General features: G+C 42.0%; 9 protein-coding genes and 1 non-coding gene across 10 annotated transcripts in view; 5 read left to right on the top strand and 5 right to left on the bottom strand.

Annotated features, from left to right (window-relative positions):
- LOC150056559 (serine protease 40-like) overlaps positions 1 to 1481 on the top strand; it is an 8221-nt gene extending 6740 nt beyond the window's left edge. Inside the window, exon 5 of the mRNA XM_090342468.1 lies at positions 1026 to 1481. Within this exon, the coding sequence (XP_090198594.1) occupies positions 1026 to 1346 (321 nt within the window). The 3' untranslated portion in view covers positions 1347 to 1481. The remainder of the gene's footprint in view (positions 1 to 1025) is intronic.
- Positions 1482 to 14018: 12537 nt separating this feature from the next.
- LOC150056558 (cryptic protein-like) lies at positions 14019 to 21530 on the bottom strand. Its single transcript, XM_090342491.1, has 6 exons — positions 21508 to 21530; positions 20964 to 21013; positions 20704 to 20874; positions 19928 to 20042; positions 19690 to 19799; positions 14019 to 14256 (listed from the first exon to the last, which is right to left on the bottom strand). Exons 1-6 carry the CDS (start codon positions 21528 to 21530, stop codon positions 14147 to 14149), a joined length of 579 nt encoding a protein of 192 aa, XP_090198617.1. The 3' UTR covers positions 14019 to 14146.
- Positions 21531 to 47938: 26408 nt separating this feature from the next.
- Ptpn18 (protein tyrosine phosphatase non-receptor type 18) lies at positions 47939 to 62651 on the bottom strand. The gene is made up of 15 exons (XM_090342991.1): positions 62492 to 62651; positions 60444 to 60552; positions 60275 to 60351; positions 60096 to 60191; positions 59961 to 59999; positions 53098 to 53166; positions 51441 to 51503; positions 51058 to 51200; positions 50054 to 50120; positions 49883 to 49960; positions 49717 to 49800; positions 49466 to 49551; positions 48885 to 49087; positions 48332 to 48406; positions 47939 to 48127 (listed from the first exon to the last, which is right to left on the bottom strand). The coding sequence occupies exons 1-15, from the start codon at positions 62582 to 62584 to the stop codon at positions 48060 to 48062; spliced, it is 1350 nt and encodes a 449-aa protein (XP_090199117.1). The 5' UTR covers positions 62585 to 62651; the 3' UTR covers positions 47939 to 48059.
- A 3343-nt stretch (positions 62652 to 65994) lies between these two features.
- Imp4 (IMP U3 small nucleolar ribonucleoprotein 4) lies at positions 65995 to 70095 on the bottom strand. Its single transcript, XM_090342989.1, has 9 exons — positions 69979 to 70095; positions 69759 to 69867; positions 68151 to 68234; positions 67394 to 67503; positions 67181 to 67313; positions 66944 to 67098; positions 66758 to 66852; positions 66587 to 66660; positions 65995 to 66496 (listed from the first exon to the last, which is right to left on the bottom strand). The coding sequence occupies exons 1-9, from the start codon at positions 69979 to 69981 to the stop codon at positions 66384 to 66386; spliced, it is 876 nt and encodes a 291-aa protein (XP_090199115.1). The 5' UTR covers positions 69982 to 70095; the 3' UTR covers positions 65995 to 66383.
- A 287-nt stretch (positions 70096 to 70382) lies between these two features.
- On the top strand, positions 70383 to 73737 carry Vma22 (vacuolar ATPase assembly factor VMA22). Its single transcript, XM_090342990.1, has 5 exons — positions 70383 to 70658; positions 70728 to 70831; positions 70923 to 71005; positions 71544 to 71675; positions 72919 to 73737. Exons 1-5 carry the CDS (start codon positions 70548 to 70550, stop codon positions 73029 to 73031), a joined length of 543 nt encoding a protein of 180 aa, XP_090199116.1. The 5' UTR covers positions 70383 to 70547; the 3' UTR covers positions 73032 to 73737.
- A 648-nt stretch (positions 73738 to 74385) lies between these two features.
- Positions 74386 to 101391, bottom strand: LOC150056553 (tripartite motif-containing protein 43-like). Its single transcript, XM_090342490.1, has 7 exons — positions 101047 to 101391; positions 98291 to 98521; positions 97677 to 97699; positions 95940 to 96037; positions 93290 to 93456; positions 93077 to 93181; positions 74386 to 74577 (listed from the first exon to the last, which is right to left on the bottom strand). Exons 1-7 carry the CDS (start codon positions 101389 to 101391, stop codon positions 74386 to 74388), a joined length of 1161 nt encoding a protein of 386 aa, XP_090198616.1.
- On the top strand, positions 74589 to 74660 carry Trnae-uuc (transfer RNA glutamic acid (anticodon UUC)). Its single transcript has one exon. It is a non-coding gene; the product is annotated as a tRNA-Glu (tRNA).
- Positions 101392 to 130408: 29017 nt separating the features above from the next.
- Positions 130409 to 142274, bottom strand: Proc (protein C, inactivator of coagulation factors Va and VIIIa). Its single transcript, XM_090342988.1, is given in 9 exon segments — positions 130409 to 131098; positions 131993 to 132110; positions 133395 to 133534; positions 137365 to 137571; positions 137574 to 137729; positions 137865 to 137889; positions 138909 to 139075; positions 140177 to 140263; positions 142219 to 142274. Coding segments are annotated over 9 exon segments (1527 nt in total). The 5' UTR covers positions 142265 to 142274; the 3' UTR covers positions 130409 to 130517.
- Positions 142275 to 170136: 27862 nt separating this feature from the next.
- On the top strand, positions 170137 to 225749 carry Map3k2 (mitogen-activated protein kinase kinase kinase 2). The gene is made up of 17 exons (XM_090342987.1): positions 170137 to 170190; positions 195689 to 195757; positions 197348 to 197466; positions 200583 to 200623; positions 202014 to 202113; positions 206385 to 206498; positions 207533 to 207617; positions 209373 to 209503; positions 211851 to 211930; positions 213778 to 213845; positions 213989 to 214081; positions 215940 to 216146; positions 216897 to 217045; positions 217359 to 217490; positions 219666 to 219795; positions 221190 to 221367; positions 223450 to 225749. The coding sequence occupies exons 2-17, from the start codon at positions 195751 to 195753 to the stop codon at positions 223673 to 223675; spliced, it is 1860 nt and encodes a 619-aa protein (XP_090199113.1). The 5' UTR covers positions 170137 to 170190; positions 195689 to 195750; the 3' UTR covers positions 223676 to 225749.
- A 12066-nt stretch (positions 225750 to 237815) lies between these two features.
- On the top strand, positions 237816 to 263482 carry Ercc3 (ERCC excision repair 3, TFIIH core complex helicase subunit). Its single transcript, XM_090342986.1, has 15 exons — positions 237816 to 237908; positions 238098 to 238303; positions 240397 to 240633; positions 242480 to 242529; positions 242870 to 243005; positions 243169 to 243333; positions 244017 to 244221; positions 245612 to 245926; positions 250368 to 250552; positions 252141 to 252343; positions 256395 to 256491; positions 258391 to 258508; positions 259600 to 259718; positions 261535 to 261687; positions 263034 to 263482. The coding sequence occupies exons 1-15, from the start codon at positions 237890 to 237892 to the stop codon at positions 263163 to 263165; spliced, it is 2340 nt and encodes a 779-aa protein (XP_090199112.1). The 5' UTR covers positions 237816 to 237889; the 3' UTR covers positions 263166 to 263482.
- The last annotated feature ends 24876 nt before the right edge of the window (positions 263483 to 288358 follow it).

Below are 288358 nucleotides of genomic sequence, written 5' to 3'. Positions count from 1 at the left end.
TCTTTGGTTCAAGGCTACCACCCTACCCCAGAGCCACAACCCCACTTTCTGTTTTCTAGTGATTAATTGGAGATAGGAGTCTCTTGGTCTTTAGTACCCGGCTTTGAACAATGATCCTCAGATCTCAGCCTCCTGACTAGCTAGGATTACAGGCAAGAGCCATCGCACGCTTGGTGAGGCCCTGAGGGTCTCCCAGGCACCCTTGTGTTTCCTCTTCTTTCTCTTATGCATCTTTGCTCTTGCTTTTCCTCTCTCCTTGGTTGTCTCCACAGGTTTTAGAAACAAATCATGCTAACCTCTGTCATGAAACACATTGTGTGCATACTCTCCATTCTGCACAGCCCTCTCCCAATTGTCCATACCTTCTTTTCATCAGGCCTCACCACTGGAATGTCTAGGTGATTTCTTCCTTGCTTCTTTGACTCTTGTCCTCATCTCAGCTCACTTCAGCTGACTTCTGTGCCTATTCTCCCTCAGCTGCTGTGAGGTTTTCTGTGTCTCTGGCTCTCTTTGCTCCTCTTCTGGATACCAAAAGATAGAAGCATTTCATTCTTGATAACAATTCATCCTACTCCAGTGCCTGACACATGCAGTCCCCTCCCTCTGTACTGTTCCCATTTGGTTCCAGCTCCTCACCAGGCCAGTCCCATGTAGCACCACTTGCTGTTGATCTGTGATAGGCCAAGAATATGACCAAAGGTCACAAGCCAGGTCTCCAGGCTGACCATGGAGACCCTCGAAACTTCTTCCCCCATGTGGATGGGAGGACAGAGAGCAAGTACTAAGTTCCTAGAGTCCCTTCTACACACTGCAGTTCTGTGACTGCCACCTACGGTGCTTTCCAGGGTTGCCTCAGGAACATTATGGAGTGGGTCTCTACAATCCATATCCTGGGAGACTCCATCCTACCTGGACTTTTTAAATTGCTCAGATGATTCTTAGGCTCTCCTGGGATCTGCCTTGTTCTCTCTGTCCTGGATAAGGATCTGTCTTGGCTCCACTATTCATGTCTTCTTTCTCTCCAGGGAGATTCTGGGGGTCCCCTCGTTTGCCCAGTGGATGGCTCCTGGTATCTGGTGGGAATAACCAGCTGGAGTGTGCCATGTTATCCCCCAGTCGTCACTCCTAGTGTCTTCGCCAGAGTTTCCTACTTCTTCGACTGGATCCAGGATAAAAAACAGAATTCAGATGAACCTGAGTTTAGTAGTATCCCTCCTGAGCAACCACCCCCTTCCCTAACTGACTCTCCTAACCATGGCCTCATCCTCAGGCCAAGCATCTGCCTGATCCTGCTGTCTTCGCAGGGCCTCCTGCTACAGCTGCATTTGCTTAGGAGTCTGAGATAGTCACAGCATCCAGATGTCCAGCCTTCTCCTACAAACTTTGCTGAGTACTGTCTTTCGATGATTCTATATCTGGGCTCCTTTGTCCATCTGAGATCACCTCTGCCCAGACCTGACAAAATAAACAGCTGAAACAGCTTCTGCCTTCTGTTTATGACCCATCTGCACCATCTCTCATGCCCTGTTGGGTTTTTTTTAAGTTCTCCAGTATTGGAAGACCATTCTTCTCTCTGAGGAAGGATAGCTAAGAAGACAGAAGGGTATTTGAGCTGCCTGTGTAAGAGTTGGAGCTGGTTTGTTCTCTCTCCATAGTTGGGCCTTGGAGAGGCCCAACTCTTGTCCTTAAGGAGGCTTCCAGAAGACAAGCTTAGGGCCTTATCACATGTTTTCTGAAGCATGTTCAGGTTAGCTGTGAGGAAGTACCAACCAGGCCCTATGCTCACAGAGGGGTTACAAGTAAACTGTGAAAGGCCTGGAACAATCCTCAGATCTGGAGTGCAGAGCATAAAGTAGTCTTCAGAGTTCTGCTCCAAGGTCAGCACTCAATCTGCTACATCCTGTACCCACCCCTCCCCTGCCTCCATAACCTCAGCTCTGAATCCTTGTGGACTTCCTTCAGCCTGTGTGAGCAGAAACCTGGCAGATCTGGGACTTTTTGACCTAGCACTTAACTTCCCCTTGCAACCTGAACTATTAATAATAAAGAAACAGTCCCTAGTCATTGCAGACTTACCACTAAGTATTCTGAACAAATTCTTCCCAGTTCTTTTGGCACCTACATGGCCCAGACCCTCATAATCAGAAGACTCTCCTGGGTTCAAAGTCCTCTGCTGCTAATGGGGAAGGTTTCTTCTCCAGTGTAGAGCCTGTCATCTTTTCCTATGACCAACTTAGATAGCTAGCTATGTCAGTTTTAAATCGATGTAACAAAATATTTGAGGTAGTCAACTTGTAAGGAAGAAAGGTTTATTTCACAGTTGGGAAGGTTTCAGTCCCTGATCATCTTCTTATATTACCTGGTCCATGAATAGAACAACACATTATAGTAGAGGTATGTCCATGTCATGGTGGCCAAGAAGCTAAGTGAGAAAGAACTGGGATCCTAATAGCTCCGTAGATGACACATCCTCAGTGACCTAATGTGCTTCAACTAAGCCTTACCTCCTAAAGGCTCCATCACTTTTCAAAAGCACTGCAGGCTGATGAACAAGTCTTGGTATTAGCTATCCCTTGTCCCTGCTGCCACTAACCTTCAATCAATGGGGGCCTCCATGGCTGGGCTGGGGTTCTGTCACATGAGAAATATTCTTTGTCCACCACCTGGCATGTTTCTATGTAGAACATTGAGTTAGGTAACTGCCTATGTGAACTGAAAGCACTATGTCTGTAGTGAAGAGACCCCCGACTGTGAGAACGCTGTGCTGGTAGATAGGTGAGGACTATGAGCCTTAGCCACCTTTTGTTCCTTTCAATACATTTGCTTCCACATTCTCAGAGAATGTGGGCTGCTAGAACGCATGCCTGACTTTATTTCTGTTACCAGGAAGACACCTCAGGGCTCAGTATTACCAACCAGGTTCAATTGACTGTTCTAGATCAAGTACCCAAATCAGAATAACTTGTGTCCTCTATTTACTGTGTAGGAATGCTGCGTGCAAATAGAGCACACAGATTGAGATGGATGGGAAGCCCTTTTTTTCCCACCCAGTGCAGGCAACTCCAGGAGCTTAGGTGCTGTCTAACTTTCCCTATGAAGCAACCCCTGAGAGGCTTTGGATGGCCTGGCCCAATGGTGGCCTAGGATTCACTTTAGAAAGCAATAAGGAAAGATTCTAAATAGCAAGACTGGCATCAAAGAGGAGAGAAAACTGCAGGGCTAGTGAGCCTAGAGCCAAAGAGCAAGCTGGGAGTCCACCAAATTCATTATCAGGAGGTTCAAGCTTGACTATGCTGCTGGCTCACTCTCCAAGCCTTGCTGAGTAGTAGAGGTGAAAAGGAAACGTGCTCTTCAAGTCTTGAGGGGCTGTAGCAGACAAGAAGAAAATGTGGTCCTCACAAACTAACCAAAACTGGTGATGAGGATTGTGGGTATAGTATTTCAGTGGCTGCGGCTGGGAGTGGCGAGGATGGGCCTTCGGGAGACCATTCACATGCTCTGCTCTGGCCAGTTGCTTGGAGTCAAAGCTGTGTAGGGATTGCAGTGTCTCTGTGAGGGTATCACCAGTCACCTGTGACAGGGCACCCTCCACAATCCTTTTACGAACCACAGGACACAGGTGGCCACTGGAGAGATAGGATCATCCCCACAAGGGATGTGTGTGTGTGTGTGTGTGTGTGTGTGTGTGTGTGTGTGTGTGTGTGTGTGTTGCTGGGATGGTACCCAGGCCTTTACACTTGCTAGGAAAACATGCACACCCTATTCCGAGGCTCAAAGTTAAAGCACTGTAGTTGGAGTTGTGGAAAGGAGGAAGGATTCAGGAGGTGAGAGAAGTCCCTGAAGCTACCACTTTCTTCTCCTTTACTCCTCTTCCTCTTCTTCTTCTTCCTCCTCCTCTTACTCCATCATTTCTGGGGTTTGAACACAGGGCCTGGGCTCTGTCCCTGAGCTTCTTTTGCTCAAGGCTAGCACTGTACCACTTGAGCCCCAGTGCTACTTCCAAACTCTTCTGTTTATGTAATACTGAGGAATTGAACCCAGGGCTTCGTGCATGCTAGGCAAGCATTCTACCACTGAGCCACATTGCCATCCCCTATCCTTGAGCTTTTCTGCTGAAGGCTAGCACTCTACCAGTTTGAATCATAGCTCTACTTGTGGGTTAATTAGAGATAAGGGTCTCATACACTTTCCTGCCTTGGCTGGCTTCAAACCACAAGCCTCAGGTCTTAGCCTCCTAAGTAGCTAAGATGGTAGGCTTGCCCTTTTCTTTAACATCTCAGAAAGCCAACCTTCCACAGCATACTACTAGACAAAGTAACTGAAAAGCTACCATCTCAGTGGAATATATGCACAGAAGCCAGAATCACCCAAATAGTAGGACAACTCCATGAATGTGCAGTATTATGTCCTATCAGGAGAGATAGACCACACATCTTTGATGATCACAAGAAACTCCTGGTGGCTATAGGAAAATATTAGCAGTAAGACCCACTCCCCCACCCCAAAAAAAATAATCACAGAAAAAAATAAGGCAAATAATATGTATGAAAAACAGAATCTTTGGGACCAGAAGCGTGGCCTAGTGGTAGAGTGCTCCCCTGGCATGCATGAAGCCCTGGATTTGATTCCTCGGTACCACACACACAGAAAAGGCTGGAAGTGGCACTGTGGATCAAGTGGCAGAGCACTAGGCTTGAGCAAAAGTGTCCAAAGACAGTGCCCAGGCCCTGAGTTCAAGCCCCAGGACTGGCAAAAAAAAAAAAAAAGAAAAGAAAGAAAAAAAAGAAAAGAAAAGCAGAATCATTGAATTAAGGAGTAAAATAGTTTGGGGGAAAATACTAATACTATTACAGGTGAAAATGGAATGCAATCACAGCTTTGTATAGACATTATAAAGTATAAGCTGTCCAGTTCCAGTACACTTAAATAAGGACAATTTTCAGAGTGTTTATTCAAGCATGTGCACAGGCATGCGCATACACACACACACACACACACACACACACACACACACACACAGAACTTATAGACCTGTAATCTTAGATAGGAGGATCAAGGTTCAAAGCTAGCCCAGGCACAAAAGGACTTGAGACTCTTATCTCCAATTTTCCTCTAGAAAAGGGGAAATGGTATTATCTGATCTATTGTACATATGCTTATTTGGTTATTTGAAACAGGATAGGGAAGGGGGGAAAACAAGATGAGGGGCGGGGTGGGGGCAGGGAAATGAGAAAGGGTATCAATGCTTGTGAAGTAATGCATCTTCTATCTGGTGAATATAATGTAATCTTTCTATTAATTACAATAAAAATATATGGAAAAAAAGAAAATGGGAAGTGGGGCTTGGCTCAAGGGTAGGGCAGTAGCCTTGAGCTGAAGAGCTCAGGGACAGTGCCCAGACCCACAAAACACAGAGAGGGGAGGGGGAGAGAGAGATTGAGAGAGAAAGAGAGGGAGGGAGGGAGGGGGAGAGGGAGAGGGAGAGAGAGAGAGAAAGTATATAGGGTATAAGTGAAGCCCAAAGTAGAATCCTGATACAAGCTGAAGTAAGAGATTCTGCCACTATTGAGACCCTTGAGGATAAAAGGGACTGTGCGTGGAGAGAATGAGGTTTGGAAAGAGCAGAAACATCCAGCCGAGTGAGCAGCAGCTGACAAGGAGGGGCTTCACAGAAACAAATTCACCAACCATCTCTGTCATTTTTCACACTCTCAGCCAAGGTTCTTCCTGAGCTAAACCTCTATAGCAAGTAGACAAAGCGGGTCTGCAAGCCTAAGAGACTAAATAGAAGTCTCCCTAGGTTAATCAAGTAGAAGACAGAATAACAGGCTTGACGGTTGATGGAGTAGAACATTCAGACTATTTAAAAAGAAGAAAGGGGGGAAGAGAGAGAGAAATTATAGACCAAGCATGGAGGCACAGATCTATAATAGCAGATACTGAGAAGACAGTGATTAAGACGCTCTCAAAAAGCGAGACCTGATCACCACAACAACAAAAGCTGGGTGTGGTAGCTCAAGCCTGTTACCATTTGTTTACACCTGAGAATTTCCTAGTGAAGAGTGGCTTCCAGGGAGTGTCTGGAAGGACAGGTGTGTCTTCTGTCTTCCCTTTCCAGCAGAGCCACCACTGGCTATTTGAACATGCTAATACAGCTTCAGTGACTGAGGGGGCTAAGCATTTTATTTTATTACGTTTGAATTCATTAAAAATCCAGTTCAGATACAATGAAGGTCACATTTGCCCCGGTTCTTTTGGAGAGCTGTTCGTAGTCTGACTCCATCATTTATCTAATGGAGATTTCCTGAGCACAAACACAAGCTCAAGGCACTGTGAGGATCTGGGATACTCAAACAGTAAAATCAGCATTGAAGTCACCAACAGGATCTCAGCAGGGGTTACTAAGCAAAAAAATGAAGCAGGCTGGACAGAGCTGTGAGCTGGATACAGCCAGAGTAGAGATAAAAGGTCTCCCTCTGTCACCGGGAGTGCCCCCCACTTCCTTCACTCCTAACTGAAGGAGAACCCAGGCAGCCACCTAGGTAAGTATGGGGTTCATTGTCTGGATAGATGAGGAAGGACCCTTTCCATGTCTGAGCTAGACCTCAGTCCAGATGTGCTCTAAGTGGATGGATGGTTGTACCAGGACTGAGCACTGGGAGGCGTGCTGGGAGATGGGGGAACACAGGAGCCTCACCAGGAATCATGTACCTGTGTCCCTTTGCTGAGCTCACTTTCACTCCAGAACCCCACACCCTTTCCCTCCTCTGCAATTAGGACATGCTGATAAAGCTTCTCTAGCTGCATGGAATAAAAAAGCAGAATAAAAAAAGCAGACTGAGCCTGGCACCAGTGGCTCATGCCTATAATCCTCTTAGATCTGAGAATAGTGGTTCAAAGCCAGCCCAGGCACAAAAGATCCCTAGTGAGACTCTTATCTCCAATGAACCACCAGAAAACTGGTAGTGATGCTGTGGCTCAAGGGAGTAGAGTGCTAACCTTGAGTTGAAGAGTTTAGGGATAGGGCCCAGGCCCAGAGTTAAAACCCCACACTCACAATTAGATTTAAAAAAAAAAAAAAAAAAAAAAGGCAGACTGAGCTGGGTGCTGGTGGCTCATGCCTGGAATCCTTGCTACTTAGAAGGCTGAGATCTAAGGATGGAAAGTTTGAAACTAGCCTGGGCAGAAAAGTTCCTGTAAGACTCATCTCCAATTGGCCTTAACTCGAAAAACAGAAGTAAAGCTATGGCTTAAAGTGGTAGAATACTACGCTTGAGCAAAAGAGCTCAGAGATAGTGCCCATACCCTGAGTTCAAGCTACACATACACACAAACACATACACACAGCAGGCTTAAAACTTAAAGCACCTGTGTTTCTGGATCAGATTATTCTCTACCAATAGTGCATACTTGAGGGCTGGTTGTCCCGAATTTATGCAGTCAGGTATTACAGTCAGGTGTTACAGTCAAAACTGGCCCAACCTTGGGGAGAAATAACCTCAGAACCTATGGGGCCCCAACCCATCGCCTTAATCCAATCCTGCACAGGTGCAGAAAAGGTAACTATGCAGGGAGAAAGTTCCTCTTGACAAAATTGTAAGACCCCAGTGTACTTCATGCTTCCCAAGAAGGAGCAGACACACTGGTGTTTGTGATCCTGTTTGTTTGGGGAACCTTTCCTGCTGTATGGTCTTGGGTGTCCTAGCATTATCACAGAAACTCGGAAGATGCTTTTGCTGACAGCACTGGTTCTTTGCTTGGACCTCTAGATGTCAGAATGGCAGGATAAAGCTTGATACCTTTGCCTTCATTTTTTATCTGTCTCCTTTATTGTTGTTGATGTTGTTGTTCTTAAGTAGTTGTGCAAGAGTTACAATTCTATAAGTCAGATTACTAGTATACTTCTCGGTCAGGTTCACCCCTTCTACCATTCTCCCCCATTTCCTCCCTCTCATCCCTACACTCAGTTACACAGTTCATTTTTTATACAATGTACATTGAATATAATGACTATATTTTTTACTTCAAACTTTAGGTCAAGGCCCTGCTCAGTTCTGCACATAAACATGCTAATTACTTAGGGAATGTATAGCTAAAAACTGATACAGGATGATTAGCTCTAAATGTTTCCTTCTTGAAGACTGATGACATCAAAATGAGAGTAAGTATGGTAGCTTCAATTGCCAACTTCTGCAGCATTCCATCTTCATACCCCCATCTCCCTTTCTACTCCCAGCAGCACTCCAAAGTCTGCAGTCCTGTATCACTGCCAGGAGTGGTAGAGACACAGTGCACCTGCTCCTCTGAGCGGGACCATCACCTCACTTGGGAATTTAATCCCCCCCCCCAGACCCCAGGGTCACAAGACCAATAAATAAACACCCTAGAAAGTACACGGAAATTAAACCCTGAGCCGGAGCAATTTCCTTGATGTAGATAAAACTGTGTAACTAGTCTCAGAGCAATCAGCAATCTAAACTGTTCAATTATGGATATCACTTATCTTCTTTTCCATTTGTCCCCCCCCCATTTAAAACTTACACTATTGTCAGTAACCTCTAATCCAGATTGAGATGTAGGTTCCTTTCCTTCCGGTCTGGCTAATGCTGCATATTAAATTCTGGTCCTATTACACCATGCCTTTTTGCTCTAGCTCTCTGGGGCCCATTCTGCAGCCTTGACGTCTGGGTGGCCCCAGTCTGTGACTTAGGACTCTTGGTGACAGAATCTCCCTTGGTTAAACTTTTCCTTCTTTGGGTCCTGCCCAGGGCTCTGAGAGAGGTGCCCTCCCATAGTCACTGGACCCTTCTTTGATATGTTAGAGTTTCTTGTGGGTGTCAATCACAATCACTGTTAACCTTTTATCAAACACAGCAGGATATCTAGAACCATCTGGTCATGGAAATGAAGTTTGTGGAGTAAACAAGTCACATATTACAATCCAGAAAAAAAAAAGTGTGTTTGGAGGGGGAATATTGAAATCAACAAGGTAAAGAATTCACAGCCAAGATGTTTTACACATATTTATGATCCCTAAAGGAATAATTTTAAATGATTAAAACTAATGAAATCTCACCTTACTTATCTTGCCTCACCTGTTTCTTCCCATATAAGGGCCAGACTACAAGTCAGTGCTAGAGTACTCCCTTAACTACAACTCAGTGATAGAGTACTCCCTTAGCATGTGTGGGTTCCTGGGTTCTTCCTTAGCACTATGCAATCCAAAGCAAACCACGACAACAAAAATGGCAAGAAATAGAACATGTGTCTTGACAATGATTTCCATGTCTATGTATTTTACCATAGTTTGTCACAGCTGAAGAAAGCAAAGCCTCGACACATTTTTAAACTGATAAGTAAAAAGTCATTTGTTTGCCCAAATGAGTGATGTTCCCATGGATGTAGAACCTAAATTTTAAGACAGTTCATTAAGAGAATTAGAAATTAAGAGGATTAGAAATTAGAAATACCTTAACAGTAAATCACAGATTTAATTGCTATATATATATATATATATATATATATATATGTATATATACTTTCATTTTATTTTATTGATTATGGCTGGTGCTCTACCACTTTGAATCATCGTACCACTTCCAGTTTTAGGGGTGGGTTGTTTGTTTTGTGGGTTGTGGGGCTTGAACTCTGGGCCTGGGGGCTGTCCCTGAGCTCCCCTGCTCAAGGGTACCGCCCTACCCTTGAGCCAAGCCCCACTTCCTGTTTTCTAGAGGTTAATTGGAAATAAGAGTCTCAGGTCTTTCTGTGTCCGGGCTGGTTTTGAACCTTGATCCTCAGACCTCAACCTCCTGAGTAGCTAGGATTACAGGTGTGAGCCATTCACTGGGCTCACTTTCAGTTTTCTGGATAAGATTCTCACAACTGTTCTTGCCTGAGCTGGCTTTAAACTGTGATCACCAGATCTCAGCCTCCCTGAGTAGCTTAGATTACACATGTGAACTACCAGCAGTATGTTTTTGTGGAGGCAGAAAATTATTATACAACATTATTAATCATGACTAAAAAATTATGATACAACTTTGATAATCATGACTAAATTAAAATACAGGTTGGAAGCCAGGTATGGTGGTACATGCCCATAATCCTAACACTTGGACAAGGCAGGAAGATCACGAGTTTAAGTAGCTTGGGCCATAAACTAAAACCGCATCTAAAATATAAACCATCACAAAACAAAGACTACAGGTTAAATACAGGTATAAGATTTGATAAAAGTCAACAAAAGTAAGCTGAGTGTGTAGTTGAGTGGTAGAGTTCATAAATTTATGCAGGAGACCTTGGGTTTAGCAGCTACTTTAATTCTGTGCAAACGGACATTCTGTGGCCCTCTGTATATACCTTTATAGTAACAAAAAGATACTCTGACTTCCCAATGGTTAATTTAGTTTTTACATTTCCCTTGTTGTTATTGGCTTCAACTCAGGAGCCTACAATCCTGCTTCACTTTTTTGCCCAAGGCTGGCATACTGGCACTGGAATAACAACTCCACTTCTGGCTCATTGCTGGTTAATTTGAGATCAGAATCTCCAAGCACATTTCTTCCCTTGCTGTCTTCACCCTGGGATCCTCATATCTCAGCCTCTTGAGTAGCTAAGATCATAGGCAAAAGTCATGGGTACCTAAATTAATCTATATTAATCTATAATGGATCTGGGGGATTCCCTGGTACTGGGGCTTGAACTCAGGGCTTGAACACTGCCTCTTAGCTTTTTTGCTCAAGACTGGTACTGTACCACTTTGGGAGTTTTACTTGTTAATCGGTGCTAAGCGTCTCACGGACTTTCCTGCCCCAACTGGCTTCAAAATGCAATTCTCAGATCTTTTCCTGAGTAGCTAGAATTATAAGAATGAGCCACTTGCACCCAGAAAGATTACAATTTTTTTGACTTTATAACTACATGAGAATGAAAGGCTCTCATTAGAAATCATGCTGTGCTGTGATTTCTTTTTTTGTCAGTCTTAGGGTCTGAACTCAGGGTTCTGAACACTATCCTTGGACTTTCCTCAAGGCTAATGCTCTACCACCATTTCTGACCTTTCTATGTATGTGGTACTGAGGAATCCAAGCTGAGTCTTCGTACATGCTAGGCAAGCAAAGCCCTGTATTTGAGCTCTAGCATTGAAAGAAAAGCAAGAAAGAGAGACAGAAATGGGAAGAGGAAGTCAGTCCTAAAATCATGTTTGTGAAATATAAAGCTGCGTGTTTCAGAGTTGCTTTTGCAGACAGAGGTTAGTTTCCAATCTCTCAAGCAAGAAGAATTAGCATCCAGGCTGAGGAGGAAGTCACCATGTATGGAAAAGAACAGAAGAGGCTTGGACAGGCAGCCATTTGCCTGTGAGGGGTACAAACCACTTTACTTAGTGACTCCAAACAGCTTCTTCACAGAGAGCATGTGTGTGTTTGCTTCATTCCTAGGGTGTGTGTGCACGTTTGTGCGTGTGTGCGTGTGTGTGTGTGTGTGTGTGTGTGTGTGTGTTTATGTGTGTGTGTGTGTGATGGTGGTGGTGGTGGAAGGTGTGGGAGGAGGGATGTTAGACTGGGTAGAGCAAAGCCAGGAAGGAAGGCATGGCTTCTATCAACAACCCAGAGAGACAATTCTGGTCTGTCTTCTCTCTTCTCTCCTGAGGGAAGGAGGTCACTCAATCTCTGTCAGAGTGAGCAGGCCCAGAGGTGTGAAAAGGCCTATCCTGGGAAGGGGCTGAGAGACTGCCAGCTAGGAAAGCTGTCTCCAGTCCAACAGCAGGGGATGGGCAGATAAGATCGGTGACACACTCCTGGGAAATTTCCAAATAACCTTACATTTCTGTTGTCTCCTGAGAAGAGTTCTGCTTCAAAAGTATCAAACAATTACCTTTCATATGAAAAAGTACTTAGATTTAACTTGTGAATATCCAAATGCAGGATAATTTTATTTACCAAATTGATTTTTTTATAATTCTATCACAGATATTTAAGAAGAATAAAGAGCTGTTTTATCTAATGTAAATAACTGTCACTTATGGAAATTTAAAATATTTTTAAATGTTACATATTTATGATGTCTCCTCTCTGTAGTTAGGGAAGAAGAATGCACATCATGCTTTATGATAATCGTGCTTTATGATAATTATCTTTGGCAGTTATGACTGCAAAAATCAATCTTTGCATCAGTTTTAAGACAGATATAGCCTACCATTCATTATTGGATGAATGGCCTGTAACATGTTAAAATTCTGATCTTCATAACTGTTGAATCAGTTTTGTTTTGATACAATATTAGTGTCCTAAATTTTGTTACTGTCCTAAGTTTCGTTACTGTCCTGTTTTTGTAAACGAACTGAGATTATAAGAGGATCCTAACAATAGGTATTTCATAGTATGCATTTGTTGCCCAAATAAAAACAATAAATACTAAAGAAAACCCTTATACTTCAATTATTTCTCTTGTGAATTAATTCCAAGTGTCAGAGGCAGTTTCCCTCCCTGAGAGGGGAAAGCCGCTCTTGATCCGCCCCTTTTACATTCTTAGTTTTTACAAAGTTCCCTTCACCAATTTGGTTTCAGGCTGAGGATCAGGTTTGGCATGACCTGTTACAGAGACTCCACACTCTGTGGAGATGGTGCTGCCTGGGGATGAAGGTCCTGGGTCTCTGTAGACTGACTCTCCTCTGCACTGTGTCTACTGCACTGAAAAAAAAAGTCTATGGAGTTGGTACTGGCTACCAAGGCCTTCAGCCTTGATCCCTGCCCCCTCCCCCCTGCCACCCCATCTTCTTTCTCTATCCACAGAGTCCAGCTCTGGGCTGGACTCAGAGAACAGTTTGCACACTGTACGCTGTCCCTCCTCCAGAGAATCAAGGGCCGGGTAAAGGCTACGGCAAAAGGGTGGCTGACTTCAAGCATCACCTCACCAGCAAGGCAGGATGGCAGGCCCAGGACGCTCAAAGATGGACCATACCTGAGATAGTCTGAGGCAGGGTAGATGGATAAGACAGTAGTAAAATGGCCAGTCTATTAGTGGTGGTGATGGTAGTGTTTGGTTTGGTTTTGAAGTTCTTTTCCCCCTCTTTAGGTGAGGAGGAGTATGGAGGGGGAACAAAATGGGAGGGAGGAGGGGTGAACGCATGCGATCATGTTACTCAGTATACACTATGTGAAAAATGACCTATGTAATTTGTGGGCAAGGATGAGAGGAGAAAACCGGGTACATTTTTGGGGGACAAAAAATGTACTCATTACATGACTCATGAAGTGATAGTCCCTCCGTACAACACCTTAATAATAACTACATATGACTAGAGGGAGAGAGATTTGTTTGGCAGTCATCATGGGGCTTAAACTCAGGGCCTAACATGGGGCTATCCCTGAGCTTTTCCACTCTAGGCTAGCACTCTACCACTTTGAGCCACAATTCCACTTCTGGTTTTCTGGAAGTTAGCTGTAGATAAGAATCTCATGGATGGCCAGAAGTGTGGCCTAGTGATAGAGTGTTTGCCTAGCATGCATGAAGCCCTGAGTTCGATTCCTGGGTACCACATACATAGAAAAGGCTGAAAGTGGTGCTGTGGATCAAGTGGTAGAGTACTAGCCTGGAGCAAAAGTGGTCAAGATAGTGCCCAGGCCCTGAATTTAAGCCCCAGGATTGGCTAACAAACAAATATGAATGAATGAATGAATGAATGAATGAGATGAGATGAGATGTTTCATTGCCCCTTGTATGTTTATGTGCATTCAGTTTTTGGTTGGAGATGCCAAGAATCTGAGCTCTTTCCCTCCTTGACCACCTACGTTGTCACAGGCAACCCACTCTGCTAACAAGGGCACATCATCACAGCCCATCAAGCCCATGTACATCCCAAAACCACCAGAGAGGGGCTAAGGTTTGAACAGACCTAGTCTCTACTATTGAGTTACATCTCAGTTGAAGATCTTGAAATAAGGCTTAAAAGTTCATTTGCAAAAGATTTATTATATTTCACAATACAAATATCCATCTAATGCTTCAGTTTATAATAGACTCAGCAACTCAATTATAACAGAAAATGAAAGTGGATGCCCAAGTCCTCGGCTTCCTGTCAGGACCTTGCAACCCCTGTACTGAACGGAATGAAGGTTTGGTTTTTGTGGTCCCGGGAGGAAGCTTCTCAGCCCTCATGGAGGAGGCACTGCAAGAGGACAGAGGGCAGCAGGAGAAGGCTCAGCATTCCATGTGCTCTTGGTCCACTGGCATATGAAGTGAGAAAGTCTTTTAGGTCTGAAAAGAAATACAACGGACAAAGAGAATGTAAGGAGTACACTATTGCAGGTTTGGTATCAAGGAATAAAATAGAAATGTTCATACTCTTTCTCATAAAGGCTCTCTTCTGCCTTGGCCTCTTCAATGGACACTGCTCCCTATTAAAGACTGGGAGGCTGGAGGCCAGGGTCTGAGTGTCATGACTTCCTGGGCAGAAATCTTTCAGAGTTGCCCAAGGAGCAGCGAGGAATCCTGGGGAGACCAGCTCAGGGAAGCTGTGTCTGCCAGTCTTTGTTTACCTTTAGTGTTTCTTTTCAGGGTTAAGAGAATAATAGAACATTTGCTACGATATAAAAAGCCATGGGTCCAATCCCCAGTGCTGCAAAATTCAAAACAAGTCCTTTCTCTACAGCTAGAAACCACTAGACTCTGGAGAGAATGGTAGTATTGTTTTTAAAGGCTGGGTACTGGTAGCTCATGCCTGTGATCCCAGCTACTTAGAAGGCTGATATCTCAGGATCACAGTTCAAAGCCAGCCATTGGCAGAAAAGTCCATGATATTCTCCTTGTTTTTTGTAGAGTCTTTTTTGCTGTTTTTAGGTCCAAGTCTAGGACTCAGACTTGGTACCTGATATTTTCACTCATTGGCTAGCATGCTACCAACTGAGCCATGCCTCAAACCCTGAAAAGTCCATGATGCTCTTATCTCCAATTAACCAGCAAAAAGCTGGAACTGGAAATATCTCAAGTGGCAGACCAATACCCCTGAGCAAAAAAGCCAAATGAGAACTCATGGTCATAAGTTCAAGTCCCAGCACAAACACAACACACACACAACACACACACACACACACACACACACACACACACACCTAAAACTAAAAAGCAAAACAAAAAGAAAGCTAACAAAGAAATGGCCCTTCTTCCTTTTATATTTAACTAGCGAGCAAAATAAGGCATGATTCTGTTTCCTATGTACAAACCCTAAGTCCTAAGTGGCTGTTTTAGCCACCTCTATGACTTTGGCTAGACTGAGTCAGCCAGCAGCTCTGAAGTCATTCTTTGAGCTTAGAAGAAAGTATTTAAGTTTCCACTATACATTCATTTCAAAAATTCAAAAAGGTGCTTTGAATATTTAAACTAATATTTACTGAGCTTTTTCTGTGTTTCTGGTGATTGTGAGCTTGAACTTAGGGCCTGGGCACTGTCCCTAAGCCTCTTTGTACCCAAGGCTAGCACTCTACCACTTGAGCCATAGCACCACTTCTAGTTTCTAAGTAGTAAATTGGAGATAAGAGTCTCACAGGGACTTTTTTGCCCAGGTTGGCTTTGAATCATGATCCTCAGATCTCATCCTCCTGAATTATTAGGCATAAACCACTTACTTTTTTTATATCTATAAAATTAATGATTTTATAGCCTACCTTTATTTTGTGTTGCACGAAAGGAAACTGTGTCACTGATGCTGACTTACTATTGAACACTGGGAATATTATATTTATCTATATGAAAGAGTCCTTGTTACTTTTGACATAGTAGAGATCGTTGTCACATCTATTAGCCTTGAACATACATGTGAAAAGATATGCAACCATACAGATACAAATACCTCAGAGCTTGGTAGTACTGAGGTAGGTTATGTCTAGGGTAAGGTTGTTAAAACCAACCCCTTTCCTTAGTCAGTACCCTAGGAGACACTCATCAGTTCTGTCTCCTCCCTAGGACTTCCCACAGTCACTCCTCTTTGGAGGTATTTAGTGATCAGTCTGCTGTTAGACTTTCCTAGGGATAGAAAAGCTTTGGGTTGATTTTAATCAAACGGAGGCACCTGGGGACCGGGAGTTTGGCCTACTGGTAGAGTGCTTGCCTAGCATGCACAAAGACCCGGGTTCAATTCCTTGGTACCACATACATAGAAAAAAGCTGGAAGTGGTGCTGAGGCTCAAGTCGTAGAGCTCTAGCCTTGAGAAAGTCCAAGGACAGTGCTCAGGCCCTGAGCTCAAGCAAAAAAAAATTTATCAAATGGAGGCACCTGTGCAATAGAACCCCTTGCCTCCTTAGCCCGGCCATTGATTCCCAAACCCCTACTTAAGATTCACACATACTCATTACATTCATCTATGTATTTAAAAGTAAGTGAGGACAGCAACCCTGTACATGTATATATCCCTTGCAAAACTCTGCCAAGCCATGATCCTCAGTTTCCCTAAGAACAGCCCTCTACCATTAGCATGAACTCCTCCCAATCTCCCCAAATCCTAGAAAACTAACATTCTGACCATGTATTGGTCTTGAGTCATTTAGCTAGAGCTAGCTTTTTCCTTTAATGGTAGTACTTTCTCTTTCTCTCTATTAGACTCTTCGCTTTGCCACTTTGCTTTTGCGAATGTGTCTTCATCCTAATCTTTCTTGAAGACACCAGGAAACTGAGATCTTTATCTTAGCAACTACCTACCATTAACAATAGGGGCCATTTTTGTGGTATCCCCAGAAGCCCCCAGTCTGGGTCCTGAGTCTAGCACTCAGGTGTTTGTATGCCTGTTGGTCAGTTGCTTTTGTTCTAGAAATACTCTTTCAAAACCTGAGTTTGTAGCTGTGAGCTAAAGCTTGACTTTCTTTTCCTTGTGGATGTGCCAGTCCTGGGGTTTGAACAGTTCAAGGGTAGTGCCCTACCATTTGAGCACAGTTCCACTTTTGGTGGGTTCATCCAGGATCTCAGCCTCTGGAATAGTTAGGATTATAAGTATGAGCCATGGGAACCACGCTAGAAAATTTTTATTACTGGACTTAAAACTACAGTCAGAACAAGGAAAGTCTTGAACTCAGGGCCTGGGTACTCTCCCTGAGCTTCGTGCTCAAGGCTAGTGCTCTACTACATTGGGCCACAGCTCCATTTCTGGCTTTTTTAGGGGGGGGGGATAGTTAATTGGTGATAAGAGTCTCACAGACTTTCCTGCCTGAGCTGGCTTTCAAATACAATCCTCAGATGTCAGCCTCCTGAGTAGCTAGGATTACAGATGTGAACCACTGGTACCTGGCTTATTTTTTGTTTGTATATATAGTTCCTATGGCCTTGGATTTAAAGCATGGCTAACTATTCAATGTTGTAATATTCTAAATAACATCATCAAAAGTATCTTCATTCTACTGGCACATACTTGGAATCCTAGCGACTGATGAAGCTGAGATCTGGAAGACTGAGGTTTGAAGCCAGTTGGAACAGAAATTCCATGAAACCACCTCTAAAATAACCAGCAAAAACTAGACTAGAAGAGTGACTCAAAGCTGGGCGTGGTGGCTCATACCTATAATCCTAGCTACTCAGGAAGCTGAGATCTGAGGATGGAGGTTCAAAGCCAGCCAGGCACTAAAGACCATGAGACTCTTATCTCCAATTAACCAATAGAAAACCAGAAGTGGTGCTGTGGCTCATGGGGTAGGATGGTAGTCTTGAGCTGAAGAGCTCAGAGACATCACCCAGGTCCAGAGTTCAAGTCCTATGACCGAACCCCCAAACAAACAAACAAACAAAAAATAAACTGTGGCTCAATTAATAAGGAGGTAGGTGAATGAGTAAGCTGAGTAATATAGAGACCCTGAATCCCAAGTTCATTATAACAAACCAACAACAAATTTCATTATTCCCATATTGAAAATTATTCTTCCATGAAAGGCTTAATGGTCTATTTACTAACTGTAGGAATTCATCTTTCTGAATCTGAGTTTCCTCAAACATAAAAAAGTACAAAGCAGGGCTGGGAATATGGTCTAGTAGTAGAGTGCTTGCCTAGCATGTACAAAGCCCTGGGTTCAATTCCTCAGTACCACATTCACAGAATTAAAAAAAAAAAAAAGCAAGTGGTTCAAGTAATAGAGCTCTAGTGTTGAGAATGCCCAAAGACAGTACTCAGGCCTTGAGTTCAAGCCCCAGGACTGGCAAAACAATAAAAATAAAAATAAATAAGTAAAAAATGCCAGTTCCAGAGGCTGTCATGAAGATTAGATGTGATCATGGCTAAAATGTTCCTGAAATAGACTATAACACACAGTATGGCCAACATTCTCACATTGTCATTGCAATAGCATGATCACAAGTCAATGATATTACTGTCCTTTATGTATCCTGCCAATTACTCTGTTTCTGCTATTCCCCCCCCCCCCCTTTTTCTTTTTTCCTCTCTGAAAGAGCATTGTTTCATCTAGCTTTAATAAGCAGGATCGACATTTTTGGAAGCTGTTGTCAGTGACACAAAGACAACAGTCTCAGCTTCTGCTGGTATGAAATAGTGACCAGTTGTCTTGGACCTCTGTTCCTGGCTGGCCTGACAGGGGGTCTAAGATGACTCTGGCAAGTTCCTGCTCCACGTTTCCATTCGGGAAAGTGGGCAGTCTCAGGTGATTTCCTCCACCCAAAATTTATGGCCTCTAATCCCTTGGACATAGTAGGAACACGGGGTGAATCGGAAGCATAATCCCAGCAGATGGAGAAGCCCTAGGAGAGAGACAGCTTTAGGATATCATGGTCTACAATGGAGGAAGGGTGAAGCAAGGAAAGGATAGGGAGGGATAAATAAAATCCGGAGGGGAAGGGAGGCTGTTCATGTGAGTTGAGAGCTGGGCCTTCATTAGAGTCTTTCCAATGCTGAACTTATCTGGGACAGAAGAGGAGGGGTGAGAAGATGGGTTGGGAGCTAAGCATTCATTGAGTGTACCCCTCCATTAATGGCCTTATCAAGAACAAGAACAAAAGGTCCGCAGGGAGTGGGGCTGAGCTGCCTTCCCCAGCTACCTTGGCCAGGCTGCCTGAGGACTATGGGGTGGCAAGCGGGGTGAAATGAGAGCTGTGTCCCTCTACTGGAGAGGGAGGGGCATTGGATAGGGGGAGGGGGAGAGGAAAGGGCCTCTGGATTCGGTGTTCGCTGGACGCATGGCATAGCCCATCCACCCAGCCATGAGGCGGGAGCCCAGAGGAGAGGCCCTGGCTCACTGCGCGTGCCTGCTCCAGCTGGGCAGCTCTGCTGAGGAGCAGAGGCCAGTGGGCGCCCTTCCTTGGACTGGAATGGATCTTTTACATCCGGACATTGCAGGGATTCTTTCCTGCCCCAGGTCCCGATCCGAGCTGAGGTGGCTCTCAGGTTCAACTCTGCTTCCAACTTGTCAGCACTAAAACAATCCCACTTTATGCAGTGAAGACTGCATAAAGACATGGGAAGTCACATATCCAGATCCAAGAAAATCTGGATAGGAGGAGGAGAAAAAAAAATCAACTTCCAAACAATCAGATAATCATTCACTATGGGATTCACAACGAATATGACTTCCTCCTCAGTGATGAGTGGATCGTTGGTTCATTTGACTGTCGTTGGCCCGGGAGCAAAAGGTGGACCTCTGTGCCAGATCAACCGCAGCAAAGGCGCGCAAGAGCAGAAGCAGAAGGCGCGGAGCTCTTACCACAGCGGCCCAGCGTCTGGCGAGGGAGGCAGTGTAGGACCGCAAAGATGCAGCGGCACAGGCGGCAGCCTCGGAAGGTCCAGGCTCCGTGCACCAGGGCCCCGCAGTCGCTGAGCAGGAGGGGATCAGAGTCAGTGCCGAGGTCCGTGCGCCCCCCCCCCCTCCTTCACCCCGCGCCCCGCTCCCCAGCCCGGACCTCACCCGATCCCGACCCGACCCGCACGTCCCCAGCGCCCACCTTCGCCTCTGGTCGTGCTCGCAGTAGCGCCCCGTGAAATAGGCGGGGCACACGCAGAAACTGCCCAGCACGCAGGTGCCGCCATTCCGGCAGCAGCGCAGTCTTGGGGACACACCTGTGGAGTGACCCTGGTGTCAGCTCCAGGCCCCACCCAGGGAGGCAAACACACCAGCTGCCTGCTGGGTGTGTTTGCTCGGGGGGTAACCGTGCTTGTTAATTGAGGGACTGAACACAAACTACCAGGAATGCAAGACGCGTCCTCCCCCGCCCCCCAGTTCGGAGACACCAAGCAAGTGGGGCGCTCTCGCCCCTTCCTTTCATGTGCTAAAGACAGGCACTGATGATTAAAGACAGGCCTCCCAGGCCAGACCACCCACGGGTGTGATGCTGCCAAGACACCCTTCATCCTTCACACCCCCCCCCCAGCCTCCCAGGGGCTCGGGGGACTCCAAACTCGGGGCCCGGAGCCCGAGTGTCTGAGATAAGCCAAGCCAGGGCGCGCTATTATCTTGGTTTGGGACATTTGTTTTTAGACGTCTAATGACCTGTAAGGAAATGTGTCGTTTTTGCAATGAAATAGTGACACGTTTAAGAATCAACCCCTCCCTAGGAAACATTCTTTACTTTCCAGCGGCTCACGACTGGAACATGCAGGGGCGTTCCCCTTTGGTTCTCCTGTGAGCCGTAATTTATCCAACTTGGAGTCTCCAGATCTGTATTCCGGAGGACCTTGACCACCGCCCTTACAAAGTTTATCTGGTAACGCGGAGACTTACGCCCTCCTAAGATTCTGGAGAACAGAGGAGCGTCCCGAGGCGTCCAGCCCTCCTCTGACCCATTCTCCTTCCTGAAATTACTCAGAGTCCAGTTGAGGGTTGCTGGCTGAAGCCTTGGGCCTGCGATGTCGCCGACTTCTTTACTGCTTTGGCGCGTCTCACTTTGATAACCTTTTAAAAACGTGGAAAATATGAACCAAATACTGAGCCACGGGTACGCTATGCAACTAAAACTGAGACTTTAAATATAAAGCGCTTACTGTTTCCCAAATTGATGATCTGCAATGCCAAACTGATGATGAACAAAAGCCTAGAATATTTAAAGAAAATGATTGACACTGAAGATGCAAAAAATATAAGCAGAAATGCACACATGTAAAAATGACATGCAAATGGTAACCCTTCTGTACCGCACAAGAACAATGAAGCTATATTTTTAAATGGCATGCAATTTTTATACACACATATATAAAATATTTAAAATAAAAACTCAATCATTTTGTAGATGTTTAAGAATTCATTTACTTTACTGTTATTATAAAGGTGATGCACAGAGGGATTACAACTGCACGAGGTAGGCAATGAGAATGTTTCCTTTCATACAGTGTCTTCTGTTCCCTCACTCTCTCCCAGTCCCTCTGAATTGCAGATTTTGATCAATAGATTGTAAAGATTTTTGAGATGCACAGTGCATACTCCCCTTTCATGGGCTGAAAGTGTAATGCACGCATTGTATTTTTATCTTGAGAATCTTAGCCCCCACCCTCATCTTGACTCTAAGATATTGATGACATCTGGTCTTACCTGGCACTGGGTCTCCAGATCATTTTCCCACTGATACTTCTGGTTGGTAAGAAAAGTTCTTTCTCTCACTCACACACTGAAGATCAATTTCCATGGAAGCTGAATCTAAGCAGTCTTTATTTTGGAGGTAGCTTTGCTCTAGACCCTGAAGTAACTGCACTATGACACAGGATAGATAGGTTTGGAAGACACTGCCATTCTCTTCCCTTTGCCTGGACCAGAAAACACAGCGCTAAGATAAGACCTTTGAGCACTGATGAAGAAGCCCATTGGCAAGGGCCTGCTGTGACACAGAGCCCAGACTGGGGAGGGGTTTGGGACAAGGGGTAACTCCCTGCCTAGCAGTATTTACAGTGCTCACAGCCTCATGGGTGGCTAATCACTGATGTAAAACTTTGGTGACCAAGATGACAAAGCCTTTGGAGTTGAAAAACAACTACAAAAGTATTGAAATGCCGGCAGTAACAAAAATGGGTTCATAACAAAGTAGGTCTTTTCTGTTGCTTACTGTTTGTACTAAGAGATGGTGATAGGCCAGATAGAGCGAGGAAGCTGCTATATCAACCCGCAGCCTGGGCTCAAGCATGATGGTGAGTGTGCTCACTGCTCTCACATGAAGTCTTTGTGCCCATTTACCACTGCACCCTCTGGAAGAGCTGCCTTTCTTTTCCCATGTAAAAGGTGAGGATACTGAGGCTTTGGGTGGTTAAGACCTTGACCAGGAAGATGTTTGAAGAACATGAGGCGTGCATAAAGCCCAAAGGCAGAACCAGCCATGCAGGGGAGGCTGTGTGCAGCAAAACTGCTTCTGTGAGCAGCCTGAATCCAATAAGAGAGACTAGGCAGGCGGCATCCTCTTTCTGCAATTTTCAGTTGCTCCTAATCTCCTTATGGACTGGGCCCTTTCATCAGCATACTCAGCATTGCAAATGGTTCTGTGACTTGAATATAAAAACTGATTTCCAAAGGGGGGGGTGGACAAATTTTTAAAAAAAAGAAAAGAAAAGAAAAACAAAACTGATCTCTAAAAATAGTATGCTTCCTTCAAAGCTGAAAGTCTTTGATACAGACATAATTGCTGCTTTTAAATGCCAGTACTGCGGCCTGATCTCAGGGCCTATGTGTTGTCCCTGAGCATTTTTGCTCAAGGCTTTCTCATAATATTAAGGACTATTTAAAATCTAACCTCCTTTTTCATTAAAGCCTTCAAAATAGCTGGGTGCTGCTATAGATTCATGCTTATAGCCCTAGCTACTCAAAAGGCTGAGTTCAGAGGGTCCCAGTTTGAAGCTAGCTAGCTCAGGTACAAAAACCTGTGAACCTCTTATCATCAATTAATCACCAAAAAGCTAGAAGTTGAGCTGTGGCTCAAATGGTAGAGTACTAGACTGCAGTGGAAAAAAAAAATCTCAGGGATTTCACCCAAGCCCTGAGTTCAAGCCTCAGGATTGGCATGCACACACACAGAATGTCTTCACAGAAGACATTCCAAACATGCAAAAGCTGGCTAACACAAGCTCACCAATTAACTATCATGCCCATCTTTCCAGTCTAATCATATGATTATTTCCAATCTAATAATCTAGTCCTTTATTTTCTTGGTGTAGGAAAAAGCAAGTCCTAGAAAAATGTGATATTTCATCTATCAGATAAAATTTTTTATTTGTTTTGTTTTCTGGTACAGGAGACTCATCTCAGGGTCTTACTCTTTTTAGGCAAACTACACTCTCAGTGCTCAGGTGAGATTTTGACCATCTGTACTTTACTAGAGAAAGTTGAAGGGAAAAGGAACAACAATGTCTTGCCTATAAAGATAGGATTAAGGCTGGGAGTTTAGCCTAGTGGTAGAGTGCATGCCTAGCATGCACGAAGACCTGAGTTCGATTCCCTAGTACCACATACATAGAAAAAAGCCAGACATGGTGCTGTGGCTCAAGTGGTAGAGCTCTCTCTAGCCTTGAGAAAGTCCAAGGACAGAGCTCAGGCCTGAGTTTAATGCCCAGGACTGGCAAAAAAAAAAAAAAGTATGAAAAGAAGAGGTCAGTCAATCTGGCTACTCCAGAGACTAAGATCTGAGGACCATGGTTTGAAGCTAGCCCTAGCTAAGCAATTTCCATGAGACTCTTTTATCTCCGATTAACCACTCAAAACCAGAAGTGGCTCTGTAGCTCAAAGTGGTAGAATGCTGGAGCAGAAGAACTCAGGGACAGAAAAAAAAAAAAAGGAAAAGGAAAGACAAAAAAAGATAGGATTAAGAGGAAAGAAATAGCCCATCCTTGGCTGTTTGCTTCAGTTAGTAGAGGAGTAGAGGAGTGAGAAGCAGAGGCATCAACAAACTTTTTCACCACACTGTGACTTGCTCTCCTGCTGTCTTTGTGGTCCTGCGTGTCACCTTTACTCCTCTGCAAGGTCTTAGAAAAGAGCTTTGCATTTCAGTGCAGAGCTGCAGCCTTATTTGGCACAGCCAGCCAGAGGCCAGGGGTTGCCTGGTAACAGCTGGAGTAGGGGGTGGGGAAAGATGGCAGTCTTCCTTTTGTTATCAGTGGTGAACAGATAAGGCTGGAGCCACCAGCCCAGCCCAGAGGAATGCTCCCAACTCATAAAATGTGTAGGACTTGGATGCACAGGTATGCGACATATCATTCTCAGCACACCAAACCATCACTGGGGAAAAGTCTTCTCAAATAAATGAGGTGGGAAATAACGCTGCGAATGATTTTAAAGCAGTGGTTAGCTCCATAGGCTTTTTACTTGGATCTACAGGGGAGGGAAAACTTGCTTCCCTCCAACCTCCTACAGGCTGTAGCATATTTACTTTCAGTCTTTAAAGAATTTTCTTTTTCTAGCCAGGTGCCACTGGTTTACACCTGTGATACTAGCTACTCAGGAGGCTAAGATGTGAGGACTGCAGTTCAAAGCCAGCTTGAGAAGGAATATGCAATGAGACTCTTTAATTAGCCAGCAATATGCCAGAAGTAGAGCTGTTGCTTAAGTTGCAAATCACCAGCTTTGAATGAAAAAACTAAGGGAGAGTGCCTAGGCCTTGCCAAGCTCCACTAACAGCACTAAACAACAACTAGAATTTTCCTTTTCTAGATATTTTATCTGAGTGAGATTATTACAATATTTGTGTGTATGAGAGAGAGATTAAAATCCAAAATTCAAAGTACAGTTTGGGTTGAATATGCATTGCATTCAGACCACTATGAAGTTGAAAATGCATACATTAAATAATGGGAAACTGAGTGCTCTATTTCAATTTTTGGAAACATTTAAAAAGATTCAAAATTGAAAGGAGTAATAAAAGCTTGAGAGGCAATGCTCTAAGAACATATAAATAAGTCAGGCATAGTGGCACACACCTGTAATCCAGAACTTGGGGTACTGAGATAGGAGACTCTCCAGTTTGAGGCCTTCTTGAGCTGCATAGTGAGACCTTATCTCAAATGGAATAAAAACCAACACACACACACACATACACACACACACACACACACACACACACACACACACACACACACCAAAACAAAGACACTATGTACAATGCCAAAGTAGAAAAACACTTTTTAAAGCTTGTAATATTTTAATGGCCGAAAGTCAGAACATGAAAAAATGCCTACACGTTTTTTAAAGACAAAATTGCAAGAAGTTGAGTTTTATAGAATTGGCTTTTATTTGAAATTCTAGAGTCAGAATTTAGAATTCTGGATGAAGACAGAACCACTGTTTGGGCGGGGGGGGGGGGAGATAAAACTTTATTATTCTTTAGATGAAGGTAGTTACTGAACAAAAAAGTGACCTGAATACTGAATTTATGTTGAACTATATGAAATAGCATGAAGCCAGTCCTCTCATAAGGAGACAAGGCACTGTTAATCTTGAGAAGTTGTGTGTAATATAGTTAAAGGGGGAGAGTGAGGGTTGAGAAGGGCTGCAGCAGCTGGCTACGTGAGTCGATTTCTGTTTGTGTGAACACTCTATACAGCTAATCACACTGGATTTACCTGGACGTGTTCGTTCAGTTGATAAAGACACTTCTCTAATTTTCTGTGTCAGATGGAAGGGACTCTTTCTGTGTAGAAATGTATTTCCCCATAAACCACTCTCATTGTCCTCATTTTGTTAGGTGAGGAAACTGGCCAAAAAGGACCCAAGGTACCATGATGGAGGCTGTCGCCTCCCTTCCTGACCTAGGTTCACCTCAAGCCTTCCCAGCACATTTCATGGTTGCATATGTGGCTCTTTCTGTTGCCTGTGACTCTATATTTAGTTGTGAGGTTGAATAAAAGCAACAGAGGTGCTTTAGAAACTAGAACATGCTACAAAAGTAATTCCAGTGAATGTGTCACCTCAAGCCATTTAGATCTGAGGAGCAGTAAGTTACTATGACACAGAAGGGCTGGCTATGATTGGTGCCTATGTGGTGGGCTATTATTCCTGACTGTCCTACAAAAGGAAAACAGCTTTGACTACAGGAGCAAAACAAATGGCTTTGTCAACAAAACCTTAAGGTGATTGCTAGCCATAGAGATTTGGGGGAAGAACATGAATAAGAACTTCCTTATCCCCTCTACAGATAAGTCATAAACAAGACAACATTGAGGATAATAGATCATTCTGAACTTCTTAGGCTTAAAGCTGTCTTCAGACCACTGATCTAATTTTGAAAATGAATCTTCTTGGAGAGTTAGCTATGACTCTGAAGATCTAAGGTGGAGTGGGGGTGGGGGCTGAAAATAAGCCAAGGTTGATGTGTGGGAAAGGCCAGCAAAGAGAAAACTCTTGCTCACTGCAGGGGTAGAGGTTGTACAGGTGAGATGGGAGGTGTAACACCCTGCCAGTGGTGTGTGAATGGCTGAATGATGAGTGAACCTAAGCAGCTGGATTCTCAGTGCTTCCTAACTCTGCAGTCTTGCAGATTGCCTTCAACCCCACAAGGTGCCAACAGATACCCAAAGGATCTGACTTAATCACATGGTTTATCTCATTTTACCTTCAATGCAACCTTATGAAATTGGCATTCTTACAAAAGACACATTTTCTAGAGGAACAACAGAGATTTTGAGATGTAGTCAACTCAGAAAATCAGTGCTTGAAGCCATACACTGATAGTTCAAGCCTCTAGTCCTAGCTACTCAGGAGGCTGAGATCTGAGGACTGTGATTCAAAGCCAGCCCAAGTAGAAAAGTCTGAGATTCATCACTATTTAACCAGCAAAATGCTGAAGTGGAGTGGGGACTCACATAGCAGACTGCCAGCCTTGAATGAAAAAGTCAAGCAGAGCTCAAGGCCCCAAGTTCAAGCTCCAACCCTCACAAAAAGAAACACACATGCGCGCGCGCGTGCGCGCACGCTCACACACACACACACACACACACACACACACACACACTTCCCTGGGTTTAATTCCTTAGTACCACACAAAAAAAAGAAAAAAAGGTGGAGCTGTGGCTGAAGTGGTAGAGTGCTGGCCTTGAGAAAGCTCAAGAACAATGACCAGGCACTGAGTCCAAACCCCAGCACTGGCAAAATAAAATCAAATAACAAAATAATGTATGTAGATCAGTAATTGTTTATATTGATTACATGACCATACTCTGGATATATTGGGTTATATAAGATATTTTAAAGTCAATCTCATATTTTTGTTGCAGTTTAAATGTGGATGCTGAAAAACCTCAAAGTTGAAATCCATTTCGGGGGACAGTGCTTCTCAGACTGGCTCTGTCAGCTCTCTAGCTGGTCTTGCTTCATAGATTACTGCTATTTTTTCACATATTTTTATTGTAAATAATAGAAGGGTTACATTATATTCGCCAGATAGAAGGTGCATTACTTCACATACATTGATACCCTTTCTCATGTCTTGGTCCCCATTTCCCTCCCCCCACCCCCACCCCCTCATCTTGTTTCCCCCCTTCTTTATCCAATTTCAAATAACCAAATACGCATATATCCAATATATCAGATAACAAAGTGAAATACTGTAACAATATGAGATAAGCAAGGGACAGCAAAAGAGATGAGAGATAACATGGTACATTAAGGGACAACAATCACTCATATAGCTTTTGTTTCTATATCCTAGAGGTCCTTTCATTTAGCATCATACTATATTTGCTCTATTGCAAATCTCTGCTAGTAGAGCCCAAGGTTTCTACTGATTATGACAAATGAGGGAAACCATTGAGCCTATGTTCCTTTGAGTCTGGCTTACTTCACTTAATGTGATTTTTCCTAAGTCTTTCCATTTCCTTACAAATGGGGCAATGTCATTCTTTCTGACAGCAGCATAGAATTCCATTGTGTACAAAAACCACATCTTCTTGATCCACTCATCAACTGCTATTTTTTTGTGCTCCAAGAGCTCCAGGATTTCTGTTAGCTTCATCACTTAAGTAATTACATGATCCTGAGTAAGGCGTTTAATGTGTCTGAGGCTTTATTTCTAAATCTTGGAATGGAAAGAAGATAGCCACATCTGAGAGGAACTGGAGGAACCCAGCCAGGTGGCTGCCATGTACGTAAAAGGCACTGGAGCAACAGAACTAACTGGCGTCACCAGTGCTGGTATGGACAGCTCACCACTGCCCTCAAGCGGAGACCCTGGGAATCATCCTGTGCTTTCCAGACCAGTGAAATCACCTTATTGATGTGCTCTCTCTCTTTCTCTCTCTCTCTCTTTTTCCTGTCCTTATGTCTGTGTGTACATGGCAGGGAGGAAGGTGGTTGCAAAATCCACTGTTTTATTGTGTGGTGAATAGAAAACACTTGGAAACCCCCAGAACTGATACAAAATAAACTGTGCAAGAGACTGTGCGATGAATTCTTTAGAGACTAATAAAGGCTTCCTACAGAGTTGGGGGAGAATTGCATGCAAGAGTTCAAGTTTTCAAGGTGGTGGGGAGAGTATTGGACCGTGGACTACCTCCCCAAAGGTAAAATTAGGCTCTAGAAGGGAGCAGTATGGAGATAGGTCACCCTCACAGCCTCATTGCTAACTGAAGCAGATGCTGAAGGCTGCCCGTCCCTTACTCACTGCCCTGAGCCCTTTTCAGATTCTAAGTATGGAAATGCAGCAGTGCTTTTGCAGGAAGTAGATTGATTCTGCCATTCAGAAAGCATGGGAGCTTCTCCATTGCTTTGGAGACTAGCTCTGGCAGCACATACCCAGTTACCTGCCAGTGGATCCAACAGCTACCAGAAAAGAAGAGTGAGGCAGTATCTAACTAAAGGTTGATGCAAAAGTGCCAGGGTGCAGCCACAGAAGGAGGTGCTGAAAAGCATGCTCTACTGAAAGGACAGAGCATGCAGAGAAATTGGCACTGTGCCAGCAAGGCAGGCAAGACCAAACTTGTGATCCTCTACCAGTTCCTACTCTGCTCACAGGCATCATAGCTAGGAAGTCCTTGTTTGAGACGTACAGGTCACTTCTGGGGTTTCAGAGAGGTGGCCAAGGTAGATGTGGGTGGGATTAAAGGTCCGAGCCAAGGTGCACTGGCTGCAGTGATGGTAAACCAGAGCAAGAGGTTGTTATAGGACTGGGAATTTGGCTTCTTAGGACAGTGATTGCCAAGCATGCTTGAAGCCCTAGGTTCAATTCCTCAGTACCACATAAACAGAAAGAGCGAAAAGTGGTGCTGTTGCTCAAGTGGCTGAATGCTAGCCTTGAGCAAAAGAAGCTCAGGGACAGTGCCCAGGCCCTGAGTTCCAGCCCCAGGACTGTGGGGGCAGGGGAGGTTGTTATAGATTAATGAACTTCTCTGGGCTCCAGGAACCCAAGAAGCTGAAGGCTGGAATGTACAGGGTGTGTTCCACCGCCCAAGGTCAGGAGTAGGACTTCTGTGTTCTAGTACCTCTGCAGCAAGAAACCATTTTTGTCCTGAAACTGGCCACTTCCTTACCCGGACTGGAACAAAATCCTCAGCTTGCAGGTCTGTGTGGTTTATAAGGAAGAAGTTCTCAGCTGCAAACTGCTCCCTTGAGAAACAAGACTGTGTTGCCTGATTTTGCGCAGCTGCCAGAAGAGCTGGCAGTCCTGATGCTACGTGTGGGCAAGACAGGCAGGTGAGGACTGCAGAGCTGACAAGAATGCCTGGCCACAGAGTTACCTTTCACATTTGGGGTGTGTGTGTGTGTGTGTGTGTGTGTGTGTGTGTGTGTGTGTGTGTGCAGATACCAATAGTAGGGCTTCAACTCAGGCCTCATTTTTTTTTTTCACACCAGCATGGAGCTCCACCACTTGAACCAGATCTCTACTACTGGCTTTTCGCTGGCTAATTGGAGATAAGAGTGGTACCAACTTTTCGGCCCAGGCTAGATTCAAACCTTGATCTTCAGTCTCAGTCTCCTGAATAGTTAGGATTAAAGGTGCCTGGTTATATACACAATTATTAATATAATAACTATTATATATAATGATATGGTATAAATATACCATAAGCCAAGGTTGATGTGTGGGAAAGGCCAGCAAAGAGAAAGAGAACTCTTGCTCACTGCAGGGGTAGGGGCTGTACAGGTGAGATGCCAGGTGTAAGACCCCTCCGGTGGTGGGTGAGTGGCTGAATGATAGGTGAATCTACGCAGCTGGATTCTCAGTGCTTCCTAACTCTGCAGTCTTTCTTTCTCTTTCTGTCTTTTGATGCCATTTGGAGCTTGAACTCAGGTCCTGAGTGCTATCCCTGAGCTCAAGGACCACGTAAGCCACTTGAGCCACAGCTCCACTTCCAACAGTTTTTGGTAGTTTTAATGGAGAAAAGAGTCTTATAGACTTTACTGCCCAGGCTGGTTTTGAACCTTGATCATCCTCAGATCCCAGTTTCCAGAATAGCTAGGATTACAGGCATAAGCCATTGGCACCTGACTGTGTCTCTTTTTAAAAATACTTATTCCAGAGCCAGGCACAGTGGCTCACACCAGTAATCCTAGCTACTCAGGAGGCTGAGATCTGAGGATTGCAGTTCAAAGCCAGCCCCGGCACTAAAGAATGTGAGACTCTTATCTCTAATTAATCACTAGAAAATGGGAAGTGGGGATGTGGCTCAAGGGGTAGGGCAGTAGCCTTGAGCTGAAGAGCTCAGAGACAGTGCCCAGCTCCAAAGTTCGAGCCCCATGACCCACAAAAAAAAAAAGGAAAGAAAAATACTTATTCCATTCCAGCTTCAAACCTGAGGCAAGTTTTCCTATGAATAATCTTCAAATAGTGGTAATTTTATCACAAAACCCCCACCTATTCACAATTTTTAACATATACCACATTCTCAAGCGTCTTCTCTTTCATAGCACATCGATAAACTGGGAAAACTGGACCATCAGGTCTAGAGATGTCAGTACACACAGGATTCTGACAGCAGAGATTAAGGAGTGGCTTTCTTTGAAAAATAGTTCAACCAGAAAACAACACTGGACTAGAATTTAAAACACCCCAGACATACTAAATTGCCATTTAATATGCTTTGTATTGTAGGATATTAAACCAGTCACCAATCTATGGATGCTAAACTGACATCCAAGACAGGCAAAGTGTCCTGTAATTCAGCATCTCACTATTCTCTGTATCAAAATATAACCAACTAATGATTTTACATCTTTAAAAATTTTTCTACCGGGGGCTGGGGGGAGGGTAATGGGTACTAAGATATGTGAAAGGGTATCAATGTATGTGAATTAATGCACCTTCTATCTGGCAAATATCATGTAACCCTTTTATTAATTACAATAAAAAATTAAAAAGAAAAGAAAAAAAAATTTTTTACCTAGCCAGGCGAGGTGGCTCATGCCTATAATCCTAAACTACTTAGGAGGCTGAGATCTGAGGATCATGGTTCAAAGCCAGCCCAGGCACTAATGTCCATGAGACTCTTATCTGCAATTAACCATTTGAAAACTGGGAATGTACTGTGACTCTAGGGGTAGGTTGGTAGCCTTGAGCTGATAAGCTCAGGGACAACACCCAGGCCTATGGGTAGGACAGTAGCCTTGAGCTGAATTTTAGGGACAGCACCCAGACCCAGAGTTCAAGCCCCATAACCGAAAAAAAATTACCTAAAAAACTGGAATTTTATGGACTTCCTTCCTTTTTAAATAAGCTTCTTGGATTAAAAAAATGATACATATATGCCATGGAATTTTACTTATCCATTAGAATACTATGTCATTTTCAGGGAAATGGATGGGCTTTGGGAAAATCAAGTGAAGTAAGCTATGCTTAGAGAGACAAATGGCACCTGTTTTCTCTCAGATGTAAAAGCTAGATCTAAAATACAAATGTGCATGATAACATACACAGGGCAGCTACACACAAACAAGTGGACTAAAAGGAAGTATTTTTAGTGAAGGAATCCAAAGATGTAACTCTTTTGAACAATTAACGTACTGTTTACCAAAATGAATACCCGGAACTAGAAACACTTTGGGGAGACAGGCAAAGGAGGGGCACAAGAGTGGAAGGAGGAAAGGTAATCAAATGCAGTCATTCAATGTATATTATATAAAAACTGAAATAAGTAATTTGAGGGTAGGAACAGGTTAGGAAAATGGAGGGGAATGACAGAAGGGGTGATACTGACCAAAAAGCATTATACTCATAACCTGACTTAAGAAATCGGAACCTCTTTGTATAGCCACCTTGTAATAGACAAGTTTCTTAAGCAACTAAAGAAAATTGCATTTGTATAATTAATTTTAAAAGTATCCATCTGGAGATCTCCTGATAAAAAATTCCACTAGAGATCCAGGCTCAAGGATTTTTCTGCCCTGCCTCGATTCAGGCCACCATTCTCAGACCTCAGCCCTCTTAGTTTCTTGTATTACAGGCCTATGGGAGGAAGTGGGGTTTTCTGACTCTTGTAGCATTTTTTCCTAATTAATACAACTTACAAGCAAGTTTTAGGAACCTCATCAATTGAGCCCTCAGGGTATAAAGAATTCTTCAGGCTAAGCACCTCAAAGCCAACACCTGTTAAATCTCCTGATCCCAAATTTCTTTTCCTTTTCTGTTAAAAAGATAAGAACACCCACCATACTTCTCCCTCTCCTACATAGAGCTCCTATGATAGACCCTGTCAATTACCTTCATGAAAACTTGGAATGCCTTAACTTTATCACAGTGTTTCCCAAAGTGGATTACTCTCCAACAGGGAATCCTAATGGTAACTCTAGCAAAAGAAGTTTCGTGGTCACACCGCTGAGTACTATATTCTTTTGGAAGTTGCAGTGTACTTTTTTTTTTAGCATATTAAAAGTTGTAGGTCAGGGCCAGGAGTGTGGCCTAGTGGTAGAGTGCTTACCTAGCAGCGCAAAGTCCTGGGTTCAATTCCTCCGTACCACACACACAGAAAATGCTGGAAGTGGTACTGTGGCTCAAGTGGTAGAGCTCTCACCTCAAGAAAACTCAAGGACAGTGCCCAGACTCTGAGTTCAAGCCCCAGGACTGAAAAAAAAAAGTTATGTGTTTCCTTGAAGCTAAACAATATATCAGAAAATCATTGCTTGTTTTTCACATAGTATCAATTAACATTTGTGCTAGGTAAAATACTGGCCCTACAAAGATATCCCCACCCCAAGCCTGGAACTTGTGAATGTGTTAGATTATTTCCTGACAGAAATTGCAGAGGGAATTAAGATTGCCAAACAGTTGACTTTAAGAAATGGAGGCAATCCTGAATTATTCTGTTAGGCTTAGTGGAATCAGGCATTCTCGCTTGTGAAAGAGGAAGACAAAAGGACAGTGCTAGCAGAGAGGTAAGGATGAATAAGAGGTGAAGAAGAGGGAGGGGGAGAGAGAGAGAGACAGAGACAGAGAGACAAAGAGAGACAGAGACAGAGAGACAGAGAGAGACAGAGACAGAGACAGACAGAGACAGAGTGGGGGAGGGAAGGAGGAGGGAAGTGAGGGAGAAAGGGGGATGAGGGGAGAGGGAGAGATTTGAAGATGTTATGGAGCTGTTTTGAAAAGAGAGAAATGAACCATGAGCCAAGAGGTACTGGCAACCTGTAGAACCTGGAAAAAATAAGACAGATTCTCTGCCCAAGCCTGCAAAAGGAAACATGGCCATGTTTATGTCTCAGCCTCATGAGTTGCATGGTGTTTTTCTGTTCCCTCAACCAGAAATGATGCAGATTTAAGCAGCAACATTTGTGACAATTTGTTACAGCAGCAACAAAGGTCTCTGGTCTACCAATGAAATAATCCAGTCAAATGAGGACAACAGGCCTGTCTGTTCCTGCATCCAGGACCAGGTCACTGAATTGTAGCTGCCCTTCTGAGCATTGACAGCTGCCATTTGTAATCCATGAATATATTCGTCATTCATGGATTGATAGATTGAAGGTTATTTGTTTTCCTCAAGTGGGTCTGTTAAAGAAGCCACTTTGGTTCAGTCTCTTGTTGGAGCCTCTTTTTCCATGAAATGCTGTGCATGACTATGAGTCCCTACGTCCCCATCAAAAGAAAGAGCCTCACCAGTTACAGACCTGTGAAACTGAATTTTTAGATCCTAAGCCTAGATCCCAGGAGTTTTACAGGTCAGGTCCAGTTACTTGTCTCTGTGTGTCAAATAAAGAGATTGGTGAATGGCAGCCACTAGAAGCAGCACTTCAGTCCATCTTCAGCCATCCTCTGCAGTCTTCTGGGATACAAGAATTGGCCCCAGTACAATACCAGACTTCAAACTCTACTATAGAGCCATAATAACAATAACAGCATGGTATTGGCACAAAAATAGACCAGAAGATCAATGGAACAGAATAGAAGATCCAGAAATAAAACCACATACCTATAGTCAACTTGTATTTGACAAAGGAGCCAAAGATATATAGTGGAACAAACACAGCCTATTCAATTATTGGTGCTGGCAGCCACATGCAGAAAACTAAAAATTGACCCTAGCCTTTCGCCATGCACAAGCATTAACTCAAAATGGATCAAAGACCTCAATATCAGACCAGAAACCTTGAAACTGCTACACAATAGAGTTGGAGAGACATTGGAACTCATAGGCACAGGCAAAAACTTCCTGAACAGAATTGCAGGGTCACAACAGATTGGAGAGAGACAATAAATGGGACTACCTAAAAATAAAAAGTTTCTGCACAGACAAAAGCATAGCTACTAAAGTGGAAAGACAGCCAACCAACTGGGAAAAGATATTCACCAATAATACATCAGACAAATGCTTAATATTCAGTATCTACAGGGAACTCAAGAAACTAATCCCCCCCAAACCCAACAAACCAATCACTAAATAAGCAAGGGAACTAAAAAGAGACTTATCAAAATTAGAGGTTAAAATGGTAGTAAAGCATATGAGAAAATGCTCATCATCCATGGTCATAAAGGAAATGCAAATAAAAATAACCCTAAGATACCACCTTACCCCAACAAGAATGGCCAAGATTTTCAACTCAGATAATGACAGATGCTGGTGGGGTTGTGGAGAAAAAGAAACCCTACTGTACTGCTGGTGGGATTGTAAGCAAGTTCAGCCATTCTGGAAAGCAATGTGGCAGTTTCTTAAAGAACTGAAAATTGACCTTCCCTACGATCCCGCCATACCACTCCTGGGCCTCTATCCTGAACATCATAACCCAAGATATGATAAGGACACCTGTTCAGCCATGTTCATCTCTGCACTATTCACAATAGCCAAGCAATGGAAACAATCCAGATGCCCTAATGCAGATCAATGGATACAAAATATGTGGAATACACACACACACACACACACACACACACACACACACACACACACACACACACAATGGAATTCTACATAGCCAACTGTTGGGAGCCGAGTAATGCCATGTCTAATAACATTCTGCTGAGGCTTGTAGTAGGGGTAAAACACGTGGACCTCTGTCCTGTCCATCTTGTATACTGATAGGCTCCCTCACCCAATATAAGGAGGAGGGATTTAGGGAATAAAGTGAGAGTTCTTCCTGCCTTCATGAAGCTGCGTGGCGTCTCTGTTCGTGCTCCAGGGTAAGAAGGCTGGGTGCGGGAGGACAGTGGGCCCCTTCCTCTCGAGGCTTGGTCTGGTCAGGGTGTGTTTTTCCCCATCCCCCTACTAGTAGAGAGGGACCGGGGATGAAGGACCCTGACAGCCAACAGACAAGATAAAAGAATGGCATTTGCAGGGAAGTGGATGAATCTAGAGCGAATCATGTTGAGTGAGACAAGACCAAAGGAACAAAAGGCATGTGGTCTCCTTAATATGTGGCTATTAGATCCAAACAGTACAAGAGCGAGGACTCAATATTCGTGTACCCAATAATATGGACATGGTATCGGAAATATAAACACAACTACACAGACATAAAAATTTGTAACTTTATAGACATAATGTTTTGTTACATAGATTAATATGTATCTATGACATACAAACCCTCAGCCTAATTTTAATTATGTTCTAAAATCTAAGTGCCAGTGATTGTATAGAAATTCCCTTCTTGGGCCGGGAGTTTGGCCTTGTGGTAGAGTGCTTGCCCAGCATGCACGAAGACCCGGGTTCGATTCCTCGGTACCACATATGTAGCAAAAAGCCAGAAGTGGTGCTGAGGCTCAAGTGGTAGAGCTCTAGCCTTGAGAAAATCCAGGGACAGTGCTCAGGCTCTGAGCCCAAGCCCAGGACTGGCAAAAAAAAAAAGAAATTCCCTTCTTGAATACTTGTTTATTAAATATGTCATTTGAAATATGATGTACAAATCAATGTTAATAAATTCTTTAATTAAAAAATTGAAAAAAAAAAAAGAATTGGCCCCAGGTAAAAGTGGGAGGATTAGGGTTAAAGGGGAAGTATAGTTAGGGTAGTCTCCAGTCATAGGCAAGTTCAGAGGTACCCAGAGGTGACAGGTAGTCTAAAGTCTATTATTTTAGGATTACTCAAGTGGGGCTTTGTTACAGAAAGAATAATTGAGCTGGGCACTAAAGGCTCACACTGTAATCCTAGCGGCTTAGGAAGCTGAGATCTGAGGATATGGTTCAAAGACAGCCTGGGGCAGAGAAATCCTTGAGACTGATCTCCAATTAACTACTGAAGAGCTAGACCCTGCAGTACTAGCTACCCAAGAGGTTGAGATCTGAGGATAAGGTTCAAAGATAGCCCAGGCAAGAAATCCTTGAGAGTTATCTCCAATTAACTAACAAAGAGCTGGACATGGAGGTGTGGCTCCTGCCTGTAATCCTAACTACTCTCAAGGCTGAAATCTGAGTATCTCCATAAGTCTGCAAGACTCTTATCTTCGATTAACCACCAGAAAACTGGAAGTGGCCTTGTAGCTGAAGGGGTAGGGTGGTAGTCTTGAGCTAAAGAGCTCAAGGACAATGCCCAGGCCTAGAGTTCAAGTCCCATAAATGATAAAGAGAGAGAGAGAGAAGAGAGAGAGAGAGAGAGAGAGAGAGAGAGAGAGAGAGAGAGAGAGAGAGAGAGAGAGAGAGAGAGAGAGAGAGGAAGCTGAGGGAGGGTGGGAGGCTCTGAATTCAAGCCCATTACCCATGCATATTGTCTGAATGTCTGAATTCCAAAATGGCCGCAAAGTGATGAGGAGAGAATGATTCAGGACAAGGGCATAGATAAAAAAATGAAGAAGCCTTTGTCCTATTCTTGATTAAATAAGGAGTTAATGTTTCTCAGGAAAAAAAGAAAAAGTAGATTTGAAGCACCTTGTACACCTGGACCGCGCACTTTCCTTTCTCCCAAGTGTTTCTTGCAATTCCTTCTCATTTACTTACTGTTTGAATTTCTTCATGTTTCCTTCCAGGAAAAGGCCATTTTCATGAGCTATTTGCATATCTTTCTGTCAGTATCATTAGCATTGTGCTAGTTTGCATTTGGCTTGCCACATTCACAGAAGCATTTTGCATACTCTACATAATCTCAAAATGGTTTTGTCTATAAGGGTCAATTTGCACTTTTTAAAGACCAGTGCATAGCTCTGACCATCTGTTGAACTTTTGGTAACTTTTCAGAGTGAAATTCTTAAAGTGAAGTGAATAGATCAAAGCAGATAAATGTTCCTACTTACTAACTGCTCACCCAAACCAAGCTTAAGCCCTTCTTAGCTAATGAAAATAATGTCTAAAATAGGATGGAAGAAAGACAGCCTCTTCAACAAATGATGCTGGCAGAATTGGTTAAGCACCTGTATAAAACTAAAGTTGGATCCTTATATGTCACCCTGCACCAAAATTAATTCCAAATGGGTCAATGACCTTGAAGTAAAAGCAGATACCCTGAAAACTTTATAAGAAGGAATAGGAGATACATTAGGACTCCTTGGCACAGGTTGAAACTTTCTTAATAAAGACCCAGAAACACAACAAATTAAAGAAAGTTTGGACAAATTGGACTGCATTAAACTGCAGAGCTTCTGTATGGCAAAGGACATAGTTACAAGTTAAATAGAAAGCCTACAGAGTGGGAGAAGATCTTCACTAGCCATACAACAGACAAGGGCCTCACATCTGAAATATATCAACAGCTCAAAAAATTGAATCTCTCCAAAACTAATCTCCAAAGAAACAACCATCCCATTAAAAAGAAAGATTTCTCTGAAAAGGAAATAAGAATGGCCTGTAGACACATGACGAAATGCTTGACATCTCTGGCCATAATAGAAATGCAAATCAAAACAACTCTGGGATTCCACCTCACTCCACTTAGAATGGCCATGATCAAGAAATTTAATAACAACAGATGGTGGCAGGGGTGTGGCCAGTAGGGATCACTACTACACTGTTGGTGGGAGTGTAAACTCGTTCAACCACTATGGAAAGCAGTATGGCAATTCCCCAAAAGACTAAACATAGAGCTCCCCTATGACCCAGCAATTCTGCTCCTTGGCATTTACCCAAATATCCAGAAACAAGGGCATACTAAAACCACTAGCACAACAATGTTCATTGTATAACTATTTACCACAGCAAAGATATGGAAGCAATCCAGATGCCCCTCAGTAGATGACTGGATCAAGAAGATGTGGTACTTATACACAATGGAATTCTATGCTGCCATCAGAAAGAATGACGTCATCCCATTTGTAAGGAAATGGAAAAACTTGGAAAAAATCATATTAAGTGAAGTAAGCCAGACCCAAAGGAACAGAGGCTTCATTTGTAATAATTAGTACACATCTAGGACTCTCCTAGCAGAAGATTACAATAGCTCAAAACCTATGTACATAAGGTCATATAGGATGAGACTAAATGAAATGAACTCTAGGATATAGAAACAAGAGCTTTATCTTGTGTGATTGTTGTTCCTAATGTACTATGTGCTATGTACTCGTCTCCTTTTTTGCTCTTTTTTTTTCTTGTTAAATATTTTTTTATTGTAATTAGTAAAAGGGTTACATGATATTTGCCAGATAGAAGGTGCATTAATTCACATACATTGATACCCTTTCACATTACTTTTTTGCTCTTATGTTTAATCTCATGTTGTTGTTGTATTTGACTTTGTTACCTGGTATATTGTATATGCATTTATTTGTTTATTTAAAATAGGGAAGGGAAAGGGGAAAACAGGATGATGGAAAAGGTGGTGGGAAGAAAATGGGGACAAAAACTTGAAAAGGGTTATCAATGTGCAAGAAGCAAAGCACCTACTACCTGGTGAATGTAACTGTAACATTATTCTGACAAAAAAATTGTATCAAAGAATTTATTAACATTGAGTTTTACATCATATTTCAAATAATGTATTTAACAAACAAATATTCAAGAAGGGGATCTCTATGTACAATCACTGGCACTTAGATTTTAGAACATAATTAAAATTAGGCTGAGGGTTTGTATGTCATACATACATATTAATCTATGTAATAAAATATTATGTCTATAGAGTCATAGATTTTATGTCTATGTAGTTGTGTTTATATTTCCAATACCATGTCTATAGCATTGAGTATGCAAATATTGAGTCCTTGCTCTTGTACTCTTTGGATCTAATAGCCACATATTAAGGATACCATGTACCATTTGTTCCTTTGGTCTTGACTCTGACAATAAAAAATTTTTTTAAATGATGTCTGCATTCTTGGTTAGGAGAGTAGATTAGTTGCTTCTTTTATCTTTCTCCAGGAAGTAAATGCAGCCCTAACACTGACAATTGACCCTTGACTCTGCCCAGCTCTCAGCCTCCATCTTACACTAGCCTGATTCCATCAGTGGGGATTGACCACTGAACAGAAGGTACCGAGAAGACCCTTGAATAATTCTGGAAGTGGTGTTTATCACAACAAATGTACAAATTGCAACTGGGAAACCAAAACTTAAAGTTCTTATGTTCATGTGTTCTATCACTTGAGCTATAATTTCACTTCTAGCTTTTGGTGGTTAATTGGAAGTCTGAGTCTCATGGACTTTTCTGCTTGTGCTGGCTTTGAACCATGATCATCAGATCTTAGCTTCCTGAGTAGCTAGGATTACAGGTGTGAGCCACTGACACCAGGCCCAAACAATGTTTCTGAAGTGATAAATTTTTGACTAAAGAAAGCACAGGACTGGACCAATTCACTGCTGAATTCTACCAGACCTTTAAGGAAGATCAATGCCTAAAACTACATAAAATAGAAAGGGAAAAATAACTTCCAACTGAACTTATTTTGTGAAGCCAGTATTACATTGATACCCAAACCAGATAAAACACAAAAGCAACAAAAATAAATAAAACTATAGACCAATTTCATTAATGAACATGGGCGTAAAATTCCTCAATGAAATGTTTACAAGCCAAACATAACACATAAAAAAATCATACACTATGATCAAGTTGGTGTCGTTTAAGAGATGCAAGGATGATTCAACACACACTAATCAGGAAATCTAATACAGCACACAAATAGAATCCAAGATAAAATTACATCAGCATCTGAGCAGATAGAAGAAAAACCCTTTCTTCAAATCCAATATCCTTTCAAGATAAAAAGCCCTGAAGAAACTAGACATGGAAAGATAATATAATGTCCATCAAAATTCCAATGTCATTCTTCACAGAAATAGAAAACGGATCCTAAAGTTATAGGGGAGCATAAAAGACATTGAATGACCAAAGTAATCCTAAGCAAATGGGGCAATTCTTAAACATTGCAATACCTGTCTTCGAATTATCTTACAGAGCCATAGTAACGGTCCCATTACCTGACTTATGCAACTGTAACCCCTCTGTATATCACCTCTCAAGAAAGTTGCATAAGGAGATAAAACAAGAAGCAGATACAATCTAGAAAAGAAAAAAAAGCTGGCACCAAAATAGACACAGAAAAGATTAAATCAAGCCTGTTTGGTTGTTTTTATTAGCATCACTTAGCTGTACAAGGGGGGTTCATTTTAACATAATTGTTTATGGCCAATAGATGAACGGGCTGTACTCTTGCATATCAGAGGCATGCTATCATTTAATGCAAGGGATCAGTTTTGGATGATTGACCATAAACACATATGCAAATGCAAATGTCTAACTCAGTTTTTGTTGTTACTGTTGTTATTTTGACTGTACAAGGGTTGATCTCAGCATTTCATGCCTGACTAGTGTTCTACGACTTAAGCCATAGTTTTGTACTAAGTAAGCCTAGCTTTGTGCTTGCTATTTTAGAGATAGAGTCGCACAGACTTTTCTGATTGAATTGGCTTAGAGTCAAGTAGATAATCAAAAATTGACTTCCCCTTCTCCTTTCCTTTCTACCTCTGTATGCATAATATTTGCCCTTCAAGATTTGAAATGGTAACAACCCTGTGTTACACACCAGTGAGATCTGGGATCCAATCAGCTGCAGAACACAGTGGTTCCCCCACAGTTTTACCTAAACTGGAGATTCTACAATCCACAGGTTCACCTGTTGCCTGCATCTTTTCTTCTGCCCCTTCCCCTGGGCAACCACCATTCCCTTAGTGTTTTTCTTTGTATATATTGGAAGTGTCAACTATGTAATGTAAGTGTTTGGGAAAGACCCAGTTCCAAAGCCACTAAAGCAAATTCTGTCCCTTAAGCCAGGTACAACTACCAGAACTAGAAACAAAGCTGGTGATTCTGCTCGCCTCTCACCTGCACTGTGCACCTGACCTGGCAGGATGTGTGCTATCTCCCATTCCCCTGGTAAGAATGGACTCTCTGGTTTTCAAAATTCGTGGAAAGCCAGGTGTGGGACACAGGTGTTCACCCATTTGAGGAAATGGAGGCAAGATGATTGTGAAGTCAGATTGGATTGTGATGTAGTGAGACCCAGTTACACACACGCGTGTGCACGCGCACACACACACACACCTGGTGAACAAAAGGTGCTTAGTAATTTCTTCTATGACTATCCCTGAGGTTGCAGGCTCTTCCCATTGAAACAATTTCTCAGGACCATATGGAGCAATTACACTTACTAAAGTATGACCCACAAACATTCACAGAACACTCTCTGCACAGGGTGTGCTCCAAACACATAGGCAACCAAGTGGACCAAGACCCATCCTTGACTTACAGAACTGGCTTCTAGCTCTGAAGGTAAGCCATCTCAGGACAGAGGCTGGCAGGCAGACCCCAGGCACCTAGGGAGCAGAAAAGAGTTCTGATGAGAGAAAGGAATCTACATTTTGCAGAAGCCAGGCAAAATGTGAACTAGGGCTGAGGGAATGAGAGATCCATGGCTGAAGGAGAAGAGGGAGAAGGTGGCTTTAAAGGCAGAAGAGGTTCATGGTGGGAATGCTGGTTTCATGTGAAGGAAGCAGACAAAGGGGCCAAGTGTAAGCCAAGCTCAGAGGGACAAATGGCAAATGGTTTTGTTCATATGAGAAAGCTAGATCTAAAAATACGCTGGGACATGATAAATTATACAGGACTTTAGACACTCATGCACAGAGGCCACTGTGGCCAAAAGAGGAGAAACACAAAGGCACAATGCCTATGTGCCTCTGGATTTATGAAATACTGTATATTGAAATGAACTCCAAACAAGAGATATTTCTTCTTTGACGTGTCTGTTTTCCTTTCTTTCTGTCTGATCTGTTGGTTTGTCTTTGGGAGGTTAGAGGATGCACAGAACTCAAGGGGAAAAGGGTGAGCTAGGACAGCAGTGGTGTTCACTGGACACCAATGAAAGTGAACTATACAACTTGTAGGTGGAGCCAGGAGGGAGGGACTGGGAGAGCAAGAGAATGTACTCATTACCTGACTTATGTAACTGTAATCCTTCTGTAGATCACCTTTACAATAACCATATACTTTTCATAAAAGGAGGCCAAATGATCCAGGCTAACAGAGGCTGTCAGATTCCTAGCATCTCAAGACTTCCTGAGCATGTACCATGGCTTTTTGTTGGTGGTGGTGATGGTGGTGGTGGTGGTGGTGGTGGTGGTCACCGGGCTTAAACTCTGGGCCTGGGCACTGTCCCTAAGCTCTTCAGCTCAAGGCTAGTGCTCTACCACTTGAGCCATGGGGCCATTTCTGGTTTTCTAGAGGTTAATTGGAGATAGAAGTCTCACAGACTTTTGTGCCTGGGCTGGCTTTGAACTGTGATCCTTATATCTCAGCCTCCAGAGTAGCTAGGATTACAGGCATAAGCCACCAGCATCCAGCTTGCCTTGGCTTTTCTCTGATGCCCACAGCACTCCATAAATCCTTTATCTAGAGCCTATTGTCAGTAAGCCAGCTGTTCCCAAATCATTCTTAAGTATTTTTTCTCTGCGGGAAGTTGTGTATTTTGAATTATTTAGTAGCTGCCTGAAAGCAATGGGGCCTGTATCTTCACTGGGTCCTGGATCATGTGCCTTTTGTCTTTGTTTCTTTTTATGACTTTTCTGACATCATTGATCAACACATTATTTCAGTGGCATCCACCTAGCAAGGCTCAAGCATCAAAGTAATGGTAACCAGTAATCCAAAGCAAAATGTACAGAATAATTCTCTCAAACATAGCTGTGCATGACGTTCACATTTTGTTGATTTCCTTTTCTCTTACTTATTTCTGGCCTATCTAAAATACTAAATCTTTTTATAACTATTTAAAATATTATAATCTAAAATACTAAACAAAAACTAGTCAAAGTTCATTTGAATGGATTTTAGTAAAATACTGCCATATTGAATAAATAAATCAAGTGTTCCCAATCTTGTGAGCTTCAGTGAATAACCTAGTACAATCACTTTGTAGTTGTCCTGAAGTTTTATTAGTATCCCTGTCAGATAAATATCCAAAAATGAGATCTCAAAAGACAAAAATCCTAGAAATGAGGGAGTGTGGCTTAGTGGTAGAGTGCTTGCCTAGCATACATGAAGCCCTGGGTTTGATTCCCCAGTACCACGTACATACAGAAAGAGCCAGAAATGGTGCTGTGGTTCAAGTGGAAGAGCACTAGCCTTGAGAAAGCCCAGGGATAGTGCCAAGGCCCGGAGTCTAAGCCCCAAGACCAGCAAAAAAAAAAAAAAAGTCCCAGAAATGAGAGAAATATTCAAAGTCATATGCATTTATATGTTAATAGGCATCACCAAACTGTCCTTACCCATAGACCTTGTATATACATTTAAATACTCACAGGCTATGTATTGTCATTTCCCTCACATATTAGGCAATACTTTGTGTTCCTGAACTTTGTTATCTTTGCTAACATGAAAGTGGCTATGTTATCAGAATTCTATTATGCTTCCTGCGGTGTATGAAATAACATCTTTGCACACTTTTATTTTAATTTTTTTACCATTGCTTATTGGTTCATGGAAGCTTTTCACATAAAGGAAATTTTGTATTTCTTTGGACCTTTGACTTTAAGATTTTATTAACATTGATTTTTTTTTTTTTTTTGCCAGTCCTGGGCTTGAGCTCAGGGCCTGAGCACTGTCCTTGGACTTTCTCAAAGCTAGAGCTCTACCGGTTGAGCCTCAGCACCACTTCTAGCTTTTTTCTATGTATGTGGTACCGAGGAATCGAACCCGGGTCTTCATGCATGCTAGGCAAGCACTTTTAACCACTAGGCCAAACTCCCGGCCTTAACATTGATTTTTAAATCGTATTTCAAATATCATGTTTAACAAACAAGTATGCAAGAAGGAACTCTTTATATAATCACTGGTACATAGACTTTAGAACTATAATTAAAATTATGCTGAAGGTGTGTATGTCATAGATACATATTAATCTATGTAATAAAACATTATGTCTATAGAGTATATTGCCCATCATAGATTTTGATGTCTATATAGTTATGTTTATATCTCCAAGATCATGTCTATAACATCAGGTACCCAAATATTGAGTCATTTCTCTTGTACTGTTTAGACCTAATATCCACATATTAAGGATACCGTGAGCCTTTTCTTCCTTTTGGACTGTGTGTGTGTGTGTGCCAGTCCTGGGGCTTGAACTCAAGGCCTAAGTGTTGTCTCTGGGCTTTTTTTTCTCATTGCTCTACCATTTGAGCCATAGGTCCACTTCCAGCTTTTTGAGTTTATTGGGGATAAAAATCTAATGGACTGGGCTGGGAGTTTAGCATGTTGGTAGAGTGTTTGCCTAGCATCCACTAAGACCTGGGTTTGATTCCTTGGTACTACATGTATAGAAAAAGCCAGAAGTGGTGCTGTGGCTCAAGTGGTAGAGCACTAGCTTTGAGAAAAGCCCAAGGACAGTGTTCAGGCCCTGAATTCAAGCCCCAGGACTGGCAAATAAATAAATAAATAAATAAGACATTTAATTTTCTGCTCAAGCTAGCTTCAAACTATAATCCTCAGATCTCAGCCTCCTGTGTAGCTAGGATTACAGGCATGAACCACCAGTGACTGACTCTATTTCCTTGTAGCTGGGTGCCAATGACTCATGCCTGTGATCCTAGCTACTCAGGAGGCTGACATTTGAGGATCAGGGTTCAAAGCCAGCCCAGGCACAAAAGTCCATGAGAATCTTATCTCCAATTAACCACCAGAAAACTGGAAGTGGTGCTGTGGTTCAATGTGGTAGAGCACCGTTGCTTCTCTGGAGAGCAACTCAGGAACGGGGAGGGACACACAGATAAGTATCGATGACCCAGCCCTCCCCCAATTACCGGGGAAGAAAAAAAACCACACTGAGTCAGGAGCTGTGTCAGCCATCTCTCCGCTGATCTCTGCTGATCTGATCTGCTGTTCTCTCTTTATTGCGTCAGGCAATTAGTTATATGCTGTTGGGGTAAGAGAAGGTGGGAACTGGGAAGCTAGCCAATAGGAAGAGGGCCACCATGCTACCACTAAGGGTCTGGGGGGGACTTTTAGGTACTGGGCGGGACAAGTGCAGGAAAGCGCGGGAGACCTGCAGACCTGCGCTGCTTGGAGACCCGCAAAGCTACAGGGGCTCAATCGAGTCAAAGAGATGCCTTAAGAGAGGTATGCAAGGAGTGAATGCCTGGCCAAAGCCCTTTAATTGCAGCTGAGCCAGAATCAGGCCTCAGAGATGGAGGTCAGGCCCCAACAGAGCACTAGCTTTGAGCTGAAGAGCTTAGGGATAGTACCCAGGTCGAGAATTGATAGTTTTCCTATATAGTATTTTCTCTGTAAAATTAAAAAAAGTCTTTCTTCACCTATTCCAAGTATCCAAATTCACTCTTTCTCTGAACAATTATATTTACAACAGTCCTATGATAAAAGTAACTTCCATTTTCCCCATCTTATAGACAGAAATTGAGCCAGAGAGAAATTATACTTCCTCAAGGTCACATGAGTGTAAACAACTACTACTTTGATACACATTTTTTCACAATTTATAGAAACATGAGATGATACCTCTATCACAGTATTCTGTATTTATTGAATCAGCCCAGGATGATTTTTTCTACAACCATATATTTCTATACCAAACACTGTGGTCTTATAAAAATCACTGGGTTGTTGTTTTGTCTTGGGGCTTAAACTCTGGGCCTGGGTGTTGTACCTGAGCTCTTCAGTGCAAGACCACCGCCCTACTCCTTGAGCTACAGCGCCACTTCCCGTTTTCTAGTGGTTAATTGGAGATAAGAGTCTCATGGTCTTTAGTTCCTGGGCTGGCTTTGAACCTCCATCCTCAGATCTCAGCCTCCTGAATAGCTAGGATTATAGGAATGAGCCACCTCGCCTGGCAAAATCACTGGTTTTGGTGTTACCTAGACTTATGTTTGAACCTGCGTATTCTGTGCCTTTTTTTACTTAAAATTTGAACACAATGACAGTACCTATTTAAAAATATTGTTTTAGGGCTGAGAATGTACACCACACACACACACACACACACACACACACACACACACACACACACAACTGCTCTTTGTTGCTGTCCTTTGTATGTTTGTTGTTCGTTGAATATTTACCTGGATGTCCATCTGGCTCTTGTGGTTCTAGCTGGGTAATGTCATGTCTATCTGAAAGAGCCATGGTCTGCCTAGCCATCGGTCAAGCTAGGATTTAGTGTTTCTAGATTCCATTTTGCCATGAGATTTCAAAGATTTGTCAATCTACCTGCCACTCTGAGTTACCAAGCTTGAGATCTGTGTAACAGGCTGCAGGTATGTCTGCCAAGTGATAGTCTGTGCCTTTCCAGCCCAAAGACTGAGTCTGTCTGACCAAGGGTCTGTGTGAACAACTAGAGATACAAACCTATTCCCCTGGGACACTTGGGGTCCACTTGCCCATCCATCTGGAGTCTGTCTAGTTGAAAGTCTATCTGTCCAACTAGTTTGAGATCTAGGTGCCAATCAGCTTGAGATCTAACCCTGGCAGGGCAGTAGGTCACAGTCTGTCTAAAGGTCCGCTGATCAAATAGGGGACCTCTCAAAGGGGCTCAAGTTCATAAAGCTGCTCATGGGGAGTCTGTCAGAAAGATCTGATGGTGTGTAATATCTGTTCAGCTAGGAGATAATCAGGAAAATGGAGGTTTGGGATGCTTCTCCATCAACCTGTCTGGCCAGTTGGACACCTGTTTACTGGCCCACCCAGCTGTGTGCCCAGCAATGGCTTTATCTATAGCTATAAATTGGGGGTCTTACATATGCAGAGAACCATGGCAAACTGAGAGTCAGACTGGCTGGGATGTTTGGGCTGTTAGGGTTTTGAGTGGGTGACATTTATCTAGACAGGAGTTCATTTGGCTAGTTAGGACTGTAGTATTCCCATTTGGGAAGTTGGATAGGGTCTCTTTAGCCAAAATGCCTACCTATCCAGCTGAGGTGTGTTTATATCTGCCTGGAACACTTTCCAGCTAGAAGTCCGTCTGGATGTCGAGCTAGAAGAGGAGTCTGACTGAGGACCTCTGCTGTGGTCTGTCAGGCTGTTGCTTGGTCTGTCTCTCTGGCTGAGGCCCATTTGTCTGGCTGTGGAGTTCCACTAAAGGTGTGGCTGTTTGTGGGGGTGAGCAGTGTGCCTTCCTAGTGTACTTTCTTGAATCTGTTCAAGGCACCTGAACAGCCCAGATTGCTACAATCACTGAAGCGGAGCCTTTCCTTTTTACACCCTGAGGAACTTTTATTTTGATGAAAGTCCAGTGTTCTCATTATTAATACATTGCTCAGTAGAGTGGTGGCTACAGCACTCCAAGAACCCATGTAGGCAACAGGCAGGCAGGTGTAGGTGCAGCACTCAAACTCGGGTCCACTCGGCAGGAGGGTCCCGGGGCCCCTTGGGCCTTCCAATGCGCAAGTTGAAGCCTGGAAGAGGAAGGGCGCTGTGGGTCTCACGAAGAAGCTGAGACATGATGAGGTATGCAGCTTACAAAGTCCATTGCCACCTGTTGATGTCCTGCTGGTCCACGGTGGCCACATCCACGGAATTCTGAGAGCCCAAGCCCACTCCCTATCCTAAGCCTTGAGCTCCTGGGATTTACTCCTGGGGCTGTCTTGTGACTTACTTACCCAGCCCACCAATCTGCGCTCTGTCTGTCACCTCCTCATAGGCGTCGGATTGAGCAGGGTTTTGGTTATCAGGAACTGCAGACAGAGCACACACACACACACACACAGTCAGCTCAAGCAGTTCTACAGTTGATGGATTCCACCCCAAACAGCTTCCGGGCCCTGAGGGTGGGAGATGGTAAGAGGGCTTTGTATGTGGATCTGGACATGCCAGGGACATCTGCCTGGGGGAAGGCCTAGGCACACAGGCTGGCATTGCAGGGGCTGACCCAGGACCCCAGCCTCCCCTCTGCGGATTGGCCTGGGGGAGCTTTCAGGAGTTAAATGAGAAGCTGGAGCCCCAGGGATGTGACTAAGGGAGCCAGGAAATAAGTCTTGGGGGAGTGGCCAAGCTGGGGTGCTGGGGCCCCAGCTCCCGGGGCTCCCCGGGCTCTCAGCCTCCATCAGGAAGGCGTCTCAAGGAGGAAGGACAGGGATTTGGGGGAGGGGAAGGGTAGAGGAGGGAAGATGCCCGTCCCTTCCCAGCCCTGCGCTGGGGCGAGCCTCGACTTACCACGGCCAGGCAGTGCCCCCTGCGAGTCCTCGGCTGGCGGCGCCGCAGCAGCCCGCTGGGCGCGGGGTATCACCTGGCTGTAGACCGGGGTCTCCCCCTTGCTGAGCGAGTCCGGCCCCGCGCCCGCGGGAAGCGAGCGCTTCTGCACCGCCGCGTACACTTCGGCCATGGGGAGGGTCCGGGCGCCGGGCACCGAGATGCTCCTGTGATGGACGGCAGGGGCGGGAGCGGAGGCACCCGGAGGAAGTGGGAGGGCAGCGCCCCGGAGCGGGGTGGGGTGTGCTCAGCCCGCGCTACCGCTTCCTTCCCGCCCCGGGCGAGCGAGCGGAAAGCGGAGGAGGGGTCGGAGGAGCCCGGCCTGGCCTGGGTCCCTGGGGAGGGTTGGGAAGCGGAGAGGGGGACGCCCGCACGGCTGCGGGATCAGCTTTCAATCAAAGAATGGGGAAGTGACATCTCAAAGTCGAGGGGGGCCTCACCGCGGCGTGAGGTCTGACATGTCAGAGGCATGGCCTGGGGAGGCCGGGCGGGGTTAAGAGGCAGGCTGTGGGACCCCCGAAATATAGAGCGCCCCTCCCCCATACCTGAGGACCCCGCCCGGGGGCAGGGCGCCCTGGCGGCCCGAGGCAGGCCGGAGGGAGAGCGCGTCGTCGTACAGGGGGACACAGTTCTGCTTAGAAAATGGGGGGCGCAGGGGTTCTGGTTACTGTGGCTTCGTGGGGAAGCTTGAGGAGGGACAGCCAGATGAGGGGACCCCCCGGGGGGCCCGGCTGGCTCTCCGGAGCGCATGCGCGCCGGAGGGTGTTGGCGAGGCGCGCGGGGAGGGGGCTCCCACCTCCTTGGCGTTGTGGTCGTGGGAGCTCTGGAGTGCCGAGTGGAACAGCCGAGCCACCGCGTGGTACAAGAACCGGTACTGCTCCTGCGGAGGCAAGCGGTCATCCCGAGGGGAGACGGGGCGGGGAGAAGGACTGGAGCTCCCCCGCGCGCGCACACACACACACCTCGGTCTGCACGGCGGCCGGACGCTGCTTCCGCATGGCCAGGACCACATCGAAGAGGCTGAAGTGAGGCGGGAGTCTCTGGGGCAGACAGATGAGCTCGTAAGCAGAGCCGGGGTGCGTGTGTGGGGGGGAGCACAAGCTGCACCCGGCACACAGACGACCCCCGCATACCTGGGTCAGGAGCGACTGTCTCACGTAATCCACCGTGCACAAGACGCCCGTCCTCCCGCAGCCCGCACTGGCAAGAGAGAACAAGGGCACGCTCTGCCAGAGTCCTCCTGCCACCCTCTCCTGTTCCTGCCCTCGCTCATGCTTTTGGACAGGGTCTACCTGTGTACCCTGGACTGGTCTTGAACTTGAGATACTTCTGGCCCTGAGTGCTTGCATGCAGAGATGACAGGTTTTAATATGGGGGAACTTATAGTTGGGGTGAGATCCCTGCAGGGTCTCTTGGTATGCACAATTCCAAAAGAACCCCACGTTTAGGTGATTCATTCATTCAGGAGCACAAAGAAAATAGCATCATGGAACGGGTGACACCTCATCTAAGACGTTCAGGATAAATGTGAATAAAACAAAACAAAACAAAAAGAAAACTCATGAAGATAGAAAAGTAATGCGGCTTGAACTTTGGGCCTGGCACTGTCCCTGAGGTTTTCAGCTCAAGGCTACCACCCTACTCTTGAGCCTCAGCCCCACTTCCCATTTTCTAGTGATTAATTAGAGATAAGAGTCTCTCAGATTTGTAGTGCCTGGGCTGGCTTTGAACCTTGATCCTCAGATCTCAGCCTCCTGAGTAGCTAGGATTATAGGTGTGAGCCAGTTTGCCCAGCATTCTCTTATATTTTCTAATACTTGCTTTATGCCGTAGAATATGGGCTGAAGAAAGATCCATGGGCTTTTGAGAAGAATATGTGCTGTGCAAATGGTAAATGAAATATTCTGTGGGTGCTTGGCAAAAAAAAAAAAAACATGTTTGTTTTGTTCAGCATCTGTTCTATGCTTACTGGAGAAAGCAGGCAGTGCTTTAAAAAAAATGCTAATGATTTCAGTCACCTAGAACGGGCATTCAGAAGTCAAGACTGGATGCAAGCCTAGTTTTCCCCTCCTGCCCTCCCTCTGTCATCCCAGTTCCTTCTGCCTCGCCAGGTCCTCCTAAAACCCATCCTGTAAACCTGCAGTGGACACAGAGTGGTCCAGGGTCAGATCCTTGTAGGCGGCGGGCTTCCTCCACCATGGTGAGCACGTGGTCGGGATTGCTGGGAACGCCACGGTCAGGCCAGGACATATACTGCAACTGGTGCACCGAACGAGATTCCTGGTACAGAGGAGCCAAGAATGGGAAAGAAACGCTTTCACGGACTCCGCTGCACTCCAGGCCCAATTCTAAGCACTGTCCTTCAAATCCGCTAGATATGGCTGGCAGGGCGTGGTATGGGCTAAGGCTCCCTAGCTGTGGGAGACTCTGGTTTTGATCCAGAGGGATGGGAATCTACTGAATTGACACCCATTTCACATAGCAACAAACGTGGAGGAAGAAATAGATCCCTTTCAGTACCTTCTGGAATGTGACTTGGAGAGTCCTGACGATGATGTCGAAATTCAGCTGTGTTTCCTGTGTCTGAGTACATCAGACAAGTTGGAAGAGAAAGGAAATTAAGGAGAAGGGAACAAACAATGTCCAAAAACACATTTATGGAAAAGAAAATGTTTGGTTTTCTTTTCTTTTGAGACAGGGACTCCTTGTGTGGCTCAGGCTAGTCTCTAGCTTTTACTTCAATCTTCCCAGTCCTTTGACTGTAGTCTTACACCTCCATGTCTAGCAGGGGGAAAGCATTTTTGATTTAAAAAATCAAATACTAAAAACATTTTTTTAAAAGTTGAGGAGACAGGGAGTGTGGCTTAGTGGTAGAGTGCTTGCCTAGCATTCATGAAGCCCTAGATTCTATTCCTCAGTACCACATACACAGAAAAAGTCAGAAGTGGTGCTGTGGCTCAAATGGTAGAGTGCTAGCCTGGAGAAAGCTCAAGGACAGTGCCCAGGCCCTAAGTTCAAGCCCCAGGTCTGGCCCAAATAAAGAAAAATGTTCATTTGGCCATCAGCCCCTGGGTCAAACCTGTAATCCTAGCTACTCGGGTTGCTGATGCTCGGAAGACTGAGGATTGAGGCCAGCTTAGGCAAGAAAAAGAAAAAAAGTGTGATACTCTTATCTCCAGCTAATTACTGCACTCCAGTTAATCAGCAAAACGCTGGGCTGGTGGCACTGAGGGCATGGCTGAAGAAATAGAGCACCAGCTATAAGCAAGCGAGAGTGTATAACCCCTGAGTTCAAAGCCTTGGATTCCATAACAAACAAACAAATTAGCAATAAATGAATACCAATTTGACTTAGATATCTCACAAACTTTTCATTTATCTGATAGGAGGAACTACTACATAAACTGAAACAAGACCATTTATAGTGAAAACAAGAGTTCCTTGTTTTCAAATGAAACCGTTTCATTGTACTTACTGACCATCAAGTACATGAATGGCCAGAAGTTTCCTCAAGTTCTTTGGAACTGATAAAAAAAATAAGAATTTAATATCATGGAGATAACTGCTCATACCAAAATAAAAGTGCTAGGAGCTGGAGTACAGCTCAGTGGCACAGTGCTTCCCTGGAGGTTCTGAGTTCTATCCCCAGGACCCAAACAACAAGAAAAAGTCTATAGCTCTGTGTGTGTGTGTGTGTGTGTGTGTGTGTGTGTGTGTGTGTGTGTGTGTGTGTGTATTTTGTTGTTGGTCATAGGGCTTGAACTCTGAGCCTGAGTGCTGTCCCTGAGCTCTTCAGCTCAAGGCTGGCATTCTACCACTTGAGCCACAATGCCACTTTTGGTTTTCTGGTGGTTAATTGGAGATAAGAGTCTCTTGTACTTTAGTGCCCAGGCTGGATTTGAACTGTGATCCTCAGATCTCAGCCTCCTGAGTAGCTAGGATTACAGACATGCATGATCCACTGGCACCTGGCTAAAGCAAATTAATAGTATTATTGTATTCTATGTGCATGCTACTACTGAGGAATTCTCTGAGTTTCCCACAGTGTGAGGGAACTGCAGGGAAACAGTTCCTCCTTTCTGTTCCAGCCCAAAGGCTTTCCACCCTGGACATCTTCCTTCAAATTTACAGCTTCCATGATTCCCCAGATCTCTCTTCGCATCATTTTCCAGCTCACCAGGGTGACGCAGAAAAGCCCAGTCTGCAGTGATTCTTGCTTTTGGGCCCAATAACGCTCACACTTCTTCTGCAGAATAAAGAAACATAAAGGGCAGGGAGCAAGAAGCAGGTCACCTTCAGAGTTATGATCCAATATGCCCCAGGTGCTGCTGGGAAAAGCACTGAGAGCTGTCACTATAATAGGGGCCAGCTACTCAGCATCACATTAAACACATGCAAATTCCATGGAGGTGAGCTGTTGAACATGCAATAAGAAGACAGGTAGCCATAAAGCTAGGCAAAGTGCACGGGCCACTGTTTTCTATCACTGACTCATGCAAGGGCAGGTCTGTAGTCACTAAACAGACAGCCTGGCTTATAACCTGGAGGTGTCACCAGGCTTCAAGATGTGAGGAACTCCAGTGATTCCACTGAGATGAACAGGCAGGGGTCATGGTTGAGAGGGGTCATTCAGCTAAAATTTGCAGGATACAGGAGAGTCCTGCAAAGAAAGAGCTATGCAAACCAAAGCCAAAAAAGAAAAGAGAAAAAGCTAACAGTTGTCAGGCACTCACTCGTAGTTCACACCTATACATCTAGTTCACACCTGGAAATCTAGCTACTCAGGAAACTGAGATCTGAAGATGGCAGTAAGAAGCCAGCTTGGGCAGGAATATCTGTGAGACTAGCATCACTAATTAACCATCAAAAGCTAGAAGTGAAGGTGTGTCTCAAGTGATAGAGTGCAGTCTTGAGTGGAAAAAGCCAAAGCTCTGAGTTCAAACCTCAATAGCAACACACACACACACACACACACACACACACACACACACGCACACACATTCCAGAAATATGCTGGAGGTCTTCTCTCTCAATCCCCATCTTTTTATCCGAATAATCATTTGAGTATACAAAGCAAGAAATTCGATGAGACCAGGCAAAATTAACTACTCATAAAAGAATAATAACTAAAGATCTGTAGGAAGAGTATTTTCTTGAGTTGACAATGGAACAAAATGTTTGACATTTCATTCAGCCAGAGTAGAGAAGTCTTGATTGATTATAACAGACGTCCCATAGGAATTTCAGATTTCTAGGTTAATGTAGAGCCAAAACAATTCTATAATAAATTCTACTCTCGACTTGTCTTAAACCCCAAGGGCTGGAGACATCACAAGAAAACCCATGTCATGAATACAGACACAAACATTCTCAACAAATACTAGAAAAGTATTACTCACTATAACCAGAGGAACGTAAAATTAAGGTTAACATATGAAAAATCCATCAACATCTCTCACCATATTAATAGATTACAAAATAAAAATTTGTGGCTGGGAGTTTGGCCTAGTGGTAAGAGTGCTTGCCTAGCATGCACAAAGACCCAGGTTCAATTCCTCGGTACCACACAATAGAAAAAAGCCAGAAGTGGTGCTGAGGCTCAGTGGTGGAGCTCTATGCTTGAGAAATCCCAAGGACAGTGCTCAGGCCCTGAGCTCATTCCCAGGACTGGCAAAAAAAAAAAAAGTAAAAATTTGTAATCACCCAAATAGGTGAAAATATTTCATGACAAGAATGTGAGGGGAATAAAGAATCCAAGAGCCCTCAATGTCTACAAAAGCCCCATAGATAACAGAATTGATGAATAGTAAAAGTCTGAAGCACAAGAGTGAGACAAATAACCCTTGGTTCTTCATTTCCAACTTTGTACTCAGAGTTTTAGCAGTACAATTAGGAAACAAGAGATAGAAATGGATGTTTGTGGAGCAAGAGAGTAGAGGAAATAGGGGAAGAGAGAAGAGAAGGAGGAAGGACAGGCACCCAGAGTGGAAAGGAAGGAACAAAACTATTTGATTTGCAGATGACTTGATTTCCTTTTTTCTTTTTTTTTTTTTGGCCTGTTCTGGACCTTGAACTGTCCTTGGGCATTCTCAAGTTTATCGCTCTACCACTTGAGCCACAGTGCCATTTCCAGGGTTTTCTGTTTATCTAGTACTAAGGAATTGAACCCAGGGCTTCATGTATGCTAGGCAAGCACTCTACCACTAGGCCATGCTTCCAACCCCTTGATTTCCTTTTATAGAGAAAACTCTAAAGAATGTGCACCAAACACACATGCACATGAAACTCATAAAATTTCAGCAAGGTTACGGGATACAAGATTAATGTATAGAAATAAGTTTGGTACATTTATGCTATAAAATTATTTCATTTTTAACAAAATCAAAACTAAGCCTAATTATAATTACATCAAGAAAGCAAAAAGTATACTGAGTCAGCTTAGTGGATGTGGTGACACATCTGTAGTGCTAGCTACCAGGCAAGCTCAAATTGGGAGAAGAGTTTGAGGCCTGCTCTGGCCAAAAGCTCATGAGACTCTATTCCAACCAGTAAACAAAGCTGGGCAGAGTTTAAACCCTATTGCTGCCAAAAGAGTATAAAATACTTAGTAATAATTTTAACAAAAAGGTAAAACAGTTACAGTAAGCATTACAAAGCATTACTGAAAGAAATTAGGAAGGATCCAGTTAAATGAACTTGAAGATAATATTGTTCAGTTGGCAGTACTAACTTGACCTACAAATGCATTGTGGTTCCTATGAGAATTTCAGCAAGTTTTTTTTTTAATATATTGCCAAGTTGGTCTTAAGATGAATATGGAAATGCAATTGCATTATGGGTACTGGGCAAACATAGTTTAACATATAGTCATATTCATGGATATGATTTATTACAGTGAAAGTATTCAGAATAAAACCAACAAAAGGAAAAGAGTTGTAAAGTCTGCAGGCTACAAAGCATAAGCTTCAAAAGTTATTTTTCCATTGGAATCACACAGGAAAACTCATTTGGAATTCAGTGGCCTGGATTTTCATTGGATATTTGCATCATAACTCATCCAACATATACCAAAATTTCTGAATCCCACAACAAGAGCAAGTACTGAGTATATACCATATTACACACACACACACCCACACACACACACACACACACACAATTTGTGACCCACTTGTATAAGATATTCTTCTAATTAAAAAAATAAAAGACATACCGAAGCCTTTCTAAGAACAGTGTCAGTATATCTTTTCTTTTTTTTTAATTTCCCGTTAGGGAGCTTGAATTCTGGTCCTGGGTACTGTCCCTAAGCTCTTCAGCTCAAGACTAGTGCTCTACCACTTTGAACTATAGCACCACCTCTAGTTTTCTGGTGGTTAATTGGAGATAAAAGTCTCATGGACTTCCATGCCCAGACTGGCCTTGAACCATGATTCTCAGGTCTCAGCCTCCTGAGTAGCTAGGATCACAGGCATGAGTCACTGGCACCCAGCTGTCTTCCTTCTTAAATCGATTCCACACAACAGACATAACCAAAACAATCTTTAAGAAAGGCATGGTGATCTGAAGATCACAGTTCAAAGCCAGCCCAGGCACTAACATCTGTGAGACTCTCATTTCCAATTAACCACCAGAAAAACGGAAAGTGGTGCTGTGTGGCACAAGGGGTAGGGAAGAGCTTAGGGACAACATCCAGGCCCAGAGTTCAAGGCTCAGGACAAAAAAAAAAAAAAGACATATTTAGAGGTTTCACACTTCCTGATTTCAAAGTTTACTACAAAGATATAATTATCAAAACTATGTCATAATAAGCACAATGAGACCTATAGGTCAAAGAATGAAATCGGTTCAGAAACAATAACTTATGGCAATCCTAGCTACACAGGAGGCTGAAGTCTGAGGATCACGGTTCAAAACCAGCCCAGGCACTAAAGACCGAGAGACTCTTACCTCCTTTTAACCACTAGAAAACCAGAAGTGGTGCTGTGGCTCAAAGGGTAGGGTGGTAGCCTTGAGATGAAGAGCTCAGGGACAGTGCCCAAACCCAACGTCCAAGCCCCATGACTGACAAAACGACTATAACAAAGATTTGATTCCAGAACTCTTCCAACTCAAAAACACAGACAACCCCAATAGCCAAATTTTAAAGTGGTCAAATGGTTTGAATAGATGTTTGTCCAGAGAAGATGTACGGATGGACAAATGCTTAAAAAACAAAACCACAGCTGGGTGCTGGTGGCTCATGCCTGTAATCCTAGCTACTCAAGAGGCTGAGATCTGATAAGACAGTTCAAAGCCAGCCTGGTCAGGAAAGTCCATGAGCCTTTTATATCTCATAAACTATAAAAAAAAAATTCTGGAAGTGAACTGTGGCTCAAATGGTAGAGCTCCAAGGTCAAGCAAGAGAAACTTAGGGACAGCATCCAGGCCCTTAATTCCAGCCCCAGGACTAGCACACACACACACACACACACACACACACACACACACACACACACACAAATAAATAAAAATAAATTAAAAATGTAATTAGTGGTTTTCCTAATGAGTAAGAGGGAAGTATAAATTAGTAAGTGCTGGTGAGCATGTGGAGAAATTATAACCCTATGCATAGCTGATAGGAATATAAAATGATATAGCCATTGTGGAAAAATAAACAATGAAGCATAGAATTACCATATATCTAATAATTCTACTCTAGATGTAAACAGAGACTTAAACAGATATCTCTATATCAATGTGTATAGCAGCATTATTCACAAGATTCAAATGATAGAAACAACTCAATTTCCACCAACTAATGGGTAAACAAAGAAGACACTTAGATACAACAAATCATTATTCAGCCTTAAAAATAATGAAATTCTGGCTGGGCTATAGTGGCTCACACCTGTAATCCTAGCTATTCAGGAGGCTGACATCTGAGGACTGTGGTTCAAAGCTGGCCCAGACAGGAAAGTGTTTGAGAATTTTATCTCCAATTAACCACCAACAAACAAAACAAAAACAACCCCAAAATTAGAGCTGTAGCTCAGGTGGTAAGGCACTAGCCTTGAGCATAAAAAAGCTCAGGGACATCACCCAGGCTGTGAATTCAAGCCCTAGGACCAGCACAAAAAAACAAAAAGAATGAAATTCTGATACATCCTATAACATGGCTGAACCTTGAAAACATTATAGTAAGTAAAAGAAACCAAAGACAAAAGAACAAAGAAAATTAATAGAGGCTGAAAAAGTTGAGATGATTAAGAGCTGGGGGACAAAATGAGGACAAATTATTTAATGAATACAAAGTTTATGTTTGGAGAACTCTAGAAATGGTACTGTGCTGGTTGTACAACAATGCGAATGTATGTGCTGTTACTGAATTATATACTTAGATAACTGAAAAGCAATTTTGTATGTGGGTGTGGGTGGGATAACTAGGGTTTGAACTCAAGTCAGCTTTGAGCTTGTTCAGCTGGTGCTCTAAGACTTCCAGCTTTATGTTTCTCTGGTTATTTTCTAGATAAAACCTCAAAAACTTTTCTGCAAGGGCTGGCCTTGAACTCTGATCCTTCCTGTCTTGGCCTCATAAGTAGTTAGAACTAAGAGGTGAGCCAAAAGGCAACTGTTATGTTCTGTGTAATTTTTAAAAAGAGCCTTAGTAAAACAAAATCCTCTTTTCCAAGGATAGCTATAATTAAAAACAAGACAGAATGGTAGGAATATAGAGAGATTGGGGTTGCCACACATTGTTGTGAGAATGTAACATTATGTAGCTACTATGGAAAACAGCTGGTCACTTCCTCAAAATATTAAAAATAGAGTTCTCATGTGACCCAACAATTCCCCTTCTTGGCATAGACTCAAGAGAAATGAGACATATATGAATGCTTTAGTACCATATTTCATAATAGTTTTAAAAGGTGGAAATAATCCAAATTCAATATCCTATAACATACTTAATGGAGAATTAAAATGTGGAAGGAACACTCAATGGGATAGTATTAAGTAAGAGGAAATGAACTATTGATACATGTTACAATATTTTCATGAATCCTCAAAACACATTGAGAAGCCAATGTTCATAAATCCACATATAAGATTCCATTTAGACATGACAGCCAGAGAAGAAAAATCTCTTGAGCTCAAGCCCAAGTCTGGCAAAAAAAAAAAGAAAGAAAGAAAGAAAGAAAGAAAGAAAGAAAGAAAGAAAGAAAGAAAGAAAGAAGGAAAGAAAGAAAGAAAATAGAAGCTGGGCACGGGTGGCTCATGCCTGTAATCCTAGCTACTCGCAGGCTGAGATCTGAGGATCAAGGTTCAAAGCCAGTCCGAACACAAAAGGATGTGATTCTTATCTCCAATTAACCACTAGAAAACAAGAAGTGGGAAGAAGTGGGGCTTGGCTCAAGGGTAGGGCAGTAGCGTGAGCTGAAGAGCTCAGGGACAACGCCCAGCTCAAGCCTCATGACCCACAAAAAGGAAAATTGAAAGCAAATACTGTAAGTTTTGGACTGTACTACTAATATAGAGCCTATTTCATCTTAAAATTACCTAATGCCTAGAAAACAGTAAGAAAGGAAATGGAAATGTAGGACAAGGAAAGGAGAATGTTGGAAAAGGTGAATGCAGTTACTCAGCAAGTGTAGGAGGAAGATGGAGCGAGGAAGACAGGGCCTGAAGGAGAGGCTAGAGTGAGAAGGTCGTCCATTCCTGAAGCAGAGCCCTTCCTGGTGTCTCTGAGGAATAGCAGAGGCCATAAGCACAGGTGGAAGGGAATGAGAAGACAGGGGAGGGATATACAAAGAAGAGCTCAGAGCCGTGTCCTGGGAACTCGTCAGTATGGAGCTTTACTATACTGTGCTGCACCGCTGGGAAATTCAGAAGGACTTCCCACATGATGGAAATGAGCTCCATGAACAAATGGAAAGATCAGAATTAGTAGCCTTCCCCAGAGCCACAATGAAGTGAACCTTGAGGTCCTAAGGATGAGGAAGGCCCTAATGGGATTCCTCTTCCTTCTTCCCAGCGTGGGCATTGCATGCAGACACACATACATACCCGGCCGTTCTCGAACTCTCGACAAGCCATCAGTATCACCTAGACACGAGAAGGGCAGAGGGAGGTGATACGGATTGGGAGAAACAGAGAGCAGGTGCTGAGAATCTTACCCTCCTTCCAGCCCTGGAAACTGACCTTGATTCTAAACTCCCAGACAAGACGCCAGAAGTCTAGCAGGGTATGCGGGAGGGGTCCTTGCGTGGCAATATAGGCGCGGCTGCCATCTGCGCCCTAGAGATGGCCCATGCACTCAAGAACTGCCGTGGGCCAGCCTCACCCACCTCCAGCCCACCTCTCCCGGACCTCCAGCCTGCCTGGATGAAGCTGGCGTTGATGTAGTCGCCAAGTCCCTCCTCTTGGAGCAAGGAGAGAACCACTCGAGTCTGGTCATCTGCCAGAGATGAGAAGTTCAGAGGATGACGGAGGTGCCCCGTAGCGGGGGTTGAGGGGGGGCGCGTGTTCCCCAAGGAAGACCCGACTTACAGGGCACCACGTCCTTGTAGCGGTTCTTCTTTATGTTTTCACACCGACTGCCAGCCTCGGAGGAGAGCACACCCTGGGTCTTCCAGGCAGCAGAGCGGGCCAAGATGTCCTGGAGGCACCCAGAGCGAATCAAGAAGGAAGAACAGAAGAAGGATGCAAGGAGCCAAGTGAGAAGTTCTGGGACAGCGAGGCATTCATAGAATACAGGCCAACAGCCCCCAGGGAGAAGAGGAAGACCCCTGATGGTTCAAGACCTATGTCACAACAAAACCATCAAATAACAACGGCCTAGAGGCCCTTCTCTCGGCCAGGATCTGTACAAAAGGCAATTATTACAAGGTCCCTATAGAGTGAGCACTGCTGTTGACATCCTCATTGTGCAAATGAGAAAGCTGAAGCACACGTGGCCACGTGACTTGCCAAAGGTATCATCGAGTCACTGTCAGTTCCTGCACACTCAATCTGGGTTACACTGTGTTGTAAGCCATGATCAATCAAATATATTTTGTATTATTTAATATAAGAAGACAATATATGGCAATATACATGAATGTCCAACAAGCCATAAAGCATTTGCTTTATATGGGAAGACATTATTGGTATTTTATCACTGGTGATTATAACAGCTGATTAGTGTCTTAATATCATCATCAGTTATTCATAATCACAATGGTAATAAATAACACCTACTAAACCACTTTACAACTCTCAGGTTATTTCAGCCTTAAGGGAGCCCTCTTGTAGTAGCCACTATATGTTCGTGTGTGTGTGTGTGTGTGTGTGTGCTTGGAGCTTGAACTCAGAACCCAAACACTGTCCTTTTTTTTTTTTTTTTTTTTTTTTGCAGGCCCTCTCCCAATTGAGCCACTCCTCGGCTGCCAGCTTTTTATTGGTAGTTAATTGGAGTTAAGCATCTCATAGACTTACTTGCTGGCTTGGAAGTGCCATCCTCAGATCTCAGTTCCCTAAGTATCTAGGATTACAGATGTGAGCCAAGGACACAGATGCTATCTGTTTCTATTAGCAAGCAGAAGGATGGTTCAGCAACAGGGGGCCCCCTTGCCACCCAACTATCCCCACACAGGGCCACAAACCGTGGCCATACACTGCATGTAGACTTTCCTATTTATAAAATATATTTTAGGTTCGTGATCCATCTCAGATGTGTATATGTACCAAATGTGTCACATATTGTATATTCACTTAGGAAGTTAATGACTAAATTTGGTCTTTGTCTATTTGTTTTCTTGCTGTTGTTTTATGGGATTACACTTGTGTAAATTATGATTTAAAGTAATATTTTTATGACTTCATAATAAATATTACACATTCCTAAATTTGACATATTTGGAATATGTTACCTATATTTGAAATATTCCATCCCTCCATCTAAACCTATGTAGGCACAGCATTAGCATTCATTAAACTTGATTTGCACTACTCTTGCTGTAACGTTTGTAGTTTAAGTGGCGACAGACACTTTAGAAGTAAATACCCCAAGATGCCCTGAGAGTTTTTACCTACTATTCTCAGGATCGTCTGGTCACTAATATCCCCATTTCAACGAAGGAGAACTGAGACTAGAGGGGTCAGGTAAACCTCCCAGGGCCATAGCCCAGAAGAGCCAAGCGGGGATTCGAATTCCCTGCCCCAGAGCCTCGCTCTTGCTCTCTCCTCTGCTCCCCAGTTGCCCCGTTCTTGGGATCATTGGGCGACCGGCTCTGGAGTGGCCTGGGCCAGGGACTTCCCCAGCAGGTGTGCCGCTGGTTCGTCCCAAAGAACGATGGCTTTGGGAGGGGACGGCCTGGCACCTCGCCCTCCGGAAAGCTGCAAGCGGAGGTGAAGAACAGGACAGGACGGCTCCAGACAGCTACCCGAGGTGCTGGGGTGGGGAAAGCCAGAGCTCTCGGGGCGGGAAGACAGCCCCCCACCCCCAGGCACCGAGGGAAAGAGCAGAGCTTGCAAGCTGCGCCGAGGGACAGACGTTCTGGCCGTCCAGAGCGAAGCGCCGGAGCGCACCGTGAGACTGTCCACACTCGCCCACTCACGCTGAACTCGCCGGCCAGGACGGTCTCTTCCCGGCCACGCCGCGCCTCCAGCTGTTCCAGGAAGCTCCGTGCAGCATCCGAACTGCGGCTCATGGCGCCCTCACCTTCCCAACCTCGGGAGGGACAGGTTCTCCACGTTTTTATCCAGCCGGGACACTTTGGGAGGCGGTGGCCAGCGAGCCGACTTTGCCCCCGTCCAGGGCAGCCAATGGAAGAGGGGAAGGGCGGGGCTAGGCGGGCCCTTTGGCCAATGGCATTCAGCTCTTGCCCCGCCCAGCCTCACCCCCCCTCCCCTCCCCACAGCGGCTCAAGCCAGACCTTGAACCTTGGGATGGGCCGGGGAAGGGAGTCCCAGCCTGGCGCTTGCAGATGGTCGAGTACCGGGAGCTGCAGGGTCCTTCCTTCCTAGTGGGGACCCACCCTTAACCCACGATCTTCTCCTAGGGCTGACTTCAAGATTGCTGCTCTGGGTGAATGTTTCCCTTTATGTCCATTTTATTTTTATAAAATATATTTAACGTTGATAATGAACTGCTGATGTATATGTGTAAGTGGTTTACAACTTAGATTTATTTTTATTATTGTATGTTACACTCGCACCTCGTGGGAATCTCTCAGGACACCTGTCCCCTGGGATTCCCGACCAAATTAGTGCCCGACCAGAATGAAGCATTAAGTACTCAGTAGAGACAATCGCTCATATCAGGTTGCTCCTGCTCCTGGTGTTTTTGGAAACACATGTTTCTCTGCATTTCCCAAGGTTCTTTCTCTCCTCTCCCCTCTCCCTGCCTTGGACCAGCTGGAAGTTGAGGACAAGGATCCTGGAAACTTGATCTCAATCCATGTAACTGAGGATTGAAGCACTGGAAATGAGTTCCAGAGGAAGAAATAGCTCAACTCAGAGCATCTTTTTTCTTTTCCCGCATTCAGAAAACGTGCGTGAGGTCAGTCTTGCAGTTTCAGGTCTGGGATTGGAGAGAGGAATGATGGAGAAACTGGACTGGTTCAGACAGATGAGGGCAAGTATTTTAAGGATTGACATTGGATGGGAGTCAGTAGACATTCGTTTGAGGTTGTTCAGTGTGGAAAGATAGTGTTTGGGACAAGTTGCTCAAATGCAAAAGGTTCATTTAACTCATTAGAAGTCATCAGTTTAACTTAGGAATGGGCAAATTCTTAACGGCCAGCCAGAGGTGGTTTTGACTTTGCTGCTAATCTTTGTCCCAGCTTTTTCTCCACTTGTGACAGCTCAGAAACAGCATTTCAAATTTCATATAATTTTTTAAAATGTTAAAAGCTAATCTGCTGGCCTTGACTTGAAGAGATTTAAATATGGAAAAATTTATGAAGTGGATATGGGGAGCAGGCGGGGTTCAAAGGCAAAAAGATAAGCAGTCATTGATAATAGCTTATCTATGCTTTTATATTTGGAAATTTCCTTGGCAATTTAAAGCAATCAATCTGTATAAAAGTACCTTCTATACAGAAAGTGAGCAGTCTAAGGCATTTGCCCAATGCACAAAATGGTCAATAGGTATCTGAAAAGAACACGACCTATTGCAATTAAACACAGATATGCAAGGGAAATATTTGGCCCCTGGAGGATGGCAAAGGTTGTTTGATGATGCACACATGTAAGCAGGTACAACTACTGATGGTCCTAGAAACAGACAAAATTCTTATTTTTTTGGTGGGTCAAGGGGCTTGAGCTCTGGGCCTGGGCACTGTCCCTGAGCTCTTCAGCTCAAGGCTACCACCCTACCCATTGAGCTAAAGCCCAACTTCCCCTTCTAGTGATTTATTTAGTGCCTGGGCTGGCACTTACCCTTTCTTCATCACTGAAGTGATGGCTATGGTGACTATTGCAGAAGAGAATCATTTAAGCCCAATTCAGAACCAGCCTGAACAACAGTGAAACTCTGAATTTTTTTTAATTTTGGTCAGTCCTGGGGCTTGAACTCAGGCCTGGGCACTGTTCCTGAGCTTCTCTTGCTCAAGGATAGCACTCTACCACTTGAGCCACTTCCAGCTTTTTCTGTTTTGTGGTACTGAGGAATCAAACCCAAGGCTTTATGCATGCTAGGGCAAGCACACTACCATAAAACTGCATTTTGCAGCCTAAGAGATTGCCTCTTAGAAGCAACTGGAATGGGTAGCAAGAAAGTAAGGAATGTCCTTAGCCAAGGCTTAGTTGGCCTAGGGTGGCATGGGTAGAATGGAGCCCCAAAAGTTTAAGGTCGTGCTCAGTAGACACTTCCCAAAGTTCTATCACATCCTAATGTTGGACCTGTGGATAACCCAGAAGTTGAACAAAGGGCCTTTGAAGCTGTACCTTAAGAATCTCGAAATGAAGAGATCACTCTAAGTCACGAGCCCAACTACAAGCATCTTTATGTAAACAAATAAATATATGAAAAGACAAAGGCTGAGATGAAAGTGACACAGTGACATACAACTACAGGAAGCTGGAAAGCAAGTAATACGTCTTTTGCCCAACCCCAGCTGGCCCTCTATCACTTAAGCCATGCCTCTAGCCTGGCATTTTTACTTGTTAACTAGAGAAAGTTTTGGGACATCTTTTTGCCTGGGATGGCTTCAAACCATGATCCTTAAATCTCAGCCTGGTGAGATTTCAGGTGTAAGAAAGATAAAGCAACCACAAGAAATTAACACAGGACATTCTATGATTCTTTTTCAGTCATGGGGCTTGAACTCTGGGATTGGGCGCTGCCCCTGAGCTCTTTAGCTCAGGGGTACTGCCCTACTCCTTGAGCCACAGCACCACTTCCAGTCTTCTGGTGGTTAATTGGAGATAAGAGTACCACAGACTTTGGTGCTGGGACCGCCATCCTCAGATCTCAGCCTCCCGAGTAGCTAGAATTACAGGCGTGAACCAGGGTGCCTGGCAATGATTCTACTGTTTTGCAATTTCAAAATTCACTCATTTGGATTCACTTTGGATCTAAGTCATAGATCTCTTCCCACTCTTGCCATAATTCTGTTCTAAATAGAGCTCCTGGTCCCCCTTTCAAGTCTCCAGATGATATCTGCAACCATACACCTTCATTCGGCTTTCAGGACAATATGCACAGACCTGTTGTCCTTCTATCCCCTAACAGACTTTCCTGTGTGTTTGATTTCTTGTGATGGTTGCCTTCAGAAAACATTTACCAGGGATGTGGTCAAAGAGCTGAGCTGGGAGCAGCTCGGGAGAAGACCCCACCATACTCAGTTCCATTAGCTCTCCCCATCTACTGTGGCTAACCCATGAAGACAGAAGGGCTAGAAAGAAGCATGGTGGGCGGCCCTACTGTCAGTTCTTTCTAATCAACAAAGAGGTGTATTTGTTTGTCTCAGAGAACATCAATGTGAGCTCCTCCAAGTCAGGTTAACTCACACAGAGTTGGCACAGAGCTGGTGACACAGTCTGACTATATTATCTGCATCTACCCCAATAAGTGCTTACAATGCAGGAGACACAAGACTTAGTCCCACACTAAGTCTTCCAATGGGTATAATAGCGTTGTTTTATTTCTGCTTTATTTTGTGGAGATAGTCACACCAGGTAATCCAGACTTGTCTGGAACTCATCAATTCTACTGCCCCAGCTTCTGGAATGCTGGTATTACACGTGTTTATTATGCTAGATTAAAAAAAAAATTGTTATCCCTCAAGTTGATAGCAGGCCTGAGTATGATCCACAGACATCTGAATCCCTAGCTCTATGGATTTGTCCTGCAAATGGACCCTTCTGACTAGTCAGAGACATGCAGGTGACAGAGCATTAATTCACACCTCTCCCATCTCCAACTTGGTCCAGTGGGCCTGTGACAGTGCCCTGAAACTCTTAGTTTCACAAGTTTCAAGTCCAAATCTTGATTGGCCAGTGGGCTCACTCGGCGCTCAGGAAGACCCTCTTGCGTGCTGTGTTGGTATATGGGTGCCAGCGCCATTCCACATCTGCCATAGCCTCTTGCTCCAGCGTGCCCAGGCGAATCATATACACTGGGAAGAGGGGACAGGGGCATCACCATCCGCACAGCAGCCTCCCACTCCTGAGCCTCCCACAGGGGTAGGACAAAGCTCCAAACTCACACTTCAGCTCGAAGCGAGGCCCAACTTCGGTCAGTTCCACATTTCGGTGGTCCTTCTTCTTGTAGATGTGGTGCCTGGGGAGAGGTTGTGGGGTGAAAGAAGCTATGAGTTAGCCACATAAACACAAAAGATACAAATGGCACACCATACGAGCAAAATCCACAGACCCACCGGAATGAGATGTAGTCATCCTGGTTTGCAAAAGTTATCACTCGGTGGCTATCATCTTTGGGCACAGGAAACAAGTAGCGGAGGATGTCAGAGACCTGGTGTACAAGGAAGGAGAGTAGCAGATGCAAGCCTGCCTTCCAGTCTTCATTCCCTTCCCTCTGCCCACCCTCCAACCCCAAGACATACCCGTTTTCCTAGCCGGGAAGTAAAACCATGTGTGATGAGGTGAGGCTTAGCTTCTGACATGGTGCCCAGGTCAGGGATATCATGTCGCATGACCACATTGCACAGTGTGAAATACGCAGTAGGGCCAAAGGGCAGGTGGCTGACAATAAGTCCCACTGTAGGAGCCAGGCAGATCTGTCAGAGAGCCCATCTACTTTCAGACCATCTCCAGTCCCTCTTCCCTTCCACAAGACTTACCAGGTGTGCCTCGGTGCTCATGGACAACCAAGAGGTCAGTGACCCCATTGGCTTTGCAGGCTCGCACCAGTGCCCCCACTTCATGTCGGCCTCGGTTCATGCGCTGGGCACCAGGAAACACCAGCTTCAACTCCTACACATGGATGGAAGGGTGCCATCAGGACTGGAGCCACTGGTCTCAGGCAGCTCCCCAAATTCCATGCCCACCAGTACCTTTGCAAACATCTTCAGGCGGGAACTGGGGTCTCGAGAAGTAGTAATCATGATTTTGGGATCCTCAACTCCCGCCCATCGGTACTCATCATCTACATGGCTGGTCACCCCTGTCAGGAGCAAGAATGCACCATTACCTTGGGGTTGAAAACAACACAGTATGTCTGACAGAAATGCACTACATCCATGGAGGCCAAGAGGCTGGCACTAGCCCACTGGATATGAAGCATAGGTACAACTGAGGAAAGTAATTTTCTTTTTTGTTTTTTTTTGCCAGTCCTGGGCTTGAGCTCAGGGCCTAAGCACTGTCCTTGGACTTTCTCAAGGTTAGAGCTCTACCACTTGAGCCTCAGCATGACTTCCGTCTTTTTTCTATGTATGTGGTACCAAGGAATTGAACCCGGGTCTTTGTGCATGCTAGGCAAGCACTTGAACCACTAGGCCAAACTCCTGGCCCAGTAACTTTCTGTTTTTAAGCCTAATCTGCTGGGAACAGAAGTTAAGACACTGTCCTGTACTTGTAGACAGACATTCCATTGATGAAGACAATTAAAGAAGAAAAGAAGCAAAAGGAAAGCTAATGTGCTGTGTAACTGATACTGGGAACACTGAGTGAAAGGTCCTACAAGACTCAGGGGCACATGGGGACAGTTCTAGGAGCTGCTGTGGACACTTTCCTCCGGTGGAAGAGAGCCTGGCATGATGATGAAGGGCAGAGAAGTCAGCTCAGGGTTGGGGATGGCTACAAAGCAGTTACCTTCACCACCAGCATCATCAAATTCCAAGGACCCTTGTAGGGCCAGAGCCTCCCGGCGTAACTCAGTGGGAATCAGACGGTTTTCTATAGGCAAAAAGACAGACGAGGAGGTAAGTGAGACATAAACAAGGAGTTTCAGTTTATATAACATCCAGCCTGTACATATTCAATGGACAGACATATCCCTTCAGAGTAGATTACAGACAAACCAGTTTGGGTTTTTTTTCTTTTCTTTTAAGATACTTCTGCGTCAGCTTCTAACTGCTAGACTTATTAGTGTATACCACAATATGCGGTACTAACTTGTCACCTCACGGTTACAGACTTCATTTTCTAAAAATATTAAAACACAAATATGTCTTTTGTGGCTAAACAAAAACTAAAAAAACAATTAGGGCTGCAGGTGTAGGTCTGTAGTAAAGCGCTTGCCAGCATCTGTGAAGTTATGTTTTTTATTGTTGTTGTTTTCAGTTGTGAGATTTGAACTCTGGGCCTGAGCACTGTCCCTGAACCCTTCAGCTCAAGGCTTCCGCCCTACCCCTTATGCAACAGCGCCATTTCCCATCTTCTGGTGGTTAATTGGAGGTAAGAACCACCATCCTCAGATCCTCAGATCTCAGCCTGATAGCCTGATCCTCAGATCCTCAGATCTCAGCCTCTGGGAGTAGTCAGGAGTACAAGTGAGAGCCACCTCACCAGGTATTGTTTTTTTTTTTAAAGAAACACAGACTGAGCCACCTCATGCGGCATTGTGTGTGTGTGTGTGTGTGTGTGTGTGTGTGTGTGTGTGTGTGTGTGTATGTGTGTGTGTTTAAAAGAAACACAGAATGAGCCAGGTTCTAGTGGCTCATGCCTGAACTCCTAGCTATTCATGAGGCTGCGATCTGAGGACCACAGTTCAAAGCAAGTCCAGGAAGGAAACTCTGATCTCTAATAAACTACTCAAAATAGCAGGCAAGAGCAAGAACAAGATCAAACACAGGGTGGAGTAGCTGGGACAGTCAAGTTTTAAAGCTGGGGAGGAATTAGGCACAGGGTAAGCAAAGTTAACAAGTAGGCTTTAATTCTTGGAGATTGAAGCAATAATGCCATCATACAGAAAGTGCATTAAAAACAGAAGGAAGTCCTACCAGGCAAAGAAACACTGGAAAGATGGTCGACTATATTAACACATTCTGATTCAACGAATTTATTGGTTTAGTTACACATGCTGGCCCTGGGGCTTGAACTTAAGGGCCTGGGCACTGTCCCTGAGGTCTTTTGCTGCAGGCTAGCACTCTACCGCTTAGGTCCCAGCACCACTTCTGGGGTGGTTACTTGGAAGATAAGTCTCACGGAGTTTCCTGCCCGGGCTGGCTCTGAACCGCAATCCTCAAATCGCGTGAGCCATCAGTGCCCGGCTGGCTGCCTGGAGCTGGCCCTGGCTATCACTTCAACCACACCTGCAGTTCCTGCCTTTGGTTGGTTAACTGGAGCTAAAGTCAAGCAAGGCTGCAGCTGCCCGGGCCTGGCTCTGAACCACGACCCTCCGATCGCGGCCTGGTGAGCAGCCGGGAGCGCAGGCGCCGGGTCACCGCCTTCCACCCCGTGGAGACTCGGCAGCCGTACCTTCGAGTGCGCGCCGCACTTTCTCCTTTTTCTCCTGGGCGGTGCGCTGCGCCTCCTCGCGCGCCTTCCGGTACAGGTACTCCCGACGCAGGCGGGCCTCACGGCGCAGCTGGAAAACAGGCCGACCGCTACCGCCCCGGCGCCCCCGGACCCCCAACCCCGCACGGAGCCCTCCACCCGGCCCCCGGCCCAGGGATCAGCAGCACGACCCCTACCCTACCATCTCTCCTTCCCGGCGGCCGCTTCCGCGTGGATCCCACGCGACCTGCGGGCAGAGCGTGCGCTGAGCGCTCACTTCCGCCCTCAGTTAAGAGGGCCGCCGGAGGCTTCACTGGCGGCGGCTGCCCGGCGGTGACGTAGCGGACGGCAGAGGGCGTGGTCGAGTGGTGGGGCGTGGCCACGCGTGCCGGCCGAAGCCGGGAGATTAAAAACGACGCCTGTCATTAGTAAGGACGTCCGAGTTCCAGAAGTCCAGTTTTAAGATAATGAGCTGCTAACAGCCGTAACTGCGGCCCCATAGAAGCGGCACAGCGAGTGACCCGGTCGTTACCTCCGAGGCCCTGCAGAAGCGAGTCCCGCCGGCCCGGCCGTTGGCGCTCACACGGCACCTTGGAAACCGTTGGCGTCCGGCCTCCGCCGGAATCAACGCTTGGAGGCGGGTCCTCCTCCGGGAGCACCGCCTAGAGGCGGGACTCAGGCTCCCATTGGCTGTCACGCCGGCGCGCTGCGCGGTGATTGGGCAGCGGGACCGAGGCCGCAGCCTGCGCAGACTGTAAGTGCGGCTGGCAGATGGCCGCTCCGGACCTGCGAGCGGAGCTGGACTCGCTGTTTTTGCAGCTGCTCGGGGACCTGGAGGAGCTGGAAGCGAAACGGGCGGCGCTGAACGCCCGGGTGGAGGAGGTGGGCTCCTGGAGCGGGCAGGCGGGAGGGCAATGGACACAAGCCGAATCTCACCCTTTCCCCCCTCAGGGCTGGCTCTCGCTCGCCAAGGCCCGCTACGCCATGGGCGCCAAGTCGGTGGGGCCCCTGCAGTTCGCCTCCCGGATGGAGCCCCAGGTCCGCGTGCGCGCCAGGTGAGCGGCCCCCGGCGCCGGGGCGGGCGGGCAGCGACCAGGCCCGGGCAGTAACCGGACCGTCCGCCTTTGCCCTCCCTCCGTGCTTTAGCGAGGCCCAGGATGGACTCCAGACGTTCAGAGTAGTCCGAGCGGACGCCCAGACCCCAGAGGACGTGGGGCCCCGCGAAGCAGGTGAGTTCCCAGAACTTTGTCCAGTCAGGGCCCCTCCCAGCTCTCAGACAACACACCACACCTGTGGCGCTGGAGCGGAAGAGCTTGACACTTTAGTAGGGGAGATTAGAGAAGTTATAGCTGGATTGCTTTACTGTAGGTGGTTTTCCAATTAGGGGACGTTCTGCTGAAGGCAAATGTTCATCTCTTGTTTAGCTATTTGGAGTTGCTAGTTAATTTTCCTAAGAAAAAGATCGGATAGTTGGAGGACCCGTGTTCGTTCTTTTCTGCATGCACAGACAGAATTGACAAGTTCATTGTGTTACGGTAACCAGGAGGACGAGTGTCATCCAAATTACTAAAGAAAAGGTGGTGCTGTTTCCAGGAACACCAATGAAAAGGTGGTGCTATTTCCTGGGACGCAACAAGGTGTGGGGGGATTTTCTACCTTTCAATGTTGTTTTTAAGCATCAAGAGCTCAGAATAAGCTCAACATTGCCACCAAGATAATAAGGATGGAGTAGTAAAGCCCCGGTCTCCTGTGACTTTCTCCCCCCAGCTCTACGCAGACGCAAAGGCCCTGCTAAGACCCCAGAGCCAGAGTCCTCTGCAGTCCCACAGGACCCCCTCAACTGGTTTGGAATCCTGGTTCCTCACAGTCTTAGGCAGGCCCAAGCCAGCTTCCGAGATGGTGAGTGAACCCTGCCAGTTTGATCATGTGAGCTTGCACTAAATTCCAGCCTTTATCTACAAAGAACACTTGAAAATGAACTCACATTAGGGATTTTCTCCATTGCAAACTTTGGTTGCACAGCTGCTGTCTTCATTTATTGCCTGTGTTTTAGGTTCCTGCCAGCTGCAGGGGTACAGTAGGGAAGAAAAGGGACAAGTAGCTTCCATGGAATGTCTGCTTAGTGTAGGGAACGTATGCAATGTGTAAATAACAAACAGTACTCAACAGTAAAAATTGAGCAAGAAAAACAAAACGAACAGTAACAGGATGTGATAGGAGTAGGTGGGGAAACTTTCATGAAGAGCAGTCAAGGAAAGTCTTTAGGACCTGGGAGAAGAGCCTTATGGCTGATCTGGGGGACAGTGTTCTAGGCAGAGGGATTAACCACTGCCAATGCCTGAGGGGTAGAGAGAAGACCCACAAAGTGAAGTCAGTGCAGTGGGAGTAAATACTGGGGTGCAAGGCAGGGTTTGCTAGACCTGGACTCTGATAATCAGCCACATGGTCACTCTGAGCAGAGGATGGGGTAGTAGAACTAACAGTAATAGAAGTGCTCGGATGGAACAGACTAAAGGACACAGAGAGGAAGTGGGTGTGGTGAGAAGCCAGGTGTGAGACACAAGAAGAGGCAATGGAGGTGAGGACTTGTGTGTATCTTCATAGCAGAAGTTCCACATTTGCTAACACTTTGGTTGTAAGAATGAGGGAAGAAAATGAGTCTAAAGAGCTCATGGGTTCTACCCAGGCCCTGGGAAAACAGAACCTCCCTCCCTTTGAATGGGCAGGTTGCAGGGCAGCAGCTGGGGGAGGGGATGTGGGTGTGTGTAGTGTGTCTACCAAACACTCAGGAACAGTGGATGTTTGGACACAGGCCTCCAGAATTGGGAGAGGCCTGGGATGGAGAGACATCTGGGAGTCCACTGGAGACAGAATGATGGTGTTAATACAGATGGAAGATTAAAGCTGAGATGGCAGGGTTAAAGCAGAGGATCCAAGAGTGTGGATGGGAGTATGGGAGAGGAACAGTAGCATACACAGGGCAGAATCCAAGAGGAGAAAATGTTTCCTAGAGGGACCGATTAGTAGGAGGTTGAGATTGAAAACCACCTGCTAGTCCGCCTGCTAGACTATGACGTGAAAGAATAAATGGCAAAGATGTCTTATTTCTCAATGCCATGTGACATTCTTTCTTTGTGCCCAGGCCTGCAACTGGCTGCTGATATAGCCAACCTCCAGACTCGAATCAACTGGGGTCGAAGCCAGCTCAGGGAGCTCCAGGAGGAAATCAAGCGGCTTGAGCCTGGGGCTGCCTGACTTGTGTCCAGAGGAAAGCACCGGGCACAGTTGCTCTTGGATGTGGCTTCATGTGTCAGGCCTCTTTCCTGTGTCCCTTCTCCACCTAATGTTTCCTCCTTAAAATGACTTTGGTGTGCATGTTTCTGGCTATGTGAGGTGTAAAGTTTGAAGAGGCAAACTAGGCAAAATTGAAAGCCACTTTTGTGAAACCTTTTCTATTCCAATGTTCTCAGAGGACTCCCCCCTACCCCCACAAGTAACAGGTACAAAGTGGTTCATGTTGTGAAAGAGTTGAAAAATTCATGTATTAGTCAAGTGTGGTCTTGTCTATAGATGATGCAACACTGTGCAAACAGTGACAGAGCAAGACTAGTGGTACAGATCATCCATGGACAACTGACAGGCCAGTTCATAACAAGAAAAACACCTGGCTGAGCATGGCAGTTCATGTCTGTAGTCCAGGCTATCCTTGAGGTTGAGGCAGGACAAGAGAAGGTTATGGGGGAACCCTTGAGCACTCAAGTTATATTTCCTCCCCTGCGAACCCTGTCCTCGACTCACTTTTCTACTGTGTTCTGCTCTTTTTTTTTCTTTTTTCTTTTTTTTAAGCAATTTCTAGGAGCTCTGCCTGGAGGAGTCTTTTAATCTTTTATGAGAGATAAATATTTATTTGTTAATTTCATTTTTTCACCATTTAAAAAATAAAACATTACATCAAGCTGCACAGGATAATTGAATAGTTAATAAAATGAAAGATATAGTAACAGTCCATAAACTCTTGTGTTTTAAAAAATCTTAAAAGTATAATTAAAGTTACAGCTGTTCCATGATTTTAAGATTTGTGCTTAATGCAATGACAAGAGAAGGCCCTGCTGTTTTCCCTGTGAGCCTCTGTAGCTTCTCGAAGTATGTTTAGCTCCCACCCATCCTTTCTACATCACGTACACCTCCGGTGTAGAAAAATTACTCTGTCCTAATCTGTCATCTTTTGCATACTCCTAGTGTAAATTCTTGATTTTGTAGCCTCCGCTGTGTTTCATTGGTTTTGTTCTGGTACTCTGGCATCACACATTTTAATTCTTTAGACTTGGAAAGATTTGTTCTTGGATAAATGGGAGGAGATGGGTGTTTTTGTGTGTGATACCCTCAAGGGAAGGAGGCCTCTGTGCCAGAGGAAAACGATAACATTCCCCTGACTCCTTTGTTCCATCAAAGGTCTTGAAGCCAGTGAGGGAAAGGCAGTTGTTGCTCTGACCCCATGGTCCGGTTCTTCTGCGGGAGGTCTGGTGGTCGGGCTGGGAGTGGGGCGGAGTCCCGGGAACCTGCGGGCGGGGGTGACCTTAGAAACGGGGCTCGTGGAGACCAAATTAGCTCAGCTAAGCGCTACTAGCTTCCGGTCCCCCAGACTGCCGAAGTAGGCGGAGTGGCTGAGCGCCGGGCTGTGAAGGACCGCGCAGGCGTAGTGGGAACCAGGGCTAGGAGAGCAGGGCGGGCGTTGCCTTAGCGGGGTTTTGCTGACGTAAGTGACTTGTACAGATACATCAACCAGTCGCCGGCAGGCTGCCTGTCAGCGGTTCCCATATGGTCTAGCGGTTAGGATTCCTGGTTTTCACCCAGGCGGCCCGGGTTCGACTCCCGGTATGGGAAATTGCACTTTTTTACTTCTGGAATTACCACGCTGCAATACTAGAATTTATGCTGCAAATGAGAGTTAATCAGTTTGAATTCGAGAACTCGAATTCAACCAGCTAGCCAGGGGCCTCGTTCTGTATTTTGATAGAAGTGGCTCTTAGACGTAAATGTAGAAATATTAAGCAACATTGTTTTCTTGTCTGTCTCACTGTGGAGTGCAGGCTTCTACCGCCGGCCCCTTCCCATCCTACTCTTTGAATTAAGATGATGAAGTCGGGGAGAGAGACACCTGAGTTGAAGAAAAGACATCTTCAGCTGAAGAGAGGGCGTGGAGAAGAGGAACAGGGAAAGCTGGGAAGGGGTGGGCTGGGCGTGAGGGAGGCGGAGCCGAAACAAAATGGGGGGGGGGGGGGGATGAGAAAGGGAAGGAGGGGGACAAGAGGTGGGGCGGAGGATTGCCCGGCGGGGTTGCTCGGTGTGGAGCTGAGGCCATGCTGAGCTTGCAAGCCTTGCTGGCCGATAGTGAGGGTCCTTTGTAGTGGGCCGGGAGTAGTCTTCACTCTTCTCTCACATGTAGAATCAATCGACTTCATAGTTCTTTTTTTTCATATATTTTTATTGTAATTAATAGAAGGGTTATAACTTCATACTTCTTTTATGTTTATTTTGAGACAGACTCACACTGTGTTGCTCAAGCTGACCCTGGGCTCAAAATCCTCTTGCCTTTCCATTTATTTTATTTTTATTGTAAAGGTGATGTACAGAGGGGTTACAGTTATGTAGTCAGGTAGATTACATTTCCTTTTGAACCGTGTCACCTCTCCCCCACACCTCTATTCTCTCCCAGTTTCTCTCGTCTGGATTTCCTTCCTCCAAAGTTGTATAGTTCATTTCCAACATAGTATCTAGTGGGTTTTGCTGCTGAATTGGTTCACTATTTGTCCCACTGTTTCTGTGCTTCCCCTTCCCCTCCCCAGACAAAGATTACAGAAATCAAACCAGTGACAGAAGGGAGTAAACCAAAGAAAAAGGGAAAGAAGAAGAGGAGGAGGAGGAAGAGGAATGGCAAACAGTATAATTAAAAAAAAAAAAAAAAACTCTTCCCTTTCTTGGAGTCCATTTCAATAAGCATTTTCTATGATCATATGCCCACAGCTATTGAGCCCTTGCAATCATCAACTAAAAATATTCTTTGTTCTCACTGTGTGGCTGTTTAGACTGCTGTTTAATTAACCATGTCCAGGTGCCATTATTTGTCTTTTATCATTGGGTTTGCTTATAGATTTATAGGCACATCGTTAGTACAAACGAGGGAAGAAACCATGAAGCCTATGTTTCTTTGGATCTGGCTTACTTATCATGAAATTTGATTCCCAATTAATTATCAATATGATTTGAACTCTAACAGAACCCTATTATAACTAGCAAAATCTTGAATTACTGGAAACTTTTAGGCTTGGCTGTCTTAAATAGGTATTTTTATTTCACTATTTTGGCTTGGCTGCTTTATACCATTATGATAATATGATGGTTACTGACAACACCTTTGCTTACAAGATAAATGTAAATTGCACAAATGGCTTATATTGTTGCTGTAATACCATTAACTCCCTTAAATCAACACCTATATTGATTCAAGTGGATATCTACTTGAAAAGATTCAGTCTCGTATTCCAGAAAACACTATCCCAGACCTAGTTGGTTTTGTTGTTGTTGTTTGTTGTTTGTTTTGTTTTCTTGTGCCAGGCCCTGACTTCAGGGCACTGTCTCTGAGCTCTTTTTTTCAAGGCTATTGCTCTATCACTTGAGCCACTGTTCTGGCCACTGTTCCATTTCCAGATTTTTTGGGGGTAGTTAATTTGAGTGTCTCGTGGACTTTCTTGCTTGGGCACTGGGGTTAAACCTCTATCCTCAGATCTTAACCTTCTGAATAGCAAGTGTGAACCACTGAAGTCCAGCTGTACCCATGGTGGCTGTTTTTAATATGAAATAATCCAAATGATTATACCTAAGAAGAAAGAAGCTGGAGAAGTTTAACCATGTGATGAATGGATGGGACAATAAATAAGACTTTGTTTACTGAATGTAAGTGCTAATTTGGTGATAGCCAGTTTTCTTGTTTGTATACAATTTATGTAATAATTTTTAAAGGCCTTAAAATTTCATTCCAGAAATGAATGGCCTTATGGGAAAAAGGCAAAGTGTATCACAGGCAGGATAGCATAACATTATCACATCTTTGAAATGGGAATTCATGATTTCCAAGGACAGATATGAAAGCTGTAAAATATTGAAGCTTGTCAAAGAATAAAAGATATAACAACTATATATACTGTTTAGGTGTAGGTTAACATTAGTTGCATCCATTAGTCACTGTAACAGATAATCTTACATCCAAGACTGTTGCTATCATCCAGCATGGTCTTTTAAGTATATAACACAGTACCATTTAACAATTCATGTTATATAATGAAAAGTACTGTATTCTGACCTCCAAATATGTCATTTTGGCATGAGGATTATTCTAGGAGGAGAAGCAGCAAATGCAAAACAAAAACAACAAACAAAAACTGTCATCTTCCCATCTCTTTCATATGCCTGAGAGCAGGGCACAAATATGCATTTGTGAAAGTGTTCTTCTTATTCTCCTCTCCTATATCAGTAGGAATGAAACAACTGTTATCATTGGAAACAAAAATCAGCAGTAAGGTAAGTTTAAAAAATAAAATGGAACAAAGTGGTAATCCTTTTAAACATTTTTATTTCATTTTGGCCACTCCTGGGGCTTGAACTCAAGGCCTGGGCACTGTCCTTGAGCTTTCTCAAGGCTAGCACTCTACCACTTGAGCTACAACACCACTTCTGGCTTTATTCTGTGTATGTTGTCCTGAGGATTTGAAACCTGGGCTTTATGTATCCTAGGCAAGCACTCCACCACTAGGCCACACTCCCAGCCCTGAATAATATTTTTGATTACTTGAATTCTATTATGAAGTATTTCATTAAGAAGCCTTAATCTATGTTCATCAAAGACATTAGTAAATAGTTCTCTTTGGTTCCCTACCTAGTTTTCTGATAATGAAATGCTGGCATCATAGAATGAGTTTGGTAGGGATTCATGGAAAAGTTTAAGTACTGGTATAGTTCAAGCTGGGTGTGGTGGCTCATGCCTATAATCCTAGCTACTCAGGAGGCTGAGATGTGAGGATCAAGGTTCAAAGCCAACCCAGGCACAAAAGGACCTGAGACTCTTATCTCCAATTAACCTCTAGAAAGCAGGAAGTGGGCTTGGCTCAAGGATAGGGCAGTAGCCTTGAGCTGAAGAGCTCAGGGACAACACCCAGACCCAGGGGTAGGTTGGTAGCCTTGAGCTCAGGGATGATGCCCAGGCCAAGTTCAAGCCCTATACACCACCACCACAACAACAACAACAACAAAAAAGCAGATGAAATTCACATAAATGATTGTAATTTAAAGTGTAGTATTGGGTGGTGGTTTGTTCACACAGGTGTACAACAGTTTTCATTATCTTACCAGTGAGAACCCCTGTAATCAGTAGTCGCTTCCATCCCCCCAAAACCACCCTTCATTCCACTTTGTCTCCATGGATTTGGCTGTTCTAAACTTCCACATCAAAGGATTCGGACAATCAAAGGATTGGCAGCAGTGGCTTACACCTGCAATCCTACCTACTCAGGAGGCTGAAATCTGAGGATCCTGGTTTGAAGCCACCCAGATGAGGAAAGTCCATGAGATTCTATCTCCAATAAACTTAAGTTTGAAGTGGAGCTGAGGTTCAATTAGTAGAGCACTGGCCTTGAGAAAAAGAAAGATCAGGAGTTGTGCCCAGGCACTGAGTGCAAGTTCCAGACTGATACATGCGCGCGCGCGCACACACACACACACACACACACACACACACCACACGATTCACATGAGATATAGCTATCTATGTTCTTCCACTTGGCCTGTTTGGAAGGTTGATCTACATTGTCAGTGCTTCATACCATTTTATGACAGATATGACACAATGTTTATGGACAGTTTTTTTTCCTTTCTGGCTACTCTGGATCATGCTCCTATGAGCACTGTCCTACTTTTTTGTTTACATATGTTTCTATGTCACACGATGATTCTGGGTCCAATCTCTAAAAACGTCCTCCACAGCTACTACCGGACGTTGTACCATTTGCCAGTTCCACAAGCAAGCAGGAAGTTGACTTATGTGCAATGTTTCTCTATGTATTTGCCAACACTTACTATTTCCCCTATTTTTTATTACAGGGCCCTAGTCGATAGGAAGCAGTTTATCAGTATGGCTTAATATGAATTTCCCTAATGGTTAATTGTGTCAAACATCTTTTCATGTGCTCACTACACATTTAGGAATTCAGAACATAGATAACTTTTTTTTGCTTGTACTTAATTGTATACCTGAAAGGACTTTCTCAGAGGTTTAATAACTTAGAATCAAGAGTTCCTCTCACAATATCATACTGTATAAAATACCGATTAACAATACCACCATATCATTTATATGAGAGTAACCTAAGTCCTGTCACCAGGTTGCTGCCATAGGCTCGTGAAGTTAGTGCAGTATACTTTAACAAAATGTAAAGGAAAGTCTCCAGACACGGGATTCAGGATTGAAACGTTCCATCAGGTAATCATCACAAGACATAGTAGTGATGAAGCAGACAGGAAGTATCCTGGCTAAGTGATTTCCATCCCTAAGCCTAGAACTGAAGTCCCAATAGCACCAATTCTTCTAAGTTCCTGGACACTAATCTGAAGGTAGCTTCCGCAGTCCCAATGCCAGAGGAAGGAAGGGTGTTTTTACTGTTAAGATATGAACAACAAATATGCCTTTCCACATTTTGACAATGTACTCTTCAACAGCAGTAATTGGTTTTTTCAACCCTTTCATTTCATTTTGATATATTACAGGATATTTTGGGGGGGAAAGGGAAGGGAGGTGGAGTTTGCCTCTCAAACTTACAGTTTGGTGCTCAAATTTAAGAGTTTGTATCTTTGCTGCCAAAAACCTTTTGTCTACAACCACTGGCAGACATTTGCTCTTAGAGACCTTGAATTTGCACTTACCCTTTGGCTGAGGAAAGGCATGCTTACAAATGATTTTCCGTGACCTCTGGGCTCTGATTAATTTTTGAAGGGCTGAGCAAAACTGACTTCAGGATCTGGTGCCATCTCTGTCATCTGAGCAGTGGCTTACTGCTCCATTGCTTTTGTCTCAGAAGTGTCTTTTCCATGATGGGATAAATGCCCCATTTGCATTTTCCTTATTCACTTGGTGGCCCTGAACCCAGTGCCTGAGCGGTGTTCCTCAGCAATCCAGCTCATGGCTAAAGCTCTGCCACTTGAAACCTTCTAGCACCTCCTTCTTCCAACACTCTGAGGGCCAAGTAGAGATGAGAATCTAAAGGGATCTTTCTCTGCATGGGCTGGTTTGAAACCACACTTTTCAGATGAAGGAGGTTTTTACAAAAAGTTCACTTTACTCTAATTAAAAGCAACAAAAGTGGTCATTAGAAGTAGTTTTCAATCATGGGTTTACCTGAAACTTATTAAGGGTCAAAGTTACACCTGACAAACTTGTAAGAATCATCTGTCCTTCTCTATAGGCCTGACTGCAATTGTTACAGAAAACCTGCAAGACAAACTGCAATAGAAATTAAACAATCATTTTGGTAGCTCTATGTTTTTCTCTTTCTCCACTTTGAAGAAAAACATTTAGGACAATTTACTTTTACGTTTTAAATCCAGGAAGCACTTCCTGATTTTTTTAAACCTTTTACTAACCTGTGTTTTAAAACTTTATATTTTAGCATCAGCTTTTATTTGTATTTGAAACCTGGGCACCCATTTCCTCTTGGCTGTTTTTTTTATTTTTGCCAGTCGTGGGGCTTGAACGCAGGGCCTGGGCACTGTCCTTGTGCTTTCTCAAGGCTAGTATTCTACCACTTAAGCTTTTTCCATGTATGTAGTACCAAGGAATCGAACCCAGGACTTCCTGCGTTCTAGACATGTACTCTACTATTAGGTCCTGCTCCTGGCCCCATCTACTTAGATTTAATATAGCCATTTCTTTCTTTCTTTCTTTCTTTCTTTCTTTCTTTCTTTCTTTCTTTCTTTCTTTCTTTCTTTATTCCTGCAGTCTGAATTTAACTCTTAGATAATCCTTTAACTCAAGTGATAGTTTTTCCTTAAAGCAAGAATTACAAGCACCAGCACTGTACCAAGAAGACTCTAGACTTGGCATCTTTACACTTAAAAAATACATTTCATTGCAAAATAGCATTAAAACCAAATTATAGCACACAGCTAACCCTTTTTAAATCCTCCCTTAAAGTGCTTTCCCTCCCCTCTAATTTCCTTCCTTTAAAGCTTTTAAAATAAATTTTCATATATAACAAGGGGATAGTTTTAGAAATACCAATCACATCACTCATTTTATCATCAAGTTTCTAGTGGACACTGCAAGGAAAAGAGACAGGACAAAAACAGGCACCCAGCCTACCCTACAGAATGGGCAGATACTCATCTGACTCCTTAGGGTTAGATAAACAGCCCTTGTGTCATGTCCCACCATGCATGGGCCGGCTGGGTAGCAGTATTTTGAATGACCACAAGATGGCATTGCTCACTTACCAACAGTTTCCACAGGACAATGGAACTGACTCTGGGCCATTGTGGAATTGGACAATTCTATGAATGTGAAAACAGGAACAGAATTGAAAAAATAACAGGACGCAAAGTTACATGAATTGTATGAGTGCTGACAGGGCTCTCTGGCTAAAGAAATCGCTGCTTTTACTGAGAGTTTTTTAAATCCGGCACAAAAACATTGGAAGTCATTATTATTTCCATATCATGATAGTTTGCAGGGCATTTTCAGTGAAAGGACAGAGTACAGCCATTTTCTAATCTTCATCCCACCACCCTAGTTTTGAGAGCTGGCACTGGGTATGCTATGTGTGCATTCTACCACTGATCCATGTTTCCAGGACCTAGGTATTTCATTTAAAAGTATGTTGATTATTTCCTTTGTTGCTTCTGTCTGCAGTGCTAAGGACTTTCCGCATGCTAGGCAGGAGATCAGCTCATGTTTCCTCAGTAGATTTCTGAGTGAACACTCACGTCTGATTTCAACTGCTTTCGTTATGGTAGTTAATCTGATCAATCAAACATCTTTCCTATTCTACCCTAGACTCGCCTGTTAGTAGGAAAAGTACTATCCCAAGTGTCACCAAGTAAGGAAGCTGGATCCAGACTTTGTTCTCAAATACAGTTAAATCAGTGGCTCGTGCTACTCAGGAGGCTGAGATCTGAGAATCCAGATAGGAAACCAGACTAAGCATGAAAGTTTGTGAAACCCTTATCTCCAATAAACCACCAAAAAAAAAAATCCCCTCCAAAAATGGAGTTGTGGTTCCAATGGTAGAGCACCAGCCCTCACTGAGAAAGGTAAGTGACAGTATGCAGGTCCTGAGTTCAAGTCCCAGTATTGGTGCAAAAGAAACAAACACCCTAATATGTTGAAACCCACATTGTGACTTCCTTTGTAGAGAGGATTGTTTTCTCCTTTCTGTTTTTTGCTTCCATTTTCTGTGATAGAATATCCTTATGTCACATAGACCAGTCTCCACTTCTCCAAACTACTGCATCTCTGTCCTGAGTGCTGGAATTAAAGGCATGTACCACTATACCCCCTGGAAATAAGATCTCTAGAGAAGTGATCTGGTTAAAATGAGACTCATACAAGATAAGGGGTGGGGGAGGGGGGAAGGGAAATAGGGACCATGACATGTGAAAGGGTATCAATGTGTGGGAATTAAGGCACCATTTATCTGACAAATATCATGTAACCCTTCTATTAATTACAATAAAAATATATTAAAAAATGAGACTCATGGTGGAGCTAATCCAGTATAGCTGGTATCCTTACTAACATAGACATTAGCAGACAGAGATGCACACAAAACACTGCCAAGGTGAAAGCAGAGACATGGGATGAAAGTCAAGGAGCAGCAAAGATTTCCTATAATCACCAGAAGCCAACGGATAGGTCATCAACAACTTCTTCACATGCACTGGGAACCCACCTTATACTTCTTGACACCAGAACTATGAGGCCATACATTTCTGTTAACCACCAGGTTATGGTACTTTACAGTAACTTTAGCATACAGATACACACCTTACAGTTATGCACCAGCATCCAAGTAAATTAGCTACACACCTGCCTCCTCATGGCCCACGCAAAGCCACTATCTTCTTTGGATCTTCAGTGAATGGAAAAACGATACTAAGAAAACAGAAGTAGAGCATCTGAAAGATTGTTTTGTACATCAAGATAAATATAAAGATGTGCTCAGCAAGGTCTCCATACTGCCTTCCCTTTATGGAAGAATTTCTGTGTAGAGCAGCTGCATTTCTACTTTGGAAATGACAGTGGGGGTAATCAAAGTGGATGGTTTCAAACCAAGTTTGAAAACCAAATGTAAAAGACAGTTTAAAGACCTTCCTTGGCTTGATCATTGGCAGTGGAGGGTGGAATTCAACCAGAAATGGGAGCTACTCATACAAGTAAACTTACAAGGGAATTCAATAGATTCTCATTCAGAGTTACGCATACATATGCAATTTATAAATATGCAGTTTATGAAGTGCTATGGAGGGCTAGTCAACATACCATTAGATCATGTTAAAAGTAAGCAGGGCTTCCACTGAGAAGGATGCATCTGAAAGTTTAGTCAGTGGCTTGTAGAATAAGCTTCTGCTGTGAGAAACATGCAACACCCAATGTCCACACTCTGCTTTTCTCCAGGGACCTATATCTCACCTCCCTTGGTTAACTCATCCCTTAGCATTACAGTCACCAGAGAGGCCACTGGGGATAAATTAATACCTAATGGTTCAAATGACCAAGCCTGATAGCCCAAGACCAATTCTAGGCTCTTCTTAGTACCTGCAGAACTTCATACCAGTATTACATTCATTTCTTTTCACATGGAAATGGACACAAGAAAATATCGACACCTTAAAGTACCTAGTACTTAATAGCTCTCTCTGTGTGCAGTCTGTTATAATTACAACTTGCGACCGGGAGTTTGGCCTAGTGGTTAAAGTGCTTGCCTAGCATGCAGAAAGGCCCGGGTTAGATTCCTTGGTACCACATACATAGAAAAAAGCCGGAAGTGGTGCTGAAGCTCAAGTGGTAGAGCTCTAACCTTGAGAAAGTCCAAGGACAGTGCTCAGGCCCTGAGCTCAAGCCCAGGACTGGCAAAAAAAAAATAATATTTACAACTTGCACAATGGAAGTTGTTTCATAATAATTCTGATAGCAGTAATAGGACAATCATATTTTTAATCTTGGTTTTCAACTTTCAGGAGTTGTAGCTGACAAATATTTTCTCAATTAAAACACAGCCACTTCACAATGCATATATGGCAAATATAATTTTGTAGGTCAATTAAAAGTATTTTTGAAATATTTGCTTTATTTTTCCATATGTAAAATAATTACCACTGGTAGCCTAAGTAATATATTGAAAATACCACCTAGTTATAGTTGTTTTACCACAAAGACATCAAAAGAAGTGATAACAACCAATGAAGGCCTGCAGATGAGCTATCAATTGCCCAAGAACTGATGAAGAAAAACTTATCACTTGCTCAGAATTGGGAACGGAAAGACATTGAAATAGATGTCAAAAATTTAATATGATTCAACAGAGCTATAATAATCAAAACAGCTTGGTACTGGCACAAGAACAGGCCTGAAGACCAATGGAATAGAACTGAGGACCCAGATATTAAACCACAGACCTATGGCCACCTAATCTTTGACAAGGGAGCCCAAAAAATAGAATGGAAGAAAGATAGACTCTTCAACAAGTGGTGCTGGCAGAACTGGTTAAGCACCTGCAGAAAACTAAAGTTGGATCCTTCTTTGTCACCCTGCACTAGAATTAACTCCAAATGGATCAAAGATCTCGAGGTAAAAGCTGACACACTGAAAACTTTACAAGAAGGAATAGGAGATACACTAGGCCTCCTTGGCACAGGTCGAAACTTTCTTAATAAGGACCAAGAATCACAACAAATCAGAGAAAGGCTGGATAAGTGGGACTGCATTAAACTGCAGAGCTTCTGTATGGCAAAGGACATAGCTAGTAAATTAATTAGGAAGCCTACAGAATGGGAGAAGTTCTTCACTAACCATACAACAGACAAAGGCCTCATATCTAAAATATATCAACAGCTCAAAAAATTGAGTCATTTCAAAACTAATCTCCAAAGAAATAACCATCCCATTAAAAGATGGGCCAAAGACTTAAAGAGAGTCTTCTCTGAAGAAGAAATAAGAATGGCTTATAGACACATGAAGAAATGCTCAACATCTCTGGTCATAAAAGAAATGCAAATCAAAACAACTCTAAGGTTCTACCTCACTCCAGTTAGAATGGCCATGATCAAGAAATCTAATAACAACAGATGCTGGAGGGGATGTGGCCAGGAGGGATCACTACTACACTGTTGGTGGAGTGCAAACTCATTCAACCACTATGGAAAGCAGTATGGCAGTTCCTCAAAAGACTAAACATAGAGCTCCCCTATGACCCAGCAATTCCACTACTTGGCATTTACCCAATCATCCAGAAACAAGAACATACTAAATCCACCAGCACAACAATGTTCATTGCAGCACTATTTACCATAGTAAAGATATGGACCAACCCAGATGTCCCTCAGTTGATGAGTGGATCAACAAGATGTGGTATTTATACACAATGGAATTCTATGCTGCTGTCAGAAAGAACAACATTGCCCCATTTGTAAGGAAATGGAAAGACTTAGAAAAAATCATATTAAGTGAAGTAAGCCAGACTCAAAGGAACACAGGCCTAAGAGTCTCCCTCATTTGTCATTATCGGTAGAAACCTTGTGCTCTCCTAGCAGTGATTTACAATAGAACAAAATCTAGAGACATTAGGCCAAGATATGGAAACAAAAACCATATAATGAATGACTGTTGTCCTTAATGTATTATGTTATCTCTCATCTCTTTTGCCATCCCTTGGTTATCTCATATTGTTACAATTTTTCAATGTGTTATCTGATATATTTTATATGTGCTTAATTGGTTATTTGAAATTGGATAGGGAAGGGGGGAAATCAAGATAAGCAGGGGGAGGGAGGTAGGGAAATGGGGACCATGTCATGAGAAAGGGTATCAATGTTTGTGAAGTTATGTACCTTCTATCTGGTGAATATAATGTAACCCTTCCATTATTCACAATAAAAAAAACTTGAAAAAAATTAATATGATTGAGTTTTGCATGGGTAATGCCCTACTCACATAGTAAAAGTATTGAAGTCTAATCTATGATATTGATTACCTCCATACATTTATTTATTTAATTTTGAGACATAGTCTCACTATAGAGCTCAGACAAGCCTCAAACTCTCCTGAGGGTCAAAGTTAAAGGTGTGAACCACCACTCCTGGCCCAATGATCTGTATTGAACCTAAAGTAGATTAAGATGGACCAATCACACTTTTTTTTTTGCCAGTCTTGGGGCTTGAACTCAGGGCCTGGGCACTGTTCTTGAGCTTTCTCAAGTCTAGTGCTCTACCATTTGAGCCACTGCACCACTTTCAGCTTTTTCTGTGTATGACATACCGAAGAATTGAATTCAGGACTTTATGTATGCTAGGCAAGCACTCCCGGCCCAGACCCATCACACTTTCTACTCCGAGACCTGAGTAAGTCTTTAATACCAAGTAAATCTTTAATGCCAAAACAAACTTTAAAGTTAATCATTTATGACAGAATATACAAATTTGCTTGGGAGTGTTTAGAAATAATAACCTAGTATATAAAAGTGAAAAAAACTCCATTCTCTCTACTTTTGGAAATAATGCAACCAATAAAATTGTCAGTGACAATTTTTTTTTTTAAACTAAAGGAGGAGAGCCAGACATTGGTAGCTTCCACCTGCCATCCTAGCTACTCAGATCTGAGGATCATGGTCAGAAACCATCCCTGACAGGATAGTTTGTAAGACAGTTATCACGTATTAACCACCAAAAGGCCAAAAGTAGAGCAGTGGGTCAGGTGGCAGAGTGCTAGCCTTGAGCAAATGAAGATAGTGATAGCACTCAGGCTCTAAGTTGAATCCTAGGACTGGCACAAATAAAGAATAACACTAGGAGGCGCAGAGTAAGGAGGAATGGAGATAAGGGAGAGGAAGATGCACATAATTACATTAAAAATATAGCTCAATATTCATACCACAAAATTTAACTTATGACATAATATGAAAAGCAAAGGCAAATCAGATGTTAGTGGCTCATGCCTGTAACCCTGGTTACTCAGGAGCTTGAGATTCAGCCTGGGCAGGAAAGTAAATGAAACTTTTTTTTGCCAGTCCTGGAATTGAGCTCAGGGCCTGGGCACTGTCCTTGGAATTTCTCAAGGCTAAAGCTCTACCATGTGAGCCTCAGCACCAGTTCTAGCTAAGCAAGCACTCTACCACTAGCCCAAACTCCTGGCCCCTAAATGAAACGTTTTTTGTCAGCTGTGGGGCTTGAACTCAGGACTTTGGCTCTGTCTCTGAGCTTTTTCACTCAAGGCTAGTTAGTGTTCTACCACTTTGATCCACAGTTCAGCTTCCTGTTTAGTAGTGCTTAATTGGGGATGAGGGTCTCAAGGACTTTCCTGCCCAGGCTGGATTCAAACAACAATCCTCAGATCTCAGCCTCCTGAGTACCTAGGATGTGCCTGGCATTATGAAACTCATATCTCCCACAAGCCTTCAGAAAACCAGAAGTGGTGCTGTGGCGCAAAGGGGTAGAGGGCTAACCTTGAGACAAAGAACTGAGTGACAATGCCCAGGCCCTGAGTTCAAGCCCCATGACTGGAAAAAAAAAAAAAAGGGAAAAAGCAAATTTACAGTGCAATCAAGATCCTTTCTAAACTGTATGGGTGGGAAATGTATTTCAAAATATGTAGATAGAAATGCTATCACAGCAGCAACACACCTCACCTCCACACACTTCCTTCCTTGAAAAACCTGGCAACTCATCTGCATGTAAACCTGGAAAATTTTTCTAGGTGCCACCACAATCAGTGTAGGCAATTCTGGCTTCACAGAGCCCCTGCAGAACCCCCAACAGTAAGTGAAGTTATTTCTGAATATTCTATCTCCTCACTTGCTTCAAATCATAGAAACCCCCTCCCCCATTTTTAAAATAAATTTCATGTGAAAAGGATTGCCACAGATAAAGTGAGCTTGGATAGCATGGCTTTTGCATCACAGACTCTGAGTGTCATGGCCTTAGGTAGTGCCCCAGATAACACTTTCACCAAAGCATTTCCTGTCCCTGCAGAATGGCTACCACTTTTTTTCCCCCACCTGGGGATTGAACTCAGGGCCTGGGCATTGTTCTTGGACACTTTTTGCTCAAGACTAGCAATCTGCCACTTGATCCACATAGTATCACTTTAGGCCTTTTCTCCGTATGTAGCACTGAGGAATTGAACCAAGGGCTTTGTGCATGCTTGGCAAGCAATCTGTCAGTAAGCTACGCTCCCGGTACCAGTGGTTACCAATTTTACCAAGGACTTAGTTACACTGCCTTTATTTTCCCAAGACTTCTAGAGTGATTTCATAGATTCTTGCTGAATGATCAAAACAGTATATCAAGGTGAATATACAGCACTCTACCACTAGGCCAGGCTCCTGGCCACTAATTATTCTTTAAAAGTTTTGAGATGGGGCCGGGTGTGATGGCTGTTGCCTCTAATCCTAGCTGTTCCGAGGCTGAGATCTGAGGATCAAGGTTGAAGGCCAGCCCAGACACAAAAGGACCTAAGACTCTTATCTCCAATTAACCTCTTAGAAAACACGTAGTGGAGCTTGACTCAAGGGTAGGGCAGTAGTTTTGAGCTGAAGAGCTTAGGGACAACACCCAGGCAGAGTTAAAGCCCCATGAGTCACAAAAAAAAAAAAAAAAGTTTTGAGATGGATCCAGGAGTTTCGCCTAGTGGCAGAGTGTCCTATTTAAATGATTTACAGGCCAGGCACAGTGGCTCACAACACAATCCCAGGTACTCAAAAGGGAGGGACTGGAAAGATCAAAGTGTAAGGCAGTACTTGGGCAAAGGATGTGAGACCCTATCCCATCTGAAAAGATAGCATTAAACCTAAAAGGTTGGTGGTATCCCTTCAATGCTAGATCACTCCCTGAGTGCCAATAGGAAAGGGAAATAGGAAAGGGAAGGGGGGAAAACAAGATGATTGGGAGGGGGTGGGGGAGAGAAATGGGGACACAAACATGAGAAGGGGTATCAATGTGTGAGAAGTAATGCACCTACTACCTGGTGAATATAACTGTAACCCCTCTATACATTATCCCGACAATTAAAAAAAAAAAAGCCAGCGCAGCGGCTCACGCCTGTAATCCTAGCTACTAAGGAGGCTGAGATCTGATGATCAAGGTTCAAGGCCATCCCAGGCACAAAAGGACCTGAGACTTTTATCTCCAATTAACCTCTAGAAAACGGAAGTGCGTCTTGGCTCAAGGGTAGGGTTGTAACCTTGAGGTGAAGAGCTCAGGGACAACACCCAAGCCCAGGGGTAGGGTGGTAACATTGAGCTGAAGAGCTCTAGGATAGTGCCCCAGCTGAGTTCAAGCCTCATGACAACCCCCACCCCCCAAAAGGCATTGAAGTACTGGGCGTGGCTCTCACTTGTAATCCTAGCTACTAAGGAGGCTGAGATCTAAGAATCGAGGTTCAAAGCCAGCCCCAGCAGAAAAGTTTGTGACTCTTATTTCCAATAAACTACTCTGAATAAGCTGAAAGAGGTGCTGTGGCTCAAGTGGTAGAATGCTAGCCTTGAGATAGTTCAAGGACAGTGCCCAACCCCTGAGTTCCAGCTCTAGGGCTGGCAAAAATTAAAAATTCAAAAATGAATTTAACAAAAAAGACAAGCTATTATCATTTCACTAAAACAAAAGTCAATGTTTTCCCTGAGGCTCAAGAGAATTAATTATAAAATAGATGGCTAGTTTTTCCACTTAGAAAAAAAAACAGATTTTCTTTTTTGTGACTTGGAGAGCTTGAACTCAGGGCCTGGGAGCTGTCCCTGAGTTCATCTGTTCAAGGCTAACACTTTACCAATTAGAGACACCGCTCCACTTACAGTTTTTGAGTGGCTATTTGGAGATAAAAGTCTTTTGGTAGGCTGGGAGTTTGGCCTAGTGATAGAGTGCTTTCCTAGCATGCACGAAGACCTGGGTTTGATTCCTCGGTACCACATACACAGAAAAAGCTGGAAGTGGTGCTGTGGCTCAAGTGGTAGAGCGCTAGCCTTGAGAAAGCCCAAGGACAGTGCCCAGGTCCTGAGTTCAAGCCCCAGTACTGGCAAAAAAAAAAAAAAAAAGAAAGAAAATGTCTCACAGAGACTTCTTTGTCCCAGGTGGCTTTGAACTGCAATCCTTACATCTCAGCCTCCTCAGTAGCTAGAATTACAGGTATGAGCCACAAATGTTGACCCAGGGTTGTTTTCTTTCATTTTTGGTGATTTCCTTTCTTTTATTTTTATTTTATTGTAATAATAATGTACAGAGGAAGTACAGGTTCATAAGTCAGGTAACAAGTAGATTTATTTTTGAACAGTGTCACCTCTTTGCTCATTTTCTCCCAGTTTTCTTCCTCCTGAATCCTCTCCCGCACAAGTTTTATAGTTCATTTTCAAGATAGCATCTAGTGAGTATCACTGCTGCCTTTTCTTACTCCTTATCTCACCATTTCTGTGCTCCCCCTACCATTCCACAAAGAGATACACTTACATGCAAGAGGAACAGAAATCAGATACAAGAGTTACAGAAATCAGAAACAGCAGTAAAGGAGAAAAAAAAAAACCATCCAAAAGCAAAATAACATCAAGCCTCTTTCTTCCATTTCTTGGAGTTTGTTTCAATAAAACTTCATTTTATATGCTCATATGCACATAGCTATTAAACCTTTTGATCTTCTCCCAGGATTATCCTCCTTTAGTCTCATTATGTGAATGTTTAGAGTCCTGTTTATCATGCCCAAATGTATTTTTTTTGTCTTTTACTATTCATCATGTTTACATGTATAGTTATAGACACATTCTAATTATTACAAATGAAGGAAACCAACCACGCAGCCTATGTTTCCTTGGGTCTGGCTTAGTTCACTTAATATCTTTTCCAAATCATTCATTTCCTTGCAAATGGCACAATATCATTCTTTCTGATGGAGTTATAAACTTCTATTGTGAATATCTTGATCCATTCATTCATGGAGGGGCATCTGGATTGATTCCATAACTTGGCTATGGTAAACAATGCTTCAGTGAACATGGTTGTGCTGATAGCTTTAGTGTGACCTGGTTTGTGGTCAATTGAATAAATGCTTAGGAGTGGAATTGCTGGGTCATAGGAAAACTCTTATGTAGAGGAACCTCCGTACTGTTTTCCAGAGTAGTAGAACAAGTTTACATTTTCACTAGCAGTGAGGTATCATTCTCTTTTGGCCACATCCCTGTCAGCATCTGTTACTGTTAGGTTTCTTGATAATGGCCATTCAAATTGGGGTGAGGTAAAATCTCAGTGTTGTTTTGGTTTGCATTTCTTTTATGGCCAACTCTATTGAACATCTCTTCATGTATATATTGATCATTCTTATTTCTTCTAAGAAGTCTCTCTTTATGTTTTTAGCCCATTTACTAATTCAGTTAATGTTTCTTTGAAGATTTGTTTCTGAGGCCTTGTCTGATGCATATCTAGTAAAGATCTTCTCCCACTGGGTGAGCTTTGTATTTATCTTGCTATTTCCTTCATCATGCAAACTCTTCCATTTGATGCAATCAAATGGAAGTTATCAAGTCTTTCTTTGATGTACTGTGATCTTTACATATGAAGTATTGGCCCATGCCTAGGTGTCCTAGTGTTTCTCAAATCCTTTCCTGTAACATTTTCATGGGATCTGACCTTACATTGAAGCCTTAGATCCATTTGGAATTGATTCTGGTGCAGGCTGATATATGTGGATCTAGCTTCATTTTTCTGCATAGGTATAGCCAATTTTTTCCAGCATCATTTGTTGAAGAGTCTGTCTTTCTTCCATCCTGTGTTTTTTGCTCCCTTATCAAATTTTGGTGGCTATAGGCCAGTGGGTTTATTTCTTGGTCTTCTATTCTATTCCATTGGTCCTCAGGCCTATTCTTGTGCCAGTACCAAAAAAACTGCAGTTTTTTTTTATTACTATGGCTTTGTAAAAAAATTGAAGTTTGGTATTGATATTTCTCGAATACTGTTTTTCCTGAAGACGGTTGTCTTTGCTATTTGGGTCCATATGGATTTTTGGGTTTTTTTCTCTATACCTGAAGAATGTTATTGGGATTTTGATGGGTAATGCACTGAATTGAAAGATAGCTTTTTTACTATGTCAGTACTTCCAATCCAGGAGCCTGGTAGGATTTTTCATTTCCATACTGACTTGTTTTCCTCTCTCTCCCCTCCTCCTTCTTCTTGCCAGTGCCGGGGCTCAAACTTAGAGCTTAGGCATTGTCCTGGAGCACTTTTGTTCAAAGCTAGTGCTCTAACATTTGAGCTACAACACCACTTCTGGCTTTTTCAGTGTATATGATACCAAGAAATTGAACCCAGGGCTTCATGCACGTTAGGCAAGCACTCTACCACAAGGCCACACTCCTGTCCCACCCCCATTGGTTTCTTCATGGAAGAAAAACCATTATCTCATTTGTGGAGGCTAGGGATGAATAAGATAGAGGAGATAAAAGACATTGGGACAAAATTAATGGAAATAATGAACATTTATTGTGTCTCCATGTATAAAAATGTTACAAGCAAACCCTTTATACAATCTAATATATGCTAATAAAATACATAGAAATTAAAATGAGGATGGAGAATTTTCAAGCTTTCGGGTGCATTGTGGATAACAGAATCATCTACATGTGTGAATGCTGTGATCTTACATTGTTTTAAATTAGAATCCAGCACTCATGATTTCTTATTCTAAGAAACTTCACAAAAAAGAAACTAAACTATAAAGTTTTATAATGTTTCAATAAGATTATTTTAGCTACAAGAAAAATGAACAAAATATTTTATTTTTATTCTAACTTGATATTTAATAACAAATGGAAGTTCTAAATAAAATACAAATATAGCAATTCAGTTTAGACGTTCTCTCTGAAATACAAAGTTCCCAGTACATAGACACAATTTTATATGATGGATGGTAATCTCTGGTTGGTAGTATAAAAAGGCCTGACAGGAAAATGGAAGGAGCTTCTGGGGTACCTCCAGATTAAGGAACTCTTTGCAACATTAAAAAAACTCACACTTCCATTGTCAAGATCAAGAAATACACCAATCTTGCCTCGAGGCTTTTCTATGTGGTGACGCAGTGTGGGAGATGTGGTATAGATACTGTAATCAATGTTGTTCTTCAAACATAAAAGGAGAAATATATCCTTGGAGTCAACTACTGTGGTCTCACTCCCTATCACACAATTCTTGTAGATTCCCAATGCCCAGTCCAAAGAATCACCTACACTGAGTTCCCAGTAATGCTTCCCAGAGTGGAACACTTGGTCTCCTGAAATAGCAACATAGCTGCTTCCATTAAAATTCAAATATGAAGCCACAAAAGAATGACTGCACATTTGCTCATGGCCAAACATATCCATATACTGTGTTTCATGGTTGAAGGAAATCTTCTCTGTGGAATAAAAAATAAAACATTCAAAATCAATTTTGGAATTTATACAACATGTGAAAAACTGCCTTTCTGCTACAACCCTGGTTAGAAAATTTAGATTCAAAGACTACCATCAAATCTTTGGGAAAGGACCAGGAGAGTGGCCTAGTGGTAGAGTGATTGCCTACCATGTATGAAGTTCTAAGGGTTCTATTCCTTGGTACCATGTAAACAGCCAGAAGTAGTGCTATGGTTCAAGTGGTAGAGCACTAGCCTTGAGAAAGGACAGTGCCCAGGACCTGAGTTCAAGCCTCAGGCCTTGCAAAATAAATCTTTGGAATAACACACCTATCAAAGGGAGAACATTCCTAACAATTCTGAGACTTACAGCTGAGAACTGAAAATCTGGAGGCTTTTGCTGTGTCTACAAATCCAAAACAATATATCCCACTTCTGTTGCCATTTGACAAGGGAAAAGAAGCTATTAAATTAAAACTATATAAATGAGATTACTTTATTAAGAACATAACGTTTTGGTGGGGGAAAAGCCTATGTAAGAGATCACCAGTTCTATGACAGCTTGGTTTACTTATAGAGAACTTATCTCAAAAAAGAGAAAGAAAAGGGTGCTGGTCTAGTGTGATGCCAAGAAGCTCACATGAAGCTTAATCTCCCTTCCACGTGGGTGTCGTTCCCCACCATTGCAAAGAGAATCCAAGACAAACTTCATTATCACTGAGTCTGAGCCTTCTGCTTTACATAATACTGTGCTGATACTTAAGTATTCTGCTTCATGAAACAATTAGAAGCTGTGGATCCCCCAACTTGCTCTGCCATATCACCCTTATCACCCTTGAGGTGTTGGGTGATGTTGGATAAGGCTGCTTCCAGCATCAGAATGGGAACAAATCCAGAACCAGACCTGCTAGAATCATTCTAAAGGTTTTCTTTATATCTACTTTCTCCCCCTTAGTCCCACATATAGTATTCACTACATCATATCTGCTTGCATTTTGATTTGTGAAAAATTATAAATTACTGTTTGTGGACTAAAGAGAATGGAAATATGATAGCAATTTTTTAAAAGAGCTGACTGGGAAATAATTTTTTCTGTATATGTAATCTGTGTGAGTTTCAAACATCTATGTCAATTATTAGAGTTTCATTTGTAATGACAAGAAAAAATGTTACCTGGTGTATGGCATACATATTTGTTTATTTGAAATAGGGAAGGGAAAAGGGGAAAACAATATGATTGAGAGTGGGTGGGGGAGAGAAAGAGGAACAAAAACATGAGAAGGGGTATCAATGTTTGAGAAATAATGTACCCTACTTGATGAATGTAATTGTAACCCCTCTATACATTACCCTGAGAATAAAACAAAAAAAATAAAAGGAAAACCAAACCATCTATATGATTAAAACACTGACATGTTTTAGCAATACTACAAATAAATGATTTTATTTGAAGCAGAACTAAATAAAGATGCTTATAAGTCCACTAAGAATAAAGGGAAAGCATAGCGTTTAATCTCTTTCTACCCTTTTAAGTGGACCTCAGTTGTAAACAGCATGTTCATAATTAGCATGCTCAAAGCTATTGATTTCAACTTAAAGAACTATGCAATTTTATACAAGAAAAAAATTCTTTCATCTTAAGTTGAAATAGAAACAAGGAATGAAAACCTTTACCCAGGTTCAATTACTTGGTACCACATACATAGAAAAAAGCTGAAAGTGGTGCTATGGCTCAAGTGGTAGAGTTCTGGCCTTGAGAAAGCCCAAGGCCATGCTCAGGACCTGAGTTCAGTCACCATGACTGGTAAAAAAAAAAAAAGAAAAGAAAAAGAAAAAAGTTTCCCCCTCCCCAATCTGTTGTTGAAATAACAGGGAAACTGAAAGTGATTTACTCAAAATGTTCTAGACTATATATGATCCAAAGAAAGCAGATCTTATGTAAATATTTTACATACTAATTTGATATCCTTTAATTGGAACTAACTGTATATAAAAATAAAAAGCTTTGATTTAGTGTTAGAGTATCTGCCTAACTGGTCTAAAGTCCTCAGATCAAATCACAACAATGCCATTCAACCACACACATACACAGAGGAAAGTTTGACTCTCATTTCTAAGGTGAAAAGCAGGCTTGGAGTCTCTATTACTGCCTATTTTATACTATTATATGTAAGTATTTGCTTACTAAATCTGATTTTGTTTCTACTAATAAGACTCTGAACAACTAATATCACATATGATATATCTAATGCTCCATGGGTCTGATTTTTACCTTGTATTTTGTCATTAGTTTGTGACAGGGATAGTTTGTGTTTACTATTATACCAGTTTCATTTATTTTCTCTATTAACAGAGATTATACTAAATGTGGTTATAAATGACTGGTTAGAAACTTTGTGTGTAAGAGTTATAAAGGGGTAAATATAGCCACAGGAGACTTCTCAAAGTGGACAGTACAGAAGTTTCTCCAACATAGAGATACTCACCTTGGTACTGATTAAGACTCTCTATCAGTCCAGGGATGGTATGGGCACTGAGTTGTGGTGTCATAGGCTTTAGCATATTGGCTAACATGGACTTACACCTGCAAGTAACAAAAATAAACTGATCAGCTTTGAGTCTAAGACAATTTTATAAAATTTTCAATCTCTTAACTGAAAATTCTTTATCAAAAGTAGTTTGAAATCCAAGATCTTAAAATATTGTTCTATTCTTACGGAAGCTTTGTCTTTGACAACATTATCGATCCTATCACTTGGGTAAAAACTACTGCATGTATCTCATAAGTATATTATTTATGATTTGAAGTCTAACACTGTAAGTAACTGTCCTTTAAAACTGTACACATGAATTCAACAGTTAAATTATCTTTCACACAAAGCTAGTGAAATAATTTTACAAAAGTAATGAGAAGGCATGCATGGGACTAAATCAAGCCGGAAGGACAAGATATCTTTTTTTTTTTTTATAGTGGAGACAGCTCTATTTATTCAGTGTCAATGACAATAGCAAATATGCACATTTAGAAGAGTGAAACTGAATTCATTATTCTATCTATACATAAAATTAATTCACAATGAATCAAACACAGAGGTTTTAAATCTGAAATTCTGAAGTGTATGTTAGAAAACATGAAGCCACATTATTTGCTTTTGAAATGGGCGGTGATACTTTTAGACAGAACAATCATAAGTAACAAAATTAAAAATACATGCGTGATCATATCAATCAAGAAGCTTTGGAACAGGGAAATAAATAAACAAAAGAATTAAAATACAATCTATACAAGCAGAGAATATATTTACAATCTATTTAATCAGAAAAGCATTTATGGTCCGGATTATATGTGTAACTCAAAAAGCTGAATACCAAAAGATCAACTAATCATATTAAAACTGGGCTAAATATATAAACATTTCTCAAAAGAGAAGCAAATATTGAACAAGTCAAGTAGTCAAAAGTATGTGTTAAGAATCATCGATAATTTGGAAAATAGATGTAAAAACCACAAGAGAGGGGCCAGGAGTTTGGCCTAGTGGTAGAGTGCTTGCCTAGCATGCATGAAGACCCGGGTTCGATTCCTCAGTACCATATACATAGAAAAAAGCCGGAAGTGGTGCTGAGGCTCAAGTGGTAGAGTGCTAGGCTTGAGAAAGTCCAAGGACAGTGCTCAGGCCCTGAGCCCAAGCCCAGGACTGGCAAAAAAAAAAAAAAAAACCACAAGAGAGGAAGATCTTATTTTATTTTATACTACAGTAATTATTGATAAAAACAATGCCCAATATATTTCACAATAACTAGAGGAGTAGAAAATTTCAGTCATTAAACATCAATAATTGTTTTAAGAGATGGAAATGATAACTACTTTATTATCATATACCATATCATGTATCAAATTCATTATCCCATAATGATAGACAAATATTGAGTATCAAGAAATGAACCCCATTAAAACACTAGATTGAGAAAAATGTATACTTGGAAAGATAGTTTCATTGTCAATCTAAAGTATTGCTTCTACCATAGAATGTCTATAAATTTGATACTTTATATTAATCAATGCAATGACAATGAACTGAGTCAGGACAAGATACCTTAATCAATATTTACTTTATATTTTAATAACAATTTGGTCTCATTCATAGTCCTCATGGCTCTTACTTTGCACAGGTTACATTTACCTTGTCAGTATGTATTTGACATTATGTAAACATTGCACTTACCTTGCCAGTATGGTTTTGACATCCTGTAAAGAAAACAACAAACGTTTAGGTTTCATTTGCATTAGCTGCTCTACAGTCCCAGTCTTTGGAAAAAAATCAGAAAAACTCAATCTCCCTCCTCAACTTATTCTCTAATCTTTGTATTGAATGAATTTAAACTTGAATTTTTTCTAACTTCAGAACCATCTGGTAAAAGATAAGGACAGAAAGCATATTGCTGCAAAACACTAATAGTTTTCCTAGAAGGTCTTTTCTGGGCTTCTCCACAACAGGGAAGATGCTACAGGAGCAAGTTAAATGAAGAACACATAATCTAACAGAAAGGAAGAAATATGAGCCCATATTAGCAGTCTAGAGTTTAACATGAAATGTCTATGAAAAGTTACTGTGTGGTTTTGAGACTAGCAATAGACAATGCATAAGTGTATTAGAGAATATTCTGAAAAACCTTTCACAGTTCCATATATCTTGCCAGTTTAGGGGAGTTGAGTTTTTCTATCTTAATTACTAATAAACATGATCTCACTGAAAATGCAAGAAGTGTGGAAAATTACTTTTACATAAGATGGAGAAGATGTGCACTTCAGATAGTTAAGAAGTGGCCAAATTGTTACCTGAAAGAGTTCAACATCTGACTTTTGGTATGTTTTCACCAGATCCTGGTATAATTTTCTTAGGTATGTCTTTTTCTGCATCATTTGGATTTTCCTTTTCTTAAGTTGGCGTAAAACCACAATTCCTTCATCTAGAAGTATCTCTGAATATTGTCTTCTTTCCTCTTGAAGACTTGGATGTAGCATCTCATAAATATCACTGGTAATTATTCTGTGACAATTCACATATGACTGCAGAAACAAAGAATTCTTATTCATATACCTTGCTCACTTTTGTCTTTTCACATCCACCTCATCTTTAATTTTGAATGTTTCTTCTACCAATTTGATTCATACACAGATCATGTCCTTTCTGTTTTCAGGGATCATAAATTCAGTCCTTTATTCCTTTCTCATATTTTTGCCATTCCTGGGCTTGAATTTAGGGCCTGAGCACTGTCCTTGGCCTTTCTCCAGGCTAGAGCTTTACCACTTGAGCCACAGTACCACTTCCGGCTTTTTTCTATATATGTGGTACCGAGGAATCGAACCCGGGTCTTCATGCATGCTAGGCAAGCACTTTAACCACTAGGCCAAACTCCCGGCCCCTAGGCAAGCACTCTTACCACTAGGCCAAACTCCTGGTCCATCATTTCTCACTTTTACTAAGTACAAGATGAGCCAAACCTGCTCTCATTCAAACAACTTTCATGTACTCATTATTTCCAGAAACACCTGGAGAAAAGTTTTCATAGATGTTTTCTTTTTATATATTTTCAAATCAGGAAAGTCGTTAAAACTTATCACTTATAATTATACACAGTCTTCAGAAATTCATGTGAGTAAGTAGATGTTTGACCTCCATCCTCTCTGTTACACACAACCCAATCATTATTTGAGCAATAGTGCTGCATCAATTTTCATGAGCAGAAGTTATCAGTAAAGAGCTCACTAAAAGTCCTTCCATTACCATCCCAACATAACAGATTGATAGATATTTCTGTCCCTTTTTTTCTTCAGACTGATTTTGAAGGACATATATTCCCATACTTACAACCCATTCATCCATTAGTCTTCTCTCTTCATTTATATTTCTCTGGCTTTCTTCTATACTTTTCCATACAGATCTCATTTGCTTCAAAATATTTTCCTGCAAAAGTGAGCACTAAATTTAGCTAGCAAGAAAATAGATTCGGATTCACAATGGTAGAGACTTTTATATAATATTGTCCTTTGAATTGACATAAAATGTGACATACCTAGATTCAGAAAAATACATACACTGATTGTGTTTCATTGTTTCCTAAGAATTATCAATTTTAACAAATTTTGCATTGTGGAACCAAAAAATATAAATCAACTCTTTTTTCTCTTGCAAAGAAATGGAAAAACAGGGTGGGGAGTTTGGCATAGTGGTAGAGTGCTTGCCTAGTATGCACGAAGACCCAGGTTCAATTCCTTGGTACCACATACATAGAAAAAAAAATCTGGAAGTGGTGCTGTGGCTCAAGTGATAGAGCACTAGCCTTGAGCCAAGGACAATGCTCAGGCCTTGAGTTCAAGGCCCAGGACCGGTAAAATAAATAAATAAATAAAAGTAAAAGAAAAAGAAATGGACAAAGCAGGGATAACTTTTAGGTAATGTCAAAATGGGCCTCAGAATTAGAGTTTAGGGATATTTCATTCATGCTAACACCATTATACTTGTTGGTTTTCCCAAAATTAACTTATGTGTAGCCTTTCTAGATGCCATTTGATCTGGCCATACCGGAAACCAGAAATCTGACTTGATGGTTTTAGACCACTAAATGAATTTTAACATAATAAACATCACTCCCAGGTATCTACCCTGAACATTATGAGCCAGAACACAACAAGGACACCTTTGGAAATAGCTCAGATGCCCCACAGTACATGAGTGGATCAAAACATGTGTTACCTATACACAATGAAAATCTACACAGCCATTAGAAAGAATAAAATAATGTTACTTGCAGGGAAATAGAGGGAACTAGAACAAGGTAAGCTAAGCTCAGAGAGACAAATGGTGCATGTTCTCTGACACATAGAAATTATATCTAATAAACACTGGGATATAATAAATTATACAGATAAATTATATAGCTACTTACAGTAAGATCAAAAGAGGACACTTTAAGGAGAAAAACACAAAGGCACAATGCCTAAATGCCTCTTAATATTTAAATAAAGTAATGTGTAAGCCAGAAGTGGAGCTGTGGCTCAAGTGGCAGAGCTCTAGCCTTAAGAAAACCCAAGGATAGTACCCAGGCCCTGAGTTCAAGCCCCAGGACTGGAAAAAAAGTTATATATACATATACTGACATGAGCTCCAAGATATGGAAACAAGATATCTCTTTTTTCTCTTTTTTTAGTTTTTAATTTTTGATGATTCTGTCTTCTTTACTATGTGTCTAGTATATACACATGTACAGTGTATTCTCATGGAACCTGAGGGAAAAAGGGTGAAAAAGTACAGCAGCAGTGGAGTGGTGAAAGTGAACTACACAAAGTGGGAGGGACTGGGAGTGAATGAGAATAGAAGTCACTGGTACAAAGGAAATGCACACCAACTTCACCATTCTGCCAATACAATGAAGACTCCACAAGGGCAGGAAGTTGCCAGTTTCATTCATAAGTGCATTACCAAATCACTGATATGTAAATTGAACTCAGCCAATAACGGTCATTTCTATCTTCCCTCTGCTCTGATCCTCCCCCACCCCCAGCTTTAGTGAGTCGGCAGAGCCTTTACTTACCCGATGTTCCTCAGCAGCCTCTTTGGTGAGCCAGTGTCTGTTGGTCTTTGTCTTCTTGTGGGTCTTAAACCTGTGTTCCTCCAAACTCTGGAATTGTATGAAGCTGGCTTTACGAGCAATGGATGCCATATTTTTGAGAAGGATGTTGGTGCTGAAGTCTCTCTGCTGGGAGGGTTGTCTGCAGAGAGGGCACCTGGCTGGAAAATGGTCTTCTTCCCAGGAGAGGCAGAGACATGGCCGACAGAAACTATGGCCACACTCTGTTGTGACTGGGTCTACGAAAGTGTTCATGCAGATGGCACACATCAGTTCTGACTGAAATTGTTGGAGAATGTTGGAATCCATCTTTCCGGATAGTGAAAATTAGAATTTTCTTTCTTCACCTGGTGCCAGTGGCTCACACCTATAATCCAAGCTATTTAGAAGGCTGGTTTCTGAGGAATATGATCCCAAGTCAGTCCAGGCAGGAAAAGTCTGTGAGACTCTTATCTTTATTTAACCACCAGAAAACTGGACATGGTGCTGTGGCTCAAAGTGGTAGTGCTAGCCTTGTGCTGAAAAAGCTCAGAGATATCCCGTTCAGTTCAAGCCCACCAGTGACACGCACATGCACACAAAGTTGTTTCTTCAATCCTGAAAGACAAATACAAAATGTTCACAAGTTGTTAATCAGTAGTAACCTTCTGCCTAAAGCAGTGCAGGCAAATTGTTGTAAAAGACAAAAATAGGCAACGAGGGGCCGGGAGTTTGGCCTAATGGTAGAGTGCTTGCCTAGCATGCACAAAGACCCAGGTTGATTCCTCGGTACCACATACATAGAAAAAAAGCTGGAAGTGGTGCTGAGGCTCAAGTGGTAGAGCTCTAACCTTGAGAAAGTCCAAGGACAGTCCTCAGACCCTGAGCACAAGCCTCGGACTGGCAAAAAAAAAAAAAAAAAAAAAAGAAAGAAAAATAGGCTACAGAAAATAGAAGTTCTGAGTCTACAGGTAATACAGAATACTCACCAGCTGTTTCCAAGTTGTAAACTCTCCCACATCTGCTGAGGTATGATACTCCTCTGAAGACCTGAGTCTCAGAAGTTGTTAACCAGATTTATACTCACAAAGTATACACACCCTAAGTATACAATGAATCAGATTCTTGTCTTTGATTGGTTTTAAAGGGTGTGTGAACATGCCTTAAATCCTAGCTAGTCGGGAGGCTAAGTTCTGAGGATTAAGGTTCAAAGCCAGCCAGGGTAGGAAAGTCAATGAGACTCTTATCTCCAGTTAATCACCAGAAAACTAGAAATGATGCTGTGGCTTAACGTGGTAGAACACTAGCCTTGAGCTGAAGGGACAGCACACAGGCCTGGAGTTGAAGCCCCAGGACTGACCACAAAAAAAAAAGTGTGACTTCCAGATTTTGTCTAAATCTAAATCTTATGAAGCATCTGCTTCACAAAAATTTCTAAATACACTAATGTTAAACCTTACATGTAAAAAATAAATCAACATATTCATAAGACCTTGAGTTTACCCTCCAGTCTTTTTTATGGACATTCTGTAATCAAGCAAACCACAAATTAGAACCAACAGTTACATCTGTTAACTCTTGAGATCTACTGTCAAGTATGTTTCACATTGTAATAAAAATGGAATTATTAAAATCAACCCCATAAAAGAGTGCTTTTAAAAATCTCTTTTGGGGCCAGGAGTTTGGCCTAGTGGTGGAGTGCTTGCCTAGCATGCCTGAAGCCCTGGGTCTGACTCCCTGGAACCACATATATAGAAAAAGCTGGAAGTGGTGCTGTAGTTCAAGTAGTAGAATACTAGTTTTAAGAAAGCCCAAGAATAGAGCTGAGGCCCTGAGTTCAAGCCTCAGAACTAGCAAAAAAAGTCTCTTTTGGGGAAGTGGTGCTTTGGCTCAAGTGGTAGAGTGCTAGCCTTGAACACAAGGAAGCTCAGGGACAGCATCTAGGCCCTGAGTTCAAGCGCCACAACCAACAATTTAAAAAAGTGCGTCACATATTGTTTCTGTGTGGGGCAAGGAACATGGCTTCGTGGTGGAGTGCTTACAGAGCATGTGTGATAACCAGAGTAGCTGGGAAGCCCCATCATAATGGTACATTCTGGTAATCCCAGTTAAACAGGAAACAAGGTAAAAAGGACCGCAACTGGCAGCCAATCTAGCTATACTATCTTCTTCTGTGTTGAATTGTTGTCAGCTGAGTAACACCGACAGGTAAAATGTATGGTGAGAATCAGAAGGGTAGGAAGTCCCACCCCGCGTGGACGTCCTTGCTGGGCATGGGGGCCCCTGAAATACACGGGCTGCGTGTTCCAGAGTGGGTGCGGGCAGCAAGCCAGAAACTCCTGGAGCCAGCGAGCAGTGGTGGGGCCTGCAAGTAGAAGAGAATGGCATACTGCAACCCGCCTGCGGTGAGGCCAGAAGCCTGCAGACAGGTCTGTGAAGACAGCAAGGGGACTGAGGAGAGAAAGTCCTGTGGAGAAGAGGAGAGGAAAAGCCCTTGACCCCTTAAAGGTTGCAGCTGCTCCTAGTTCTGAGGGCGCTCAGGACAAAGCAGTTGCAGACTGGCTAATAAAACTTCTTTTTCTCTTTTAACCATGCCTCCATGGATTTTCTCCTTCTCAGGTCATTATACATGCATGAGGCCCTGAGTAGGATACCTTGCTGGCACATAAATACAAAAAATAAAATTATCCAGTTAAAAACAAAAAGTTTTTTTGCCTCATGCCCGCCTCTAATCCCAGCTACTCTAGGGGCTGAGATTTAAGGATCATGGTTCCATGCCAGCCCAGGTAGAAAAGTCTCTGTGATACCCTTTACCTCCAATAAACTACTCAGAAAAAACCAGAAGTGGCACTGTTGTTTAAGTGGTAGAGAACTACTAGTCTTAAGCACAAAGAGGCTCCGAGACAGCACCCGGGCCCTGATTTCAAGCCCCACTGAAGGAAGGAAGGTCGGTCAAGGGTCACATCTAAAGTCAGTGATGTCTTCCTATTTCTGTCTGCCTCTTTCTCTATTATATCTTATTGAAATATGATATTTTGAATGGTTCCTTTGTTCTGAAAATATTGTTTCCTTCCTCATCTCTTGGGTGAGAAATGAAAAGGTTAAATCTCAGGATGAGATTCCCATGTTGTTAATCTCATTGATTAGGAGAGAATCAGGCTAAATGTGAATATCCTTGAACAGACAGACAGACACGACTCTACAAATAGACAAACAGACTAGGGAGATGTTAAGTTTTGGCAAAGTAAGAATCTACTTTCATGGATAGATTGACAATGTTCATGAGAATGTTCATGAAAAGAGGCTTCAGTGTGTTTGGCAAATTGTTTTTTTTCTCACTTTATACATTTAATGATGTAGAATAGCTCACATGTGGAAAAATTACTTCCTCAAAGATATATATTAATAAGGAAACCAAAACAACTGACCTTCTAAGGTTTTGTTTTGCATCGAACACATTAATTTTAGCAGGTGTAGAACACAGCACAGGAAAATAAGCAAAGTATTGCCACTTGGTTCACTGCATCAATTCTCTTAGAAAAATTCTTCCCAAACTATTTCAGAGGCTAGATACCATAGTAATAATTAACCAGATTTCAGAGTCTTAACAAAAAATGCATTTCTTGCTTACAGTAGGGAACAAACCCACATGGGCGTGATTAGAACATCTGTTCATCACAAGCTCTAAAGACCCTGAGTTGAATTAAGATTCTTCTCTACTAAGGATTCTTTGGTCAAGGGAAGTGGGAATAACAAGCCAGTGACTAATTTTTTCTTTTAAATAAGGGTTTTACAAAATATGGCCTTGGGCCAAGTCTAATTTGTCATTTGTTTGCGTCTTCAGCAGGTAGGAATATTCTTTACATTCTGAAATGTTTTAAAAATCAAAAGAAGAATATTTTGCAACACAAAAATAGATGAAATTCAAATTTCAATATTTGTGAAAGGAGTTATAGGGGCCAGGAGTTTGGCCTACTGGTAGAGTGACTGCCTAGCATTCACAAAGACTGGGGTTCAATTCCTTGTAACCACATACGTAGAAAGAGCCAAAAGTTGGTTCTGTGGCTCAAGTGGTAGAGCTCTAGCCTTAAGGGAAGCCCAAGGACAGTGCTCAGGCCCTGAGTTCTGGAGTGAGGATAAGCTGGTAGATTTATATATAAAGTTGTAAGGAGACATTTAGGAGTCGTTACACAGAATTGGGTGAACTCGAAATGTAGTACCTTGTCTTCTCTGTGAGTTAGTTGCGCAAGTAAATTATTTGTGAACCTTTCTTAGGGATAGTCTGAGTCACACTGCTTCTGAGAGCCAACTCTGGCCCACCTGGGTGTGACTTCCCAAAGGTCTCAGTTCTCTTGAGATTTTCTCCAGGAAGCATTCGATTCCCATTGGAGCCTTTGAGATTTCAGTGACTATTACAGCCTGGGCAAAAGATAGGCTTATTCCCCTCCTTCAGAGGGTTCCAGCCTTGTGTCTTCCAGCACACTGATATGCCTAGAGAATCCCATGTGGAGCTGGGTGCTGGGGACTCACACCTGTAATCCTAGCTATACAGAAGGCTGAAATCTGGGGATCATCATTCAAAGCCAGCTTTGGCAGAAAGATTCCTGAAATTCTTTTTTTTTTATCTTTTGGTTGACTTTTTAAATTTTTAAATATTTTTATTGTAATTAATAGAAGGGTTACATTATATTTGCCAGATAGAAGGTGCATTAATTCACATACATTGATACCCTTTCTCATGTCTTGGTCCCCATTTCCCTCTCCCCCGCCCCCAGGTTCCTGAAATTCTTATTTCCAATTAATCACATAAAAGGCCAGAAATGCTGGGCAAGGTGGCTCATGGCTGTAATCCTAACTATTCAGGAGGATGAGATCCCAGTAGGATCATGGTTCAAAACCAGCCTGGGCACTAAAACACTGTGAGACTCTTATCTCCAATAAATCCTAGAAAACAGGAAGTGGTGCTGTGGCTCAAAGGGTAGGGCGGTAACCTTGAGCTGAAGGGCTAAGGGACAGCTCCCTGAGTTCAAGCCCCACGACAAAAAAAAAAAAATGGTGCTGTCTGAAGAGCAGAAGATGCCCAGGGACAGTGCCCAGGCCCAGAGTCCAAGCCTCAGGTCCAGCAAAAAAAAAGAAGGAAAGAAAGGAAAGAAAGAAAGAAGGGAGGGAGGGAAAGGAAAGAAGGAAGGAAGGAAGGAAGGAGGGAGGGAGGGAGGGAGGGAGGGAGGGAGGCAGGGAGGGAGGGAAGGAAGGAAGGACAGACAAGAGGGATCACCTGAAAGATGTAGATGCAACCTAGTCCAGGTGGCCATTTTACATATGGCAAGCTGAGACTCATATTGTAGCATCACACTGTGGGGTAAGATGGAGAATTGAACTGTCTCTCCCAGTTCTTCAGTCCTGATTCTGAGTGGATGGATAGGAGAGGAGATAAAGCTCCAAGGTCAGGCAGAAGTAGCTCAGGTCATGTGCTAGATTCCTGGATTCCTTCTAATTAAGGAAATCTCTAAATTTCACAATGCAGCGCAGATGGGACTTCCTCTTTTATATATGGCCAGACCTGAGCCAGTTTTCCCTTCCTCTGGGAAGTGGAGATGATTTCATGTCCTTAGGGTCTCCCTATGTGCTTATGAGAACCACTTGGCAGTCTTGCTGACCAAGTGATTGTGTGATTCCTTTACCTGGGCAAGAAAGGTGGGAGTAGAAGGAGAGAAGATAATAGCAAATAGGACCTCTCTCTAGGCCTGTTCTAAAGAGAACTGTCCAGATAGTGGGTGGTGCATCCAATCTGGGATGCTTGCAATGCCTGCTCCTAACCATGGGAGGGGGCACCCTTGGGTTCAGAGAACATGAGGTTGGCTTGTCCATTTTTTCCCATGTGTCTGTATACTAACCTAGCCTCCTGATAGGTAAGAATCCTGTCACTTGGGGATTAGTTTATCACCATGCAACGCTAGGCTCTCATCTCTCTTGGGCTTTGTCTCCACTTGGAAATTCAAGCCTGAGCATAAAATGAGCATAGCTTTGCGATGCTGTGGCTCATGCCTGTAATCCTAGCTACACAGGAGGCTGCGATCTGAGGATCAAGGTTCAAAGCCAGCCTGGGCACAAAAGAACCTGAGACTCTTATCTCCAATTAACCTCTAGAAAATTGGAAGTGGGGCTTGGCTTAAGGGTAGGGTGGTAGCCTTGAGCTGAAGAGCTCAGGGACAGCACCCAGGCCGAGTTCAAGGCCCATGACCCATAAAAAAAGAAAATGAACATAGCTTCAGCATTAGATCTCTAAAAATACATGCCCTTTGTCCAGGGGATTAAGTGCACATTTGTTGATGTAGTCCCTGGAGCCTACAAGTCAAGGGAGCTTTTACTGTGATGCTGGAACATTGAAAGCCCCAAAGTACTCAACGAGTACTGACTAGTGCTCAGCCCAGAGCCTCTTTCTGTACTTAATGGTAGACACACTGAGCCCTCAGTTACAGTAAATAATTCATAAATGAGTAAAGAGATTGTTTGCTATGATTTTGATACCAAAAACAGGTGAGAAATCTGGATGTTTCCTTAGGGGAAGACCAGAATGACTTCCAGAATTTTTGGATAAAGTCTTGGTGGAGTGCTTTTGGGAGAAGATTGAAGGCCTGGAAACTGTACTTGGCATTATTCCACTTGCCATTTTTACAGCAAGATTGCCTGTTCAATACTATATGATTCCTGTTGGCCCTATACATATACTATTGTGCCAGTTCAAATTGTGGTATGAAACGTTCCTTGTTTCCTGGACTCCGAGTTTTGTATTAGTTACTATATCTGTCTTGTTATTTTGTCTCATTATTGCTTAAAGTCTGTGTGTGTGTGTGTGTGTGTGTGTGTGTGTGTGTGTGTGTGTGTGTGTGTGTTTGAGAAAGGAGCTGTGAAGATTGAACGACCTAGTCATTCTTTATCTGAAATGGACAAATAGCCATTTGGAAGTGTCAGCATTGGCAGGGGAGGATGAACAATGAATCTGTGGTTTCACTGTTCTTGCCCAATCACAGGCCCAAAATAGAGTTGGCTGAGGGGGTGATGGGTTCTTTCACTGTCATCAAAAAGTTAACAAATAAGAGCACAAACTCCTAAGAGTGCCTGCAGGCATATGAATATGAGTAAAGGAACATTGTTTTCGTATTTGTATGCTTTAAAAAGTAGCACTTTTCCAACTATAAAAACAATATGATGGGTATCATAGAAAATTCATAAAATAAAGACAAAACATGATGCAAACTAAATCACAAATCCCAGCACAAAGGATGAAACACTACTAACACCATAGTGTACAATGTTGTAGATGCTTCTAAGCTTGTGTGTGTGCCTCTGTCTTACCTATAATATGTACTTATCACTTTCACAAAAAAGGGATTAAAATGCATTTTCTTGGCGCCGGGAGTTTGGCTTAGTGGTAAAGTGCTTGCCTTGCATGCACGAAGACCCGGGTTCAATTCCTCGGTACCACATACATAGAAAAAAAGCTGGAAGTGGTGCTGAGGCTCAAGTGGTAGAGCTCTAGCCTTGAGAAAGTCCAAGGACAGTGCTCAGGCCCTGAGCTGAAGCCCAGGACTGGCGAAAAAAAAAGAAAAAAAGAAAATGTATTTTCTTATTAACCTAACAGTCATGGTATCCCCAGTTTGCAAGGCTGCTGACTAAACTACCCACACTCTTACCTAATTTGTGGTTAAGGAATCTTCTGCGCAAGGAATCTTCTCAGCCTTTCTCATAGCAGGCCATCTGAAAACTAAGTGGATATCACAGCATCTACAGTCCTGTGGATTTTGGTGCAGGATTTCTAAGTAGCTACAGGAAAGGAATTGATTCCAATTCCTTTCTGTCATTCAAGAAATACCAGGTTACTCTGAGTCCTTGGTGAGTTTTCCTTGCTCAGATTGCTGGAATGGCTTTGGATATGCCCTATATGGCTGACACTTTTTTTGTGGGTCATGGGGCTTGAACTCAGCCTGGGCACTGTCTCTGAGCTCTTTAGCTCAAGGTTACCACCCTACTCCTTGGCCTGGACGGTGTCCCGGAGCTACTGCCTTATCCTTGAGCCAAGCTCCCCTTCCCATTTTCTAGAGGTTAATTGGAGATAAGAGTCTCAGGTCCTTTTGTGTCTGGGCTGGCTTTGAACCTTGATCCTCAGATGTCAGCCTCCTGAGTAGCTAGGATTACAGGCATGAGCCACCATGCCCGGCTTGACACTATTTTTTTTCTTTCATATATTTTTTATTGTAATTAATAGAAGAGTTACATTATATTCACCAGGACACTTTTTTTAAAAAACCTTAAGATTTGTGGTAAATCAAGACTGAGCACCTGCATCTCCAGCTCTGTCATTTGACACCCTATGGGTCTTTGAAGATGCCTCTCCTGCTTGCAGATGGCTCCAGGGACATTTGTATGACCAGCCTTGTAAGTGATATGTCAAATTTGGTTACAATTGTGGGCTACCTCTGGCTCTGTGGGTCTTGTCCACTTGGGAAAAGGGATATCACAGAAGAGGGCACTAAAAGTACGTGTCTCTCCCTGGTTTTAAGAAAATTTAGTGCTTTCTTCTCTTTGTCTCTCATAATGAACATCCAAAAATTCTGCCTTTGATATCACTACAAAAGAATTTTTCTCACAATAAAAAATATATGAAAAAAAAAGAATTTTTCTCAGATAGGTGCCAGTGGCTTATGCCTATTGCTCAGGGACAGCACCTAGGCCTGAGTTCAAGCCCCATGAGTGGCACATCCCCCTCATGTGCTCAATGTTCACATCCCATTTTTTTTGCCAGTCCTGGCGCTTGAACTCAGGGCCTGAGCACTGTCCTTGGATTTTCTCAAGGCTAGAGCTCTACCACTTGAGTCACTGCACCACTTATGGCATTTTCTATACATGTGGTACCGAGGAATCGAACTCAGGTGTTTGTGCATGCTAGGCAAACACTCTTACCACTAAGCCAAACTCCCAGTGCCCCCCCTTTTTTTAACAATACCAATCCTCCTTTTGAAAAGGATGTTCTGAGACTGTCTGAATAGCAATTGGCTGAAGTCAGGAAGATGGGATGATCAGAGGACAAGGCAGGCCTCCTAATCAATATTCCCTGGTCTCTGAGCTCACCCTGGCTTTGTGCAGTTGATTTTCTTGGTAATGTCAGGAAGATCTGTCTTTAAACATGGCTGAGAAATTCATTAAGGCAGCCAGGTGTGTCTGTACATGGCAGCACTGGGTGCTCATTTAGTAGACTAATTAAAAGCAAATAATATTTAGACAGAGACCTCTTGATTTGTCTGGAGACTGCTGAGGCAGAAATAAGTGGGCAGAGAGCCAGATGCCAGAGGCAAGAAAGTCTCTGGGAGAGGTGACAGAGAGATTGCAGATTCCTCGAGTGGGGAGAAATGGCTCCTTTGTAGGCTGCTTTGGTAGATCCAGTCTTCTGACTGCCAACTGTTCCTGGGAACACTGTGTGCTCAGGAGATGGAAGTCAAGGTATGTTCTCAGATCCCTCTCTTACTGGACTAGATGTTGGTGGCAGTTTCAGAATACAGTGAATTTTAGTTATTAGATAAATGGAAGATCTGGGAATTCAAATTCAGGGCTTTCAGATCCCATCTGTGTTGCCTTATTCACAATTTAGGGTGTATAGTGAATTGAATGAGTGGACTCTGTTATAATTTGAATATGAAATGTCTCTCATAAGCTCTTGTGTTAAGTTTCATCCTCAGCTGGTGGCCCTAATTTGGGAGGTGCTAGAAACATTAGCAGGCAGACCCAGCTAAAGGAATTAGATCACCAGGGCAGCCTTTAAAGTTACACTTTATTCCAGTCTACTTTCTTCCTTTTTTTTAGTGTGTTTTATTGTTGAGGTAAAGTATAGAGGAGTTACAATTTAGATAGTGGGTATATTACTTCTTGAACATTGATACTCCTCATGTTTTCTCCCACTTTCCCTCTCCCAGCCCCTCCCAATCATCTTGTTTATCCCTTCCCTGTCCTATTTCAAATAAATAAATAAACATGTATACAATATGCCAGGCAACAAAGTCAGATACAGTAACAATATGAGGAAAACCATAAGGGGAAAAAGTAAAGAAATAGCACTACATAGTACATTAAGAACAATAAAAAAAGATAAACCTCTTGTTTCCATACCCTAGAGTTCATTTTGTTTAGTCTCATCCTATATGGTCTTATGTATCTAGGTTTTGAGCTATTGTAATCCTCTGCTAGGAGAGTCCTAGATGTGTACTAATTATTACAAATGAGGGAAACCATTGAGCCTATGTTCCTTTGAGTCTAGCTTACTTCACTTAATATGATTTTTTCCAAGTCTTTCCATTTCCTTACGAACAGGGCAATGTCATTCTTTCTGATGACAGATCTGCTTTCTTTCTGATTCATTTCTATGATAAAGAAGTCCCTCAACCCCCCCTCCCCCCAGCTATAGGGCCAATGGAACATGGGCTAAACTCTGAAGCGAGAAGCCAAAATGGATTATTTCCTCCCTTAAGTTGTTTCTAGTCCATTATTTGGGTCACTTTTACTCATTGGCTATCCATCTACCAACTGAGCCATGCCTCCAATCCCACCTTCTGGGGAGTCTTATTGGTCTCTTGAGTATGCTGCTCTCCCATGTATGTGCACACTCAAGTGCCTACCCAGGGAAGGGGAAGCCTGGCCCTCCAAGGACTCCTTCAAGTACCCAGCCTCCTGAGGGGCTGGGGACAATTAGGTACCCACTGCAAAAGCTTTTCTAATTAGGCGCTGGTGGCTCTTACCTCTATTCCTAGCTGCACTTCCACTGCATGGGTAGATCCAGAGTGTCAGAGTTTAACAACGTCAACAAACAATGTTCATCCAGGTCAAATTGTGATCCCCTGCTATGAGAGTCCTAGATGTGTACTAATTATTACAAATGAAGGAAACCATTGAGCCTATGTTCCTTTGGGTCTGGCTTGCTTCACTTAATATGATTTTTTCCAAGTCTTTCTATTTTCTTACAAATGGGGTGTTGTCATTCCTTCTGATGGCAGCATAGAATTGCATTGTGTATAAATACCACATCTTCTTAATCCAGTCATCTACTGAGGGGCATCTGGGTTGGTCCATATGTACTCTTTGGCATTTAGCTAAATGTCCAGAAACAAGGGCATACTAAAGCTACAAGCACACAATGATCATTGCAGCATTATTTACCATATTGTGACTTTCATGCGGAGAATTCCCACCTTTCTTTCCCAGTGAGAACCAAGAAATAAGTGCTCATACCCAGAAGTGATCAGCCATTCATGGCACTGTTAAGTCCCTCTGCTGAGAGGGTCTCAGAGGAGAGCATGGGATTAGGATATCCAAATACAATACTGGCCTTCTTATCATGGTAGAAATTGTGATTCTTTGGTGGTTAGCACAGTGCATGGTGTTTCTACTGAAAAGCTTTTGTTTCAGAAAAAACAAAAACACCCCAATCAGGCTTGAATTAAGCTCTTCTTTTTCCTCCTCCTCCTCCTCCCCACCTCCTCTTCCTCCTTGTTGGGTCATGGGGCTTGAACTCAGTCTGGGCACTGTCCCTGAGATCTTCAGCTCAAAGATACCACGCTACCCTTGAGCCAAGCCCCACTTCCCATTTTCTAGGGGTTAACTGGAGATAAGACTCTCAGGTCCTTTTATGCCTGGGCTGGCCTTGAACCTTGATCCTCAGATCTCAGCCTCCTAAGGAACTAGGATTACAGATGTGAGCCACCATACGTGTGAGAAATTTCCAGAATCATGATCATTATTGTTTAGGTTTGGTTTCTGAGACCTTATCTGAGACTTGGTACTTAATGCTCAAGCTCATTGATTGGCGCTTCTACCATCTGAGCTGTGCCTCTAAACTCACGAGGTGGTTTCATTTGCCTTTTGAGCATTTCATTTGCCCAAGTGTGGATCCTTCAGCTGTCATCCTCCTGAGTAGCTAGGATAACTAGGGCTGGTCTCCAAAACCTTTGGAGCATTGAGGGCTCCTGCCTGTAATTGTACCTGAGTAGTTTTGTCGGATGAACTGTGTGGACAGCTGTTTGAAGCCAGTGACAGGAAATTCCTATTATCTCATGTTAATTGCCAAAAACAAAAAGCTGGAGTTAGGCTCAAATGTTAATGTACCACCCTTGTGTGTGAGGGGGGAGGATAAAATACAAAAGGTGAACAAATGCAATAGTGGTATTCAGTAGAAACTATGTTTACAATAAACTATACAAGATGTTGGTTGGGAGAAAATATAGAAGAGAAGAAGGAAGGGATTACATTGTCCAAAAAGAAATGTATTCAAGGAAGTGGCACTGTGGCTCAAGAGGTATAGCAGTAGCCTTAAGCTGAAGAGTTCAGAGATAATGCCTAGGCCCAGAGTTCAATCTCCATGACACCCCCCCCCCCAAAAAAGAAGAGAGGCCAGATTCAAGCCTGCTTGAGATGTTTTTGTTTTTGTTTCCTCAAACAAAAGCTTTTCAGTAGAAACCACAACTGACCTCTCCCCCAAAAATGTACTCAATACCTGACTTATGAAATTGTAACCCCTCTGTACCTCACCTTTTTAATAACAATAAAACATTTTGAAATTTCAAATCCAATTTTAAAGACGAATGGGAGATATATTTAAAAAACAAACATTTTTCTACTAAAATTCATGATACTGCACAGGAACTACTTATTCCAATTGCCCACTGACTTACTGATTTGTGTAGCTGTATGGACATCTAAGTGTGGACAAACAGTGCCTTGAGACCCCAAGGGCTTTGTGTAGTTTGGGAGCCAGACATTCCAACCCTGACTAGCTTTTCACTCTTTACAAGATGACCCCATTTCTCCCTGAGCATCCAAGCTGCTATAAAGATCTGGACTCAGGGCCAAGGTGGAACATATTATTGTGAAACATGGAGATAACTAGGACCAAACTACTAAAAATAATAGGTTTCCAGGCCAGGTAACCAGGGCAACCTCCTGGCTTACCCTCTGGAGGTCACAGGCCCCTGTAGTGGGATACCAGCCTCCCTTCCACATCCTCTATGGTATGAGTATTATCACTGGGTTTTCAATTCAAATGCATGAAAGTACATTTGTGGCCACCCCTATAATGCTAGCTATTCAGGAGGTGGAGATCTGAGGATCACAGTTCAAAGCCAGCCCGACAAATCAATTGAGACACTTATCTCCAATTAACCCCCAAAATGTTAACTTGGAGCTGTGGCTGTAGTGGTAGAATGCTACCCTTGAGCAAAGCAAAATAAAACAAACAAGCAAAAAGACCCTCGGGGACACTGTTCAGGCTCTGAGGTTAAAAAAAAAAATAGCCATTTTATATTTTAGTCTCCTGCTTTTATACAGTCCTCAAACTTGATCCACGACCCCCCACCTTCCATCTAGCTGATATTATAGCCATGCACCACCATATCTGGTTGAAACAAACACTGTCAGGTATATGGCTTGCCCAATTTTATATAGGAATGAATTTTCTCATATCTTCTTCGATGTTTATTTGTATATAAAAAGGAATAGAGAATCATGTGTCAGTCTCTTATCCGCGATAAAGAAACTACAACTAACTCATTGCATTAAAAACAAGCAATAGCCCTACTAGAAAGAGTATGGAATATGCTTAGAGGATAGAGAGGAAAATGTTTCAAATGATCAGTGTGAAATTAGGGTGTAGGATGAATAGGAGACTAGAGAGTGACAGAAAATAAGACCCAAGAGGAAGGCATTGGCTGGATCACACAAATTCTTATAGGATCTGATTTGAAGCTGGGATTTCATTCTAACCATACAAAAGAAAATTTGAGAAATTTATTCTAGGAAGACTATACTCTGTCATATTTTTAAAAGCTTGCTCTGAACCTCTCAGAATTTAATACAAGTAAATAAAAAAGCAAGGTGTAAATATGTTGATCCAAACAACAGATAGCTTAGTTGACGTTTATAGACCATTCACATCAGTAAGTTTAAAATAGACATCCCTTTCATCTGTAAATAGAACATTTACCAAGATAAATTATTTACTGAACCACAAAATAAATCTCAATGTAATTTCAAACAGTTGAAATTGTATAGAATATGTTCTGTAAACCAAAGTAGAAATCAACTATGACAAAATATGTGGATTTCCGCACTCCCCAATTAAAAAAAAAAAACCCTACCAAATTGTAAACATTGGTTAGATTTCAATTCTAAAAATCAAGTTCTAAATTTTTTAAGCATTGCTGAAGCAATGTGAAATCTAGCAATTACTAGATTTAGTAATCTGTGTCTGAGATTCGTTTCCAAAGAATTCAAAAGGGGGCGAGATCTAGTTGAAATAAGAATGGCCCTGTGTGCATACTAAATTCACTAGCACAACAATGTTCATTGCAGCACTATTTACCATAGCAAAGATATGGAACCAACCTAGATGTCCCTTAGTTGATGAGTGGATCAACAAGTTGTGGTATTTGTACACAATGGAATTCTATGCTGCTGTCAGAAAGAATGACATCGCCCCATTTGTTAGGAAATGGAAAGACTTAGAAAAAATCATATTAAGTGAAGTAAGCCAGACTCAAAGGAACTTAGGCTCAATGGTTTCCCTCATTTGTCATAATCAGTAGAAACCTTGGGCTCTACTAGCAGAGATCTGCAATAGAGCAAAATCTTGATACATAAGGCCATATAGTATGAAGCTAATTGAAAGGACCTCCAGGATATTGAAACAAAAGCCATATAACGAATGATTGTTGTCCTTAATGTACTATGTTATCTCTCATCTCCTTTGCTGTCCCTTGGGTATCTCATATTGTTACAGTATCTCACTTTGTTATCTGATATATTGAATTTATTTGTATTTAGTTATTTGAAATTTGATAGGGAAGGGGGAAAACCTACATGGGTGGGGAGGGTGGGGGGGAGGGTAATGGGTACCAAGACATGTGAAAGGGTATCAATGCATATGAATTAATGCACCTTCTATCTGGCAAATATCATGTAACCCTTTTATTAATTACAATAAAAAATATATAACAAAAGAATGGCCCTGTGTGTTTGATTACTCAAATGTATATGACAGGTATATTCTATATTTAAAGAATTTTGTGCCAGGTGGGGCATGGTGGATCCCGCCTGTAATCCTAGCTAGTCAGGAGGCTGAAATCTGAGGATCAAGGTTCAAAGCCAGCCTGGGCATGAAAGTCTGTGAGGCTCTTATCTCCAATTAAGCACCAGAAAATTGAAAGTGTTGTATGGCTCAAAGTGGTAGAGCGCTAACCTACATCTGAAGAGCTCAGGGACAGAACCCAGGCCCAGAGTTCAAGCTGGGCTCCCCCTCAAAAAATTTGTATCATTTTTCATAATTAAAAAATGATTTCTGAGCTATTGCGATCCTCTGATAGGAGAATCCTAGATGTGTACTATTACAAATGAGGGAAACCATGGAGTCTATATTTCTTTGGGTCTAGCTTACTTCACTTAATATGATTTTTTTTCTAAGTCTTTCCATTTCCTTATAAATGGAGGGATGTCATTCATTTCTCTGACTTTTTATTCTTTTTTATATATTTTTATTGTAATTAATAGAGGGTTACATTATATTCACCAGACAGAAGGTGCATTGCTTCACATGGATACCCTTTCTCATGTCTTGGTCCCCATTTCATACCCCTGCCCCTCATCTTGTTTTCCCCCCTTACCTATCCTATTTCAAATAACCAAATAAGCCTATGTAAATATATCAGATAGCAAGGTAAAATAAGATAACAATATGAGATAACCAAGGGACAGCAAAAGAGATGAGAGTTAACATAGTACATTAAGGACAACAATCACTCATTATGTGGCTTTTGTTTCTGTGTCCTGGAGGTCCTTTCATTTACGTCATACTATATGGCCTTATGTATCTAGGTTTTGCTCTATTGTAAATCTCTGCTAGTAGAGCCCAAGGTTTCTACTGATTATGACAAATTAGGGAAACCATTGAGCCTATGTTCCTTTAGCTATGGTAAATAATGCTGCAATGAACATTGTTGTGCTGGTAGCTTTAGTATGTCCTTGTTTATGCACATTTGGATAAATGCCCAGGAGTAGGATTTTTGGGTCTTAGGGGAGCTCTTTGTTTAGTCTTTTGAGGAACCACCACACTGCTTTCCAGAGTGGTTGAACAAGTTTACACTCCTGCCAACAGTGCAATAGTGTTCCCTTCTGGCCACATCAGCCATATAGAATGCGGCTAAGTGAAATGAACTCCAGGATATGGAAACAAGAGGTTTAACTTTGTGATTGTTGTTCTTAATGTACTATATGAAATTATTTCTTTTCTCTCTTTTTTTCTTTTTTTTTTTTTCTTTTGCCAGTCCTGGGCTTGAGCTCAGGACCTAAGCACTGTCCTTGGACTTTCTCAAGGCTAGAGTTCTACCACTTGAGCCTCGGCACCACTTCTGGCTTTTTTCTATGAATGTGGGACAGAGGAATCGAACCTGGGTCTTCATGCATGCTAGACAAGCACTTTAACCACTAGGCCAAACTCCCGGCCCATCTTTTCTCTCTTTTTTTAAAAAACTTTTTCTTTTTCTCCTTATGGTTTAATCTCATGTTGTTACTGTATCTGACTTTGCTACAGTATACACATTTATTTTTTATTTGAAATAGGGAAGGGAAGGGAAAGGAAGGGAAGGGAAAATAAGATGACTGGGTGGGGTGAGGGGAGGGAAATTAGGAGAAAAACATGGAAAGGGATATCAATGTTCAAGAAGTAATGTACTCATTACCTGATGAATGTAACTATAAGACCTCTATACATCTTTCTGACAATAAAATATAATAATTAATTTTAAAAATTCTATTTTATTTCCTAAGTAAATACTGAAACTGTTTTGGTACTTTATCACAGGAATCTTTTGTCTGGAAGGTTATTCATGAACAATAAACCAGAATTGCTTATTTATAATTTTTCCCTCAAGTGAACTTTTTGAAAATTTTGGTTATTCCAATAGTTTAGATTCAAATTGTGCCTGTCAACATGCCACTGCTTCACATAACCACTGTAATAGTTTTGTGGATGTGATTGACAGACAAGCAGAGATAGATGTTAAACTGAAAATTTTCCCTTTCTTGTTGGAGAATCTAATCATTTCTTGGAGAAGAGCTTGCTTTATTTTTAAATTTCATAATTATAGTGACTACAATTCATAATTAATAACTGCTTTGTGGTTTAAATCTTTTTTGTCTTTCTTCTCTGATTAGGAAGACAAATAATATTTTTGGGGGGATCATGGGTCTTGAACTCTGGGCCTGGGTGCTGTTCCTGAGCTGTTCAGCTCAAACCTGCCACCCTCCCCCTGAAGCCACAACATCACTTCTGCTTTTCTAGTGGTTAATTGGAGATAAGAGTTTTAGGCTGGCTTTAAACCTGGATCCTTGGATCTTAACCTCCTGAGTAGCTAGGACTACAGGCATAAGCCACTGTACCCAGCACAATTAAATAATTTTAAACCATTGTTACAGAAATTAACTTTATTGCCCATTGTGTTTATGCACTTTAAGAAGTATTTTGTTATAGTAAAAAAGTTTTTTTCTTTCATTGGAATGATATTCATACTTTTTGCTGATCTGTGAGAAAAATTATTTAATGATACCCTTCAAAACGATCACAGAGAAAGAATAAAATTTCTTTTTTTTTTTTGATGCTCAACAGGATCTCACATTTATTGAGCAGTGATTAATGGTAAAAAGAAAGGCAATGCCCTTTCCTCATTGGCTGAACAAGAAACTGAAGAAACATTCACTGCATATTTTACAATATTTTTCTCTTCCAAAATTCATTTCTGAAAACGAGTTTTTACCGCTGCTCTTAGGTTTGAAATCAAATGAATCCTGACTTCATCAGTATAATGTACAAGAACAGAACATTAGAAAGAATAAAATTTCTTAAATTAAATTTCTTTGTAGAATTGTTATAAACAGAACAAATAGAAACCTCATTCTGTTGAAAGGAAATCTAGAAAACTACTAGTTTCATTCTATATTGACAGTGGGGGCCTGGTAACATTGTGTCTAATTTTCTAAAGTGATTGAAAACAAGTGTTTAGAGACTCTATACACAGGTGGGGAACATTCCAATGTTCAGCCCAAGGGTCACCTTGAGCCCACTGTCATTTGGTGCATGACAGAGCAGGCTCCTATAGTTCTCATCTCATCATCTGCTTAAATTGGCAATGTTACAAATATCCACATGATCCTTGGCTAAATAAAAGGTGCCCCACCACCCCTGCTGTGAAGCATATATTTTCTTAGGACATATACCATGATACATCACAATCACTGATTTTTTTTTTTTTTTTTGGTCAGTCCTGGGCTTGAGCTCAGGGCCTGAGCACTGTCCTTGGACTTTCTCAAGGCTAGAGCTCTACCACTTGAGCCTCAGCACCACTTCCGGCTTTTTTTTCTATATATGTGGTACCGAGGAATCGAACCCGGGTCTTCATGCATGCTAGGCAAGCACTTTAACCACTAGGCCAAACTCCCGGCCCCTTGAACACTGTTCTTAAGGAGCTGTCTCTGAGCTCTTCAGCTCGTCTAGTGTTCTAGCCCTTTGAGCCACAGCACCACTTCCCATTTTCTAGTGGTAAGTTAAAGAGTCTGATGAATTTTTGTGCCCAAGCTGGCTTTGAACTGCGATGTGATCCTCAGATCTCAGACTCCTGAGAAGCTAGGACTGATTATAGGTGTGAGTCACCAGTGACTGGTCATTTTGTAGAGATGTATTATTAAATCCTTGTAATAAAGTTCTTCACTGGTTTATTCATAGCCATGGACTTTGCTTTCTCTTTGAATAAAGCTGCAGCCTAATTTTAACAGTTGAAGAAATGCTTTTGTATATCAGTGAGCCCCAAGCATGGTTTAGGACATGTATAAATAGAGAAAATAACTTTCAGTCATTGATGGCCTCATCCCTGCAATCCTCACTACTCAGGAGACACATTAGAGAATTACAATTTGAAGCCAGCCTGGACAGAAAGGTCCATGAGACTCTTACCTCCAGTTAATCTCCAAAAAGCCCATAGAGGAGGGGTGGCTAAAGTGGTAAAGTGCCAACCTTGAGAATACTCAGACTGTAGTCTGCTTGATCATTACCTCGATTCTGTTTCTATGGTAGTTCTGAAGAAGTCACCATTGCTGTCACCCACTCACTTGAGAGGGTAATTTGGTTGCCATAAGACAAACATTCCTGCTGAAAGAGGAGGATGAAGAATTGACATACACACACCCAACCCCCATCCCCATTATCCCAGGTGCATGCAGGTGTCAGGCAAGCCACCAGATATGTGCAGACTGTTTGATGCAGTCCACCTAAGCCTGGTTGTCAACATTCCATTGTGGTTCCAGTGGAAAAGCCCCCCACCTGCCTAGACCTAATGGCTTTCTCATTAACTTCTGCCTCCTTGTTCAGCCCCCATGAAAACCCAACTCAAATCCTACCTTCTTGCACAACCTCCCATCCCATGGGAAGGTTGTTGCCCCTCATTGTTATGCCTCAATGAGCAGTTCTAGCCTACTGAAAATCAGGACCTAGCCATTCCTTTTTCTGTTCTCCTCCTTTCTCCTAATGGGACAGGCTCATCATTGGGTGATCTGTCTTCAAGACTCACTATTTCTGGAATCTGGGGTGATTGCAGATTTAGAGCAATGATGAGAGACTTTTATTTTGACAGTCATGGTACTTGAACTCTGGGCCTGGGCACTCTCCCAGGCTCTTACCCTCAAGGCTAGCACTCTACCACTTGAGCCACAACATCACTTCTAGTTGTTTTTTTTTTTTTGGGGGGGGCTTCATTGGAGGTAAGAGTCTTATGGACTTTTGTGTCCAGTTTGGCTTTGAACCATGATCCTCAGATCTCAGCCTCCTGAGTAACTAGGGTTATAGGCATGAGCTACTAGTACCCAGGTGGCTGGAGACCTCTAAGCACTGACTGGAACAGGATGCTGTAAAAGCAAATAGTTACTCTTATCTTGGTGCCTGGGGAAATGGTGAGATAGGTTATATAAATTTAGAGCTAATTGTATCCTCTGGTTTTCAACAGACATTCCAGAACATGTCTGGGTGTGCAGTCTGGGCGGGTGGGGGTGGAAGGGAGTAGGGTAGAGCTGAGCAGAAATCTGAACCAAAGTCTGAAGACATAGCAGACGGGGACAAAATAAAGACAGATGTCAGACTTCATTCTACTTTCTGCTATGTATGGACATCTGAAGCCCATGGGAAGTATCCATGCTTTTTATTAAAAGCAGCCTTTGTTACAGAATGAAAATCCTGCAGTTGATTCTGTTCGTCGTTTGCAAATTTCCACTAAATCCAGGGAATAAATAGTCTGGAATTGTGATGGCATTAACCATCATTGCCAATAAAGAAGACTTCATCAGGGTTCACCTGAGAACTACCTGATGGCATCCAGACTCATTCCAGTCCCCCCAGGCTTGCCAAGTTGTCATGTCATCTGCTATCTGATAAGCCTAATGCAACATTTCCAACAGGGCCAGAAGATCTTTGGCTTTGGCCAGCGTTTCATTGATTATTCTGTAAGGCTATCCTGTAAGGTTAGCTTTCCCATTTCTTCTGGCCATTAAAAAAATATTTTCAATACATACATCTGAATCCAAATCTCCTCTGGAGTTTCTTTCCACCCTCCTCAAGAATTGTGGAGAGTTCTTTTGCATTTTTTACATCTCTTATTGTGGCAACCAACCCCAATTAGTTGGCATTCACTCCCTACTAGATACATCCTATACAGACAGGCCCTTTAACTTTGGGTCTGGCTTGGGAGAGACTGGATTTCAGAGTGAGGAGACTTCTTCTTGCAAGAAAGAACCCAGCCCCCTCTTCGTCCTTCCCCTTCACCTTCTCTATGTATGCTACTTTGTGTAGTCAACAGCAAAGCAGAGAGTGAAGCATGTTCAACAGGACTCTTGCAGGATTGATGACGCCTCTCCCTCCAGAGGTCAGGCCTCTGCTACAATGCCCCTCCCTGGGCTCCTCTTCCTTGGGAGTTGAAGCTCCTGCCTCCTTTCCTACCAGCCTGAATCCTAAGGCTTGGAGCACCTGTTGAAAGGATAGCCACCTCTAGAGGCCTGAAAGGGCTGGAATAAAACCTTCCAGCTTTTAATCATTTAAAATGATGCTTTAGTCCTCTGGGGACAAGATTGAACACAGCAGCTCCTAAAGATGACACTTAAGAGACCAGCCGTGACCTGCATATCTGCTCCTCATCCTGTCTGGCAGCAGGCAGTCTCTCATCTCAGAACTCCCTAAATCACCAGCTGGCCATGGACAACACGTGCTTGGAGCCTGTTAAGGGATCAGGGGTGGTCCATTCCTGACACGCTGGAGGTTTGTGCTTCTCTTTTATTATTCAGTCTCTCCAACCCCCTTCCTCTCCCTGCCTCCCCGTGGGTAGTCTGACTTTTCTTCTGGGGGGATCTTAGCACCTCTGAGCTCAAGAATCAAATCGAGTGGTGTAAGCTCACTCACATATGGTGCTGATATTTGCCTAAACTAATGAATCTCTGGAAGAGACCACAAGAAAAAATGCAATGTGATACACACAGAGCAATGCCACACCAAACTAGGGGGAGAATGTTCCAGGGTGAGCCCCTACCACTTACAGCGTGGCCTGGGGTTACTTTGCCAGTCAAAGTCCTACTGATGTAGTAGATCCCACCATATCAATTTATTTTAATTTTTTCAGTGTGTGTGCTAGTATTGGGTTTGAACTCAGGGACTGGGTTCTGTCCTGTAGCTTTTTCACTCAAGGTGAATCACAGCTTCACTTTTTGATGGTTGGAGATAAGAGTCTCTCTCATGTACTTTCCTGCCCAGGTTGACTTCAAACCAGGATCCTCAGATCCCAGCCTTGTGAGTAGCTAGAATTCTAGGCCTGAGTGACCCGTGCCTGTCCCACATCAATTTCTTAAGCATTTCCAATGATCTCTTCCCCTTTCCTATCACCTCTGAAGTGACTATAGATAGCAAAGCATATGGTGATAGTAAGGGGACTGACAAGCTAGTAGGGGGAGGGGACATCTTTCACAGACCGAGGCCATCCAGAGGCTCCAGCCAAGGATGACGGGATACTCTGAAGAAGGAGGACTGAACAGGAGACATATGTTCCTAGAGGATGTCGCCCAACAACACCATGGAAAAGTATCTGTGTTTAGTGAGCAGCTGTGACTTTAATGCCTTTCTTTAGTAGATTCTTAGTATTTTATGTGACTAGATTTATCTTATCTGTGACTAACAGATGTTGGATGTTCTTTCATGAAGTATACAAAGCAAATGGGTTCTCAGTGGCTAAAAATATTTTTATGTAGACTATGTTTTAAACAATTAGATCTATAAATTTTAATTTTGGTTACTTCAGAGCTAAATGGCTCAGCATTCAGTGAAGAAATACAATACAAAGCCAATCTATAGCGCTATTTGGAGGCTTGAGGTATATAGCTCATGGTAGAATGCCTATCTAACATGTGCCAAATCCTGGGTTCAAACTCCACCATAAAGAAGAGGAAGAGGGAGGAGGAGGAGGAGGGAGAGGAGGAGGACGAGGCGGAGGAGGAGGAAAGGAAAGAAGGAAGATAAGGAAAGAAGGAAGGAAGAAGAGAAGAAGAAAAGGAGGAGGAGAAGGAGGAGGAGGAGGAAGAGGAGGAGAAGGAGGAGGAGGAAATTTTTGGCTACTTATACAACAAACAATTTCTAATCAAGAAAACAGAGGAGGGGCCAGGAATGTGGCCTAGTGGGAGAGTGCTCGCCTAACATGCACAAAGGCCTGGGTTCAATTCCTCGGTACCACATATACAGAATAAGCCAGGGTGGTGCTATGACTCAAGCGGTAGAGCACTAGCCTTAAGCAAGAAGTGTCCAAGGACAATACCCAGGTCCTGAGTTCAAGCCCCAGGACTGGCAATCCCCCCTACCCACACACACATGAAAACCAGAGGAAAGACAATTAACAACATCAGGAATATCAGAAAGAACATCAGTACTTTATAAATATCAGAAGGATATAAAGGAGCCAAATGCCAGTGGCTCATGCATGTAATCCTAGCTACTCCAGAGGTTGAGATTTAGGGATCTAGTTCAAACGTAGCCCCAAGAAGATACTCCTTGAGATACTTTATCTCCAGTTAACTGGAAGGGGAACCGTGCTTCAAGTGATAGAAAGGCAGCCTTAAGCCAAATAGTTTGGGGGTAGGGCCCAAATCCAATACCAACACCAAAAACAAAATATTATGAGGAGGGGGATATAAATAACAACTTCATGCAAATAAATTTAGCAACTTAGCCAAATTCTTTGTAAAATTTAAGCTACTTAATCTAACTAAAAGCTGGTCATCCCAGCTTCAGCCTGGCTACTTGGGAGATACTGGTTGAACATTGACCCAGGCAGGAGACTGCATCTCATTCAATGGCCAGGAGTGGTGGCATGTGATTGTTTTTCCCAGCTATGAGGAAAACACAATGACAGAGCACAATGGTATGTGCCTGTCATCCCCAGAGACATGAGGAAACACAAGTAGGAGTGATGATCACAGCCCAGACCAGCATGGACATAAAGTAAGACTCTACCTCAAAAATAACCAATTCAAAAAGAAGAGGTTGAAGTTGTAGCTGAAGTTGTGCTAGAATGCTTGCTTTGTAAATGTGAAACTCTGAGTTCAACTCCAAATACCTAAAAGCAAATAAATAAGTAAAGAAGAAATAGAAGAAGATAATCTGAATAGCTCTATTGTTCTTTTAAAAATTGAATTTGTAACTACAAATCTTCCCATATGGAAACTCTAAACCAAGATCGGTTATACTAGTGAATTATTCTAAATTTAAGAAAGAAATGCCAGATTTACATAATTCGAGAATTTGTAGATTCCTAGTTTCTCCAGAGCTTTTAGCATAAAGAGATTTTGGATCTTGTCAAATGCCTTTTCTTCATCTATTGAGACATGCCTATAGTGAAACTGTCTTCCAAACCATAACCACAGTAATCCCATCTTGCAGCAAGCTAACATTTAGCTGCTCTGTGTGTCAGACTTCAGCAGACAAGCCATCCTTCCCACAGTTAATAGTGTTTGCCAAAGACAGCAGCATCCCTGAAAAGGGCAAGTGACACATAAACTTGTCATTCCCACAGGGTCTGGCTTTGTCTCTCTTGGGTTGAGGCTGTGGTTACTTCTGCAATATAGACGCTAGGTGGTGATCTAAGCCCAGGTTTCTGCCATAGACTTATCACTACCTAAAACACCACTTTGCTAGACATGGTGGTGGCAACTTGGCAACTTTGGGAAAATACAGCCCTCAGTAGTTTTCCATGGCTCTATATCTCCTGTGGAAGTGATTTATTCATCAAACTGGATGTGTATGAGTAATGTTCAGGGCTGTCAGCATCATCTATTTTGGAGGCTCATGATTCTCATATACCAATGTAGGAAAATCACAGAATAGCCCATGAGGTCAAAACAAAGAAAAAGAAGATGAAAGGGAGGAAGGAGGGAAAGAGGGACCAAAGAAAGGAAGGAAGGAAATGAAAGAAAAGAAGGAGGGAAGGAAAAGAAGAGATAATTTTTAGTCAACATATAAGAAGGCTATAAATGACCACCTCCAATTTCATAATTTAAAAAAAATACATGAAAACAAAGCAGGCACGGTGCTCATATTTATCATCCTACCTACTCAGGAGGCTGAGATCTGAGGATCACAGTTCAAAGTCAGCCCAGGCAGGGAAGTCCATGAGACTGTTATCTTCGATTAATTGCTAAAAAGCCAGAAGCACAGCTGTGCCTCAAGTGGAAGAGTGCCAGCCCTGAGTGAAAAAGCTAAGAGACAGAGCTTAGGACACAAGTTCAAGCCCCAGTACTAACTGACACAGAAGAACAAAGCAGCAAAAGCTAAAGCAAAAACCCTTCTGAGATCATCAGAGATTTGAGTTCACTGGTCAAATAGCTTCCTCCCAGAAACAGGAAGTCCATGGGAGACAGTGAGCAGGAAGGACAACCTACACTGTAATTGGTGGTTTGCTGAAGCTCTCTATGGACACATGGAGAACCCAGCCACAGACATTTCCAAAAACTGCTGTGTTTCCCTCCAGGAACCTACCAACTTCTCTGAGTAAGAATCAGAAGAAAATCTAATGTTTTGGCCAAGAAGAGAGCAACAGCCCAGAGAGTTTTTCTTACCAAGGCTTGCCCTGGAGGAAAACGGCTTTCCCAGAGCCCAGCTGACTTGAGGAAGCCCATGAAAGGACGAGAATTAATAACAGTACTATAGAATGCTGCCGCCCTCTACACTTCAATTCCACATCCGTGGAGATCCTCTGTAATAACACAATTCAATAGAACAAACTGTAGATCGCACCCAAATTTACGAAGATTCTACAGAATCCCAGACACAACAATAACAAAAGTTCTCTAATGCCTACAACCCTAGTAAGCAGTTAGCACGACCTAACTGCAGGCCAGAAATCATAGAAGTTCACCAAAAGGCCATTTGCTTTAGTGTCTTTTTTTTTTTAAACCAATATGATGCTGGGTTTTAACAATGAAAAGCAGAATGTGTATGAGTAAGAAAGCACTGAACAGGGGCCAGGAGCATAGCCTAGTGGAAGAGTACTTGCCCACCATGCACAAAGACCTGGATTCAATTCCTTGGTAACACATACATAGAAAAGCCAGAAGTGGTGCTATGGCTCAAGTGGCAGAGCACTAGCCAGGAGAGGTGGCTCACACCTGTAATTCTAGCTACTTAGGAGGCTGAGATCTGAGGATCGAGGTTCAAAGCCAGCCCAGGCACTGAAGACTGCAAGACTCTTATCTCCAATTAATCTCTAGAAAATGGGAAGTGGGGCTGTGGCTCAAGGAGTAGGGCAGTAGCTTTGAGATGAAGATCTCAGGGACAACACCCAGGTCCAGGGTTCAAACCCCATGACCCACAAAAAAAAAAAAGATGATTGGGAGAGGGTGGGGGGAAGAAGGAAATGGGGACAAAAACATGAGAAGGGGTATCAATGTGCAAGAAGTAATGTACCTACTACCTGATAAATATAACTGTAAGCCCTCTCTCTATACATTATTCCACCAATAAAATTTTAAAAAAAGAAGCTATGATAGATATAGTTAGATAAAGGTGATATAGATACAGATATTGATGACCTAGATATAAATATACTGTGGAATATTTCAGACATAAAAGAAACATGACATCATGCCATTTGCCAGAGAATGGATAGAACTGGAGAATATCATTTTGATTGAGATAAGCCAAACCCAAACATCAAATACAATTTTTCTTATCAAATGTGGAAGTTAGACCTAAAAGACACATATACTTTTATGCCTATATACATAAAGTGTGTAAACATAAGTCCTTAGTATATGACTAGGGGACTGCTTAGGAGGATGAGGGGAAGAGGAAAGGGAAAATGAAGGATGGAGGTGAATAATTCTGCAATGCAGTTTAACCCTGCAAGATTATGGTGTGACGTGTATCAATGACAGCTGTTCACATTAGGAGGTTGGGAAATCAGGGACAGATAAGAAAGCTCTGTTAGAGACAGAGATATCAGCAGGAGAGAGTTGGACTAACTGAGAGTATGAATCATAATGAATATCCTTGAAACAGGACAGTGGAGCTAGTAAAGATTGCATTGGGAAGAGGAGAGGGGGTAAGGAAGATTGGGAGAGGCTGCAAGATTGATTGGAATATATTGTAAGCAGATGTAAATATGTCACAATTAAATCCCCCTTGTGCATTTAACATATGCTAATAAAAATCTTCAGAAAGAAGAAAAATTGTGTTGATTAGAAACCCAGATTTGCATTAAGAAGAGATATATGCTAGAAAAGAAAAGGAATGAGAGTAAAAAAAAAATTTAATTCATTATCTTTGCTTATCTATCAGGCAATAGCTTCTTCCCAAATTGATTTATGGATACAGGAAGTGCATACAGCCATGCTATAAAGAGAAGCCAAAAATACTCTCTTTTATGGTTCTTGTACTGTCCGTGAATAAATGGTATAGCGTTGTTTGCAAGAGGAAGTGAATTAGATCTGAAGGAGCAGTGCGAACTCAAGGGAAATGGCAAAAAGTATAAATAATATGCTAAGAAAGTGTAAAAAAGGGAATGGTATAAATTTTTCAGTTAAAATCGGAGTAGGCAAAAAATAGTATAGAAAGAAAAATCTAAAAAAAATGGCAATGAATAGTAAAATGTAATCAATTTTTTTGTTTCCTTGAGATACTGAGGATCAAACCTAGGGCCTTGTGTATACGAGGCAAATAAAAATAAAAATAGGGGCTGGGAGTCTGGCCTACTGGTAGAGTGCTTGTCTAGCATGCATGAAGATCTGGATTCGATTCCTCAGTACCATATACACAGAAAAAAGCCAGAAGTGGTGCTGTGGTTCAAGCGGTTGAGCACTCTAGCCTTGAGAAAGTCCAAGGCCAGTGCCCAGGCTCTGAGTTCAGACTCTGGAACTAGCAAAAAAATAAAAATAAAAATAGTATCAATGCATAAAATAAATATAATAAAATCTATTAAAAAACCAACTTTGGCTGAGCACTGGTGGCTAACACATATAATTCTTTCTACTTGCAAGACAGATATGAGGTTTGAGGTTCAAATATGTCCTAAGAAAATTCTTGAGACTCTTATTTCCAGTTAACCAACAAAAAGCCAGAAGTGAAAGGAAAGATTAAGTGGTAGAATGCCAGCTGTGAATATATGGGGCTCTGAATTCAAGCCCTAGTAAGCACACACACACACACACAACACACAACAAAAACAAACAACAGAATAGCCGAATAGCCAGGTACTATAATCCCAGCTACTTAGGAGACTGAAATCAGAGGACCAAGGTTCAAGACCAGCCCAAGAAAAGAAAAAAAAAATCCTTGAGATTCCAACTTCAAAATAATCATCAAAAGGCAGGATTAGAGGCATGGTTCAAGTGATGATAGAGCACCAGCCAGCATGCAAGCCTACCAAGCATGAGGCAATGAGTTCAAACCCTGAAATTAGCAACAAACAAATGAAAATCCTGACTTTGTGTGTGAAGCATACTTCAGTGTTCTGACAGTTCACTTTCAAAACTCCTTTTCTACAACTGAATAGTGTTCTAAGTGCTTGCTTTTTCCAGCCCCTAAGACAGGACTGCTTCTCCCAGTGAGGAAGTCTCCTGAACAAAGAGGCCAGGGGTCCCCATGTGTCCCACCATCCATATCCAGTCCTGCCTAAGCCCCAGGTAGCCTGCTGGGGAACAAGGCTGAGTCTGGCTAATGATTGAGCCATCCAAATATTGACAGAGCCCTGAACCCACCATAGCCCAACCATATGCTTCTGTACTCCTTACCGGCCCCCTGGCTCCTTGTCACAGGACACACAGCAGAGACTTTAGAGCCGGCCACATTCCCACCCAGACATTGAGACAAATGAGGGACCTCCCTGAGGTCTCTATCCCCTTCATCATAATGGATGGTAGCCCTCTAGCGGTGATGAGAGGACAGTGGTTACCAAGGGCTAAGGGTTCTTTCTCTGTTTTCTTTTCTGTGCCAGTCCTGGGGCTTGAACTCAGGGCCTAGGCACTTTCCAGAAGCTTCTTTTTCTCAAGGCTAGTGCTCTACCACTTGAGCAATAGCACCACTTCTGGCTTGTTTTGTTTATGCGGTACTGAGGAATCGAACTCAGGTCTTCAGGTATTCTAGGCAAGCACTCTACCACTGAGCCACATCCCAGGACAATAGTCTATTTTATGCCTGCAGTGAAGGTGTCCAGATCAGCATGTCTGCAACCTTTGCCGCACAGTTGTTTCCAGTGCTGTCTTCAAGGGCTTCTTGGCCTCCCCTAAAGGCTTGGGTGGCCTACAACTTCCACAGTCCTTCAGCATCTCCTAATGTGTCCAATCTCATTCATTGGCACACTCACATCTCTCCTTCTCATCACTCTTCCCCCTGGGCTGAACTGGGTAAGGGAGTCCGCAGGAAGCAAGAGTCAGTCCTGAGCCCCACCCCAGGGTTTAGCAACCATTGCTAACTTCTCCTGGATTTTGCCATGGTGTCAGAACACCCTTCCCCAACAGTATAGACATGGTAACCTCAGTTTGGGGCTTTCCTGAAGGATCCAAGGAAGAAGGTAGGCAGAGCCACCTCCAGTCCCTACTCTTTTTTACTCAACATAATTGCTTGAGGAACTAAATAAAATCCCACTCATAAAACACGTGACATGTAGCACACAGTCAGTACAGTCGATCTCACTCTAGAACAGCCCAGAAAAGGATGGAGAACAGACAGAATTGCAAGCTGGTATGTTTGTGGCAGGTCCCTTTAATGTGCCGTAGTCTGCCATTCAGTAGCCCAGCCCCACTCCAAGAATGGCCTCTGGGGACCAGACATGGTTGGAGAGGGGGTGCTATAGTGTCTAGGTCATGAAGGAGACATCTTTGTCCCTGATGTGGCTGTGGATCCAGTCGAGGTAGCGACTGACTTTGGTATAGACGCCATAGTTGTTAAGAAGCCCACAGCCCTCACCCCAGCTCACGAGGCCCACCAGGAACCAGGTACCCCGAGAAAGGGCAACCATGGGCCCCCCACTGTCCCCATCACAGGCATCCCGCCTGTCCCCCAGGATCCCTGCACACAGCATGTTCTCTGAGACCATGTTACGCATGGCCTGGATGCACTCATTGCGAGGGGCCACGGGAATCTTGATGAACGTGAGGATGAAGGTCCGGTTCCTCTTGACATCCTTCTCTTGGCCGTTTTGATAGCCCCAGCCCGTCACGATGGTCTCTTGGCCAGCCCGAGTGAGCTCACGCTCCGCAAGGCCACTGTCTGGGAGACATATGGGCACGATGGTCTTGGAGAGAGAGACAGGCTGAGCCAGGTGGATGAGAGCGATGTCATTGTCGCTGGTGCGTCGGGTATAATTAGGGTGGATGAGGATCTCCTTGATGTCCAAGTCTACCTCCCACTTGTCCCTGCGCCGTAGGTCATACTCGCCTGCGGGAATGAGGGCATTAATGGGAGATTCTTAGGGGAGTCCACAGGACTGCAGTGGTCCTGCAGACCAGCCTCAGTGAGGGCCCGATGTGGGTCCATATCTGGGGACAGTTCACCATGTGCTCCAGGCATTGTGGCCCACAAGTATTAAAACATAAAGGGACAAAATTCTGATCTGGATTTGGGACCTACAGACTGAACATGAAGACCAGGGAAGCCTGAGGCCTCTAAAGTGTGACTCATGGTCACACATGGGAGAAGTTCAGAGGCAGCAAAAGCCAAAGAGGCGGAACAAGAACACCCCGCACTGGCAGGGGAAAACAACAGGTGAACTGATGGTTCCTGGGACTCAGGGCCTGGCAGTGTCACACTAAGCCCCATTGGGGGCTGTACTGAAGGTAAATGTAAGGAGCCTGAATTTGGTCATTCATTCTCAATACACCTCTTCCTTCTTCTTCTTCTTCTTCTTTTTTTTTTGTATATGGTCAGGTAAGAGTTCCTTCTGAAATGGTCACAGAATAGGGTGTAGGCTTAGAAACCCCTAGACGACGGAGGAAGCAGTTGACAAGGCATCAACTCTTGCTCTGAGGTCAAGTCTTGTAGGTCTATAGAGTGCAGGGAACTAAAGCACACACCCCTGCTCCACCTGAAGATGAGTTAGGAAATGAGGACATGTGTGACCCCCTCGAGTGGATGCCTGTACTGAAGGAGATTATCACAGAATCCTCTGGCTCCCTGGAGTCATAGGGCAGTCAGGGTGCAATACATTTAGCCTCTTTCTCAAATCACCTTCTGTGGACCTCAAACACCCTGGAACCATGGTCCCCTAAACCTGCATGGCCCCACCCCACCATAGGCCTTTGGTATCCCCTCCCTCCTGGCTACAGTCCGCACCAAGTCTGACTGTGAGCTTCCGGGACTCGTCCATGCAGTGAGCTGCAGTCAACACCCAGGAGGTATGAATGAGCACTCCCCCACAGGCCAGCTTTTTCTTTGAGTCCAGCAGAATCACCTGGAGTGGGGGTGAAGTGGTGATGTCACAGTGATGCTTCAAATGTCATGGGTCACATAGGCACATATAGACTTAAAGTCCTTTTCTGTTTAGCACATTGCTCAGTCTTAGGCAGCCTGCCTTGGAGCATCTCTCTGTCTTGTTCCTGCATTCATCAGCACAACACCACAAAGAGTTCCACTACCCTAGGACAATTGGGCCAGCCTTTGCTGCCTCTGGGAAGATTTGTGGTGCCCTGGCTGCCTTGGGTATGTCCCATGGGTTACCCTAGCTTATGTTCTGATGATCATCCTATCTATGATCCCGTGGGGCTGCCCAGTGTTTAGGGCCCTGACATTTTCCAAGGCCACTTGTCAGTTTCTATTTGTTCCCAGCTCAGTGCTTGAGAGAGGAGAGACCTAACCCTTCCCACTCCGAAAAAAAAAAAAAAGTGCCAGTTCAGGCAGAAGAGGTGCTCAGCATAAATGCCCCCCCTCCCAGTCCTGTCCTGTGCAGGCTTCTCAAACTCCCTTTCCTCCACCCCCTTGAAGTTTCATCTTTCCAGCTTTTCGCACGTGCACCCTAGTACTGGAGCTTAAACTCAGGGCCTCACTCTCTTCCTTGGCTGTTTGTTTGTTTAAACTCAAGGATGGCACTTTAATCACTTGAGCCACAGCTGTTTGGTGGTTAATTTGATATGAGTCTCACAGGTTTATTTGCCAGCACTGGATTTGAACTGTGATCTTTGGATGTCAACTTCCTGAATATCTGGCTCTTTTTTTTTTTTTTCCTAGTCCTAGGGCTTGAACTCTGGGCCTGGGCACTGTCCTTGAGCTTTTTTTTTTTTTTTCTAGTCCTAGGGCTTGAACTCTGGGCCTGGGCACTGTCCTTGAGCTTTTTTTTTTTTTTTTTTTGCTCAAGGCTAGCATTCTGCCACTTGAGCCACAGCATCACTTCCAGCCTTTTCTGAGTATATAGAATCAAACCCAGGGCTTCGTGCATGCTAAGCAAGCACCCTAGCAAGGCCATACTCCTGACCCTATCTGGTTCTTTTAGAATGCAACAACTCTCCTTTCTTCAAATTCGCCTCCATGGTAGCACAGTCTACAGACCCTGCTCAGGGTGCTCCCCACATACCACCTGAGTCCCATCTGTCCTTGTCAATCCCACCCCCCACACATACACAGTCCCTGAAGGAACAGCAGTGCTTTCCTCCCCTCTTCTACATCCTCACAGGAGCTCCAAGGAAGGTTGATTCACCCTTGACCCAACAAATGAAGAAGCATTCATTGCCTTTCATCTCACCTGCCAGGGACTGTCTCCTTGTTTGGTCAATGTCCCATTGACTATTCTTGGGTCCAGCAGGTCCTCTTGTTCCGTGTCCCGTTTCGCATGACTACGCTTTTTCTCTATTCGTTTCCCCAGCTTCCCACATGGGAAACTCACTGAAGAAAGAGGGAGATGTTAAGGGATATGCCAGATACTACTCCCTCTCCTTTTGATCCTCTTCCTGACATAAGCTAGTTTGCCACACTGAAGCATCTCATGGATAAGTGATGCTTAGAATACCTAGTATTTGCAGCTAACCTTCTCTGGTCAGTCAGACAACCAACAGTGCTACAGAATGACCAAGCAGCAGCATCATATAGTCATCACCTTGTACAGGTTGTTAAATGTCTCAGATATTTGTTACATCCAAGCAAGGGCTCCTACTAGGGTGCTCACAAGCTCTTGACAGAGGGAAGGGAAGACATTCTTGGAAGAAAAAGGTGAGTATTCTCATAAAGTCCCAAGGAGCCCTGAGCACAACTGAAAAGTCTGTCTTCCCAGCGGTGAGAGCACATTATAAACAACCAAGGACTGGATGATCCCAGGGTCTTCTCCTAAGGGGCCTGGAATGCCAGGTTGGGTGATCTAGTGTAAAATGGTAGGATACTATCAGCAAGGGAAGCACGTAAGGATAAAATGGAAAGGAGACAACAGCAACAAAGGTCCAGAAGCTAGACAGCAGGTGGACATGGTAACTAACTTAACAGACTGAAAATGCAGATATACTGCCCATGATAGGTTCAGAAGCCTTGTGGTACCACAGCCCCTCAGAAAGCTGCGATTCCCTGAGGGGCACTGCAGGTACCACTGTGCATGGTGGTCTGGTGAGATTTGGCCATATATAGATATAGCTAACTATAGTGGTAAGTGACTATAATCTTAGAATTCAGTAGGTAATAACAGGAAGGGGTTCAAGGTTAGCCTGGCTACACAAGGCTCCTGTCTCAAGGAAACATAACATCAGGGGGGTAGGAGAAATCTAGAGATAGATTTCTAGAACTCTTCTTCAGTGGCTTGGCTCTTCCTCCCTCCCCTGCACAAGGTACACTAGAAAGTATGATCTGGGGACTGTTGATGGCTGTACAAGAGTATCATGCAGGCTGGGAATGTGGTTTAGTGGTAGAGTGCTTGCCTAATATTCATGAAGCCCTAGGTTTGATTCCTTAGTACCACATAGACAGAAAAGCTAGAAGTGGTGCTGTGGCTCAAGTGGTAGAGTGCTAGCCTTGAGCAAAAGAAGCTTAGGGACAGTGCCCGGTGGCCTGAATTAAAGCCCCAGGACTGGCCAAAAAAAAAAAAAATGAGTAGCATATTTGACTGGCTACAGGGAGTCACTAAAGCCTGCACAGCAGCCAGTTCCTCTGCCCACCATGCTCCAAAGAAGCAAGTATAAACAAGCTCCAGCAGTCTTCCAGAGTTTACTCCACAACCCACATAAAGAGGAAGCCTTAACATCTTCACAGCACAAAGGTCTGCCAGTGCCCCCAGTCTTCTGATAACCTTACAAGATAGCTGCAGTCATATGTACCAGGCACTTTTGTTAAACTCTGTTTGGGCCGGGAGTATGGCCTAGTGGTAGAGTGTTTGACTAGCATGCACGAAGCCCTGGCTTCAATTCCTCAATACTACATATACAGAAAAAGCTGGAAGTGGTGCTGTGGCTCAAGAGGTAGAGTACTAGCCTTGAGAAAACCCAAAAATAGTGCCCAGGCCCTGAGTTCAAACCCCAGGACTGGCCAAAAACAAAAACAACAGAAACCAAAAAACAAACATACAAAAAAGACCTATAACCATTTAAAATACAAACCTTAAAAAAGAATGCTTTCCAGTAAAATAATTGGAATGTAGAGTTGTAAAAACCTTGGAAGAAACACAAAGTGAAAGAGATGGAAAATAGAAGAGAGAATGTAAAGCAAGGGAAAAGAAATAATGAGATGTCCAGAAAGAGGACAAAGAAAGTAAAGGGGAGATTGTCAAAAGGGGAGATTGTCAAAGAAAATATTTTTCTAGTGTCAGTCCTGGGGCTTAAACAAAGGGTTTAGGCACTGGCTGTAAGATTTTAACTCAAGGATAACATACTACCACTTGACCCATATGTCCACATTCTGGTTTTTGGTGGTACTTGGAGATAAAGGTCTCACAGACTATCCTGTCTAGGCTGGCCTCAAACTGTGATCCACAGATATCAACCTCCTCAGCAGCTAGGATTATGGGAGTGAGCAAATCAGATGATATGAGCTTCCTTACTGAAAGGGTAAACCAAGTGCACTGTATGAGCAATGAAAAAACCCACACCACAAAAATGTGCTGAAATTCATAATAAAAATTGTAAAGGGCTGGAAGTATAGACCAGCAGTAGAACACCTGGCAAGCCTAAGGACCAGAGTTCAAATTCCAGGAATGTCCCCCTTTTAACAAATTTAGTAAATGGGAAAATGAGCTAAACAGACTTCTCAGAAAAAGAAGTTTAAAAAGGCCAACAGACACATGAAGAAATGCTCAATATCTCTGGCCATAAGGGAAACAAAAATCAAAACAATACACTGAGCTCACACCCTATAATCCTAGCCAATCAAGAGGATAAGATCTGAGGATTTAGTTTAGAAACCAGCCTGGGCAGGATAGACTGAGAGACGCTTATCTCCAATTAATCATCAAAAAGCCAGAAGCAGCGCTGCAGCTCAAGTGATAGAACACTAGCCTTGAATAAAAAGCTCAGGGACAACACCCATACTCTTATTTCATGCTCAAAGACCATCCCACCTGAGTTAGAATAGATTCTCAAGAATAAAAACCAAGCCAGGCGAGGTGGCTCATGCCTGTAACCCTAGTTACTCAGGAGGCTGAGTTCTGAGGATCTTGTTTCAAAGCCAGCCCAGGCACAGAAGTCCCTGAGACTTTTATCTCTAGTTAACCACCAGAAAACCGGAAGTGGCCCTGTGGCTCAAGTGGTAGGCCTGTAGCCTTGAGCTGAAGAGCTCAGGGATAGCACCCAGGCCCAGAATTCAATCCCATGATAAACAGGAAAAAAAAATAGAAAGAAAGAAAGGAAAAGAAAAGAGAAAAGAAACATGGGCCTGGAGTTTGGCCTAGTGGTATAGTGCTTGCCTAGCATGCAAGAAGACCTAGGTTTGATTCCTTGGTACCACGTGTGTGTGTGTGGGGGGGGAGCCAGAAATGGTGCTGTGGCTCAAGTGGTAGAGCTCTAGCCTTGAGAAATCCCAAGGGCAGTGCCCAGGCCTTGAATTCAAGGCCCAGGACTGGCAAAAAAAAAAAAAAAAGAAAGAAAGAGGAAGAGGGAGGAGGAGGAAGGTGGAGGCAGCAGAATCCAATAAGAGCTTTCAGGATGGATGCTGGTGGTCTCAATCCTAGATGTGCTCAGACTGGGGAGATGAATTTGCCTCAGGAGATGCCCCAAGCTGAGGCAAGACTCCTGGAGACAGGCAGGCAAGTAAGAGACTCAGCAGTGCTGCACAATGGAAGGGGCACATTGATCAAGATGTACTGTACTTGTCAACTGCCATGAAATCCCTTTGTACAACCACTTAAGTGTGTGTGTGTGTGCGTGTGTGTGTGTGTGCGCGCGTGTGCTGGGCCTTGAAGTGGCCTCTTCAACTTTTCATTCAAGGTTGGTGCTCATAATTAAAACGATGTTTTTAATTAAGAAAATGAGAGGGGAGAGAGAGAGAGAGAGAGAGAGAGAGAGAGAGAGAGAGAGAGAGAGAGAGAGAGAGAGAGAGAGAGAGAGAGAGAGAGAGAGAGAGAGAGAGAGAGAGAGAGAGAGAGAGAGAGAGAGAGAGAGAGAGAGAGAGAGAGAGAGATGCTGACAACTGGCCCAAAGGAAAGCCCCCTCCCCGTCTGGCAGCCCTGGTCCTGCTGGGGTGGAATGTCTCCTACACGCCTTGGAGCTTCCTGCAGCCAGGGGCCCCGCCGGCTGCTGGCTCACCCGTGGGCTTGCAGTGCCTTTGGTCGTGGGCCAGCTTGTAGCCTGGCGCGCAGCTGCAGCGGCGCCCGCCCGCCTCCTCCTGGCAGAAGTGTGCGCAGCCTCCGTTGTCGACCTCGCAGTGGGAGAAGAGCGCCTCTGCTCCGACAGGACGGGCGGAGATGGGCGCCGGCGCGGGGCGCTGGGGAGTGGCCGCCCCTCTGCCCCCCGCCCACGGCCCCCCCCCTCACCGTGCTGGCAGAACGAGCCCTCCCAGCCCTCCGAGCAGTTGCAGCTGAAGCGGCCCATGCCATCCATGCACTCGCCATGCTCACAACACGCGCTGTCACACGGGTGGTCCAAGGGCGGAGCCTCGCACTGGTCACCGTCTGCACGCGCCCGGGGAAGGAGTGGAGAATACGGGTGCTACCAGCGCCTTGCCCGCCGCTCCGCCCCCACCTCGCCAGTGACCCAAATCCCCAAGGGGGGGGGGCCGCCCAGCCAAGGGTCTGGCATGTACCCACCGTAGTACTTGGTCCAGAAAATCAGCTGAGGAGAGAGAGGGGGGGGGTGAGTGAGGGGCTAGCCCAAAGGCAAAGGGGGAACCCACCCCCGTCCTGGGCGGGACACATACAAGTGAGGGGACAGAGCTTCCAACCAAAGAGAGCTCAGTACTTGATTGACTACAGCTATGCGCGCAGCAGGCTTCCATGCTCCCCTCCTGACATGCCCTGCCCCTTGCCCCCACCCCGCAATAGCCCCCCTCCCAACACACCTCATGCAGAAGAGCGCTGCTCCATGTGCTATGCCATGGTAGGTTTTGCAGCAAGGGACCCCACCTTTCCCCATGCACTTGCTCTGTCTCTTTCCAGCCCTCTTGACTTTGGGGAACCCACCAAGCATCCAGTCTTTCCCCAAACCAGGATTCTCAGAGTTGGTAAGACACGGTTCTCTGGCTCAGAAAATCTGGGGCAACAGACTTGCTAACCAGATCCCAGCTGCCACTACTGCTGTTAGCTCTGACCTCCAAACTGGAGGTCCCAGACTTCTACCTAGCTCCCGAAGAGTCTGAAGGGAGGCACTGAGTAACGCGGGTCAGGGGGTCTCAGCCACACATCTTGTCCTGAACAGCAGGTGCATAGTCAGAAATAACGAATTGTGGTCTTTGGGCCACATAGAGAAAGAGACAGAGGGCAGACAGTCTTGAACAGTGGAGGAAACTTCCTACGAGATGGAAGGAAACTTCCTAGGTAGATGGGATCTCGGTCTAGAGCTGAGTGTAGAGATGGCAGATGTCGCTAGATCTGTCTAGAGCTATATATTCTGCGTTTCCTGACGCTCATAGCAGCGTTTTTGTTTTTGTTTTTTAATTCCCATGTGCTTTGACCAAGCCCACAGAGTCAATGTCCACATCCCCCCAACAAGTTGGGAAAGAAACAGACTAGTGCCCACCCCACCCCCAGATTCCAAACAGGGCCTCAGCAGTGGCTCCCAACTGCTCCTCCAGGCCTTAGTTGGTCAGCAGCCCGGCCTTGAGCCTCATCCCCTGGCCCCAGTGGTGGTCTTACTGTGGCGTCCACATCTTGGAAAATCTCTTTGGCCTCCTCGAAGTCACAGACTTCCTCCACGCATTCCCGCTCTAGGTTTCCTGGCCGGACCTCCTCCAGGAAGGAGTTAGAGCGTTTCTGGATCCGCAGCACCTGATGAGCACGCTCACTGCTGGAGAACACCGACTCTGGATGGGGATAAGGGGCTCACTGTGGTGGAGAGAACTAAGAGGGGCCATGAGAGGAGCCAAGGAAGCTGAGCTAGAGAGAGCTTTCAAAGGCTTTGTCTCTGGCCTCTAATTCTTGATTATGAGACTGATTGTGACTCTCCACACCAGAAAGATGTTCACTGAAGGACAGGAGCCTGCACCCTTCCAGGAAAGTGCTCTGAGACAGACATTGACCTCTATCTTCAGCTCTCTAAACCTCAGTGTGCTCATCTGAAACTGGAGACAAGATGACTGTGTAAGCCCAAAATGACAAATTCCAATGGCTGCTGCTGAGTCTGTAGAGTTTAATTGACCCCTTTTGCTCTCCCACTTTACCCCTCAACCCCCTCTTTCCTTGTCATGTGATCCTCCCTCCCCTCACTTCCTCTTGGGCAGGGACACCTGGAGAATTGAGATGTGTCACCTAGTGGATATTGTGTATCACCAGTTGTGTTCCAGGAAGGCTCTGAAACATGGATTAGGGAGCAGCAAGGAGGGAAGGCTCACATGAGAGGAGTAATGGCTGGAGAGAAAAGCAACCAGAAGATGTCACTGGGTTGAAGTGACTAAGGAAGTGGACACAGATAGGGACAGAGTTAGGGGAGCAGGAAATGGCATAGCAGGCAGACCTAGCAGCACAAAGAAAGTCGCATGGGCAAGAGCAACCAGAGTGGCTCTAGCACAGTCCATCAGTCACTTGCTCAATTCAGAGGATCTTCACTGCTTTCTATTGATGTGAGGGTGCAGGAAGGGCCTGGGGCAGGACAGGGAGGTACAGGTGCATTGTAGAAAGAAAGGCATAGGCAGTGTAGCTAAAGGCCTGGCCATGGGCCCTTCACTGCTGAGGGAATAAGTGGGTAAAACAGAAAAACCCAGGAGACTCTGTGACCCAGCCAACACTGTGACATTACCAAACATCTGCCCCAACAGCTAGCCGAGCTAGGCCTTGGTAATTGACTCATGTCATTTCTGCTCATTCCAAATCCCACCAAGACTCACAGGAGCTGGGTAAGGCGAAAGGTTCCTGCAAGGTCTTATGCAGACTCTAAGGGTCCCACGGTGGTGTGGGGATAGCCTTACCAGGAGGGGCTGGTATGCCAGAAACTTCCCAGGTGATCATGAACAGCAGAAGGCTTGCAAGCTGCCACATTCTGGAGTTGCTGACACCTGTCTGAGAGAACTTCTAAGTTTCTGGCAGCCCCACCCACTGCTTCCGTGCCCACTCCCCTCTCCAAAAAAAAGGAAGTTGAATGAAAGGGTTAGCCCTATGTGATCACTGTCAGGATGGAAGCTGCAGTTGAACATCTTTCCTTGTTCACTAGACACAGAGGTATTTTGTCTTCCGTCTCCTTCCGTGTATGGGGCTAAGGTCACAGAACCTGGTAAAGGAAAAAGACTGCAGAGTCCTCGTGAAGATCAAGGACTCAGTTCAAAAAGGCCTGGTGGCAGGATAAGACCTGCCCTTCTTTTTTTGTTTGTTTTTATTTAAATCTTTACTATGCATCATACTGTTCTAGAAAATATCTGCAGCCATTTAAAATAAATTATAGTGAGAGGAAGAAGAAAATATTATATAAAATATTATTTTCCCAAAGTGACTTGTGTTCTCCTTTCACATATTTTTTCTGTTCTATTTTTTATTGTTGAGGTAATGTATAGCAGAGTTACAGTTATATTTGTCAGATAGTAGGTGCATTACTTCTCACACATTGATACCCCTTCTTATGTTTTTGTCCCCATTTCCCTCCCCCCACACCCTCTCAATCATCTTGTCTTCCCCCCTTCCCTTTCTTATTTCAAATAAACATATATACAGAATGCCAGGTAACAAAGTCAGATGAGATTAACCAAAGGGCAACAAAGGAGAAGAAAAGTAACATAGTGCATTTAGAACAACAATCACTCAAGAGAAAGCTCTTGTTTCTATATCCTTAGCGATCCTTTCATTTAGCCTCATCCTATTTGACCTTATATATCTAGGTTTTGCACTATTGTAATCCTCTGCTAGGTGTGTACTAATTGTTACAAATGAGGAAAACTATTGGTAATGATGGCAGGGTAAGGTAGCTATGACTTTGTTGTCTAATAACTGAGCTACTAGAAATACTAGCAGATGCTGACTGCATACAACTCTGCAGGCCTTGAAGCTAGATGGCCTAGGGTAAATTTCTATGCATACTCTATGGCAGTGGTGGACAAGAAGTTTATCTGCTTGGGCCACTGCTTCCTCCTTTGTAAAATGCATTGTGTATGGTGTGCCTGGGCTACATGGTGAGACTCAGGGAAGGAAAGAAGGAAGGAAGGAAGGAAGGAAGGAAGGAAAGAAGGAAGGAAGGAAGGGAGGGGAAGGGAAGAGAAGGAAGGGAAAGGAAAGGAAGGGGAGGGAGGGAAGGAAGGAAGACAAAGAAGAGGAGGGGAAAGAAGGAGAGGGGAGGAGAGGAGAGGAGAGGAGGGGAGGGAAGGGAGTGGAGGGGAAGGGAGGGGAAGGGAGGGGAAGGACTCAGAGAGGGGAGGACAAGTCCATAAACAAGAAGAGACAAATCTGCAGATATAGGACTCAAGCCTGGTCTGTATATTTGTGTGGCTCCAAACCTGGAACTTTAACCTCTGCCCCAAACTGCTGGATGCCCTGCCCTGCAAGGTCACAGAGTCTGCTCTGCCTTTAGAGACCAAACTACCCCCAAGTCTAGATAGGCAGGCCTTACTACCCCAGCTGCACGCCCTCTTGGCCTTTCTTTCCCCCCTTGCCAACTTCCTCAAGCTTGGTGTGCCATTTAATCAAACTTTTAAATCTGATGTCCTGTCTTTAGAGTTAAGGATAAAGTGGGGCTAGAGGATCTTGGTTCCAAGAGCTATGGGCCTGTGGAAACCTCCAGATAATTACCACTTGACCCGCAGTCTGAAAAGAAGAAGGCATATGTTGAGAAAATCCTTAGAATATGGTACTTGGATCGGAAAGTATCAATCCACATTTTGGCCTAACAAGTGTCAGATACCTCATTTCTTTTGACCCCGAGTTCTATCTAGCTGACTTGTTCAGGAAGTTCACCTCTTTATCCTTGCTCAGCTCTCCCCCTCCTCCTCCAGACTTTTTCCCAGTGCTGTCTTGAAGGGGGACTTACAGTGGTTAGCCGTGGAGAAACTGCAAGTTCGCCCTCCTGCCGCCATGACAGCCTGGAAGTTGGGTTAATCCGTAACCACAAATATTTGCTTGGCCCTCAGTGCTGAGTTTCCCTCTCCCCAGACAAACAAATGGTGCTGATGACATTCCTGATCTTGGTTCCCGAGATGAGCTCATTTGCCAAAGCTCAGCTCTGCTCACCACAGAAGCTGATCAGCAAGGAGGGAGGTAAGGCCTGGACCTACTCAAAACCACTGGCATAATGAGTCTTGTTCTAGTCGCGTAATGACTGCTAGGAAGGAAGACATTGCTTCTATTTTGCAGGTGAGGATAGTTCTACCCAAGATAATTGATTTGTCCCTGATTAGCACAGTGGATAATGACTCCAAATCTTGGCAGATCTAGGATTCTGTTAATTATAAAACATTCTTCTTTATATGCTGTTATATAAAAACCAATTGTGTGTTTTGTTTAATTAAAAAAATCAACACATTGTGTTGAATACACAACGACATGTCACTGTGATTGTTGACACGGGTTCCTACCACACTGGAATGGACCCTCAGTGCTAATTACTTAAGTGACCCCACCCACCCACCCACTGTACTTGTGTTGAAAACAGAAAAAGAGCCTGGCTGGGCTAGCAGGAAAAAGCCCCCCACACCCCATGGAAGTTTTACAACACTTACCATGGCCTCAGATAGTCTTCTGTGCAGTCTTTAACATATGGCCTGCTGGACATCATACCATGACCCACTGCCCTGAATGACTTACACATGACCAGTGAGTTGATTGGGCCCCAGAAGTGTGCACCACAACTGTACTCAGTAAGAGGGGCTATTGTAGATATAGTGAGCTCATGTCGACTGCATGGAACCTCAGATTGGGTCTGGGAACTCATAGTGTATGGCCCGTCCAATAATATTGAGAATCACTTAGTTTTCTCCTAGAGACTGACACCTTATTAACCCCCAAACCTCACATCCTAGGTGGTACCCTCCTTTGGGGCTCCTAACTAGTAGGAGCTCTACTTAACTTCTCCTTCAGTGTAGCTTTGCCATTTCACTTCTCCTGTTGTGTTCATGGATTCATTCTTTGAAACCATAGAGACAAAGGACCTGTATCAGTGTTGCTTGCCCAAATTCACTGAGCTGGTGTAAGGCAGATCTGTATCAGAAAGAACTCCAAACTTCTGACACTACTTGGCCTCTGTGTGAACATGAAAGAAAGAGACAGATAATTGAGAAAAGTTGTAGAGAGTTCACAGCTGGGAGGCTGGAAAGGAGAATGGCAGAAAAGTCCAATTAAGAGTCATTGCGTGTGTCCCGCAGTCTGCAGTAGTAGAGAGGCTTCCTTGCTCCTTTGCTCCCTATGAGTGCTGGATGCAAAAGCTTGAGGTCAGGCCCAGGCAATAAGTTTGTCCTCACCCCAGGTACAGAAGCTCTGAAGATAGGTACTGGAGAAATGGTGGGTAGGTGATGATAGGAGGGAGATGAAGCATGTAGTATTAGAATTAAGAAAGTAAAACATGGAGACCTGATGTTTAGCCTAGTGGTAGTGCTTGCCTAGCATGATTCCTCGGTACCACATACATAGAAAAAAAGCCAGAAATGATGTTGTGGTTCAAATGGTAGAGCTCTAGCCTTGAGAAAGCTCAAGGACAGTGCCCAGGCCCTGAGTTCAAGTCCCAGGACTGGCAAAAATAAATAAATAAAGTAAAATTACACTTCCCACCAAATTTGCAAAAAAGAGAAAGAAAGAAAGAAAGAAAGAAAGAAAAACAGAGAAAGCCAATGGAAGTTTGTAAAGGGCTGTGGCAGCTGCATAGAGAAGGGAAAATGAGTTCCTGGCAACTCATGCAGGAAGCATGGAGGCCAAGGATGCCAGAAATACACAAGGGCTTCTATATGCTTGAGGAACTTTTTCATTTGGTTAGTCTTTGCAATGCTTGGTTGCTAGTGATAAAACCTTTTTCTGCAGTCGGGGGTCAGATGCTCAAATCTATAATCCTAGCTACTCAGGAGGCTGAGATCTGAGGATCACTGTTCAAAGCCAGCCCAAACACCGAAGACTGTGAGACTCTTATCTCCAATCAACCACCAGAAAACTGAAAGTAGTGCTGTGGCTCAATGAGATAAAGTGCTAGCCTTGAGCTGAAGAACTCAGAGACAGCATCCAGGCCCAGTGTTCATGCCCCATGACCAAAAAACAAACAAAAACTTTTCTGCAGTGTTCTCTGTAAAGCCTGTAAGGTATGTACGTTACAGATCTGCAGCAGGAGACTTTTGCTAGAGTTTCATCTCTACAGCAGGCCACCACTGATTTCTTCTTGGGCTTTTCGTTCATAAACTCAAGTAGTGACATCTATGAACAGAAGAAATAGAGCTCCCCTTGGGTAAGATGTGTCCCAATAGAAGGTTGTCAGTGAAGTGGTTGTGTATGGGAGATATATCAGCCTATATATATCAACCTATATTTGTGTGTTGCTATACATACATACATTCATACATACATACATACATATTAGGTTGATTGATTGTACCCTATGCAAATGAGGTTGTACCCTATGCAAATGAGGTATAAGACAACCAAGACTTGTGATCTCAGTTGGTACTTGAAACTAGTCCTCAATCAGGTCCTTCCTGCTGTATTTCCCACCTCCGGGATGGTAGGGAAGCTAATTGAGCTGAGAATTTGAAATTAGGAATAATGAGGAAGGGCATTCAGTTCCCTGATGCTGGAATTTTTGAAGGCTAACTTCCAATTTCTGAGGTCTAGTCTTGGTTATTTTAGCTTAACAGTACTTTTCTATAGGAAGGTTTTTTTTTTCCAGGGGTCCTAAACCCTGACAACTAATTTCACTGATTCACAAGGTAAATGCCCTACCCTTGAGCTTCACCGTAGCTTCTCAGGAACTTGTAAAAACACCTCTTGGTCATGCTCTCCCCCAGGTGTCCTACCCTACAAGTCTTTAGCTGCCCTATGGACCGAGAATGAGGTGTTGTGGGTATTCATCAGGGGCTGCTTCCTCTCTATACCTACCTCCCTGCCCTGTCCTCCCTTCAACTTAACATGGTCCATTCCCTGTCAAGCCTACAGGGGGAACTATTGATCCTAAACCTGAATAGTGGGTTCTATCCAAAGCTATGCCCAAAGAAACTCAGATGCTCAGAGCCCTAACACCCCTACTCACTAGAGCAGCTGCAATGTTTCCAAATAACCAGTGCTTGGAAGTTGCAATGTCTGGCAAGCTTCCCAGAGGAGTTTCCAGGGCTTTCCTTTTCAAGAGGAAGGTGTTGGCCTACTGGGGTTCTGCGTGATGGACTATGTCATGGGTGTGCCTTGCAGAACCCCACCCCACCCCCACATCGACTCCCCAGGAAGGGAAGGCACAGGCCACTAGCCATCCTGAGTTGTGGAGTTTTGCAGGCTTAAGTTTGAGAATCTAAAGAACCTTGCATGCTTCCAGTAGAGGGCGCCCGCTGAAGTCCCAGATGGGTCCTCAGTGGCTTGAAGAGCAAGGTCTTGTCTGGCCTGCCGGGTCCCCTGAATTCAGTCATGCCTACTCTAAATACCAGAGCAGGAATTGAGCAGCTGCCAACCAGGACTTGGCACCATTTACATATCTTAGTATAAAGTTAAGTGTTCATCGCTGAGTTAAAATAAACTGCTCTGGTCCGGTCTGCTATCCAGGGCAGAAGGAGATGGAGAACTCTCTGTAGGATTGAGGACTGAAGTAAAGAAATCAATGGTGATGAAAGGCCGGTGATGGTGGCCAAATGTTCAAATGGCACTAACAGTGGGATACTGTGAAAACCTCATCTTTACAGTCAGGCTGCGGGAAGTTTAGGTCTCAACTTGGCTTCTTCCTCATTGCTTTAGCGTCCTGAGTCTCACTTTCCCCATCTCTAAAATGAGACTGAGAATACCACTTTCTTTCTTTCTTTCGTTCTTTCTTTCTTTCTTTTTTTTTGTCACATGTGGGCTTGAACTCAGGCTGAGCCTTTTTACTCAAGGATAATGCTCTACCACTTTGAGTCACAGCACCACTTCTGGTTCTCTGATGGTTAAAAGTCCCACAGATTTTTCTGCCCAGACTGGCTTCAAACCATGATCCTCAGATCTCAGCCTCCTGAGTAGCTAGTCCATGGACTAATGGCATCCAGCTTATTTTCCCTCCTTCCTCCCTCCTTTGCCCCCCTCTCCTTCTCTCCTTTCCTCCCTTCCTCCCTCTCTCCCCCCTTTATTTCTTTTGAGATAAGGTCTCCCTATGTAGTTCAAGTTGGTCTTGAACTCACAATTCTGCCTTGGCCTCCCAGTTGCTAGGATTATAAATATGTACCACTGCCACCAGTTTACCAGTGGTTGCTTTAAAACTTTGCTTTTTGGGGTTCCCTATCCTTTACCATCTATCATAGAAATCCAGGAAATTGTCACACAAGCTAGTATTTACCAGATGTAGAAGTCTTACTGCTAAAATCAAGACCATGACATGTAAACTGGTGTGGTTGGTTACCTTTGTATATTCATAAAATCTAGAAACCGTCTTAATTTAAAAAGCCCCAGGACCCCTTTCTTTCTTTCTTTCTTTCTTTTTTTTTTTTTTTTTAGAAAATGTCTGTTCATGCTCCCAAGCTGACCTTGTTTGAGCTCAAGCCATTCTCCCACCTTAGCCCTTGGCCTCCCCATTGCTGGGACTGACAGGGCCAGGCCACTGTGCCTGGCTCCATTTACATATCTTAGTATCAAGTGAAGTGTTCAATGCTGAGTTAAAATAAACTGCTATATCACAGAAGAGGAAACACCAAACATACTGTTGGTCTCACATTGCTTTATTAATCCCACTAAATATTATCAGTTGACATTGTTAACTACTCCTATTATTTAAGCAATCTATTCATTTTGCAAGAAAGAATACAGCCTAGGTAATTTTGAGCAAGCACCAATTTTTCATACTTTAATGCCCATAATTATGTATGATTTAAAATACACAATTTTCACAATTTACCCTGCCACATGCAGGTTGGGGATTTGGGCCTGGGTGACAGTCTCTAAAGAGAAGCCTATCCAAGGATATGCGCCCATCTCCTCCCCAGTGCTCGGGCTGCAGGCCCACTCCGACTCTGCCCAGTTCTCCGGAGTGGGCTTCCTGGAGGAGGGGGTCCCCGGTGCGGTCCGTGGGCTGGAGACCCCAGGAGTCCAGCCTCGTGGAGAGCGCGGCGGCCGCGTTCCCGAGGCCCAGGCTGGTCCGGTGGCACGCAGCGGGGCAGGACCCGCCCGGTGCCCTCGCTGTGCCGCCGCGTCCCGCGCCAGCAGCCGGGCCGAGCCCGCCCTACGCCCGCTGAGTCAGCGGTGAGTCATCGCCGAGTCCCGCCGGAGGGGATCCGAGGAGGTGAGCCTTTAACCCGCCCGTGGCCAGCCGGGCGCGGGAAGCTTCGCGGAAGTCAGGCCTAGCGCTGATTGCAGGAACGTGCCGGGCCCCTGGTCCGCAGCCAGGGCAGAACGTCCCGGTGACCCGGGGCCGGGCCCTTTACGTGGAACCTACACCGAGGCCCATGCTTTCCAAACCCTCATTCTCTCTCCCAACCCCAGCCTTCCGTAAAATCTACATTGTACACCACAGCAAAACATACGAGTGACACGCCCCTCCTCTCCTCCTCCTACCTCCCCCTCCTCTTCCTCTTTCCTCCTCTTCCCCCCCCCCCCCTAATGGTCAGGAAACACCAATTCATTTTACCACCGAGTAAGTTGCAACCTGCAGTCTACACACTGTATCCTCCGAGGCCTGGGCATCAGGTGACAGCTGCCTGTGCTCCTTCTTCACAATTTAACCTCCTTGAACCACAGCTAGATTCGCCTCTCCCCTCCCCTCCCCCACCCCAATAAACACCCATTGGACCTTGATGCGTAAGTGATTATGGGTGGGAGGAACTTGTCGCCGTGTGATATTTGGTCATAAATACATTAAACTTTTTTTGTTGGGGGTGGTGGTTAAGGCTCAAGGCTAGGGCTCTACCACCTGAGCCACAACAACACTTCTGGGTTTTGAGTGGTTCGTTGGAGATAAGAGTCTCACAGGGACTTTTCTGCCAGGACTGGCTTGGAACTGCAATCCTCAGATCTCAGCCTTCTGAGTAGCTAGGATTCCAGGTGGGAAATTAAGCCTGGCACAGGTGGCTCCCACTCCTAACTACTCAGGAGACTGAGATCTGAGGATCGGGGTTCAAAGCCAGATGTGAGATTCCTACTTCCAATTAACTACTAAAAAAGCTGGAAGTGGAGCTATGGCTCAAGTGACAGAATGCTAGCTTTGTGGGGGTTATGGTATGGCACCCAGGCCCTGAATCCAGTACAGGTACAAAGATAGAGGGGAGGGAGGGAGGGAAGGAAGGATGGAGGGAGAGAGAGAGAGACAGAGAGCAAGACAGAGAGACAGAGACAGAAAGAGGGGGAGAGAGAGAGAGAGAGAGAGAGAGAGAGAGAGAGAGAGAGAGAGAGAGAGAGAGGAGAGGGAGAGGGAGAGGGAGAGGGAGAGGGAGAGGGAGAGGGAGAGGGAGAGGGAGAGGGAGAGGGAGAGGGAGAGGGAGAGGGAGAGGGAGAGGGAGAGAGAGAGGAAAGAGTTATGTCTGTGATCCTGCCGAATGTCTTCTCTGATGCTGTTTAGCAGTACCCAGTGTACAGCAGGAAGACTGAAGGATTAAACACCCTCAGAGCAGCTGTGGCCAGGGCATCTGGTTAGCAGGTTCCATCGGGTAGACAACACACTAAAATCCCAAAGCAATTACACGAGGGTTAGGTGTCTTGAAGAAAATGCTACGGAAGTCAGAGACCAATGCAAAGCAGCAGAAGTGAGAGTGCTAATTTGTCAGGTGGAGAGGTTTAGTCAGGTAGAATCTTTGTAGTATCCTCCTTAGAGGAGCAGAGTAGACATCTCCTTCAGGACATAGAGCCTGAAAAATCTCCAAGGTAATGATGCCACTATGGACCTAGCACTGCCAGGGCTCCCACTGGACCTGTCTTGTCCTTCAAAATGCTGACAGCCTACTGCCAAAGCAGGATATAGGCCTTTGGCTCATTACAGCAAGAAACACATTAGGAGGAGCAGAAGCATCATATGTGCCAGACACATTCTCTGCTCCATAGGAAACTCCACCAGGGTGTGAACATTTTTTGGAGCTGTGAACATTGCTTTTTGCTGAGCCAGCATCTATTCTCCTGCTTTCCTTCTTAACAGCACCCTGATTTTGTCCAGGCATTCCTCCCCGCACATGTGCATCAGGGAAGCCCAGCCCTAGCCTGCAGTTCCTGAATGGATTGTGTGGAATCTGATATATCAGAGGATTCCATTGCTCTTGCCAATGTGTGCCTGGCTTTTCCTGGACCACAGATGACTTCAGGAATAGGCTTGTAATTAAATTCAGGCCAAATGGAATATGAGGATAAGTTTAGAACCTTCTGGGGGAACAAGTGTTCTTATTCTTTAAATAGGCAACCACCAGAAAGGCTCCATTCTCATCCACTATGGTAAGCAGATGTGGAGCCTGAGATTTCTAGAACCATTTGACTATCAGGAAGAAAGCAGAGAAATGGAGCCAGGGTTATTGCATCATACTGACCCTAAAGCCCTTTCCTCTGACCACAGAGGGTCTCCTGTAATTCATAGAGGGGCACATTTCTTTCTTAGAGTTCTTATTAGCATACATTAAGTATACAAATAACATAAGCTTATTTTATTTATTTTTTGCCAATCCTGGGGCTTGAACTCAGAGCCTGAGCACTGTCCCTGGACACACTTTTGCTCAATGCTAGAGCTCTGCCACTTGAGCTACAGCACCACTTCTGGCTTTTCTATGTATGTGATACTGAGGAATCAAACCCAGGGCTTCAAGCATATTAGGCAAGCACTCCACCACTAGGCCACACTCCCGGCCCCAATATAAGCTTATTAACATAAATAAATTAACCACAAATCATAAATTGTAATTGCTCTGATATTTATAACATATAGTGGACTTGGATCAAATTCACTCCATCTATGTTATTTAACCCCTCTCCCTCTTTCTCTGGTTTTAACTATTTTTAGTGGGGTTCATGGTGCTATTTTAATACATATATAAAATGTGCTTCATGTCACCCTCTCCTTTATTTACCCACATGGATTTTCCTCAAAAACAGTTCTTTTTTTGCAGTCCTGTCATATTATCATTATTATTTTTGACAGTAAGGGGATTTGAACTCGTGGCTTTGTGTTTGCTAGGCAGGTGTTTTACTGCTAAGCAACATCTCTCTCCTCTCTCCCTTTCTTTGTACCACTGTGCCACATCTCCATCCTTTCTTTTTTCTTTTTTTTCTTCTTTCTTTCTTTTATTTCTTTGCCAGTCCCAGGGCTTTAACTCAGGGCCTGGGCACTGTCCCTGAACTCCTTTTGCTCCGGGCTAGCACTCTACCACTTGAGCTACAATGTTGCTTCTGGCTTTTTCTGTTTATGTGGCACTGAGGAATCCAACCCAGGTTTGATGCATGCTACTCTACCACTAAGCAACAGACCTATCCATTCTTTTTGTGATGCCACTTATTTTTGAGATAGGGTCTCATTTTCTGCCTAAGCCTGTGCTGAGGTTTACTGATTTTAGGCTTCCCATTGTAGCTGTGACGACAATACATGCCACCACACCTAGTTTTTTCAGTTTGGATGGACTGTCATACATTTTTCTGCCTCAGCTGGACTGGAACTGCCATCTTCCTGAAGCTAGTATGTAGCTTGACTGCCAGTCATGAGCCCCTGGTACCCAGCTTGTTATCATTAATTTCCAGGTCTCAAATCTGCACATGAGTGAAAACATGATAGGTTGTAATTCTGAAGGCAGCTGGGGAAAAAAACACAATTCCAAGGTGGGGCTCCGCCTCACTAGGGCATGTACCTCTTTGTACCATTTCCTCTGGTCTTCCACTGATGTTTAGCCCAGGATGCCATTGAGAATCTCAAGTGGATTTTAAACTTCACCAATATAGATCAGTTTCTCCGTCTGTCCTTGCCACTGTTACACTTTGGACACTCCCCACTTAGAGTTTACCTGATGATTTCTCTTAACTACATTCAGGTTGTGGCAAAAGACATCACAATGCAGTGATTGGTCTTGATACTGCTCTAGTAGACAGGTCATGTTAACTGTGGTTACTTTGTTTAAGAAGTGTCTTCTTAAAATCACCACTGTAAAATTACTATTTTCCTTCATAATTAACAGATGTCCTGTGGAGAGCTGCTTTATGACTATTTCTTTTAGCATTTTTATGTACTAATTTTAGCATATGTCAATGATTTTTATCTGCCATGACTATTACTGTGATTTTTACCAAATGAAGATTTTCTATTTATATCATTCTTCCTTTATTTATTAACTGTCATCCTTCTGTAAAAAACCATCTCTTTTCCTATTTTTCCCCTTTTGCTATTGTGCCAGTGCTTGGGCCTGAACTCAGGCATTGTTGAACCTGGGCATTGTTCCTGTGCTTTTTCACCCAAGGCTAATGCTCTACCATTTGAGCAACTGTTCAATTTTCAGCTTTTTGGTGGCTAGCTAAACAGTCTCATGGACTTTCCTGACCAGACTGGCTTTGAATCCTCAGATTCAGGAGGCTGAGATTACAGGCTAAGATTATAAATATGGTTTATATTATTTTTTATGTCTGTGTGTACTCTTGGCTATTTCTTTTCTACTATGGCTTAGAATCTACTGCTATCTTATTTTCCTCATATTGTACCCCAATCTGGCTCTTGAGAGCTTGCTGGTTCGCACAATCAGTCCTCATTTTAGCCTTTATTTGTCACCTGGCACAAGATGCCTGGGCAAAAAGGGTAGAAAATCTGTGAGGCCCTGAGTTCAACCCCTAGTACCTTCCAATCCCCTAAATCCAAAACCAAAAGCCCCCATCTCATTTGGTCCTTGTCTCACACCAGCCCTGGAACTAGCCTGTTATTGTAGGATGATTTTGATAAAGTCAGACTTGGTAGAATAAAAAAGCAGATTCAAGCTTGCTGGCAGATAATAGTGTCTCTACACATTGTGCAAGGACAAGGGGAGTGTCCCAGTGTGGCTGTGAGTGTGGATTTGATACAGTTACACCCTTCTTACAGGGCTTCATTCACACTTTGTTTGCATCCGGGGCTGGAATGAGGAAGGGGAGGAGGACTTCCCTCTTTTCTAACTATGAGCACACATTATTTTTTAAATAGTTCTGTTGCTGAGAGCTAGCTGCTCATACCTCTAATCCTAGCTACTCAATAGAGTGGGATCTGAGTATCCTGGTTCAAAATTGACCTGGGCAAACAAATTTGACAGACTCGAGGCTCTTTAAAGTGGAATAAATGTCTCATCTTTTGCCTTCCCTTCCTGCACTAGCTCAGTGGTTCTCTTTAGATAGAGGCAGAATCAAACAAGGCAGAGATTCCCAGAGATGCAGTTAGCCCTGAACGCCTGGGGGTATACAAGCAAACACAACCTGCTGAGGATCCTACAAGATGTGTTCGGTATGGACATACGAGGTAGTGCAGAAAGAAGGAATGTGACTGGTAGGGTTTGAGTCTGGCTAGAGTGGCCCCCGAGGCGCACATATTGGAACTTAAGCCTCACTGTGAGGTACTAAATTAAGTATAGACACTTAATCTGTTTGTGGTGTTTAAAAGTAGGCCTCTGAGAGGAGATGAAGATTGGAGATCATCAGTGGAAGTCCCTATGACCAAATCCTGGTGGCTCTTTTGGAAAAATCAGGATTCAGCCTGGCGCTAGTGGTTCATGCCTAGAATCCTAACTACTCAGGAAGCTGAGCTCTGAGGATCACAGTTCCAAGCCAGCTGGAACAGTTCAGTCTGTAAGACTCTTATCTCCAATTAAACACCAAAAAGCTGAAAGTGCAGCTGTGGCTCAAGCACTAGAGTGCTATCCATGAGCAAAAGGGACCAGGACCAGCCTACAAAAGAAAAGACAGAATTTATGCCTACATCTATGGCTACCCCTCTTTCTATGTAATGCTCTGTACCATCTAAGACAGGAAGGACTATGCCAGCAAGAACACCATCACCAGACAGGGCTCCTAGAACTTCAACAGAGACATAAGCTAAAATTAACCTCTTTTCAAATTACTCTGCCTCAGGCATTCTGTTATAATAATGACAAACATAAGCACAGGGAGGGAATTTAGGAAATCCACCTTCCTGAGTCTTGGTTTCCTTCCCATGAAATGGGTATTGTGTGAGCTTCTTGAGTTGTAGTGGGCTCCAAAAGCCCCCAGTGCAGTGCTGGGAGGTCTTCAGAGAGCTTGGCACAGAGACATTCAAGAAGACTAGGAGAGGACCAGTGTTTAACAGTAGTTGAGTCCAGACAGGATTTAAGAAATTACTGAGAACTTGGGTCTAGAGGCTAGTGAGCATGATAAGAAGGGCTGAGGACCAAAGGCCCAAAAGGGAGGCCTTGTTCACCTGCCACAATTTAGAGGTTAAATTCACTCAAAGGCAGAGCACTTTCCTAGAAACAAACACAGGAAGGAAGGAGGGAAGGAAGGAGGGAAGGAAGGAAGGAAGGAAGGAAGGAAGGAAGGAAGGAAGGAAGGAAGGAAGGAAGGAAGGGAGATAAAGAAAGGGGAGAGGGAGGGAGGGAAGAAGAAAAGAACCCTATGAGTAACAGACAGCAAGGGCTGTCCTCTGGGGACAGTGGGGGCATGGCACAGTCAGATCTGGATCAATGAGGTGACTCAATGCCTGTAGCCACTGGGTAACTATAGTCAAAACATGACACCATGTGGTGATTGGAAGGCATTCATTGGGAGACAAGAGGGAGACTGGAGTTTTCAATGAGTGGTCTGAACAGACAAGCTGAGGCGGGGAGGCCTTGCCTGCACTGGGACCTTCCAGGCCTTTCTGAAAGGAACACAGGACTGTTAACATTAGAGTTCCTCCTCCGCATCTTGATCTGCAGACTCCCATCAGGAACTCTGCCCTGAGCACCTCAGATGGCAGGGTGCTCCAGGTCTGTGAGGTGGATTGTTTTTACATCCTGCTTTGTGGCATAAATTGGGTGACTTTGGGGAACTTAAACTCTGTCCTGATTGTCAAAGGGAGGGAAAAGGAGGTTGTGTGAAGAAATAAGTACCTTTGAGCCTTCAAAAAGTACTCTTTTTACAAAACAAGGAGGCAGAAGTCAGAAAGGTTATGTGACAGCTGGCATATGGCAGAGCAAGGAGCCAAGTTCCTTCAGCTCTCTCTGACAGCCAGGTGAGAAGCTCGGTGCTGGCACCGTGCCAGCCAGGAATTCCACAGCCAGGAGGGGCTGGCTGTCCAGCCCTGCCCAGAACCCCGTGAGTCTGTTAACCTAGGCCCAGAGATGAGTCACCTCGGCCTCTGCAGAGGAGACCCCCTCCTCCCTGGCCTCCCGCGCCTGCAGAGCTCTGGTTGCCCAGCAATGAGACATAACACACATAAATAAAATGCAATGTCTTGCTGCAGCAGTGAGGTCTGCTGTCTTTTCCTTACTTTTCCACTATGTCCCCCCGCCCCAAGTTTTTCGTGGTGCACTTGTTTAATGTGGGGAACAGAACTTCCCAGAGCAGCCTTCTGGAGAACAAGGGTGGGGCACCCAGTGTTCTCGGGGGTGCCCTCAGGCTGGACCTTACCACTGGTGGCTCGGTGGGAGCTGTAAGGGCTAGGGCTGGCTGCCAGATTTGATCTTGAAGCGGAGGAGGAGCCTCAGCTTCTAAGACACACTGTTGCCCTTTTCCCATGGGGGGGGCGGGGCAGGCTTCCCGGCACCTGCCCTGTTCACTGCAGGCCTATCTTGCCACACTGATTATTCACTTTAGGGCCAGGGGCTGATGGCTGAAGGGACAAGGGAACTTACTACATCCTGGCCCTGGGTATGTGATCACCGACGTCATTTTAGGTCGCTTTTCAGAGCCAGCACTGAATTTGGGTTTATATAGGTATCACCTTATTTTTATCAGCACAACTGTGTGATGTAGACATGATATATATTTTTTGTTAAATTGACATTTACAGTACAAATTTGTCAATTTATGTTTTGGTGCTATAATCACATGTCATTAATCCTATCTTAAACTCATGAAAAAATATTCCCTTTACCACCAAGAGTTCCCACCTGCCCCTCTGTAGTCCTTCTATTAGCCCTGGGCTATGATTGTTGTTTGTTTGTTTGTTTCTGGTGCTGGTAACTGGGGCTTGAACTCAGTGCCTGGGACCTGTTCCTTAGATTTTATGTTCAAGACTACTACTTGAGTCATACCTCTACTTCCAACATTTTGGTAGTTAATTGGAGATAAGAGTTTCCCAGCCTTTCCTACCCTGGCTGGCTTCCAATCATGATCCTCAGATTTCAGCCTCCAGAGTAGGTAGGATTACCAATATGAGTCATCAGTGCCCAGCTCTGGCTATAGGTTTTGCTTTTACTAGAATTTCCTGTAAATGGAATCATGTAAGATATAAATTTTTAAAAAGCTTCCTTAAGCTATCCTAAGGCTTTTGACATTCATTCATGTTATAATTGGTTGTTTCCCTTTTTTGCTAAGTAGTTGATGAGTACATTATTTGAAATATTGGCACTATGATGAATAAAGGCTGGAACATACATGTATAAGTATTCTGACATTAGTCTTAATTTCTCATGAGGATACATTTGCTTGATAGGATCGCAGTGCAACGTCAGCCCCAGGAGGAGAAAAAAAGTAGGCTGACTCCATCTCAACCAATAAAAAAGGTGAGTATTGTGGTGTGTGTCTGTTTTCCTGGCATGTAAGAAACAAATTGGAGAATCACAGTCCAGGCTGACTGTTTGAAAACTCAAAGTAAAAAGGGCTGGAACATGGCTCAGGAGGTAGACTAGCTAGCACAAGATCCTGGGCTCAAACCCCAGTGTTGCTCCTGTCACTAAAAAAGAAAAAAGGGGGCCGGGAGTTTGGCCTAGTGGTAGAGTACTTGCCTAGGATGCACAAAGACCCGGGTTCGAGTTCTTGGCACTGCATACATAGAAAGAAAAAAAAAATCCAGAAGTGGTGCTGAAGCTCAAGTGGTAGAGCTCTAGCCTTGAGAAAGTCCAAGGACGGTGCTCAGGCCCTGAGCTCAAGCCCAGGACTGGCAAAAAAAAAAAAAAAAAAAAAAAAAGAAAGAAAAAGAAAAAAGGGCCAGGAGTTTTGCCTAGTGGTAGGTGCTTGCCTAGCACACACAAAGACTGGGGTTCAATACCTTGGTACCTCATACACAGAGAAAAGCTGGAAGTGGTGCTGTGACTCAAGTGATGGAGCTCTAGCCTTGAGAAAGAATAACAGTGCTCAGTCCCTGAGTTCAAGCCAGGACTAGAAAAAAAAAAAAGAATGAACGAAACACTGCATACAAGTTGTTGAGCACAGTTATGGCATAGATTGCTCTCTGAGGGCATTTCAGTGGTGACTTCTGGAAGCTTCAGCTGTAGATAGCATGTTTTGGCTAGTTTTGTAAATATAGTGTTTTCAGGTTTCCTTACTACCAGGTTAATACATTCCTTTGCAATTACTAATTTGACATGAGACACTTTGAGAGTAAACATCTTGTTTCTCATAAGAAAAAGACCTTTTACCGACTGGCCATCATGAATTTCCATCATTCCTTTTATAATTATTAGCTGTAATCTCCTGTTAGGGAGAATGTCCTAATCCATTGTTATAACAAAATACTAGAAGCTGGGAAATTCATAAAGAATAGAAATTTATTTTATATATACATACTATATATATGATTTACCATGTTGAACTGGCATTGTATAGAAAAAAATAACTATTTCTGTAGAAATGTCAAATTTTATTCCTTTTCCTTTTTACAGGAGTAACTCACTGTATTAAATATGTAAGAACTTACCTATAAGGGTTCATAGACACCAATGAAGTAGTCTCTAAAATAATTTTTTTTTTATCAGTCCTGGGCTTGAGCTCAGGGCCTGAGCACTGTCCTTGGACTTTCTCAAGGCTAGAGCTCTACCACTTGAGCCTCAGCACCACTTCCAGCTTTTTCTATGTATGTGGTACCAAGGAGTTCAACTGCGTCTTCATGCAGCTAGGCAAGCACTCCACCACTAGGCCAAACTCTGGGCCCACATTTCACTTTTTAAAATTATTTTAGAGGCCGGGAGTTTGGCCTAGTGGTAGAGTGCTTGCTTAGCGTGCATGAAGGCCCGGGTTCTATTCCTCAGTACCACATACATAGAAAAAGCTGGAAGTGGTGAAATGGCTCAAGTGGCAGAGTGCTAACCTTGAGAAAAGCCCAAGGACATTGCTCAGGCCCTGAGTCCAAGCCCCGAGACTAGCAAAAAAAAAAAAGAAAGAAAAAGAAAAAAAAAAGAAAAGAAAAAGCTGGAAGTGGTGCTGTGGCTCAAGTGGTAGAGCTCTAGCCTTGAAGAAAGCCCAAGGACAGTGTTCAGGCCCTGAGCTCAAGCCCAGGACTGGCAAAAAAAGTGAAATTTATTTGGCTTACAGTTCTAGAGGTTGGGAGGTCCCAGAATATAGTGCTGGCATCTGCTGGCAACTGAGGAGGTACACATACTACATCACAGCATGGCAGAGGGCATCACATGGAAATGCAGAGCATGTAAGCTAGCTCAGATCTCTCTTCTTCTTTTTATAAAGCCGCTAATGACTTCATACAGCCCCATCTTCATGACCTCACTCAAATCCTTCAACACACATATGTGTATATATATATATACAAATATATATGTATATACATATATATGTATGAGTATATAGTGTATGTATATAAATGTATACACATATACCCATATATGCAAAAATAAGTGAAAGTACTTATACATATTAAGTAAAAAATGAATAACACATAAACGTATGCAAAAGCTGGTATCCATGGCTCCTACCTATAATACCAGCTAACTCAGGAAGCTGAGACCTGAGGATCATGGTTCAAAGCCAGCCTGGATATGGAAGTCTGTGAGACTCTTATCTCTAATTAATTATCAGAAAACTGTAAGTGGTACTGTGGCTCAAAGTGGTAGGGTGCTGGCCTTGAGTTCAAGAGCTCAGAACAGCACCCAGGCCCAGAGTTTAAGCCCCATGACTGACAAAAAAAAAGTATGCACAGAACAAAACTCAAATATCTAAAATCCATCTTCAGATGTATCTGAGAGGTGGGGAGGGAAATGGGAACAAAACCCATGAAATGGGGTATCAATGTGTGAGAAGTAATGCACCTACTACCTGGCAAATGTAACTGTCACTCCTTTATACATTACCCTGGTAATAAAAAATAAAAAGAAACCAAAAGAAAAAGAAAAAAAGTTGTATCTGAAATATCAATGCATTAAAAACTGTAGGAAGGTATTTTCCATATTTTCCCATATTTTCTATTAGGAATATGTATAACATCATGGAAAATATGGAAGAAATAGAATTTTTTCTTTGTGCCAGTATTGGAGATGGAAGTCAGGTTCTCATATTAAATCAGCTTTCCTGTTCATAGCTAGCGCTCTCCCCCCTGATCCATACTTCCATCATGGCTTTTAGGTTAATTGGGAAAGTCTTGGCTGGCTTCAAACTGAGATCCACTCATCTCAGCCTCCTGAGTAGTCAGGATTACAATGTGACTACCATTATCCAGATACAATAGATAGAATTTAAAGATGTGTATACTAGTAATTGATGAACAAAACAGGCCTCAAGAGCATAGAGAATTGAAGGCAACAGTTAGAAACTTTGTCACCAATGTCTCCTTCCACAGTGCTAGTATGTTTTTTTTTGTTGTTGTTGCTATAACAGACTAAGATGAAGCAATTTATAAAGAAATGAGGCTTGTTTTGGCTCATGTTCCTGGAATCTGGGAGGCTTAAGAACATGGTGCCAGCATTCATTCAGCTGTTCCTAAGGGCCACCTTGCAGAGGATGTATGTAGAAGACAGTAGAAATAAAGGGGCTGGTGGTGGTGTACAACCTGCTGCAGGAAATGCACGAATCCTTCTATGAGAGTGGAGCCCTAATGACAGAAACACGTCGTAAAGCCCCTACTATCTTATCGTAATGTTACCACTGGCAATTAAATTTCATGTATCATATTGAAGGACAAACCACTTCCAAACCACACCATCCCATTCCTAGGCCCCCTAAATTCAAAGTTTAATCATTCCATCTCTGAAGTTCCAAACTCTTGACTCACTCCAGCAACATGTCAAAAGTCCAAAGTGCAAGGTTTCATCTGTGAGCATGTAAAATGAAACTGAAAAGTCTATCTTCAGGATGACATGGAGGGATAGCAATAGTGCACTTGTTTCTACCCCAAAAGGTAGGAAGAGGACTTTAAGTGTGGCTCCAGTGGTAAAGTACTAAGTGCAAAGACCTAAGTTTAGGCCCCAATACCCTCCAGACCAAAAAACAAGTCTGAAACCCAATGGGACAGACACTAAGTTTTCAGTCTTGAAGTCCTGCAGTCCTGTGTGTCTTCTGGACACTGCAGCAGGGATTGGACCCGCAAGGCCTCAGGCAAATCTTCTTAGTGGCTTTGTGAAGGTATTTGGCTAATTTCTTGGGCTGAAGTTTGCACTGGTGCCTGCAGCTTTGTTAAATGGGTGTGGTGTGATCGCTTTGGGGTCTCTGTTGGGCTCTGTCTGCTAGTTCTTCCTTTCTGGTGTGTGTCTGTCTGTGCTCCAGATGGTGTTGTACATCCTTTGACATCTAGGTGGAGGCCACTTTGCCTCAGTAGCACTTGCATTTTGTGTGTCTACTGTTTGCACCTGCACCTAAGTCTGCCCAGTCATGTTTGGAATCTGGGGAGCAGGGGCCCAAGTGAACAGTGAGTCCTTTCTGCCCTTTAAGGCTGATCATTCTGAACTGGAGACTGGAAGAACCACCTTGAAGATATCTGAGGTGCCTTTGGGGACTTTCCAATTGTCCTGATGAACAGCATTCACTCTCTTGTACTTTCTTGTACTCATGCCAATATCTTTAACAAACAGTAACTCTTGTATATTCGCATTCTCTTTGAACATCTTTCCCACTCCTTACATGGGTAGGCTAAGAACTTTCTAATCAAATTATTTAAAATCTTTAAGAGTTTGTACACTGGGGTTTTAATTCAACATATCAATTGATGAGTACAATGCATCTTAATATGCTTCTCTTAACTATAAATTCTATCTTTAGCTCATTTGTTTGAATACATCAGCATAAGTAGTTAAATATAACCAAAAAGCCCTTCTATATTTGGTTTAGAAAATTCTTCTCTAATTCATCTGAGGATTGAGGCAATCCTTACTCTTGAAGTTCCACCTTCCATAAAGCCCTTAGATAAAGATATGATTCAGCCAAAGAAGGATGGCTTTAATTCCAGGTCCCAGGAAGTGATTCCCCATTCCTCATCAGAATGGTCTTTACATACCTATTTTTATGTGCATTCTGCTCACCGCCACTGAAGTAATCACTGAGAAGCTCCAGCCTTTGTTAGTTTTGTCTTCTGAGATCATACCAGAATCGTCCTTCTTGGGCCACTCACAGAAATCTAGTCCTTGCCTAGACTGTTCCTCCAAACTGTCCTAACTTCTGCCATTTCCCAGTTCCAAAGTGATATACAGAAGGGTTACAGTTGTAGAAGTCAAGTAATGAGTGCATTTCTTTTTGGACAATATCATCTCTTTGCTTGGTCTCTCCCACTTGTTCCCTCCCATCCTCACACACAAGTTGTATAGTTCATTTCCACATAGTGTTTAGAGAGTACCACTACTGAATTGGTTCACCATTTTCTCCTCCATTTCCATGCCCCGCTTACCCTTCCACAAAGATAAACGAACAAACAAGACAAAAAGAAAACAAAAACAGCAACAAAGAAAAAAAAACCTCATTTCCATTTCTTGGAGTTCATTTTGATAAACATTATTTTAACATTTTCAGTATTTTTATAGCAATTCCACTTACCAGTTACCAAGTTTGGGGTTTTATCTCACTTTCTATTGCTATAGTGAAATAAATACAGAATAATTGACACAGAAAAAAAGGTTTAGCTTATGTTCCTGGAGGCTGGGAAATCCAAGAGCTCCTGGTGCTGGATGGACAATGCAGAAAGGCAAATAGGCATGTACAGAAGACAGGTGTCAGTGGAGGCTGTAGCTTATTAACAGCTTGCTCCTGAGATTCAAACAAAACAAACAAAACAAAAACACAGTGGAGTGAACCACCTCAATCCCTTTAGGAATGTGGAGCTTCCACAACCCAAACACCTTTAACAGCCCCCACCCAACACTGTTATACTGGCAATTAAACTTCAGTATGAGTTTTGGCAGAAACAAACCATAGCACAGATTCAGAAAACTTCCTGTGCATTCCAAACAGAAGAAATTCCAGGCTGATGGCTCATCCTTGATATCTCAACTACGCAGGAGATAAGATTTAAGCATTCAAAGCCAGCCTAGGCTGAAAAGTCTGTGGGTTCTTATCTCTAATTAACCTGCAAAAAGCTGGAAGTGAAGGTATGGCATAAGTGATAGATGACAGCCTTTAACAATAACAACAACAAAAAGCTAAGGGAGTGTGCCTTGGCCTTAAGTTCAAGTCCCCATACCAGTACAGACAGACAGACAGACAGACAGACACACACACACACACACACACACAGAGGCAGGCATACATGCATACATACACACACATGAATAATAATAATTTAGAAATGACTTCTTTGAGTATAGAAGCACAGTGATATTTTACCCTATTAATGTGTTCTTTGTTTTCTTTCTTTCTTTCTTTTGTTTTTATTGGTCATGGAGCTTGAAGTCTGGGCCTGGGCACTGTTCCTAAACTCTTCAGTTTAAGGCTAGCACTCTACCACTTTGAGCTACCACACCACGTCTGGTTTTCTGGTGGTTAATTGGAGATGAAAGTCTCATGGACTTTCATGACTGGGCTGGCTTTGAACTGGGAACCTCAGATCTCAGCCTCCTGAGTAGCTAGGATTTCAGGCCTGAGCCATCAACACCCAGCAGTGTTTTATTTCTTGTATTAATAAATTAGATCTCCACATCCCTTTCACTGACGTAATTACACTAGATTTCCTTAGACCACTTACATATTTACATACTATAGCATACAGAAGTCCCAGTCCAGCTCCACAAGCCTCACTTCTCTATGTGACATTAGACAGTGTTGGATTCTCATCCATAGTTACCCATCTCTCTGTTCCACTGTAATTCATCTGATTCTGAGCAGATATGGCTGGGTAGTATACCCTGTCACATTCCCACAAGGAGATCCTGACTCCTACAGAGATAAAGCAACGTAACCCATTCAGCCAATGGAACACTATTAAGAATAGGGTCAGCTACAAGGGGCAGCCATTCATTTCTCTGTCATGTAAAAGTGACCCATCATTCCTAAGTATGACTTCTACCTCACTTTTTAGAATGGACAGTAGGAATTCTTTTTCTCTCTCTCTCTCTTTTTTTTTTTTTTTTTGCCAGTCCTGGGGCTTGAACTCAGTGCCTGGGCACTGTTCCTGAGCTTCTTTTGTTCAAGGATAGCATTCTACCACTTGAGGCACAGTGTCACTTCTACCTTTTTCTGCTTATGTGGTACTGAGGAGTCAAACCCAGGGATTCATGCATGCTAGGCAAGCACTCTACCACTTCCCTCAGAAGGAACTTTTGTATGAAGTGGGACAATGAAAATGGAATAACAGAAGTTATCTCTAAGGAAGGGATTCTCAAGAAAGGCTCTTAGATGGACACTTCCACTGATTCATTTATGGCCAGCCAGCATTAGGCATTTGGCCACATTTAGCTGCAAGGGAGGCTGAGGAAGTAGTTCTTTATTCTTGTGGAAGGTCTATGTGCTCAGCTAAAATCTGATAACCCTGGAAAGAAGAGAATTAATATGGGAGCACAAATTAGGAGACATTGCCGCAAAGACCACGTAGTCAACATTCTGCTAAGGGCATTAGTGAGAAGGATTGTTCTGAATGAGAAGAGGACCCTGTACATACCTCGTTTCAGACCTTGGCTTCTGTTTCCTACCCTGATCAGAATAACTACGGCAAATAAGAGAAGTGGGCTGAATGTTAGGCTAGGGAAGGAAATATTCAAGAAATACCAAACATTGGTAGTATAGAGAATAAGGAAATGCTCAAGACAAAAACAAATATCAAAAACTTAAAATAACTGAGGTTCAGCACAAGGAGCATAGGAACCAATTGATAGAGCTCCCAACCTGGGCTAAATGAGGCAACAAAATAAATAATGCAGTAGCAGATTATCACCAAACTACAAAACAGGTATCTGTAACTCCATGTTGATATAAATGATTGTGGAGATAAGTAATTGAGAAGAGACAAATCTTTGTAGAAGAAGTCCAGGTAAATTACGTAACTACTTTTCACGCAATGTTGAACGTAACTCACTAGTCTATAATGACTTTTTGCAAAGGGTATAGCCTAGAAAGAGATAAAGGAGAGTAGTTTTACAGTGGATGTACAGGTATGCACTACCTCAGTCACATGATCACAGTTAACACCAACAGATATAAATGTGGATAGCACATAATTGCCATGTTTTGAGTTTCTCCCCCTAAGCTCAATTGCTGGAAAATTTGATCCCTAATGCAGAGATGTTGTGAAGTGGGGGATTCCCTGCTACCACCTTTAATACTGGGGCTTGAACTTAAAGCCTTGAATTCTTGCTTGTGTTTTCCACTCAAGAATAGCACAACTATGATCCTCAGATCTTAGCCTAAGTAGCTAGGATTACAGTTGTGGGCCACTGGTACTCAGCAGAGAGGTGGGAATTTTAAGAAGAGTTTAGATAGAGACCGCATGAATGAATGAATGCTGTTATTGTGGGAGTAGGTGACATAAAAAGTTGGAAAAATAAAACCAGATGTTAGTGGCTCATGCCTGTAATCCTAGCTACTCAAGAGGATAAGATCTGAGGATCATAGTTCAAGGCCAGCCCAGGCGGGAAAAGTCTGTGAGTCTTTTATCTCTAATTATCTACCAGAAAACAGGAAGTGGGACTATGCCTCAAAGTGCAAAAGTGCTAGCCTTGAGAAAAAGAGCTCAGAGATAATGCCCAGGCCCTGAGTTCAGGCTCTATGACAAACTGAAAAAAAAAAGTTGGAAAAATAAGTAAACAGGACCATATTGACCCACCCCCTTTTTATTCACTCCCTCTCTCTCCCTTTCTTCCTTTCATCTTTTCCACTCAGGGGTGACACAAATGACCTTCAGCAAGTATGAGTTTCTGGGATCTTTCCAGCCTGTACAATGGTGAGAAATAAATAAACTAGTCAGTGGTAATCTTAGTTATTTCACTTGCCACTGTGACCAAAATAGGTGACAGGAACAACTTAAAGAGGGAAAGCTTTATTTGGGCTCAGATTTTCAGAGGTGTAAGCGGTAGAGTGATCACCTTCATCAAAAAAAAGCTAAGGGAGTGTGCCTTGACCTTAAGTTCAAGTTCTAATACTGGCACAGACAGATAGACAGACAGACAGACTGGCTGCTAGGTCCCATCTTTGTATGCAAAATAGCATGGCCATAAAAGCATGTGACAGAAACATCCTCACCTCATAGTGGATAGGAGACTTGAGAGAGGGACCCAAGAAAGGGCTAGGAACAAGATGTTCTGAAGACCTAAACTTTAAGCCTGTTGAGAACATTTCATTTCCAGACCACAGCAGTGATATCTTGTCTGTTACAGGAGCAGACAGTCAAGATAAGATATGTTATACATGAAAATTGAACTTTTGTACTTTTATTCCCCTAGACTCAGAACTTGAGTGTAATTGTGAGAAAGCCATCATACAGATTACAAGTGAAGAACATTCAATAAAATATCTGATTAGTACTCCCCAAACTGCCAATATCATAAAAAAAAAAAAAAACCAACAACAAAAAAAGGAAAGTCATGGTCAAGAGGAAACCAAGGAGGGGCTGGTAGTTTGGCCTAGTGGTTGTCTAGCATGCACAAAGACCCGGGTTCGATTCCTCAGTACCGCATACATAGAAAAAAGCCAGAAGTGGTACTGAGGCTCAAGTGGTAGAGTGCTAGCCTTGAGAAAGTCCAAGGAGAGTGCTCAGACCCTGAGCCTAAGCCCAGGACTGGCAAAAAAAAAAAAAAAAAAAAAAAAAAAGAGGAAACCAAGGAGACACAATGACATTAGGTAAAAATGGAGGAAATAATTTGAATCAAGTTTGGAATTGGGTTAGTCAGCATTCTATTTCTATAACAAAATACTTGAATCAGTCAACTTAAAGAAAGAAAAAAGCCAGGTACAAGTGGCTCACACCTGTAATCACAAGAACTCGGGAGGCTGAGATCTGAGGATGACAGTTTGAAGCCAGCCTTGGAAAGTCCCTGAGACTTATATTTCCAATTAATTACCAAGAAAGCTGGAAATAGAGTTGTGGTTAAAGTGGTAGAGTGTTCATGGACAAGGGGGAGAGGGAAAGGGATATAAAAGACAGACAGACAGGGAGAAATTGAAAATTTATTTTGGTATTAAGTTCCTAGTTGGTTGGCTTGGGAACTTGAGACTTGTGATAAGACACTGGCAGGAGTTTCTGGTAGAGCAAATCATTTATCTCCTGGAAAGTAAGTAGAACCCCCCCCCCAAAAAAAAAAAAAAACCAAACAGTGAGGTTAGGGCTAGAGTCCGACAATGCCCTTTGAAGGCTTGATCCTCATTGACATAGAGATATCTGCTAGGTTCCACTTCCTAAACATTTGACCACCTTCTGGAAAGCTCCAAGCTGAGGACCAAGATTTTAGCACATTCCAAGTCCAAATCATAGCATTCAGTTATTGTGACAACTGGACCATACTGAAGTAAGAGCTTAACATAATAATAGGGGAAACTGGGTGTGAGCACACCCAGTTTGTACTATCTCAACCAATTGTTCTGTAAATCTAAATCTGTTTTAAAATAGAAAGATTAAAAAAGAAAAAAAAATGGAGCTCAAATGGGTAGAGTAGTAAAAGCCTGTAATGCCAACATTCAGGAAGCTGAGAGAGGAGGATTATGAGCTTGGGGCCAGCCTGGGCTACACAGTGACAACCTGTCTCTAAACATAGTACAACAGAACACAACACAATGCAGCACAACACAAGGGGACTGAAGGTGTAGCTCAGTCATAACTCACTTAGCATGCCATGGGTTTGATCCCCAGAACAAAAGAAAACTAAATAAACCAAACAAAAATGTGCTTGTGAGGGGGTAGGGAGAGAGAAAGGGGGATCATAACATGAGAAGGGTATCAATGTTCAAGAAAAAAAATGTACCCACTACCTGACCAATGTAACTGTAACCCATATATTACCCTGACAAAAAAGAAAAGTGTGTGTGTATAGACCATTCTTCCTCTAATTTTCTTTGGTGGGAGTGAATAGTTAATGATATTTGGATTGGAGATGGCCATCTTTGACTCTAGAACTGTCAAGTCACAGCCAGAAACAACCTTGGACCCATCTACTGGGTTTTATTACTTGAGAAAATAAACCTTTCCATTTCAGCTGTGTTGGGTCAGGTGACATACATTTATAGAAGTCAAATGCTTATAGATATGGTACAGTTACCACTCTGGTTTATACCTTCATGGCTCATCTCAGCTCTTCAGCCTTCTGCAGAACCTTCCTTTCCTAATCTCTAGATGGCTCTCCTTCTTCCTTTAAACCTTACCCCATGTCTTCATCTTTTCCCAAGCTTAGTGGTCAACAACTCTGGCCATTCCCAGGCAGATACAGTCTCTTATATTCTCAAGCTTGTGTACACTTGATTCTCTCTGCCAGGAACACCCACTGTTTCATCCTAAACTTCTCCCTGCAAATACTAAATAGTCTCAGATTTCAGCTCATGATGGGCAGTGTATGTCTAGCTTACCAAGCCCACAGTACTATGAATATAATAGTTTTTACTCCTGTGATTAGGTTAAGTTCTGTGACTCAGTTATTAGAACGTTATTCAGATCCTAATTTAATCATATGCACTCTTTAAAAGCACACTTTCCTCTGGCTGATAACAAAAGAAGTCAGACAGGAATTTGATATAGAAAGGGGATTTGACATGTGAGAAATTATCTTTCAGTTGCTGGCCCTTTCAGTTGTGGTCTGGGGTCATGGCCAGGAATTCAAGAAGCTGCATGGAGCCAAACGTAGGCACAGGAAAAAATCCTCCAACCTCAAGGAACTTAATTCTTCCAACAATAAGAGTACTTGGAAAAGGATGTTTCCCAGGACCTCCAGATGAGAACGCAGCCTAAACAACACTTGAATTCTGGTTATACCCTGTGGAAACTACTCCTTAGTACTGTGAGCTAATAGGTAAACATAATTTGAAGCCACTAAATTTATGATCATTTTTTTCTTGTTAAAATTTTTTTGCCCAATACATGCCCAACAATGTTCATTGCAGCATTATTTACCATACCTAAGATAAGGAACCAGCCCAGATGCCCCTCAGTAGATGAATGGATCAAGAAAATATGGTATTTATATACAATGGAATTCTATGCTGCCATCAGAAAGAATGACATTGCCACATTTGTAAGGAAATGGAAAGACTTAGAAAAAAATCATATTAAGTGAAGTAAGCTAGACCCAAAGGATCATAGGCTCCATGGTTTCCCACATTTGTAGTAATTAATACACACCTCAGATACTCATAGTAGAGGATCACAATAGCTCAAAAGCTATATACATATGGCCACATAGGATGAAGCTAAGGAAAATAAACTCCAAGATAGTGCTTGTTTTTCTTAATGTACTATGTGAAGTTATTTCTTTTCTCCCTTTTCCCCCCTCATGGTTTATTTTACGTTGTTACTGTATCTGTTTATTTAAAATAGGGAAGGGAAGGGGAAAAACAAAATGATTGGGAGAGGTGGGGGAGGGAAAGTGGGAGAAAAACATGGAGGTATCACTGTTCAGGAGTAGTGTACCTATTACCTGATGAATGTGACTTTAACTCCTCTCTATGTTAGTCTGACAATAAAATACAATAATTTTTTCTGGTCCAGACTATTGTTGCTCATACTGGACTCAATGTTTGCTCCCTTCACTTCAGCGTACCAACTGAATAGCTGGGATTGCAGCTATGTACCACCATGCCCAGCAACCTGCAGGTAGTTTGTCATGTGGTACCAGAAGACTCGCATACCATGCTTCCTGTTTGAAGCTGCTCTGTATTTCCTCATGAGCAGCTGTGGCCTCATGCTTCCCACTACAGAGTAGCCAGATGCACCCACCTTTGAACAGCTAGTCATTCTGGATTTTAGTTAGCTTTTATACCTGTTCAACTTCTTCACAAGATTCTGAATCCCCTTGAGGTATGTTATTTTATCAGATAGGAAGAGGGCAAGAAATAAGGAATGACTGCTGATTATGCCAAGAAAAACATTATAATCACTTACGTGAACCACATATACTAAAATAACCAAGGATATCAGAAATTTAATGACCCAATCAGAAGAAAGGGCACCAATACAAAGAGAGTGGCAAAAAAGAAAGATTAGTTATTGTAAACATACCTGTGAGGTGTTTCTAAGAAATGCAAAAATGAATGGAGTACCTAGGTGCAGTAGGTGAGGAAAGGGGATGGAAGAGTGAACAGAGGTTTGAGGGAAAAATATGAATCTTTAGATTACTTGACAATCAAAAACATCGTTTGGATGCTTGAAATGTGGGCAGGCTAGAACTATGGGAAACGAGGGAAAAATTTAAAAGTTACATATAATCAACGTTAAGAATCCAGAGATCCTCTTTTCTGTGGCATACAGATCTTAATGTTAGAATCAAAAGGGATCTTTTTAAAATTTATTTTTATTATCTTTAAACAGTTTTACAAAAGGGTTTCAATGCAACAAATCATGAATCTTTCTAATGTTATTATTAAGAAGCTGCACACAGGGGATACAAGTTCATAAGTCAGGGAATGAGTATAGTGCTTCTTGGAAAACAATCATCGGGTCCTTGGCTTTTCTCCATTTCCCCCCTTCTGTCACTGTCCACAAATTAGTACAATGGAGCTTGATAAAAATCAACTCTTCCATTATTCCCCCCATCTTTCCCAAACCTACCCATACTTCATCCATGGTTCCATCTTCCCATGTCTATTGAATATGACTATTTTTCCATCTTTCCTTTCTCCATTTACCTGGTGTTCCTCCCCCGATGCCCTGCTCAACGATTCCTAAAAGATCAAGATTTTATGTTTGTGTAAGTTCAAAAGTCTTCCACTTTTAAAACAAACTGACTCCTCATTTAGCTCTGTAATTATGACGTGCACACTTCTGTTCCTGTGCTGTTGATACCTCTGTTAGTGGGTCAGTTACAGAAATTCCTGCATGGGGGAAACAGGTTATTTTGACATTACACAGCATCTGAGGACAGTTCCTGCCTTCAGGTCTCCAGGCCATCTCCCTTGATTGCTCTGGCCCCAGAAGTGGGCAGCCTCTTACCTCTGCCAGACGCGTGATTAATCTTTCTCATTGCAAAAGTTGGGAGTCGAAATGTGGTCTGGCATATGCCGGAAGCGGGGTGGAATCCAGATTACAATGAGAAATCACATAGAAGTAACACAGGGCGGAATGGTACCGCAAGCTGCCAGGAGCATTTTCTTAAGGGAAGGAGGAGAGATGGGAAGAGATGAAGGCTTTCTGGACCCTCCGGGTCCGGCTGGTTTAGTCGCCTAGGGGAGGGCCTCTGGGGCTGAGCGGATTCGTTTGCATTTTATTTCGTGGGCCCTGGAGAGCAAGGGAAGGACTCTGTAACCGAGGTTCGGATTTCAGACTCTACCACTGGCTCTTGGGGGGTGGCGGCGTGACAGCTCATCTCCGGGAGGAGGTTTCCACATCTGGTCGTTGGCGAAGTAAAGCCGTGCCCACCCAGCATGACGCCGCGGAGGAAATGCAGACGGTGCCCGGGGGGCTGGTCGGGGGCCAGCCGGCGACCGGCCGCGCTCGGTGAGGCCTGCGGGGAATCCTGCACCGCGATTCGCCAGACCGAGTCCCATTTCGCACGGGTTTGGAGCTGGTCACCGCCGCCGTCCACTGGGGAGTCCCCGGTCTCGCGGCGCTGACGTGGGGATCCAGACGCGGACGCTCGAGGACCCAGGTGCACGTGCAGAGCGTCAGCGGACGGCGCCCGCCGCCGACGCCGGGGGAGGGAGGGCGACGGCGCGGGGGCCGAGCCAGGACTGGGAACCCCGTGTCCCTGGGTGGGCGGGGCCGGCGGCGTGTGCGTGGGCGCGGCGGCTACTGCGCAGGCGCCGGCACGCTCGCCTGGCTCGGGCGCGCGCCCGCGGCCGGTTCCGCTCCCCGAGGGAGGAGGGCTGGCGCGCACCCGAGCGGCGGCCTTGGCGTGCGCCACCCTACGCCCGACGTCACGGGTCGGTGTGTAGTGGCGGCGGGGCTGCCCTCAGCCGCGGGGCTTGACGAGGGTGGTGTGGCTGCTGGGTGCGGCGTTCGGGGCCGCGACGGCGAGGACGGCGGCACGGACCTCTCGGACCCCCGGCTGGGAAGTCGTCGCCCCCGCCTCTCCTCCGGCCTCCGGCGGCGCGGGCCGGTGGCTTCCTCCTTTCCTGCTCAGCTCCCCGCGGGCCTCGGAGTTGCAGCGGCGAGAAGCAGCGAGGGGCGCCGGGAGGTCGCGGCTGGCTGCGGAGGCCCGCGTGCCCGCTTCCCCGCTGGGCCCGGGCTCCATGTGAAGGAGGTGGGGCCTGGCCCCCGGCTCGCGCCCGGCTTCTCGCGCGCCCCTCCGGCCCCCGAGCCCGCCGTCTCCCGGGCCGGAGGCCGCGCGGGGGCGGAGGGGGGCGGGCGCGGCGGCGGCGGCGGCGGCGGCGGCGGGCGGGCGGCCCTTGGCCTGCGACTCCCCGCGCGGCCCGTGGATCTGCGGGTGAGTGTGCGCGGCGCTGGTGGCGGGAGCCGCGGCTCGGCTCCGGGCGGCCCGGGGGCTGGCGGCGGCCTGGTCGTCTCTGCGGGGCGGGGATTTGGCCGGGTGCTTACCGGGCTCTCTGCGAACCGAGCGCCGACCGGAGGAGGCCGGGCCCGGTCTCCGGTGCTGAAACCTGGATTAGCGCCGCAGCTGGGTTGAGCTGTCAGACGGGCACCGTCCCCGAGGGTGATCTTAGTCGGAGGTTTATTTGCCCCCATCCCGGGGATGAAGCAGAAACGTTAGGTGCTGCGAGCGCGGACGGACTTGTCTTTGCGTGTTCACCAGGTGGAAATCTGTACCTTAGGATCGCCTCCCCTTCTCTCGGCTACGGAGCACTTACCTAGCACTTACTTGGGCTTGCTCTGCGCCCAGCGCTTGTTGGTTGTCTGACTTCGTCTTCCCAGCCCAGCATACCCAGATGGATATACCCAGATGGGTATGCTGTCTCCCCATTGCACGGACGAGAAGTTTGAGGCTCGGAGACATTAAGGAAGGCATTTGCCTAAAATCGCCCAGGTAGTAATCGAGGAAGCCTTGTTCGCATACATCAGTGTCTTTTTGCAGGACTGCATTTCTCTCTGCCTGGTAAAAGGTTTTTTTGTTTTGTTTTTTAAATAGATGTGTGAGGAAAACGAGGGTAAGTGGCTGGTTTCCTCCTGGGTGTAGATTCTAAACACACGTAGGTGGACCTAGATGGTCCCCCAATGTTGGCTGGCCGATCATTTTCTTGATTTTCAAACATATCTCTCTAAAGAGGTGGCTCCAGGTATGTTTACTTTTTATGTGGTAGGACTGGGCAGCAAAAATTTCCCCTTAAAAAAAAAAAGGAACAAATGTGTGAAAGTGCATATTTCTTGAGAAATTATTTTTCTTTTGCAGTTTGTTCTTGAGACGTACAGGGAACTCGCAGTTGGGTGATTTGCTTGAGATTTCCTTATTGCAAAATGTGTTGTTGGATTATGTGGCAATGTCAACACACTTAGTAGTAATTTTACATTGTCTTATGCAATATATTTTAGCCAAATTTAATGTGCAGAGTATTGCAGAAAGTTATCTTCTGGCGGGTGATATTTTTTCTCAGATGTGCATATCCCCCCATTTGTGTAGCTCAGTACCTACTATTTAACTGATAATTGTCATTGTTACATTGTACGGTACTATTTCTTGAGGCTGTGGGTTAGTGAATAAGCAGAGCAAGAGGATAAATTTCTTCGAGTAATTGAAGCTTCATGCAGTTGCAAGCATTTAAGAAATCCATTGATGTTCAGATATAATATTCTGTATTCTCACTAGTATATTATCAGGTCGAATATTTAATTGAATGCTTGTTGGATTTATAGGTGAATACTGTAGGAAAAGGTCACATTACAGAGTTAACAGGTTTATAGACTAATTTTTTTTTGTTTAGTCTTCTTGAATTAGGTTGAATTTGACACCATTGTAGTTACTTAAACATGTTGTGTATGTATTTTGTTTTGAGGGAACCAGTTGTTAAGGGCTTATCTTAAATAATTATTTTACATTATAAACAGAATCTTTAAAGCAGTTTTTATTAAAGAATTTATTAACATTGATTTTTGCATCATACTTCAAATGTCATGCTTAATAAACAAGTATTCAAGATAAAGCAGTTTTTTAAAAGCAGTTTTTCTGGTTTATTTCATAGGTCCTGTATTAAAATCAAGTTATTTTTAGTGCTCTTCTATTTACTTAAATTTTGCCTTCTTTGAATGTTTTTCTCTTGTAGAATAGAAATTCTTTACCTCCCCACCTCAGTTTTTTATTATGAAAATATTTCAAGCATAGAGGAAATCTGTAATAGTGAATAAGCTTATGATAACCGTCTAGAGCCAAAATTTGTTGGTATCTTGCCACATTAGCTTTATCTATGAATATGTGTATATTATTTCTAGTTGAACTACTGAGACTCAACTGACAGGACACAATATGTCAGCATGCATCTTCTAAAGATAAAGACATAAGGAGTTTTTCTTACATATCTAACATATTGTTAATCTTAGGTATTGTAACTCTTTAGTGTAATATAATGTCCATCTGTATTTAAGTTTAACTACTTGTATGGAGAGGTCTTTTTTTTTTTTTTTTTTTTAGGTGCTGTTTCTGTGACTTGAACTCAGGGCCTGGGTGCTGTCCCTGAGCTTTTTTGCTCAAGTCTAGCACTTTACCACTTGTCACAATTCTACTTCCTGATTTTTAAAAAAAAAGATATCAAGATGACATTTATCTTAGGAAATGATTCTATGCTTGAGGTGTAAGACATTTTTCCTTCAAGGTGTCATTTAGTTTCTCTATTCCCTCATATACTACACACTAGCCCTGCGCTGTGAAGTTTAAAGAGTTGATTAGTTCCCGAGTAAACACTTGGGACAAGGGTACAGTGATGCCTTGTATTTTGTACAGCCTCCCAGCCAGTGACATCTATTGCTAATTCTTTTTTTCTTGGGGGGGGGGGGCTGAATTCATGGCTTGAGCATTGTCTCTGAGCTTCTTTGATCAAGGCTAGTACTCTATCACTTGAGCCACAGTCTCACTCCCTCTATTGCTAATTTTATTGTGCTAACTTTGTAATTTTATTTGTAGTCTTTGCTTGATCTGTAGATAGAAAATGTATTCTGTGTAGCTGTTTTAGAATCTGATTTCATGGATTTTAAAGATTTTTAGTGATGAACACATCAAGTATCTCTTGTTATGAATTTGAAAGGGAATATAAATTGAGAAAAATGGGAAAAATTCAATGGTAATCTTTTCCTCTACTTTAAAAAACTGTTGTCATTTTTTTCTCAGTCAACATTTGTTGCACAAGAATGATCAGAAATACAAAGGTTTTTGTTTTTGTTTTCCATACTGGAGATTGAACTCAGGGACACAAATTTGCTAGACAAAATTCTTATTACTAAACCATGACAACAGCCCCTGACATAAAGGAAAAGTGGATTTACTTTTTTTTTTTTTTTTTGAGAAAATGTGTCCTTTTTGGTCTAATGGCATGACCACTGGGTTGAAGTACAAATTATGGTTGGTTATGTATGTAGTATACACATAAGACCCTGAGTTTTATCCTGAGCACCAAGAGAAAATGGTTTTAAGATTACTTCATGTTTTCATTTCATAATGATTGTATTAACAAACATTTATGATTAAAAAATCAGTTAATGAATTTCTAATGATGAGATGTGTTAATTTCATTTAAAGCTAGACTTAATTTTTAAGTCAGATATAAATATACAGAATCAGATATAAATTCAGCTTTATTACCTAACTAATTAGCTGACAGTAGGTGATTATTCTAAAGAAAGCTTTGTAATAGAATTTCCTTAATCAGCACATTATTTGATTAAACATGATTATAGTCATGAAACAGCTTATGAAATTTTTCACACATCTCTTTTAAATCAAGATAAATCATATGTATGTAAATAAAGATACTTTCTCCTTACACAAACATAAAAACATGTTTACATAATTTTACCCGTGTCTTGGATATCCTTTGGACTTATTGGAACATAGGTTGACTGTATTTCTTCTGATGGCTAATCTCATATCTACTATGCAGTGTCTTCTGTATTGTTGCTTTTCTTGTTACTCAACTCTTAGATGGTTGCTTTTGGTGTGAGTATCGATACTATGTCCACCCAACTCATGGGATAGGGATAAAATCTGTTTTAGATTTCCTACTGTAATTAACACACTGATTTTCTTAAAACTGTCAGCTGAATTACCTGCTTGCAAGTCATACTACCATAAATTTTAAAATCACTATGTGACTTATATACTTGGCAAAAATTTTTTCCCTTCCTCATGCTTCTATAGTATTCTGCATACTTACCTTTCCCATCATACAACCCACATGCACCATAATCATCTCTGTACCTTACAGTAGGAAGTAAGTTTTTCAGAGACAGAGGTAGTGTTTTGTTGATTTATGTAACACGACATCTAGTACTAGTACAATGTCACAGTGTTGTAAGAAAGTTTATGCCTACTAAAATCACTAGTTATTTACACAAATTTTATTAAGTTTACTGACTTTATTTGTTCATTTTTCTCCTTCATGCTATTATTTCTTTTACTTAATTTAGAAAACTTTTAACTGTATTTTTTTTGTCTTTTTTTTTTTTTTTTTTTTTTTGGCACTGGGGATCGAACCCAGGACGTTGCACTTCCTAGGCAAGCGCTTTGCCACTGAGCTACATCCCAGCCCATAGAAAACTTTTAAACATAATTTCCTACATGGTAGGCATTGATTTAAAAACTTCTTTAAAGAGTTTAAATCATTTAATCTCTGCATTAACCAGTGTATTATTGTTACTTTATCTACATTGCAATGAGGGAAATAAGCTCAGGCACTACAGGTACTATATGTACTATATTTGTACATCTTTACTGGTGAAACCAGGACTTGAATTAAACAGTTTGACTCCCGAATCTGTGCTTCTAAGAATTGCTGTCTCTCCACTTATCAAGACAATGAAAAAAAAATTGGACTTATTTTAGCAAAGTACTAGGTCTTATTCATGAGTATCTACCCAATGAGTGATACAAGGGTGGGAAAGGTGCCTTCAGAAGACTTAAAGAGTAGGTCACAGTTGAAATCACTAACAGACTCTACAGATTGACTGCTTGTATTTATTGAAAAAAAATGCAGAAAAGATAAAGAAAATAAGGATAGTCAGTAGATGAGTGTGAACTTGGGAGGTAGACCTGAACGTGAGATTCAGTGCCACTGTCTAATCTTCATTTTCTTTTATGTTGTTCTCTATAAAATATGGATAATAGTGCCTTAATTCATAGGTTTGTTAAGATAATGCCTAGCGCGTAAGTGTCCAGAAAACCATATTCAGAAGTTGGACACCAGTAGTTCATGGCTGTAATCCTAGTTGCTGAGATCTTCGGATTGTGGTTTGAAGCCAGCTTAGGCAGGAAAGTCTGTGAGACTTTTATCTCTGTTAACTGCCAAAAAGCTGGAAGTAGAGCTGTGGCTTAAGTGGAAGAGTGCTAGCCTTCAGTGAAATAGCTCAGGGACAGTGTCCAGACCCCTAAGTTCCAGTCCCAGGATAAGCACTCACCGGTGCACCCCCCCCCACACACACATAAAAGCACAAACTTACTCCCACAGTCAGTTAATCTTCCATAGTCCATACAAATCATGTTTGTTTTGATGTATATAGAAGCTGGCATCATCCTTAATATAATCATGACTAATTGTGTCCAATTTAATTTAAAAAAATATCAGGGAGAATAAAAATAAATATCTTCATTATATTTTACTTAAAAGTGTAAGGTAGTGTGAGTACATGAACCATTAAGGGTTGTATAATTCCCCTGCTCTTCGCAGTTGACTGACCTATATTTGCCACTGACTGTTTGAAACCTAGCATGGGAGTCTTTCTCATCATTAGGCTGCATTTTCATAGAAACAACTTTCCATATTCACAGATTTATTGGTTTATGGAAGTTTTGACTGATTATTATGAGCACACAAACTTCATGTGTTGTAGTGTATGTTTAGTAGTTTATTGGAAGGTTTTAGAGGAGAAAACAGTTGGTGAATTTGATTTATTTAAGGAGATTGAAAAAGAAGAAATATTGTTGGCTGGTCTTCATGTATCTCTGAGTTTATAGATATGGGTAGTTAAAGGATTCAAGTCTGCATGACCATTCATACTATTTCATTTTGTTTCAGCTCCATTTTTTAATGCCTATGTTTTGTTTTGTGTTCTGTGTTATAAGTGTCTAATTTTCACTCACTATTTGTCATCTTCTCAGTATTTTCAGCCCTTTTTTTATTTTACTTTGCATTCTCAGGTTTGACTTTCATACAGTTGTTTGTGTGTGTGTGTGTGTGTGTGTGTGTGTGTGTGTGTGTGTGTGTGTGTGTGTGTGTCGGTTGGTCATGGGACTTGAACTCTGGGCCTGGGCTTTGTCCCTGAGCTTTTCAGCTCAAGGTTACCATAATTGGAGATAAGAGTCTCACTTTCTTTTGTGCTGGCTTTGAACCCCAAACCTCAGATCTCAGGCTCCCGAGTAGCTAGGATTACAGGCCTAGGATTACTGTGTTCAGTTTCACTCATTCCTTTTTTTTTTTTTTATCTCATTCTTGTTTTGCATCTCAGTCTGGTCTCTCCTCTTTGACTTTCTATTCCTATTTAAAGGCATATCTTCTGAGATTGAGGCTAATGCATTTCCCTGTAAGTTTCAAACTGTATCTTGATAGGAAGGAGAAGTAATATTTTAGTGTCTCGTATAGGCCAGAAGTTCTCTCAACCTTCTGTTGTGTGGAGTGCAGGGAATCGAACCTAGGGTGTTGTACCTACCAGACAAATGCTTTACTACTGAGCTATACTCCCCCAGTCTACCACATTTTAAAATTCAAAGAAACCATGGTAGATCATAGTATCTTGGTTTACAGGTGAAGAAACTGAAGCTCAGCCGTGTAAAGGATCTTTCTCAGAATAATCTATTGGAGCCTGAATTTTCTCTGATTCTTGTAGTTGGAGCAAGAATTCTTAGTCTACTTGCTATCCTATGATGTTGCTCACATGTTCTTGTTACATGTAGCATTATCTATGGGAATGTGTGCATGGGGTTGATACAGTATCATTTAAAAAATACCCCATGCCTGGTGCTGGTGGTTTATGCCTCTAATCCTAGCTACTCAGGAGGCTGAGATTTGAGGATTGTGATTCAAAGCCAGCCCAGACACTAAAGCCTGTGAGACTCATATTTCCAATCGTCAGCCAGAAAACTGGAAGTGGTGCCTGTGGCTCAAAGAGTAGAGCGGTAGCCTTGAGCTGAAGAGCCCAAGGACAGAGTTCAGGCCCAGAGTTCAAACTCCATAACCAACAACAATAACAAAAAAATACCCCTCATATTTTATTCTTAATGAGTTCTGATTAATTCTTGAATATGCCCAAATGAGGTATTTATATGTATTTTTTCAGTAGGAAAAAAAAACCCAAATTGACTTGCTTTGAATAGATTGTGTCTACTTAGGGAGAAATAATTTGGGAAAATGTACTGTGCATGGTTAGAGAACGGATGATAAAACTTTTTGAGTAAGCAGTAGGAATTTTGAATGTGATTCCTAATAAGTTTTAAACTCTGTTCTGAATAGGCTATAAGTGATAACCCCCAAATGTCAGAATTATTTCTGCATGAAACATTCCAACCCATGACAGGATCCAGCATCTATCTGTACCTGATCTTAGAACACATAACTAATGTGCCTTTTGTTATAGAAGGGAAAGATTATTAAGTGATTTGTGGATTAGGTCATTAGAATATAGTCATATAATTCATCACAATTGGATTAAAGTCATATCTCTTAAAGTAGAACTTTCTCAATAATAAGACTGCTTTTCTACTTGTTTCTTTAATGTCTGAGCACCATAGACATTTTGTAAATACTATTGGTATAGTAATTACATGCTGTATGGTATACAAAATAGAGTTGGGTGAATAGAGTTGGAGATGGTCATGTTAAGGGAAATAATGCACTCTCACCAAGACAAGCATCACCTGATTTCTCTCAGTTGTGGAAGCTAAGGGGAAACAAAACAACCAAGGTCATGAACATAAAATGAGAGAATAATAGGAAGCTGGGGGAGGGGCAGATAAGAAAGCAATAGAGGGGATAAATATGATCAAAGTACATTGTCATAAAGAAATACCTTAATATAAGACAATAAAAGGGGTGTGAATGAATAGAAAACACATCAGAGCCATCATATAAATCATGATATTAATCTTCTCTTTAGATTGATTCAGGAGACATTAATCACATTTCCTTATTATATTAAAAGAACAAAGTATTTTTGGATTATCCTATTACAGGCTAGACAGGTAGGAAAGCTGAGTGCAGTCTTAAGTCTGGTTTTAATTAGAAGCAGACTGACAGAATAATTTCAAGTTTTATTTCTTTCTTCAAATTGCTAGGAATCAAATCTAGGGCTTCACATGTAGTATGTAAAGTACTCTCAGCTGATTTGCTGATTTCTCAATTTGTCAAAGTGAGGTTCCCCTAGGTTATTTCATAAAGACTTGTCTTTAAAAAGAAAACCAGTCTGTGATTCTGTAAACCTGTAACCTAATAGAAAATAACAGAAGAGGCTTGAATTTTCTTGCTTGAGAGGTTGTTAACATGACAACAGACTGGGAAAGATTTGTTTGGGGATAACATTTAGGAGGATGAGTGTAATCCGTTGCTTAAAAATATTTCATGCCTTGAATTGGACTATCTTTACACATGTTTTTGACAGAATGAATTAAGATAGAAAACCAGAATCACCTATAGTGCAGCTTAGTAATAAATCAGAGATGGTAAGCAATACACCCTTGAAAAGAACAGAAACTGAATTCTCATATTATAAATAGAGAACCAACAGTAGAGAAATACAATTTTGGAAATACTTTTGCCAAAAGTGGGAGATATTTTTTGAAAAAGCACTGGAAGATTTTGTGTCTTGTCTTAGTATGTCTTGAACTCCTCTTATTCCTCTGTCTCTTAAGTGCTAGGCTTGCCCAGAAAAACTTTTTTTTTCGGTACTAGGAGAGTCAAACCTAGTGTCCTGAGCCTTTTAGAGCACACACTCTGTACTACTGAGTTATTACATCTACAGTGTTCTGGTATGCCTAGTAGAAACTTAAAGAAAATTTAGGGAGATAAAACTCAATAAGCCTAAAAATTTCTCAGCCTCCTTCCAATGCATAAAACATTTGGGACAAATTTTATGTCAGCAAATGGAGTATTTTTCTTAAGAGTTTTTCTTTGAGTTATTTTTGGTGGCAGCCTAGGGGCTTGAGCTCAGGGCCTAGGCGCTGTCACTGAGTTTTTTTGTGTTCGAGCCTATTGCTCTGGCTTTTTGGTGGTTAATTGGAGATAGAATCCGACAAGCTTTCCTGTCCTGGCTGTTTTTGTTTTTAATTTGCCAGTCCTGGGGTTTGAACTCACCTGACTGAGCACTCCCTGAGCTTCAAGGTTAGCACTCTACCATTTGAGCTATAGCACCACTTCCAGCTTTTTTCTTTTTATGTGATGCTGAGGAATCAAACCCTGGGCTTCATGCATACTATGCAAGCAAGCACCCTACCACTAAGCCACATTTCCAATCCAGTCTTGGCTGTTTTTGAACTGTGAGCCTCTGATCTCAGCCTCCTGAATAGCTAGGATTATAAGTAAGCAAATAATGCCTGGCTGTGTCCTTGTACTTTTTCCATCTTCATATCTCTAATCAAAGCATGGGAGTATCTTAAGTGTGCTTAGCTAATCTTGTTTTTATTGACATTTGTTAATTTTGGTACCCATTCTAATTCTTTCCATTATTTTGCCTTTTGCAATGGGAAGGGATTAGGTATGGAGATACAGTTTCTTTGGAATGCAGAATTCCAGAGAGCCAATTTCTTTGCAAGCATATTTGATTAGAACTCAGAACTGATAAAATAATGTTTGATTGAAAGCAAGCAAGAATGGTATGGTGTAGATTTGATTATATAAATGGATCTCTGAAGGGGAAGTCAATGGATTTGGGAGAAAGATTATTTAAGAATTCAATCAAGAAAACAGAGTTATTTTGGTATCATGGAATAAGAAACTTGGAAAAGGAGTCATAAGAGTATACCGATGGAAATACCTCAAAAAACCATGACCCAAAAGGGCAGATCCGAGAAAATTTGCTCATCAACCTTCTTGTAGTAGTGGTGCTTGTGCCATGCACAAATTGGAGTTTACAGTTGAATCAGAGAAGCTAGATATATCCAGCTGCTGGAGTAAGTTCACACAGTGCAGCTGATAGAAAGTCTGGAGAGCTGAAGACCTGTATGCAGAATAAGGAAAGCAATGGGTGGATCTGCTGGCAACTCTTATCTGTGTCCAGCTAAGATCTTCAGACATTCATTTGCTCTTTTGGCCAGTTGATCTGGAATAGAATTCTGGGGAATGTAATCTGAATTTAACTAGAATGACCCAGTACAAACTGCCATAGCAACTAAGGGAGTAAAAAAAGCACAAGGGGGCATTTTAAAATTGCGAGAGTCCACTCTGGTGTTTTGTAATCTAGGCTCATACAGTGTGCCAGAGCAAGTTAAGTTTCCTGTTCCTGTTTTACCCTCTGTGAAGTGAGGAGATAATACTTACCTTATAGGATTATTGTGAAGACAAGTGATATGCTTGTAAAGCAGTTAGCAGAGTATTAGGTCAGTGCAAACCTTTGTAAACAGTAGCTTTTATCATCAATAGTAATTAAAGAGACTGAAAAACAGTACATTTTTGGAAGGAGAGGATAAGGTAGAGATGAGCAGACATAATACATAGTTTCTCTACATAAGGATATTACAGTTCAGATAAAGAAATCACATGTAAACATACAAACTAGTTAGGAAGCTGTTATAGGAGATAGTATCCTTAAGAAAGATAACTCTGCCATGATGAGCTGAGAGACCACAGTGCTGTCATTCCATTGATGTTAGGGTTGAGATCAGTATGTGAGATACCTAACATGCTGACAGTCCATAATTCTTTTCCACTGTCATGTATAGATGGAAATAAGATCAGATGAAAAGGATATGGAGGATTTGAACTAAGTCCTTAAAATATGTATTGGACAAATTTTAAAAAAGTGTAGGACAGTACAGACAAAAGGTAGACACACCATTAAAGGCACATGCAGTCCTTCCTTCCTAGCACAGCTTGGTACCTGTTGGTTCCTCCTCGTTGCTGCTTTTGGTTATTATCTGTTTGTAATTTTTTAGATACTGCTAATGTTAATTCTGCTTGGGTCTGTTGCCTGCCTCTATACCATCAGTTATGGCTAATTTAATTAATTAATGTTAATTTAATGCTAATCAAGTGTGTGGTTTAGATGGTCTTTTGGAGAAGGTCTCCAAAAAGAGAGCTTCTGAAAATGAATAATTCAGTCACTCCCTTTTGTGTGTTGTAGTCTTTAGTATTATAAATCTGTTTCTATGGGTCTCAGATTGAAGTGTTTGTTTGTTTGTTTGGTGCTGGGTTTGAACTCTGGGCCTGGTCTCTTCAGCTCAAGGCTAGGGCTCTACTGTGCTCAGCCACAGTGCCACTTCCTGTTTTCTGGAGGCTAACTAGAGATAAGAATTTCATGGACTTTCATGCCCAGGCTGGCTTTGAGCCATGATCCTCAGATCTCAGCCTCCTGAGTAGCTAGGATTACATGGATGAGCCACTGGCGCCCTGATGCATTTTTCTTGCTTTATAATTAATATTTGCATAAATTTACCACATTAATCTTTATTATTATTATTATTATTTTTTGCCATTCCTGGGGATTGAACTTGAGGCCTGGGCACTGTCCTTGAGCTTTTCTCAAGGCTAGCACTCTAGTGCTTGAGCCACAACACCATTCTGACTTCTCAATGTATGTGGTATTGAGGAATTGAACCCAGGGCCCGCTTTGTGCATTTCTAGACAAGAAATCTACCACTAGGCCACACTCCTATTCCTGATCTTTTATTCTTTTCTTTTTTTCGTCTTTGCCATTCCTGGGGTTTGAACTCAGGACCTGGGCACTGTCCTTGGCCACTTTTTGCTCAAGGCTAGCGCTCTGCCACTTGAGCCACAGCGCCACTTCTGGCCTTTTCTGGGTAAGTGGGACCTAGGAATTGAACCCAGGGCATTGTGCATGCTAGGTGAGCATTCTGTCACTAGGTTATGCTCCCAGCCCCTGATCTTCTATTCTTTTGGAATCACTTTCCCTCTGCTCCACTCTGCTCCACTCTCCTGTGCTCTGCTCTACCTCTGCTTCTTCACTCTGCTTCCCTTTCTTCTCCTCCCTTCCCCTTTTTTGGGGGTCCTAGAGTTTGAACTTAAAGCCTGGAAACTGTCTCTGAGCATTTTGTGCTCAAGGTTAGCACTCTACCTCCTTGAGCTACAGCTGTACTTCCAGCTTTTTTGGCACTTTAGTGCAGATAAGAGTCTAATAGATTTTCCTGCCTAGGGCTGGCTTTGAACCATGATCCCCAAGATCTCAGCCTCTTGAGTAGCCAGGATTACAGGCATGAGACACAGGTACCCAGTACTTTCCTTCTTTTCAAAGTCTGTCTTTTAGAAGTTTCTCAAACTTAAATTTGGTGGTTACCTATTTTTGGTTTTGTTCATTTAAGACAAGCTCTCTTGCTCTGTAGCCCAGATAACCTGTAATTCACTATGTAGCCCTGAACTTGAAATGTTCCTCAGCCTCCTTAGGTTGGGATTTACAGGTATGTGCCATTCTGTCTGGCTACTTTTTTGTTTGTTTTTGGATGCTCTGGGGCTTGAATTCAGGGCCTAGGTGTTCTCCCTGAGCCTCTTTGTGTTCAAGGCTAGCACTCTACCGCTTGAACAACAGTAGCACTTCTAGCCTTTTCTGACTAGCTTATTGGAGATGAATGTCTCATAGACTTTCCTGTCCCAGTTGGCTTTGAACTATGATTCTCAGATCTCAGCCTCCTTAGTATCTAGGATTACAGGCGTGTGCCATCAGCACTGCTGGGCCTACTATTTTTACTTTTAAATTCATTCAGCAGTTATTGACAGTCTTAAGGAATGTCAAAGAGCACCAGCAACTAAGCAAGTTGTAATCTGGTTTTAGTTTTTCACATAAGTATACTCAAACTATTTGGCTACCTTCCCTATTTTAGCACTGAAGATAGACAAATCAGTCACTGTAGAATAAGATAGAGCTTCATTTTGCTGAGGGAGATTGGTATGTTAGGGCAATTAAATAATGCATTAGCTGGACTAAGATACTTTGGAATGGGAAAGGTGACTATTTTAACAATCATCCTGGTCATTAATTATTGTGGTCATGTCAGGTGTTGGTGGCTCATGCTGTAATCTTAGCTGTTCAGGGTGCTGAGATCTAAGGATTTTGTTTTGAAGCCAGCTTAAATAGAAAAATCTGTGGGTCTTTTTTCCTCCATTAAACCAGCAAAAAGTGAGAAGTGGAGCTCAGCTTTAGCAAGACTGCTCAAGTGATAGAGCACTAGCCTTGAAAAAGCCCAAGGACACTGTCCAGGCCCTGAATTCAAGCCGCAGAACTGGCAAAAAACAAAACAACAAAAAAAAGTGAAGTGACATTTAAGTATTGATGGTAGTGTTACCATTCCTGTTACTCTTAACAGGAATGAAGCATGCCTTGATGTCAGCCTATCTTATTGAAAGCGTATAAATAGATAAAAACTTTAATTTGACTTAAAAATAACGTATAGGTGAAAGACCATGACAAGAAATGAGAGGGATACAAAGTGCTCAGAGAAAAGAATAAAGTTAATTGGAAGCAATTTTTTGAATAAATTGTTTTGAGATGAATGTTAGTAGCAAGGATTATTTTAAAAAGTAGGGTAGTGGACATTAAAGAGATGGCAGAAATCAAGGCCTGGAAGTAGGATCTAATAAGTCTTTTGAGGAAAAGCAGGTTTTAGGTAATGGTTGTAACAAGATGAAAATTTGAATTTTGTTTATTTAAAGTATTTGTTAATGGGCTAGCTATATGCAAAGTGGCTACAGTCTCCTGTCTTTGAGAGATTAGAATGAAAACTGCCAGCATACACAACCAACCTTTTCACAGAACATGAATTAAAGAGGATTATGGAAATTGATTTGGTGAGAATTGGTTAGCTTTGGAGTTTATACTGTAAGTTTTTGGCAACATACCTTGATTTCTGAGTTCTGATTGAGCCATTACCATGATGTTACTTGGTTTGAAGTTATGATTTTTATAAGTGTTAAAACTCCTACCAGAATAGTATAAGCATATTCACCATAAACCTATTTGAATGGTAACCCCATTATCTTTTTTTTTCCCAGCTACTTTTAGGGCTTGAACTCAGGACCTGGGCACTGTCTTTTGGTTTTCTCAAGGCTAGTGTTCTATCTACAGCACACTTCCTGCTTTTTCTCTGTATATGGTAGAGGAACTGAACCCAGGGGTTAGTGCATGCTAGGCAAGCACTAAGCCACGCTCCTACCCCCCTCCCCCATTTTTGTTTTATTATTCCAGTATTAAGGTGTAAGTATTGTTTACTTTTTAAGCTTGGAAAGAAAACAAAAATTTTGAAAGACTACAAAATTTAGTGGAGAGAGTGTGTATATAGCACCTGAGGATCTATTCTAGAACCTTATACTTAGACAAATGCTTTTACCACTTGAGCCATGTCCCACCTGCCATTTATATATTAATGATTAGTGGGGGCTGTATGAATGTAGGCATTTATGGAACAAATAAATGAGAAACAAGACAGTAGTTTGTAGAAGTGGACCATGAACAAGATTTAGTTAAAATGCTGAACTTAATAGTTGATGATGGCTTTCTTTATGTGTGTACAATATGATCTGATATTTTAGATGTGCTACAAATAATAACTCCTTTAATTCCTATATGAAGTAGATATAGTTGCCATCTCTACACACAAGGAAACACACCAAGAACCATTATTGTAATTATTGGCAATGAGTAATGTTTTTGACAGACCAATTATGATTTGTTGGTGTTTTCTAGTTGTCTGAGATTCTCAGGGACAACATTTATGATTTATATACTTTGTATATATCAGCCTAATGTGCTTTGTCAGAGTATTTTATAATCTTACATTTGTTAAATTTAAGAGCTAACTTTCTCCTGTTAAAATAATCTCATAAAATGTAGAAAAATTAAGATTTGTAGATACTTGAATTCCTCAGCATTCCCAGTGTAGTTTAAGGATTAAAAAAGGGAGGGTCTCCTAAGAATATATGGTTTTGTTTTGTGATTCTGTAATGAAATATCATAGACTGCATAAATTAAAAAGACCATAAATTTGGCATAGATTTGTTCCTTCCAGTTTCTAGATATTGAAAGTCCAGGACAAGAGGTTGTGTCTGGTGAGAGCTTTCTTTCTATGTCATTATGTGGCAGAAGGCATTATATGGCTTACCTACAGAGCAAGAGATTCAGTTTATTACTTTAAGCCCCTGTATTATTGATCTGTTGATAAGGACAGAACCTTCATGACTTAAGTGCCTATCAAATGACCCACCTGTTAACACTTGTACTGGGGATTAAGTTTTCAACAAACTTTGTTGAAGACATTCAAACTGTACTGCTGTACCAACTGAATACTGATTAACAACCATTTGCATAACTGTTACTTTATGCCAGGCTTTTTCTTCCTTTTTTTTAAAAATATTTATTTTTTTATTGTCAGAGTAATGTATAGAGGGGTTACAATTACATTCGCCAGGTCGTGGGTGCATTAATACCCCTTCTCATGTTTTTATTCCCATTTCCCTCTCCCTACCCCCTCCCAATCATCTTGTTTCACCCCTCCCCTTTCCTATTTCAAATATACATATATACAGTATACCAGGTAACAAAGTCAGATATGGTAACAATATGAGATTAGCCAAAGGGCAAAAAAAAAAAAAAAGCAGTGAAATAGCATAGTACATTAAGAACAACAATCACACAAGATAAAGCTCTTGTTTCCCTATCCTAGAGATCTTTTCATTTAGTCTCATCCTATATGACCTTATGTACCTGGGTTTTGAGATATTGTAATCCTCTGCTAGGAGAGTCCAAGGTTTGTACTAATTATTACAAATGAAGGAAACCGTTGAGCCTGTGTTCCTTTGGGTCTGGCCTACTTCACTATTTTTTCTAAGTCTTTGCATTTCCTTCCAAATGGGGCGATGTCATTCTTTCTGATGGCAGCATAGAATTCCATTGTATATAAATACCACATTTTGTTGATCCACTCATCAACCGAGGGGCATCTGGGTTGGTTCCATATCTTTGCTATGGTAAATAGTGCTGCAGTGAACATCGCTGTGCTAGTGGCTTTAGTACGTCCTTGTTTCTGGACATTTGGGTAAATGCCAAGGAGTGGGATTGCTGGGTCAAAGGGGAGCTCTATGTTTTAGTCTTTTGAGGAATCTCCATGCTCCTTTCCATAGTGGTTGAACAAGTTTGCACTCCCACCAACAGTGTAGTGGTGATCCCTCCTATGCCAGGCTTTTCCTAAGCACTTTACAAATACTGACTTGTTTGTTTTACTATAGCACATCTGGAGATTATACCATAAATTTCCATCTTGACACATAAACTAAGAAAAGAGATAAGTTCTTTGCTTAAAATTACATACCTTGTAAGTAGCAGATGCAAATTTCATGCCCTGTGAAGTTTGGTTCTCCAGTCTAAGCTCTTCACCATTATACTTACTGTTTTTTTATTTTTGTAGGGCTCATGATCCACTGAGAGTTTAAGAAGTTGATGAGTAAGAAGGGATGTTACAAATTAAAAACATTTTTTTTTGCTGTGTAATACCTTAAAAGGACAAAATTCAGGGTTTTCTCAACTTTAATATGCCTTTAACTCTTAAATGTTTGAAGAGAAGAACAACATTCATCAATTATGAATCTATTAATGTTTGTGTTGTGATGTGTGTATATGTGTGTGTGTTGCATTCAGCATTTAACACAAGCCTGTGAGGATATAGCTTCTACATTCATTTCATATATGACATGATTTTTCCCATATTTTTGAAAGGTATGTTTCTGTGATCTAGAATTACACATTGGCAGGATTTTTATTTTTATTTTAAGAGATGCTGCTCCATTTTCTTGCTTGCATTGTTCTTGATAAGAAAGTCTGCATAATTTTTATTTTTTCCTGTGAAAGAGAAAGAGAAAGTAAGACAGACACACTGTGTGTGTGTGTTTTAAGCAATTAGAGAGATTTTTTGTGAAAATGTTCATGTTTCTTGTATTTGGATTTCAGGCTTTTGCATCTATGAGTTTATAGTTTGTTTCATTTTAAATCATTGTTATCTTTTTTACCAATTTTAATTTCTCCAGTGTCTGATTTACTGTTGTTAATCCCACCCAGTATATTTTTCATCTTAAGACATATTTTTGTCTGTAAAAATTCCATTCAAAGTTTTCTATTTTATCTCCATAATCTCACTGAATGAATGTCATATAGCTGTTTCAACTGTAATAATGACATTGTGTCCTACTTCTCTGCTGGGGAAATTTATAGATATGGGTCTGTTTATATTGACTGTTCACATTTTTCTTCATGCTTCATCATCTGTTTTTTATTTAATATTGTATTTTATGAATTTTCCTTTGTTGGCTACTGAATATTTTCATATCCCTATATTTTTTGTTCTGGAACATAGTTAAGTTGTTTTAATTTTTTTTTTCATTTCTTTTTTGGTACAGAGGATTGAACCCAGGACTTTGCAGCACTTTGCCACTGAGCTACATCCCAGACTTGTTTTGATTTCTTTTTTAATCTTGCTTTTAAGCTATTAGATAGAACCCTAGTAGCAAAAGTTTTTTCACTATTAAAGTCAAGTGCTTCTTAGTACTTGACCCAATGTCTTGTCTAGTTTGAGGTTTTCCATTTTGTGAGCAAATTTCCCTTCCCTTCCCCTTCCCCTTTCCCTCCCTGTCCTCCTCCCCCTCTTTATCCCCCTCCCCCTCCCAGGGGAGGTTCCAGGAAATCGAACCTAGGGCTTAATGCATGCTAGGTGAGCACTATGCCAGTAGACCATGCTCCCAGTCCCAGAATGACAACTTTGTTAGCCATATATTTTTCTAGTAAGGCTAGGATTTTGTAGTCAGGCATAGAAGGCTTGTGCCTGTAACCATCTCTCCCAAGTGCAGTCTCCTCACTTCCACACTTGGTTCCCATACTTCTGTAACTCAGGGATGCTGACCTTGCCTAGCCAGGGACCTAAAAGCTTAGCTTATTTTTGTCATTAGGAACAATTTACTCCAGACAGGAAGGTAATACAACATTTAATTTTAGACAGGCAAAGAATGATATACTAGTTTTACATCATTGCTTAAATCACAGTCAACTTAATTATTTACCAGATTTACTAATATTTTATCAAGACTCCTTCCTCCCTCCCTCCCCCACCTCTCTTTCCTTCTTCTTTTTTTTTTTTCTTTTGTATGTACTCATAGCTGTTTTTCTCTCAACACTATTTTTGCTGTATCCCAGAAGTTTTGGTACAGGTGCTTTTATTTTCATTTGTTTCCAGGAACTTTTTGATTTTTCTCTGTTTCTTCAGTGTCCTTCAGTAGTGCGCGCGCGTGTGTGTGTGTGTGTGTGTGTGTGTGTGTGTGTGTGTGTGTGTTGCCAGTCCTGGGCCTTGAACTCAGGTCCTGGGCCTGGGCCTTTCTCACTTGAGCCACAGCACGACTTCTGGCTTTTCTGTGTATGTGGTACCAAGGAATCAAACCAGGGCTTTGTGCATGCTAGGTGAGCACTTTACCAACTAGGGAGAAAACTCCAATTTTAAGTGGAAGAATGTAACAGATTAATGCTAGAATCATGAGATTAAAAGGTAAATGACCTTCCCCCCCCCCCAGCAGGTATTCCCATGAGAGAAACTGTTAAACAAGTACAATAAATAGTTGAACAATACAAGAGCAAAGGCAAATAGATTTATATAAATATATTTTACAGGGATGGGTATGTGGCCTAGTGGTGCTTGCCTAGCATGCATGAAGCCCTGAGTTTGATTCCTTGGTACCACATACACAGAAAAAGCTGGAAGTGGTGCTGTGGTTCAAGTGATAGAGCACTAGCCTTTTTGAATAGTAAATTGGAGATAAGAGTCTCATAGGGCTGAGCGCTGGTGGCTCATGTCTGTAATCCTAGCGACTCAAGAGGCTGAGATCCAATGATTGTGGTTCAAAGCCAGCCCCAGCAGGAAAGTCTATGAGACTATTATATCCAGTTAACTACCAGTATTCCAAAAGTACTGGAAGTGGTAGAGCCCTAGCCTTGAACTGAAGAACTTATAGACTGTACCTAGGCCCCAAGTTCAAGCCCCGAACCAACCAAAAGACAAAAACAAAAAAGAGTCTCACAAACTTTATTGACAGGGCTGGCTTTGAACCATGATCCTCAGACCTCAGCCTTCTCAATAGCTAAGATTACTGGTGTGAGCTGTTGATACTCAGCCAATTATTCATTCTCTTTCTTTTTCCATTCTTCCTTCTTCTGCAATCTCTTAGTTTTACTTTTTTAGTATCTTAGCTTTATTTTTCTGTTTAACTGTGTAACTAATTATGTATATTGATATTTATATTTATGTACTATGCATGTCCATATTGGATAAAGACAAGAGTGTCCTTTAGGTCTAGATTCCACACATAAGAGAAGATACGGTATTTTGCTTTTCAAATTTGGCTTGCGGTCCCTTCTGCTGATCTCATGCAGTAGGGTGTCCTCTGTGGCATCTATTTTTCCTGAAAATGACATAATTTCATTTTCTTTATGGTCATATAATATTTGATAGGATATATATATATCTCTATATATATGAATATATCACACTTCTTCATCTGTTGTTGAGCACCTTGATTGATTCCATCATTTGACTATTGAGAACAAACAGTATTGGAATAAACATAGAGTCTTTTTGGTATATTGATTTACTCTCCTTTAGATATATGACTAATAGTGATATATGGCAAGGTCATAGAAGATCTTTTTTTGACTTTTGTGGAATCTCTGCTAATTTCCACAAAGGGCTGCACTAGTTTACATTCCTATCAACAGTGTAGGAAGGGTTTTCTTTCTTCACATCCTCTCCAGCATTTATCTTTTGTTTTATTGATGGCTGTCACTCTTGACTGGAGTGAGATGGAATCTCAGTGTGGTTTTTGCTTTGCATTTCCTTTATGGCTAATGATGAACTTTTTTTTTTTTTTCACATGTATCTATCAACCACTTGTATTTCTTTTTGGGAGAACTATCTGTTCAGTTAACTTGCTCATTTGTTTCTAGAATTACTTATTCTCTTGCTAATCATCTTTTTATATTCCCTGTATATTTTAGATAGTAATATTTTATGTATTGAATAAGTAGTGAATATTTTCTCTTATACTCTGAGTTGTCTCTTGATTCTGGTGCTTGGTTGTTTTGCTGTGCAGAAACTCTTTAATTTCATATAGTCCCATTTGTCATTTCTTGTTCCCATCCTCTGGGCATCTGGAGTCTCATTCAGGAAAAATTTATTTGTGCCTGTACCTTCTAATGTTTTCTCCCACATTTTCCTATAGTGAATTTAATTTGAAATTTTACTTGGAAGGAGGGTTCTGATCTACCTGGAGTTAACTTTTTTTTTTTTTTTGGCCAGCTGTGGGGCTTGAACTCAGGGGCATGAGCACTGTCCTTGGACTCTTCTTAAGGCTAGAGCTCTACCACTTGAGCCACAGAACTATTTCCAGCTTTTTTCTCTATGTATGTGATAATGAGGAATCAAACCTGGTCTTTGTGTATGCTAGGCAAGCACTTCTACCATTAGGCCAAACTCCCGGCCCCCTGGAGTTAACTTTTTATAAGGTGAAAGGTCCTGTTTGTCTTTTGCGTGTGAATAACCAGGAGCAGCACCTAGGCCCACAGTTCAAGCCCCACAACCAACCAAAAAAAAAAAAAATTCACTATAGCTTTGTCTGTGCTATATGTATGGTAGGAAGATTTTCTATGCTAGCTATTTCCCCCCCAAAATAAACCAAATATAGTGTTGCAGAGAGCTTACTGAGCAAGAAGTAAGAAATGACTCTTCACCTGTTCAGCTTTATGACAATGAATAAGTTATATTTACTGTTCAGCCCTTAAACATTTCTTGGGAGATCAAGTGCTTAGACTAAATCTTAGTTCTCAGTTAAAATTTAGTCCTATACTTGCTTTAACTAATAAATCTTTTTTTTTTTTTTTTTGCCAGTCCTGGGCTTGAGCTCAGGGCCTGAGCACTGTCCTTGGGCTTTCTCAAGGCTAGAGCTCTACCACTTGAGCCTCAGCACCACTTCCGGCTTTTTTCTATGTATGTGGTACTGAGGAATCGAACCCGGGTCTTCATGCATGCTAGGCAAGCACTTTAACCACTAGGCCAAACTCCCGGCCCCTAACTAATAAATCTTAAAAATGGATGTGGATTTAGTTCAGTAGTGTAATGCCTGATTAAAATGTACTGGGTCCTGGGTTAAATTCATAGCACTTCTCCCCTCCAAAAGAAGCAGGATAAAAAGCCCTATATTATCTAGATACAGTGGTGGATACCTGTGAACCTGTCAACCCTGAGGCAGAGGCAGGAGGACAGCCTGAACTTTATAGTAAGCTTGAAGCCAGTCTAGGTTAGATGATCAGACTTTGTCACAAAAACACCCCAAAAAAGTCCTAAAACTGAGATAACATTGTGATTACTTCTAGAAAAAAGTGCTTGGTTAGTGTTTTCATATTTATGTCATATTTCATGTATTGACATATTTAATTTTTTTGATTTGGTTCTTAATTTTTGTGTGTTAGTTGGCATTTCAGAATAATGTTACAACTAAAAAAAAATTAAGACCAGATGTGATGGCCCATATCTAAAAATGTGGCTTTTTTGCTTTTTTAGGATAATAGAAATCTGTTGGTCTTAGGAACCAAAAACTTGGTGCAAATCCAAATAAAAAAGTAATAGTCTCAGCACTCAGTGGCCGAGATAGGACACACACAACCAAGTCAAAGTTGTTGTCATTTTTTTTTTGCCAGTCCAGGGGCTTGAACTCAGGCCTGCGCATTGTCCTTGGCCATATTCCCAGTTCCAAATAGTAGTTCTATGGTTATCATTTCTCCAGATTTCCACTACCACTTATCCCTGTCTTTTTTATTATGTTTATCTTATTGGATATGAAATATATCATTGTGGTTTTTATTTATATTTTCTTGATGACAGATAATGTTGAACTTCTATAGTACTTGTTATTTGTGTATCTTTTTTTTGGAGAACTGTGTTTGAAATCATTCACTCAATTTTTTGAGTAGGTTGTTTCATTGTTATAATATTTATGTGTTCTGGGAAGTAGAGTTACCAGATATGTAATTTGTAAAGATTTTCTCTTGTAAGGGCTGCCTCAATTTGCCTGCTATCTTGACAGTGTCCTTTGTGCATAACATTTTTGTATTTTGATGAAATCTAGTTTGTTTTCTTCTATTGCCTATTTTATGGTGTCATATTTAAGAAACTTTGGCCTGGAGGCTTGGCTTATGTAGAGAATCTACTAGCAAGTGCAAAGCTCTGAGTTCCATCCCAGAACTGGCTAATGGCTAAGATCATGAAGATAAACATCTCTGTTCCATTGTAGAATTTTTATTGAATTGGCAAATAAATTTTGGTCTTGGTTCTGTTTGAATTAACAGTTTCATGTTATATATCTGAGATAGGAAACAAGCTTCATTCTTGGGCATGTGGATGTCTTGACACCGTTGTGAGTTGATTGTGGATGTTTGAGTTTATTTCTGGGCTATTAAGTTCTATTCTGTTGGCCTTTATCTGTTGGCCAGATTGACACCATTTTGATTACTATAACAAAAAGTAAGTTTTGAAGTTAGGAAGTGAGAATCCGCCAATTTTCTTCTTTCCATCTTGGCAATCCAAGGTCTAATTGTACTTTTATATCAATTTGAGGGCTAGCTTTTCCATTCTATAAAGAGTGGCCATTGGAATTTTACTAGAGATTGTATTGAGTCTGTAGATCACTTGGGGAATATTGCTATCTTTAAAATAACTTCCCAGCCAGGTGCTTATACTTGTCCTAGCTACTCAAGAGCCTGAGATCTGAGGATTGTAGTTTGAAGTGAGCTTGAGCAGGAAAGTTCATGAGACTCTTATCTCCAATTAATCACCAGAGAACTGGAAGTAGCATTGTGGCTCAAAGTGGTAGAATGATATCTTTGAGCAAAAACCCTCAGACACAGCCGGGAGCTGTGGCTCACACCTGTAATCCTAGCTACTTAGGCAGCTGACATCTGAGGATCAAGGGTCAAAGCCAGCCTGGGCTTTGAGACTCTTATCTCCAATTAACCTCTAGAAAATGGGAAGTGGGGCTTGGCTCAAGGATAGGGTGGTAGCCTTGAGCTGAAGAGCTCAGTGACAGCCCTCAAGCTGAGCTCAAGCCCCATGACCCACCAAAAACCAAAAAACAACAACAACAACAACAACAAAAAACCTCATACACTATCATAGAATATCTGTATGTATTTTTAGGTCTAGTTTAATTTTCTTCAGTGCTTTGCAGTTTTCAGTATACAAATTTGTTTATTTAAATATATTTCTAAGTACTTAATCTCTTTGATCTTACTGTAGATGATAGTTTTCTTAATTTCATTTCCAGAATGTTTTTTTATTAATATATAGAGTACAACTGATTTAGAATAAATAATAACCAAAACAGGGGATGAGTGAGTGATAGAAGAGATGACTGTGATTGCCCCAAAATGGATCTGCTCCTTTTGGTCAAGGCTAGCACTCTTACCACTCGAGCCAAAGTCCCCCTTTTTCTGTGATTACTAGGAGATAAGTCTCACAAACTTTCCTGCCTGCGCTGACTTCAAACTGTGATGGTCAAATCTCAGCCTCCTGAATAGTTAGTATAGACAGACATGAGCCATTGGCACCCAACTTGTTATATTTTTAAAAATTTGCTTTTTATTTAGTAGTTAGCCTGAACAGTACAATTAACTTCAAAACTCCTAGACAGTGTAGTTTGGGTTAATGCTAACACCTACAAACACTAATAATTTTTGTAATAGTCATAGTACAATTATATCTTTTGTACTGTTGTTATACAAATATTGTTGTTTGGGCCGGGAGTTTGGCCTAGTGATTAAAGTGCTTGCCTAGCATGCACAAAGACCCGGGTTCGATTCCTTGGTACCACATACATAGAAAAAAAAGCCGGAAATGGTGCTGAGGCTCAAGTGGTAGAGCTCTAGCTTTGAGAAAGTCCAAGGACAGTGCTCAGGCCCTGAGCTCAAGCCCAGGACTGGCAAACAAACAAACAAACAAATATTGTTGTTGTTATACATGTTGTCTGCCTAGCAACAGTTAAAATTATCTTATGCAGTATTCTTTAAATCAATGTATCAAGTTGCTGTTTCTATTTCTACAGAAAAGAATTAACAGGCTAGACTGCTTTTTCTAGACTGCTTACAAAGATAGCCTTTGAGTGGTACTTGGTAACTTAGTGAAAAGTGAGAGGGTTCTGACCTCTCTGTTGACTGTTAATGGCTTTATTCTGCCTAAGCTTTTTCTTACAAACACTGATTTATGCAGAGCACCTGATTTTCTTCTTGTGAGTCTGGAATTTTGGTGTGTTAAGTGAAGGGATGTACATGCTCTCCCTCCCCCAAATGGATAAAATGTTTATGGTACACATATCTCTCATTAGTGTGTTTGTTTGTTTGTTTTTGCCAGTCCTGGGCTTGGGCTCAGGGCCTGATCACTGTCCTTGGACTTTCTCAAGGCTAGAGCTCTACCACTTGAGCCTCAGCACCACTTCTGGCTTTTTTCTATGTATGTGGGACCGAGGAATTGAATCCGGGTCTTCATGCATGCTTGGCAAGCACTCTACCACTAGGCCAAACTCCCAGTCCCTCACTAGTGTTATTTATGTTAGTTTTTTTTTTATTTTTATGGCTATCTTTCCTGGTTCTTATTGTATTTTTTTAATCTTTCAAGGCAATAACGAATGCTGATGGCAGAACAATTATTCTAATTTCCAAATTGTCAAGCTGGTTGCCATGATGGGTAAGTTCAAATTAAAAGCACTTTCCAGTAATAATTAAAGGATAGGATAAGGTAACATTTTATTGTGTCATATATGATAAACTTTCATGAAGAATCTTTGTGATATAGAAAATGTATGTAATATTTATTTTATATCTATTTACTTACTAAATTTTCAATTAAAGTAACTTTTAATGTGAATTGTTACAGTCTTGGAAATGAGCATGTTCTTCAGGACACAATAGGGATATTCCAAACAGCAGATATATTGGGATTTGCTTAGCACCTGAATGCCAGAAAGAAACAAATCATAATATTTTATAGCTGAGTAGTACAACTTATCATTGATGATTAGGGACAGTATAATTGACAATTCTTAGGAAAATCTTGTTGGTATTATATTTAATTTAAAGGCAGACAGACATATAGGAATGGACTGTGTATACACAGTATAAATCTTAGTTTGCTTCCTAGTTTGTCACCTGCCACCTCTTCTCCTTAATGTTGGAAGGTTTTATCCTGTGAAAGGGATTAGATAGGGAGACACTAAATAGAAATGGAGCCTATGGCCTATTTATCCTAATTTGGGAAAAGTGGGATGAATACACTACTAAATAGTGAAGCTTAGATTGGTTCTAATCTTTTTTTTTTTTTTTTTGCCAGTCCTGGGCTTGAGCTCAGGGCCTGAGCACTGTCCTTGGACTTTCTCAAGGCTAGAGCTCTACCCCTTGAGCCTCAGCACCACTTCCAGCTTTTTTCTATGTATGTGGTACCAAGGAATCGAACCTGGGTCTTCATGCATGCTAGGCAAGCACTTTAACCACTAGGCCAAACTCCCGGCCCTGGTTCTAATCTTTTGGCTTACACTTACTTGCCAAAATTTGTCTTTGTCACACTTTCTTTCCTACTTACTTAGAAGAAATGCATTTACTGCCACACATAGGACACCATGGCTTAAAGAGCTTAGCTTTGCTTTTGTTCTTTCGTGTAAGGGCTAATGTACTTTTAGTATATGAGTATACTGGGTAAACAAGATTTTTTTTAAATCATCATATTCTTTTAGTCCAGATTTTCCAGTCTAATCTATTTCCAAATTGGACATGCTTTTACTGAGCTTCTATCTACTTCTCATCTTTATAACTTTTACTTGAACTCTCAGCTGTAGACTATAATCAAATTGATTTTTTTTTTTTGCCAGTTGTGGGCCTTGAACTCAGAACCTAAGACTGCCCTTGGGCTTTCTCAAGGCCAGAGCTCTACCACTTGAGTCAGAGCACCACTTCTGGCTTTTTTCTATGTATATGGTACTGAGGAATCGAACCTGGGTCTTTGTGCATGTTAGGCAAGCACTCTACCACTAGGCCAAACTCCCAGCCCCTGATATATATATATATTTTATTATTCTCTAGTAATATTACTTTACACTAAGCAACAAAGCACAAACAGTTATTGCTTTAAAATATATTGAAGGCTGAGTACTAGTGGTTTATGCCTGTAATTCTAGCTGAGATCCAAGGATCCTGGCTCAAAGCCATTATGAATTTTATTTGGTATATATAAGTATATGTTGAATTTACAGTTGTATGTATGTGTTTTTTTAAAAATATCTAGATGATCAGCAAGCATTGAACTCAATCATGCAAGATTTGGCTGTCCTTCATAAGGCCAGTCGACCAGCATTATCCTTACAGGAAAGTAGAAAAGCAAAATCTTCATCACCAAAAAAGCAGGTATATGTTTCAAGATTATTTTAACAAGTATATGTTATGTTCTGTGAATTATTTTTCTTTTTTTTCTCTCTCTCTTTTTTATGCCAGTGCTGGGCTTGAACTCAGGGTCTAAACACTATCCTTGGGCTTTCTCAAGGATAGAGCTCTACCACTTGAGCCACAGCACCACTTCCAGCTTTTTCTATGTATGTGGTACTGAGGAATCAAACCCAGGTTTTCATGCATGGTAGGCAAGCACTGTTCCACTAGGCTAAATTCCCATCCCACTTTTTTTTTTTTTAAGTTTTATTATCATTACCTTTATTTAAAACATTCTTTTTTTAAAAAAATTGTTTGGAGTAATGTATAAAGGGGTTACAGTTACATTCGCCAGGTGCTTTACTTCTCATACATTGATACCTCTTCTCAAGTTTTTGTCCCCATTTTTCTTCCCTCCCCCCCTCCCAATCATCTTCTTTTCTCCCCTTTCCTATTTCAAATAAACAAATAAATGTATATACAACATACCAGGTAACAAAGACAGGTATAGTAACAATATGAGATTAACCAAAGGACCAAACAAGAGATGAGAAATAACATAGTACATTAAGAACAACCATCACACAAGATGAAGTTCTTGTTTCTATATCCTAGAGATCCTTTCATTTAGTCTCACCCTATATGAACTTATGTACCTTGATTTTGAGTTATTGTAATCCTCTGCTAGAAGAGTCCTAGATGTGTACTAATTATTACAAATGACAGCCTACTTACTTTTCTTTAAATAACCTGATTATATAGATTTTTAATCTGTTTAAATTTTATAGTTTTGAGTCAAACGCTATTTTATATGTTTTTATGCAGCATTGTACATTTTTAAAAGTGATACAAATTTTAAAATGTTAGAATATCACTAATGATGATATTTTATTCGTTTAAGTATTTAAGCAATTTGTGTTTTCTTTTCTACATTTGTGTTTTCTGGATATTTATAAATGATTTTAGTTTTCACAGTTCCAGTTACCAATGGCTGGCCAAGGTCTGAAAAGTAACAAATGGAAAATTGTAGAAATGAACAATTTGTAAATTTTTCATTTTCTGCCATTCTGAATACTGTGACAAAAGTTCATACCATGCTGGCTTGTCTTGCAAGCTCATGAGTTATAATCCCTGTATCCATTATATGTACACCGTCCATTCTACTTTATGTGCACATATCATTTTAGAAAATTAGTACCTATTTCAGATTAAGTAACATGATAGTATAGTACTTATGTTCAGCAAATCCATAATAATAACAAACGTAATAGTGGCCCCCAAAGCATGAGAATATTGATGCTGGCAATTGATTAATGCAGAAGATGCGCTTTAAAGTGCTTTCTTTTTATATCTATATCTATATATATTATTGTAATTGATAAAAGGGTTACATGATATTTGCCATCTAGAAGGTGCATTAATTCACATACATTGATACCCTTTCACATGTCTTGGTACCCTTTACCCTCCTCCCCACCGCCCCCCCACAGCCCCCCCCTCTTGGTTTTCCACCCTTCCCTATCAAATTTCAAATAACCAAATACAAATAAATTTAATATATCAGATAACAAAGTGAGGTACTGTAACAATATGAGATAACCAAGGGACAGCAAAGGAGATGAGAGATAACATAGTACATTAAGGACAACAATCATTCGTTATATGGCTTTTGTTTCAACCAAAATAGACCACATCTTAAGCCATAAAACAAACCTGGACAGATTTAGAAACACTGAAATTATTCCATGCACGCTCTCAGACCACAAAGGCATCAAATTGGAACTGAACACACATCTCCACCAACGAAAACCCTGTAACTCATGGAGACTGAACAACAAATTGTGTAATCACAAATGGGTCATCGAAGAGATCAGAACAGAAGTCCAACAGTTTATGAAAGTTAACAATAAGGAGCACACAAAATACCAACTCCTTTGGGACACAGCAAAGGCAGTAGTCAGAGGAAAATTTATAGCCCTGAGTGCCTACAACAACAAGTTGGAAAAATCGCAACAAGTTAATGTCTCACCTTAAGCTCCTGGAAAAAGAGCAACAAACCAACCCTAATCCCAGGAGAAAAAAGCAAATTATTAAAATCAAAGCAGAATTAAATGATTTGGAATCCGAAAAAACTATAGAAAGAATCAACAAAACAAGGAGTTGGTTCTTTGAAAGAATTAACAAAATTGACAAGCCCTTAGCAAATCTTACCAAAAAAAGAAGAGAGCATATCGAAATAAACAAAATCGCAGATGAAAATGGTAATATCACAACAGAAATGACCAGGATCCAGAATATCATGAGGGAATACTTCTCAAACCTTTATGCCAACAAATTTGAGAATCTAGAAGAAATGGATGAATTCCTAGCCAATATTAACATACCCACACTGAACCAAGAAGAACTAAGCCAACTCAACAGGCCTATTTCAAGCTCTGAAATAGAAATGGCAGTTAGAGAACTTCCACCCAAGTAAAGTGCTTTCTTGAAGAGAAGAATAGAAAGTTTTTGAGTTAACAGGAAGAAAGTGAAAAACAGATCATTTATGATCTTGGAATACTCCCTCCACAGATAAAGGAAGTCTACTGTGTAGTATTCAGTATTCCATTATGGCAACTTCAGCAACTGTATAGCACTTGTAGTGTCTTTATAGATAGATTTTGTGTTCTTTCCCATTGAGCCTGATTCAGCAACATAATTCTCAGTCCAGCTCTTTGGCAGACAATATAAATTGACTACAGCTGAAATGAAAATAAACCTTCATTTCTGCCGTATATTAAATAAATGTGTAAGGAAAAAACATTTCAAAATTTTTATCTAGGCTGGGATGTGGCTTAGTAGTAGAGTGCTTACCTGGCATGCATAAAGCCGTGGGTCCGATTCTTCAATACCACATACACAGCAAAATTAGAGATGGTACTGAGGCTCAAATGATGGAGTGCTAGGACACAGGGGCGTGTCCAAGCCCTGAGTTCAAGCCTCAGAACTGGGAAGGCAGGAAAGAAGGAAGGGAGGGAAGGAGGGAGGAAGGAAGGAAGGAAAGAATTTTTTCCTAAATCCTTGAATGGTTGTGTGATTGTTTTGTCATTTCGTTACAGAATGATGTCCGAGTCAAATTTGAACATAGAGGAGAAAAAAGGTAATCAAAGAAACATTACCTACGCATTATAATATTATTAAATATGGTTTGTCTTATAATTAAGTTACTGAAAGGTTGCCCCAGATTTGAATGAAGTTTCATGGCATTTACAGAATGGAGTGGTCCCTGGTATGATGTGTGATATGTGCTTAGACTTCAGACAAAAATCTGTCACAATTTGAGTTAACCATTAGAAATGATGGATGTTTTTATGTTGCTATATTAACAATTACATAAAGTCAGTGCTTAATGTGCTCTTTAAATTTTTACCTGTTTTACTCAGTGGGTTATTAAAATTGTATCATGCTGTCAGACATTGTACTGAATTTATGTATATTGACTTAGTGTTCACAGTTTGATTTCTCTTGAGTCATCAAGGATAAGACATGCATTTTGTTAGTTATGTTGAGGAAAGTGAGTTGGAATGGTAGTTGCAAATTATTTAGCAGAGATGCCAACTCAGACTTACCCTAAGGTATCTTACTCAGCGCAGGAGTGTTGATGCTGTGGTCCTGGTTGATAACAAAGCAGCTGACAGAACCTAATAGGAATCGAAGAAGATGGAATTCCATTTCTGGAGTCTCATTGGTGTAATAATTCCTTAGTCTGAAGGACTTAAAAATGGCTCACAAGTCATATAACTTGAAGACTGATGTATTTTTACCAAGGGTATTGAATAAAATGGAATATAACAAGCATACCATAGAACTTTGTTTTATTTGAGATTTTTTTTAATGGATTTGAGATTCCTTATTTGATTTTCTTTATGGATATTTCCCCAATTTTTTTAGTTACTTAGCACTGTTTACTGAGGTCCTGAGACATAAAGTGAGTAAAGTAGATGAGAGTTCTCCCATGTGGAGCTTAGAACCTAATGTGATACTGCTGTCCAAACCACTTTATGCTTTCTGGTCCAGGGAAGGCAAATCTATTCGGGATATTGGGAGAAAATATTTCAATTTCATTTTAATATCTATAAAAATGTTGAAAATATATTTACATAATATATGGTCTAAAAGAAATGTGGAATTGGTAAGGCTACAGAAATCAAAATTCAAAATGTCCTGAAGAACAACTTTATTATTTTTAACCATTTCATTACATTCTTATTGTGCAAGGCTCACATAGTTAAATTCAATCAATTTTCACAGTAGATGTTTTATATTGGCCTTTAATATTTATATGACATGTCTACTGCAATTAGAAACTGAAAGTCTTGAAATTTCTTCAATTTAATTTGGATAGAACTGGAGAGATTTTGAGCTTTGTGTTGAAAATTCGATCGCTATCAAAACAACTCTGTACAATATTTACTTTATTTTGCATGTGATAAGAGATGGAGGTTGGTAGTATATTGTTACTAAAATATTTTAAAATTTTGTCTATAAAGAATCCTTCAGTTCTCCAGACCAGTTAAGCTAGAAGATCTACGGTCAAAGGCTAAAATTGCATTTGGACAGTCTATGGATCTACATTATACCAACAATGAGGTAAGCACATACTTTTAAACTGCTTCTTTTTTTTTTTTTTTTTTTTGCCAGTCCTGGGCTTGAGCTCAGGGCCTGAGCACTGTCCTTGGACTTTCTCAAGGCTAGAGCTCTACCACTTGAGCCTCAGCACCACTTCCAGCTTTTTTCTATATGTGGAACCGAGGAATCGAACCCGGGTCTTCATGCATGCTAGGCAAGCACTTTAACCACTAGGCCAAACTCCCGGCCCTTAAACTGCTTCTTATTTTGACCAGCTAGTGTGTTTATATAAGAGATTGTATTAAGAATATTGGTCTTTATTTAGTGATTATTTAGTGATTAGTAAGAACATATGTTGAGTTAAATGAATAAAACATGACATAAAATTTTAAATTAATGGTTAATGTATATTATGTTACATTAATGGTTAATATATATTAATGGTTAATATATATATGGTTAATATATATATATATATTTTGGTGGGTCATGGGATTTGAACTCTGGGACTGGGCGCTGTCCTTGAGCTCTTCAGCTCAAGGCTACTGCTTTACCCCTGGGCCTGGGTATTATCCCTTAGCTCTTTCAGCTCAAGGCTACTGCCCTACCCCTTGACCCATAGCCCCACTTCCTGTTTTTTAGTGATTAATTAGAGATAAGAGTCCTACATTCTTTAGTGCTTGTGCTGGCTTTGAACTGCAATCCTCAGATCTCAGCCTCCTGAGTAGGTAGGATTTCAGGCTTGAGCCACCATGTCTGGCCTTAAATATATTCTTTTCCATTGTGTAAAATAATTTTAGAAGATTTTACAGTGCAAATAATTGAATAAGAATTTATGCTGGTACATTTACCACTAGCAAAAAAAAAAAAAGAATTTATACTGGTAAAATTCTGTGTATTACCTAAAAGTTGACTTCTTGGATCTTTTGGTTTAACTCTTAATTTATTATTGAACTGTCTTTTCCTCTGATAGCTATCCCTGATCATAGTCAGTAGAGTTTTTGTTGTTGTTGTTGTTGTTTTTGTTTTTGCCAGACGTAGGGCTTAAACTCAGGGCCTAATCACTGGGTTTTTGCTAGCACTCTACCACTTGAACCACAACACCACTTCTGGCTTTTTCTATGTATGTGGTACCGAGGAATCAAACCCAGGTCTTTGTGCATGCTGGGCACCACTAGGCCAAATTCCCGGTCCCCAGTCAGTAGAGTTTTGATAATCAGACAGTTTGATTAAAGCTAAAGGATTATTTTTACTGTTGGATTGGACATAATTGATTGATAAACTTTTATTTGGGAGTCAGTACTCAAGTCTTGCTCTGACACAGAAGAGCTCTGTGTTCTCAGAAAGTACTTTTGAAATCTAAAGTTAGGCTTGGACTTGGTGGTCTCTTAAGGTTTCTTACAGTTGTTGAGATCTTAGGCTTGGTAGGAACATTTAGTGCTCAGTTGCTTCATTGATTATAGTTTTCAGACTTAATACTGTGGTTTATGAATTACAGCTTTTCATGGAGTAGATGTTGTAGAAGTAGACAGTTAATAAATGAGTTACTTAGGTGTATGAAGTCTTGAAGGAAATGCATAGAGTATTGGGATAGTGAATGAGGCAATGGCAATAAGGATCCTGTTTGTAGTGTTCAGAGGTAACTGAAGTGGTGCTATGTAGACTAAAACTTTAGTACGAAAAGCCAGCCCTACGAAGAGTTTCAGAGAAGGAATACTGGAGAAGAGAGTATCTTGAGAGCAGCACACAGAGGCCATAAGGCAGGAAAGGATGCTATGTTTCAGAAGTAGCAAAGATACCTACCAGTGGACACAGAGTGACAATTTATGAACAACTTGGGGAAACTCATATAAGTGTATGAAAGTGCTTTGCAAATTCTAGAGCATTATACAAATAACATATTTAAAAATATTAGATTTTAATGAGATACTTTTTAATGAAGATACTTTTGATAGAGTTTTTTTCTTTTAGTAAGTCAGGATATGAGTTAGAAAAGGGCAAAATTACATTTAATATTTCTTACAGTCCTATAGAATTTCTTACTGTTCTGTAGAAATTGTGATTTTTGTTAATAAATAAAATAATTTTGATTCATGTTACTGCGTAATATTCAGCCAATCAGGACCTTAACCAATTTTGGCTCATGTTACTACATAGTATTCACATGGACGTTGGATGTTGGTGGTACTAAGAAAAATATTAAAAGAATTATTAGCTTTATACAATTGTGGGCAAGTGAAAACCTTGCTTTACTGTTTGTTACTTTGTTCATGAAAATATTTTTTCTAGTGTAATATAAATTCTCATTTCAAAATGAGCATGAATTGAAACAACCAGGAAATTTAAGCTATGATTAATTGAATTTCTTTGTGTGTGTATATGTGTGTGTGTGTGTGTGTGTGTTGGTCCTAATTTTTCATTTATTAGAGAAAAATTTCATAGAAAAAAAGAGCCTAATAGTAGTAATAAAAGTATTCTAGTAATGCAACATTTTCTATAAACAAATTATGAGTAAATTTTGAGAACAGAGTAAAATGTGAGCATAATATGTGATAAAAGTCATGCTAATTTTGGTTTATATTTGTGCTTAGCAACCTTTCTTTAAAGTTTTTTTTTTTCTCATAAAAACTCTGCAGAGTGGCTATACACCATATACTTTGAGTGCAGTTTGAGCTCTTACGTAGAGCACTTACTACAGATATCAGAGGTCTGCTTTTCATTGTACTCTGCTCAAGGCAGAGGGGGTCTTTGTCCTAAAGGGAGTTACATTGCAGAGAAAGACCTGAGGCTGAGTTGGTATTAAGTGGCTCATATGGTATGCTTTTAGATATAGTTGGCAACTGTGAAATATGTTCCCTTGATTTTTTGTTCTTATTTTCATTTTTTTAGTCTGTCCTTTCTTTGTCTTTTTCTATGTATGTGGTACCGAGGAATTGAACCCAGGTCTTCATGCATGCTAGGCAAGCACTCTACCACTAGGCCAAACTCCCGGCCTTTTAGTCTGTCCTTTTATGAAATGGAATATATTTTGATATTATTGACAGTTTTCTTAAGTTGCAAAATGGACTGCATACGTGTGTGTGTGTGTGTGTGTGTGTGTGTGTGTGTGTGTGTATGTCTCTGTGAGTTCGTGTGTGTAGATATGAGTACTGAGGCTTAAACTTGGCCTCAAGCTTGTCAGACAGGCATACTATCATTTGAGCTGCCTCAGATTCTTTTTCAAGTATGGGCTCTGTTTTTGTTCAGACTAGTCACCTGCTGCAATCTTACCTCTGCCTCCTATAAGCACAGTCATAAATTACCATATTCAGCTTATTTGTTGAGATGGAGTCGTGTTAGCTGTTTCCTGCTGCTCTTCATTTCCAGTAATTGTTAGGATTATAGGTGTGAGCCACCATATCTTGCTTAATGCCATGCTTAAGAATGAATGTGTATGTGTGTGTGTGTGAGTGTGCCAACTACTGTTAGAGTTTGAACTCTATTGAGGTGCTGCTTCTTAGCTTTTTTGCTCAAGAATGTTGCTCTACCGCTTGAGCCACGCCTACACTTACAGCTTTATGGTGGTTAATTGGAGATAAGAGCCTCAAGGACTTTCCTGCTGTCCAGACTTCAAACCTCAATCCTCAAATCTTAGACTGTTGAGTAGTTCCTGAAGTTGTATAAATCACTTTTCTCATAGACCTGTAGACTTGTTAGGTACTTTTGTCCTCTCTTCATTTCATGGATAATATGGTATACATTTGAGATGAAATCTTAACATGCTTACTGAAAGGAGGTCTCACATTAAGTGCCTCCTGTGTGAGGCTGACCTCTACTTAGCTCATTTGTCCTAAAGTTTAATAGTCAGGTCACTAGCACCAGGGGTAAACTGTAGATTATAGGTATGTGGCTAGTGGCACCCCTCCATAGCAGCTCAGAGTTTATTGTATCCGTAAACACCAGGTGAGAATGCAAATTCTAGAGAAAAAATGAAGAGTCTTTATCTATAGAGGTACTTTGTGTGTATATCCATTAACACTGCTTTAGAATGAATATACTATTAATTAAATTTGACAATATTATAGAAATAGACACAGAAAAGGAATTTTTGTAAGAACTCATAAAAATTTAAATATTCATTTTAAGATTTAAGTCTTGGTTGAATAGGGAGAACAAAAATACATTTTTTTCCGACTTTCATTATAAGAAAGAGTGATATTTTGAGATTTATAATTCCTTAGTTTGAAGATGCATGTGGAAGAACTTGATGTGGTGAGATGTCTGCATGTTTTCTTATGTTCCCTTTTTTTTAGTTGGTAATTCCATTAACTACCCAAGATGACTTGGACAAAGCTGTGGAGCTGCTGGATCGCAGTATTCATATGAAGAGCCTCAAGATACTACTTGTAATAAATGGAAGTACACAGGTATGAACTAGAATTTCTTAGTAAGGATTATAAGACTTGAAAATCTCTGTGTGAGCCAGTTTAGTCTGTAATCATTATAGTTTTTAGTATGATTAAAAATATACTTACATACTCCTCCCCCCCCCCCTTTTTTTTTTGCCTGTTGTGGAGCTTGAACTCAGGGCATGGGCTCTGTCCCTGAGCCTTTTTGTACTTGAGGCTAGTGCTCTACCACATGAGCCGCAATGCCACTTCCAGCTTTTTCTGAGTAGTTTATTGAAGAGTCTCAGGGACTTTACTGCCCAGTCTGGCTTTGAACCACAATCCTCAGATCTTAGCCTTCTGAGTAGCTAGTGTTACAGGTGTGAGCCACCAGCACCTGGCCTTACATACTATTAATTGCTATAGTTTAATATTGGGATTCAAAACCATGTAGTCAGAATTATAAATAAGAACATTACATTGTGTATATGAAACTAATGGAAACTGGCAATTTGGTAATCCTGTTTGGATTAAAATGTCTTTTCTTATTGTTGGTTGTTGTTGTTGTTGTTGTTGTTGTTTTTATATAGTTTCACTGTCTTGCCCAAGCTGTCTTTGAGCTCTTGGGCTTAAATGATCCTTCTGCCTCAGCCTCCCAAGTATCTGGAACCATAGGCGTGTGTTCCTAACAGAATTATTATTATTATTATTATTATTATTATTATTATTATTAGTGTGTGGGGGGTTATGGGGCTTGAACTCTGCCTCGGTGCTGTCCCTGAGATCTTCAGCTCTACCTTTGAGACAAGCCCCCTTCCCATTTTCTAGAGGTTAATTGGAGATAAGAGTCTCAGGTCCTTTTGTGCCCTGGCTGGCTTTGAACCTTGATCCTCAGATGTTAGCCTCTTGAGTAGCTAGGATTACAGGCATGAGCCACCGTGCCTGGCCAGAATTAAAAATTTTAAGAGTAGATTTGACAAGGCCCACCAAGGATACAGAATAGGTTATATTGGGGTCAGGATTCTCTTTTACAGCCCTAAAAGGAAGTACTTATTGTCCCTTTTCTCTTGTAGGCTATAAATTCAGAACCATCGTCATCACTAAAAGAGTTGGAAAATGTAGTACTTAGAACAGAGAAGAAACGGCATTCTCTAATCAGTAAGAAACAGTCTTTGAATCATGGAGTGGGGAACTTTAGTTTCTTCCCCATCTTTTAGTACAGGACAACACCCTGATTAGCACCCTCTTGCTATACTCTTTAGAATTTCTCTTAACCATATTTTTTTACCTTCCTTGGAAAGTAATGTCATATATCACAGGATTAACAATCTCCATTTAAAAATTTGTTACTCATCGTACTTTTTCTTTTTTTTTTTTTGCCAGTCCTGGAGCTTGAACTCGGGACCTGAGCATTGTCCTTGGGCTTTCTCAAGTCTAGAGCTCTACCACTTGAGCCACAGCAGTACCACTTCTGCTTATTCTGTGTATATGGTACTGAGGAATTGAACATCGTGCATGTTAGGCAAGCATTCTACCATTAGGCCAAACTCCCTGCCCTACTCATTTTACTTTCATAATATCCAAATAAAATCTTGAAGATATTTTAATTGTACAAATGAAATGCAAGGAAAAAAATAATTTCTAGCACATTACAATTAATAGAGCAGGCTCTTGAGTGCTTAAGTCTTTTCTGAAATTTCAGTTATTGCCAAGATGAAGAGTTACTCCGTAGAGGCTGGGAAAAAAAGTGGCCACAGTGCCACTTCTGGTTTTCTGGTGGTTAATTTGGAGATAAGACTCTCATGGACTTTCCTACCTTGGCTGGCTTTGAACCACAATCTTCAGATCTCAGCATCCCTAGTAGCTAGGATTACAGGTGTGAGCCATTGGTACCTGGCTTAGCCTCAAACTCTTTGTGACCCTCATTCCCCTGTCTCTTCAGTACTGGCATTAACAGGTGTATGCCTCACTCTGAAAGAATGTCATAGGAACCATATGTGTCTGTGTGCATAGAAAACAATTTGATGACTTTGACTAGCATAGCATCCTTACAAAGAATGGGTTTAGGTTCATGTTGACAGTAGTGACTGTGTAACTGTCCAACTAAACCCTGACTTCCAGAACCTGATAGGCTTTCACTGTCATGATACTACCTAGAATTTATGTTAAAAGCTAACAAGGGGCAAGGTGCTGGTGGCTCATTCCTGCAGTCATAGAGTAGGTGACTGACATCTAAGGATCGCAGTTCAAAACCACCCCGGGCAGGAAACTCAGTGAAACTCTCATCTCCAATTAACGAAAAAGTGGTAAGTAGAGTGTGGCTCAAGTGGTAGCTGTTAATCTTGAGCAAAAAAGCCCATAGAGCCTAGGACCTGAATTCAAGACCTAGGACTGACATATACACATGCACACATGCATGCATGTTTGTGCATGCATGCACACACACAGAAAAGAAAAAGCTGTCAGGGGTTTCAATTCCAAACGCCTTTCTACAACTACTTAAAACATAAAAAATACTATTTAAAAAAAAAAGTTAGCCAGGTAAAAGTTATCTCTGCAAGTTCAGGTGCAATGACATCTATCTAAGGTTCTATCGTATATCATCAGCCCGTGATGAAGTTGTCAACTGTCAGAAGAAGATACAACCTAATGCATATAAATGAATATTACCGTGAATATTTCTTCTCTTTTTTTGTTACTGGGACTTGAACCCAGGACATTGGACTTGCTAGGCAAGTGCTTTGCCACTGAGTTTTATTACACCAGCCCACATTTTAAGTTTTATGCAATATGTTTTTATTTCATTTGCTAAAATAATTTTTATGTAGCTCATAAATATTGTCTATTAAAATGATTCTTGTGCTGATAGTGGTAAAATTACTATAAAACCATGTATATATTTTTTCTTTTGAGGTTCCACTAGTAGAGATAGAAGTTCCCCTCCCCCAGGATACATTCCAGATGAATTACACCAGGTTGCCCGGAATGGGTCATTCACTAGCATCAACAGTGAAGGAGAGTTCATTCCAGAGAGTATGGACCAAGTAAGCCAAAGTTGGATTCTGTTTTTCATTTTCTTTGAAGGTTTATTGGTTGGGGCCAGTGTGATTTGGAAAGTACTCCGAGGATGTGGGTATGTGTGTACCTGCATGTGTATATGTGTACACATGTATATGTTTTGCCTCTTTTCCAATCCCATGCCTTTTAAGTGAAGAATATGTTTTTAAAAATTGAAAAATGGGACCGGGAGCATGGCCTAGTGGTAGAAAGCTCGTCTAGCATACATGAGGCCTTGGGTTCGATTCCTTAGTACCACATACACAGGAAAAAAGCTGTAAGTGGTGCTGGGGCTCAAGTGGTAGAGCTCTGGCCTTGTGAAAGCCCAAAGTCAGTGCCCAGGCCTTGAGTTCAAGCCCCAGGACTGGCCAAAAAACAAAAATTGGGGCTGAGAGCATAGCCTAATGGTAGAGTACTTGTCTAGCATGCAGGAAGCCCTGGGTTCGATTCCCTGGAACTATATACACAGGTAAAGTTAGAAGTGGCGCTGTGATTCAAGTGGCAGAGTGCTAGCCTTGAACAAAAAGTGTCCAAGGGCAGTGCCCTAGGACTGGCAAAAAAGAAAATAGAAAAATTTCTGAGTCCTATTTAAGGAATTATTACTATTATTATTATTATTATTATTATTATTTTGGCAGTCCTGGGTCTTGAACTCAGGGTCTGAACACTGCCTTTCAGCTTTGTCAAGGCTAGAGCTCTACTACTTGAGCCACAGCACCATTTCAGGCTTTTTCTATGTATGTGTTACCAAGGAATTGAACCCCAGTCTTCGTGCATGCTAGGCAAGCACTCTACCACTAGGCCAAACTCCTGGCCCCAGGAATGATGATTTTTAAAAAACTGAAAAATGCCTATGAATTTGCATGTACCTTTATGTATTTATGTATAAACAAAACTTTGGGGGCCAGAAGTTTGGCGTAATGGTAGAGTGCTTGCCCAACATGCACCAAGATCCGGGTTAAATTCCTTGGTACCACATACATAGAAAAAAGCCAGAAGTGGTGCTGAAGCTCAAGTGGTAGAGCTCTAGCCTTGAGAAAGTCCAAGGATAGTGCTCAGGCTCTGGGCTCAAGCCCAGGACTGGCAAAAAAAGAGAGAAAACTTTGGAAGTAAGTCAGCTTTACCTATATGACTAATCCATAAATGAATGTGTTTGTTTTATAAGTCTAGGATTAACTAGTATTCTGCTTTTAATGAACACCTGAAAGATAGAGTAAAATAACACATATTAACTTATTTAACTCAGTTTTGTGAAATGTCTGTAACATAAAAGAATATTTCAAAGATGAGAAAAATATGGAAGGGGTGATATTGATCAAGATGCATAACTTGACTTCTATTATGTTTTTATGGAGCTCCGCTTTTAGTTTCTTAACATTGCACTGCGTGCTTACACTACTGCAGTATTTTATATTTTCTGGCAGTGGAACAGTCACTGTCATCAGTCTCAGTTTCAATAAGCAAAATTATATGAAATATTTTACCCTTTATTTTAGTAGGATGTAGGGGTTTTTTTTCCCCCTTGGGAACCTTTGAAGCCATGGTTTGCCAAATGTTTAAAAATAAGTGCAATACTTTGAATGTGGAGTTTCTTCTAGAGTATTAAAACTGTTGTACAAGTGTAAGGGTTGCACAACTCAATATATCAAGAGTCATTGAATTTTATTGAATTGTACACTAGAAATGGGTGATTTTGCCAGGCTAGTGGCTCACACCTATAAGCTACTCAGGATGTTGACATCTGAAGGGTAATGACTGGAAGCCAGCCTGAGCACAGAAGTCTGTGAGACTCCATCTCCAACTAAATGCTGTGCTAAATGCAGGACTGGAGATGTTGCTCAAATGATAGAGCACTAACCAAGTAAGTGACAGACCCTGAGCTCGAACCTCAGTACTTCCAAGAAATAAAACAAACCCCCCCTCATATTTTGGAGGGGAAAGAAGTACTGACCCTCTCCCCAAATTGAAATTTGTGATACATGAATGTATACATATCACTAAAATAATTTTTTTGAGGATTTTTAAAATTATTTTTGGGGCCGGGAGGTTGGCCTAGTGGTAGAGTGCTTGCCCAGCATGCAGGAAGACCCAGGTTTAATTCCTAAGTACCACATATGTAGAAAAAAGCTGGAAGTGGTGCTGTGGCTCAAGTGGTAGAGCTCTAGCCTTGAGAAAGCCCAAGGATAGTGCCTAACCCCTGAGCTCAAGCCAGGACTGGCCAAAAAAAAAAATTACTTTCAAGTAGTTACATGAAGGAGTCAATAAAATAATTTCTTTTAAAGAATGTAATAGTTGTATCAGATGAAATCATTGTGGATCTGTTTGTTTTCCTAGATGTTGGATCCATTATCTTTAAGCAGCCCTGAAAATTCTGGCTCAGGAAGTTGTCCATCACTTGACAGTCCTTTGGATGGGTAATGTGGACTGTAGTTTTACGTTTTAGTACATATGTGTTAATACACATGTATACAGCATGTAAAATTATTAGTAACCCTTCCAGTCTACATACAGAAAATGTCGTTATTGTGAATTAATGCACCTTCTATCTGGCAAATATCATGTAACCCTTTTACTAATTACAATAAAAAAAAAAAAAGAAAATGTAGTTATGGAGCCAGGAGTGTTGCTTAGTGGTAGAATGCTTCCCTATTGTACATGAAGCCCTGGGTTCGATTCCTGGGTTTGATTCCTTGGTACCACATACACAGGGAAAAAAAAAATGCTGGAAGTGGTGCTGTGGCTCAAGTGGTAGAGAGCTGTAACCTTGAGAAAGCTCAAGGACAGTGTCCAGGCCTTGAGTTCAAGCCCCAGGACTGGCAAAAAAAAAAGGAAGAAGAAAAAAATGTGTATTTATGGAAGTGGCACTGTGACTCTCAGAAGTGGTCAGAGCACTAGCCTTGAGCAAAGAACTCAAGGACAGTACCCAGGCCCTGAGTTCAGATCCCACAACCGACCAAAAAAAAAAGAAAATGTAGTTAATTGATACTTGTTTATGCTGTTGACAAATGAAGTTTTCCATGGCATAGATAAATCTTTTAACTCACACCTTTATTAGTTGAAATGTATGTACCTACACTATTTTGAGTATATGATCATAGTATTTTTGCTATCTCTACTACTTTCCAAAATCATATATTTGAAGGCAAATGGACACTTAGAATTTCTGTATGTTGACTTTTTTTGTATGTTGACTTTTTTTTGTATGTTCAGTTTTTATTTTGTATGTTCACTTTTAAAACTTACCAATATTTTCATGTTTGATTTTTGAGTTGCTTTACCTGTTCAAAATTACTTTCATCACATTTTTTGATAATTGTTACCCAAATTATTTGTTGACATTTTGAAAATATAAGTGCTGTGTGAAATAGCTGTTAAGCAGTATGAGAATTGAGTTGCATATATGAATTTTTGTCTCAAGTGTGCCCTCTCCTGGTGTCAGTAGGACATTGTTCTTGGTATTCACCCTGTAACACACAGGGTTAGTATTAAAATCGTCACCTATTTGTTCTCTTCTGGGGTTGTTTCATGAAAATAGTATTTCAAAAAGATAAAACTACTGTTTAGAAATTTACATTTAGTTTTCTTTTATCCGTCTAAGTACAATTCTGTCAGTATCAGTGGACATAAATATACATGGATGGAGTACTTGATGTTTGGAGTACCTTGTTCTGAACACATGATTTAGAAACATTTCATGAATTAGGAATTATTATGTCCATTGTATAGATCATATCCACTGTATAGGTACAGAAATAAGAAAATTGACTTAACAAGGTTGAACAGAGCTTGAATTGAAACAGGATTTTCTAAACACTTGTGATTCCACAGTATATCATTCTCACCAAAACTCAAAAAGATGATTTTAAAAGCCACATTTTTGGCCAGGAGGTTGGCCTAGTGGTAGAGTGCCTGCCTCGCATGCACCAAGACCAGTGTTCAATTCCTCAGAACCACATACATAGAAAAAAGCCATAAGTGGTGCTGTGGCTCAAGTGATAGAGCGCTAGCCTTGAGAAAGCCCGAGGACAGTGCCAAGACCCTGCGTTCAAGGACCAGGGCTGGCAAAAAAAAAAAAAAGTAAAAGCCAAGCTTTGTACATAGCTACCAAATAAGGTTTAAAAAGAAGTTTCTTTTTTTAGTTCCATGAATATTTCAGAGTAAACTTCTTTATATGCACACATACATGTATACACATATATAAAGTTATTGCGTAAAATTTTTACATGCTTTATTTATATACCTTTTCTTTTTCTATTTATAGAGAGAGCTATCCAAAATCACGCATGCCTAGGGCACAGAGCTACCCAGATAATCATCAGGAGTTTTCAGGTTAGAGTACAAATTCTACATTTTTAAATATTTATGTTTTGACTGAGAAAAGAGACCTTTGTAAAATCAAAAATTTGTAAAAGTGCTTTTTATCATTGAAATTGTTTGACTTTTTGATAACCTTCTTATATATGTCATAACAGACTATGATAACCCTATCTTTGAGAAATTTGGAAAAGGAGGAACATATCCAAGGAGGTACCATGTTTCATATCATCATCAAGAATATAATGATGGTGAGTGTCTGGTGGTTAGACCTGAATAACAATTTGGCATTTTTGCTTATAATCAATACAGAAAAACTTAAGTCTCGTATGTATAACACCATTAAAAATAATTCGTTTCTGAATTCCTTCATTTTCTGATTTTAAAAAATTTTGGACTGTGTTATCTCTTTTGCTGTCTCTTGGTTATTCCATATTGTTACAGTATTTTACCTTGTTATCTGATATATTGTATATATGTTTATTTGGTTATTTGAAATTGGACAGGGAAGGAGGGAAAACAAGATGGGGAGGGAGGAAAATGGGGACCAAGACATGAGAAAGGGTATCGATGTTTGTGAAGTAATGTATCTTCTATCTAGTGAATATAATGTAACCCCTCTATTAATTACAAATATGAAAAAAAAAAATTTGGCCAGGCGCGGTGGCTCACTCTTGTAATCCTAGCTACTCAGGACGCTGAGATTGGAGGATTGCAGTTCAAAGCCAGCCTGGGCACTAACGACTGAGAGACTCTTATCTCCAGTTAACCAATAGAACATCAGAAGTGACACTGTGGCTCTAGGGGTAGGACCATAGCCTTGAGCTGAAGAGCTCAGGGACAGTGTCTAGGCCCAGAGTTCAAGCCTCAGGACTGACAAAAAAAAATATTGGAAGGACCTAGGCATAATTCAAGTGATAGAGTACCTGTGTAGCAAGAATGAGGCCCTAAATTGAAACCCCTAATGCCACCAAGAAAATAAAACAAAAAACCTTTTTGAGAAAACTGAATTATTATTAAATTATAATAACATTATAGTTTTATGTCAGTTTACAAAACTTGTGTGTTCCTTAAAAAAGAGTATTATAAAATATTACTTAAAATGCCAGTGATTATATATAGAGATTCCCTTCATGAATACTTGTTTGTTAAATGTATCATTTGAAATATGATACAAAAATCAATATTAATAAATTCTTTAATTAAAAAAAGAAAAAATACTACTTAGAAAATAACAGCTTAATTTTGAGGAAAAAATTATAACCACTACAGCTTATAACTGTAATCTTAGATACTTAGGAGGGCAGAGATTAGGAAGATCTCCTTTTAAGACCAGTCCAGACAAAAAAAGCTAGTTAAACTTTATTTCAGTCAGTAAAAGGACTGAGCTTGGTGGCCTGTGCATGTCATTCCAACTACATGGGAAGCCTAAATAGAAGAATTGTGATCCAGCTTGGCCTTGGCATAAAGATAAGACCTGTTTGAAAAATAGCTAAGATGAAAAGGACTAGGGGATGTAGTTCTTGTGTGGTAGAGTACCTGTCTAAACAGGATTGAGTTCAGACCCCAGGACTATGAGAGAGGGAGGGCAAGGGTGGGGTGGCAGGCAGACCACCTGTAACATCCTTATTTTTGTCTTATATTGTTTTTGAACTATTGAAAATGAGAATAAAAAATATTACTTTCTCCATTTTTTATATATAGAAATAAAGGTCTTCTGTGTTTATTTGTTGCCAGTTCTGGGGCAGGCCTGTGTACTATCCCTGAACCTCTCTCTGTTCAAGGGTAGCATTCTACCACTTGAGCCACAGTGCCACTAACCAGCCTTTTTTGGTGCTGTGGTACTGAGGTATTGAACCCAGTGTTCATGCATGCTAGGCAAGCATTCTACCACTAAGCCCATTCCATCATTTTTTGTGGTTTTCATTTGGATTTTGTGTTGTGTGTGTTCAGATTATAGTTTTTCCTTGATAGTCATTAAAGTATTTTAGGCTTGTCATAGGACGTATTTCTGTTTCCTATGTTACAAAATTGAAGTATTTCAATGTATGGCATATTAGTAAAAGGAGTAAGCCAATATATATATATATATTTTTTTTTATTTTGTAGGTCGTAAAACTTTTCCAAGAGCTAGGAGGACTCAGGGCACAAGCTTCCGGTCTCCTGTGAGTTTCAGTCCTACTGATCACTCCTTAAGCACTAGTAGTGGCAGCAGTATCTTTACCCCAGAGTATGATGACAGTAGAATAAGAAGAAGGGGAAGTGACATAGACAATCCTACCTTGACTGTAATGGACATCAGCCCGCCCAGCCGTTGTAAGTAATAGAAATGTCATGATGAAATGTATATAAAACCGTATAGAACTTTACAATACTAACATAGCAAGTGAGCTGTCCAAGTGAAGCAAACTCCTCAAAAGAGGTGATGATGGTATTTCTAAAGATGGCTGGAATACCAGGTTACGTAAGTATGGTATTACTATTTATTTTCCATTCTGCTCTTCATATCCTTGTTGAATACTGAGAAATAATCTTAGTGTATTATTTAATCTATAAATTCAGTAGCTAAGTGTGGTCGAAATTCAGTTGCTAAGGAAGTGATGTGTGCAAGAGACCATATTCTAAACATAGGTAGTAACTGTTTTGTTGACATTGGGAGTACCTTATTTGAAATTGTAGGAATAGGACTAGTAGTTACTATGGCCAGATTGAAAAGTATTTTGTAGACGGCTCAAATTTTTCTTTTTAGGATGGGAATTGTGCTCTTTCCGTTAGTAAAGATTACTAGTAGTACATTTTATAATCATTAGTATCTTAGATTGAGTGGAAAATGGTGTCACATTTTAATCAAAAAAAGAAAAGCTTGGGGGAAAATAAGCCAAAGGGGAAAAAAACTTACTTGAGTTTATAATTCTTAGAAGACTCACTAAAGTGAAAACTTATTAAAGATTGTAACTGTTACAAATTTTGATAGTCAAGATTTCCCTTTGTGTTCAAGAATGTCAAATTAATGCAGATCTTTATTCATATCTGACTATTTCATTTTAAGAAAGTGTTCTTTTTCAGCACCTAGAGCTCCAACCAACTGGAGATTGGGAAAACTGCTTGGTCAAGGAGCATTTGGCAGGGTCTATCTCTGTTATGATGTTGATACAGGAAGAGAATTGGCTGTTAAACAAGTTCAGTTTGACCCTGATAGCCCTGAGACCAGCAAGGTAAAATTCCACAGACTATCACATTTATAAGAAATATTTTACTACTAGGGTGCAGGGAGAGTAATGTAATTTGATTAGGCATTTGTCTTGGGTATTTCTTTTTTAGTACTTACATTATGATTTAGAGTTGTTTCAGTACACCTACAAGAAGTGATTTTTTTTTTGCTTTTAAGTACTATGTAGAGACAGCAGAGTGTTCTTTGGGCAGTCATCATTTCAGAATGAAATCAATTCAGTAATGAAGTAGGAATGTTTTTGCTTTTACTAACAGAATTGTAAAGACTTTCAACAATGAGTACTGTCTGTCTTTCAGGAAGTAAATGCACTTGAGTGTGAAATTCAGTTGTTGAAAAACTTGCTGCATGAGCGAATTGTTCAGTATTATGGCTGTCTGAGGGATCCGCAGGAAAAAACACTTTCCATCTTTATGGAATATATGCCAGGGGTAAGCTCATCCATCTTTTTGAAAATAGCCATTCACTGCAAAAATCACTTCAGTTGTAAAATACTGACCCTAACTAATGGTACTTTGAAAGAGTTTTAAACTAAAACTGGATATTATTTGGGGGGGGGGGGTGGGCAGAGCCTCATGGGATTGAACTCTGGGCCTAGGTGCTGCCCCTGAGCTCTTTAGCTCAAGGCTACCATACCCCTGGAGTCACAGCCCTACTTCCCATTTTCTAGAGGTCAACTGGAGATAAGAATCTCACATTCTTTAGTGCCCATGCTGGCTTTGAACCGTGATCCTCAGATCTTAGCCTCCTGAGTAGCTAGGATTATAGGTATGAGCCACCGTGCCTGACTGGATATATTTTTAAAATTCTTTCATGTATCTTTTATGTTTAAACTCTTCAAGTATATGAAGTAGACTGTAGACATAATAGCAATTCATCCTCAGATTTCCTGAATGCTCTAAAAATATCCATTGTAAGCCTGGTATAGGTGTCTCATATCTGTAATCCTAGTTACTCAAAGGGTAAGGATCATGGTTCACAGCCAGCCTGGGCAGAAAAGTCTGTGTGACTCTTTCCTCCAGTTAACCACGAGAAGCCAGAAATAGTGCTGTGGTTCAAATGGTAGAACATAAAAGTAGCTTTGAGCACAAAGGCCCAGAGTTCAAGCCCAGTATCAGCAAAAAGAAAAAAGTATACACAGAATTATAGCTGATTTATCCAAATTAAGTTCCAGTCCAGGTCTTTATGTCACATTTAGTTCTTACATCTTTAAGTTCTCTTTTTATCCATAATAGTCCATTTTCATCATATAGACTGAGATAGTTATTCTGATGGGGCCTGGTCGTAAATGCCTATAATCCTAGCACTTGGGTGGTTGCGGTAAGACAATCAGGAGAAGCCCAACTTGGGCTACATAGCAAATTCAAGGCTAGTCTTGTCTGCATAGCAAGACTGTCTCAGAAAAAAACAGAGTTTGGAAGCAAGAAAAAAAGGGAAAAGAGAGGGGAGGGTAGAGAGGAAGGAAGGGGACAAGGAAGTATGGAAAGAATGAAGAGTAATATATTGCCCCTATGCATAAATAATTAAGCAAATAAATGTAAAAGAGATAGAGACAGAGCAGAGAAAGAGAAAGAGGCAGAGAGACAGAGAGGCATTCTTATAATTTATTAGTAAAGGTTATATATAGGTCTTTATGAAAGTAACTGATGGAATTCTGTGTAGAAAGTACATGGGTGCAGTTTGAGCTCACTGTACATCAATACCTGATGGTAATGTTCTTAATCCTTCTTAAGTGTTACAAAAGCAATAGTGAACTTTTCTTATCACCATGAAAAATTGTTTAAGGTGACACTGTTACTCATTGGCTTTCTCTACCCCCGCCTTTGTCATTTCAGACATCTTGTTTCCAGTATGAATTGCTTTTCAAATTTGTCTTTTGGGAAACAAACTGGGAGATACGTTAAGTGCTGTAAAAAATTGAAGCCTGTGAATTAATAAACTGGTACACATTTTCTCTTTAGACAAGATCTAAGAGAAAGATGAGTGTGCCTGTACTCCTAACTACTCAGGAGGCTGAGATCTGAGGATCAAGGTTCAACCACAGCTCAGGCACAAAAGGACCTGAGACTCTTATCTCCAATTAACCTCTAGAAAACAGGAAGTGGGGATTGGCTCAAGGGTAGGGTGTAGCCTTGAGCTGAAGATCTCAGGGACAGTGCCCAGGCCAAGAGTTCAAGCCCCATGACCCACAAAAAAAGTGATCTAAGAGAAAGATAATTTTATTTTTTAATTTATTTTTATTTGCATTTTTTGTCAGTCCTGGGCTTGACCTCAGGGCCTGAGCCCTCTGCTTGGATTTTCTCAAGGCTAGAGCTCTACCACTTGAGCCACAGTACCACTTCTGGCTTTTTTCTATGTATGTGGTACCTAGGAATTGAAACTGGGTCTTCGTGCATGCTAGGCAAGCACTCTACTACTAGGCCAAACTCCCAGCTGAGAAAGATAATTTTATTATACACTTGTTTTTACTGTTATTTGTGATTGAAAAATAAAGGAATACTGTCATTTATGGAAAAGTTTTGCTTTCCAACTGTAGTTACAAACTTGGACTCTGTTAAAAATTTACTAGCAGATTTAGTTTTAAACCGTATTTTCTTTTATACTAGGGTTCAATTAAGGACCAATTAAAGGCGTATGGAGCTCTGACTGAGAATGTGACTAGGAAATACACCCGTCAGATTCTAGAAGGTGTTTATTATTTGCACAGTAATATGATTGTCCATAGAGATATCAAAGGTGAGTAACCAACTACTTTTTACTTAGCTTTCAATATTTTTACCTATTTCTTTTGCCCTTCTTTATTCTTCTTGGTCCTCCTTCACCTCCTCCTCTCCCTTTTCTTACTCCTTCCCTTCTCTTCCTTCTTCCCTTTTTTGCTTTCTCTAACTCACTCTCCCTCCCCCCTCCTCACCTCCCCCTTCCTCATCTCCTGCTGAGGATGGGAACTAGGATCCTTGGACATGTTCTAGGAAAGTGCTCTACTACTGTATTACATCACTACTCTCAATTCCCTTATTCTTTTCTGGCCATGGGACCTGAACTCAGAGTTTGGGCCCTGTTTGCTGAGCTTTTGTGCTCAGGCTTATGGCTCTACCATTGGAGCCACACCTCCACTTCTGGCTGTTTTGATAGTGTTAGTTGGAGATATGAGTCTCTTGGACTTTCTTGTACAGGCTGGCTTTGAACCATAATCCTCAAATCTCATCCTGCTGAGTAGCTACAATTACAGGTGTGAGCAACCATTAGTCAGCTAGTTCCTTATTCTTAAATGAGAGCGGTAGTAATAGTATCCGTATTAGAGGGTTCTTATAAGGACTAACTGAACCAATGCATGCAACATGCCTGACAGTGACTGATACCTAGAAGCACTTGAAAGCTAGCTACATTTGAGTGGATTCTGTTACCTAGGAAAAGAATAAAGAGGAAAAAAGTAAAGAACCCCAAACTTGGTCTCTACCCTAACATGTGTCCGTGGTCTTTAAAAGCTTTGTTGCAAGGTCCAGGAGTGTAGCCTAGTAGTAGAGTGCTTGCCTGGCATGCACTCGGTACCACATACACAGAAAAAGCTAGAAGTGGCTTTGTGGCTCAAATGGTAGTAGAGTGCTAGCTCAAAGACCTAGGCCCCCAGGATTGCCTCCCCCCCAAAAAAAATCCTGGTGTAGTGGGCCGGGAGTTTGGCCTAGTGGTAGAGTGCGTGCCTAGCATGCACGAAGACCCGGGTTCAATTCCTCGGTACCACAAACACAGGAAAAAAGCCAGAAGTGGTGCTGAGGCTCAAGTGATAGAGCTCTAGCCTTGAGAAATCCCAAGGACAGAGCTCAGTCCCTAAGCTCAAGCCCAGGACTGGCAAAAAAAAAAAAAAAAAAAAAAAAATCCTGGTGTAAGCTCTGTTCGGGACAGCAGGCCTTAGGCCTTTGTAACTGTTGGCTGTCTCTACAACTCTAGCATTCTAGTAAAGATAAGAATTCGGTCTGTCAAAATGTGGCTTCTCATTTTCATATGGCTGGATTTATATATCTGATTTAAGATGGAATAAAAGATTCTACTAAACAATCCTTTGCCATGTTTCTTTGCTACTCTTATATTCCAGAATAGCAGTGAAATTAATGAAATGGGGCTATTATTTTCAGGTGCAAATATTCTGCGAGATTCAACAGGCAACGTGAAACTAGGAGATTTTGGGGCCAGCAAACGGCTTCAGACCATCTGTCTTTCGGGCACTGGAATGAAGTCTGTCACAGGCACTCCATACTGGATGAGCCCTGAGGTCATCAGTGGAGAAGGCTATGGCAGAAAAGCAGATATCTGGTAGGTTTTTATGAGTTTTCCTGAAAGTTTATCGGCCTTTCTAGTATTTCAGCCTGGGTTTGAAATTACCAAGCCAGATTTAAATTATCTTTTATACTTTGGAAATAAAATGTATAAATTGTAAAGATAAACATTTTATTTCTATAAAACTTCTTTAATTTTATTCTTATTATTTTCATTATTATTATTATTATTATTTATTTTTATTTTTTCGGTGGGTCATGGGGCTTGAACTGGGCCTGGGTGCTGTCCCTGAGCTCTTCAGCTCAAGGCTACCACCCTGCCCCTGGCCTGGGCATTGTCCTTGAGTTCTTCAGCTCAAGGCTGCAACCCTACCCTTGAGCCAAGCCCTACTTCCTGTTTTCTAAAGGTTAACTGGAGATAAGAGTCTCAGGTTCCTTTTGTGCCCCGGCTGGCTTTGAACCTTGATCCTCAGATCTCAGCCTCTTGAGTAACTAGGATTACAGGTGTGAGCCACACAGCTATTATCTTATAGTAGTTTTACACATAGGTTTCAATTTAGCATGTCTGTTTGTGAATACAATGCATTTTCATCATTATCATCTCTTTTCTCCCCATCTCTCCTAATCCCACCCATCCCCTCAAGTTTAACAACTTTTTTTTATTGTGGCTTGTTAGAGCTTATAATTACTTAGTCCTTTAATCTTTCTCTTTTTCAGGAAGAATTTTTTTTAATATATTTTTGCTAGTCCTGGGGTTTGAACTCAGGTCCTGAGCACTGTCCCTGGGTTTCTCAAAGCTAGACCTTTACCACTTGAGGCACAGCACCACTTCTGGCATTTTCTGTGTATGTGGTAGTGAGGAATAGAACTTGGGTATTTGTGTACGATAGGCAAGCAGTCTACCATAGGCCAAGTTTATGACAAGAATTTTGTCAAAAATATATCAAATATAGCAAAGCTGTCTTGTCCTGAAAAGTTGAAAGTATTCTTCACTGTCAAGTGTCTTAAAATATGTTTAATGATTAATTGCTTAATAATTCTATACTAGGTTTTAAATGACCATTTCCTACTTCCTACCCAGGGGAAATTGTAATAGATATTTAATTTAGGTACCTAAAAGCAAGCAATTTCTAATACTGTATTTTTTGTAACATGAGAACAAAAATATTTTAGCCTCAGGTTAGAAAATTGTATAAAAGGAGCTGTGAGTGTAGCCTAGTGGGAGAATGCTGGCTTAGCATGCACAAAGTTCTGGAGTCTATTCCTTGGTACCACATACACAGAAAAGGCCAGAAGTGTTGCTGTGGCTCAAGTGGTAGAGTGCTAACCTTGAACAGAAGTGCTCAAGGACAGTGCCCAGGCCTGAGTTTAAGCCCTGGTAGGATTGGTTAAGAAAAATAAAAAAGAAAGAAGGCCAGGAGTTTGGCCTTCTAGAGTTTGGCCTAGTGGTAGAGTGCTTGCCTAGCATGCACGAAGACCCAGGTTTGATTCCTCAGTACCAGATATATAGAAAAGCCGGAAGTGGTACTGTGGCTCAAGTGGTAGAGTGCCAGCCTTGAGGAAAAAGCCCAAGGACAGTTCTTAGGCCCAGAGTTAAGCTCTAGGACTGGAAAAAAAAAAAAAAGAAGGAAAAAATGCATGTAATGTTCTTTGTCTGTAATTATATGTTGTACTGAATTTGAGAAGGATGCTGGGGGTGGAACCCAGTGTCTGGCACATGCTAGGTAAATGCCATGCTGGGTATACCACTGAGGTATACTTCCAGCCCTTGGTTAATTTTTTAAATTTAAATTTTAGTTTTTAGACAGGGTCTCTCTTTTCTCTGTGACTTGGATCTTATTATTTAGCGCTGGTAGTCCTCTATCTTAAGAGTCTCCTACTTTAGCCTCCCTAGGACTGAGATGGTTATATGCCATCATACCCTACTGATAGATATGTTCAGTTACATATGTTTTATATGATCACAACCTTAAACAAAGGATAACCACTTAATAAACCTTTAAATTATAAATCAAGTCATATAAATGTATGTAGATTTTATTATTTCTCCTTTTCCTGGTTAACCAACTTTCTTTCCCATTGTTACTGCTTATGTAAAATATTATTTGTTTCTTTTTAGGAGTGTAGCATGTACTGTGGTAGAAATGCTGACTGAAAAGCCACCTTGGGCTGAATTTGAAGCAATGGCTGCCATCTTTAAGATTGCCACTCAGCCAACTAACCCAAAGTTGCCACCTCATGTCTCAGACTACACTCGAGACTTCCTCAAAAGGATTTTTGTAGAGGCCAAATTGAGACCATCTGCTGATGAACTCCTGCGGCACATGTTCGTGCATTATCACTAGCAACCAGCCAGTAGCCTGCTGTGCCTGCACCCAGTTCCCATCCTATTTGTTCACCTTCTCTCTGACTGCACTTTTCTTTCATAAAAAAAGAGAGATGGGGAGAAAAAAGACAAGAGGGAAAGTATTTCTCTTGATTCTTGGTTAAATTTGTTTAATAATGATAGTAATTAAATTTTATATTTAATCTTTTTTCTCCTTAGAAGAACTTGAAACTTTTAATTTTTATAATGTACTGATGTGGTTCAGAGAGATAAAGCACTTTAGTACATATTCACTCTTTTTAGTATAAACAAGTCATTTGGAGTACATAGATGGTAGTCTTTCCAAGCATCACTTGTTCTATTGATGGTGACAGACATGGAAGACAAGAAGAAAATGATGTACAATTTGTAGTTTTTAGTGATAATTTAAAGTAGATCTTCATTTTTAGAATTGAGCCCTAAATTTAAGTTAGGGTAGGTACTCAACTTAAAGAATACAGGCTTTTTTTCCCTTTATATCTGTATTCTTTAGATCCTAACCTCTGTCTACCAAGCTTTTTGCTCAGTAGGAATCTTGATAGAAGATAGGAATCTCTAAGAAGTATTTTAATTTGTCAACCAGTATAATAAGCAAATACACTATAATAGATCCATGTTACTGGGATTTTTAGACTTTGAGGGCTAGCTTTCAGTTAAGAAACAAAACAAAAGTACTTAATTTGAAAACACATGGGAAGACAAAAGAAGATTGCTCTTAATAAATGTGTGAACAGTAAAAGAGAGATATTTGCCAAGTAAATAGAAATGATAAAAGATAGACCCAAGTATTTTAAACAACATTCTTATAGTAAAGTCCCAGAATTAAGGAATTCAGAAATAATAAAAATCATGTATACTGTCTTCTTATTTCCCGTCACTGATTTCCGATAGGTAATGGTCTTTAGGAACTAAAAGTTCAGCCTTAAGTATCCATGTGTTAAAGCCAGTGTCTTGAGATAAAACCTTTGTTTTCAGGATTACAGAATATTAAAGTATGACAGAAAAATAGATAAGTAAACCACCTAGGTTGTCAGTGGCTTGGGTGTCATTTCACTTCCAGATATTTGGCAATAATACCTGGGGATATTTTTTGTTTGTCACAACTGAGAGGATACTACTGGCATCTAGTGGTAGGGGCCAGGATGCTGCTAAAATAGATGGAATTACACAGGATAGCATCCCCAAGTTCTTCTGCCCCAAATGTCAGAAGTGCCTAGATTGAGAAACCCTGATATAGATTAAAGTCCAAGTTAGAAATTGAAATCAGATATTTACAAAAATGCAAAATGAATTTCAGAGAGAAAATATTTACAAATAAAATGCGGGTTTCATAAGAAGAGATACCACTACTCTTAGTTAGGGGTGAAAGATCTGAGCAAATAGCAATCACTTCCTTACTAGCTATAGATTATACTAAAATTAGTTCTTCCATTCTAGAAACAAGACCAGTTTGATTATGAAGCCTTTAAAAAACTCAGCACCTTCCTTAAAAATCAATTCATAATTCTGGCTAAAAATGTATATCAAAACAAATTGTTTACTACCAGCAAAAGGTTAAGACATTGCTGGTATGCACTGAGAACAAGGACATTAAATGGAAAGAGCCAGCTGGAAAAGATCCCATGATCTCTAATGAAAGTGCGCTGCTAAAAAAGATGAGGATATATCATTTGGCCGTTTGAAGGTTTTTCAGCAAATTAAAGCAAATGCTAAGTACTTTATTTTTAAAGGTCTAGAAAATAATCATCTTCCCAGAGGACTTTAATACAATGCCTTTCATGGGATCCCTAAGAAAACAGGTATTATTTTCTGACACAAGGTGTGCTTATTTAGCAGTTCTTTGAAGTTAGGTAGATTTTGGTTTAATTCATCAAGGTCCTTCCTAAGTGTCATTTATCTGTAAGAATATTTGAAATTCTTCCAACTGGACTGAAAGTCAAAGCACAAAACTAACGCTTACACTCTGAAAAATCAAAGGAAGCAGCTTGGGGAAAAAAAAAAGAGAGAGGTGCCTCTCACCTTGGTAAATAGCTAGCTGCCTAATCTTGAGCTGGAAACATTGTCTCCACATATGTAGATGTATTATAATTTCCTCATCTTTGATGAGTCAGGGCATCTTTTCTACTTGATGAAGATCATGGTATCTGGACCAGTGGATTTCCCCTTCATTTCTTTCTAGTATGTGATTGTGGTTTCCCTTTGGCTCATTTTTGGTCAGGATAACCAGCAGTACAGAATTTGAGGCAAATGTTCATCCAAGAGAAATCTAGGGAGACCATGGAACTCAGAGAAAACTTGTTGGGTTTTTCAGTCTCCTTCTAAATGCTATAGAAAATGATGGCATCTAACAAACAAAAAACAAAAACCTAACACTATTACAGAATACCTTCGCTTTATAAGAAAAATATTAGCTATGGGAAAATAATGTTCTTTATTTTAAAAATAGACTAATAGTTTATAGACGTATTATATAGATTATGATGTGAATTTATTTCAGACAACTTATAAAGGTACCAAAAACTACAGTAAAAATTAATATATATATATGTTAAAAAAAACTTCTGGAACAGAAAAAACTTGAAATTGTGGTAAGGGGAGTGAAAGACCAAAAGTAAATTTTAAAAAGAGAGTTTTGAAACACTGTTATCAGAAGAATTAAATATTACACTCCTTTTTTTCTCTTTCTAATAACAAAACTAAATTTGAACTTTGAAAGTAACTCTAAATGTATTTTTTTAATGCACAACTGATTCTTCTATACTGTAATATTTCTTTGAAAAAGCTGGAAAATGGCCAGACTGCTGACTTTGTGCCTTTAAAATGCATTCTGCTTTGACAGTAGCAGACGTTTTGGTGCTGGAGAAGATTCACTAGCCGTCTTCTATATGCTTTTCAGGAAATACCTTCCTACTTAGGCCTTGAATGATTCAGGCACATGACAAAGGATGGGACCAAATATAAGATCTTGTTTCATTGCAAAAACATGAGTTGAATGAAATGATTAAAAATATTATGACAGGTGGAAATTTTGTTGAGTTAGTAATTCCATACAATATATTTAAGAGTTGATGTTAGAGACATTGCTCAGTGCTTACCCAATGAGTGAAAGCATCAGGTACAGAATTCAAATTCTGCTCTCAGACCTAAAAAAAAAGTATTTAAAGGTACACTGACACGAGACTACAGAGAAAAAAAAGATACACTGAAAATTTCAGAATAAATTGTCTTGAGAAATTTTTCAGCATTTTTTGCTCATTTACAAATGTTTCTAGCTTAAAAAACAAAACTGTTGCCATAGGAAATTTTATAAGGCACCCTTACATAATGTGTATGAGATAGACTATTAATGCAAATGCTCAAGTATAAGAGAAATTAAACTTTGATATCAGATAAATTGAATTGGCTTTTATTTGAGACTTTATTACTAATACAGAACATATAAAAAAAGGTACTTTTTGAGAGTAGGATTCTGCTACTATATTCTGACACAGGGGTAAGTCTGATCTGCAGTATTCCTGAGATAGAGTTGTTAGGTCTTTATAATATACCTTACATATTATAAAACATGTAAAATCACTAAGAACCTAAAATCAGGATACCCAAGCCAGATGCAGACTCTTTGGCAGGGTTTTGTGCCAACAATTTCATTTGTGTTCTAGGAACCAGTGGCTCAGTTTAAAATCCTCTGCTGTCAATGAACCATATGAGTTCATTTTTAAAAAAAAAATAGGGTGAATCCTTTTCATTTCCTTATACAATAATTGTGACTTAGAACATTAAATGGCATTATTAGCCTCTTTACGAGGTCCCAGTCTAGGAGGAGGAACATGGACAATAGGGCGTTATTTTATAGTAGGCCCTCAAAGGTCAGTACTAATGTTTGAAAGCATTATGGATTTTTTTCGCAAGTAAGAAAGCAGTTTGGAGTGACCATTGGCTGTTGTAAACTGAAAAGTCATTAATAATACGGAAAGAGTATCCCCAAGTTGGAGGGACTCCCACTACAGGTCAGATGGCCTCTCTCAGGATCCCATCTTTCCATAAAATGCAGCCTCTGCTCAAAAAGTCCCAGAGATAGGGAGCATCTATCAATAAGACAGTGTTCCTTTTTTTTTTCCAGCTGTTTCTTTTGAAGAAAAATGATTTCTTTTGGTTTAAATTATAGAAATAAATCTGATTGAAACTGAACTTTATAGACCATATTGTTTTACCATTTAGCTTGGTATTTGTTTAAATGTAATGTTCACATTCACTTGAATTTTTTTAAGATTGGTTAAACATTAATGGAAAGCAGTTTGTTAATTTTTAGTAGTGCCTTTTTCTCTGTATGCCTTAATTTTATTTTATATTACTAATTCAAGTTACCCAACAAAATGAAGATTTTTTTTCCAAAATCAGTAGTCTTCAACAGTACATTTGGCCTTAGACTATGTATTGGTCCTTAAGCCTGCTTACTTCCTCCTACCTTTTTCTACCTCCTTGTTTTCCAAGTGTTAGGAGGGAAACGTTAGCAGTTGTCTGTGATAGTCTGTAGTTTCTACTAGACATGAATCCCTAAAATAAGCATAGAGGTTCTTGTTCTGAAAAGATAATTTTCTGGGTTGATGACTTTTTATTGGCATTGTCCAAGGTCTTTGTAATATTGTGGTTCAGTTGTGATTTCCATAGCCCAGCTATAGTGGTTATTTTTGCCCTAAATTGGTCATGTAAATAATTTACAATTGTTTCAGATAGTGATGTAGGGCAATGAGGAAGAAATCTAGAGATAGCTAATATGAATCTTTAGAAATATTAAAATTTTAATCCTTTACATTTTGCCTAATGCTCTAGCTTACTCTTCTACAAAGTGGTGTGTGTGTGTGTGTGTGTGTGTGTGTGTGTGTGTGTGTGTGTATGTATGTATGTACACTTGGGGCAGGGGTGTGAAGGAACAAAAGGAGGAAATGTTTGAATGTTCAGTTAAATCAGTTCTTGGAAGAACAGCTCAAAAATGTATAACCTACTGACAGTAGGATGAAAGTAATCATCCTTAAGTAGGAAGACCAGTACGTTTTCCATAATTAGCTAGTACAAAAGGTTGTCAAACAAAGGTATTTATTATAAATTGCCAAGTTCTTGGTTGCTAAAAATAGACTAAAGCTCAATTTGTGTGTTTCTGTGTAGAATAATGAGCTTTTGTGCGCTAACTAGAAAGTAACAGATCTTAGATCTTCATAAATTTTTTGGAATAGAAATTCTGCCAGACATCAAGACAGATTTCCTTAGCTTACTAAGTAAGTATTTAAAAAGAAGTTACCTTATGTATCTTCTTTGGTTGGCTATCAAGAGTGTGCTGTGGAGCCCTGTTTCTTCATAGCTGTGTTTAGCTTTGCTTTGACCTCTGTGTTGGTCCAGACTAGATGCCCTAACAGGTTTGGAAAGTATCAGGCTAGCTATCTTTCTCTTCTTACCTTTCAGAGCTGTAGATGATAACAAGCTCACGAACTCAGAAATGTCTTTTCAGAGGTAGTAAGGGCAAACAGGGTTGGACTTCAGGAAAGTGAGGGAAGAATCATACCTGTAATAAAAAAGGTAAATTATTGTCTGTAATGTTTATACAGTCTCATATAATTCTTCATGTATTTTCTTGTACATTTTAATTGTCAAGTTAACGTGGTATTTTTATTAATAACAAAAAAAACCACTGACTACTATCGATTAGACCCTCTACCTGATGACATCTTCATTGCATCATATTCTGTATTATCAGAATCACTTTAAACCAAAGCTTTTATATTCCCTGCACACATAGCCAAAATGAGTTCCCTGTTCTATCTGCCCACCTGTGAGCTAATAGATAACAAATGATAAAACAGGTACTAGTAGAATTTGTATCCCAGTCTATCCTTCAAGGAGAGGACCGGTGCTCAATGTTTGCATTTAGACATGCAGAATTTACTCCAACGATTAGGAGCTTTATAGACATTACAAACTTTAGCTTGTACACGTGCCAATCTTATTAGCGTCACTTCACCATAGATGCATGTAGATATGTATTGTCTGATGCCTTGGGTTGGTGGTGTGTTTTCTTCCTAGTGTCTTAACATTTATGAGCTTGTGTTTGTTTGACTTGAGGGGCATTTCAGCAGTGCTGTGAAAAAAAAGTAATGGACTGATGTCTGCTTTGTGCCATAGATATTCAGAACATAAGGAAGGTTCTGCTCTTTAATGTATGCATAGAATTTGTTTCTAGTTAAGGATTTGTGAACCTCCTAATGCCAATTGAGAAGAATAAGGTTTATGACTATCCTGTAAAGCACTTTTGTGTTGACTTATCATTTTTTTAGAGCTTTGTTTTTAAAACCATAGGTAACTAGTGATAATTTTAGCATTAGCATTACATGGAGGGAGAAGATGAGTAATTGCATCTTAAACTCTTCTAGATACTTAGACTCTAAAAGGGATTTATATAGTCACATTTTTCCAAAGACTTTTACCTGGAATAAGGAGAAAAGGACTAGTGGGAACATTTGAGCTGGGATGGCTAGGGTCCGAAGGAGGTAGGCCAGACCCTTGCAGTATACCCTTTTCTGTGAAAAAAAACAGTATCTAGGGATTAGAGGACTTAAAGACAATAAATTGTTTTAATACAATCTTAAGTAAAAGGTTTACATTTTTTCTATCACTGTTGGTTTTAAAATTTGCTACCCTGCATTCTGAAATACTATATAAGAGTTACTACCAAAAATACTTTAGATGTGTGACATCTCTTACATTTCACATGGTTCTTTTTATTCATTGTAAATAAAAGTAAGCTTGGATAAATTTAAAATAAACTTAATTGTCACATATTGTGAGTATCAATTTGTAAATTTACCCTTTGACTTAATGTACATTTTTTAAATGTAGCCATTAAATCCTCTATATTTAACCTATTGGTTTCTCAGTAAATGTTTTTAATCTCAGTTAAATGGACAATTTATAATTATGTACAAAGATTTTGTTTCCTATCAAGGTTGACATTTTGCACATTTTTAGAAGTGTTTAATTTGTACACTGATTTATACTCTGACCAATAATTGTTGAGTGTATGAGCATCATGAATGGGTGCATTGAACTACTGTCCTTGTCTCTTAAGTTTGAATTTTCAAGATGTGTCTATCAGTTACTGCACTGCCATAATTGACTCTTGCTTTTACAGAGTATACCTGTCTATGGTTCTATCTTTATTAGCGAACTCAGGAGTTCAACATTACTTTCTGATTTTTTTTTATTGTATTCTGAAATCCATTACTCAGTTGGAAATATTCTTTGTATCTCTGTATCAGGGGATGTGTGTTTGTGTGAAGATGTCTTTTTCTGTCTGTATGTAAATGTATATATCCCAATAAATTCTTACCTTCATTTCATTTCTACATTTTTACAAACTTGTTTTATAAAGGTACTGTTTAGTTAGGAAAATTACGTATATATAAAAGCTTTCTGAGAGATGATTTACTATATGAATATATTTTCAGCTGGCTGATCAAAATATTTTTTTAATTTTTTTAACCATTCAAGATGTATTTGTATTTCCAGATTGGATACACATTTTACTTAGAGTTCAACTAGAACATATTTGCAAGGAAAAGCATTGAACTCTCTTTGACACTTCCATGAAATACAAAAATAAGAGAAAAAGTAAGCAGTTACAAAAGCCTACTGTCCCCTAACATGACCATTGAATTCTCAGAGCTATGAAAAATGTGAGAAACTAAAATTTTTTGGAAGAGATGCCAAAATTTTTTATAACTCCAGTTGCAGTAGGCCTGACCTATTGTTTTATTTTTAAGCATTTTCTTTATTCTACTCCAGAAGATTTATCTTTTTGTTTATCCCTTAGCAAGGTCAAACTGGATTTATGAACAATATATTGACATGATTCTCTGTAACTGACTCTAAAATTGGGTTAGAAATGTCTAAACATATATTGCTGTAACTTTAATTTATATACTGTAGTGTGTGTTTTGAGTAATTGGCAGAAAAAGAATTGGAAATTAGTTTTCCAATTTGAAAATGTTACTGTATTTTTTAAAATTTGTTTTTAATATGTGGTACCACATAAAATAACTATTAGGAATAAAGTCCACTGATACAGTTGAATGTGACTGTGCTTATTATGTTCAAAGGAACCAAGCGATTGGAAAAAAACAGAAGCCAGATACAGTGTGGGATGTGCCACATTTCATGCATATTTTGAGTTTGTGTTGTTCCTTCAAAATTGTGCTTGTAAAGATGTATAGAATTCCCGAGTTTTATAATTTCTGTGTACCTACTTGCTTTTTTTCTTGGTAAATAGCCTTTTTAAAAAATTAATATAAAGGAAACCTGATTTATATTTTGTTAGTGACCAATGATTTGATATATGGAAATTTGTATATTGTTGGCACATGTCTTTTGTTTAGTCGATATCATGCATGAAGGCCTGCAATAAGTAGTAAAACGAAGATTCCTTTTTCTTACATGTTCATTTTTTTTTTTTTAAAGATTGTGGTGCAAAGGCATACTTTAAAGTAACCTTCTGGACTATGGAATGGATATAAATGAATGGCACTTTGAGTGTTAATAAAGCTAATATTTATTTCCACTGTGATTGGTTACTCCAATTATGTTCTTGGATAGTGTGTTCACAAATGTTTTCTTTTGCTTAAATTTATCATTTTCAGGGAATCCACACAGATTAACCTAAACACTGAAACTAAATGATATCTAACCCTGTAATTTCCACTCAACTTGTTCTAGTTTATTTTTGTCCAGGTGACTAGGCCAATCAAACTTAGCAATGATTATAAAGAAACACAAAGCTGTCTTACTGCTACCTGTAAGAAATGGTCTTTCATACAGTATTTAGATAATCTAATACTTTCATAGAGAATGAATGGTTCGATGCAAGCCAATTGCCTAGGACTCTAGTATATCTCTTACCTAGACATTTTATAACCTAGGAATCAATCCTGTGGAAATTGTGAACATTTATCGGTATATATGTATGTGACTATCCATGTACACCTATATGCCTCAAATCAAAATTGTAAGTGTGCAACATTGGGGGCTGTCATAAGAAAACACAAATCAGGTATGTTGCTTTAACAACAGAAGTTTATTGTCTTACAGTTATGAAGTCTAAAGTCTGGAATCAAGGCCATCAGCTTGGGCAGTATCATTCCAGCATTTGTTCCCATCTTCACATGGTGCTACCCCTCTGCCTGCTTCTGTTGCTCAGTATGTTTCCCTGGTTTATGAGGGCAAAAGTCATTGACTTAGGTCACATTCCTAGGCACAAGGGCTTAGGACTTTCACATTTTGCGTGTGCGTGCGTGTGTGCGTGTGTGTGTATACATGTACTGGGGCTTGAACCCAGGGCCTGAGCACTGTCCATTAGCTTTTTCATTCACGGCCTTAGTTACAGTTCCACAGCCAGGTTTTTGGTGTTCTGTTGGAGATGAAAGTCTCACAGAACTGGTTTTGATCCATCATCTTCAGATCTCAGCCTTCTGAGTAGCTAGAATTATAGGTATGAGCCACTGGCATCTAAATATCATTTTTTATGGACAGCACACATTAAAACCCTTAATTGTCTTCCCTCTAGTCTTTGATACCCTTTTCACATGCAAAATAGATTCACTCAGTTTCAACATTCACAGAAAACTTGTCAAGTTCAACCCCTCATCTACCTCAAATCAGTTCTAGATGAGGCTGAGCATAATCATGCTGGAGTACCTTTATGACCTTTGGACCTGTGAAACTCAACAAATTACTTCCAAATTACAATGGTGAGACAGGATAGACATTCGCAATTCTTGAAGGGATAAGGGAAGAGCTAGGAAGGAAAAAGACTTGGATATCCTAAGCAAGTCTGAAATGTAGCAGGGTAAGTTGGGTTGGATTTTTTTTTTTTTTTTTAAGGCTTGGGAATAGTCATCATAGCCTCAGAGTTCTGTCCACAGAGCTTGCTGGCCTACAGGCCATGTCCTTCTGGGGTGGTGATGCAAGAAGCCAGTGAGTGGATCCTCATTAGAGACTGTCCACTTTAGGTCCCTTTTTTTTCCCTATCAGTTATGGACCTTGAACTCAGGGCCTGGACACTGTCTCTGAACCGTCTTGTACTCATGACTAGCACTCCGTCACTTGAGCCACAGCACCATTTCCAGTTTTTGAGCGGTTAGTTGTTGATAAAAGTCTCATGGTGACTTTTCTACCCAAACTGGCTTCGAACCACAATCCTCAGATCTCAGCCTCTTGTGTAGCTAGGATTACAAGTGTGAACCACCAACACCAAGCTCAGGTCCTTTTCTTGAAGGAGGATGCATCTACAGCCTTAAAGCCTGCTTGTAGAATTTCATAAGCCCTACACCGTTCATCACTTCTGACCCCTTTAAACTGCCAGGGTTCTGGAGATGGTTGATTGTCTCTAAACAACACATGTAATCTGTTAAAATTGGTTTTCTAGTGCATATCTTTAGTGTTTTCTTAGATTTTTTTCCTTTTTTTTAAACTATGAATATGCCCCAAAGCACCAAATTCTGTTTGCTAACAACTTTGGTTTCTATATTTCTCATTTTATTATAAGAAATGAGAAATTAAGCTGCACTCTAAATTTTTATTTTTTACTCTTAATTTTTTTCTTTTTAATTTTTATTGTAATTAATAGAGGGGTTATAGTTATATTCACCAGACAGAAGGAGCATTACTTCACACATATTGATACCTCATATTTTTGTCCCCATTTCCCTCCCCTCATCTTATTTCCCCCCTTCCCTATCCTATTTCAAATAATCTGGTATATACAATATACCAGATTACAAGGTGCATTACTTAACAATCATTGTACCCCTTCTCATGTTTTTGACCACATTTCCCTCCCCTATCCCCTCATCTTATTTCCCCCCTTCCCTATCCTAATTCAAATAAAGAAATAAATACATATATAATATATCATATAAGAAGGTAAGATACAGTAACTATGAGAATAACAAAGGGACAACAAAAGAGATGAGAAATAACATAGTACATTAAGAACAACATTTACTCATTATGTAGCTCTTGTTTCCATATCCTGGAGGTCCTTTCATTTAGCCTCATCTTATATGGCCTTATGTATCTAGGTTTTGAGCTATTGTAATCCTCTGCTAGGAGAGTCTAAGGTTTATACTAATTACAAATGAGGGAAACCATTGAGCCTATGTTCCTTTGGGTCTGGCTTACTTCACTTAATATGATTTTTTTCCAAGTCTTTCCATTTACTTACAAATGGGGCAGCATAGAATTCCATTGTGTGTAAGTACCACATTTTTATCCAGACATCTACTGAGGGGCATCTCGGTTGGTTCCATATCTTTGCTATGGTAAATAGTGCTGCAATGAACATCGTTGTGCTAGTGGGTTTAGTATGTCCTTGTTTCTGGACCATTGGGTAAATGCCAAGTAGTGGAATTGCTGGGTCATAGAGGAGCTCTGTTTAGTGTTTTGAGGAACCACGATACTGCTTTCCATAATGGTTGAACAAGTTTATATTCTCACCAACAGTGTAGTAGTGATTCCTCTTTGCCACATCCCCATTAGCATCTGTTATTAGATTTCTTGATCATGGCCATTTACTCTAATCTTTTAAACTTTTTTATTGTTGGGATCATGTATAGAGGGGTTACAGTTACATTCATCAGGTAGTAGGTGCATTACTTCTCATATTGATACCCCCTCTTGTGTTTTTGTCCCCATTTCCCCCCTCACAACCTCTCCTTATCATCTTATTTTCCTCCTTTCCCTTTCCTATTTCAAATAAATAAACATATGTACAATAAACCAAGTAACAAAGTCAGATACAGTAACAATATGAGATTAAACATAAGGGCAAAAAATAGAAGTAACAGTACATTAAGAACAACAATCAGACAAGATAAACCTCTTGTTTCTATATCCTAGAGTTCCTTTCATTTAGTCTCATCCTACATGACCTATATGTACATAGGTTTTGAGCTATTGTAATCCTCTGCTAGAAGAGTCCAAGATTTGTACTAATTATCACAAATGAGGGAAACCATTGAGCCTATGTTCCTTTGGGTCTTGTTTACTTCACTCAATTTGATTTTTTCCAAGTCTTTCGATTTCCTTTTGAATGGGGCAATGTTATTCTCAATTACATTGACCTCTAAATTTTTTAATAGAAATTTCCTTAGTAAAATATCTAAGTTAGCAATATGCAGGTGGCTCATACCTGTAATCCTAGCTTCTCAGGATTACAGTTCAAAGAGAGCAAAGGCAGGAAATGTCATGAGATTCTTATCTCCAATTAGCCATCAAAAAGTTAGAAGTGGAGCCAGACGCTTGGGCTTACGCCTGTAATCCTAGCTACTCAGGAGGTTAACATTTTAGGATTAAGGTTCAAAGCCAGCCTGGGCACAAAAGAACCTGAGACTCTTATTCCAATTAACCTCGAGAAAATGGGAAGTGGGGCTGAAGGGTAGGGTGGTAGCCTTGAGCTGAAGAGCTCAGGGATAACACCCAGGCTTAATATAAATCTTTTTTGTTTGCTTTTTTCTGGTCCTTGAACTCTGGGCTTGGGCCCAGTCCCTGAGCTTTTTTTTTTTTTTTTTTTGTGGGTCATAGGACTTGAACTGGGCATTGTCCCTGGGCTCTTTAGCTTAAAGCTATCACCGCTAACCTTGAGCCAAGTCCCACTTCCCATTTTCTGGAGATTAAATGGAGATAAGAGTCTCGGGTCCTGTTGTGCTTGGACTGGCTTTGAACTTTGATCTCTGGTCTCAGCCTCTTGAGAAGTTAGAATTACAGGCATGAGCCACCTTGCCCAGCTCTGAGCTTCTTTTGTCCAAAGCTAGTGCTCTACCACAGTGCTACTTCTGGCTTTTTCTGAGTGGTTTATTGTAGATAAAAGAATCATGGACTTTCCTGGAAACCCTACTCACAGAAATGAACAGTGCTGGATATGGTGGTACATTTCTCTAATACTCAGGAGCCAGAAACAGGGAAATCATGGCCCTAGGCCAGTCACTCCAAAAGTTTCTGAAGACCTCATCTCAGCAAACAAGCTAGTCATAGTAGTCTGTACTTGTAATTCTGGCTTCACGGTTATAGATAAGGTCATGTGGTCTGAGGCCTGCATGGCCTAAATGTAAAGCCCTATCTTAAAGATATCTTAAAGCAAAATGGACTTGGACATGTAGCACAGGTGGCAAAGTACTTGTCTAGCAAAAGTAATACTCTGAGGTCAAACTACAATACCCCTTCCCCCAAAATACACAAAATAATAAAGCGAAGAGAAACACAGGAAAGAAGCAAAAGATAGATAAGATAAATTAGCTCATGCTAGAGTGATTGACTAACAGTCATTTTTTTTTCTACTCAAAACTCTCCAGAGATTTTTCCATTTCATACTAAAGTCTATAGGCTCTCTATAGACACTGCACACAGCCTTTCTTTTTTTCAGATCTTGGCTCAACCTTCAGGGAGGATGACTGTACTAATTATTAGTTATTGTGTGTGTGTGTGTGTCCTTAAACTCCGAGCCTGGGTTTTGTCCCTGAGCTTTTGTGTATGTGTTTGCTCAAGCCTGGTGCTATGCCATAGCACAGCTCCACTTCGGGCTTTAGGTGGTTAATGGTACTTTCCTGTCTGAGCTGGCCCTGAACTGCACCCTTCAGATCTGAGACTCCTGAGTAGCTCGGCGCGCAGCCACATTTACATTATCCTTGTGCCTGCACTCAGTCTTGAACTCAGGGTCTCGCAGTCTTGGTTTTCACTCGGGAAAGACGCTCGACCACTATAGCCATACCTCCGCCTCCTGAACCATTCCATTAAGAACGGCACTGCCCGTCTCTCTGGGCCCGTTTGTTGATACTGCTTATTGCACACATCTCAAAAATCAAAAAGAACTTAGGTTCCACGAGTATATCCCTTTCACTCGTCCACGGCCGTGTCGTCGCAGCCGCTGACCACGCCTGTCGGAGGAGAGGCTCCTGGCACTTTTGGAGAAGGAGCGCTCCAGCTAGACCGCTGGGTCCTCCGACTCTCCCGCCCACCCATCCCGGATCCGGGCGAGAGGCGGGATTTCCGGCGTGGGACCTCACTTCCGGCAGGAACCGGAAGTACCCCCTGAGACCTGCAGCGGTGTACCGGCGGCGCTGTCAGCACCGCCTGTCTGCTGCTGTAGTCGCTTACCATGGGCAAAAGAGACCGCGGTGAGCTGGCGCGCCGTGGCCTCCACACGCTTGTGGGTGCTGTGCAGGGGGGCGGGGGACGGAGCAGGAGGGGGGAGTGATGCTGGGCCTGGTGGGTCGGCGGCGCCTGGGACCGTGGCCCGCGACTCCGATGGAATGGCTTTCTGTGGGGTTCCCTTCTGTGGGGTCCCCTTCTGTGTCCGTCCGCAGACAAGAAGAAGTCCAAGAAGAGGCACCATGAGGATGAGGAGGAAGACGACGACGACGCCCCTGGCACCGAATCTCAGGAGGCGGTGCCCTCGGCCGCCGGCAAGCAAGTGGATGAGGCCGGCACCAAAGTGGACGAATATGGAGCCAAGGACTACAGGCTGCAGATGCCGCTGAAGGACGACCACGCCTCCAGGCCCCTCTGGGTGGTAAGCCAGCCCCTGCCCTTGCGGGGCCAGAAAAAGCTGGAGGCCTGCTTACTCCTGCGCATTCTCAGGGGGGTTACGGGACACTGCCCTCTCTTTCCCCAGTAGCCATTTCTCCATCTCTCTACGTCCCTTTCTCTGTCTCTCTCGCACACACGTTTGAACATCAGTGCATTCTTGTGCCTGCTAGATCTGGGCCTTCACCTTCCACTTCTCTCTCTAGGCCTACATCAGATGGGAAGATACTTTTATCTGTTTGATAGCACTTGTTATGAGATAACTTTTTTTAAACAGTATTGGTGTTTCAACTCAGAACTTCATGAAAGTGCTCTACTGCCAAGCCAACCCTCGAGCTCTTTTTTTTTTGTCAGTCCTGGGCTTGAGCTCAGGGCCTAAGCCCTGTCCTTGGACTTTCTCAAGGCTAAACCTCTACCACTTGAGCCTCAGCACCATTTCCGGCTTTTTTTTTCTATGTATGTGGTACCAAGGAATCGAACCCAGGTCTTCATGCATGCTAGGCAAGCACTTTAACCACTAGGCCAAACTCCCTGCCTGCTTTTGAGTCTTGCTCTTTTGATATGGATCCTGATTTTGCCATTTTGTTTCCCCCTGTAGGTTGAGTGACAGTTCCACACCCCCATGCCTAGTTATTGGTTGAAAAAAGGCTTGCAGACTTTTTTTTTTTTTTGCCAAGGCCTGGGCACTGTCCCAGAGCTTCTTTTGCGCAAGGCTAGCACTTTACCATTTGAGCTACAGAGCCACTTAGGGCTTTTTCTGTTTATGTGGTACTGAAGAATTCAACTCAGAGCTTCATGCATGATAGGCAAGCACTGTACCACTTCATGCATGATAGGCAAGCACTGTACCACTAAGTTTTGACTGTGATATGGGAATTCAATAGTCTTTTTTTTTTTTCTGTCTGTCATGAGAGTTGAACTTTGGGCTTGAGCACTGTCCCTGAGCTCTTCAGCTCAAGGCTACTGCCCAACCCCTGGAGCCAAAGCACCATTTCCAGTTTTCTGGTGGTTAATTGGACATAAGAGTCTCATGGACTTTTGTGCCAGGCTGACTTTGAACCTTGATCCTCAGATCTCAGCCTCCTGAGTATATAGGATTACAGGTCTGAGCCACGGGAGCCTGGCTGGATATAATAATTTTTATGGCTCATTAATTTCTATTTATTCATATATTTTTATGACAGGCATGGGGCTCCAACTCCGGGCCTGGGTGCTGTCTCTGAGCTTTTTAGCTCAAGGCTAGTGCTCTAACCACCTGAGCCATAGCTCTTTTTTTTGTGTGTGTGTGTGTGGGGGGGGGGGGTTGTGAGGCTTGAACTCAGCCTGGGCACTGTCCCTGAGTTCTTCAGCTCAAGGCTATCACCCTACCCATGAGCCAAGCCCCACTTCCCATTTCCTGGAGATTAATTAGAGAGAAGTGTCTCGGGTCCTTTTGTGCCTAGGTTGGCTTTGATCCTTGATCCTCAGATCTCAGCCTCCTGAGTGGCTAGGATTACATCTGAGAGCCACCATGTCCACCTCTTTTTTATTTTCTGTCAGTTATAGGACTGGAACTCAGGGCCTGAGTGCTATCCCTTGGCCTTTTTTGTGCTCAAGGCTATCCCTCTGCCACTTGAGCCACGGTTCCACTTCCTTTTTTCCAGTGGTTAATTAAAGTCTCATAGGGACTTTTCTGCCGGGGCTGGATTCAAACTGTGATCCTCAGATCTCAGCCGCCTGAGTAGCTAGGATTACAGATGTGAGCCGTTGGTGCCTGGCTTCCAATTTTTTATTTTTTTTGCCAGTCTTAAGGCTTGAACTTAGGGCCTGAGCACTTTCCTTGGGTTTTCCTCAAGGCTAGAGCTCTACCACCTGAGCCACAACATCACTTCTGGCTTTTTTCTGTGTATGTGGTACCAAGGAATGGAACCCTGGGTCTTTGTGCATGCTGTCCACTATCTAGGACAAACTCTTGGCCCCTAGCTTCCAACTCTTTTGTATAGTTAGTTGGAGATAAAAGTCTCAGAAACTTTTCCTGCCCTGGCTACATAGGTAGAAGTGACTCATTATTGTCTGTTATGTCCATTTGGTGTTTACCAGGCTCCTGATGGCCACATCTTCTTGGAAGCCTTCTCTCCGGTTTACAGATATGCTCAAGATTTCCTGGTGGCTATTGCAGAGCCAGTTTGTCGACCAACCCATGTGCATGAGTACAAACTAACCGCCTACTCCCTGTATGCAGCTGTCAGTGTTGGGCTGCAGACCAGTGATATCACTGAGTATCTCAGGAAGCTCAGCAAGACTGGAGTTCCTGATGGAATTATTCAGTTTATTAAGGCAAGTGGGGGTGAGCCTAGCTGTTCCGACTGCGGTGATAATGTAGTAATGGTGGGGACAAATGATATATACACATTGTCTGAATTCACAGATGCTCATTTGTTCATGTCTCTTGTGGTTTGCATAACTGTTACTCCTCTGGACACAGCATTGTTTTGTGGCTGGGGCCATGAGTCCATGCTTCCCAGTAGCTGCTCCCAACCTTGACTACTAATACAGTGAAGGCAAATTCAGGCCCATTCTGGTCAGAACTATTTGGGACAAGAACCCCAAATGGGAGGTGATGTATTTCCCCCCCCCCAATTTTTATTTTGAAAACTTAAACCCTAGTCATTATAATATTTTGAAAGACTTAAGAGGTCATAAGAGTAAAGCCTTCAGGACCAGGAGTTTGGCCTAGTGGTAGAGTGCCTGCTTAGCATGCACGAAGACCTGAGTTTGATTCCTCGGAACCACATGTAGAGAAAAAAGCTGGAAGTGGTGCTCAAGTGGTAGAGCACTAGCCTTGAGGAAAACCCAAGGACAGTGCTCAGGCCCTGAGTTCAGACCCCAGAACTGGGAGGGAAAAAAAAGAGTAAGGCCTTGATCTAATAGGATTAGTGTCCTTATTGAGAAAAACAGAAAGCTCTCCTGTGTCTTGATAAGGAGTACAAGCCAGGAACCCTCAGCAGAAACCTAATCTGTTGGTACCTTGATCATGGACTTGTCAGCTCTGGAATTCTGAGAAAAATAAATGTTTATTGCTTAAATCAGTCTCTATAGGCTTTGTAGCAGGTGCTGAACTCTTAAGATTAAATACCTGAGTCCCAAAGTCAATTACTTCCATTAGGGAAAGTAAAAAAGTCCTTCAAATGTTTCAGAGACAAGTGTTCTGTATGAGCAGTAGCTTAACAGAGATTCATGCTAGCTGTTCAGAATAGATGGCACAATGACTTTTGTTGCCTATGGCTAATCTAAAGAAACTCTGATTTAGATTCCAAACCTAGAGTGACAGAAAAAGGCCCCCGGCATTGATCCCAGGGAAAAGAAGCTGGCAGCAGCTTTAGAGAAAATTCTCTTTTCTTATGTGGAGAGAACACTTCTCCCAGAGTGAGCCTGTCTCAGCACTTAGGCTGGGCCCATCCTTGGCTGGGAACTGCTATGGTGGGTCTGAGGGGCAGCAGGGGACAGGCTGAAGTCCAAGAGCTGAGTGGCAAGTATTCATGACGAATGCGCAACCCATACTGGATTCCTTCCAGAAGATTGGGGTCCTAGAATGTAACCTCCTTATCAAGAAGCTATACTCTGCTTCACTCAGTGGTACTACTCAGTAGGCTAAGGCAGGCAGATTGTGAGTTTGAGGTCAGACTGGGCAGGAAGATACTGTCTCAAAATAAAATTAAATAAAAACAACCAAAAAAACAGGATGTTCAGTGCACCTGGTCTTGGGTTCATTCATTCCCTTACATTTTAGTTGGGAAATAAGAACATTGGTGGCAAGGCCAGGAGACAGCATTTTATTTATGCAGCAGATTACTACTAGGCGCACACTTTATACCTACTGTGTGCTGGGAGCTGTAGTATTACTGGTGTGAAGGACCTCCAGATCAAGGCTGTGTGCATAGAAAGCCATGTTTTGTAATTTAAGAAATGAGCATAAGAATAAGCTAGACAGGAACAATATTTTGCTCCCAAATAGCAGAGGCCAATGGGAAAAGCTGGGAATTTGGGTAGATGTGAGTGTACATTGGACTTTCCTGAAGTAAACTCAGCTCTTCACTTGATTGAGACATGGTCAGTTATGACCAGTAGCAAATGTGCTCTGAACCAGCTGCCCGTTGCAAATTTTGCCTGTTTGTTGTTGCAGTTATGTACTGTCAGCTATGGAAAAGTCAAACTGGTCCTGAAGCACAACAGGTAAGAGATTTTATGACAGTCCTGTCCCAAGGCACTCTCATCCTGTGCACACCAGGTGGGAGGAATAGTTTTGGGCAGGACCGTCAGCCTTGCCAACACTCAGAGGAACACAAAATCTGACCTGAAGAAAAGGCACTGTGGCTCAAAGTGGTAGAGCACTAACCTTAAACTGAAGAGCTTAGGGACAGTGCCCAGGCCCAGAGCCCAAGCCCCATGACCAAAAAAAACAAAACAAACTATTATGAGACCTCAATTGAAGACCATCTAATCAAGTGAGTGTTAGTATAATCTACTAAATGTTGCTCTGGTCAGTAGCCACTTCCTTTCTCACCCCTTGTAGGTACTTCGTTGAAAGCTCCCACCCTGACGTCATTCAACATCTTCTTCAAGACCCGGTGATCCGGGAATGCCGCCTGAGGAATGCTGAGGGGGAAGCTACCGAACTCATTACAGAGACTTTCACAAGCAAATCTGCTGTGCGTGGGCTTCTGGGTCATTGGCGTTTGGGCATTTGGGATTTTAGCTCTCTCCTTTAATCCAGCACTGGCAGTCTATGCACAATTTGCAACTTCAGGACTTGCTTGGAAACAGCAATGTTGTCCATGTGTGCATGTCCAGAATCCTACTTTTCTCTTACAGATTTCTAAAGGTGCAGATAGCAGTAGTGGGCCTTCCACTTCCCAGGTGACAGATCCACAAGGTAAATCTGACATCCCCACAGACCTGTTTGACTTCTATGAGCAAATGGACAAGGATGAGGAGGAAGAAGAAGAGACACAGACAGTGTCATTCGAAGTCAAGCAGGTTAGTGAATCTATGTGATCTATGTAAGAGGAAGGATCCCTGTTGGTCTTTAGTTGTTTTCTCCTTTTCATTGTCTGTAGGCCATTGCACCATTTTCCCTGATGGAATTAGAATCTTAATATCTTTTTCCTCAAGTTAGAAGTCTGGGTTCCACAATCTCCTCTGGGGATACAAGAATCAAGGTCAAGAGTCAGGCACCAACGGTCTAAAGAGAGGACCAGTGGCTCAGGCCTTTAATCCTAGCTATTTAGGAGGCTGAGATCTGAAGATCTTGATTCAAACCCAGCCTGTAGGGAAACACCCTTTAGACTCTTATCTCCAATTGACCATCAAAAAGCTAGACATGGAGGTGTGGCTTAAGTGTTGAGTGCTAAACTTGAGCATAAAAGTTCAAGTGCGCAGACCCTTAGTTTAAGCAGCAGGTCTGGCACGCACGCACACACACGCACACACACACAAACAGGGTCTAAAACTGCATTTTGGTTCTAATTGGAGTTTACTTTGATAGTGTTGCTAGTTTGAGTTACTTTTTTGTGCTTTAATGTAGGTCCCAACAAGATCTGAAATTATATTCATCTAGATAAAATGTCACTTTTTGATAATTGTGTGTCTTAGAGTATACATGTTTCTGAGCATGCTTTGGAGTTTTAGGTAATAATAAAACCTCGATGCTGACCCTTCAGGAAATGATTGAGGAACTCCAGAAACGTTGCATCCACCTGGAGTACCCTCTGTTGGCAGAATATGACTTCCGGAATGATTCTGTCAACCCTGATATCAACATTGACCTGAAACCTACAGCTGTCCTCAGACCCTACCAGGAAAAGAGCCTGCGGAAGATGTTTGGGAATGGGCGGGCACGGTCTGGTGTCATTGTTCTTCCTTGTGGTAAGTGGATCCTGAGTGAAGGTGTTTAGGTTACTCTCTCTGGATCTGCCAGCCTTCTGCTTACCCTCTGAATGATAACCAAAATCTCATCTTGCCAGGAAATGGCTAAGGTTATGATTCTTAACAAATATTGAGTGCTTGCTTTGTGTAGCTCCTGGCTTAGTCCTGAGGGATATAATAAATCTCATTCAGCTTGGGGTACAGCCTAGCTATAAATGGCTAAGTAATTTATTCAGTCTTGGGAGATGAGGTAGGTAATGAAGAAAACTTGAACAGGCTGTGAGGAGGACAGTTAATGTTGGTGGCATACTGTTGGGCATAGGAGATTAGGTTCCTGGTCTGTGAAGTCAGATTGATGGTTCCCTAGCCTAGGATCTTGCTTGTTTCTAGATGATTGATCATAGTATAGAAGGCTAAGAAAAGGCAGTGGCAGCCCTCTTGATACCTGCCCAACCTCATTTGTCCTAAATAGTACCAGCCCTTGCCAGAAGCCACAACAGGCTCACCCTGGGGTCCTATGCTGGAAAAAGTCCCTTAGGTACACAAACCAAAACTGTTAAGTTATTTTCATGATAAAGGAAAAATTAATGTTGAACTTTTTTGTGTTTAAAGAGTGAGTTTTCAGTTTTAATTTTCTTTATTGGTATATATTAGTTTTATAAGGGTGGTTTCATTCTGTCATTGCCATACAAATACGCAGTGACTCCAGATCAGCTTCACCATTTGAGGGAATTACATTCACCGCAATCTTTAGGTGATGGGAAATTCAAAAGGTCTTGGAATTTCAGTAGGATGCATCCTGGAGCCCTGTTTGCTCTGTCAATTAATAGCTGCCTTTTGCCAAGTTCTTTTGCAGGGTATATGCAAAGCATGTACTGACCAGCACTATTGTCTGAAGACTATAGTCAAGGTCCTCTTGACTGTAGTTTTCCCATATTTAAAATGATGGTTTTGCAATTTCACTATGTGAAAGTAATGCCTGAAAAGAGCTATAGCACACTATCTAGTTTTCACATATCTTGAAGGTGGGCATATTTCCTTAGAAACATGGAAGAAGACTGAAAAGTAAATCCTGTGGACCATTATAAGCTCAGATTTCTGGGCTGTTGAATCCTTCTGCCTGTCCCTGGCCTTTGTTTCAATATGGCTTTGAATAGGATTGCTCCTTGGTTCTTTTTTTTTGTTTTTTTGCCAGTTCGGTGCTTGAACTCAGGGCCCGAGCACTGTTCTTGGGCTTTCTCAAGGCCTAGTGCTCTACCACTTGAGCTATAGCACCACTTCCAGCTTTTACTGTGTACTAAGGAGTCCCAAACCCAGGTCTTCATGCATGCTAGGCAAATGCTCATACCAGTAGGCCAAACTCCTGGCTCCTGCTTCTTGGTTCTTGTAGGTGCTGGGAAGTCCCTGGTAGGTGTGACGGCTGCATGTACTGTCAGAAAACGTTGTTTGGTACTTGGCAACTCGGCCGTATCTGTGGAGCAGTGGAAAGCCCAATTCAAGATGTGGTCCACCATTGATGACAGCCAGATCTGCCGCTTCACCTCAGATGCCAAGGACAAACCCATAGGTTGCTCCATTGCAATCAGCACCTACTCCATGCTGGGCCACACCACCAAGAGGTCCTGGGAAGCAGAGCGGGTAATGGAGTGGCTCAAAACCCAAGAGTGGGGCCTCATGATCCTGGATGAGGTGCATACCATTCCAGGTAAGGAGACTGGAGAGAAGCTAGCTGCTCATTGTAGAGATGAAAACTGGTTTTTAGGGAAGGTATAGTCCACTCAATTGGCTAGCAAAATTTGCTCACATGCAGGGCAGCCATGCAACCAAGGGGAGGAATTCAGAGAGAGTAGTCAGGCTGAGGTAGGATCGAAGTGTGGGTGGGAAGGCCACCTGAGAAATGGAGCAAAGAGTGGCCTTAAGCTTTTGTGAGATCCTAGCATGGAGCTTGACTCAGTGAGAATGAAGTAAAAATAAAGGTAACCTGATTGAAGAGGACACAGACCTTGAGCTGACAGGTTGGGTATGAGATCAGGGAGAAAATGAGAAGGAAGAGAAGGATGATGCCAAGGGTTTTGGTTTGAAGAAAGGAGGGTATGTGGCCATTCACTGAGATGAAGAATGGTATAGAGGAAGAGGCTTGATGGGACATTCAGGGATTAGGCACCCTGTTCATAAGCTCTTCATCCAGTGCCTGTTAATGGAGATCAGTGGAGGTCCAGATAAACAGGTACCTCTATATACTGGAGCACTCTTAGGCAGTAAAGAGGGACAAATAGTTTGTGTGCACAGCTTGAATGAGTCTCAGAGGCATGAACAAAATGAAAGAAGCTGGGTAGAAAGGTTACATTGTGCATGGTTGTATTTATATAACATTCTGGAAAAGACATTGTAAAGAAAAGACACTGTGCTGTAATGCTAGTAAACACATACATTGTTGCTGGGGTGATGCAAAGAAGAAGACTGTAAAAGAGAGAACATCAGGCCTTTTGGGGGGTGATGGATTCGTTTTTGTCCTGATTTTAGTGTTGGGTACATACTTTATATGTGTGTTAACATTCAAAGAAAGGATCTATCTCTTCCCTACTTTTACTGTGTGAGAATTTAAAAATGAACTCTAAGAAAAGAAGATTAAGAAGAGAGGAGGGATTGGTCTGTCAGGATTGAAACTGATGAGTTAAAAAAAAATCATTCTTACTAATGAGTTTGGAATTGCTTTGCAGCAATTCAGTTCAAAACTGTAAAATGTGGTAGGCTGAGGATTTCTTTGCCTGTGTATATTTAGCATACATTGACAGTCTTCCAGCTCTGGGTGGTAGCACCACAAGTTTAGAATCTGATAGCTGACAGGGAGTATATGGAGTATAGAGGATATCTTGTGTTTCTTACTGGGTTCCTAGTTCAGTTTGTCTTTGGTTGAATAGAAGAGTAAAGGCAGGATTTTGAGTTCAGGCCTGCATTACTATCTGAATAAGCTTCCAGGCTGTTCTTCAGAGGTTCATGGCTAGAGGCTTGGTCCTCCAGAGTGACAGTGTTAGGAAATGAAACCTTTAAGAGGTGGGACCTAGTAGAAGATGATTAAATTATGGAGGTGTTATCCTCAGGGGTATTTGTATAGTAATTGTGGGACCAATTAGTTCCTACAGGAGTAAGTTGTTTTAAAAAGAGGGAGCCTGTCACCTGAATTACTCTGGCTCCTTGTCTTGACTGCTAATCTCTTCTGCTCTTAATTAGGCTTTGTGGCTTGATGTCTTCATCAGAGATCAAATAGAAGGAGCTACCTTATCTTGGACTTTCAGCCTCAGATATTTTGTTATAACAACTGAGAATGAACTGACAAACCTTGCAGCCTGGAAATTTTCAAACCATCCCCAAGTGCTAATGTTAAATAAGGATATAGTAATAAATCAGAGTATGTTTCCTAACCATTCAACATTTACCACACTGGATAAAGTACAATGCTCCTTCTTATGATTTCAAGGCTGGAGATTAGCTTAAGTGGTAGAGTGCCAGCTATGAATAGAAAAAGCTAAGAAAAACTTGAGGGAAAAGTGTGAGCCCCTGAGGGTTTTTTGTTTTTGTTTTTGTTTTTAACCAGGTCTTTTAAGAAGATTCCTGGTCATCTCATTAAGATACAGTGCTTACATTTGTTGCTTCCTATGTAGTAGACAATGCACTCATTATTTACCCATATATTTGTTGAGTACCTTCTGATTCTAGGCACTTTGCTTAGCACAGAAGACTAAGTGGAGGGACACTAAATATTGTTGAATGGTAACTGACATGATGTCAGGTAACATAAAAAGTTCAAAAAGACAGACTTCTCTCTGATGATGGAAGTCACAGTAGGGGTTTCCTTGAGGGCAGTGCTAGATGGCATTTAGAGGGATCAGGGGAAAGAGTCTAGAGTGTTGCAATGCACCACCTCCACATCTAGGAAGTGATGTGTACAAATGGCTAGAAATAAATGGCTTGGAATGTTGAGGTGTCATGTTAGGATAAGGACATAGACTCAAAAGGAACTCAGCAAGGTGGTTTACTTCTGCAGAAGTGTGTGCCATCAGCCAAAAATCTGGCAAGCAAGCACACAGAGCAGGCAGGCTGCTCCCTTTTTAAGCCCTAAACCAAGAGACCTTTGTCTGGTTTAGCTCAGGTTCATCATCCACAAAAGGGTGTGTTTTGACTAACAGAATATAACAAATTCAAGGAGCTTCTAATTGTATATCTTAATTAAAGTGCAGCAGGGAAAGGATATAACTAAAATGTAATTAACAAGGGCCAAGCTGTCTGGCCCAAGCAGAAACTTGTCAGATAAACAGTTCTCACAAGATTGACAGGAAGCAAAATACTTTGATAGAAAGTCATTTTTCTCATAAAATATCAAGTAGAGAAGCTCTTTTGTATAAGACATTGTGTGGTGGCTATAGTGAATGGAACAATGTAGATGGTTTTAAGTGGATATCATACATTTTCCTGGCAGGGATCTGTATTATACTGGTGTCACCATTGTCTTTGGCTCCCAAGCCTTTTACAGAGGAAGTCTGATCAGAAATCTTAATTTTAAAATCTATTTATTTATTTATTTATTTGTTTATTTTTGCCAGTCTTGGGCTTGAGCTCTGATCAGAAATCTTAACATACATACATTTATTTATTTATTTATTTATTTATTTATTTATTTATTTATTTTGTCAGTCCTGAGCTCAAGTCCAGCTTGAGCTCAGGGCCTGAGCACTGTCCTTGGGCTTTCTCTAGGCTAGAGCTCTACCACTTGAGCCACAGCACCACTTCCAGCTTTTTCTATGTATATGGTACCGGGAAGTTGAACCTGGGTCTTCATACATTCTAGGCAAGCATTCTACCTACCAGTAGGCCAAACTCCCCTCTCCCCCCCTTTTTTTTGATCAGCATAGTTCATCAGAAGACCTTGATTGATGTTTTATTTCTTTTAGATGAATTTCTGTAGTTTTTTGTTGTGTTTGCGTAGGGTATGCATGCAGGTTAACCTTTATTGTGTTGAATGCAAAACTACACATTTACATGGAGTTGAACAACCCTGTGTTATTCCACTGTTGTAATTTTGGTTTGTGTTTACGTGTATTCTGACCTCTTTACCTTCCAGTTGATGTCATTATTTCTGAAATACCATTAGCCTTACCTGTAAAAGTTATGTTGTAGGGTAAGCATGAATGAAATTTGTGGGGTTGTGTGCTTGAAATAGTGCTAGGGATTGAATGCAAGACTTGATGCAGGCAGCATCGAGTTCTTCCATTGAGCCATACCTCAGCTCCATAACTCAAACATTTTAGCCTTCTTCAGTTTTTTCTATTTAAAATGTGAGCCCATGGACACCTTTAAAATGAATACCTTAGGTGGGTGCTCAGTGGCTGTAATCCTAGGTACTCAGGAGGCTGAGATCTGAGTGTTGTGGTTTGAAGCCATCCCAGGCAGGAAAGTCTGACCTTTATCTTCATTTAACTACCCAGAAATGTCAGAAGTGGAGCTGTAGCTCAGGTGTAGCCTTGAGCAAAAAAGTTGAGGCCCTGAGGTTAAGCCCTAGGATAGGCACAAGCACACAGCCTTATACCTATTTATGTGTTTATTTGATAAATCCAAAAATTATAACATCATAACTAAGAAATAAAAAATTAAGTTGTACTTTCTTGAAAGGGGATATGTGGTGGGCAGAGCTGCTTGGGCAGAACAGTTCCTAGCTTTATTGCCTCCTTGGGCTTTGTTTTCTCCCTGGTTTCTAGAAAGATGGTATGAAGCAGGTCAGAGGTGGCTCCTTTAGTTCCTCTCTCCCTTTACATAGGTATAAGTTCCAGGGTGAGTTAATTCTTCGTATAATTCTTAGTTGAATGATATTATGTCAGATAGTGTTTCACATTGTCATATATACTTCTGATGACTGTTGTGAGGAGAATGTTGGAGTTTGCTAAAAGATGCTTCCTTGAAGTAATTTCTTCTCATGCTTATCTGGACAAATTTAGAAGTCGTGGTAAAGTATTCCCATTTGTTTAGAACAGGCTCTTGAGGTCGCAAGTCCTGGAAGGGTGAGCCCATGGTGACGAGGCCAGTGCCAAGTTGCAAAGCTGGGTGTGGTGCCCCAGAAAGCGACAGTGTTAATGTTTCCCTTGTTTTCTCAGCCAAAATGTTCCGAAGGGTGCTCACCATTGTGCAGGCCCACTGCAAGCTAGGTTTGACTGCAACCCTCGTCCGGGAAGATGACAAAATTGTTGATTTAAATTTTCTAATTGGGCCCAAACTCTATGAGGCCAACTGGATGGAGCTCCAAAACAATGGCTATATTGCCAAAGTTCAGTGTGCTGAGGTAAGTGGATGCAGCTGGGTAGGCATCTGAACAAAGAACTCCTTCCATTATAAGGGAAAGTCATCAGGCTGATTCCTCATGGGCAGATATGCAGGTCAGGACTTGAACTAAACTGCTGCAGCCTCATGCAGTATCCTTAGTACTCCCATGAGGGAGGCTGTATTTTACCTTCTTATCTGAGTCCTTCTTTCCATGAGTGAGCTCCTGGGATGTTCTGTCCATCCTCACCCTAAGGGATCCCTGGAGGCCTATCCAAGACCCAAGAACACAGATTGTGACCTTGATCACATGCTGTCTAATAATACATTTTCACAATATTGTACTGTGGTTAACATCTGCCCTGGTAAGAGTAAAAATCCATATTGAAAGGTAAGGTTTTTTTTTTAAGGGAACAACAAAATTCTTTCTAGCACTTAAAAAAAAATGATTATTAAATAGGATAGGGAAGGGGGGAAAACAAAATGAGGGGCAGGGGTGAGGGGAGGGAAATAGGGACCAAGCCATGAGGAAGGGTATCAATGTTTGTGAAATAATGCACCTTCTATCTGCTGAATATAATGCAACCCTTCTATTAATTACAATAAAAAAATATGGAAAAAATGATTATTACCAAGTCGCTAGAATTACCTCTGCCCTAGAAATCAAGAGGGAATCTTGAGGGCCAGGAGTATGGCCTAGTGGTAGAGTGCTTGCTTAGCATGCACAAAAAAGCCCTGGATTCAATTCCTTGGTACCACACAGAAGAAGCCAGCAGTGATGCTGTGGCGCAAGTGGCAGAGTACTAGCCTTGAACAAAAATTGCTCAAGGACAGTACCCAGGCCATGAGTTTAAGTCCCAGGACTGGCAAAAAAAAAAAAAAAAAAAAAAAAAAAAGAAGAGGGAATTTCTTGTATAAAGGTGAGATGTAAGGAATTTGTGTAGATTTTTTTCCCATGTTGAGATCCTTATACTTCTTTGTGTCTGTAATCATTCATTTTTAAGAACTGTGTTGCCAGAACTTTTGAGTTGAAGCTCTTCTCCTACCCATCAAGGGATAATCACCTTCAGAACTTGCATTTGTCATTCTCCTCCTTTTATTATTTAACTATATCTGAATCAACTTACTTTCTTAAATTTAAGAAATATTTTCTTTAATTTTTAAAAATAATGTAGGTGACTCAGGCTTATATATATGTGTTCCTCTCTGACTTTTTTTTTTCTTTCTTTCTTTTTTTTTTTTTTTGCTAGTTCTGGGGTTTGAGCTCAGAACCTAAGCACTGTCCTTGGGCTTTCTCAAGGCTAGAGCTCTTCCACTTGAGCCATAGCACCATTTCTGGCCTTTTTCTATGTATGTGGTACCAAGGAATCAAACCCAGGTCTTTGTGCATGCTAGGCAAGCACTCTACACTAGGCCAAACTCCCAGCCCTCTGACTTTTTTGTTTTTCTTTGGACTTGCTTGTATGTGTATTGGGGGGTATAGGAGGGGGAAGATAGCAAGATACCTTATACTGTGCTGGTATTTGTATCATTTTTGAAGCAGTGACTTAAATTTTTCCACTTACATGTTTAAATTTACAGAATGATTTTTGGTTATTACTGCATTCCAGGTTTGGTGTCCCATGTCCCCTGAATTTTACCGGGAATATGTGGCAATCAAAACGAAGAAACGAATCTTATTATATACCATGAACCCCAACAAGTTCAGAGCTTGTCAGTTTCTGATCAAGTTTCATGAAAGAAGGAATGACAAAATTATTGTCTTTGCTGACAATGTGTTTGCCTTGAAGGAATATGCCATTCGCCTAAACAAGTAAGAATAGCAAATGCACTGAGTACAGAAGGTGCCTCTATCTTCCTTGAAGCTTTTAGAAATTTCTTGGAATCTAAAGATCTGTTTCTCTCTGTCTGGTCACAGAACAGAGGCAAGACAGAGGAAGTTGTTAGAGTTGGCGGTTAGCACATGTAAAAAGGAGAGCCTGGCTTTTCTTATCCAGAGAACAGGCCAGTGAAGCATGTTGAACTAGGTGGGCACTGCCTTGAATCAGTTCCAAAGGCAGATCAGGAGTTTCAGATTGAGTAAGAACTGAAGGTGGAACGGAGCTCACACTGTGTGGTCAGGGGCTAGGAAAGCAGGACAGCTGGGCCAACATCCCAGCTGCCCTGCCTGTGCTTAGAACCTGGTAGGGAGAAGTTGCCTGTCAAGTAAGGAAAATGGTTTGTGCTTCCTTCCACAGCAATGCAGGGCTTCAGGTGTTGTAAGTGTTAGAGTTCAGAACCTTCTGTAATCTTTTTTCACAGAACTAGGTTGGGGAGAGTAGATATAGACCAGCTTCTCTTTTTAGTAAGCCATGTGCTACAAGTACAGATACGTTTTAGTCAGTCCTCACTTCAGCCTTATGAGCTATCCCATTTTAAAGATGGGAAAATAGGCCTAGAAAGAGTAAGTTTCTGTAGTATATAAAATTGTACCTTTATTAAACTTAGGTTTTCCTTTTCATCAAAGTTACTGTGTAGACTTTGTGGAAAAATAGCATTTCCTCATACCTGTTTGCCCTCCTTCTATGAAGGCAGCCATTTTCTTTGTTGCCTTTTTCTTTAGTTTTAATAGCTTATGCAGTCATTCTTGGATTATTCATAAGAATTGCCTATTAACTTCTACCATGGGAAGTTGAAAATTTAACTTTCTTACCTGTAGCAATCTCCACTTCCTTTGTTCCTTTCTTGCCATCGTCCATTATGGGACTAGCACAAGTGTGAGTTAAATTAGTAATCACTATTATATTATTTTGGCCCGTATAAATACTGTGCAGGTAAAGCCATGTAGAGTACCATATTTACATTTTTTTGCGTGTGACTATTTGTTTTTTGGAATCATCTAGTTATTGCCACTCTAGACTCTTCACCTCAGAGTTAGTTCAGTCAGTTAATTACTTTCCCTAGTGGGATTCAGCACTTTATCCTATACAGCTCTGCTTTAGCCAGCTTGCTGTAGGACTATAGATAGCACTATAGACACATACAGACTGTAAACAAATCTTTGGGGAATCACCCTGTAAACTCCTTTGGCCTTCCCAATCCAGATCACTTCTTGGCCAATTATTTTATTGGAGCACATACTCTAGTAGATTCTTGAGAGAAGATATGAAGAAGGGAAAGGTGTTAATCACCTCTGTTCTCTGTTTTGACATTTTATTCTTTGTATTGGTCAAATGTTAGAGCTTTTTTTTTTTAAAAATACTTTAATAATCTTTTTTCCTTCTGTTTTCATATTTTCATCCCTTTATTTTCTAACCTTTCTGTTGAAACATTTATTAACTATTGAGAGTTCTTCTTTAGTAGTAACTTCTCTGGGACTGTGGAAGCTTGTGCAGTTTTGTTCTGTACTTTTAACTGTTATTTTTCCCCAGTGTACTTTTGCTTTAATCCTTTGCCTACTTTTAGGGACTTCCTAAATTTTAGTAATCTTGACTGCAATTTGATTGAGAGCCAGTCACTAAAGTCTGGTGCCTTTCTATGTAGCTCCGTTTATATACTGACCTATTGTTCTGTCTGTAGAGTGATCAGGTAATGAACTGGCTAGTTTGTCATAAGATTAATTTGTGTCCATGTCTCTTAAGTCTTTTCTCTTTTGGCCTTTTCTCTAGAGATGAATTTTAGTCTCCTGGATGCTAGTATGTGGTTGAGGGGCAGAAGTTGTGGGATGTTCACCGGCTTTGAGGATGTGCTTCAGTTTCTGCCTTGCTTCTACTCTCAGCTCTGCCAGCCTTCCTTGCTTAGATCTAGGGCTCTAGTTCCTGGCAGGTGAGAAAAGCTATGCCTGCTGTGGGATTGAGATCATATGCTTCTCATACACTTAACTGCCAGACCTTGTATATGACCCACCATGCTGCCTTCCATTGCCACTAGGGATTGGTTTTACAGATAAAAGTGGGTTTTTACTGTGTTGGCTTGCCCCCAATCAGCCTAGATTCCTGTTTCTCTAGACTGTTAATAAGGTTGTGCCTGCATCTGTCTGCTTTTTATTTCTACAGTGTTAGGGCTTCTCTTATCTGCTGTTACTTCTTCTCTGCTCTCTTTGTGGGTATGTGTCCTTTATTCCTTTGCTGTGGCATCTATGTTGAGTCAAGCAGGAAAGTGACAGTGATGTTATTTGCTGTTTCTTTTTCCTTTTTTTTTTTTTGCCAGTCCTGGGCTTGAGCTCAGGGCCTGAGCACTGTCCTTGGATTTTCTCAAGGCTAGAGCTGTACCACTTGAGCCTCAGCACCACTTCCGGCTTTTTTCTATGTATGTGGTGCCGAGGAATTGAACCCGGGTCTTCGTGCATGCTAGGCAAGCACTCTACCTCTTGGCCAAACTCCCTGCCTTGCTGTTTCATTTTTAAAGCCATCTTTCTTTCCTACTTCTTCCTCCTGCAGTGGATTCTTCCTGAGCCTGCACAGTGGCCTCCCTGCACCTGTACTTGGAATACCTGAGGCTTGTTCTTGGCTGTAGGCTTTAGGCAGCTGTTTAGGCAGAGATGTTAATTTGCCTGATATTATCAATGCTGAGCTAACCTGGCAGAGGAAAAGATAGCCAATTGTGATAATTTTGTGTAATGAAATGGTAATTATATCTTTGTTTATAATCTTTTGTACCTCTGGTCTTTAAATGAAGAAAGTACTTTTGTTGTCTTGTTTTTCTTGTTTTTGAAATAATACTGTGGATTCTGGATCTTGCTCTATTCTTAGCTTGTGGTGGACACCCTGGTGTGGATAAAGGGAGTCTCCAAGCTTTTGAAGCTTTTGATTCCTTCATTCCCATTCCCTTAAGAAGGGAATAGTTGCCACCAAAGTATGTTACCGTGGAGACTTTTAGGGTTATGTGGCAGTGTGGGGTAGTAGACAGAGCCTTGTCTTTGGAGTGACAGTGGACTTGCATCCCAGCTCCTCTGTGGAGCTGTTACTTCAGCAAAGTTGTTCTTCTTTCTTCTGTGGTGTGGCTACCCTTGGTCACCACAGAGAGTTCTTGTATCTGGTGTGTCATGTGGCTACTGAATGGTAGGTTCTCTTCTTAGAGGACAGTTCCCTTTTGTTCCATTCACCATGAGAGAAAACTTCAGAAATGTATAGTTTTCCATATGTGTTTTTTCTCTTGACAGGGAAATAGGAAAACAGCCCCTAAAAACCTGAGTATGAGAGTAGGTTGTCATCATGAATGTGACTTCCCACCTTTCTCCCAGCATGATGTGTAGAAAATGTGGCGCTCTGGACCACTGTCAGGGGCATGGAGGTAGCTTGAGGTGAGGCTGTTCAGAGACTGTCAATCTGTGTGTATAGCTCTTCCAGGCCCTGACCAGCCTCTCTAGAGGCACATGTGTGGACCTCTTATGGCACTGGGCAGCATGCATGCAAAAATCAGTGGGTCTTGAGACTCTGAATCCTACCTGCTCTGAGGGTGATGGACCTGGACTGTGTGATAGGCATACTGGACTCTGACCTCTAGGTCTCCTGACTAGGTTTCTTATACTGGCAACACAAAACCTACCTTTTTACATTTCTGAGAAACCCTGGCAGGTATGGATGAATTTTTTTTTTCTTTTAATGTACTAAGCTCAGTGCTTAGTATACTTAGGCCCTGGATACCTGGTGTGCCCTTTGTTCTTGTTATCACCATGATCACTATTACTACTGCCATTGGGAAGCTGGAAAAGCTGCCCAGCAATGAATGTTTCAAGGCAAGAGAATGGCTCTCCCTGTGCTGTTGCGGTAGATTATCAGATAGGCTGAGAGGGAGCTTGTTTGGGCTCCTTTTTTCCCTCTGACATGCTTTCAGGGTAATGGAGGTATGATTCTATAGTCTAATACAGCTTTGTTCTTTTCTAGACCTTATATCTATGGTCCTACATCCCAAGGAGAAAGAATGCAAATTCTCCAAAATTTCAAGCACAACCCCAAAATCAACACTATCTTCATATCCAAGGTTTGTGTGGCATGCCAATGGGGATGAGGTTCCTAGCACCCTTGGAGATTAATTCTGATTCCTGGACAATGAACTCATTGGTTATGGACTTGCCATGTACTTTTCCAGGGCCAGGGAAACTACCTGTAGGTAGTTTTTACTTTCTACTTTTTAAAAAATGTTTAATTATGGATGCAGAAAATGTGGTATATATACACACACACACACACACACACACACACACACACACACACACACATCGGAATTCTCCATCGCCAGCAGACAAGATAAAATAATGGCATTTGCAGGGAAGTGGGTGAACCTAGAGCGAATCATGTTGAGTGAGACAAGTCAAGACCAAAGGAACAAAAGGTGCATGGTATCCTTAATATGTGGCTATTAGATCCAAACAGTACAAGAGCGAGGACTCAATATTTGCATGCCCAATGCTATGGACATGGTATTAGAAATATAAACACAACTACATAGACATAAGAATTTATGCCTCTATAGACATAATGTTTTAATACATAGATTAATATGTATCTGTGACTTACAAACCCTCAGCCTAATTTTAATTATGTTCTAAAATCTAAGTGCCAGTGATTGTATATAGAGATTCCCTTCTAAACAATTTTATATTTTGTATATTAACAAAGTAAAACATTGAACATTTTATGGAGTTTACATTTGAATATTCAAGATAAGAATTAATTTTTTTTTTTTTTTTTATTGCCAGTCAGGGCCTGGGCACTGGTCTTGGACTTTCTCAAGACTAGCACTCTACCACTTGAGGTATAGCACCACTTCTGGCTTTTCCTATATATGTGCTACCAGGGAATCGAACGCAAGGCTTCGTGTATGCTAGACAAGCAAGCACTCTACCACTAAGCCATGCTCTTGGCTCCAAGAATTAAGTTGTTTTTTTTTTTTTTTGCCAGTCCTGGGCTTGAGCTCAGAGCCTGAGCACTGTCCTTGGACTTTCTCAAGGCTAGAGCTCTACCACTTGAGCCTCAGCACCACTACCAGCTTTTTTGTTTTTTTTCTATGTATGTGGTACTAAGGAATCGAACCTGGGTCTTCGTGCATGCTAGGCAAGCACTCTACCACTAGGCCAAACTCCCAGCCCCGAATTAAGTTTTTTTAAATAATATTTTGCAGCCTCCATCTTGGCCACTGGCCTGCCACTGTGGTGAGTGGCCAGTGCCAAGGTAGACTTCACAGCCCCAGCTTAGGGAAGGTCTTATTCTGCCACTAAAGCTGTGGCTCAGTAGAAGTCACTCAGATGAAGGCAGACCTGAAGCCCAGAAAAAATGAGGTTTCCTTGTGGTGGTTATATCTGTATTTGGGTACCTCAGTGGTCCTAGTCCCAAAAACTGAAGAGCTGGCTTGCAGTGAGAATCCAGTTCAGGGCAGTGGCCCTCATGGGATATATCCCTGTGGAGCTGGTCTCAGTGGTCATTTCATAAGGCTACCAGTGGTTTCATGCAGCCTATTTCTGTAGCTAAAAGAGCAATACTCTGCAGAGTGAGTTTGTGTCATCCTGGCTCCAGCGCTGAACTTTGCTGAATCATGGCGGTGACTTTGGGTCAGTGGTGCAGTGGTTCTTCCATGTGGTTCTTGGAACTTACCTAGGTTTGACGGGGGCCTTTCTGGTGTCCACCCACTGGCTTACTTCTGTCTGCAATATCAGAACCAAGATATGGACAGCTGAATTACCCTATCTTCAGAACTATTTAAAGTCCAGGCCGGGCTGGGGAGGTAGCTCAGTAGTAGTATTTAGCCTCTTACTCAGGATCCTAGGTTCCATCTGCAGCACTGTTCTGGGCCAGTTGATTTTTTCTTTTTAATTCATATATTTGAAAAACAACAACAATGACACAAAACCCTTCCAAACTTATAGCTGCTTCATTTTTGTAGGTAGGTGACACGTCCTTTGATCTGCCAGAAGCAAATGTCCTCATTCAGATATCGTCCCATGGTGGCTCTAGGCGGCAAGAGGCTCAGAGGCTTGGACGAGTGCTCCGAGCCAAAAAAGGTAAAAGTGCTAGCCTTTGCCTAGTGCTTCAGGTGGAGGGGAGCGCTGGGTACTACATCAGCTAGATAGAGGGTAGGAGTGAGCCACTGGTAAGCTCAGTGAGGGTGAGCTTTGTGCTGGGCTGAGGCGATTCTGAAGAGGATCCCAGAACAAGGACCCAGAGTCCTCGGTCCTCATTATTTTTCATACCAGCAGTACATTCATGTGTATTTCCCATGCAGTGGCCTGGAATGCTCTGTGCTGAGCAGTTTTGCTGACAGGCAAAACTGGGAAGGCAGCTAAGGCTTTTAAGGCAGCCTGGAACAGCATGCCTATTGATGTCAGCACAGGAGGACCATCAGTGGAAGCAGAGTGGTTAGAAGAACTGGATCTTCAGTAAGGAGGAAGGGAAGAAACTGCATGGGTAGCCAACCAAATAGACATACCACTCCCAGTTGGTGAAGTACACTGCTCAGGGTGGGGTTCATTCAGGATCCGAGGGAATGAGGGAAATCTTGACCCTTTCAGCCATGCAAGAGGGCCTACACCCCAGCAGAGAAAATGAAGGGGACTGACATTGATGCTCAGAGATAGCCATGTTTCTCCCGAGACAAAGATGTAGGCTGTGTCTTCAGGATTAGCGGTCTTTGTTGGAATTACATTTTGTAGTCAGGTAGTTGCTTATTATTTTTTTTAAATGGAGGCATAGCTGGGTGAGGTGGCTCGTGCCTATAATCCTGCCTAATCTGGAGGCTGAGATACGAGGATGTTTGTTCAAAGCCAACTCCGGCAACTAAAAACTCAGTGAGACTCTTTTATCTCCAATTAACCACCGGAAAACCTGAAGTGGCACTATAGCTCAAGAGGTAGCCTTGAGCTGAAGAGCTCAGGAACAGTGCACAGGCCCAGAGTTCAAGTCTCATGATGGACTAAAAAAAAATGGAGGCATGGCCACCATTCTTTTAATGGTCTTAAAAGCAAGGTAGGCTTTATTTTAATGAAGTCTGTGTGTTATGCTCTTACTGCTGAGATTTCCTATGGGGACATTTAGCTCCTGGTATTCTAACAGCTCAAGTGATCTTTTCCTGCCTTCTTTCCCCTTCTCCCTGCAGGGATGGTTGCAGAGGAGTACAATGCCTTCTTCTACTCACTGGTTTCCCAGGACACTCAGGAAATGGCATATTCTACTAAGCGGCAGAGATTCTTAGTAGATCAAGGTTATAGCTTTAAGGTATGTACCTACTTGACCACTATTCAGATCACAACTAAGGCTTCTTTGGGTCTCTGGCCTCCAGAAGAAATGAGACACCAGCCTGAAACAGACTTCAGGCAGACACATAGAATTAGAGAATTTAAAGGTCTTGCCTAAAACTCCTTTGTCTTAATATACTGCTGGGGTCAGCTGCTAGCCATTGGTCAGCACTGTACTAGCCTGGCATGACTGAGGTACCAAAGGTACAAGGACATGTGACTATTAGTGTGTGTCATAATTTTAAAGTAGATTGGAAGCTCTGGAAGCAGGGACAAAAATCTTCCCTATAGTCCACTAACTGGATGTCATGTGTGCACGTGTGTGCATGCATGTGTATGCATATTTGCAATGTTGGGGATGGAACCATGGTCTTGCAAACACTAGGCAAGCATTTTACCATTGAGCTGCACTCCAGCCCATCTTTCCTGGTTCTTCTTTTCTTTTTTGCCAGTCTTGGGCTTGAGCTCAGGGCTTGAGCACTGTCCTTGGGTTTCCTCAAGGCTAACATTCTATCACTTGAGCGACAGGACCATTTCCAACTTTTTTATGTATGTGGTACCAGGGAATCAAAGCCAGGGCTTCATGCATACTAAGCAAGCACTCTTATCACTAGACCACTCGCAGCCCTTCCTGGTTCTTGATTTGACAATAGCAATAAACTGTCTCTTCAAATGCATTTCCTTTTGTACTTTTTTTATGCATTGATGACAGTTTTATTAGTGTGATACAGAGGATGGGGTTGCCTGGCCTCTGTTCTTTTATCAGAGTCAGAGATACTTTTTGGACTTCATAGGCTGATACTTGGGTTTTGAGTTGGTTTTTTTTGCATTATACCTTTCCCCATTTGTTCAACTCTGTACTACACTTACATCCCTGGCTCTGCAGAGGCACGGGGTAAGAGGATCTTGGAAAGGCTAGCCTGACAGAAAGGCACATGTACACATAGCATCTGTGTCTGTCCAGCTATGTTTGCTCAGAGTAGCCCTTGCTAAGTTTCCAGGTCATGACCCTGCTGCTGTTGGGCCAAGACAGAGGTGTCCATTGTCTGTATTCTAGAAGCCTGGCTTCCTGAAAGTCTTAGCATGCAACAACTTTCCTTTAATAAACCTTACATGGAGAATTTGGGTGGGAAGGTCCCTTTATCTCATCATTATCTTGTATTATTAGAAAAAATCTGGCCAATAAACTTTTTTTAAAATCATTTTTATTGTAAAGGTCCTGTACAGAGGCTTACAGTTATATAGATCAGGTAATGAGCACATTTCTTTTTGAACAGCGTCGCCTCTTCCCTCATTTTCTTCCAATTATTTTCCCTCCCAAACCCACTCTCTTCCCAAGTTGCATAGTTTATTTTCAACATAGTGTCTAGTGAGTATTACTGCTGAATTAAACTCTTGATATCCTTAGTAGAATGCTTACTCCTGCCAGAAACTCAGAGTGCTAAGCAGTCAGGTGGAGGAACTTTGGTCAAAGGGCAGAGCCGGTGTGTATTTTGCCATGGGGCAATGAAAAGAAGTGTCTTATAATCACTGATGATCTTACACCTGTGACCATTAGAGGAAATCTGTTGGGAGCACATTATTTATCCATTCTTTGATGCAGAGAACATGAGGCAATGATCTTGAATCATTAGGCAAGTTTCCCGGTGGAGGTGATTCTGACAATGGCCTCTGGAATGCTGATAGGAGGTCTCCCATTGTTGGCCAGCTGGGCTACCATGACCACAATAAGTGGACCCAGGAAAAGGCAAAATGCGGACAAGGGAGAAAGAACACACCTGTTGGTGGGTTTGCAGGTGATCACCAAGCTTGCTGGCATGGAGGAGGAAGAGTTGGCATTTTCTACAAAAGAGGAGCAGCAGCAGCTCCTGCAGAAAGTCCTGGCAGCCAGTGACCTGGATGCTGAAGAGGAGGTGGTAGCAGGAGAATTTGGCTCCAAGTCCAGTCAGGTGAGTGTGTGGATAAGACTGCAGATATCACTGCTCCTGAAGGATGGCCCTTTTAGACAGAAATACACACAGACACACATGCACACACATTCACATATATTCTTTCTCTGGTTTTTGGAAAAACTTGGAATACATAAAGTCATGTGGAGAAAGGAGTAATGAAGTAGCCCATGTTAACCTTTTGGCATGTCTGTTCTTGTATATATGTGGTTAGACACAACTGGGCTTCCAGGGGCTGCAGCTGGTCTCCTATCTAATCATGATAGTCTGCCATTAGTATTTGTTAATATCTTGATATTGGAGCCAGCATGGCAAAAAGGTAATCCCAAGCTCTCTCTAGCTGACTGCTGGGGGCAGACAAGTCTTCCATCCTGCTGGGTGGGAAAATAATTGGAAGAAAATGAGGGAAGATTCCCAGCAACTGCCATTGTTGACAAGTCTTCCATCCTGCTGGGTGGGACGGAGGATCAACTTCTATAGTAACTTCAATTCTTATTTTTTTGCAATCCTCTAGAAATACTTTATGCATACTTATTAGGTACCTATTAAGTTCCAGGTAAATGTATATGATACAATTATAAGAGCCTCATTATGGGGAATTCTTACCACTCTCAAGGAGAAAAGTGCAGTTCAGTGAGGTAATTTTGAAATTCAGTTGGAATTAAAGGTAAGCAGTGGTGGGAAGGGAGCAGCTATCACTTGGGCAGGTATTGCCTTCCCTTCTAACTGAGACCTGCCAGACAGTCTGCTTTGAAGCCCAGGGACTTTTTGAAGCTCCAGCTCTCTTTGGCACTGGTGGTTCATCCTAGCTACTGAGGAGGCTAAGATCTGAGGATCATGATTTGAAGCCAGCCTGAGCAGGGAAGTCTTTGAGACTCGTTTCTAATTAAGCACCCAAAAATCTGGAAGTAGAGCTTTGGCTCAAATGGTAGAACGCTAGCCTTGAGCAATAAAGCTCAGGGATAGTGCCGAGGCCCTGAGTTCAAGTCCTAGGACTCACACATACACACGACTTCTTTAACACTTGATATAAATAATATTGTTATTAAAGGAGGCATTGTAGCATTCTGTTAAGAGCTGAGTTTTGAGTCTGTATTTAAATGCCATCTCTTTGATCTTGGTCAAGTTACTTAATCTTTCTGAGTCTCAGTTTTCCCTTCTGTAAACTGAGGGTTATAGTTGTGAGGATTGGATTAGGTGATATCTGTAAGATGCTTAGAACAGTGATGTCACATAGTAAGTGTTCCTTTGTAAATGAATAAGCTATATTGAGTGAAGTCATATACTCTGTGAAGGGTCTGTTTTCTTTTTGAAGATTAACTGGTCTTGTTCTCCCCTCCTGGCAGGTGTCCCGGCGCTTTGGCACCATGAGCTCCATGTCTGGGGCGGATGATACTGTGTACATGGAGTACCACTCCTCCAGGAGCAAGGCTTCAACTAAACACGTGCACCCGCTTTTCAAGCGCTTTAGGAAGTGACTCCTATTAGGCTACCCCATTGAAGAGTGACTGCCTGGCAGCAGCCAGGTGAAAGCATTTCCCAATGTCAGATTGTGTCTGCGGCAGCATTTGCTGAACTGATCTAACCCCAGTCTCTGACCATAACTGTGCAGAAAATCAGCATTGGCGTTTGGCTCTGCCATTGTGGGCTCCTCAGGCTTTAAGCTAAAAGGTTAAAGTATTTTTTTTTTTTTTAGTCTTTTAGGAGTTGTGGAGAAATGAATCCGGTATATAAAAATTTGTACTATTTAAGGCCTATTTCTGTTGCTGTTCTAAATAAAAATAGAATACCTGGCCATCCTTTGTTATAGAAGAAGCTTTTTTTTTTTTAAATGTCTTTTCACAGATATGGGTTATGACTGTACCAAGCCTCTATAAAGGTTCTACTTACAGTACATTCAAGGCAGTAACATGGAGCTATTGGGGAGACATGGGCAAGGTAGAAGAACAGTAAATGGGGAGCAGCCTGGGAGCTTGGAGACTGGAGGTCCAGATGGAGGGGAGAGTGTGGATTCAGGTTGGGCTTTGGTCCCTACAGCTTCCTTTTCCCTTCCTGGGCTGCTCAGTAGTAGATAGGTGCCACTGTGTGCAAGCCCTCCAGGGGGCTTACAAGCTACCACGTCTTCAGGGAGCCACTGTGCACATAGCTCCTGATGGTTCCTCCCCCAAAGACAATTTAGATACTGCTGGGAGCTGGCTTCCTATTCTAATAGGGATCCTTAGATCTTTAATAACTATTCCTTTATTATTTTTTTCTCTTTTTTTCCCCCAATACCATTTGAGCCACACTCCAGGTAATCTTTTGGCTGGGTATTTTGGAGATTGGGTCTCAGATTTTTTTTTCCTTGGGCTGGCTTTGAACTGGGATTCTCTGGATTTTTGCCTCCTGAGAAGCTAAGATTACAGTGTGAGCCACTGGTGCCTAACTCAGTACCCATTTCATGGGACACTAAGTTCTGTGAACTGTGTTTCAATAAAGTGGTCCCATGGTCAGATGAAATTTCAAAAACTTATAATTTTCCCTTTGGGGAAATATGATAGAATGTTAAATCTGTTCTTTATGTTTAACAAACTTGTTAAACTCTTGAGACCTTTTCCACATTTTCAGAATGTTCACCAGCAAAGCTGTTTTAGGTGCTACAAAGGTACTTCCTTGCAAAATATTTTTGTTAAAACTATCCCTTGTGGGGCCGGGAGTTTGGCCTAGTGGTTAAAGTGCTTGCCTAGCATGCATGAAGACCCGGGTTCAATTCCTCGGTACCACATACATAGAAAAAAGCCAGAAGTGGTGCTGAGGCTCAAGTGGTAGAGCTCTAGCCTTGAGAAAGTCCAAGGACAGTGCTCAGGCCCTGAGCTCAAGCCTAGGACTTGCAAAAAAAGCAAAAAACAAAAAAAAACTATCCCTTGTTACCTTTTTAGAGTTTTTAGTAGCAATATATTCAGATTTATAAATATTTAATAAAATGTTTTAAGCGTTGCTGCTCCATTCATCAGCCCTTTCCAGGATGTGTTCTAGGCTACTAGAGAATGCCTGGGTCAGTCAAGGAGACCTGGCTGTTGGTGGGGATGTGATTCATACAGGCATGATTTTTGGTAGTCCCAGAGAAAGGAGTGATAAGAGGCCATGACAAGTGAGTCTCCAATCATTAGAGAGTGTACAAGCCACTGGGAACTCCTTAAATGCATAAGCTCTGGCCAGGCCACAGAGATAATAATGTAGCTGATCTTTTATCAGTGATGGGTGGGTCACACTGCAATTCTATACATCTAACAACATACACATGGTGAACTTGAGGGCATTACCTCTCACCCTGCAGTGGTGCTGCCTGCATAGTTGTGTGCCTCACAGGCATCCTGTGCAGGCCACAGCAGGAAGTCACATTGGATACCGTCTTGAGTGGGGTTCCACCCTCCTTTCTTCTTTTAAAATTAAATATGCTTTTTATACAAGCTTTTGTCAAGCTTTTCAAGCAGAGAAACATGAAGGCTTTAGTTTGAGTTTTCTTTGAGAATCCCTTCAAATGCTAATCTCTAAGTGTACAACTTTTACCTTACTGAGTATTTGAGTTCAGAATATAGTGTGAACTAAGAAACATCTAAAGGAAATTTTACAGTAGAGGAAATTCTACCTGTTACTCCATTTGCAAGTTCTGAAAGAAAATCTTCAACCCATTTTAGCCATGGAAAACCTTGGCCTAACCTTTGAGAGCTGTGGTTGTGGACTGAGCATTGGAGAAGGCAGAGATCATCTGGTGAGCCCATCACTCATTTTACTGATGAGGGATATGAGTCTCAGAGCTAGAACCACTTGTTGCCATAGTGATAGGTACAGTGTGAGATCCAGTCTTCAGGGGCCTCATTCTAGGCTCAGAGAACTGGTAGGGTGAGGAGGACCCTTAGGGAGGATAGCTCGAGGAAGCTTGAGGAATGGAAGTCCAGCCAGGTAGAAGGAGGAAGGGCTTCTGGAAAGCCTGGCCTGGGAGAAATAACAGCAAGAGAGTGAAAAGCTACTGTTCTGGGAGAAGTCTAGAAAAGGCCTGGGGAAAACTATATAGCTTTAATTTTCTTCAGTGAGTACATATGGTTCACTCTGGAGTGAACTATATACCGTGTGGTATATGTGTCTTGAAGTTAGGAGACCTAGGTGCAAGTTCTACTTAAGAAGAACAGGCAATCATTCATTATATGGCTTATGTTTCTATATCCTAGAGATCCTTTCATTTAGCGTCCTACTGTATGGCCTTTTGTATCAAGGTTTTGCTCTACTGCAAATCTCTGTTAGTAGAGCCCAAGGTTTCTACTGATTATGACAAATGAGGGAAACCATTGAGCCTATGTTCCTTTGAGTCTGGCTTACTTCACTTAATATGATTTTTTCTAAGTCTTTCCATTTCCTAACAAATGGGGCAATGTCATTCTTTCTGACAGCAGCATAGAATTCCATTGTGTACAAATACCACAACTTGTTGATCCACTCATCAACTGAGGGACATCTAGGTTGATTCCATATCTTTGCTATGGTGAATAATGCTGCAATGAACATTGTTGTGCTGGTGGATTTAGTATGCCCTTGTTTCTGGATGATTGGGTAAATGCCAAGTAGTGGAATTGCTGGGTCATAGGAGAGTTCTATGTTTAGTCTTTTGAGGAACTGCCATACTGCTTTCCATAGTGGTTGAACGAGTTTGCACTCCCACCAACAGTGTAGTAGTGATCCCTCCTGGCCACATCCCCTCCAGCATCTGTTGTTATTAGTTTTCTTGATCCTGGCCATTCTAACTGGAGTGAGGTGGAATCTTAGAGTTGTTTTGATTTGCATTTCTTTTATGACCAGAGATGTTGAGCATTTCTTCATGTGTCTATAGGCCATTTTTGTTTCTTCTTCAGAGAAGACTCTTAAGTCTTTGGCCCATATTTTAATGAGATGGTTGTTACTTTGGAGATTAGTTTTGGAGTGATTCCATTTTTTGAGCTGTTGATATGTTTTAGATATGAGGCCTTTATCAGTTGTGCGGTTGGTGAAGATCTTCTCCCATTCTGTAGGCTTCCTAATTAATTTACTAGCTATGTCCTTTGTCATACAAAAGCTCTGCAGTTTAATGCAGTCCCACTTATCCAGCCTTTCTCTGATTTGTTGTGTTTCATGGCCCTTATTAAGGAAGTTTTGACCTGTGCCAAGGAGGTCTAGTGTATCTCCTATTCCTTGTAAAGTTTTCAGTGTGTCAGCTTTTACCTCCAGGTCTTTGATCCATTTGGAGTTAATTCTAGTGCAGGGTGACAAAGAAGAATCCAACTTTAGTTTTCTGCAGGTGCTTAACCAGTTCTGCCAGCACCACTTGTTGAAGAGGCTATCTTTCTTCCATTCTATTTTTTGGGCTCCCTTGTCAAAGATTAGGTGGCCATAGGTCTGTGGTTTAATATCTGGGTCTTCAGTTCTATTCCATTGGTCTTCAGGCCTGTTCTTGTGCCAGTACCAAGCTGTTTTGATAATTATAACTCTGTAATAGAGTCTAAAGTTTGGTATTGAAATTCCTCCTGTGCTGTTCTTATCTCTCATCTCTTTTGTTGTCCCTTGGTTATCTCATATTGTTACAGTATCTCACTTTGTTACCTGATATATCGGATATATTTGTATTTGGTTATTTGAAATTGGATAGGGAAGGGGGGAAAACAAGATGAGGGGTGAGGGTGGGGGGGAGGGAAATGGGGACCAAGATAGGTGGAAGGGATTCAATGTATGTGAATTAATGCACCTTCTATCTGGCAAGTATCATGTAACCCTTCTATTAATTACAATAAAAAGTATGTGGGAAAAAAAAAAAAAGAACAGGCAAATAGTTCTACAAGGCCAAAATTCTAAATGCCCACATATATCTAAGGGCATGCCATTTACATCAGTCTTCAGTTGTTTTCTTTTTTTGAGACAAGGTCTTACTTTGTGTTTAATGTGTCCTACGCTAGACTTAAACCTAGAAATCTTCTTGCCTCCTGAGTGCTAGGATTATAGGTATGCCTCACCAAGACTGGCCAACTCAGTTCTTTAATTGTGAAAAAGAAATGACTTCAGTACACATTCCTGTTGTGGCCCTGACTACCCTGATGAGAGGAATGGGCTTGCTTCTTGGTGGGATGGGGCAGGTGGGAGAGTCGGGAGTAGAAGACTGTGGTTCTGCAGCTTATCTGTCACCAGTGTTGTCCTCTTGCGTTGAAAGCAAGGCCTTTTATTCCCTCCAGGGATAGAAGTTACCCTTCATTCCCTAAGCAGGGCTGACTGCTGGGGCTGGCTGGTTGATAGATAGATAACACATAGTGTTCTTTCCTTCTTTCTTTCTTTCCTTCCTTCCTTCCTTCCTTCCTTCCTTCCTTCCTTCCTTCCTTCCTTCTTTCTTTCTTTCTTTCTTCCTTTCTTTCTTTTTCTTTTGTTGGTGCCGGACCTGAGGCTTGAACTCAGGGTATGGGCACTGTCCCTGAGCTTCTTTTGCTCAAGGCTAGTGCTCTACCACTTAAGCCACAGCACCACTTCCAGCTTTTTCTATCTATGTGATGCTGAGGAATCAAACCCAGGGCTTCATGCATGCTAGGCAAGCATTCTACCACTGAGCCACATTCTAAGCCCCACACAGTGTTCTTTAAAAACTCTGTTCAAGCACTTTACAATGCTATCCTGGGACACATAATTGGTTCTATATCAAAATGGTACACCTGAGCAATACAACTGAAAGCACAAATCAAGAACGTTTAAGTTTATAAGAGCCAGTGGCTCATGCTTGTAATTCTAGCTGCTTACTTAGGAAGCTGAGTTCTGATGATGGAGGTTCAAAGCCACCCAAGGTAGAAAAGCCTGTGAGGCTGTTACCTCCAATTAACCAACATAAAGCTGGAGCTGTGGCTTAGGTGGTAGAGCACCATCCTTGAGCAAAATGCTAAGGAATATCACCCAGGCGCTATGTTCAAGTCCTGGTACTAGCATAGAAAGAAATAGTTTAAATTCAGGATATGAAGGCTGGAAGACTGTTGAAGGATCCAGCAGGAAACTTGGAACTTGACTTTGGTCCTCAGTTCTGTTTGTTCCTTGGATACCACTTTTATCTAGACCTAAAATGGAGACTGTGAAGGGAGAATTTTGAGATGATGAATAAGGCTTACCTTTGGACCTTCTGCATGCATCTTTGATGCTAAGCTGTGCCATTACTTGGTGGACATGCAGACCTGGGTACAGGGTCTAATGCTTAGTGTCCAAATGTCACTGATTAAGCCCTTGACCCACGAATTCTGTTCTAACAGTCATCATGTCACTGTTTCTTTCTGTGGCCTTCAAAAGGGATAGGTGTGTTCTCATTGCCTCTGTGTAGAAGTCCTTTGTGACAATAGGATGAGCAAAAGAATTCAGTGGGTAATGAGAATTCGCTGCTGTTTCAATGTGGGGTTTTGCAATCGCTACTTTGTGGTGCTTGGACATCAAACCCAAGACCTTGTGCATGCTAGGCCAGTGCTCTATCATTGAGCTTTATGTCTACCCCTGCATTAGAATGGAATCTTCTTTTCCTTTTTAGTTGCTTTAATGTTTTCCATCAAAACATTTTTTTTTTCCAGTCCTGGGCTTGAGCTCAGGGCCTGAACTTTGTTTGTCCTTGGATTTTCTCGAGACTAGAGCTCTACCACTTAAGCCTCAGAACCACTTCTGACTTTTCTTTTTCCTATGTATGTAGTACGGAGGAATCGAACCTGGGTCTTCATGCTTGCTAGGGAAGCACTCTACCACTAGGCCAAACTCCCAGCCCCCAAAACATCTTTTGACATCCAAGATGTACATATAAAAGTCTTCAAGCAGCTGGATGTCAAGGGAGCCCATCCTGTGTTCTGTTACAAAATAAAAACATTTGGGGTCATAAGCACTTCAAATGCATAGACATATACTATCTAAAGTATGTATTCACCACCCTCCTAAATCCTGTAAGTTGGTAGCCCTGCCCCCTGGAATCTAGACATATCTGAAAGTTTGGCTCTCCAGACCTTGAAGCAATCTCAGAAGCAGTTATCCTCATAGATAGCCATGCTGGAGCTGGGGGTGGGTGGGTATTGAAGGTCTCCTTGCATCATCACAGACTCAGTGGAGTGGAGCCATCTGTGCACTGATACCTAGCTGTGCTGAAGGTGGAGGCTCTGCAGGGCTGGTGTGGTACACTTTGGTCTGAAGAAGTAGGCGAGGCGATGCATGCCTCAACCTCTCCTCCAACTTGCAGATTCTCCAAATACTGGCATCTTATGAAGCAGATTTCCTAACCGAACATAAATACTAGCAGATGTATAAGAACTGGAATCACGACAGTGTAAAATTATATTGCCTAATGTGTTAGTTTCCTGTTACTATGGCAAAAGTCAAACTAAAAACAAGGAAAGATTAAGCTTGGCTTATGGTTTTGAGGTTTCATTTGCTACCAGGAGGCTAATTAATTTTTGGCCTATGGTGGGGGTAACACATTATAAGGGGCCTGTGGGCTGGGGCAACCAGCTCACCTCTAGAATAGAGGGGGCAAGACTCCTTCCACTAGGCCCCATCATCTCCCAACAGCGTCAAGCCCAGGACCAAGCCTAAACACATGGGCCCCTGGGGGCCATTCCACACAGACTGTATAGCACTTAGGTTGAGAGAAATGAATTAAGCTCCATAGGAGTGTAATTTTGGAATATTTTATTTCAAGGAATTGGTAAAAATAAAAAGACACATGCTATAGATAAAAAAGCATTTTTATCTTCAATGTGCTATTTTAAATAACCAAATTGAAATACATGCAGCTGTTGGTCCTTTGGGGAAAGCCCTGGCTCTTAAGACTGTGCTGAGCTCTGTTGCTTTTCACATTGTTTACTGGTTGCTAAGAGGGAAAATCCAGGATTTTATGTTCTTTCCTCACCATCATACTTGGAACATCCTATTCCCAATTCCATGATTCTTGTTGTGTAATCCTTATCCTAAAGTCACTTAATTCTCTCCCTCTCTCTCTTTCTCCCTCTCTCTCTCTCTCTCTCTCTCTCTCTCTCTCTCTCTCTCTCTCTCTCTCTCTCTCTCTCTCTCGCACACACACACACACACACACACACAAATCTTTTTCACATCCTGCAAAACAACACTACCAAGCCCTACCATTTTAGTAGTGTTATTGTGAAAGCCGTATCGCTTCACATGGCATTTTCATTGAAGAGCATCACTATATTGGAATCTGTAATGACAGAATAATTCTAGTACAAACATGGTATACAAATATGGACAATTAAATACGCAGTTATGATCTCTTAATCAGTGAAGTGTTGGGTCACTTTGAGATCAAGTATATGTGTGTGTGTGTGTGTGTGTGTGTGTGTGTGTGTGTGTGCATGCACATGTGTGCTAATACTGGAGCTTAAACTCAGGACCTCATAGTCTTTCTTAGTCTTTTCTGCTCAAGGTCATCACTCTATCACTTGAACTACAATTCTACTTTCAGTCTTCTGCTGGTTAACTGGAGCTGAGTCTCATTGTCAACCTGGGCTAACTTGTAATCTCATCCTCAGATCTCATTCTCTTAAATAGCTAGTATTACATGTGTAAATCACTGGCACCCCACTTATAGTGACTTCCATAAAATAAATGGAAGTGGAGGGGCCGGGAGTTTGGCCTAGTGGTTAAAGTGCTTGCCTAGCATGCATGAAGACCCGGGTTCGATTCCTCGGTACCACATACAGAGAAAAAAGCCGGAAGTGGTGCTGAGGCTCAAGTGGTAGAGTTCTAGCCTTGAGAAAGTCCAAGGACAGTGCTCAGGCCCTGAGCTCAAGCCCAGGACTGGCAAAAAAACAAACAAACAAACAAACAAAAAAACACAATGAGAGTACGATGACATAGTAGGACAAAGGCAATTCTCAAAGTAGCCCATCTCAATGGATTTAGATGAAAACTTGCTTTTCACTTGCAACTAGTTGCAAATAAATGTAATGATGCATGTACGTGCCAGAGCAAGGCTAAACTTTGCTTTACCAGATCTCCTCCTAAGCAGTTTTGTTTTGTTTTTGTTCTGCTATTGGTACTTAAACTCAGACACTCATGTTCCTGCTTAGCTTTTTCATTCAAGGCTGACACTCTACCAGTTGAGCCATTCCTCCAATTCTGGCTTTTTGCTTGTCAATTGGGAATAAGAATCTTATGAATTTCTTGGTCCAGAAATGAGATCCTCAAATCTTAGCCTCCCAAATAGCTGAAAGTATAAGTACGAGACTCTAGCATTGGGATTTCCTTATTAGTTTATATCAGGCCTTCTCCCTTTCAGTCATATTGGGGTATCCTTTAAGTTTTGCGGGGACTTTAGAAGGATATGGAGCAAAGAATCTGAGACAACAAAAGTTAATGTGCAAGATGCAAGCAAATGAATCATGAGGGAAAGGAGGGAGAGCTCACGGAACTGAAGGTTCCTTTGATGGTTCTGTTTTCACATCCCCAATTGTTCATTCATGTCTATTAACCATTACTGATGATAAGAGAGATAGATGTGAAATGTTGGCCACCCACCCCACCACTCAGTTCAACGTTCAGAAAAAGATGGCACCGTTGTGCAGTGGGCAGTATAGGACACTGAATTGTCAAGTCTTGAAATCCACTGGTGGTGGACTCAACAGAAACTGAAGTTGAAGTTTGGGGTTGGACCTTTGTGGGAGGCAGAAGATTCTTGTCAGACCCACAGTCTCCATGAAAGCAATGTCTTTCCACAATGTGATGTGTGGCTAAGCTAGGGTGTGAGGCAGGTTAGGTGTGTTCCATGCATTTTGACTTACCTAATATTTTCAGCTTGCTATGGGCTTATTGGATATAACCTCATTGTGAGTTAAGATGTATCTGTGTAGTAATGCCTAAAGGATTGATAACTCCATTTTCATAAAGGAAACATTAAAGAAAGGAAGGACACTGTTAAAGCATAAGAGAAATTTATGTGTCAACCAAGGCAAAGCATGCCTAATAGCAAGCCTTTTTAATAAAGAGGGTCTTGCTGGTGAGGAGCAAACAGCCAGGCTGTTCTGGAACCTGGCTTGCATGGTTTCTGGACAACACCATACCCAATGCCAGTCTCATGGCTGGACCTGTGAATAATGGATTTTCTTACAAAGGAAGGGTGAAGGCTGCAGAGCAAGCCAATCAGAGCTATCTACTAGATCAGCATCAGCAATGACTGTGCAGATTACACAGGGAAGCAGATTGGACTTGATGTAAACCTGTTCAGAGTTATCTCTAGCCTATGGGACTGGGAATGTGGCTCAGCAGTAGAGTGTTTGCCTAGCATGCACGAAGCCCTGGGTTTGATTCTCCCGTACCACAGACATAGAAAAAGCCAGAAGTGGCACTGTGACTCAAGTGGTAGAATGCTAGCCTTGAGCAAAAGAAGCTCAAAGACAGTGCCCAGGCCTTGAGCTCAAGCCCCAGGACTGGCAAAAAAAAAAAAAAAAAAGCCTTATATCTAGCCTATGTAGCCCCTCTCCCACTGTGGATGAAACCTTGGGCAGTTTATAGTATAGCTTAAATTACTTCTAAAACCAAAAAAGTTCTCTAGTAACTTCTATCTAAAACCATATTCTCATTATCAAATTAATGATGAACATAGCCTGTTGAGTACAAAGAAACATCTCAGAACTTCACATCAAGCCCAATATCTCTCCTCTCTCAGCTCAGGGGAACTGGCAGCTTGTAGGGGGGCAGAGGTCTTTTAGCCTTATCACTCAAGGCTGATACTCTATTACTTCAGATATAGCTCCACTTCCAGCTTTTTTTGGTGGTTAATTGGAGAGAGTCTCATAGACTTTCCTGCCTAGACTGGCTTAGAGCTAGGATCCTCAAATGTCAACCTCATGACAGATGTAGGAGAGCAAAGACAGGCTATCAGGGATATATTTTTTATGTCTACTCCCTCAACCATAGGGTGTCCAGGGACAATGTCCTCCCAAAAGAGAGCCAGGGATCCTTGGGGTGCCAGCCACTTTGTCTCCAGATCAGGAAACAGATCAGGCTTCCTCTGAGTGGCAGTGGAGGCAGCTTTCATGGGAGAGTTTGGATAATTGGGGGACTGACCGTTCTCTGTCTCATTCATGGCCTGTGCAGCCCTGGCTGAAATGAAACCAACTATGCCACAGCTCCTCATAGACCTGGATCTGGTTTATGTTTCTCCTTCCACAGCTTTTCATCAAGCCACGTGAGACTGGTCCGTAGGCAAGACAGATATGTCCCTGGGTATTCGCAGCAGGTGTTGTTGGGGACTTCATCCAGTCTGCAAGAGTCACAGCTGACCTAGAAGGTGCAGAAGGGACTAGAAGGAAGGTGGCAGTTCTTCCACAGTGTCGCCCAGTGATCTAACAGTGCACTTCTGTCTTCCAAAACAATAAGAAAATGAATTCTGGTTGTCTGAAGCAAGTCAGTCTGGAATCCCTTTTTTTGGGGGGGGGCGGTCATGGGGCTTGAACTTGGCCTGGGCGCTGTCCCTGAGCTCTTCAGCTCAAGGCTGCCACCCTACACTTGAGCTAAGCCCCACTTCCCATTTTCTAGAGGTTACTTGGAGATAAGAGTCTCAAGTCCTTTTGTGCCCGGGCTGGCTTTGAACCTTGATCCTCAGATGTTAGCCTCCTGAGTAGCTAGGATTACAGGTGTGAGCCACTGTGCCCAGCTGGAATCACTTCTTTCTTTTCTGTGACCTTGAGGTAGGATAGATCATGGGGAATGATGCATAGTACTAATGAATAGCTTGAATTAAAAGCACAGAAGCACCATTGATTCGATCTAAGGCTTATGTTCCCTCAATAGCCAGCACTATTTTATTTAAAAAGAAAGAAAGAATTCTTTTTCCCCCCATCTGACACTGCCTGCTTGTTCAAATAACCAGTGTGCTCTGGGATATCTTCTTTTCTCTTCTTTTCTTTTCTTTTTATTCCTTTTCTTTTCTTTCCCTTCCTTCTTTCCCTTCCTTCTTTTCTTTCTTTCTTTCTTTCTTTCTTTCTTTCTTTCTTTCTTTCCTTCCTTCCTTCCTTCCTTCCTTCCTTCCTTCCTTCCTTCTTTCTTTCTTTCTTTCTTTCTTTCTTTCTTTCTTTCTTTCTTTCTTTCTTTCTTTCTTTCTTGTGCTCCTCCTCGGGCTTCAACTCAGAGCACTATTCCTGCACCTTTGTAATCAAGGCTAGTACTCTACCACTGGAACCACAGTTCCATTTCCAGTTGTGTGTGTCTCTGTGTGTGCAGCGTTTTATGTATTTTCCTCCCTGATCTGCTTTAAACCACAATCCTCAAATCTCAGCCTCCTGACTAGCTAGGAACCACCAATGCCAGGCTGGACAAGGGTATCTTAACGACAGAAAGGGTAGAGTACACGACTTGTGACTCATACCAGTAATCCTAGCTACTCAGAAAGCTCAGATCTGAGGATCTCTGTTCGAAGCCAACTTGAGCAGGAAAGTCTGTGAGATTCTTATCTCCAATTAGTCACCAAAAAGCCAGAAGTGGAGATGTAACTCAAATGGAGTGCTAGCTTTGAGCACAAAGGCACTGTGTTCAAGTCCCAGGTCTGTTCAGAAAAAAGAAAAGAAAATGAGAGGGGGGCAGGGAGGGAGAGAGGGAGAGTGTGCAAAGAAAATAAAACAAAAGAAAACTTAAAAAAATTCGAAAATGACACTGATATGGTTTAGAGACAGGGTTCTATCTCTCTGTGGATTAAAGAGAAAAGTAGAAAAGTGTTTAAGGTAAATAGAATGAATTTATCTGAAAGGGAAAGGGAAGCCATGGAAGAAAGTAGAATAAATAGGAGAGTCCCACAGCATGACAGCATGGAGGACATTCCCCATGCATCCCAGGAGGGTAGACACCATGGCTTCTGTGTCTGGTCTGGCCATATGCATAGGGTTTGATTTGGTTTGATTTGTTAAGTGGTGGTCATTCCTTGCTGACATTCTTCCCAGATGGATGCTTAAGTTTTTCCCTGGTTGCAACATTCCCATCCCAGCCTTGCCTCTGCTTGGCATTTGATCTAAGCTTGTGTGGTAGACTTGAAATTAGTTTCCCTGAGCCAGTCAGCAGCAAGAATGTGCTTTATGGTTCTGCTATGTGAGCCTTCATCTCAGCCATCTTTTTCTTTTTTTTATTGTAATGTATAGAGGGGTTACAGTTATATTTGCTAGATACTAGGTGCATTACTTCTCACACATTGATACTGCTTCTCATGTTTTGTCCCCCTTTTCTCTCCTCTATACCCTCCCAATCATCTTGTTTCCCCCATTTCCCTTTCCTATTTCAAATAAAGGATATACAATATGCCCAGGTAACAAAGTCAGATACAGTAACAACATGAGATTAACCAAAGGGCAACAGAAGAGAAGAGAATCAACAGTACATTAAGAGTAACAATCACACAAGATAAAGCTCTTGTTTCCATATCCTAGAGATCCTTTCATTTAGGTCATCCTATATGACCTTATTGTAATCCTCTGCTAGGAGGGCCCTAGGTGTGTACTAATTATTACAGATGAGGGAAACCATTGAACTTATGTTCCTTTGGGTCTGGCTTACTTCAGTTAATATGATTTTTTCCAAGTTTTTCCATTTCTTTACAAACGGGGCGATGTTATTCTTTCTAATGGCAGCATGAATTCCATTGTGTATAAGTACCACATCTTCTTGATCCAATCATCTACTGGACCAATGGAATAGAATTGAAGACCCAGAAATCAACCCGCAGACCGATGGCCACCTAATCTTTGATAAGGGAGCCAAAAAATAGAATGAAGGAAAGACAGCCTCTTCAACAAATGGTGCTAGTAGAACTGGATAAGCACCTGCAGAAAACTAAAGTTGGATTCTTCTATGTCACTCTGCACTAGTATTAATTCCAAATGGATCAAAGACCTCGAGGTAAAAGCAGATACCCTGAAAACTTTACAAGAAGGAATAGGAGATACACTAGGTCTCCTTGACACAGGTAGAAACTTTCTTAATAAAGACTCAGAAACAGGGCTGGGAGTTTGGCCTAGTGATAGAGTGCTTGCCTAGAATGTGTGAAGACCTGGATTTGATTCCTCGGTACCACATACATAGAAAAAAGCTGGAAGTGGTGCTGTGGCTCAAGTGGTAGAGCTCTAGCTTTGAGAAAAGTCCAAGGACTGTGCTCTGGCCCTGAGTTCAAGCCCCATAACTGGCAATAAAGAAATAAATAAAGACTCAGAAACACAGCAAATTAAAGAAAGTTTGGATAGATGGGACTGCATTAAACTGTAGAACTTCTGTATGGCAAAGGATGTAGCTAGTGAGTTAAATAGAAAGTTGGGCCAGGAGTTTGGCCTAGTGGTAGAGTGCTTGCCTAGCATGCACAAAGGCCTGGGTTTGATTCCTCAGTACCATATACATAGAAAAAAGCTGGAAGTGGTGCTGTGCCTCAAGCTTTGAGAAAAGTCCAACGACAGTGCTCAGGTCCTGGGTTCAAGCCCCACAACTGGCAAAAAAAAAAATAATAAAGGCCACAGAGTGGGAGAAGCTCTTCACTAACCATACAACAGACAAAGGCCTCATATCTAAAATATATCTACAGCTAAAAACTTTGAATCTTTCTAAAACAAATCTTCAAAGAAACAATCATCCAATTAAAAACATGGGCCAAAGACTTAAAGAGAGACTTCTCTGAAGAAGAAATAAGAATGGCCTATAGACACATGAAGAAATGCTCAATATCTCTGGCCATAAAAGAAATGCCAATCAACTCTGAGATTCCACCTCATTTCAGTTAGAATGGCCATTATCAAGAAATCTAATAACAACAGATGCTGGAGGGGATGTGGCCAGGAGGGATCACTACTACACTGTTGGTGGGAGTGCAAACTCGTTCAATCACTATGGAAAGCAATATGGCAGTTCCTCAAAAGACTAAACATAGAGCTCCCTTATGACCCAGCAATTCCGCTCCTTGGCTTTTACCCAAATGTCCAGAAACAAAGACATACTAAGCCACTAGAACAACTATGTTCATTGCAGCACTATTTATCATCTCTGTCTAACTCAGGTCAAATACTTGTGCTTCAATGCCTCTAGGCACAAAAAAGTGTGTGCAAATTATATCCCAAGGATGGACATTTGTGTGAAAGAGAACATCTGACAGAACTCTTACTTTGTTTAAAGAGTGAGTAGACCAACCTTGAAATCTTGGAATTCAGTTGATGAAATAGTATAACAGCAAGAAAAATAAAACATACCAAATATTGTGTCAAACAGAATTGCTCCCAAAGGTAAGTCTGAGCCCTCCTCTCCTCTCCTCTTATGGTAAATACTCCTGGTGTCAAAAATACCTTCTGGTGTCTTCCTTGGTGCATCCACTCTACCCACCAGATCTGCCTTTCTTTCTTACCATTCTGTTATGTTTCTTGCCATTGTGACTTGTCCTGAAATTTTTTTTTAATCAAAATCAAGGACTTAGAACAAAATTCTAAGTGCAGGGACAGTAGCTCTTAAAGGAATTTTCATAAACCCTCACAAGCCATGTGTGACAAATTCATCCGTGCATTTACAAGGGCACTTAGATTTTATCTGCAATTTCCAGGTGGTTTGTACTGTAAGGATTTTCATGTCCCTCTCTGCTATATTGGTGCCTTCACTTTAGAACAATTCCTACTGTTATTCATTCCCACGTCTAATTTTTTTAAATCCTGTCATTGCTTTTCTCCTTCCCGATCCACCAATATTTCTTTCAAGGGATTACAGACTGAGAGACACCTCTTTCCCACATAGGATACCTGTGGGGACAGTGTGTCTTAGGGTGATTTAGACAGCCAGGGTGGAGGAGGCACCACAGAAGAGGATAAATCTTAACTCCTGTCTGTGCTTTGTTTGGTAAGTTAACTCTTAACTAGCTAATAATAATAATAATAATAATGATAACAATAATAATGCCTTCCTGGAGCCCTCTGGTGGGTGTTTTCATCTCCATCATTGAGCCTGTCTTACTTTTGGCTCCCAAGGAGGCGGGCTCTGAGAGCCTGGGAGGAGAGCCTACCCACCGTCAGTCACAAGAGATAGTACTGGCCAGCAAGTGGTATGGTGTCCCCAGGTGGCTGTTCTCTGCTCTGGGGGCTCAGCGTGGGCTCCGAGTGTCAGCCAGGTGGGTAGGCAGTTGTGCTACTATCACCACCCATGGATTTTTAAATTGCATGCTTAGTGAAAGCCTAGGATTACTGTGTTGCTTCTACAGCCCCTCCTGCTTCCTTGCATCCCAGCCTGAGTCAGCCTAGTAGGTGGGATTGGGGCAGCGAGGGCAGGGGGTGGCTGGTGGCATGTGCTATTAATATGGACCCCCAGGTGTTCTAGGGAATGTTTGAAATTGCCTTATGTGCACTAGAAAATATAGACATATTATATATTATATATCAAAGATAGCAAAAACAAAAAGATGTTTTGGCTTTTGGTGAAGCTTAGAGAGATGAATAAAAGCCTCCTCCAGGAAAGGGAAGCCATTTCCATAAATAGATGGTTCCAGAGGACTGCAGGATTCCCTGGGCACCCATCACTGCCTGGGGCTCGCCCTGGAGAGGACCATGGCACGCTCAGCAAACTTGCTGCACTGATTTCTCATACCAACAACCCATGCAGCCGGAGTCTGTTGGCATCAGATTGCCGTGCCTTTAAGTCCAGCTGCAAGTTTTGGAGTCCTTAGTCCACCTTCACTTCAGATCCCTATTACTCTCGTATTCTAGACCAACTTGAAGAATAGAAAAGCTCAATACTCAGAGTGACCGTTGTATTGAACACAAGGTTAAAGATCAGATCCAAGGGGAGAGAGATGTAGGCTGAGGTCAGGGTTCCTCTGCCATGAGGTCTCCCCTTTTCCAGCACACACCTGACCACCTCCCCACCATGGAGCCATGTGCAGAGGGGTTAGACAGGGAAGCTCACCTGAGCTTTGGTGTCCAGAGCTTTTTTTGGAGGAAGGGGTCAAGGGATAAAAGGGGATCTCATCCTACAGGCTAGGTGATTGAATCACTGCCCCCATTACTCCATCTCCAGTCCCTTCCCCCTCTGAAGGTCAGGCTGGCGTCTCAGAGACACCGCCAGTGCTACTTTGCTAGCATAAGCAGTCAGCTGTGGCCCAAACCACCACAAATACATGGGGCATTCCAAGGGCACAGAGACCATCTCCCAGGAATGAAGGGAGACCAGCCAAGTTCTTTGTTCTGCATTTCCTGGGCCATGCTTCCCAGTGCTGTTTCTGAGAGCAGGCACAAAAGCATACATCTTTTCCCAGTAGACAGTGTCACATATGGGTAGGCAACCTCTGATCGAGTGACACTCATGCCAGCTAATGGGGGTGAGCTAAGTCTGGAAGATAGCAATGGATCCCAGAATGACACCATAACCATCTAATCTTTACCCAGGTCAGGGCCTTGCCAGGTAGGTGGTAACTTGAGCCATGCCCCCTGGTCTTTTGTGTTTTAGTTATTTTTTTTCAGATAGGGTCTCTTGCTTTTATCTGGGCTGGCCTCAGATCTTAATCCTCCTCCCATGTATGTAGCTGGGTTTGCAGGCAGAGTCACATTGCTTGCAGGGTCAAATTTATTAACACACTCAGCTGCTCAGATCCACCCTCAGCAAATTTCCAGTCAATAGTATAACATTGTTAACTACAGTAACTAGGCTTTGTACCATTCTGGTCTCTCTAGGTCTCCCCTCTTCCTCAGAACTCCCACAGTAAGTGAGATTAAGTATCCAAGATTCGAAGTCTGCCATCAAAGCTGGACCACTTCCAGCCTGAGGAAAACCTACCTTCCCAGTGGTTCCCTTCTACTCATCCACTTATTTAGACCCAAATCTTGGGTCTATTTGTATCTGCCAAATGTATTATTTGTTGGTTTGAGTTTGTGATGTTTGCCTATTACATTCTTTTTGCATGCTGGTTGTGTTAACTCAGACATGAGACCCCTGGGCTAGCAAGGGGTTGTGTACAGTTTTGGCTGTCATAGGTCCTGGTTTGTGTAATTCTTTGCTACAGTCCTCAGCTCTCTTAGGTCTCAGGGTGAGAACTTGGTCTTGTAAGCTCAATTCCACTAACTTTAGGGCTTTGCTCGTCTCTGTTGGGCCTCCAAGGCAAGGTCTCACCCTTGCCTGTAGACAGTTATCTGAGCTCACCACTGTCCTGACCTTTGCTTAAGGCCAGCCCAGGCCATTACTGCCTGCACAGTGACCCAGGCTCTGCCCCAGTGACTACTATGTTTGCTAGAGAAATTCTTTCAGTCTCCGCACACAGTGCCCAAGATGCTGTTGCTCCCCACAATTTCCAGAGAGAATATCAAAGGCTCAGAGGTTGAATAGCTTCCTCAAAAACATAACAGTGAAGTGTTGCTGGTGTTGGTTTGAGACCCGGGGCTACCCAAACATTGAAAAAGATATTTACTGAGTTGCCTGTGGCCAAGCTGCTGAGGGAAGGAAGGAGAGTACACTGCAGGGGTGCTGCCACTAGGTGGAGCTGCTCACCCAGCGGTTAAAGGCCAGTGCTCAGCCTTGCTGGGCTGAGTGAGGCCTTTCCTTGGCCCCACTGGGATGTCCTAGTGGACTCCTTAGGGGACAGAAAGCCCTCATCCCATGCTTTGCCTTTTGACTCTGTAGAAGTTGCAGCCTTAAGAGGTTCCAGAAGGTGAGTGGCACAGGAAGACAGAAGGATGGACCCCAAGCCCAGCTTCCACTTCCAGAACTGTCAGGGGACTGAGGAGATTCAAGTTTCTTTCTTTTTTTTCCTTATATATTTCATTGTAGAGACCTACCAAAGACGAGAAGAACACCTCGCCCGTCCTTCACCTAGATCCTTAGTATCTTCTCATACTGTGTGTGCCTGTGAGTGACACACGGATGTGAACATGGTTGTGTGGATGAGTGTGCAAGCATGTGTCTGCATGACTACAAGCGTGTGTGACGCATTTAAAACTCAGTTACACGTCCCCCAGACACTTGCACAGACATTCTCTACCATACTGGACCCCTTGCTGGGTGGAATTACACTGTAAGAAAAGAGTAGGAGGGAAAACGTGCTGGAGAACTTGAAACATTTCCCGCCACGCCTACCTGCCAAGAGTGAAAGGCAGAGAAAATCAGAATCCTCCCTCTGCCTTTTGCCAGGAGAGTAATTCATTCTAGGCCCCTATTGCCTTCATATCATGGTTTTTCCTCTACTGTGAGATTTATATTTGGAGAGAAATGATTTATGGGGATGTACGAACCCTGCTTCTTCCTAGTGAGTGAGTGGGAACTCAGGAGCTTTATGACTGGCTCAAATGGGTGCAAACATCAAGGAAATCTAAGTATATTCAACCGGCAGTCACTTCCTGCCCCGGGGTTATACATTGCCAATCATGGAAGGAAAGGTCATTAAGAAATGCAGATCAAATGTGCAGAGACAGCCATGTTTTCTCGTCAGCATGCTGAAGCACTTGGTTGGCAGACGATGATGCCTGGTCTTGGGAAGTGAAGTGGAATCAGGTAGATGTCCATCATAAATATTAGAGAACATCTATAGGACAAAAAAAATCTTTAAAGAGCAATTCCAAAGACTATATGGGGAATCACAGCACTATACACTGTAACTAGAGAGCCACAACTCTCCCAGTCTGTGCCTGCCACCACACTTTATAAAATAAGTAATAAATCATAGCAAAGAAGAAAATTTAGAGTGCGTTATAGAGAAATCACCAGAGATCATCACTTAGAACTAAGCTCCTGTACCAAGGTAGAAATCAAAATGGTGTCGTGACATTTCACATGATCAGAACCCTCCCCTTCAACTTTTGAAAGCTTCTTTGTTTTCACAGGACACAAACTGACCTATGTTTTGAAACAACAGCAACAAAGCTTTCAGCCAAGGAGTAAGAAAGGATATGAATGTTTACTGTTGAATTTCCCAATTGCTATTTCTAACATTATGACCAAGACAGTATGGCTCATCTCAGATCAGATAGATATGCCCATTCTACCAGCTACTGCTTTGAGGGAAAAGCCACAAGCCCTACCATTCCCCCACCATTCACAAACTTTCCACTATTTTCCCCAGGTAGAGCACAGCACAGCATTAATCTGGCACTGCAGGAAACAAGTTTCAGAGCCCATCTAGCCCTTTTCTCTAGTAAAGTCTATGCATTTGTCTTCAAGTATGGCACCTATTTTTGTGCTGGTAGTGGGGCTTAAACTCAAGGCCTTGCACTCTCATTTGGTTTTATTTTGCTCGAGGCTAGCACTTTACAACTTGAGCAACACTTCCACTTCTAGGTTTTTGATAGTTAATTGGAAACAGGACTTAATTTTTTTGTTCCTCATGGGCTAGCTTCAAGCTTTAATCCTCAGATTTCCAACTCCCGAGTGGCTAGAATTACAGGCTTGAGCACTGGTGCCTGGCAAAGAGCCACACTCTTAGTATGACAATGAACCCATGACCTCCACCTGAATTTTCTCACAGGAGTAGAAACTAGGATAGAGAGTTTACTTAGGCAGGCCTGTTTCAGTCTGTGAATTGAGCACTGGGCTATCAGACTACTTCAGGCGTAGGGAGGCCAGAATCTGAGCAGTAAATGATGCCACCAAACATGGTTCATAGGGTAACATTGCAGATGCTGATAAATTCCACAGTACTCCATCCCTTGGGACAAGGACAGGCCTTTGAAGCTGAGGAGATAGCCTGGTTCTTGTCAGCTTCCCTGAAGAATGAGGAATCCATGTAGTGTCATATATGTTATTTATTCCAGGGTCAAAAGTGAAGAAACTTCTGGATGGAGTATTTGTTTGCCGTCACCACTGATTGGTTTCCCTGCTCCAATGTGTATCACTAGTGGCCTCCTCTGCCCTGAGGCCACAGAACATGCCCACCTAGTGGTACCTGCCATTTACTGAGTATGCATGGGAAGAGTGTGACATGAGCTCTGGCCTGGCAGGCTCTCCCGAGGCCTTCCTCTTCTTTTCCTCCTCTGAAAACTAAGGATGAAGTAAATGGAATCTTCACTGTTCCCATTTCTACACCATGTGTGGTCAACTAAGAGCAAAATGTCAAGCTTTTAAGTTCCTTTGTCATAGGTGGATGTGACCAGTGTCATGACTGGCACTGAAGATGCTGTGGTGTGGAGATATGCTCTTGGGGCTACAGGAAACTGGCAGTGCTTGCTCTAAGGGCCAGCAGAATTTCTCTGCTATGTGACAGCTCCTAGTCTTGTTCAGTTTTCCCAGCATCTCAGCCTTGTGCTACCTGGGGCATATCAAGTTGGGCCTAGTTGACCTCAGCTGGTGTGTCAGCTATTTGCGTCAAGGCTCCCTCTGGTGTCAGCTGAGAGTCAGCTGGAATCTGGTGGGCCCTGGGGCAGCTCTGTGAGGGACTCTGTGTCATAGGGTATAATGAGGGCTGGCTGATCTTGGCTGGGTGACTCTGCTGGTCTTAGCTGGGCTACTTTGGGACAGTTGATGCTTGGTTGATCTAGGCTAGGTGCAACTGGTGTTGGAATCTCCATGTGAGCCTCCTCACTTCTTGGAACAGCAAGAAAGTACAGTCAAGACTATTCATGGTGATAGAAGATGCATAATTTGGGGCCAGGAGTTTGCCTAATGGTAGAGTGCTTGCCTAGCATGCACGAAGACCAAGGTTCAAGTTCTCAGTACCACATACATAGAAAAGCCGGAAGAGGTGCTGTGGCACAAGTGCCAGAGCCCTAGCCTTGAGGATAAAGCCCAAGGACAATGCTCAGGCCCTGAGTTCAAGCCCCAGGACTGGCAAAAATAAAATAAAATAAAATAAAATGCACAATTTGCTTTTTTTTAAAAAAAAATGCTGGTACAGAGGATTGAGCTCAGGGCCTAAATTCCATTCCTTATTTATTAATTTAGCTCAGGGCTAGCACTCTTTTAGTTGAACTATGGCTCTGCATCTAGTTTTTCAGTGGTTGGTTGGAGATGAGAATCTCATAGACTTTCCTGCCCTGGCTGGATTTGGACCTTGCTCCTCAGACTTCAGCCTCTTGAGTAGTTAGGATTATAGGCCTGAGCCACCGACACCAGGTTCCAATTGCATTTTGAAAACTTTCCTTGGCTGCTCTAATGATGCTGTGTTGCGCGGGGCTAAGGGCAGGACTAAGAAGATTCAGTTTATGAGTTCTAATAGCATAGTCAACCCTTGGCTTCCACAGGCAATAGATTTTACAATTTTTGCAAATACCCAAATTGACAAATACTGAACTCTCTCTAAAAAGCAGCATAAGGTTGGGAATGTGGCTTAGTTGTGGAGTGTTGCCGAACACGCGTGAATTTCTGGGTTTGATTCCTCAGTACTACATAAACAGAAAAAGCTGGAGGTGGCACTGTGGCTCAAGTGGGTAGCGTGCTAGGCTTGAGCAAAAGAGGCTCAGGAAAAGGGCCCAGGCCCTGAGGTCAAGCTCTGGGACTAGAAAAAACAAACAAACAAACAAACAAACACTAAAAGCACAAAGACCAGGAATGTGTCCCTCAAGAGGTAGAGTGCTTAACATTTGAGTTCTGATCCATTAAGTCTGGTCTGCCACACAGGAGAGGAGGATACACATTCCAATTCTTCTAGAAACAAAGAAAAGAATACCAAGATACATCTGATTAAGCCACTATGTACCACACAATGGCTGGGAGGTCACTTAGACTAACAGGACATGGATCACTGGTGGAGACCCCACACCTTGGACACGGGAAAGGCTTCTGGGGAGACATATCCCACTCAGTCCACTGGCAAGAGGGTAACTGGAGCCCAGCTCTGTGGCACAACCCTGAGCTTTCATTGTCTAGGGGTCACATGGCTCATGTGCTTTATCCAGCAGCCTTGTTGATGCCCTTTGGAGGGCCTCCTCTCCAGGGGAAGAGTGAGGGACCATCTCTGTATCCTCCCGGGAGAATGATGGATGACCTCGGTGTTGGAGGGCCATGCTTCACAGATACCTTTCTGTTACGATGCAGGTCACATCTCGGCAGTAATGTCAACTACGCCTTGGCAGTGAGGGGTCTTTGGGGGACCATTTCTCTAAGAACCATCGCCAGGGGTGCAGAGCAGCTCAGTCCTGACTTCTCTGGAGATCCTTTAGAAGGGAACAACTTTTTCTGCATTACCCTTTCATGGGCTGATGGTGGTGCAGTCTCAGGGCTCGTGCTCCTTGCTGTGCCCATGTGTGGCATGGCAATAGCACCAGCCCCCTCACCAGGTAGGAGGTGCCAGGGGAAGTGGAAGAGCAATCCCAGTGCCAAAAGAGACCTAAGGGCACCAGGCCTGCTCTGGAGGAGCGATTTGCCAACTTTTGTTCTCAGGAGCCAATTAGTAGCTTTAACATGACCAGACCCCAGACAGCTTTAGCTTATATGGATGTCATCTGTAAGTTATCACCATGGTAGACATTAACCCAGTGAGTCTCAGGTGAGTGACTGGTGGCCTGGGGCAGATGCAGACATGTGGCCCCTGCGCTTGCTCTTGGTACTGGCCTGGCTCCCCACTCTGCTGCTTGCAGGACTCCACAGGCAGATCTACTTGGATATGTCATGTTACCTGGATAATTTCCCATATATACATATGTATATATGGAATATATGTGTATAGACATATATAGGGATATGTATGTATGGAATACACATAAATAGGGACATATGTATATATAATTTATATACATATAATTTTGTGTCAGTCCTGGAGCTTGAACTGAGGACCTGGCACTGTCCTTTAACTATTTTATTCAAGGCTGACATTCTACCACTTGAGTCACGCCTCTACTTCTGCCTTTTGGATAATGCATTGGAGATAATAGTCTCATAGACTTTCCTGCCCAGGCTGGCTTCAAACTGAGATCCTCAGGTCTCAGTCTCCTGAGTATCTAGGATTATAGGTATGAGCCATGGATACCCAGTCTTCAAACCCATCTGATGTCCAAAGGGGAAAGAGTTAGACTGTGTCCAGGAATCTGAGATAGGCTTATGGAGTGAGTCATGGGTCAGCATTCCTTTTAGATGACTTCTTCCAAAAGATCGAAAAAAAATGAAGTGTATCAGAGGGTCATTATGATATCTTTTTCAATGTCAATGCATAAATGAATATATAGAGGCCATGTGCAAAATGTACAATGCATTGGTCTATACCTATGTATAAAATTTAGCTGCAAGGAGGTTCTTGTAAGATCCGTAACAAAATTTCTTCCAGTACTCATGGCTTATGTCTATAATCCTAGTTACTCAGTTGGTTGAGATTAGAGAATCTTGGTCTGAAACCAGCCCAGGGAGACAAATCAGAAGAATCCTTCACTCTAATTTACCAGGAAAAAGCTGGAAGTGGAGATGTGGCTCAGGGGGTAGAGTAACAGTAAAAAACCTAAACCAGAGCATTAGGCACTGAATTCAGCCAGATTGAGAACAATTTTTTTCTTTCTAGTCAACTTTTCACATAACTTTGTTATTTTATTGAAATGTTTATAGACTGCACTTAGAATTTTAGAAAAGAAAATTAAAAATATGATCTCTCTTATTGATTTCATTCTCTGGCCCTCCATGTGTCCTCGACTGCTTCTAAGTGTCTCCCCTGCTATTTGCACCAAATCTAATGTCCCAGAGAAACAATGGGGTCCAGCTCTGCTCTGACTCTTCTGCAGATGGCCCCTCCTTCAGCAGAGCTGCTCTCAGACAAAACTATAAAAGGTATACATGGGGATTGCTAGATGTTAGCCCCACAGCTTCTAGGGAAAACTTGACTAAAGTAGGAGGTAGTTAATTTAGGAAAGCCTTTCTTTCCTGTCCTCTCTCCCTCCCGCCCTTTCTTCCTTCCTTCCTTCCTCCCTCCCTCCCTTCTTTCCTTCCTTCCTTTAATTTCTTTTCTTTCTTTCTTTCCTTTTTTTTTTTGTTGGTCATGGGGCTTGAACCAGTGCCTAGGCATGTCTCTCTTTTTGCTCAAAGCTAGCACTCTACCACTTTGTGCCACAGTGCCACTTTCAGTTTTCTGATAGTTAATTGGAGAAAAGAGTCCCATGGACTTTTGTGCCTGGGCTGGCTTTGAACCAGGATCTTCAGATCTCAGCCTCCTGAGTAGCTAGGATTACAGGTGTGAGCCACAAGCACCCGCCCTTCCTTTCTTGTTCTTTCTTTTCTTCTAGGCCTCACACTTGCTAAGCAGGCATTCTACCACTTGAACGGCCTCCCTTTTCCTTGGAAGCTGGGACAGCTTCCCCAATGGACATAAATTTCCATGTCTCTGAAGTCTGGAAGGCCAGGGTCAAGGCCTGCAGCTTCAATGTTTCAGCTCACACACTCACTCATCACCTTCTCACTGTGTTCTCACAAGGCCAAGGCAGCAGGCACTCTTTTCCTGGTGCCTCTTACACCATCATGAGAGCTCCTCCAAATACCACCATGCTTTGCTCTCTATCTATCCTATGTGCTAGGAATATGTTTGCATTTGTGCATTAATGTTGAGAGAGCACAGTCCCTCCAGAGAATCTACCTCACTGCATAGCTATGCGTTTACATTTCTCAGGGAGCAGACTGTAGGTTGTTTGACCTAGGAAGAGATGTGTTCACATTCCAGAAAGGAGTGAATCCAGGATTCTTGCCTTAAGGTCTCCAAAGAGTCATTTGTGCTCCTCTTCAGAGTAGGATAGCAGCCTGTCCTGTGAGCTCTTGGTGG

The sequence above is a fragment of the Megascapheus bottae genome, chromosome 12 (genome assembly GCF_031878675.1).
Source record: "Megascapheus bottae isolate mThoBot1 chromosome 12, mThoBot2.hap1, whole genome shotgun sequence".
Taxonomy (NCBI): Eukaryota; Metazoa; Chordata; class Mammalia; order Rodentia; family Geomyidae; genus Megascapheus; species Megascapheus bottae.
Note: the sequence above shows the minus strand (reverse complement) of the source record. Positions and strands in the feature narration are given on the sequence as shown.

What these genes read in the sequence shown, in the direction of transcription:
- LOC150056558 (XM_090342491.1), bottom strand. Translation starts at nt 21,530, where the DNA reads ATGATCTGGAGACCCAGTGCCAG. An exon ending in CTCCAGAATCTTAGGAGGGC is followed by an intron (nt 20,043 to 20,703) that starts GTAAGTCTCCGC and finishes GTCACTCCACAG; the next exon opens with GTGTGTCCCCAAGACTGCGC. An exon ending in GAGCACGACCAGAGGCGAAG is followed by an intron (nt 19,800 to 19,927) that starts GTGGGCGCTGGG and finishes CCTCCTGCTCAG; the next exon opens with CGACTGCGGGGCCCTGGTGC.
- Ptpn18 (XM_090342991.1), bottom strand. Translation starts at nt 62,584, where the DNA reads ATGAGCCGCAGTTCGGATGCTGCACGGAGCTTCCTGGAACAGCTGGAG. An exon ending in TCCAAGTCACATTCCAGAAG is followed by an intron (nt 51,201 to 51,440) that starts GTACTGAAAGGG and finishes CCTCTGTACCAG; the next exon opens with GAATCTCGTTCGGTGCACCA. An exon ending in ACGACCACAACGCCAAGGAG is followed by an intron (nt 49,552 to 49,716) that starts GTGGGAGCCCCC and finishes TTTTCTAAGCAG; the next exon opens with AACTGTGTCCCCCTGTACGA.
- Imp4 (XM_090342989.1), bottom strand. An exon ending in AGTGCGGCGCGCACTCGAAG is followed by an intron (nt 68,235 to 69,758) that starts GTACGGCTGCCG and finishes TTTTGCCTATAG; the next exon opens with AAAACCGTCTGATTCCCACT. An exon ending in GATGACTACATCTCATTCCG is followed by an intron (nt 66,661 to 66,757) that starts GTGGGTCTGTGG and finishes ACCTCTCCCCAG; the next exon opens with GCACCACATCTACAAGAAGA.
- Vma22 (XM_090342990.1), top strand. Translation starts at nt 70,548, where the DNA reads ATGGCCGCTCCGGACCTGCGAGCGGAGCTGGACTCGCTGTTTTTGCAG. An exon ending in CAGGTCCGCGTGCGCGCCAG is followed by an intron (nt 70,832 to 70,922) that starts GTGAGCGGCCCC and finishes TCCGTGCTTTAG; the next exon opens with CGAGGCCCAGGATGGACTCC. An exon ending in CGTGGGGCCCCGCGAAGCAG is followed by an intron (nt 71,006 to 71,543) that starts GTGAGTTCCCAG and finishes TTCTCCCCCCAG; the next exon opens with CTCTACGCAGACGCAAAGGC.
- LOC150056553 (XM_090342490.1), bottom strand. Translation starts at nt 101,391, where the DNA reads ATGGATTCCAACATTCTCCAACAATTTCAGTCAGAACTGATGTGTGCC. An exon ending in AGGCTGCTGAGGAACATCGG is followed by an intron (nt 98,522 to 101,046) that starts GTAAGTAAAGGC and finishes TTGTTTCTGCAG; the next exon opens with TCATATGTGAATTGTCACAG. An exon ending in AGCATTACTGGGAACTCAGT is followed by an intron (nt 93,182 to 93,289) that starts GTAGGTGATTCT and finishes TTATGTTTGAAG; the next exon opens with AACAACATTGATTACAGTAT.
- Map3k2 (XM_090342987.1), top strand. An exon ending in TAATAAATGGAAGTACACAG is followed by an intron (nt 206,499 to 207,532) that starts GTATGAACTAGA and finishes TTTCTCTTGTAG; the next exon opens with GCTATAAATTCAGAACCATC. An exon ending in GAAACGGCATTCTCTAATCA is followed by an intron (nt 207,618 to 209,372) that starts GTAAGAAACAGT and finishes TTTTCTTTTGAG; the next exon opens with GTTCCACTAGTAGAGATAGA.
- Ercc3 (XM_090342986.1), top strand. An exon ending in CTTTCACAAGCAAATCTGCT is followed by an intron (nt 243,006 to 243,168) that starts GTGCGTGGGCTT and finishes TTTCTCTTACAG; the next exon opens with ATTTCTAAAGGTGCAGATAG. An exon ending in CCAAAGTTCAGTGTGCTGAG is followed by an intron (nt 250,553 to 252,140) that starts GTAAGTGGATGC and finishes ACTGCATTCCAG; the next exon opens with GTTTGGTGTCCCATGTCCCC.